The sequence below is a fragment of the Pygocentrus nattereri genome, chromosome 13, assembly GCF_015220715.1.
Source record: "Pygocentrus nattereri isolate fPygNat1 chromosome 13, fPygNat1.pri, whole genome shotgun sequence".
Taxonomy (NCBI): Eukaryota; Metazoa; Chordata; class Actinopteri; order Characiformes; family Serrasalmidae; genus Pygocentrus; species Pygocentrus nattereri.
Genome location: NC_051223.1, coordinates 23,552,636 through 23,786,971, shown reverse-complemented (window position 1 = coordinate 23,786,971; position 234,336 = coordinate 23,552,636). Strand labels below are relative to the sequence as shown.

The 234,336-nt window shown below is 38.6% G+C and overlaps 8 protein-coding genes and 1 long non-coding RNA gene across 27 annotated transcripts; 5 read left to right on the top strand and 4 right to left on the bottom strand.

Annotated features, from left to right (window-relative positions):
- Positions 1–11,111: 11,111 nt before the first annotated feature.
- Positions 11,112–50,369, bottom strand: stxbp4 (syntaxin binding protein 4). 11 transcript variants are annotated; one of them, XM_037544188.1, is made up of 24 exons: positions 50,236–50,369; positions 49,226–49,512; positions 48,718–48,828; positions 47,581–47,654; positions 45,810–45,905; positions 45,653–45,722; positions 45,313–45,387; positions 42,471–42,562; positions 41,644–41,752; positions 41,141–41,273; positions 40,866–40,972; positions 40,466–40,688; positions 39,809–39,887; positions 37,639–37,742; positions 36,923–37,019; positions 36,158–36,270; positions 34,469–34,558; positions 34,233–34,298; positions 29,076–29,243; positions 28,366–28,479; positions 26,843–26,892; positions 24,874–25,016; positions 13,345–13,402; positions 11,112–11,959 (listed from the first exon to the last, which is right to left on the bottom strand). In XM_037544188.1, the coding sequence occupies exons 2-24, from the start codon at positions 49,285–49,287 to the stop codon at positions 11,851–11,853; spliced, it is 2,343 nt and encodes a 780-aa protein (XP_037400085.1). In that variant the 5' UTR covers positions 49,288–49,512; positions 50,236–50,369; the 3' UTR covers positions 11,112–11,850. The 11 variants fall into 11 exon arrangements, with proteins under 11 accessions (XP_037400085.1, XP_037400084.1, XP_037400087.1 ...); XM_037544187.1 differs by having other exon boundaries at positions 50,215–50,346; XM_037544190.1 differs by adding an exon at positions 49,061–49,130 and having other exon boundaries at positions 49,226–50,265.
- On the bottom strand, positions 16,431–18,117 carry LOC119264997. 2 transcript variants are annotated; one of them, XM_037544195.1, is made up of 2 exons: positions 17,869–18,117; positions 16,431–17,604 (listed from the first exon to the last, which is right to left on the bottom strand). In XM_037544195.1, exons 1-2 carry the CDS (start codon positions 18,074–18,076, stop codon positions 16,532–16,534), a joined length of 1,281 nt encoding a protein of 426 aa, XP_037400092.1. In that variant the 5' UTR covers positions 18,077–18,117; the 3' UTR covers positions 16,431–16,531. The 2 variants fall into 2 exon arrangements, with proteins under 2 accessions (XP_037400092.1, XP_037400093.1); XM_037544196.1 differs by having other exon boundaries at positions 17,896–18,117.
- A 26-nt stretch (positions 50,370–50,395) lies between the features above and the next one.
- On the top strand, positions 50,396–56,148 carry LOC108443564 (cytochrome c oxidase assembly protein COX11, mitochondrial). 2 transcript variants are annotated; one of them, XM_037544197.1, is made up of 6 exons: positions 50,396–50,527; positions 51,057–51,278; positions 54,047–54,413; positions 54,547–54,702; positions 54,888–55,013; positions 55,710–56,148. In XM_037544197.1, exons 3-6 carry the CDS (start codon positions 54,096–54,098, stop codon positions 55,890–55,892), a joined length of 783 nt encoding a protein of 260 aa, XP_037400094.1. In that variant the 5' UTR covers positions 50,396–50,527; positions 51,057–51,278; positions 54,047–54,095; the 3' UTR covers positions 55,893–56,148. The 2 variants fall into 2 exon arrangements, with proteins under 2 accessions (XP_037400094.1, XP_017579831.1); XM_017724342.2 differs by having other exon boundaries at positions 50,402–50,527; positions 51,147–51,278.
- A 906-nt stretch (positions 56,149–57,054) lies between these two features.
- On the top strand, positions 57,055–68,417 carry rab40b (RAB40B, member RAS oncogene family). Its single transcript, XM_017724332.2, has 6 exons — positions 57,055–57,721; positions 62,250–62,310; positions 63,099–63,159; positions 64,575–64,652; positions 65,096–65,318; positions 67,357–68,417. The coding sequence occupies exons 1-6, from the start codon at positions 57,550–57,552 to the stop codon at positions 67,626–67,628; spliced, it is 867 nt and encodes a 288-aa protein (XP_017579821.2). The 5' UTR covers positions 57,055–57,549; the 3' UTR covers positions 67,629–68,417.
- A 12,255-nt stretch (positions 68,418–80,672) lies between these two features.
- grin2cb (glutamate receptor, ionotropic, N-methyl D-aspartate 2Cb) lies at positions 80,673–130,811 on the top strand. The gene is made up of 13 exons (XM_017724331.2): positions 80,673–81,854; positions 96,080–96,518; positions 102,673–103,268; positions 104,785–104,899; positions 112,159–112,370; positions 119,994–120,162; positions 121,381–121,534; positions 121,863–121,988; positions 124,096–124,325; positions 125,274–125,434; positions 126,047–126,234; positions 126,919–127,151; positions 128,633–130,811. Exons 2-13 carry the CDS (start codon positions 96,096–96,098, stop codon positions 130,034–130,036), a joined length of 4,011 nt encoding a protein of 1,336 aa, XP_017579820.1. The 5' UTR covers positions 80,673–81,854; positions 96,080–96,095; the 3' UTR covers positions 130,037–130,811.
- A 61,080-nt stretch (positions 130,812–191,891) lies between these two features.
- LOC108443560 lies at positions 191,892–194,788 on the bottom strand. The gene is made up of 2 exons (XR_001859145.2): positions 194,651–194,788; positions 191,892–193,944 (listed from the first exon to the last, which is right to left on the bottom strand). It is a non-coding gene; the product is annotated as an uncharacterized LOC108443560 (long non-coding RNA).
- Positions 194,172–199,199, top strand: armc7 (armadillo repeat containing 7). 6 transcript variants are annotated; one of them, XM_017724330.2, is made up of 4 exons: positions 194,172–194,194; positions 196,939–197,019; positions 197,168–197,311; positions 197,476–199,199. In XM_017724330.2, the coding sequence occupies exons 2-4, from the start codon at positions 196,941–196,943 to the stop codon at positions 197,820–197,822; spliced, it is 570 nt and encodes a 189-aa protein (XP_017579819.1). In that variant the 5' UTR covers positions 194,172–194,194; positions 196,939–196,940; the 3' UTR covers positions 197,823–199,199. The 6 variants fall into 6 exon arrangements, with proteins under 6 accessions (XP_017579819.1, XP_017579818.1, XP_017579814.1 ...); XM_017724329.2 differs by lacking the exon at positions 194,172–194,194 and adding an exon at positions 194,239–194,317; XM_017724325.2 differs by lacking the exon at positions 194,172–194,194 and adding an exon at positions 194,676–194,789.
- Positions 199,200–203,954: 4,755 nt separating this feature from the next.
- acsf2 (acyl-CoA synthetase family member 2) lies at positions 203,955–233,812 on the bottom strand. 2 transcript variants are annotated; one of them, XM_017724323.2, is made up of 16 exons: positions 233,413–233,812; positions 230,930–231,125; positions 224,300–224,428; positions 224,158–224,211; positions 223,867–223,985; positions 223,114–223,276; positions 222,938–223,033; positions 222,433–222,584; positions 218,442–218,533; positions 218,142–218,218; positions 207,866–207,973; positions 207,620–207,771; positions 205,394–205,535; positions 205,085–205,195; positions 204,899–204,967; positions 203,955–204,470 (listed from the first exon to the last, which is right to left on the bottom strand). In XM_017724323.2, exons 1-16 carry the CDS (start codon positions 233,520–233,522, stop codon positions 204,420–204,422), a joined length of 1,821 nt encoding a protein of 606 aa, XP_017579812.1. In that variant the 5' UTR covers positions 233,523–233,812; the 3' UTR covers positions 203,955–204,419. The 2 variants fall into 2 exon arrangements, with proteins under 2 accessions (XP_017579812.1, XP_037399788.1); XM_037543891.1 differs by lacking the exon at positions 233,413–233,812 and adding an exon at positions 232,847–233,123.
- On the top strand, positions 210,442–216,643 carry chad (chondroadherin). The gene is made up of 4 exons (XM_017724324.2): positions 210,442–211,467; positions 213,373–213,536; positions 213,930–214,075; positions 215,214–216,643. Exons 1-3 carry the CDS (start codon positions 210,685–210,687, stop codon positions 214,069–214,071), a joined length of 1,089 nt encoding a protein of 362 aa, XP_017579813.1. The 5' UTR covers positions 210,442–210,684; the 3' UTR covers positions 214,072–214,075; positions 215,214–216,643.
- Positions 233,813–234,336: the final 524 nt, after the last annotated feature.

Here is a 234,336-nt window from a genome sequence, read left to right as displayed (position 1 = left end):
GAAAGGAGGTAGAGGGATGTAAAGTGAAGTTAAAGAGTGAGTGATAAACTGAAAGGAGGTAGAGGGATGTAAAGTGAAGTTAAAGAGAGTGAGCGATGAATTAAAAGGAGGTAGAGGGATGTAAAGTGAAGTTAAGAGAGTGATAAACTGAAAGGAGGTAGAGGGATGTAAAGTGAAGTTAAAGAGTGAGTGATAAACTGAAAGAAGGTAGAGGGATGTAAAGTAAAGTTAAAGAGAGAGAGTGATATACTGAAAGGAGGTAGAGGGATGTAAAGTGAAGTTAAAGAGAGTGAGTGATAAACTGAAAGACGGTAGAGGGATGTAAAGTGAAGTTAAACAGTGAGTGATAAACTGAAAGGAGGTAGAGGGATGTAAAGTGCAGTTAAAGAGTGAGTGATAAACTGAAAGGAGGTAGAGGGATATAAAGTGAAGTTAAAGAGTGAGTGATAAACTGAAAGAAGGTAGAGAGATGTAAAGTGAAGTTAAAGAGTGAGTGATAAACTGAAAGGAGGTAGAGGGATGTAAAGTGAAGTTAAAGAGTGAGTGATAAACTGAAAGGAGGTAGAGAGATGTAAAGTGAAGTTAAGAGAGTGATAAACTGAAAGGAGGTAGAGGGATGCGAAGTGAAGTTAAAGACACTGAGCGATAAACTAAAAGAAGGTAGAGGGGTGTAAAATGAAGTTAAAGAGAGGGAGCGATGAACTAAAAGGAGGTACAGGGATGTAAAGTTAAAGAGAGAGAGCTATGAACTTAAAAGAGGTAGAGGGATGTAAAGTGAAATTAAAGAGAGTGAGCGACAAACTAAAAGGAGGCAGAAGGATGTGAAGTGAAGTTAAAGAGAGGGAATGGTGAACTAAAAGGAGGTAGAGGGATGTAAAGAGAAGTTAAAGAGTGAGTGATAAACTGAAAGGAGGTAGAGGGATGTAAAGTAAAGTTAAAGAGTGAGTGATAAACTGAAAGGAGGTAGAGGGATGTAAAGTGAAGTTAAAGAGAGTCAGTGATAAACTGAAAGGAGGTAGAGGGATGTAAAGTGAAGTTAAAGAGAGTGAGCAATAAACTAAAAGGAGGTAGAGGGATGTAAAGTGAAGTTAAAGAGAGTGAGCGATAAACTAAAAGGAGGTAGAGGGATATGAAGTGAAGTTAAAGAGAGTGGGCGATAAACTACAAGGAGGTAGAGGGATGTAAAGTGAAGTTAAAAAGAGGGAGCTATGAACTAAAAAGAGGTAGAGGGATGTAAAGTGAAGTTAAAGAGAGTGAGTGATGAACTGAGAGGAGGTAGAGGGATGTAAAGTGAAGTTAAAGAGAAGGAGCTATGAACGAAAAACAGGTAGAGGGATGTAAAGTGAAATTAAAGAGAGTGAGCGATGAATTAAAAGGAGGTAGAGGGATGTAAAGTGAACTTAAACAGAGTGAGCGATGAACTAAAAGGGGGTAGAAGGATGTAAAGTGAAGTTAAAGAGAATGAGTGATGAACTGAAAGGAGGTAGAAGGATGTGAAGTGAAGTCAAAGAGAGTGAACAATTAACTAAAAGCAGGTAGAGGGGTGTAAAGTGAAGTTAAAGAGGGAGCAATCAATTAAAAAGAGGCAGAGGAATGTGAAGTTAAAGAGAGTGAGAGATACACTAAAAGGAGGTAGATGATGGAAAGTGAAGTTAAAAACAGTGAGCGATGAACTAAAAGGAAGTAGATGGATGTACAGTGAAGTTAAAAAGAGGGAGCAATAAACTAAAAGGAGGTAGAGGGATGCGAAGTGAAGTTAAAGACACTGAGCGATAAACTAAAAGAAGGTAGAGGGGTGTAAAATGAAGTTAAAGAGAGGGAGCGATGAACTAAAAGGAGGTACAGGGATGTAAAGTTAAAGAGAGAGAGCTATGAACTTAAAAGAGGTAGAGGGATGTAAAGTGAAATTAAAGAGAGTGAGCGACAAACTAAAAGGAGGCAGAAGGATGTGAAGTGAAGTTAAAGAGAGGGAATGGTGAACTAAAAGGAGGTAGAGGGATGTAAAGAGAAGTTAAAGAGTGAGTGATAAACTGAAAGGAGGTAGAGGGATGTAAAGTAAAGTTAAAGAGTGAGTGATAAACTGAAAGGAGGTAGAGGGATGTAAAGTGAAGTTAAAGAGAGTCAGTGATAAACTGAAAGGAGGTAGAGGGATGTAAAGTGAAGTTAAAGAGAGTGAGTGATAAACTGAAAGGAGGTAGAGGGATGTAAAGAGAAGTTAAAGAGAGTGAGTGATAAAGTAAAAGGAGGTAGAGGGATGTAAAGTGAAGTTAAAGAGTGAGTGATAAACTGAAAGAAGGTAGAGGGATGTAAAGTAAAGTTAAAGAGAGTGAGTGATAAACTGAAAGGAGGTAGAGGGATGTAAAGTGAAGTTAAAGAGAGAGAGTGATAAACTGAAAGGAGGTAGAGGGATGTAAAGTGAAGTTAAAGAGAGTGAGTGATAAACTGAAAGGAGGTAGAGGGATGTAAAGTGAAGTTAAAGAGAGTGAGTGATAAACTGAAAGAAGGTAGAGGGATGTAAAGTGAAGTTAAAGAGTGAGTGATAAACTGAAAGGAGGTAGAGGGATGTAAAGTGAAGTTAAAGAGTGAGTGATAAACTGAAAGGAGGTAGAGGGATGTAAAGTGAAGTTAAAGAGTGAGTGATAAACTGAAAGGAGGTAGAGGGATGTAAAGTGAAGTTAAAGAGTGAGTGATAAACTGAAAGGAGGTAGAGGGATGTAAAGTGAAGTTAAAGAGAGTGAGCGATGAATTAAAAGGAGGTAGAGGGATGTAAAGTGAAGTTAAGAGAGTGATAAACTGAAAGGAGGTAGAGGGATGTAAAGTGAAGTTAAAGAGTGAGTGATAAACTGAAAGAAGGTAGAGGGATGTAAAGTAAAGTTAAAGAGAGAGAGTGATATACTGAAAGGAGGTAGAGGGATGTAAAGTGAAGTTAAAGAGAGTGAGTGATAAACTGAAAGACGGTAGAGGGATGTAAAGTGAAGTTAAACAGTGAGTGATAAACTGAAAGGAGGTAGAGGGATGTAAAGTGCAGTTAAAGAGTGAGTGATAAACTGAAAGGAGGTAGAGGGATATAAAGTGAAGTTAAAGAGTGAGTGATAAACTGAAAGAAGGTAGAGAGATGTAAAGTGAAGTTAAAGAGTGAGTGATAAACTGAAAGGAGGTAGAGGGATGTAAAGTGAAGTTAAAGAGTGAGTGATAAACTGAAAGGAGGTAGAGAGATGTAAAGTGAAGTTAAGAGAGTGATAAACTGAAAGGAGGTAGAGGGATGCGAAGTGAAGTTAAAGACACTGAGCGATAAACTAAAAGAAGGTAGAGGGGTGTAAAATGAAGTTAAAGAGAGGGAGCGATGAACTAAAAGGAGGTACAGGGATGTAAAGTTAAAGAGAGAGAGCTATGAACTTAAAAGAGGTAGAGGGATGTAAAGTGAAATTAAAGAGAGTGAGCGACAAACTAAAAGGAGGCAGAAGGATGTGAAGTGAAGTTAAAGAGAGGGAATGGTGAACTAAAAGGAGGTAGAGGGATGTAAAGAGAAGTTAAAGAGTGAGTGATAAACTGAAAGGAGGTAGAGGGATGTAAAGTAAAGTTAAAGAGTGAGTGATAAACTGAAAGGAGGTAGAGGGATGTAAAGTGAAGTTAAAGAGAGTCAGTGATAAACTGAAAGGAGGTAGAGGGATGTAAAGTGAAGTTAAAGAGAGTGAGTGATAAACTGAAAGGAGGTAGAGGGATGTAAAGAGAAGTTAAAGAGAGTGAGTGATAAAGTAAAAGGAGGTAGAGGGATGTAAAGTGAAGTTAAAGAGTGAGTGATAAACTGAAAGAAGGTAGAGGGATGTAAAGTAAAGTTAAAGAGAGTGAGTGATAAACTGAAAGGAGGTAGAGGGATGTAAAGTGAAGTTAAAGAGAGAGAGTGATAAACTGAAAGGAGGTAGAGGGATGTAAAGTGAAGTTAAAGAGAGTGAGTGATAAACTGAAAGGAGGTAGAGGGATGTAAAGTGAAGTTAAAGAGAGTGAGTGATAAACTGAAAGGAGGTAGAGGGATGTAAAGTGAAGTTAAAGAGTGAGTGATAAACTGAAAGGAGGTAGAGGGATGTAAAGTGAAGTTAAAGAGTGAGTGATAAACTGAAAGGAGGTAGAGGGATGTAAAGTGAAGTTAAAGAGTGAGTGATAAACTGAAAGGAGGTAGAGGGATGTAAAGTGAAGTTAAAGAGTGAGTGATAAACTGAAAGGAGGTAGAGGGATGTAAAGTGAAGTTAAAGAGAGTGAGCGATGAATTAAAAGGAGGTAGAGGGATGTAAAGTGAAGTTAAGAGAGTGATAAACTGAAAGGAGGTAGAGGGATGTAAAGTGAAGTTAAAGAGTGAGTGATAAACTGAAAGAAGGTAGAGGGATGTAAAGTAAAGTTAAAGAGAGAGAGTGATATACTGAAAGGAGGTAGAGGGATGTAAAGTGAAGTTAAAGAGAGTGAGTGATAAACTGAAAGGAGGTAGAGGGATGTAAAGTGAAGTTAAACAGTGAGTGATAAACTGAAAGGAGGTAGAGGGATGTAAAGTGCAGTTAAAGAGTGAGTGATAAACTGAAAGGAGGTAGAGGGATATAAAGTGAAGTTAAAGAGTGAGTGATAAACTGAAAGAAGGTAGAGAGATGTAAAGTGAAGTTAAAGAGTGAGTGATAAACTGAAAGGAGGTAGAGGGATGTAAAGTGAAGTTAAAGAGTGAGTGATAAACTGAAAGGAGGTAGAGAGATGTAAAGTGAAGTTAAGAGAGTGATAAACTGAAAGGAGGTAGAGGGATGCGAAGTGAAGTTAAAGACACTGAGCGATAAACTAAAAGAAGGTAGAGGGGTGTAAAATGAAGTTAAAGAGAGGGAGCGATGAACTAAAAGGAGGTACAGGGATGTAAAGTTAAAGAGAGAGAGCTATGAACTTAAAAGAGGTAGAGGGATGTAAAGTGAAATTAAAGAGAGTGAGCGACAAACTAAAAGGAGGCAGAAGGATGTGAAGTGAAGTTAAAGAGAGGGAATGGTGAACTAAAAGGAGGTAGAGGGATGTAAAGAGAAGTTAAAGAGTGAGTGATAAACTGAAAGGAGGTAGAGGGATGTAAAGTAAAGTTAAAGAGTGAGTGATAAACTGAAAGGAGGTAGAGGGATGTAAAGTGAAGTTAAAGAGAGTCAGTGATAAACTGAAAGGAGGTAGAGGGATGTAAAGTGAAGTTAAAGAGAGTGAGTGATAAACTGAAAGGAGGTAGAGGGATGTAAAGAGAAGTTAAAGAGAGTGAGTGATAAAGTAAAAGGAGGTAGAGGGATGTAAAGTGAAGTTAAAGAGTGAGTGATAAACTGAAAGAAGGTAGAGGGATGTAAAGTAAAGTTAAAGAGAGTGAGTGATAAACTGAAAGGAGGTAGAGGGATGTGAAGTGAAGTTAAAGAGAGAGAGTGATAAACTGAAAGGAGGTAGAGGGATGTAAAGTGAAGTTAAAGAGAGTGAGTGATAAACTGAAAGGAGGTAGAGGGATGTAAAGTGAAGTTAAAGAGAGTGAGTGATAAACTGAAAGAAGGTAGAGGGATGTAAAGTGAAGTTAAAGAGTGAGTGATAAACTGAAAGGAGGTAGAGGGATGTAAAGTGAAGTTAAAGAGTGAGTGATAAGCTGAAAGGAGGTAGAGGGATGTAAAGTGAAGTTAAAGAGTGAGTGATAAACTGAAAGGAGGTAGAGGGATGTAAAGTGAAGTTAAAGAGAGTGAGCGATGAATTAAAAGGAGGTAGAGGGATGTAAAGTGAAGTTAAGAGAGTGATAAACTGAAAGGAGGTAGAGGGATGTAAAGTGAAGTTAAAGAGTGAGTGATAAACTGAAAGAAGGTAGAGGGATGTAAAGTAAAGTTAAAGAGAGAGAGTGATATACTGAAAGGAGGTAGAGGGATGTAAAGTGAAGTTAAAGAGAGTGAGTGATAAACTGAAAGACGGTAGAGGGATGTAAAGTGAAGTTAAACAGTGAGTGATAAACTGAAAGGAGGTAGAGGGATGTAAAGTGAAGTTAAGAGAGAGTGATAAACTGAAAGGAGGTAGAGGGATGTAAAGTGCAGTTAAAGAGTGAGTGATAAACTGAAAGGAGGTAGAGGGATATAAAGTGAAGTTAAAGTGTGAGTGATAAACTGAAAGAAGGTAGAGAGATGTAAAGTGAAGTTAAAGAGTGAGTGATAAACTGAAAGGAGGTAGAGAGATGTAAAGTGAAGTTAAGAGAGTGATAAACTGAAAGGAGGTAGAGGGATGTAAAGTGAAGTTAAAGAGTGAGTGATAAACTGAAAGAAGGTAGAGGGATGTAAAGTGAAGTTAAACAGTGAGTGATAAACTGAAAGGAGGTAAAGGGATGTAAAGTGAAGTTAAGAGAGAGTGAGTGATAAACTGAAAGACGGTAGAGGGATGTAAAGTGAAGTTAAACAGTGAGTGATAAACTGAAAGGAGGTAGAGGGATGTAAAGTGAAGTTAAGAGAGAGTGATAAACTGAAAGGAGGTAGAGGGATGTAAAGTGAAGTTAAAGAGTGAGTGATAAACTGAATGAAGGTAGAGAGATGTAAAGTGAAGTTAAAGAGTGAGTGATAAACTGAAAGGAGGTAGAGGGATGTAAAGTGAAGTTAAAGAGTGAGTGATAAACTGAAAGGAGGTAGAGGGATGTAAAGTGAAGTTAAAGAGAGTGAGTGATAAACTGAAAGGAGGTAGAGGGATATGAAGTGAAGTTAAAGAGAGTGAGTGATAAACTGAAAGGAGGTAGAGGGATATGAAGTGAAGTTAAAGAGAGTGAGTGATAAACTGAAAGGAGGTAGAGGGATGTGAAGTGAAGTTAAAGAGTGAGTGATAAACTGAAAGGAGGTAGAGGGATGTGAAGTGAAGTTAAAGAGAGTGAGTGATAAACTGAAAGGAGGTAGAGGGATATGAACTGAAGTTAAAGAGAGTGAGTGATAAACTGAAAGGAGGTAGAGGGATGTGAAGTGAAGTTAAAGAGTGAGTGATAAACTGAAAGGAGGTAGAGGGATGTAAAGTGAAGTTAAAGAGAGTGAGTGATAAACTGAAAGGAGGTAGAGGGATGTAAAGTGAAGTTAAGAGAGAGAGAGTGATAAACTGAAAGAAGGTAGAGGGATGTAAAGTGAAGTTAAGAGAGAGTGATAAACTGAAAGGAGGTAGAGGGATGTAAAGTGAAGTTAAGAGAGAGAGAGTGATAAACTGAAAGAAGGTAGAGGGATGTAAAGTGAAGTTAAAGAGAGTGAGTGATAAACTGAAAGGAGGTAGAGGGATGTAAAGTGAAGTTAAGAGAGAGTGATAAACTGAAAGGAGGTAGAGGGATGTAAAGTGAAGCTAAAGAGAGTGAGTGATAAACTGAAAGGAGGTAGAGGGATGTAAAGTGAAGTTAAGAGAGAGTGATAAACTGAAAGGAGGTAGAGGGATGTAAAGTGAAGCTAAAGAGAGTGAGTGATAAACTGAAAGGAGGTAGAGGGATGTAAAGTGAAGCTAAAGAGAGTGAGTGATAAACTGAAAGGAGGTAGAGGGATGTAAAGTGAAGTTAAGAGAGAGTGATAAACTGAAAGGAGGTAGAGGGATGTAAAGTGAAGCTAAAGAGAGAGAGTGATAAACTGAAAGGAGGTAGAGGGATGTAAAGTGAAGTTAAGAGAGAGTGATAAACTGAAAGGAGGTAGAGGGATGTAAAGTGAAGTTAAGAGAGAGTGATAAACTGAAAGGAGGTAGAGGGATGTAAAGTGTGCTGCCACTCTGTTGGAAATGTTTTCCACATCATTTCTATAACATCTTAGTGAAAGACAACAGCCAGTATTGTACGTTCATGTGGAAACAGCCTCCCACAGAGGCTTTTAGTCTCCTCTGAGTGTAGCTGTAGCCATCAGTGTTTTATCATCCTGCCTTTACACGTTCAGCAAAGTGAGCGCCAGGATCGCCGGGTCACATGACCAGAGCGCTTGACCCAGTTTTGTCCAATTAACATCGAGCAGAGCGGAGCGGCCGCCCTCTCAGCGGTCACGTTGAAACTCACGCAGCAGCTCCAGTTTTCTAAAGAGAAGAGGCGAGGCTTACAAATCAGCCCCGGCGTTTTATTTTTTTAATCAAGAAAGCTGCGATGGTTTTCTCCTAGCCTTCAGTAGTGGACCCTTTTTTTCTTATGACGCTGTTGTGGGCACATTTTTGCTACCCTACCTCTGTCAGTATTGTGAAACGTATTTATTTTTCCTCTTTTTTAAGTTTCCTTGGCAACCAGTTGAACAATAGCTGTAACGTTCCCTGTAAAAAGTAGGCCACGACTGACCACTCCTCTTCTAATGTGGAGCACGACGAACCACATGTTGCTACATGTGTCTGACAAACTGGAAACAGATTGCAGACTGGGCTTGTTTACTAATGTAGCTCCTGACATTTCGCCTTCTTTAGAAAATCATTCCTGAAATAGTTGCCATTTCCATTTTTTTCCGCGCGATATTGTTTTTTAAATCTATTTAAGTTTGAAGTCTATAACGCTGCCTTGTACCGCTTAAGGTACAGGTAACCCGTCTGGCTAACAGCTGAACTCATCTTCCAACGACAACCTGTTCTTAAAGGGGAAGTCCACCAATTTTTCAAATTTTATTTATTTGTTTACTTTGCATAATTCCGTCGCTGCAATGCAAACAAAGTAATTCCGAGCGGTTTGATGTAAAATGTTGTAGAGAAAGGTACATATTCTGTCTTTTTCACAGTGGTGGTGATAGGAACCAGGGGTCACGAAATCTATAACACAAACTATCGCCATTTTATTTACTACCGAAGACCACCAGTGAACCTCGACGTCTTTTGAGTTTTTGAATGAAATGTTGATGATGGTAGTCATAAATATGAAAAAAATAAGTTTCCTTTGTGAACTATTTTGCCATTCATTTATCTCTCCCCCAAGAATGAATTAAAATAAATGGATTAACAAGTCATTTTTGGGCAAAACGGCATCACAGAATTACTGTAAAACAACGTCTCAGACACCAGGCAGCATTTTCATAACAATATCATGTAGTAACTTCATCCTATCCTCTTATCACCAATTCTAAAAAGAACAATTCTAAGTTTCCCTAGAACAGAGCATTTAACAACAAACCACTCTGCATGATTTTGTTTACATGTTAACCATTTAATTATGTAGAAATTTGTAGAAACAAACTCGAACATAAGACAACATAATACATGTTATACCTGCGCTGATTTATGTCCAAATCCAACAATTAACAGGGAAAGATTTTGTATAATAATCACAAGAGGACCTGCAGTACCACTGAGGATAACCATGGACATTGTGTCTTAATAAACTTTAAGACCAGATATCCTAAACACTTTCTTTCATAATGGTGATTTATGTAACCTCAGATATCTCTCGATATTTATAGTAGTTGTATTAGTCAAGTTTGCTTGTCACGAATCTCTATTACACTGCAGCCTTCAAATCAAATGTTTCATCAAAGAGGATCTTGAGAAATAATGACTTATCCTATTTTGCAGGATGACAATGTTTCATGCTTAATTTAAAAATGTAATCATATTTGGTAGTCTGTTTGTTACAATGCCACCTGCATTTCTGTGTGGTTTGTGTATGTGTGGTTTGTGTGATTTTAAATTCCTGGAAGCAGATATATTTAACAGCACATGCTTGGGAGGGGAAAAAAAAAATCAATACTCCTTGCCTTGAGCACTAAGTGTGTTAAGTCGTGCACAACAACTCAGCAATGTTTTCCTTGAAACTGACACAAAACAAAAGACATTATACTTTGACAAAAAAAAGTAAACCTGAAATCAAAATAGGTTCATCAACTGAACTTTATTACTACCACAACAAAATCGGAACATATTCCCAGATAAAATAGGGAAAACACTGAAATGTATCTTTCTACTATAAATCTATGTTGTTAGGCAGAGTTTCAAATAATAAAAGCATGAAGCGAACCTGCAAATCGCACAGCAAGCCTGCTAAGACAAGTCATTTTCAGAAAATATGCACATAAGGCTTAGGGTACAACAGAGACAATTCACATGTCTACTGGAAATGCAGACAACTAAAACCACACATGCAACAGCAGATGTGTTTACATGTGTGCTACGCTTACAGTTATAAACTCCACAAAGGTTTACAACAGTAATATTGCTTTTGTTGTGTTGACAATATCAGAGTGCATGAAAATGACACATGAATGCACAATTATGTCTCACTAACACACCATGGTGGACTGTGGGATGTTTTCCATTCAAATGTAGCAGATAAGAGGACATCTAAAACAGTTTAACAATAATAAACGTCCACTGCTTGAGATTTGTTACGGACACACTGTTAACTACACTAAAAAATCTACTGTCTGTAAGTCAGTCAAAAGATACAGTTTATTTAAACCATGATTATGACCATCACAGCAGACCTTAGTGATCAGAACTCTGATAAGCTCACTTTTTCCTCTCACTGACTTTCCCATTCATATAAAAAGGGGACACGCACGCTGACTTCAAAGAGTCTTGACATTGTTTGACTGGAGAATGGGAAGGGTGTTTTTGGAGAATGGGAAGGGTGAATAGGCCTTGGCCTTTGTTTTGATCTGGATACTAAGAAAAGAGCAAAGAATAGAGTGGAATAAGGAGGGAAATTCCTGAAATGGGAGAAAAAGTAGGCAGATGGAGGAGAACAGTGCCAGATCATTTACAGTTCAACATCTGGTCCCTTCTTCAGCCTAGTGACCTGCCTTATATGTTAGGTGATGATTTTGTGAATACTTAACATTTTACACCAATCAACCATACCATTAAAACCACCCCCGTCATCCGACACTCTGTCCATTTTATCAGCTCTGCTGACCATGTAGGTACACTTTGTTGTTCTCCAGTTACAGTCCATCTGTTTCTCTGCATACTTTGTTAGACAACTTTCACTCTGTTTTTCAATGGTCTGCCAGAGTACCACCAAAGAGGAGGCATTATTTGGTTGGTGGATTATTCTTAGCACTGCAGTGACATACTGACATGGTGGTGGTTGTGTTAGTGTATGAGTGGATCAGACACAGTAGTGCTGATGGAGTTTTCAAACACCTGAGTGTCCCTGCTGGACTGAGAATAGTCCACCAACCAAACATATCCAGCCAACAGTGTCCTGTGGGAAGAGTTCTGTGACCACTGATGAAGGACTAGAAGCTAACTAACACAAACTGTGCAGCAACAGAAGAGCTACTGTTTTTGGCTTTACATTTACAAGGTGAACCAACAAGATAGGAGAATTTAATGGAGTGGACAATGAATGGACACAGCTAAGAACAAAATTGGCAATGAGTGTAGAAACAAGGAGGTGGTTTTAATGTTATGGCTGAAGGTTGTATATGTTCAGCAGATATAAAATCAGCAATTTAGCAAAAAAGTATCTAATAGGAACTGCTACATGTCGTACGTCAGTTTTTTAAACTGCGAAAACAGAGATTTTGAACAACACCTGTTGTCTGCCTAAGGCGACAAGACCTGACACACCTACTGATCATTTTCATATATTCACCACGGTTTGGTCTGGATGGATCAGAGGAAGCCCTAGGATGACCATGCTGCTGTTTTGGCAATTTATGAATGAGGCTGCTAATAATGCTAGTCACTTTTAGATATCAAGTAATAGTGATTATACCTCAAGGTTATCCACACTGAAAAACAAGCCCTGTCAAATACCTGTCAGAGAGGCCTGCTGAGCATGAAGTATTAACCAGCGCTGAAATTATACTACCTGTGAAGTTGATTTCAGTTGTATTCAGTGCACTTGTTTAGTATCTAAAACACACGATCTTCACGGAAAAGTGAGCAGGCAAAGTCAATTCTGTAATGTGTGATTTAGCCCTTTGCCTCTGGAGTGTTCTGGGTCTGATCGTTTGCTTCTGGTTCCGAAAGACCCAAAGAGTTCATCACAGGGTGAGTCCACGATGTCGTCTGAGTGACATGACTGGACAGAAAAAAAGACACACAGCACATGAAACCATATCAGTGAACAAGTAAACAGGCCTCAGTTTCCCAAGAGTTGTTCCCATAGTGTTGTTAAGGGGGTAGTTTTTTCTATTATAATTGGTGGAGCCTTACTCTTAATAGTTAGGATCACTTTAAGATGCTTTCAGAGCTGTTCAGTTGTATGTTGTTCTTCATACTATGATGCTTTTGGAAGCCAAGTCTCAATCATACCCATGACAAAAGTAAAACATTATATATTACATTTAAATATGTTTAATATTTTAACAGCACACACACACACACACACACACACACACACACACACACACATCTTCTAAGCCGCTTATCATTCTGGGCCGTGGGGAGAGCTGGAGCCTACCCCAGTAGTCATTGGGTTGAAGGCAGTATACACCATAATAATAATATCAATAATAATGTAAATGTTTAATATTCCATTTAAATATGACAAAATTGCCCACTAAAGTTTGCAAGAGAAAGGGTTTCGAGCCTAAATAGTGATGTCATACCAATATGAGTAATGTGATGTCTGCTGCTATGTTATTGCTGTGCTGAAGGGGCAGAGATACACTCTGTAACAAAGATTAAATGTGCTCAAGCACAGAGATGGAAAAGCATAGATCATTTTGTTAGATACTGAAGATGAAATGATAACCATCTGTTGCAGTTAACTATATGTGCAGTTTTAACACCAAGCAAATTCTTTCTTTGTATGATTTGTAGAAAGAAGAGTTTTTGAAGGGCATATGTCATAGAAAACTTACTCACTTTTTATTAAATAAAAGATATAAAAAGCATAATGTATGAGTATATAGGTTTGACAGGATAAGAAATCTCTGTATAAATGACGTTATGATATAAATTTACGCACTGCCATTACTCCAGAAAAAAGCAGAAAACAGCTCAAACCATTTAATTTAGCAAGTACTCCATTTACCCTCGCTGTTTGACACGCAGGCACAGTCACTAGTATTATCATTAGCTGAGGAATTCACAGCATGAACAACATTTGTAACATCAGTTGTGCTTGGACTCCTTCCCTAAGCAGATGAATCTGATGACTAAGCGTGTTAAAGGATATTTTAAAGAGACCTCAGTCAAAGGTTGGTGAACGACTGTCTTCCGGAGATATAAAATAATAATCTACTATTGTCATCATAACACCAGTATAATGTTGTCTTTGCATTTGAGACTTAATCATCTTTTTGAGCCTGTGTGTGTGATGGGTGCCACCAGTAATGCTACTTGTTTCAATTCTAACAAAATGTCTTACATGGTGCAGCTTTGAATAATCACACTTTAATATAAATACAGTATAAAGATGAAATAGCAAAGACAGTCATTTCATCACTTGTCTAAACTTACTTGATGTAGTATTTGACACCATCTGCAGTATAAGCTTCATCCCAGCCATAGGGTAAACCTGAGAGGAGAAAGATAAAATGATACCAGTTACTAACATCATTCCATTTGTTTTAAAGTTGGAAAAAAACATGTTTAGTGTGACACATTTTTATTGAGCTTCTAAACTGCCAAGTGAGATATTCCTGGCTGTAGCGTATGGTACTGGATCAAATGGGGTCAAATATGCGTATGCTGAGTGTCTCATCAAGCAAGAACACACTCTGTGGAGCCAAAACACTTATGCATCCAAGTGCTTTGTTGGGTTTTGATTTAGTGTACTGTATTGTAAGTTGAAATACTGAATTTAACGTGCCTATGTAATCTACAGTAGACAATCCTTCTACTGCCCTTTGGTTATTTTTTATCATTCAAATTCTCCATCTCATCAGCCAAAAACAGATGTCAAAAACTGTAATGCTATAATATTTTAAATCATAGCTAGTGATCACATTTACAAGAACACTTGAAACCAATGAGAAGAGTTATTCAAGCCCTGTAATGAATCCTGATGGATTTACATGGGACAGTCCTACTAAATTTAAATCCCTGCCAGAACATGATCCTGAAATGCCCTCTGTCAGGAAGCCCAGCACCTATCAGTTTATATCTGTCAGTGCACACAATGGACTGACACAGTTCTGTAATAGATTTCTCACCTACAGTAGGAAGAAACTTGATATTATACAAAGCAAGTACTTAATAATCAAAAGTGTCCAGTGGGTTAAAGGGGAACTCCAGCAATTTCTCGAAAGTTCTGCATAATTCAGTTGCTAAGTTCTATAAAACATCACTCGAAGTGTTTGATGTGAAATGGTTCAAAGTACAAAAACATACTGGATCATATTTTCTTTACAGTGGTGGTGACAGGAACCAGGGTTCACTATGCCTACACTGTATAGCACTGTAGTACTGTAGCACTGTATATAGCATGCATTTATTCTTAACCAAGTCAGAGTTTTTATATGTAATGTTTATTGATTACTATATAGTTTCTTGATTACTATTTTTCTGTACAATGCCTTGCATGTTAAAAATACAAACTTCTCAAAATTATTTTAAAAGAGTCTCTGAGGCATCAAGCAGCACATTTGTAACCATATCTTATGTCATATGTTTAGTGAGGTAGCTTTTAGAGGCACAAAATGCTTCAGACGTCTGGTTCCTATCGCCTTCACTGAGAACAATTCCAACTCTGTAAGTATTTCTACAACAGAGCATTTGACACCAAATCACTCTGAATGCTTTGTTTATATTTTAACATTCTGTTTATGCAGAAATTTTGAAGAAAATGGTGGAATTCTCCATTATGACACTGCATACACACATACAATATATTTTTTAAATGTAATTTATCAACTATCTACAAACGTATCTAATGAAAACCTAAACATAACATACTCTCAGAAATGCTCTAGTATTTTATGAAATAAATGCTTAAGGTACTGACAGATTTTTTTGTACTGGATTTTTAGGATAAACAACACAAAATTAAACATGATCCTTAATTCTTAAAGCTAATGATGCCACTGTTTAACCTTCACAGTAGGCTTATGGCATTGTTTTGGATAGTCTAGCATTAGTGAGCAACAGGAGGTTGTTCAAAGCTGGAGCCCTGTGGGGCTTGGCTGCGGATGCATGAAGCCATCACGTCAGAGCAGCTCATCACAAGGCCAGAAAACTCAACCAACCCTTTGTTTACTAGGGACTTTACTCCAATAGCTATGATGGGACTCTTGATTTCTTGGAAAAGAAGAAATAAACTGCTTCAAATATGAGTGTGTTAGGTTAGGGGGAATCCTACGAGCTACTCAACAATTTTCAGTTGTTCTGTTCTCCTTTGGCAGGGTGAATAAAATGAATTGGCTTCAAATGAATTCTGGCTTACAATTGTACTAAAACCTTAAGAATTTAATGAATAAACAAATACATTAAAAAGTTATTCCTCTGATATGCAGATCTGTTAGAATTTGATCAGGGCTCTCTTTGTGCCACTATATTGATGAGTCATTGAATAATCTACAACCACTCACATGGCTGGCACAATACTCATCACGTGGAAACCCATTCACTGCCCCTCTCAAGCTAAGGTTACCCTCTTTTGCCTTAGAGGGTGAAAAGAGGGTGGCAGGCCATGTGCAACTCCAAAAACAGAGACTCACCCCCCCTCCTTCCGTCCAGTGAAGAGCACTCAGCTGAAACGTGAGCATCATTAGCTGAGAGGTCACATGGAGAGTAGCATGTGAGACATGTCTCTCCGTCCTTCTATCTCTCCTGATCCTCTAGCTCCTCTCTGATCATCTTTTTCCCCTCCCCACACTCCTTCACTGGATCTCTGTCATCATCCTCTCTCGTCCACCTACATCCCTCTCTTCCCTCAGTCTATTAAGGTGAGGACATTCATTGCATGAATGAAGGGCTACAAATTATTCTATTGTCAAAATTAATTTTGAAATGTTTACTTATTTGTTGTTTAAAATAAGTTGCAATGTTGAGATATGTCATTATTATGATTGGAATGTACTTAAATGCAGTTACAGACTGTGTTTTTATGGAGTAAAAGGCCCAAAACACACCCCAAGTACAAAAAACGTACAGGACTTCCTTTATAAAGTGAACAACATACCAAGATGTGTTAAACAACAAGATAGTGAAATAAATGTAATAAGTCAAATAAATATAATAATTTTATAACATCAAAATTACAAGTTACTTAATGGAAACAATGAAATGTTAAGTCAAAACAATAAGATTGTATCTTAAAATGACACATAACTAATTTAAAATAATGAGCTATTAAGTTGCAATAATGAGATAATTTGAAATAATAAGTTAGTAATTTGAGTATTAAGTTGAGATAACAAGATATAAATTCAAAATTGTGACATCAATATCTTGCTCACAATCCAGGCCTTTGTATAAATTACACTATGTAACACAAATTTTGTTCCCAGCTTTTTAATGTTATATTCCAATTGCTTATGTCTAAAACAAATTAAAAATTGCTTACATTCATCATAAACTTTGCTTTTCTGACCACGGCAACGGAAATTATGAATTTTTATTATAGAAACAGACGATCTTCTCATTTATACAGTCAGACTAAGAACACTATAGGCATTGCAAATTTACACAGAGTACCAAAAACTGTTCAGAAGTGTGTGGTTTTCCGAGATTTACGACTATACTGCAAATCAGATTCACGAATCAATCCCCAAATATAGTCGCCCATCATGTTCTCGTTATATTGTCTTTGGTAACGGCATTCAAAGTTCATAATGTCCCGGTGGAAGCGCTCGCGTTGCTCCTCTGAATAAGCTCCCATGTTCTCTTTGAACTTATCAAGATGAGCATCAAGGATATGGATTTTGAGTGACATCCTGCAGCCCATTGCAGCATAGTTCTTTATCAAAGTCTGGACCAGTTGTACATAGTTTTCATCTTTATGATTGCCTAGGAAGCCGCGAACCACTGCGACAAAACTGTTCCAAGCCGCTCTGTCCTTCCTATTCAGCTTCTTGGGAAATTCACTGCACTCTATGATCTTCTTGATTTGTGGTCCGACGAAGACACCAGCTTTGATCTTTGCTTCAGACAGCTTAGGGAAAAGATCTTGGAGGTAATTGAAAGCTCTCAACTCCTTATCTAGAGCCCTGACAAATTGTTTTATGAGCCCCAACTTGATGTGTAGTGGTGGCATCAGCACCTTGCGTGGGTCCACCAGTGGCTCCCACTTTACATTGTTCTTCCCCACAGAAAAAACTTGGTGACACTTCCTCTGTCCTGTGACTTGGATGCTTTCATCTAATAAGTTCCATTGCTTGAGCCTTGATGTCAGAAGCTCAGCGTTGGACTTGGTGAGACCAAGGTCTCTGATCAGATCGTTGAGGTCTTTTTGGTTAGGGTAGTATGGCTTCCGCTCCTCATCTGCACATGAAGAGAAATCGTGATCTTCAACATCTTCCTGGGTGTCTGACCTGCTGCTTTCTTCTGAAGGTGGTGTTGCTCTGTCTGGAAGTGTTGGTACAGGAAGTTCAGGGCAGTGTGGTACTGGGGCAATAGATGAAGGAATGTCAGGATACGTTACAGGCGTTGCATTTTTGCCAGTGTGACGTTTGGAAGGGTCCACAATGCAGAAGTAGCAATTTGTTGACTGATCAGTCGGTTCACGCCAAATTCTTGGGACAGCAAAATGCATGGCTCTCTTCTCTCCCCTGTACCAACCTATAAGCAAACAAAATAAAATTTGGATTGAGAATTTGATTTAGGCCTATTTCACACTAATGACTAGTGGTATGTGCGATATTAACACAGTTTGAAATCTGTTATATATCAAACAATAAAATATATCTGTATATATTTGATATATTTAACTACAACATGTGAAAAGGTGTTAATTAAAGCTCTTTTAAACTTTAACTGATTTAAAAATTTTGCAAAATAAAAATTTAAATCTGCTATTTAAGAGAGTATCATTTATCCGCTTACCTTCAAGAGTTTTCTTGCAGTGCTCACATGTGAAATGAGGAGCCCATGGTTTGTCTTGGTCACCAACAGGCATGCCGAAGTATGCTTTGTAGGCCTCACACATCTTAGCAGATGCTTCCACAGAGTACTTTTTCACTCTTGTCTTTGTAAAATGGCCACATACATAGCAAAATGCATCTGCTGGATGTATGCAACCTCTTGATGCCATCTAAATTGACTAAGTTGCTGTGTACTGTAAGGAAAAAGGAAGTCTCTCCAAACTCGATAAAAATGGTCAATCTTTATTCCATGCAGTATCAAAGTACAAGAGTGTACTGAGGATTCAGCAGAGCAAGACTGATCACCCGGTAGCAGAGTAACACACAATATATACATTTGAAAGTAGTGGTCCTTCCTAAGCTCCTCCTGTAATGGGTGTGGGGTGAAGTGTGAATTATCAGAATCTGAATAGGTAAATTCCCCTTTGTCTGTGATGGCTGTTGCCCACTTACTATGCAATCCCAATCAATTAGATCATGTCTCTCCGTCTCTCAGGAAGGGCTATAGTGGCCCTATATAACTGTAGTTATACAGCTACCTACAATTCTGTACAATTTCTGTACAGGTAGCAATTTAGAGCAAAGCTCTTTAAAATTATGTCGACCTTTATTAACATGAGATATTCTGAAGTAATGACAAGCACTTTTGTAAGTCGCTCTGGATAAGAGCGTCTGCTAAATGTAAATGTAAATGTAAATGTACAGTCCCAGAAAGTTCTAGATAATTCTGGACAGTTCTAGAAACTTCTTGATAGTTCTCACAATTCCAGAAGCTTCTTAAGTATCTTGAAATATGGCGAATATCCTTAAAAATAGATCAATTTCAAAATATCATTGTGCTGACCACAAAAGCAAAGTTTACAGGGAATAATAACTTTTTTCTATTCATTTAGGGTACAAACAATCAGGAAAACACACTTAACAACTGGGAAAAAATTTTTTTTTGAAAATTTTTACATGGTGTTATCTTAGACATATAATTGTTCATTTTAAAGACATGTTCTATTGGCAGAGGTAGTTGTCTGTGGATCGACAAAAGAAAAAGAAAATACATACTGGCCATGTTCATGACTCAAGGCTAAGACCATTCAAGCTGAAGTAGTCTTTTCTTTAGGCAGACTTGGATGTAAGCTTTGTTTGCTTGCTCATCGATCAACCTGTAGAACATGACAAACCAAGCAAGTCTGCACAGAGGCATGTTAACCAGCCTATTCAAAATAGAATCGTTCATCAAAAGACATTACATTGCATTTCATAAAGGAGCCAGAAAGGGTTCTTTGCCTGATGCCACTGAAGGAAATTTTTAGGCTTCTTAAAGAATTTCTCACTAGATGGTTCATGTAGCAGAAACTTTTTACAGTTTAAAGAACTTCCATATAAGGTCAAGGTTCTTGGAAGAACCCCTTAATTAATAATAAACTTTTACATTTATAGGGAACTTCATACATACAAAAGGTTCTTCATATTTACAGCTAATTTCCAAACATGGTTCTTTAGGGAACTAAAATGAAAGAACTCCTTTTTAAAAGAGTGTATTTTTCTTCATACAAACACACACACACACACACACATTTCTAAGCCGCTTATCCTTCTGGTTCGGGGGAGCAGGAGCCTATCCCAGCAGTCATTGGGTGGTAGGCAAGAGATGCCCTGGACAGGTCACCAGTTCATCGCAGGGCGCACATATGTGTGTTTGTGTGTGTGTGTGTGTGTGTGTGTGTATATATATATATATATACATAAACAAAATTAACTGTATGTGTATCTAATCTATGCATACACTATAAAATATAATATAATAAACCTAACAGGTTCTGAAAACATCATTTGATCATTTTCTATTTACATTAAAAGTCCCTAAGTGATTCATGTCAATAAGCTAATTATGTATCCCCTTGTGGAAAAAGAGCTATAATTCACTGAAAAAGCAGGGGTATGATGTGATATCTGTTACTTGCTTTTTTCATGATCCTGTTCTAAGTTACTCTAAACCTCAGTTCAGCCAGTCAGCAAGTCATCTTACAGGAGGTTACATGTAATTAGGTCACGATAACGGCAACAGCTACAACAAAACCAAGCAGTGGTACAGAAACACTCATCTCTAAACCTCATGCTGATTTAAGTAAGAGGGTTCTGTTCACTAAAAGGGCCTGTATCACCAAAACACTGAAATATATATACACTGCTCAAAAAAATAGAGGGAACACTCAAATAACACATCCTAGATCTGAATGAATGAAATATTCTCATTGAATACTTTGTTCTGTACAAAGTTGAATGTGCTGACAACAGAATCAGACAAAAATCATCAATGGAAATCAAATTTATTAACCAATGGAGGCCTGGATTTGTCACACACAAAATTAAAGTGGAAAAACACACGACAGGCTGATCCAACTTTGATGGAATGTCCTTAAAACAAGTCAAAATGAGGTTCAGTATTGTGTGTGGCCTCCACGTGCCTGTATGACCTCCCTACAATGCCTGGGCATGCTCCTGATGAGGTGGCAGATGATCTCCTGAGGGATCTCCTCCCAGACCTGGACTAAAGCATCCGCCAACTCCTGGACAGTCTGTGGTTCAACGTGGCGTTGGTGGATGGAGCGAGACGTGATGTCCCAGATGTGCTCAATCAGATTCAGGTCTGGGGAACGGGCGGGCCAGTCCATAGCTTCAATGCCTTCATCTTGCAGGCACTGCTGACACACTCCAGCCACATGAGGTCTAGCATTGTCCTGCATTAGGAGGAACCCAGGGCAAACCGCACCAGCATATGGTCTCACAAGGGGTCTGAGGATCTCATCTCGGTACCTAATGGCAGTCAGGCTACCTCTGGCGAGCACATGGAGGGCTGTGCGGCCCTCCAAAGAAATGCCACCCCACACCATTACTGACCCACTGCCAAACCAGTCATGCTGAAGGATGTTGCAGGCAGCAGATCGCTCTCCACGGCGTCTCCAGACTCTGTCACGTCTGTCACATGTGCTCAGTGTGAACCTGCTTTCATCTGTGAAGAGCACAGGGCACCAGCGGTGAATTTGACAATCCTGGTGTTCTCTGGCAAATGCCAAGCATCCTGCACGGTGTTGGGCTGTGAGCACAACCCCCATCTGTGGACGTCGGGCCCTCATACCATCCTCATGGAGTTGGTTTCTAACCGTTTGTGCAGACACATGCACATTTGTGGCCTGCTGGAGGTCATTTTGCAGGGCTCTGGCAGTGCTGCTCCTGTTCCTCCTTGCACAAAGGTGGAGGTAGCGGTCCTGCTGCTGGGTTGTTGCCCTCCTATGGCCTCCTCCACGTCTCCTGGTGTACTGGCTCATCTCCTGGTAGTGCCTCCAGCCTCTGGACACTACACTGGTCTGTGGTCCCCACCTGCAGAACCACTCCTTTATTGAGTGTGTCTTGCTAATTGCCAATACTTTCCACCTGTTGTCTATTCCATTTGCACAACAGCTGTGAAATTGATTGTCAATCAGTGTTGCTTCCTAAGTGGACAGTTTGATTTCACAGAAGTTTGATTTACTTGGAGTTATATTGTGTTGTTTAAGTGTTCCCTTTATTTTTTTGAGCAGTGTATATTATTTTAGATCAAAGCGTTTGATGTAGTATGTAAACACTCCCAAGCCCATTCAGTTCATATATAGAAACTAAGCTGCAAACAAAGCCTGTTGTAAATACACTATTTTTTGTGATGTCATGCAAACCATTAAAATACATAAATAATATATAGCACAGGCCCTTTAATAATCGTTGCCTTTCCGCTAAGCCTCATTTGACTGTGTATATGAGTGTGATGTGGGAAAGAAACAATTTGGAGTAGTTAATCAAAAAAGTAATCTCAAAATACAAATTACTTCTCTCAAACTACTTTACTTCCTAGAAAACGTAATCTAATTTTTCTCACTACTTTACTTCTATGTTACTCTCTAAAATCCATACACATCTGTACCAATTAGCAATACAGGAGTAACCAGTAGTCCTTTTTAGTAATTTATTTATTAATTATTATTTATTATAAAGAAATAATAAATCCATGTAAATATTATGTAAAAGACTCACAATCTCTGCCTTTGGACAAGACACAGCCAGTAATGTTTTATGAAAATTATGCACAACTACTTCACAATAGCTAGACTCTAGCCAGTAGAAATGGTCCAAAAACAGCTGATTATACTCTACACGAATATATAGATCCTTTGACAGAGTGCTTGAAAAATGTATGGTGTTTCCTGAACTCTCACTACGCTGATCACATTCACAATCAGGGTCACTGAGTCAGCAGTCTCGGGTAGCACATGCATGTTATGTATCAGACATCAATAATCTATTTAGAGGACATGTATGTTTGAAATGAATTACGTGTTATTAAAACATTTCTCTTAGAGAAACGAGTAACAAAATTCTTATTAACTTATCAAGTGTAATGTGATTAGAAGAATTAAAAATGGCATGTGGTATACTCAGGAGTTTTACTGTCATATGCACAGCAGAGTACGCTACTCTTTTATAGGAAAAAGTAATCACTTTACTGTAATGAGTTACTCTGGTCTACGTTACAAAGTGTTGAACATACTTTGCAAATAATGTGGCAATTAATTTAGTAGCATCTTCAACTTGTATTGCCATTCATGCTCCCTAACTGATGTGGCCAATACAGCAGTAGTTATGTGTAGAATGCTATCAATGTTTAAACTAGTATAAAATGCAGAATTTGATAAAAACAGTTGCCTTCAGTCATTCAATTGGCTCCAACTTCACACAAACAGCCCCAGGCAATCAGTCTCCTAAAACACTTGAGTGAGTGGCAGCCTACATCACGCTTTCCATACCGTGGAGTTAATCCAATAATGAACTATCTAGACCATTTCTCTTTTTCGTGTAATAAACCTCCCTCTTTCTTTAACTTGACACTGCTGTCTGTGTGTAACATGGCTCTACCCTACAGCACGCTACATGATATAACAATGCTTTTGAAGAACCTGACAGACAATTGCTTTTTCAGAGCTTTGTATCCAGGCAACGATTGCAGCAGTGAGGTGAATCAGGCCCAGTGGGCTCTTTTACCAGCAAATGCACCTTAGATTGCATTTCCTTATTGGGCTGACCTAATTCTTTTCACTCTATACACCAAAACAAGATTATTTTTCCTGATTAGGTTATACTATACCCTGCAATATGTTCCATGGACGTGCTACATTAGAATGATTATTCGGATAGTTTGACTGAAATATTATTTACACACAAGAACCACCTGTACTCCTTCTATATGACTATAGATGAAAACACATGTATGGACTAATACATAATATGGACAAAATATCTGTGAAGATTGTATGACCATAGTAACTTGGGATACTGTTATTTTCATGATGATTTAGATGATTTAAGCCTATGAAACGCCCCTAGAATCCAACCCTAGTCATTGTGCTTGAGAAAAATGATGTCAAAAGGCCTAAACAGATGTCTCTGCAAATAGCAAGGACATTTTTGGGACTGCAACAACAGAGGCTTTCACACAACAGTGCCACAAGACCAGAACCTCTGTATGTAGTAGAATAGACATGTACCCTGTGGAAGAGACATCTTCCTATTTTAGCATTTCATTTTCATTTAATTTAATTTCAGTTTTAATCAGCATTAATTTAATATAGTACAAATTGTAATCTTTGATTATGTTGTATAACATTTAAAGAGAAAACAATTATTCATGATTTGGCTGAGGTAGACTAGGTTACAGGTTGGTAGGTTCAAGTACATTTGCTTAGTGTCAGAATTTTCTTCAAGGAAGACTGCTTATGTTCCTGCTCACTATACTACTGAAAGTGGCTATGGAGTTTACCAGTGTTTACATCAGCAGGCCAAATATTGCTTCCTTTCTAATCAGAAAACAACTAGCAAGCCAACTAGTAAACTAATTTCTATGGTTTTGCTACATTCCTGGCTGCACACATTATTAGAAATACAGTTGTGAGAAAATCTGTGAAACTGTTTGGATTTCTGCATGAACGACTCCTATATTTTTATTATATTATATATAATAATTTAATTGGAAAATCTTTATCTAATTGAAAGTCACCTTGTCTGTCTGTGATCTAAAACTATTCTGTTTATTGGTCTCTCAGGCTGACCAGGTCCTGAGATAGTAAAGCAGCACCACACCATTGAACTCCCTCCATCATGCTTTGTATAGATGGCAATTAGGTTTTTGTAATTGTATGCAGTGTTTTTATTTCCTCCAAACATCAATCTGCGTACATTTGCCAATAATTTCAGCTTTTGTCTCACCTGACCGCAGGAAATTGTTCCTGTTGTGATGTGAAACATTTAGGTAATTCTTAGAATATCTTTAGCAAACTTGAATGAACCAGCAGTGTTTGTTTGTTTTAGAGTGGTTTCCTCTGTGGTAATCTCTCATGAACTCTCATGAACTTGTCCAGTGTCTGTCTTATGACTCATTAACAGATATTATGTTTGAAGATTACAGGGAAAATGTTTTCACAGATCTTTTGTAGATTAGGGTGAATAGCCACAAAGCAGAAATTCTTCCATTTGTAAATTGTCTGCCATGCTTGGACATTTGATTGTGCTTTTGATGGTGGGTTGCTCTACCTATTCATAAACTCTTGAACTAAATCAAGAAGCTGTGTTAATGCTATGAAAACTACTGGTGAACTACAGAACACATATTATGAAGTGGCAAAAAAAGTTCAATTTACAAAGAAAGTTTTCCTTTCAACAAAAAGTGGACATATCTTTGTAGCCACGTAGAAACGTTTTCCAAAATATTTGAACATTAATGGCTGGTTAGGCTTAAGAAGTCTAATAGGGCCTCTAAGAAGGCTACAAATGAGGCCTCACATTAGAGCAATGGCATGCTTCATTAGAGGAATTTTATAAAGGGAAAGGTGATTTTCTGCTGGATTTGACTGCAGTGGGCAAAAACATAAACTGTCAAATCACTTACAGTCCACTTCCAAAATGGCTCTAACAGTGCGAGTGAGCTCTTTGGCTTCCAAGGCAAGTGTTGAGGCCGTCCTGGACATTTTCTTCCCACCTCGTGAAGCCAGAGCTTGAGACAGAGCAGCAAGCTTTGGCTCACTCTGAGAACTGAAAGAGAAGAAATACATACAATACACCTGTGACCAAAGACCATGTAGAGACTTGGTCAGATAAATATGGCAAAAAGAAGTTCAATTTTGCAATAGATTGATCTTAATTCAGGTATGCTATTTGGTACAGAGACTTACTTAATCTTAAATAATATACCTTGTCTTGCCTTATGATGCTCACAAATAAAACTTCAGCAGCCTATAAGCTAGTCATGTTCTGAGTGCAACTGTTGTTATTCACCCTTTGACTTTCCTACATGACTTATTCACCTTTTTGACAGTTTATACTGATCCTGCCCTAGCAGTTCAATAATAATTTGTCTTACATGCTTCGATAAACTTCAACACACATTTTTTATAGCATCCTGATATGATACTTTGTCTTTAGTTTAGAAATGTTCAGCAAATTAGCAGTGAGAGGCACTACAGACAACCATGTATTTGGACAACACAACACAAAACATGGAATTGAAGCTAACAGAATAAAATCTTAGCTGCTATAATTTACATGATGTAAACATGTTAGAAGAGCATTCATATTGGGACCATCTCTCTTACTTCACATTAGCCTACATCAAATCTGTAGTTTTTTTAGAAATTGTCAGTTTGGAAAAGTCACTTTTTGCAGCCTTTTAACAATACAGATTTTATAATGTTTTGACTTGTTACAAAAGCTGTCCTGATGTACTTTCCCTTTGACCCAAAATGAACAAAGCATGCTGAGCAGGGGGCAGGAGAGCCCAGCATGACACTTAACACAGAAAAGGTTTTGGGGAAGGGGATTCGTGTGCTCAGACCCACTGACATGGATAAAGTGTTACGAAAAAAAAAAAAAAAACAAGGATTGCACAATCTCCAGACTTCCAGGTCATTGAGAGAAACTGTTTGAAACAGTTCTCACCAGAAGAAATTAGGTAGCCTGTATGCATTCAAGGCATATGTAACTTTATAATAAGCTGCTGATACCATAATTTTTTTTGTATTTTATTTGTAACCTGTATTATGTTAAAATAGCTAATTTTCTTTTACTGCTTTGTTGTTTATTTTGTTACGGCACATTTTACATCATCAGTGTAATGTTGGACTCGCGCAAGTTTGACTAATTATGACAGTGTGAGAACTGGAGAACTGGAGCTCTGCACCTTTTTTTCCATGAAGAACAGTCAACAGATTAGTGACTTGCTTTTGCAAATGTAAAAGTTTTAACCTGTAGGATCTCCCATTCACTCATTAAGTATCAGAATAGATAAACTCAGTCATAAATAATAAGCATTCTGGAGTAGAAACAGTTACATGTGATTTTTTATTGAACTAAAACACACATTAATGAACAGACATAGTGGCCATTAGAGCCAGCAGGGGCGATCATTAGAGAAAGCAAGGTCTCTCCATTCTGTTCAGCCAACAGAGTGTGAAGAGCAAGACAGCAGGTGTCCGTGCTGATTGGACCTTAACAAAACCACCTCCAGGCTAAGCTGATGCACTGACTTCTGATCATTATCCACACCTGCTTTCTGTCCTGAATTTACATTCTACCACAGAACTTTTGCATTATTAAATGTCCAAAGAAAACAAAAAGACAGTTTATATCAATTTCTACAGTCAAAATATGCTCTAACAGAAACATGGCCAAACTGCTGTCATTCACTCTACACTATCTGACCCTATTCCCACTGGCTTTTTGGATAATAAGCTATACTCTACAGATCCTTAGGCTGCATCTGACCAGATGGTAAGTGAATTTCACAGCTACTACATCTTTACTTGCAGGGTTTATTAGCTGTAGACATAAGACATAACATAAGAGTGGAAACCCTCTCTTACCTATGAGTCCGTAAAGATCCTTGGTGCTCAATTAGGAAGTCTTGGATGACCTAGGAGTGTTAAAAAACAAACTAAATTACTAGATTAATAAATTAATAGATTAATAAGGTTCATAATAATAAGGATACTGTACATTTTGTGTTGTGGGGACTGGTTAAATTACATGTTTTGTTGATGTTCTCAGTGAAAATAAGTTAATACAACCTCTACAGTAGCGTGTTCTCTACAGTAGTGTGTTCTGTACAGTAGTATGTCCTCTACAGTAATGTGTTCTCTATAGAAGTGTGTTCCCTACAGTAGTGTGTTCTGTACAGTAGTATGTCCTCTACAGTAGTGTGTTCTCTACAGTAGTGTGTCCTCTACAGGGAACACACTATTGCACATTTGAACAATTACTGTGTATTTGAAGAAATTAACATACTAGAAAAAAATAAAACATGAAATGTGGCCTGTGCAAAAGTTATGACACTTTAAATTTTTATATTTATAAAATGTATTCTATATTTCCATGTGATAAAATCAGAAAGTAGTTTGCTCCATAATTTATTATTTATTTATTTTTGCATAATTTGAAAACTCTAGTTGCTCTGTACAGGAAAAGGCTTAGGCACATGAGCAAATTGCTTAAACCATTTATCTCAGCAGTAAGTGGGATTTTGCCAGTAAAAACACTAAAAAACATAATAAAAAATACAAGTAAAGCAAAGAGTTGCCACAAGGAGAGCTCTGTAAATATTTATTAATTAAATATTTATTAATTATTGTATTACACTATTATGCATATTTATTCTTATCTGAGCAAATAAAAGCTTACAGGACAAATAAAGAACTCTTTCAATATGATTTTCTTGGGTGCCTAAGACTTTTGCATAATCCTGTCTATACTTTATAGACCTATAATCAACATTTAAGCTTCAACTTAACTCAAAACGAATATTTTAAGAACTTTCGTCGAATATTAAAAATACCCTCCCAAACAGTATGATATTAATTCTTATATCCTATTAAGAACCTTTAACTGCCAGACTGAATGCTGAATTAAAAATAGCCAGTTTAGCTCTGATTCAGTTCTGACTCAGAACAAGTTAAGTAACTGAACAAAGGGCGATGGAGGCTTTCTAAAACATGATCTACATGAGTGATGCCGAGGCAGTGGTAAAGTGCTTCCCACTGACAACTACAACGTGGCTGGCTCTAATGGTCTGTCAAAAAATTATTAGGTGCACGTATCTGCCTTTTCACATTATTCAGAAAAAATTCTCAAGTAGTGGTGAAAAGATAACACTTAGACAATATAGGCCCCTACCTTTGGTCTAGGGTTAACATTGAGGAAATCCTTTACAAATCGCATGGTTGGTACTTTGTAAGAGAACTTTTAATAATAAATAGAGCTCTTTTACAGGGATCAGCTATAGTACCATATGATCTGATATCTCACTGTTTTTTACCCCAGCACACAAAGTCAGCAATGCAAGCCCTTTTGAAGATGTGTTTCTGATTGCACGTCTCACTGAAATACATACCTCAACAAAGCGCATAAGTTTGCCAGTAGAAACCTCAAAGCCTTTCCTTGCAGCTTCACTCTTTCGTAACTGACACTCAAGCAACGCAATCCTCTTCTTCATTTCTTGCTCCTCCTGTATGAATATTGCAGTTAATACAAGGTCTCACTTGTTAACATCATTTAATGATCTAATACGCCTAGGTAAAATGAAAGTTAAGTTTTTATTTGGCCCATTAAAAATATACTGAGCTAAATCAAAATCAAACTACTCATGCTGAGTATGTAAGTTATGAATTGTGCTACTATTTCACTATTTATTTTGACTTCAATGGAATCTGGACATGGCAATTTATTTGATGACCTGAGCTTGTTCTCTTCAGCAACATGAAATCCTCCTTTCAATGATTTAACAAAAATATTTGACATGCCGAATGACAGTTCCATAATTACAGAAAAGGAAATAAGGTTCTTCTATGACCTGTGAGGTTGCTAGCCAGAATTTTCAAAAATAACTTCATCAGCCCACGTCACCCTGCAAGATCACGTTAAAGCCTTCGCTGCACATCAGCCCAGTTACTGAATAATACAAAGCAAACAGTGACCTACTTTTAGCAGTACAGGAGGGAGTGAAAACCTGAGCTGGATTTGAGCAGGGAAGGGGGAGTGGGACTGAGAACGGGCTAATGCCTTTGCTTTACGGGATGGGAAACTACCTTTCTTAATGAATACCTTGGGCTTTTCATTTCTCTGAGATTTCATCTCTGCTATTTCTTCCTCCAAAAGGTGGATGACTTCTTCGTAGTCCATCTCCATTCCCCGCGCCTGCTTCTGAGCAGCCTCAGCCAGGTGGATCTGCGCCTGCAGAGCTCTGCTCTCATCCACCGCAGCTTTTGCTTCCTGCAGCAGCATAGTCAGAGTTAGAGAAGCACTAATGAGAATGCACATACAGTAGAGTTGTACAGTGCTGAGGGGCTCTCCCAGCACAGCAAAGTCAGCGTACTGCCAGAGAAATGTCTGACTAGCTCTCCCTTTTGCTCTCATTCTTCACATGCTCACAGCATGACCAAGCACTGCTCTAGATCAGCTTAAAGTCATGCAGTCACCTTTGCTACTGTGTGTATGGGCTTTGAATTTTTGGGCCTGTGCAAACATGTTTCCTTAAAGTCCATTTAACCTATAGAGAATAAACAGAGTGGGTGTAGACAGGCGTGGGAAGGAACCACACCTGAAAAACAAGCCGTTACATAATGTGGTGAGTGATATATACCTGGGCCTTGATGAAAACCAGGGCTGCATCGAATACTTTTCACCACAGCATCAGTCAACAGAAACCAGACAAAGGGAAGGCAACCAGGTCAGGGTAATTACGAAGCAGTGAAGTATCACAGCACTGAATAATGGACAGGTGACACCATATTCTCGAATCATTTTACTTCCCAAAGCAAGATTTAAATAAACTATAAACCTCTGCCCATCTGACCCACACCTATCACACTTTGTGGGATATGTAGCTACACATGTAGTTGAATGTGCACTTTTTTTGGGGGTGTCTTTGTTAAAATTTAGTAAGAAAATAAAATACAGATATTTTAGCACAGGAGCCATGCAAGCAAAAAAAAAAAAAAAAAAGCAAGCAAAATTTATTTATATAGCGCTTTTTACAACAGATGTTGTCACAAAGCAGCTTTACAGAACAATCAGTATTACAGAAAGAAAAGAAAAGAAAAGAAAAGAAAAGAAAAGAAAAGCAGCAGCCATGCGTCACCTAAACATTCTGAATTTCTGGAGTACAATAAATACGTCACCAAACATAGGTTTGAAATATTGGTTGAATCTAAACAAGTGTCCCATGGCATTTTTTAACAAATATCTGCTGACACCTATATGATTCTGATATCACTGTGCATCCCTACTGTGTAGTCAGGAGTTGAGAGGTTAGGTTTCTGAATGTGCTGAAGCACTTACCAGTGCTGTGCCACCAGTAGTTTGAGAAGGTCATCAAAAGCTATTCATAAAATAATATGAAATTTTTGTATGGTTGTCCACAAGTGAAGAAGTAAATGGCACTAAAAATCTCTGCAAAACTTGAAAAAAAAAACAGTTGCCTATGAATCGCAAAACAAAAGAAAGCTTTACTATGCCATCCATTTAGCAACGCCATGGTATGCCTTGGATACCAAGCAAAAAAGACTGACAAAAAATTACACTGTTATCCTTATATTTTCATAAACTTTTACTTCTGAGACCATAATTCCCAATTCCCAATTTTCAAATCTATCCAGGAATAAAGCTCATTATTCATTTCTTTTTAAGTGGACTGAAAACAGATGGTTTAACAATGCCCCTTTGTAACAGCTTATTATTTAAATCACAGTTTCACACCATTTCAGACAATCATCTCTTCAAGTGTGTGAAACATAGTATGTTCATTTCATTAAGAGGTTATGGCTTTGATTATGGATAATGTAATAAGAACTAAGAAATGAATCTTTTAGACCTATTTTATTATTGGTTCAGGCCCTGTACCAATTCTTACCTCAGAGTTGCCTATGCTAAAACACAAATGTACCCTGAAAAACTGCTTAGTATTATCAAACGTCTAGGCTACACAAGGACTATAACCAGACTATTTACAAAAGCCTGATTATATTAGTCAACAGCTAGTAGGCTAAGGCAAATATAACTGATATCCAGAGTGTTATGCTATGAAAGAAAAAATGAAAGATGGAATTCATATTTAATTGTCTTTTACTCTAGGACTCTTTTTATATAGCTGTAAATGATAATTTAGCAATGTAGCAGTGCATTGCATCTCAAATACTCTTCACACAAGCTCACATCACACTAAAAGACTCAAATGGAGACACCTCATCCATAATCCTCATGGCCAGTCTCATCTCACGCAGTTCATGGCTCCTCCTCACACCTTTCAGTGCGCCATGCTTGTGGTGCGATGCGTGGATGGCCCCATCGCCTGCACACTCATCTCCAAAGGAAAGGCTTAAAAGCCTGCTGTTCCTCGGCTGTGCAGCCAGTCTGCCTACCTGTTACTCTAATGGCATATATAGCACAGCAAGAGTGGGCGGGGGGTGAAGAGAGCAGAACGGATTCAGAGAGGCAGATCCAGGCTTGAAAGAAGCATGAGCTTAAAAAAAAGCCTTGATTCCACAAGGCTGGGCTTTCAGCGCTCCCGTTTGGTTGCTGTTGCTCTGAACTTGGTAAGTAATGGAGCTCAGTGTGGTGCTGACACCACAAATCAAAGCTACTGTGTGCAGCATGGAGAGAGAGCAGAGAGGGGTAGCCTAGACCCTATCACCAGACAAGATGTCAAATGGATCCAAGAGTTAAAATTCAGACCTTTGTCAAAAATGGCTGAATTAAAAAATTTGCAAAGCTCTTAGCAGATCAAATGCATTTTTCATAAACATGCATAAATGTTTTTTTCGGCTGAGGTCAATCACAAGCTGAATGGAAACACTAGCACAAGGATAAGAGAGATGAAAAATCTCTTCCTAAGGATACCAAACAGCGCTCAAAAAGTGCCACAGGACGGACTGGACAATGCACTACTACAGCACACAGACCGTCTTTCTGTGACATTCAGAGTAAATATATGTTTATATAGTACTATAAGTACTATAAACCTGCAAAATGGCTTTACTAGAAACTGGCATCAAGCAAATCCATAACCAATACAAGAGCGGACTAAAGATGTGAAAGATGTTTAATCATGTAAAAATGAACCATAACCATAATAAAACTCAGAAATCATACATTTAATGCATTCTGGCAGGAGCGATCTTTGCATAGGTAAAAATAGGCAGCCACCTACCGGCCCCACGAGCCAAGAACCCCATGAAAACGTAAATGAGATATATTGCATGTGTTGATGGTTAATAACTTGCTCTGAAATATATATACATTTCTGAATGTAGCAATTTGTAAAAATAACTTCAATGCAGCCCCACACACCATCCATTCATGGTTATAATGGACTATTCCATGTTGACACAATAGACCGCACATAGTGCTAGCATTAATGTGGGTATAGATAGCTCTAGTGTTGAGTACTTATTAAAAAAAGGAATCTATTATGTATGACTTATTACTTCTCTCAAGCTGTAATGTGAGTATATTACTTATTACTTCCTCGAAAAAAAGCATTCTTTCTACCCATTATTTTCCTGCTACATTACTCTGTATTGAAGTATTTCACTACAGGTTTATCAAAATTATCTGACAATACAGAGAGATAATTTCACTTAATAAAATGACTTGTGTACAAAATGGCTAGAAATAAGATCTTAATGTTTCTTCAAAAATCTCAAAGTGAGAAATATTAGATATATCAACTAGACTTAAGACAAATTCACCTGCCAAGATACAGGTGCATCACTCAGGAGCCCTAATTTACAAATGTGCAACCAGGGTGCCGCATATTTGTCTTTTGCCTAGAGCCCCAGAATACACTAAATCCGCCCCAGCATACTAAGCAAAATGGATTAAATATGTCACTCCTATTCATGTTCTACATTCAGAAGAAAATGCATGTCAGGATTAGAATCTGTATGCTATACATTTTAAACCCTGATAATTACAACAACAGACCAATTTTGGTGACATTAAGATAAATACATGTATGCTTTTACTTGACACTTAAATGAAAAAACAGCCAATGGACATTAAAATTTTAAGCTCCATAAGTGCAGAATGGTGTTCAGTTACAATCTACTTTACTCATATAGATTCAATGAGCAAACATTCTTCAAAGAATTTTCAGATGTGGTATCAGCTAAATAGCTCTTTACAAACTCACTATTTTCTAGCTGAAGAACACAATGTGAAATAAAAATTACAATATGCAACTAGACTTGTAATGTCAGCTGAGATAAATGTACAGATATGCACTTGTTTTTTAATGATTGCATTACTCAAATTTCATGCCATCTCTTATCAGTAACTGTGGTCTCGTTCAAGGTTTAATTTAATGCCACATTAATGAGTGGAGCTCAGAGACACTGAGTAGCAATGGAAGTCTGACCATCTTCTTTAGAAACAATAGTAAATTGGCTGTTCTATATGCAGTTGTCATTAGACCTGGTGCAGATGGAAAGTAAAATATTTCAACATATTCACACATATTCCAGACTTATGTATAACAGTTTTCTTGACAAAGTGGACTCCTATCAAGATTCTGTGCAAGTAAGCCTATTATTTAATCACATTCAACACTGATGGTAAATAATTTAGTTTGCAAGTAGCTAATATTGTGTAAACGTCCTTTAACATTCATTAGGTTGTAATGATATTTAATGACACTTCAGATGCTCTTGAATGTGCTTTGTGTAACAGGCACTTCTCAGGGTTTGAGATGAAACTCATAGAGCTACTGTGAGTTGAGCCCATTTTTTATGACTCACAGAACTATTTCCACTCTCAGGTTTACATCTCTACTGTGCCCTAAATACTCCAACTCCCACATGCAGTGGGTGGATCACATCTCCTGAACCCAAAGACACTTTACGTTATTTTATATATATATATATATATATATATATATATATATATATATATATATATATATATATATATATACACTACTGAAAATTTGATACCCTATACAGTACAGTATAAGGGCTGAGTAGGCAGTTAAAGAAATACACAAACAAAACAAAACAAATAGACATCTATGGCATGCTTGGTGCTCTGTACTGGCCAGTTAAAATGAAACAGAACAGGGATTCGCTGCAGAAAGCACCTGTAGAATGTGATGGTGGCCATATACAAGAATATGAATATGTCTAGAGCTCCCCCTAAGGGCACTACTAAAACTGTACACCATAAATGCACTCATGAAATAATCCAAAGCTCTATGAACTTACTCACCTGTTTGACTTTAGTCAGCTCTTGCTGCATTTGATGACAAAGGCTTTCAGACTCAGCCAGCTTATCCTGTTGGACAAGAGATTTTCATGAGAGCATGATGTGTTGAACATTTTTCCTATTCGATTAAGTCAGAATAATGAGTCCTGAGTCAATAGTAATCCCATAAACACAGTAAAAACACTTAAGGTTGCACAAACTGTCTGGGTCCTGACATGAACTGATACGATACGTTTTACCTGCAGTCTCTTTATCTCTCTTAAGGCTTCAATGTGATCTTTTCTTAATCTCTCCATCTCATCAAGGTCTTCAGAATCAGATGTTGATGCCTACGAGATGACAATCACAAAATTACAAGTGAAACATACTTTCATAATGGCTAGATGATTATATCTCATTGCACACATTTCTGTAATGCTGGAAGTTTGTTTTTTTTTACATATTTATGTTAGGGCTGCACAACATTGACCTAAAGTGTAATGTGCAAATGTTTATTCAGATGCCAAAGTGAGAGGCGATTAACTAAGACTAAAATATATAATTAAAGTGGTTCTCTTTTTATGTGTAGCAATCCAGAAAAGTAAGAGTTTATTGTTGCTATGCAATTAAACCAAATAAATACTTTTTTGTTAATTCAACAGAATATACAGCAGTCACAATTCTGCATTAAGATATTGTGTGAAGTAAAAATAAAAATGACTAAATACATGCAGTTACTGCACAACTACAAACATATTTTTGTGCATTGTAAGGCTGTTAGAAAAACTCAATAAAACAAATAAATATAATCATATGCAAAAGTTACACTTTTTCTACAGAACACACCTCTACATGTTTTTTGGTATGGTTCAGAAAATACAAATTATATTTCAAAATTACATAGGAAAGTAGCAATAACTTAGTGTTCTTGTGCAAAACTGTGATATTACAAAGCAGCTGAGCTACAAACAATAGAAAATAGAATACACCCAGATGTCTAATTTTGATCACTAACAGTTGTTTACATGGATGTCTACTGAGAGATCCTCACAAGAGAATAAGGTGACACAGTTTTAAAATTGCTATAATGATATTGATATATTTTTGATAATGTATTGAAAATACTACACCCTTCATTTTTACAGGCTAGTATTTAACGACTTGGTACTTGTTTGCATGTGTGTCCTTTGTAAGTGGATGGAAAGAATGATGGATAACACCAATGCAACACAGAGTAGATCAATGAAGAACTCCACTGCCCCTAGGAAAGACGCCTAACTCTACATTCCCTGTTACATAACCGGCTCCATGCATATGTAAATATAACTTGATATGTTCTGCTATTCCAGCCCTTTCCAATGTGTTTATTGCAGAAATCCATATCATGATGACAATAAAAATATGATCAATCTTCCAGCCCTAATTTATGTAAATATTTGTAATACATAATTAACCAGTGTGCAGTGTTTATGTTTTTGTTACTCAGTGGGTCTGGTGGCCCCACCGCATTATTGTTTCTTTAAATAATAACTATAACATTTTATGTAAAAATAGTGGCCAACGTATGGTTCTTCTTTTGCAACTGTAGCCAGTCAGCAGCCTGTCCATGTTGTCCACCCTAACACACACACACACACACAAACACACACATACACTCACACTGACAGCAGGCCATGTAAGAGGAGAACAGAACGAAGCACCTCTGCACTTTTGGTGTACAGTGTGACATCATTAAAAATGTTTTATATGTTCTTCACAGAAAATGATTAAAGGCCAAGGAATTTGAGGTTGAAATAATAAAAAAAAATTCTTAATTTTTTCTTTTGGTCAACACTGAAAATGGGTCCCACAGATCTGAACACCAAACATGGTTTAAATATGTATATGTACATAAATGTATGAATGTAAACAATATTAAATGATAAAATAAAATAAATGAAAATTCTTACCAGAGGGTTTGATGAAGAGTCAGTGAGGTCATCAGACGTGAATCTGGCTACTTCCTGGCCAAGCTTTGACTCATCAGTCAACTTGAAGAGCTCTTTTGTCAAGGTCTCAAAATCTGGATTTAAAAAAATTTTAAAATAATTGCAGATGACATATACACTGTACTGTACTGGACATTTACCTCAGTATAACACTAAGGACAACATTAGCAAATGTAATTACAAAAAAGGCAGTGTTGTCTCCTGTATCATGGTAAGGCACAGGGTTTGAGGAAGGGGAGCTTTTAGCTGCGGTCAACAAGATAGGTCACTATCACTGTTCAGATCAATGTCATTTTCCTTTATTGTAATTGACAAACATGGTACAGACAGTCAAAATTATGTAGTTTGCAGCATTTATTACAAATGATCCAGGTTATACACATGCAACAGCCATATGAATTCTGGATCATACGACAGTGCAGGCCATAAAGTTACACATTTTTAATAGTATTTTGCGCTGTCCCCTTTCCCCAGTCCACAAGTCTTCCAAACTAAAATCAACTGCAAGGGCCTGTATGCGGGCCCACATTACATCTCATTCTCATAAATATATCATTTACATATTAGATTCATAGCAGTTACTTAATGGTAAGACTGCAGTTTACAAGAGAATATAAGCAATTCAAATGAATACTTTTGCAGTAATTTACATAATGGTTTATGCCAGACTCATCACTTGCCAAATTCTGAAAGGAAGTCACACTAATGAATGTAAGGCTTGCTCACCTCCATAGGCCACCGTCCCACCAGGGTCCACGCGGAGCCTCTCTCTCAAGGTCTGGAGCTGGGACTCAGTTGGTTTCAGCCCCAGCACCTCCAAAGCCTGTGAACCACACCACTGTCCATTTAGAAAATTTCAGTCCATAAGGGTTGTGCCCTCTCACCCACACACTGTGTTCTGTCCCTCTCTCACTCACTCACTCACTCACATGCTCTCTAACTTGCAAATGACACACACACACACACACATACACGTGCGCACACACACACACACACACACACACACAGTTTTCAACATGCATCATTTTTTTTGTCTGCAATAGCTTTTACAAGCACAAAGCAATAGCCATTTTTATGCCATTATGTGAAATAGCTACTGTTATATGAAACACTTCTGAATGAATCACAGTAAATCACGTTGTTTCTCATAGCAACAGAGTATCAGAAAATGTCAGAGCCTGGCGTGACAGCACAGGCTGAGGCAACAGCACAATCACTATTGATTTTCCCATTATAGTGCTGGAGAAGCCAACAGTGTCATTAAATCCTCGCCACATGATAACACAACACTAACGGCTCAATGGAACGAAGGGGACAATGGGAATGGATTGTTAAAGTCTACCCGGGTGGGCAAATCAGGGTTGACACTGCAAACAGCTTATTGCAGGCTGATAGGCATGGGAATAAGCAAAGAGGGCAGGAGACAGGGGGCAGGGACAAACCTGCTCTAGCCTCTCCAGTTTGACTCGACAGCTAGAGCTAAGTGACGGTGGCCTCGACTGTGCAGCTGTGGGAGTGGTGCTGGGCTTACAGGCAGCAGCGGCGTCTGGAGACAAAGACAGGAGAACATTTACATCTAAGGGAAATGGCTGATTCACTGATACATACTACAAGGTACTATAAGCACTTGAAAATGTTATCATACATTTCTATTGACCTAAACAATTTTGAAAATCAAATGAAATAGTTTTTGTTACCTCTATAAGATCTCAGCTCAGGGGGGTAAAATAATACACTACTACACAAGAACACACACAAACTATAATATGACATATTAATGTCTACTTCGTTCAAATAGACTGACTGAAAACAACATATGGATATTATTCTTTGACCTATGCATGACATGCTGTAGTCACTAGACCTTTTCTTAGTTTTCCTGGCTGGCTCCACTCAGTGCTCTCTTTTCCTTGCATAGGCGACTGCCAGGTGCAAATGTTGTGTTTGGATAACTATTCTAAATTCATATGTTATACACAAAATGTATTTTCTTTTTCTTTAGGCATTATCTTAGAATTTAATACCTCTAATAGGAAAATCAAAGATATTTTCAGACATGACCTGAATTTTGATACATTTTTACCATTTAAAAAAAAGGAACTGTAATTTCTACAGTGATCAAAACAGTGTAAGCTTTGGCATTATTATTAAATAAACCAACACATGACTCACTGGTAATTGTAGTGAGAAGCAGGGGAGGGGGTGATAAAAAAGCTAATCTGTTAACTGTTTAAAAAAATGCCATGACTAATTCTTAAAATGTAACGCCAAGATTTGAAGTATCAAAACTTCAATGTTGATCCATCTGCCTCTACCGTCAAGTATACAACGAATATGAAATAAACTGGAAGTCGGTTCCATAAAAGGTTGGAAATTTTTACCATTCAGGTAACTAGCCTACTAAAAATGTAGATTACTTATTTTCTCTCATAAAGTAGCAAAATTATTATAAACAAGCAGGGTTAGGAGATATGGCATAATGATCGTATCAAGAGCTACACATTTGAGAGAGAATTAACAAGAGAGCTGAAAGGTCTACTCATTTAGGAAATCTGATGATTTATCTTCTGACAACACTCATTCCTATAATGCAGCAAACAAAATTACACAGGCAAACCTCTTATGGTCATAGCCTTTTATATCAGGCACATAACCTTCAGTTTCACTTTGTTTTGCTGCCACTACAGAACAAAAAGCAGTGGGTTTAGAGGAGCAAGAAGATTAGATGGTGGAGCATTGCCACATTAAACAACCCCCATATGTCAGGCCTGAATATGCCCACCTCTCATCTGAAGCAAGGACACTTTTAATGTAGCTATCATCTAAAGAAAGAAGTACAATGTTATAATGAAAGAAATGATCATAACCAGTTAGACCAAATGTTAAACAACCAAATAAATGGAGACACTGAACCTCTAATCTGGATTCTTAGATTAGAGGCTTTGTGTTTATTCTCACAACATGACATAAGAGTTCTGTTGTGGTATTTCCTAAATCTGTACAGTGTAATTGACTGAAGAGCAATGACAAATATGTTCTGAACAATTTCTAAAATTCTGATGTCCAGTTTTCCAGAACACATAAAGTATAGCTCTGATTATACATTGTTAAAGGGCATTTTCCATTCACAACCCGTGTCTTGTGTAGGACTTGAGATACTCTGTCCAAGCTTTAAAACTCACCCTGTAAGGTCTTCAGTCAATAGCAAACAAAAGCTATATGTCATATAGCGTCCGATGCCACAACTAAGAATTGACCTCAACAGACATCAGCTTTCTTTCTGCCTTATCCAAGAGGTATTCATGTGATTTTCATCTGCTCATATTGAAAATGCGGTATCTGGCAGGATTATCTTGAATACTAAATACTCTTGACATCTCATCAGCACATTTTGAATGTTTGCTGTAGTGGACAGGTAATCCAGGTTATAATGGAATGATGGTTCTCATCTCATAATATCAGATTTACTAAATTATTTCCTAATGCTGTGCAACTCCAAAACATCAGAAAACAAAAAAGAAGGTGCGAGTAGGCAAATACATACATACACATATACAAACATGCACACGCACACCCACACATGTTTAGCAGATACATAAGTAACTGCAGTACCAGAATTGTCCACTGTGGTGCAGGCACTCTCAGGGGTAGTCAGAGAAGGGAGTTCTGGCTTCACTGGTACTGTTCTTACCTACACCACACAGAGAAAACAGCAAAGGCAGTACAGTATTAGACTCAAACTCTTAAATGTGCAATTAGGGTGTTCTGATTTAGATACATGAGAAGAAATCTAAATCTTTAGAATGGGCTACAACAACAGAAACAGATGACCAGTTGAATTTAAGGGGCCTATATTTAAATCCAAATTAAAAGAAAACACATCAAAGGAGGTTGGTGTAATATAGAACCAGTGTTGAAAACACTGAAAACAAACTGAAAACAGTTTGTTAACAAATTTGAAAGGTTCCCTCATTTTAAATAAAGTTAAATGATATTTTGGTTACTAGAATACAGATTTGCTTTCTGACTTTTCAGTGCACTTGTATTATTGCATGTTTTTGATAAATTCCACCAACAACATACCTAATTTAATTTAATGGATGATTTGTGGACTACAGGTTGTGGATGGTAAAATACTGGGCTTCCTAGAGGAGAGGTTTACAATGTATTGTTTACTTACATTTACTCTAACATTAATGTTTTTTGAACCAATATTTGCTTGCTACCAAGATAAATGGCTATACATTTTTTTTTTTAATCCAGTCTTACTTGAGTCAGTTTGACAGAAGGTAGTGTCTCACAACCAGAACTGGGGATAGGAGATATCTTGGGAACAATCCCCACAGGCAAAGGTACTCCCCCCAGGCCAAGGGGTCTGAGCTGGGGGGCTGTGCTACATTGGGGCTGCAGAGAGATAGGGCTGTGGGGGCCACTGCTGGAGCCAGAGGAGGACCGCCGTCTGATAAATGCTATCTCCACTGTGGGGTCAGGTCTGTGTAGAAAGTCACATTGAACAACTTTGAAAGGTGATTCTAACTGCAGTAGCACATTAGATCAGATAATTAGTGTGAGATTGACAGCATGAGCACTTAAATCTTTATTTGAATTAGAGAGACAGTGTAATTCTGTGCTGTTTAGAGCGAATATGAGGCGAGAAGGTATATCTAACCTGAGCTTTGTTCGGGTTATTATGCTTTTGGCCTCCTCATGTGTTACTCCAATAAAAGACTCTTTATTGATAGATATGAGTTGATCTCCTACCTTTAGTCTTCCATCCTAAATAAAATAGACAATAAAAAAGCAAGAAGCATTGTTTAAAGGTCATTGCTTAAATTCTGAACAGGTAAATATAAACGTGTACAAATTGGGTTTACACGTTTTAGTCACATTCAAAGTTTAGCAGTTTCACACTTTCATATTAGCTACTATTAATACAGCACTCACCCTTTGGCAGTCTCCTCCAGGCACTATTTCCTGAATAAACACCATTGGCCCCTCTGCACGGTTTGCTCCACCCTTGATGACCAGACCTAAACCTGTTCCCTTGGCAACGCATATCAACTGAATCATGCAGTCACTGGGTGAGGAGAGGTCAAAATAAAGATTGACAACTGTGAGAGGTATAATAATTTACAAGGTGATTAATACATTCTTTTCTGAATGACCTGAACTAATCTTTCATAGGATTTTCCACTCAGGCTAAGCATCTGTCATTGCAGCAGCACAGCCTTTCAAACAGAGACCTTAGAGGGCCATTCAACAAAACCTGGACATGTTTTTATTATTAATCATTTTACTCTCACTTTTAAACAGTGGGATTAGCAAAGCCATTTGCAATGTACAATACAAGTGAATTTAAAATTAATAATAAAACGCTAATTTTACACAATAATTTCTGCATTTCCACAAAGTTCTACTGTTCTACTACTCTGCAAAGTTTGACTTACCTGCAAACCTGTGGAGCTATTGAGGCTGTGCTGCAGTCTTTAGGGCTTAAGACTTGAGGGCTTGTCGATCTCGAGGATGAGGATGATGAAGCAGTGTCAGTCAGCTTACCTGAAAATGAGACAGATTTGACTAACAAACCTTTGCTGTCATAACAAATACAAAACTCAAATCTTCAAATTGCAAACGTTACAAAAAAATCTTAATTTTAATGTATGTTCTTGACTTTATTCCAAGTGATTTTGGACCATTTTTTCATATGTATAATCATGGACATTCTACAAGAAACGTTCATTTAAGATAAGAGGAACCTGGCATTTTCAAATAAATCAAATAAATTTAAAAACTGAAAAAAGGTTTTGCCAATACAAAGACAAATAGTGACTTTTTGGCATGTCCCAGCATGTCCTGAACTGTCCTTTCCTTAACAGTGTTTGGTTTGCAGAGTAGGTTAGATGAGGTTGCCCCCAAGGGATTATAAGCATTGCTCAAGGGCAAAATGTCAGTGGTCAGAAGAAATATACTTGGACCTGTTGGCCTCTGGGGCAGTCAATAATCATGCTCTCTCTGGGTCACCCAGCTTTCTCTGGGACTGAGTCAGGGACCCTATTGCTCTTCAATGTTCTGGTTACTGGTATGGGGCCATAACCTCCAGAGTATTTGAAGGTGAACTGTTTTTCCAGGATAAGAATTTGAAGAATGCAAATATGAATCTGACAACATTTCTCCTCTGTTGTTCTAACACATACAACAGTAAGTGTAATATTTCAAGGATGACACTTATTTTTTTTAACTACTGTAAAATATTCTGATAGTGAGTGGAAAATACCTGTGGAGACAGGAGTAGGAGATGTCCTGCCAGTGCCTGAGGTTGTATTGCTGTTGGATCCATATTTCTCCATGAGTTCAGCAAACTCTCTCCTGATAGCACAGACAGTCATCATTGAGGCCTTCATAATGAATGTATTTTCATGAAAGTCATCCTTAGATTGCATTTCAGTATAAAGAGGTTCAAAAAAGTATTCCTTTAGGTTAATTTGAGAGAAAAAAACACTTTTACACTATCTTTGTGGGGAGAAAATCTGGACAAGAATTCCAACCAGACTGCACTAAGAGTACTGTAAATCACAGAGGTATAAACATCAAAGTCTGGGGCTATTTTTCATACAATGCTGTCTGTGAGTTTGTGTTCATTGTTAGGATCATGAATTCAGACGATCAATGGCATTTTGGATGCAAATCTGCAGAAATCTGCAAAGAAACTGTTCAATTGTTCGCATAGAATTCTTAGCCAAAAAGAAAATGACATCCTGAAAATAGTCTGTTTCAAATAAATGGTACTTGGTTCTTTTTAATAGAACAATGAACTTTTTAATAGAACAGTACATTTTTAAATATGGCACAAATATTCAAATTTTTGGGGGGGCACTGTATGTTGTAATGCTTTCTAGGGATAATGATAGCACTGATTTTCTTTTCTTTTGATTTCAATTAGCTAACATTTCTATATCATTACTGATACTTTCAAAAGTTTTCTTGTGCATGTAATAAGGAGAAGTCTTGTTAATTTCTGCAGTAAAACCATATGAAGAAAAACATATGTGCATATATTTGCTCATATTAAAAATACATGTACCTTGTAATATTTAAAATATATGTGCTAAATATATTTCACTGTACCATTTTTTAATATTTAAATATATGCCAACATATGCACATATATTGAAATATATGCACATATGTAGATTTAATATATGCAAGAGTTTCATATGTATATATATATATATATATATATATATATATATATATATATAATATAATATAGATATTAACATATGTCAAACATGTGGAAATATATCTAAAACTGAGACATTTTGAATTTGCATATGAGAAAACAAGCAAATATCATCAAAAGCAAAGGTCATCGCAATAGCAGATTATTACATTAACTGCCAGATAAACTTGCTGGAGAGAGATAACTCCAAATGATCTGTCATCACGTGTGTGTGTGTGTGTCATCGTATGAGAAACAGCGGGAGAAGACAAAAATAGTTCCTATCGCACACAAATCATTTTTCACCTACAGTACATTGAACAGAAATGCAGTTTCATAAAAAGATGTGTGGGTCATTCTACCATTGTTGTGGCAAATGGAATCCCACAGCTCTGAAGCCATGAAGATGAGCTCAAAAATAAACCAGAGCAATTTGATAAGTATATGTATTCTTTGCCCAATTTCTAAATTAACCAGAAAAAACACAATTTTTATTGTTAATTTTAGTATGTTTTGCATGGAAAACAGCATGTCACAGTTGGGACTTCACAGATGCTTAACTATTATTTTGTGTATGACACATAGATTTTTTTTTTGCCTGTTTTTCTATTTAAATTGTAAAAATGCATTCAATTATTGTCTGTCCTATCTTAAAATGATTGTAAACACATAAATATATTTATATTTTCCAATAACATAAAGCTAAACTATAATGAAAGTGTAATTTAAATGAAATGCACTGTAAAAAATAATTTCATGCTTTAAAATGCATTAAATGGTTAAAAACATGAGACTTGAACTAAACATTCACAGTAGAATCTCTGTGATTTGCTAATTGTTAGCCAGTGACTGATACTGCAGTGCCAATTAAAAGCAACTCCTTCAGACAACTCATTGAGACAAGTGGCACTTAATTAGATTACTCTCTTAATCATAGATAAATAAGAATCTTAAAGTAAAGAGTCAAATGGAACAGCTTAATAACAGAAATTTATAACAGAAAAACAGATTTATAAACTAACCTGAGTGATGATAAACATGCAAAATACAAAGACTATAATGCAGATCATTGTAAATCAGCTACAAGCAAGTGTTCACTGCTACACACATACTAATGTGTTTTTGATGAACAGTTGTCCTTTAGGCATCATGGTAATCCTCAGAGGGTAGCCCACTGTTCTGGCTCCACAGGTTCAAGCCAGGTTGCATGTGATCGACTGGTGGCCCTAATACGTCAACATGTATCCAGCTCTAGGTGAAAGCGTGCCTTACAAAGTCCCAGAGACCAGCAGAATGCCAACTCAGTTTATACTAAGACATCCGGCAGATTCTGACAGCTGCTCCACATAGTGCCCTCCCACTAGCATATAGTGCTAAAAGAAAAGAGCAGCTGGCTTTAGAGTTTCTGGCTTGAGAGTTCCCAACAATACGTCTTTACAAATATGTAGCAGTAGTTCAAATTTATCAGCACTGAATATGGTTTGTTATTTATTACAGAGTAGACCTAAATGGTACAAGAAAACAAAGTAAATGAGAAGAATACGCCACAACTCTGCAGTTCTACAACTTGGACCAAGAGTCCCAATTAAGTGCTAAAGACTTTAATGTACTTAATGTATTATGACTATTTTTAGACTTATAAAAAACAATCAAGAAGCTCATCTGTGCTCATCCACTAACAGGATTAATGTGGAAGATGACAGCAATAGTGTGTCTCACAAATCAACATTTCATGATTTAGAATATTGCCAATTCCTTTTTTATGTTGCTAGCAGCACCTGTCTTGAACTTCTAACAACAACATAGATGTAAAGTAGTCTGATCAAAATAATGATTAGAACATTAAGATCCTTCATAGCCGACCACTTTAAGAAAAGCGTTAATGGTTTTCTGATACCTGGACTCCTCATCCCGAGCAATCAGAAGAGACATGTGGTTTGTGGCCGATGCCATGCGCAGAATCTCCACCGCCCTGACAAAACACAGCAGATGGATTTTATTTCCTACAGGCACATTATCCTCATTTATCTGAGAACATGATGACAGATTATAATGTAATTAATTAACAGTGACAAGATCAAGTCATAATGTGATTTGTATTTGATGGGAGGGATTGGAAAAAGAAGCAGAAGTACTGCTAGAGCTATGTGCAGTCTTGGTGGCAGAATTCCATGAAATTCTTTTTGTGACAATGTTTTACGTTGTTTGTGTAGGTGCTACTGTATTTGCATGTATACCTTTCATTTGTGACACCCCCTAAATTCATGTTGTTGACATCTAAAATGAGGTCACCAGCTCGAAGTCGTCCTGGCAGAAACAAATTAGCATTATACCAATTATCAACTGACAGAAAGACAGTTAGCAGTTTTATGATGTAGAAAAGTGCCAGCATACCATCCTGTGCAGCCACGCCACCAGGTAAGACCCGTTTAATGAATATTCCAAACTCTTCACCACTCAGCTCTCTGTACCCTCCAATGATCTTCACCCCTGGCAAATGGAAGCAAAGTGCTTAAAGTTGGTGATAAAAAAAAAAAAACTATCAATAATTGTGCCAAATAAGGTTCTTTGACAAGATGCATTGAAAGGACCACTTTTGGTTCTCTGAAGAACCGTTCAATAGATGGTTCTTTAATTCATTCATTTCCAGCAGCTAAATTTAATGTGATGAGTAAAAATGCCACAGATTTGTTTCACTTGTTCTAAAATGAAGAAAGGTTTTTGGGAAAAGTTTACACTAAATGCATCACTAACAGTGCTGTGAGGATCTGATTGCACTCAGTTACAAGTGCATTATGAGGTCTGATGTTGGATGATTAGTTTTGGATCATAAACTCCACTCCATATCATCCCAATGACGTGGAATAGTGCTCCATCATACCAGAGAATCTTGGGGAACTTTCTACCCCTCACGCCAATGCTTGGCAGTGGACATAACTGGCTAACTTGTGGCTTCTCCAGTGCATCACATTCTATTAATAATACTATTTTATGGAGATTAGAATTCACACACCCTCAAAAGACATTCTGGCCTAAAACTAGTGCAGTATTTTATTCCTCAGCCTTATCGGTCCTGCAGAGTTCATGATTTTTTGTAAATATTTGTTTTCATGCTTTTGTTCATCAATGTTCTCTCACTACAACAACCAGCATTCATTTTGCAAATACACCATACAACCACTAGGAATCACTAAGGTGTCAACCAATCGTGACTGCTAACTGTTACCTCGATCGTCAGACAAAACTGTAAAGAAAACAGTGACTCTATCCATATTCAGCAAAGAATGGACACCAGAGGCGAGTTTCTTATCTTTTCAGGCAGAGAAAAGAAGCCAAACTGAGGTAAGGTATTTAGACAGCTGTCTGCATTGATAACTTTAGCTTCTAGCTTGTCTTCCTCATCTGACGAGTCATTTCTGTCGTTTGTGTAACAACTGTAACAATAATGGAAAGGCAGTTACCACAGTTATATGGTTGCAATAAGATTTTTATGACATTAGATATTTGCCTTCTTTTAGCAATTGCCAGCTAGCAGAAAAAAATCAAGTAACCTCCCAAAAAACCGACCCCACAGCAGCTGTAGTTCCCCCCACCTTCAAGGGGGTCCTAGTTTTTAAACTTTAAACTGGAAAATTTTACTAGAAACTGCTGTTTCTGTAAAATGCAAGGCATATTTACAACAGACACTGTGGCTGGAATGTGCCCTGAAATTGCTAAATTCACTCATTAGAAGGGATAAACGGGTACTTTTAGTCTGGATATACTCTAGTTATAACATGAACCAACATCTAACATTAACCTTTTGAATTCATCCTTTTAATTGAAATCAAAGCTGGATTTACAATTGTTTTGTTATGATTCTGTAGTCCCATGGCACCAAAATGCTAGATTTAATATCACAAGACAAACTCTTTTAGTCATATGATTTAATTGATTTTCTTCAGATTTGTGCTGAGGCAAGCTCAGAGAACATATGGACCAAAAGAAATGTATAATTTCAGACTTGGGCCTCAAAGAACAATTTTTGCAAATCAGATATGCAAATGTGAAGAACCATTTTAAAGTTGAAAGAACCTTAATGTAACATTAAAGTTCTGTACTGATAAAAGGCTTCATAGAACTTTTTTCAGTGCTTCTTGAACACAGACCCAGCTCTGGAACTTACCAAGTCCTTTTCTGCAGTCGGAAAACTCCAGTCTCTGCACAGCACGGTTGATGCCATGGGGTCCCATGATGGTCCTGAAAAACAGCCATTAACTGTCTGTATGTAATTACTACAGAAAAATGTGCACAACAGGATCAAAAATAGATACAAATACCTCATTTTATATTTTAAGAGGAAGAGATTGTTTTTTAATGAAGCTGAATGAAGGGAGACATAATAGTAATAGTAATCCAAAATCACTCTAAAAATAAATACACTATTCAAAGTGATTAACAAAAAGGAAGTAGGTTACTGCGCTTGGCTTTATTTCATAAACAATGCCATGCATAGGTAAACATCGCTCCTATTGGAAAAGCGTGCCTCCAATCTGTTAAACTAGAGCCTGATCTCTGTTGAATTTAATCCCCATAACAGACAGAAAGAAACAGTATGCAAAAGCTCCACTCTTATCTAGGCCATCGACCGTGGTTCTGAAATAGCTTTGAAAGACTAATGTATCATACAGAAAGCAATTGTTGCTATTTTTTTATTTAAATTTTACAGTGCATTTATGTTTTCCTTACTGATCTGAGAAAAAAAGGCTAATAATAAGTAATAATGTCTAGCAAGTAATGATGCGAAGACTATCTGTTAAAGCAAAAGAACACGAGCATTAACCAAGGAACAACTGTCACTGATTCGGCTGATCTATGAACATGAATGGCGCTGATGGACACCAGTCACTGTGAGTTCACGTACAGGTCAGGTGAAAATAAATGCAAAGCTAAGAAAAATACAATGGAAGCTCTGCCCTTTAAAAAGTCTGACCAAGTTGTATTGCAAGCTTCTTCAAGGGCACCAACCCCCTCCCCAAATGAACTGTAAACATTTCACTTTAATCTGAGCATGACGTTGTAGAGATGAGGAAAGGTGAAAAGAGCAACAGGCAGGACGGCATGGTGGTAAGCACCTTACATCTGCCCTACAAATGAAGCTGTGGGCTATACTGTATAAAGCATCTTGTGAGGCTGGTGACCACTGGATGTAAAAGAACCATGCCTATAGAAGAGGACAACACAACGAGCTTACTACATAGGATTGTGGTACAGAAGCTGAGGCATTTAAACTGATCACTTAATTCAGTCTAATCTGTCTTACATTCCACAAGCCACATTAGGGTACACGGTGAGGAGCACACTGGAGCCATGCTGTGTGTCCATCTCGAATCCATCCAACCAATTAAACCCTCGATATGAACTTCTTGCAGACCTATTATGATTTAAGCACAAGTTTTCAGTGGTAACCTGTTATGAAGAAATCCCTTTGCCATGTCTGCTGATCTTTACATTCTAGCGCAAATCAAGTGAAACAGTAGATTTTCAATACATGCTACTTTGCATGAGGGCACAAAATTTCTGTCTAATGCATGCATAAATCCATGATTAAAGTACATCAACACAGCAAATCCTCATCACCTACATAAATACATCTACAGACTCACAGTCATTCTCTTATTCCAAAAATATTTCACTTCCAGATGACTCAACACAGCCAAGCAAGATCACAAGCACCTTATAAGCATAAAGCAGAAGCAAAATTAGATTCAAAAACATTCACAGCTTTTCTAAATCTGCAGATTTGTGCATTAAAAAGGAGAACAGCCTACCAGTAAAGCAGGGATAGTCCGTCAAAGCGCTCTGCCTCCACTGACTGTGGCAGCAGTGGCATTGCAGGTCCAAAAACAGCTGATTAAATATTATAAAGGCAACCTCATCACTGGGTCGGGGAGATGATGGTTCAAATCAGGACGGTCCGAGATGACCGAGAGACAGCAGTCTACCCAGACAGTTACAGACATGCGCCTACCTATCCACTAATCTCCCCTGATACCCAGGAGTCACATGGTGTGCTTCACCTCTCCCTTCACTGCCACCCCTGATGATGTGTCTCCCTCTGAAAGCATAACAGGGCACCAGGCACTAAATGTTAGGACATCAGGATGACATGTGTAAAGGAGTAGGTTATAATACAAAATTCAGACCTAAGCATAGGTTAAATACAGTAGACAGAATGGGACAATTAATCATCTGCAGTTAACAAATCCATAAATCACCCACCTGAACAAAAACCACAAAAACTAAAAAAATCTGTACACAATGCATGTTAAACCAAGAAAAAAACAATGATACTGTCAGTCCGATACCGTCCACAGGGTGGCACTGTTTCAAAAACACAATAAGTAATAACGTCAAATCAAACCATCTGTGGAGGAGCTTAACCATTAAAATTGAACTCTATTTTTTTTTTTTTTTATCATTTTTCAAGTGAATCCAGGAAGACTTGAATTTAACCATTCGAAAATGTGTTAACCCGTCTCAGGAACTATATATCATTATTTTAGAAGGTTTTTTTGCGGCCACTGATTTTAATGAGTAAATGGATTTTTAGCATTTAAGAGTTTTAGCATAGAATTCGCAAATACGCAAAATGTGGTTAATAGCGTCTATATGCTGATGACATTAGGACATTAAGGATGTTGTAATTATTCACTTTTTAAATGATTCATTTACTTGTATTCCATAATTTCGGTAACATGGTTGAACTTTGGAAATTACTTCGTCAGTCAATATTAAAATAAAGAACAAATAATGATACTTGTATTATTTGGGGGTCCACCATTTTATAGTGGTATCCAACAGTGCAGAAGATCCGGTTCACTCAAAAAGTACAGCGACGCCAGAGAACTCGTGCTCTCTACAAGTTCTCTGGTACAACCCAGTTAAGTGCCCTGGGGTAGAGGGGATATCCACAATGCACTGCGTTGTTTGTAAATAATGATGAGTCCTGTAACGATGTTAGTCGTTTGCTGTGCCCTGTAATGGCGCTGCATATGATCCAATGAAGCTTTGATGAGCGGACCATTCGGAACACGGCGTTGTTTTTCTTCCTCCCATGATCGCCACGAAATGTGAGTTCCTGTTGAATATGTGACTTATTCCAGAAAAATCTGAAATATTCAGACATGCAGTATGAGTGACAGTGTCCTGGTAGGCTAACAGTGAGCGTGGAACACAACTAAAATAATAATTTTATTACCCTCTAGTGGATGACTATAATGGACAACTATGTTAAATGGATTCACACATTGCTGCAAAAATAATGACTCTAAAAATAATAATTTGAGTCTGAAAAGAACTAAATATACAGTAGAAAATAAATTAATGGAAAAAATATTAGTGTAAAAATATACAGGCTAAAATATGGAAATATGTATAGAATTATACATGTTTGTTGACAAGCATTAAAATTTATATTTTTCACTATTTTTGTTTGTATTAATATCGTTTTTACTTGTTAGAATTATGTACAGGATTTATTGAACTTGTATCTATATTTAACCCCCCTTGATTGATGAATAGAGATTAGGAAAAATTGTGCTTATTATTATATTCAGCCTATGCATAAATCTGCTTCTGCTTGGACTGTTTTGAAAACAGGAGGACGGATCAGGAAAGGCAAGAAAAGGCAGAATATCTGTTTGTACACATTTTAATTTCTTATTTTATTTTTACACTTGCTCGCGGAAGGCGACTGAATTGTGCTTAGGAACTATTGCAGCGCTACAGTGTTTTCGGGGGAGTAATGAGTGTGTTGGATCAGTGTGGACGGTTTCGCTGTGGCAGGTCTGTGTTGAGGAACATTGCGGTCATTTTGTCGAGGTAAGAGACTTCAAACGTCATATATTCATTTCTGTCAGTTAATCAAATTATCATTTTTTCTTCTCTATATTAAACTATCCGAAATGGCGATGCGGACTGCATAGAACTGGCTACTATCTGTATAACGCTAGTTGCATTAGCTAGATGTACTCCTGAAAGTAACCTAGCCGTATTGTTAATACGTTTACAGGCTGTTATTGACGTCTTTATTCAGTCAGATATCATTTATTTTACTATTTGACATAGTCCATTGTCTGTCCAAAGGGTAAATGACCTTTTAAAAAATTGTGACTTTACAGAAATAGTAAGGCAAGTTACAGCACAATGAGTTTACATCAGTATAAAGGCGTTGATAGACTAGTCATATTTCTACAGTAACGTCACAGTGAAGGTATTTAAAGAGTCCACATCATGGAAAATGAATTTGGCTCGCTCTTTTGGAATAAGTTGGATATAAGTTGGTATGTAAACACTGTTGACGTTTCAAAACCTAGCTAGGTTAACTAACTAGCATTCACTCCCGAGTTTATTCACTCCTTTAATGGAAAGTGTCCCCCATAAGCAGTCCCCTTTAATATCCGTTGTTTTTGTGATGTTCCAAAAACCAATGCATTCATGTGTACTTACCTATTCAGCCAACAGCAGTTTGGTCCTGCACACTCATGTTGACGTTAAAAGCAGAGTTCATTTTCATATATCGGTCCTAAAGGCACAGTAACAAAAAGCCTATTTATTTTTAAGAAAGGTTGTAAAATTATGATATAAAAGTGAATTATGACTGATTTTGGTACATAAACCCACATAAACATTAACAGAGGATCTCATGGAAAACAAAACAAAAAAGTATCTTGGAGATGTGGAATATATTTTTTTACTAAATAATATAACTAAGCTACTTGAGCACTTTCTTCCTGTTTGCAATCTGGAAAAATAGAAATACAGTATATCTGCAAAAGTTTTCATGTACTTCATCTCGTTAGTGAATTTGGCTCTTTAAATCAGAAACCACTGCTGAGACAGGTATTTTCACTCACTCACTCACTCACACACACACACACACACACACACACACACACACACACACACACACACACACACAGAGCATGTATAATATGCATAGAAAAGCATTGCCAATAAAATGGGAGCACCACACTTAAGGTTTTGCAATAACAATAACAGGCTGTTATTGGACCAAAAGAGGGACAAACGTTATAGATACCCTTGATTTCAAAAGAAACACTGGATGAGCAGGTATTTGGTTACTTTTGGACACACACTGATCAGGCATACCATTATGACCACCTCCAGTTAATCAGCTCTACATACAATATAGTTGCACTTTGTAGTTCTGCAATTACAGACTGTAGTCCATCTGTTTCTCTGCATACTTTGTTAATCCCCCTTTACCCTGTTCTTCAGTGGTCAGAACCCAAATGGACCCTCACAGAGCAGGTACTATTTGGATGGTGGATCATTCTCAGCACTGCAGTAATACTGACGTGGTGGTGGTGGTGTGTTAGTGTGTGTTGTACTGGTCTGAGTGGATCAGACACAGCAGTGCTGCTGGAGTTTTAAACACCTCTGTGTCACTGCTGGACTGAGAATAGTCCAACAAGCAAAAAATATCTAGCCAACAGCGTCCTGTGGGCGGCATCCTTTGACCACTGATGAAGGACTAGAGGATGACAAACACAAACTGTGCAGCAGCAGATAAGCTATCGTCGCTGACCTTACATCTCTAAGGTGGACTGACAAGGTAGGAGTGTCTAATAGAGTGGACAGTGAGTCCACTCTATTAGAGTGAGTGAGTGAGTAAAAACTTCAGCAGCACTGTTGTGTCTGATCCACTCGTACCAGCACAACAGACACTAAATCACCACCACCACCACATCAGTGTTACTGCAGTGCTGAGAATGATCCACCACCCAGACTGCTCTGTGAGGGTTCATGAACAGGGTTTAAAGGGGGCAAACAAAGCGCAGAGAAACAGATGGACTACAGTCTGTAATTGTAGAACTACAAAGAGCACCTATGTAGTAAGTGGAGCTGATAAAATGTACAATGAGTGTAGAAACAAGGTCATAATGTTCTGCCTGATCGGTGTATATTGGGAAGATTTAATAATGTTTTGTGTAACGGGCATTACTGTAATGAAGGAAATGGGGGGGGGGGTGTTATAAACTATTTCCTAATACTCCTTTGGGTATATTTTACAATACTATCAAAGAGTATGTTTTCAGATGATTGTTGAAAGCTGAAAGTGGAAAATCTTTGCCACTGCAAAACCTTATTTACTAAAGCTACTCCTTACTTTGTTATTCCTGCATTGTGGTTTATGTGTGTGCTGTGGCAGAAGTGTCACAGCTATTCTTTGATTTACTGCATGTAGCTAAGAGATTATGTTAAAAATCATACAATTCACAAAGGACCTGGGTGTGAAATTAAACAATATAATACAATATAATGCAATAAAGTTTCCAAATGCACTTGGGACAAAGTTCTGAAGTTCAGCTAATCCCAACAGCTGAAAATGAACAGAACCAAAAATAAAAATAATTGCTATTTTTTCTTCTTTCTTAATGTATTATGTTGACATAATTTCTTATTTTCTCAATGCAATTGTTTATTATAATGAAATAATCACATTCTTATTGCAAGTCATTATTTTTGACCAAAAGAGTCACAGTTTGATCCTGAAACACATGGATAAAAAGTTTATTTTTTCTCCTCTAAGATATTATTTGACATTTTTCTTTTTTAAATTACAGGCTGGGAGAAGAACTGTTTTGAAGAGGCTTTTACTAGAACTTGGGGATTATGCTTCTGTCTTTTGCCTTCCGTGAGTGCTGTGCAAAGCGCTATGTACAGCTAGCCTTTTGTAGTGCTCAGATATGTATTAAAAACCTGAATGCCAGAGGACTAGCCACTTCTACCAGCCAACTCTTTGTCAGGAGAACATCTCAGCGGTTTGTTAACCAGACAAGAGGAGCTAAAACGCACAAGAAAAAGACAAATAATTACCAAGATGAATGGAAGCAGCGGAATAAGACCATCCTCACATATATTGCAGCAGCTGGGGTGGGCATGATAGGTATGTCGTATGCTGCTGTGCCACTGTACAGAATCTACTGCCAGGTCAGTGCCAGATGTCTTGAGGCTTTGATATTGTTGACTGCTAATATCAAAGTAGTTTTAATACAAACCCACTGTGTCTTTAAATTGATTGTACTTTGAAATTGACTGTCAGGTGATCTACCTTCTACTGCAGGTTTCGGGACTGGGTGGCACAGCAATCGCTGGGCATGATGCAGGTTTAGTTGAAACAATGAAGCCAGTCAAAGATCGCATTATTAAAGTCACTTTCAATGCTGACACACACGCAAGCCTCCAGTGGAATTTCCGCCCTCAGCAGTCTGAGATCTATGTGAGTATTTCTTATCTTATTTCTTATTTGTGCTGCTGAACTGAATATTGGCTTTATTAGTGAATGTGAAGTTGGCCTAAGTAACAAATTGTGATTTACAGAAACATAAATGTGAATAAATGATTTCATTTCAGTGCACTGTAGATTTTGCTAGTGAATTTCATCTTCCTTTTTATGTCATTCAGGTTGTGCCAGGAGAAACCGCTCTAGCATTTTACAAAGCAAGAAATCCCTCAGACAAACCTGTGATAGGAATCTCTACCTATAACGTAGTGCCATTTGAAGCTGGACAGTACTTTAACAAAATTCAGGTACTGGAGAATATATTACATACTTTTAACTATAAGATATTCTTTGTATTACTTGGACTCTGTTCATTTTTACCTCTTTAAGGCTGTTTCTACCTTGCATCGACATGCATTTCAGATCATGTTTGAACTTCAGTTGACAGCATTGAAAAGCCTACCTCCTGGGTGTAAGCACATCCAGGACACTTCACTCAAACCACATTTGGAGGTGGTCAGAGATGGATCTTGACTACATTTTACACAAGTTTTCTATACCCACATACAATTACATAAGCAACTGCCAAGTACTGACTACAAAGTGAAAGGTTAAAGAAGCACAAGATGAATGATATATGTGGCTGTAGTTATCCCAAAACCAAGGCCTGTTGATTTGTATAGTAACCGAGAAAGCGTAAACAGAAGTAAAACCGAAATAATGTATATATTCAAGTGCTTTTTGTGCAAGAATGTCTCTTCTGGTCATACTAGGGACACATTTTAGTGAAAAGTGTAAATAGAACCTGGCCATAGCATGTCCAGGTATGATCCATATATGAAATTATGTTATTGCAATTTGTAAACAGCCTCTTCGTGTCTTTCAGCCACTGTCAAAAGCCTAAAGTTCATCTTGCATGCATTTGTGGGGTCAATTTGTGAGGAGTTTGTCTACTGCCATTTCTTACACTCAACTGAACTGAGCTTTTCCATCTTGATCCACAGTGCTTCTGCTTTGAAGAACAGAGGTTAAACCCTCAGGAAGAGGTTGACATGCCCGTTTTCTTTTACATTGACCCAGAGTTTGATGAGGACCCCAGAATGGCTCGAGTTGACACCATTACACTCTCTTATACCTTTTTTGAAGCCAAAGAAGGACAGAAATTACCCCTTCCTGGATACAGTTAAATAAGCAGTACATGGTGCACTTCTCAGAGACTTTACTTTTCTGGTGGAACTTGGATATCTAATGGAGCATCATTTATTCAAATGTCATGCAGTTCGTGAAAGCCTTTTTAACTATGTTATCTGTGCAATGAAACATGTTAATGTTGGTGTATCCTGTCACTTTATGAAATTCCACTTGAATGACCATTTAAAATGATTAGTGGCTTCAAAAGTCAAGCTGTACACTGCAATAAATTTACACAGGTATTGAATTGCATGTAGGTGCATTAACTCTTTCAGGACAGTAGGGGGCAGAACGGTTGCAATTTTCCCCCCTTGTAAGCAGCTCGAAAAAGAAATGTGAGCAAAAACAAGGTTCATTGCATTCGGTCTATTATCTTATTCTGTATCATAGTTCAATGGCTCATGAGGGTTATTCTGCGATCTGATTTTGTCGCGATTGCACATGGGGACAGTAAGGTACATTTGGACGTTACGCAACTGTAGCGGAGGTAGAGACATCTGCACTTACATAACGTGTGATCAAGCAATCTCGATGGTACTCAAACAAACAGCGTTGCGCAATGCCAGAAAAAAAAATCAGCCGTGATGAAAATACACTTTAGAGTTCAAATAAAAAAAAATCATAATGTATTTACCACGCATTATGTGATGGTCATAAGAGTAAATAAAATTGACAGTTGTTCTGAATTGGGATTTACAGAGAAGGTGACATCATATTAACCACCCTTAAGCCTAAGTTAAAGTATTATATGCTTATAAACGCTGTATGTGGTGGTTGAGCACTGTTGATGGGAAGGGTGTCATTTGTCGTGCAGGATACACTCCGTACCAAATCTGCCTCAATAACGTCTTGCACTGTGCTCCGCACGTCTACATCATTACTGGTGCCCCGGAAAACAACAAACCCAACCACGTTGCTCCTGAAGTTGAGCATAGCTGACTCGGGATCGAGCAAAATGACCCCACGCTGTCCAAACTAAAGGACCTCCCGCGTCGCTACTGATCCAGAATCAGCTCTATCCGACCACAACAGAGCTTGGCAACGCAGTTTAGCCACACCCTCTCCTGTGCCAAGTAGGCGGGTCTGGAATTTCATGGACACGCTTGGTGACGAATGAAAGGAGAGAACTGGCCCTAGCAACTCCGGCGGAGAGCCAATCAGGACTCAGCTTGGGAAGAACTTTCTGTTTTTTTCCCCTGTTGAGGGAAGCTGAAGCTACAGTGGAATCCAAGCAGATGATCTCAATGGACGAGTGTGACGAGGAGGAGAAAAGGAAACAGAGAAAGGAATATAGTCTTGAGAGCACATAGTGTCAAGAGCCTACGAGGTATTTCGAGTTCGTCTGTCGTTGTGGAAGAACCGGTTCGTTTACGGGATAACTATAAGAACTGGCTAAACGACAGTTTGTGCTACGTTAGTGCGTTTATTCCCCTTCAGAATAACGTCGTTCCTCGACAGCATCTTAAGATCTGACTAGACCTGAATCCGTCTTACAACTGAGCTGGAGTGGGAAGAATTGTCTTTGCCATGTGTGGGAAAGAAAGACAAGTGAACGTATAGGTTTGGTGTCATGCAGGAAACAATAGAGCGACAGGTCTGAAATTGTGTACAGAGAAAAGACAGACAGAGCACAAATGAAAAAGATGATCCATAATGGGACATCGGAGTGACACATCTATGAAGATGAGCCACAGGAGCAGCCCCGCAAAAGCGTATGATTTTCTGCTGAAATTTCTGCTAGTGGGAGACAGTGATGTGGGAAAGGGGGAGATACTGGCCAGTTTGCAGGATGGATCCAGTGAATCTCCCTATGGATATAACATGGGTGAGTAATCAAGAAGATATAGCAGTAGTTGACTAATTTAAGCTACTACCTACATCTGACCAGATGCTGCTTTACATGTTTTCCCACCCCTCATTATGAATTTGTCTGTATAGTAAAAGGTCCTGCATCTAAAATGCTACCAGGGAAGTGCACTGTGTGAAATTGAAAAGTTTCTATAAAAAGTAAGACTAATAAGGTGGGGGAAATGAATAAATACAAAATAAATAAATGTAGAGTTTCTTCAGTGTCTCATAAAAGTCTTTAATATAATTGTATTTGTATTGTCACAAATTATTATATGGATTACATTTACTACATAATGCAAAATAGCTTAACAACAGCATTCAAAGTGTTGCTCAGATAGCAGTGCTTGTCCTATGTTTAGGGAAGCATGTTTTTTTTTAGTTTTACTATGTGTGTGTTTTATAACTTTCCTCAGCATTTAGTTCGAAATTTTAGGTCAGGAAGTGACGCGTATGTTTTTATCATGATTAGTAGTTGAACTCTGGTAACCCACAGCCTGTTTGGAAAAAAATAGCTGCTCCCCTGAGACAAATCAGCTTCAGTGAAATGCCATGGGGATAACACATAACTGGGAGCACTATTTCATTGGTTGTGTGTTTTAAAGAGCAAAAAGTGTGTCTCCTAAACTAGTATTGTTGCCAGCCCCGAAGGTTGATATGGAAGCTTAGGGATTGTTTGCAGTAAAAGTGCTGGCAGTGTTAAGTAACTTTTTGGCTCAGTTCATCCCAACACTGCTCCACTTGAGCACATTTTGTGGTTGTTTCAACCCCGCCACTACATATCTTCTGCTTAACTGCCCTCGTTGGGAGTATTCAGATATGTGGTGGTCTTTTATTGTGTTGTGAGCGCAACATATTGTGTCTTGAAAGTGTGGAAAGATTTTGTCCACTGCCATTTTCAATGTGTGCTTGGTCAAAGTCCAGGTTCTGTCAGAGTATTCTGAGCCTCATTTGCGCAGGTTAGATTACACTGGTGCTGTTTGGGACGAGGAGATTGCCCCCACCAACAGATCTAGTTACTGTGAACGTTGGACCAGCATTTAATGTGATTGACAGCTTGTTCACCAAAGGTCAGAGGGTAATGGAGCCCAGAATACGTTTCATAGCTGCTCTGTGTTCACCTGTGCTGTGCAGTGGTACTTTTAGCAATGAGTGCTCCTCATATGAAGCACAGAAGGTTGTAGTTTAAAAAAAAAAAAAAGCAATCTGTCATGTGCTGCAGAGAAGAAAAAACGAAGCATTAATAATAATTACATAAGAGAGTAATTGCTGGTTGTGTTTACTGTGTGTGTGTATTTTTTTCCAAATTCTTCAATAATTACCAAATAATTTCAGTAATCACAGACACCACCTCCTTCCAGACAGACCCAGTTCGGTTGTTATCTGTTGATATTGCCTAATGTTAAATCCAAACCAGTCCTTGCTCATATTCCTTGTGGGAGTGCGAAGCATTACGCCACCATCTACGCCTTCAAATTTCGCAGTTGGTTCATCTACATCATCGTTGGCAGAATTTTCCTTCTTAGGCCTGTAAGTGCAGCTGCCAAGATACAAATATTCTACAAACTGACTCTCGACTAAATCCAAGGTCCAGAGCAGATTGCAGACTTGTGATTCATTTTAAAAGATTGGAATTAGTATGGTATAGATTTTGGGGGGGTCATCTCTTTCATAATTGATAACCACGCAGTGCTGTGAGCTCGCAGAAGGCTCAGTTGTGATTTCAGTCTGGAGCAATTATTAATATTGTCATAACCTCTTATGTAACTCTGCTTTCCTCTGCTCCCAGGCTCTGAACAAGATGTAGCTACAGGGACTATGGACACAGCCAAGGTTTTCTGGCAATAAAAGAGCAGAATATTCAGATGTTTGTCTAAGCACTTTTTTGTGACTCTCTTTAGTGAGTTGTGTTTTGGGGTGAGTGTTTATAGAAAGTGCTCTCTATCTCATAGTCTGGTCCTCAGTGTGGCTGTGACAAATGAAGCTTCTCAGCTGCTCTTCTGCGTGTTGATGCTGTAAAAGAAGCTGCATAGCTGAAGAATGAGCCAAATGTTCCTCTTGCTACCAAGGCCTCTGGTGTATTCCTCAACCTCTTTTGACTGAACTTAACTCTGAGGTCAGATGGTCAGAAACTCTGGTATGAAATCCTGGCTTGCCCATGCACTTGGTGCGCGCTTAGGTCGATGGCAAGCCAAGTCAAGCTAACAAAATAGCCAGTCTCCTCAAAGGTCCAGGGAACACAGAGGGTGTTTGTATTGCGCTTTGGTGTGTTCAGATGCTCGTGTGCTGTTGTACCAGGGAGCGTGTGCCAGTGATGGTTCTGCACGACTGAGCTTAAGCTTGAGAACGTCATCACCTACTAAAGCTTTCAACTTCCTACTGCTCACTCCTGTTGGTTCTATATGTGTCATCCTGTCAGAAAACATCCGTGCCTCGTTGCTGTGTGGTGTAAAGGGAAGAGAAAAGAGGTGCACGGAACTGGATAATTGCACAGGGAGACAGCAAGTGGTGGTGAGAAAAAAAAAATCTGTCGAGATGAATCAGAGGTTGCCCACACAAACAGGAAGACTGCATTTCTTACTTTTCAATTAAAAAATCTATCACACTGGTAGTTTGTTGGAGCTGCACTCCAGGATTCAGTATATATATTATCTTTGTCCAAAAAACAAAAATCTGAGTGAGGGTACCCTTATGAAAAAGAACAGTAGTAATACTACATGAATTACTACAGGATTTCTATAAGAATATAAAAATAGACAGGATATTACACACTACACTATAGACTACTACAAGACAGAACTACAGAAATATTATAGGAGGTGAAAATATTATGTATTATTACAGAAATATATAACGCAACAGAAATCCTATAGTTTCTTATAGTGCTCCTACTACAGATCTTTTCTGCAAGGCAGAGTTTCACATCGTGGTCTGCGGGAACCTATAATTTAATTAAAAGTCATGGTAATCTGTTTATTAGAATATTTGTATTATTATTTGTATATGTTAGCCTATAACCTTCAAATACATTGTTATTTCCAGGTCACTGGCCATGATCTCATTCTCAAATTAATTTTGGCTGAGTTTATAATGGGGTAATTTGGCTCCAGTCTGGCAAAGGTGGATATTTCAAAGCCCTGTGCTGTCACTAAGATATGCCTCAGAGAGGGAGCATGTATATTTCCACAGTATTGGCTTTCAGCCTGGCTGTCACAGAGGAATGTATGATGGGTCATGGAGCTCCTCAGAAGTGATCTGAGTGATCACTATGTGTGTGTTTGTGTTTGGAGTCAAAGACCACTCAGATATGACACTAAGCACTCCTAACAATCAAAGAGATGTCTTTTAAGCTTTGCCTTTGTTAATACTGTACCCCTATTGTGTTATTCATGGTTGCCCGGAGACTGTTCTACGTGAACAGAGGAATGACGAGCGAGATGCAGATGAAAGCGGACATATTTCTGTTACCTTTTATCCTGGCATCTGCATAAAACATGGACAAAACCCATTTAGTAATTTTAAATGGAGCCCTGCTGGCCCCCTGACGTACTAAAGGATAATTTTACCATCTTTTAAACAGGTTATGCTTTAAAAATACTACTTATAAATAAACTGAGGGGCCAACAAGAATCTAAAACTAGTAGGGGTGGGCAGTAGATAGATAGACACACAGACAGACAGATAGACAGACAGGCAGATAGATAGATAGACAGACAGGCAGACAGGCAGATAGATAGACAGACAGGCAGGCAGATAGATAGACAGATAGACAGGCAGATAGATAGATAGATAGACAGACAGACAGGCAGATAGATAGACAGACAGACAGACAGGCAGATAGATAGACAGACAGACAGACAGGCAGATAGATAGACAGACAGACAGACAGACAGGCAGATAGATAGACAGACAGACAGACAGGCAGATAGATAGACAGGCAGACAGGCAGATAGATAGACAGGCAGATAGATAGACAGACAGACAGACAGGCAGATAGATAGACAGACAGACAGGCAGATAGATAGATAGACAGACAGACAGACAGACAGACAGATACTTTATTGATACCGAACAAAAGTTAGCAATAGTATGTATGGCAAAAACATGACAAAATGACACAAATATTTTCAGGATACACAATACGGATCGTGATATTTAATTTTTCTGAAGTTTGCTATGTTGAAACAGGCAAAAAGTGATGAATAATGGCACATTTAGAGAATACTACTGAAAACAATGAACAGTGATTTTTTTTTGTGTGTACATACTGTGCTGCACTAAATCTAATTAAACAAGACTTATTATGCTCTCTTTGTAATGAAACGTGCAGTTGTTTAGTGTTCTTTAGTGACTTTAGTAGCAACGATATCCATGATATGCTCTGGAAAGCATATTGTGACATAACATGACGAATTCTCATGACAATGTGGCAGTTTATCATGATATTATTGATATTATGAGATTGCCCACCCCTAGTAATTCATTTGCTTTGTTGTCTTCTGCAGGGATCGACTATAAAACAACCACTATACTGCTTGATGGGCGCAGAGTTAAGCTGCAGCTTTGGTGAGTATATCTGCATCAGAATGAGCACAGCTACAGCTACAGCTGCCAGATTTCCAAATCAATTGGAAGGAAGTGACAGTCGCAGCTTTCAGTCTTTTCCAAACACATGTAGAACAGTTTTGTTCATGGCTAACCCATTTTTTTGTGTTCATGCATGAATTTGAATTTGCATTTGATCCTGTGCATGTTTAAGGCATGTTTAACAGCAGTGCATAACAGTTAGTAAGTATAACAGTTGAACAGTGATGAGAAACTGGAGATTGTCCCTGCAATTGTACTTTGTGCAGGATATGCAGCAAAGATCTTTTGGTCAGTGAAATATGAAGAGAACATGCCAAAAGTCTGAGTATGTAAATTATACCATTGCTCAACACAATTTTCCAGTGAAGCGTACAGCCAAGTCAATCCTGCCAAGCATGCCCACAAGCCTTATTTAAATTCTAGAATATTTTTAGAGGCCTGCACTCTCACTTGAGTCAGCCTTAAATTATTAATTATATCTCAGCAGATGAGGCATCTTAGTGAAGAGTGTTTATAATAACTCATCCTGTACCCCTGGTGCCATACTAGTGCATCTCGGCCACTTGTAGAGCTAAGCCATGTACTGTAAATGATTCAGAAAGCTCTGCTCCTACTCATGGTTTGCTGCTCTGGCACCAAGCACCAGGAGCCAATCACTTAACAAAATACAGGCCCGAGAGCAACCACAGAAAAAGCTCCTGGAAAGCTGGAGGAGAACAAGAACATTGTAAAGTGAATGCTGTTGTTTTGTTGTTGTTCTTTCGTAGGGACACATCTGGACAGGGTCGCTTCTGCACCATTTTCCGCTCTTATTCCAGAGGAGCACAGGTATGCTCACAGACAGCAGATTTAACAGATAAGAACTAGGGATGCACCTTCTCTCTCTCTCAGAACCAATTCTGATATCTAATATCTCAGAATATTAGCTGATACCACATGTGAGTCTGAAACCACTGCACTGTTAAAGGAATAATTGAAATGATTTTCCACTTACCCCACATGCAGTTGATCAGTAGAGACATGATTAGTTTTTATTTTTATTTTGCTTCTTTAGTTTTGAACTGGATCTATGAGGCTAATGTTGCTAAAACTGTAAGTTAATAGACCAAACCATTTCCATACATACATGCAGATGATGATGTCGCTCCAGTTTAGTTTATGTGTAAATAAGGTCTGTCCATGCCCTTTACTAAATTATGTTGTTCTAAATGACTATATGTAGCTTATCGATGTGATTTGGTGCAAATATATGAAGATGCTGGTGTGTATTTGTGGAAACTGTTTTGGTGACTATTCTAATGTTAGCACCGTTAGCCTGGCAGCTCCAGTTCTACATTAAAGAGGTAAAACATGGACACAACATGTCTTGACGTATCGACTATTTGTCGGGGAAGTAGAAAATCATGGAAATTAGAATTTTTGGCACTCAATTCCTCTGAGGCACATGCTTTGGTGTAGCAAACAAAGTAAATATTAAAATATGAGTGGAGATGAGCATACATCGAAATCATTTCAGGATGGTAAAAATTGCTCAGTAATCTTGTTCTAAAAAGTTTAGAAAATTGCACTTTTACAGTTTTATAATATCCATGACTAAGAAACAGTATTTAATGTGGATCAGGACAGATGAGGTCAGTACTGGTGCCAATACTAATGCAGAAAATCAGATCAGTACATCTAATAAAGTACTAATAAAAAACAAAGATTTTGAATCTCCTCCAGACTACTGTTATTGAATCCTATTGAAAATTCCTAAAACAAGCAGAGAAAGGATCTGGGCATTAAACATTTGGAGCTGTTGATAAAATTCAGTGTTTTTATTCAGTGTTGTTAAATGCTCCACCCAGGGGTCAGCAGTTCCTGTTCAAAGTCTGGTATGTGGTAAAACAGGGTGGGCTATTACTGTTGAAGTGACATTTTCCTGTTCTGGCTCATGCGCCCATCATAATAATACCCACAGTGAGAGGAAATGACACTGCAGTTGCCCCGCTATTCCATGCACATAGATTGATTAAACTGTTCATGTCTTCTCTGTTGGATCTAATAAAGTATTTACTGGATCTAAAGCTAAAAGGTTCAGAAAGTAAAGGGGTTTACAGCATATTTAGAGCAGATCCAAAAATTCATGTTCATCCAGAAGATTACTGTCTAATTTTAGTGCAAGATTTCTTAGATCTATATTACTTAACTCTAAGTAACTCTTTCATGTAATGTAATATACTGTCTGATATAATGCATTTCAGGGTGTTATCCTTGTGTATGACATCACAAGTCGCTGGTCCTTTGATGGAATTGACAGATGGATTAAAGAGATTGATGAGGTGAAGTGCATTTACATCCTGAGCTTCACATTATTTCACAAACACATTTTTGGACTTGATCACACCTGTAATTTAGCGAATGTGATTACTATACAAGACATCATAGGTAACAACTGCACTTGTCGTTAATTGAGTGTGTTTAAGATTTGTGTAACTCTAAATTATGATCATCCAAGTTATTATTCTCATATAACAGAATCCTTTAACTGATCTGCACAGCCTTCAAAAGAACTGAACAAGAGCATGCATTGTTTATAGCTGACTGTCAGTTACTTTTCTTTCTGACATTCTAAGGACACCAGAAATTACATGGATATTTGTGAAGTAGCAATGATATGGCAATACTTATAATACCTAAAATACCAATGATACTGAACTGTTTATTTTGGTTTGGTGAGAACTGATTGAAATATAACTCTGACTTATTATTACTTATTCCCCAGCATGCACCAGGAGTGCCCAAGATCCTGGTGGGGAACCGTCTACACCTGGCCTACAAGCGTCAGGTGACCACAGAAAATGCCCAGGCCTTTGCAGAACGTCTGGGGGTCACTTTCTTCGAGGTCAGCCCTCTGTGCAACTTCAACATCACAGAGTCCTTTACTGAATTGGCTCGCATTGTTCTAATGCGTCACGGCATGGAGAGACTCTGGAGACCCAACAAAGGTACCCAAAGTGTCCCATGATGTCAATTACTGACTAAAACTATTTAAATCATTTACAGTTTATCGGTTATTTATGTATTACTCACATTGCCTTTGAAAAGATTAATGTTTGTAAGACACAGAACACAGTACTTGCAAAAGGGGGTTATTGTAATTTATTTTTTATTTGCCAGCGCATGGGGATTACTAAAATGTATGTCACCATATGGGCATGAAAATATGTCAAGCACAGTGTGCCTGAATTTATTTTGAATGCATTTAGATAAGCAATCCCAGCTCCCATTTAAACCTAAGATAGTCATAACTGAGTGACCACATAAACTTGCACAGCAATTACGTACGCGGCCAAAGAATGCTCAGTAAGCCAAAAGAATTCAAGGTTTTTAGAAAAAAAAACTGCTAAACTCACTTTGGAGACACCCAGTGGTCAGATACCAAAGCAATGTCCATATGACTCAATCTAGCCTAAGCTTTGATGTCTTGAATGCCTTGCCTTTAAACAAAGCAAGGCACGACAGGTAGATCCAGAATAAAGAAAATGAAAATTTTTCATAACCTGTTTTACATTATGACTTGTGAGTGGAAGCCTTAAAGGTTTATTTTGACTGTTCTTTTTAAGGCCACTAACAAGGACAATTCAGCACTTTCAGTCTTTCAGTTCAGTCTTCATCTGATCCTTGTATAGTCCTTGAAAGGCATTTTTTGTGTCTTGGGTCATGTTTGTCCTTCATTACTGCAAATGCCACAGTAACACTCTGTACATATTAACATTGTTTAAAGGGAAGTTTTAAAAATTCTGCATAAGTCAATCTTTGAGATGCAAACCAAGCCATTCAGAGTGGTTTGATGTGAAATGCTCTGTTCTAAAGAATCTTACTGAGCCACATTTTCTTTACAGTGGTGGTGATACTAACCAGGAATCACAATGTCTACCACACAAATATAGATAATATATTTATTATCCAAAATGTCCAGTGAATCTACATGTATATTTAATGCAGAAATATAGTGATGGATCTGAAAAATGTTTTCTACGGGTACCATTTTGCCTTTCAGTGCCTTGTAAGCACCTCTCCTTCATGGAGAGTTTTTAAATAATACATTTTAGACCAAAACCTTCTTTCAAAATGAGCAGAACACAATGTCTCAGGCATAAGGCAAAGTATTCCCAACAATTTAATGTAATACATATCTGTGAGGGAACTTTTAGGGGGACTAAACTCTTCAGACATCTGGTTCATGTCACCACCACTGTGAGCAGTTCTGTCACAGTAAGCTTGTCTAGAACGGCCCATTTTACATCTAACCATTCTGGATGACTTTGTTTACATCCTTATGATTGAATTATGTACAGAAACTTAAGATCATCAAACACTCTGGCTGGCTCTTTGCAAGACTGAATGAACACAATGTTTTACTTTTTTTTTGGGGGGGGGTGTAAAAATACATAAAATATATAAAAGTTCCATAACATTTGCACATGCCACATTTTATGTTTTATTTTTCTTTTCTCCCCAGTACATTAAAGTCAGCAAAGTAACAATTATTGTTGATTAACATGCAGAATTGTGAGAGTGACTCATAGGTGTCAAATTCAGGTCCAGAAAGTAAAAGTCCTTCCCAGGATTTTGTTCCAACAGGCTGGCTTCTCTAGTTAGATCACACCACCAGCAGAGCTGTCCAGCCTGTTGGAACAAAATCCTGGGAAGGATTTTTACTTTCTGAACCTGGATTTGACACAACAAAACATGTCATTTGAATAGTTGCATGTAAAACTTTTGCAGACTATACTATATCTGCATCTGTATGTATAAAACTTGTACTATAGATATTGTCTTTTTGTTATTTCACAAAGCAGGATTTCTCAGTGAGGACTGTCCATTAAGAATATCACTCTCTTGATCTTTGTCTTAAATTTTCTGGCAAAGTATAAAATCCTGCTTTGTTAAACACTTCCCAGGTGGCATCTTTCAGACAACACTGATGGATACTTTGAACATATCATGCATCTCTCTGTCTTTCTCTGTGTTTCTGTGCAGTGTTAAGTCTGCAAGACCTGTGCTGCCGTTCTATCGTCTCCTGCACTCCGGTGCACCTAGTGGACAAACTCCCTCTTCCTGTTGCCTTAAAGAGCCACCTCAAGTCCTTCTCCATGGCCAACGGCCTGAATGCCCGCATGATGCACGGACGCTCCTACTCTGTTATAGCCAGCAGTGCGAAGAAGAGGAATGGAACAAAAAAATCCAAACTCATCTACCCACCCCTGAGCCCATCCCAGAGCTGCGCAAGGACCAGCTGCAAGATATCATAGTCTAATGACACAGCCTGCACTCGCAACATAAACACACAACCACAGTTTACAGTATGAGGCAATGCTCAAAGTCAACAGGGTTTTACTTCAGTGAAGATGTGTCCCAGTGACTCATGGCAAATAGTGCCCGTGATCATTTCAATCCACCCAGATACTTGGGGGTGCATTCCCTGTACTGGATCTGAATGTGATTTCTCAAAGAGATTAAACAGACCCACAAGAAGGGATTTGTTTCAGAGTGTGAAGCCACTATTTCACCATATTTTGCATATATGTACAGAATATTTCATCCTGTTTGTAAATGATGAGTTAGAAATGTGAATGGTACTGCATTTTGGCATTGAGGACAAAAATATTTTCTGAGCTTGGACCAAGCAAGCATGAGGGCAGAGAAAACGGTCCTGTTTTTTGAATATTTCAATTTTCACAGTGGACCTAGTTGATGATACCAGCTTGTTTTCTAACTTTTATTCTAATGCTCTTCAGGGTACATGTATTGAACAAACATCAGTGTTGAGAAATGCAGCTCTTTGTATTGTGTATTTAAGTCATGTTGTTTGATACTATATTGTTATTATTCTTAATTATTGTAATGCACTTGAACAGTGAACGATATTGTAATATTTTATATGGAGTGACACCAAAGACATGGCAGAACGAATATGGAGCTTACCAACGCTTACTAATAGTTTGTTATGGATTCGCTACAGACACTAATATTTCAATTACACTGCAAATCAACAGGAATTCCTAACTAGATATCTTTTTTTTTTTTTTTTTTTTTTTTTAATAAAAGTGTGTTACCAACAAGATAACTGACTTGATTTTGTTTTCCAGATCCCAGCCAAGCCACCACTAGAGGGTAGTATTGTATTTTGTTTTTAAAACCTAAAGGGATCTTTGCCACTGTTTTAGATTAAAAAGAAAGACTGGATCCAGTTGGTTTTATGCTTAGGCTGGAAGAAATCTGAGGGGGGGTGGATCTATCGTAAACAGCAGTTAGTGCTAAATTACTGCATGCACATGAGGCATAAAAGCCACAGAAAATTCTTTATTGTAGGAAGAACTATAACACTGTAGGGTACTGATGAGAGGATTGGTTGTGTATAGTGTGCTCTCTGCAAGCTTTGTGGTGCAGTCATCTGTAGACATGAAATCTTACCTCTGTGAGAGCTGCTGTCAGCAGAATACCAAAAACTGTCCCCATATCTTTTGCACATCAGTCCCACGGCACATCAACATAATGCACTGTTTATACAGAAATACAGCAAGCACCATCAAGTTCACCAGCACAGACAAGTGAAATCTGAAATCCTAGCAGTATTCATTGACACATGAAATAAACATTACTCTTTGTAGAACGAGCCAGTTATCTTTATCTCAGACTGAAAAAACAGCACATCCCTCAAGGCAGAAATTATACAACATGCCAAAATAAAATGACACGACATTCAATTTCCCACCATGCCCTCTCACCCTTTCTGTGTTCACTTCATGTCCAGACCCCATAAATTGCTGTGTTGACATTCACTGAAAATACACCAAGCTTTGATGGTATAGTGTTTGAATTAGTGCACAAAACTTCTAGATTAGGTTAAAATGATACTCTTCTGGTCAGCATTTATTTGATCAGATAATCACATTAAAATAAATATAAATAATACTAATACAATAAGTACTGATTTTACATACTCGAGTGTGTTTGTTTAACCACATTTTCTAAACATCTCTTTGTAGCAGCCTGGTATTATTTGTAGTTATCATCTAATGCCTGGTTTGGCTAAGCAATACTTCATTAGCTTAATTTAACAAAATCATGCAGTGACTGGGGACCTCCAGAACAAATCTGGTACCAAACCTGGTCAAACCTTGTACTTCTAACTAGGTCACAAGATATCCATTACGTTTTTGGCCAAAAAAGTTCTTGTTACTTTTCACTGTATTTATTTATGTTTATTCACATTTATTCTAAATGCTTTCTCAAGCATATGTGCTTTCACACATATCGACAAGATAAATGGCAATGGCATTTAAATGATGTGCTCAGGTCCTTAAAATGTTTTGCACAGTACTGTATATCATGTTAAAAATCATGTTACTCAGTTACATATACTCAAGCAAAATTTTGATGGACTTGTATGGACCCTGAGAATGTTCATATAATAATACTATTACTTCTACTCAAGTATATTTGTGAGGTGAGGAGTTTAGACTGGGTACAGTCCACTTTGAGCTTTAGCATTTTCATTTTGTCCAAGAGCGCATCAAAAAGAAAAGAGAAGAACCCAACAAACTTCATTTCAGACACTGATAGATACTGGATGAAGTTCTGTTGCAGTTTTATGTTATTCGGTACTTCCGTATGTTTTTGACCTGCTCCTTTTGTGCTTCTACTCAAATTTTTAAAAAATACTTTTACTCCAACATCACAGTTTTAAATGAAACAGCATCATGTAACTGAAAAAATGGTTCAGTGAAACCTTTTAGAGTTTCACTGATTAAACCCATTTTACAAAAACCAAAAAGTAACATGAAAATGAAAATGTGAATGAAAACATGTTTAAAAAATAGAGATAAGTTTGTAGTATTATATCTTTAAAGAGGTCTCTGATTTTATCTGTTCTTCTGCATGAGCAGAGGTTCCTGCAGATGGCGTGCTTATCACGCTGGAAGACTGATTTGAGTCCTGCAGCCTACAGAGATCCAAATTTATTAGAAAAGACTGCCAGGTGTCTCCAAAGAGATCCAACTAATGTAATACTGACAAACACTGGGGAAAAAAATAATGAATGAGGATTAAGGATAGCTTAATGATTGGAGCAAGGCTCTTGGTGCCTTAGTGATAGATGACGCTTCTAACTATTTGCCTATACAACTTGTATTATGTATTGTACATGTTTGCCTTAAGATATTATTAACTGTGTGAAATAAAAAAGCTTTTTCCACATGTTCCAAAGCTGAACGTCAAAACTAAGTTTACTGAATCCAATGAATTGAAAACTGAATTTGAAGAGACATTGTCTTTGGATATGTGGGTTCATGGTTTTGAATAGGAAACTCTCAAGAGCACACTGATAAATGAGTCTTAAGGACAGGCCCATTCTGAAACTTATGTTGCATGACCTTGACACCATAAAACAAAAGGCTCACCCAAACATGGGTGGGTAAAAGCAGACAGGTAACACAAGCTTATTCCCATATATAGTAGTGCTTCAGATAAGTGGAAATGTCAAGTGGGAGTTATGGGATCATTTTTAGTGGCCTGAAGAATGGAAACCCCCTCATGTACTGGTCAATTGGCCTTCAAATGGACTTGCTTCAAAGTGATGAGTTAAGGCAGGGTCAACAACTGGAAAGGCCATCTGAGAATACAACTGAGAATGTAAGAACTCAACAAAGGTCTACACACCTACACACAATAAGATGTAAGACTTCCTTAGATCTTTAAATCATAGTCACACAAAGCTCTTGGGCCCCCCACACGTCTTACAATAAAAAAGGATCACAGTTACAAAAAAAAAAAAAAGATTATTTCTCATAAGGAGCCATTAATGATACGATGAGTGCTGAGAGGCATTTATTTAACTTATTTAGTCGTTACATATTTAAGTCATTACACACTTCATCCATCTCCACTCTTTGAGCTGTAAGGACCCCCAAGGCCCCTAATAGTAAAAGGTCTTTTGGCACTGGCCCCACTGGCCCAGTCATTAATTCTTTTATGAATATTCATATAGAGTACCGGTGGATAATTATAGATCTAGGCCTTCAGTTTGTGCCATAAATATCAAAACATGTTAAAAATATGAGGGAAAAACCCACCTCAACCATAATGTTAACTTCTGAAAGCGTTCCAGTAGGATTCTTGTAGTTTGTTAGCTCTAAGCTAATGGCAATTCACATCAATATTTCCTAAAAAGGCTAAAGTTAGAATTTTCTATTTCATCTTGAACAACGCAGCAGTCACATGCTAGTACATTTCGGCACCATAAATTAACTGCTGCAGGGTTTAATGTGGCGGTTCTAGATTAAACACAGGCAATAGAAAGCATCTGACATTCCATGTTTTACTTGAAGCTTGTGATAGACATATTAGCAAATATTTAAATATTTGCTGTAACCAATTGGAGAGCTACCTAATCTTCCTAGATACCACTAAGAAAAACGGTTCTTGAATCTAGATTCTTACCAATTTTCTGCCTGCTGATTCAAGAATTTAACACTTTTGTTTCTATAGTACTTGCAGAGTTTAGAACCTCATTTCCAAAAACAGTTGGGACGCTGTGCAAAATGTAAATGAAAACAAAATGCAATGATGTGCAAATCATTTGTATTATGATAAATATAAACCTTATATTTAATTGAAAATAGTCCAAAGACAACATATCAAATGTTAAAACTGAAAAATTATACTATTTTTTGAAAATCATTTGCCCATTTTGAATTTGATGCCAACATCACGTTCCAAAAAAGTTGAGACGGGGGCAACAAAAGGTCGGTAAAGTTGTGTAATGCTAAAAAAACACCTGACAGTTAACTGGCCACAGGTCAGTAACATGACTGAGTATAAAAAAGGATCCCAGAGAGGCTGAATCTTTCAGAAGTAAAGATGAGCAGGGATTCACTACTCTTTGGGCAAATAGTGCAACAATTAAAGAATAACATTTCTCAATGTAAAATAGCTAAGAAGTTTTGCTTTTATCATCTATAGTACATAATATCATTACAACATTCAGAGAATCTTGAGAAATCTCTGTATGCAAAAGAAAAACAAAAAAAAAACAGTATTGGCTGGTTGTGATCTTTGGGCCCTCGGGCGGAACTGCATTTAAAACACGTGATTCTGCAGCGGAAATCACTGCATGGGCTCAGAAACACTTTTGAAAATGACTGTCTGTAAAAGCAATTTGTTGCTGCATCCACAAATGCAAGCTAAAACTCTAAAATGCAAAGAAGAAGCCATCCAACCTTCTCTGGGCCCAAGCTCATTAAAAACGGAGGTGAAGTGGAAAAGTGTCCTGTGGTCGACGAATTAACATTTGAAATTCTTTTTAGAAATCATGGATACTGTATCCTCTGGGCTGAAGACCACTCAGCTTGTTATCAGTGCACAGTTTGAAAGCCAGCATTCATGAAGGTGTAGGGGTGCATGGTATGGGTGATGTGCACATCAGTAAAGGCACTATTAATTCTGAATGATATATACATGTTTTGGCAACATATGCTGCCATCTAGATGACATCTTTTTCACAGAAGGCCTTGATTATTTCAGCAAGACAATGCCAAACCACATTCTGCATGTACTACAACAGCATGGCTCAGTAGTATAAGAGATCAGGTGCTAAGTTGGGCTGCCTGCAGTCCAGACCTGTCACCACTGGAAATATTTGCTGCATTGTGAAATGAAAAATTTGAGAAAGGAGACTGCGAACTGTTGAGCAGCTGAAATCCTATATCAGACAAGAATGGAAAAACATTTAACTTTCAAAACTACAGCAATTGGTCTCCTCAGTTCCCAAATGCTTACAGACTGTTGTTAAAAGAAGAGGTGATGAAACACAGCAGTAAACATGACCCTGTCCCAACTTTCTTGAAACGTGTTGTTGACATAAAATTCAGAATGGGCATATATTTTTCAACAGTAACATTTCTCAGTTTCAACATTTGATTCAACATCAGTTTCAACATTCAACAGTCTTTCCACTTTTTCCAATGAAATATAGGGTTTAAATAATTTGCACATCATTGCATTTTGGTTTTATTTACATTTTGCACAATGTCCCAACTTTTTTGGAAGTAGGGTTGTAAACTCTGCAAGTACAAAACAAGTGTTAAATTCTTGAATCAGAAGTGGAAGTGTGGTTGTTAATACAAGCATGATTCTGCTGAATAAAAATGAACCAAAATCAACAGACATGGATTTGAAGGCACAGAAGGCCATGAGGGTTTCCGTCAGCAGAATATTATGTATTCTGCTTTACATTACTGTTGCGGACACATGAAATTTTGTAATTCCCACTTTTGTACACCACTTAAAAGTACCAGCTGACCTTTACACTGTGTGCACACTTCATGATGGATGAGCCAATTGAAATGGTGCAAATTGACATTAAATAAAATCTCATTTAATTTTTGTATTTTTCCTTTTTTGAGAAACAAGGTTTTGACAGAAAACAGAAAAAAAATTGTAAAAATTAATTTAGATACTGTATACCACCTCTTAAATACACGCAAGACACCAATATTAAGCCATAGCTTATCATTTTGCAAATTTAAAAAAAACTTTTTTTTAACCTAACTTGATATTTTGCTAGCATTTTGGAACTGATATCTTGATTTACATCCTGGTCTCACAGAAATTAGCAAGAACAGGTGTTAATAGGCTTTCACCCCAGGCTATGTTGTTAAAAGAGTTTGTAGAGAGTTGTACTATTGAGTGACTATGTTTTGGCCACTTTGTCTTGTCCTGCACACCAGCCCAGTGTGCAGGGAGCAGACAGTCCGCAGGTGTGTCTGTGCATATGGAGCCAAACTCATCAGCCTAGCAGGCTGCCATCTGGTCAGTAAAAAAAGAGCTACCTCAGGCTTTATGATCATTACACCTATCCAGTTGTCAATTTCTTGGTTGCTGTGATCCCAATAAACCTCTCTGTCCTCATAAAAGTGAGATAATCAAGTCTGTATTATCTAGCTCTAAATAATTAATTTGCAATTAATTTAATCTGTTTAAGAGACTTGTCAAGCTATTTTTGGAAAGAAGATCCACCGTCCAATACTCCTTGCTTTCATCCAAAATGTGTGTAAGCTCTTTCAAGGACAATATGTGATTGTTTCCCCGATGTGCTTGTACAGGATGTTCATTGTCTCAGAGAATGTTTCTTCCTCTGGTTTGTCTCGGAGGGCTATTGTTTGGGGTTGACCTCCCTCGAGCCCTACGCTTCTCCTTCACCCTCCATGGACTGATTTACTGGACTTCCTCTGCTTTAAGAATTGCGTGCTAACACACACACACACACACACACACACACACACACACACACACACACACACACACACACACACACACACACACACACACACACAGTCAACTTCATAATTACTGGCACCCTGGGTAAAAATCAGTTAAACTCAACAGGCCATGAGATTAACTCATGTGGTGAATTAACTCTACGCCACTCTGAAAATATGAGAGAAATGAAGTTTTAATCGAAATAAGCTTAGGAAAAAAAAACTTAATAAAATGCAAAACCATAATTATTGACAATTATTAGCACTCCTGCATGTAGTGCTCTGTGGAACCTCCCTTTGCCAACAGCAATGAGTTTGGGTGGCCATGTAAAAAGCTCGATTCTGTTGTCACTGAAACAAATTTGCTCATATTGTCCTACTGGAAGATCCATCTGCAGCTCATTTTTAGCTTTTTGGCAGAGACAGACAGACTTTCTATAAAATCTCCTGGTATTTCATAGAGTCCTAACAATGTTCCCAGGGCCTCTGGAGGAAAACAACCCCAAAACATCACAGATCCTTCACCAATAAAAGTGAGGATGGGATTCTCTTCTGTATAACCATACTTCTTTACACAAAGCCCACCTTGAGTGTTTGTTGCCAACACTGAATGCCACCACACTCTACAAAACTCTAGGGGCTTAAGTATGGTTATATGAAAGAAAAAGCTTTCTTCTGACATGCATTCCAAATAGTTTTTTGGCTTGAAGTTGGTGTCTAATTGTAGCTTTAGTTTGTTTGATGACCCCCAGATGCTACCATTTCAACCGTGATTCTTGGATGAAAAGTTTCACTGTCTAACCATCCTCCTCACTGTGCATGGGGCAAATTACACTTCTGTCCTCATTCCAGGCATATTCATTAATTCTCCAGTGTTTTAAACTTTTTAATTATTGCCCAAACAACAGTGGATATGAGCATTTTCTGGCATGTAGCTATGTTGTATAGCAATTGCCTGATTTCTGAAGGCCAACACATTTTAGTCTCATTTCATTGTATATTCATCCTCACGTAGATGAATGAGATGAAGGGAATTTGGCCTTTGTGTCACCTCATATTTATACCCCAGTAAAACAGGAAGTGGAGTATGGAAAACCCCTCAAAAGTTTCTGAATGTATCTGATGAATATGCTTCGGTTAATTTTTTCATAAGAATTTCTACGTATTTTATGAGTGTATATGCGTCCTTTGACTAAATTGATTTTGATTAAAAGGTTTTACATTTTTCCTTGACCTTTTTCTTTACCACAGTGGCCAATGACAATGAAGATGACTGTAAATCCAACTGACCTTTTAGAATGTTTAAAAATGAAACATGCAGTCAAAACATTTATAGTGTTTACATTAATAATGCTCTGACAATGGAATAATATAGAGTGAGTGAAGAACTACAGGATGACATGACACTTCTAGCAAGAATTTTTTGCCTGTTCCAGTATCACCAGTCAGCAGACACAGATAATAGAGAAACACATTTAGTACAGAAGTATCACAATGTAAAAGCAGGAGAGGTGCAGGGTTACTTTGGGGAACCTAATTCTGTCATAGAAATATGGCAGAAGCCTGCACACTGTGAGCTGTGAGCAACCCCTCGCTCAGTCAGAAGAGGATTCGCACCTTCACAGATAAACCTCCAATTCAGTGACATGCTCTCAAACCAATTCTCTGAAATACTGAGAGTGCTCTAAGAAGTCTCTAGTACTTGAACAAAGGACACTGATGCACAATAACTTTTGCAACATTTTGTTGTATTTTCGGAACAATTCATAGCATTTAGACAAATAAATAAAGGGTGTATGTGAAAGACACAATTTAATTTAGGTTGGTTTTAATGTAGCTTTTCCTTTGGATTAGATGCACTACTCTATTGTGTTAGAGTCTGAACCTGTGACTTTCTGTGACTTCTTCAGAATTACTGCCCAAAAGCTAGTTCTATTACTTTATATGACCTCCCACTGGACAAAACCTTAGTCATTCACCTAGGGTTGCCAACTCCATCTGCAACCAATCCTTGAACATTTTTATGGAGTACTTTACTGCTCCTATGAACTCAGCTGTTAATCTGGAACTTTACATTAAATGAATAAAAATATACATTTCTGGGGGGTCCATTTTTGTCCTCCAGCAAGACCTAATTTGTAGCATCAAATTAGACAGATAATTTGCTATGGCTCACATAGAATAGAGAATTCTGAGCTGTCATGAGAGGGCCGTAGTGGCAACAACCAAACATAAGCCATTATGGACCTTCTTCTGTCAAAGAACATTAAACCCACACATATAAATAATAAAAGTATTTAATTTTTATTCCAGAAAACCTTGATCAGTTCTTTGAATTTCACAATCAATCATTGAGAGCTGGCAACCTGAAATTCATCAAATTCAGATCAACTGGATAAAGAAGTGTTTTTGTTCCTTTTGTGTTTCTGTCCACACATAGTATCAAGATGAAACAGAGATTGTATTTTCCCTCTGATGAGTGTGATGCTCATTTTCTATGGTTAATTAACTTGCATGCACATGATTCACAGCTCACTGAACCAATATTCCCAAAGCATCATTTTCAAATTTTCATGATATCAAATGTGACGTCTTTATATTAGCTGTCTTAATTTGTAAATCAATCAGAAAAGGAAAGAAGGCGTCCATCTCAAGTCACTGATCATAAAAATTCAGCAGGATGCAATAACTTTTCCTCCAAATGCAAGGCATAGAGAAAAAAGAAATGAATTGACTAGTGAACAGAAATGTCAACTGTACGTAAACACTCATTAGAGGCAACTGGCAGATAGTCTAGTATTGAGCTTATAAAGGATTTTCAATGGAAAATCATCATTAACTGTGCAATTTATTCAAAGATCCTGGTGAGCCATATTTTCTGTTCATTAAATTCCCAGCGGAATAATTGCAAACACTGATGGCATGCAGTTGACTTTCATCGGTCAAAACCAAGGCTTATCAGCATTCTTCTGGATGCTCCTCCTGGGAATCAGACAGCAAAGTTAACCCTAATGCACTTTATTTCTTTATTTCCTGCCATGTCTTACCAAAGGCTTGCTAATAATAGCTAACCGCACAGCAGCAAATATTCAGAAATGTCACATTTCATAGATGAAAGATAAAAGAGTGGATTTATTTATATGCATGGCAATATTTATATATTCCCACACTGTTACTATTTTTCGCTTTTGCGGTCCAACTGATGCAGTGAAAGGCAGCCAGTCGTCGCCTTGGGCATGCTGGTCGTTGCCGCTCAGATACCTGATGGGCTGGCAGACTCCACCTGAGCCCTGTGGGAACACCTGACCCCACACAGCCTCTCCCACAGGTCTGACATGATACATGCAACAACTAGCTCCACTCGAGGGGCCCAGAACTCACATCAATAACAACATGACAGTCCAGCCGCAGCACATGGCCTTGCAAGTGAATGCATCTTGTTTTAACATTATGACTCGTGACTGTGTTAACAATTTCAATGAAGGTGAGTGACAAAAGCCTTTAAAATATTCTACATCAGAAGCCACCAATTCCAATCAGGAAGGGCCCGAATCCTGCACAAGTTTGTTATTGTCCTGCTCAAGCACACATACTAAACCTAAATAACTGAGTTGAATGAAATGTGTCCAATCAGGGAAACACTAGTCTGAGAGCTGCAGATCATATGTAAGTGTGTCTATAAAACATTCACTTGGCATATATACCATCTGGGATATAAACGTGAAACAAAACTGCTCGCCATCAGATGAAAGACGTCAAATCATCAAGACCGTTCAAACCACAGCCATGCAACAACCTTGAAAAAAGCAAAAGTTTAATACAAGATAAATATGACTTGTAAATAATACCAAGTAAAAAAGTCAAATAATGTCATATAAGTTAAATACAACAATTCTTGCCTTAAACCCATAAGAAGTACAAATATACTTGTTTATATGCAGCGTGTCTGTGATTGTGTCAGCTTCACGCAAGGTTTAAGTCATGTTGTACTACAGCATGTTTAAAGCAATGAGACATTAGCTGCTGCACCTGTCAGCATGTCATCACCTGGCCTATTCGAAAATAGCTCCAGTGTATTTTTAGCTTTGCTTGAAAGCTACCATGTGCACAAAGCACTTTAGACAATTTACAGACTTTCTTTTGAGCTGACGTAGAATGAAAGGAGACGGGAGCTCTTTAAAGTCTGCCCGAATGCACAGTAGAAAAATGGAGGGAACAGAATGAGGATAAACAAAAAGAGAAACACGTTTGTGAAGCATGAACGATGTGAAGAGTGGTGACAGCGTCTCACTGGCTTTCTTCCCCCAACGGGATGTACAGGAGTAAAAGACGTCATAGCATTAAGCACATTTATTTTAAAACATGTCAGCAATGAGACAGGCTAGACAAGCATTATAACACTTACCAGTGTTGTACTTAAAGACCCACTAGTGCTGTGTGATTTCATGACATATGAATTTTTAAACCTAACTCTACACTACCCTGATTACAGCTTACGTATCCAAACTTCCACCAAATATGAATGCCTACATTGTAGACAAATACAAGGATGGAACTTAATTGGCAGGATCAAATTTAATTAATGGGTATATCATATTTTATTTTCTTTCCCCCATATAGTCTACTTTGTGGTTTGTGTGTAGCTTCTAGCACCAAAATGTGATTTCTATGGTGGCCAACATAACCTTTACAGAGTACAATTAAAAATGCAACACTCAAAACAGCTACAAATGAACTACATTTAAAAAATGCGCTGAAAATACAGAAAACCCATTCAACTCCGGAAACACTGCAAAGCAGTGAGCCACAACACAATGGAAATGTTTCTGGAAGACTCTCAAAGGGGATGGAATATCTGTGATGGAAAATCACTGACAGAAGTCCACAGAGATTCAAATTCCAGTATGTTCATGGTTAACTTGGCTGGCTTGTTAGCTGTCTAACATGTCGCAGCTCTGCTTTAGTAGTTATAAAAGTTTATTATTTAAAAGTGCTGGTGTAGTCATTTTGATGATTTTTGATGGGGTTTTTTGGCAGCTTGTTTGTGGTTGGCATTTCATTTAGTCTTCTCTGCCACCTTAGTCTGCGTATTTTTACATGACCATTTCCCCTCTATTTCTTTCCAACCTCTCTTTATCTCTTAGAGTGCTGTTGTTACTGTACCTTTACAACTGATATATATATGTAAGTTACCACTATTTCAATTGGCTGCCCTGTATTGTTCCTCATCCAAAAAGTAGTCCAGCCTGAAACACTCTTTATAACTTCAACATGAACATGTGGTGCTAAGCTGCTGTAGGCTAAATAAACATATGTAAATGCATTGGTTTAAATGAGCTGTCTTTGAAGCTTAAATTTGATATGAGGGCAGTATGGACTGGGGAATGAAGGATACTGAAACTAACTTCATTTTCATAATACTGTATATCCAACTTTTTTTAAAGGGCTATGTTTTCCATATTATAGACCCATTAAGCAAACTCCAGAGGATGCCTGGAAATGGAGTTTTCAGTGAAATTTCTAAGGAAAACTGAACTGAATGACACCAGCATAAGAAACCCAGGACCTGAAGAAAAAACAGTCAGTAAAATAGGATGAAGGATAGTTGGGAGAGAAAGGGAAGTACAGGAAGGGATTAATGAGAGAAAATGACTCAAACAAAAGATTCGAAGAGCCAGAGCAAGACCTGTCCTTCATACCAGCTCTTCACAAAAAAGGACAGAGGCTTAAAATAGGAATAGGAAAAATAATAATAAAAAACGGGAGAGGAAAATTGATTGCAAGAGGTTGTGAGAAACAGAGCTATAAGAAAAAATACAAGAATGAAAATAAAAAGCTGTAAAGGTCTGAATACAGAAAGCTATAGTAATGAGAGCACTAAAGAATGGTTACTGGGGAGGAGCTCAGACATACAGCATAGTAAGAGAGAGAGAGAGAGGGAGAGGGGGAGAGTGATGGTGAGGAGGGAGGGAGATATGTGAGGGAGGATAAATCCGTACAGCATCATGATTAGGGCTCAGAAGGCTTTGTGGTGCCGTGGCATGGAGAGCAGCATGCATGAGTGCAACTCTACATGCCTGACAGGCCACTGAAGCACAACCACTACAGAAGCTGGACACACAGAAAAGTCCACAACCTGCTGCTTCATGTATGGATCGCCATCACTGCTTCCACAATTGCATCTGAAAGTGGAACACTGGAAAGCTTTGGGGAAGTAGCATCAAAAATTTTTTGTGACAAGATACAGGACTTCTGTAACAAACTTACTGGATTTTTTTGGACCAAATCACAAAGAACAGCAACAGGTAAACTTTTGCCAAGGTTTTGCCAAAAGTAATTGCATCTCTATGGACTTTTTTTTGCACAAGCATCAGAAAAGACAGCAGAAGCCGGAGCAGAAGAGGTCAGATTCTGGATCTTCTCTGATTCTCACCATCTGTTTTAATCAGTTTAATAAATTTTTTCCGGACCTCCTTGTAATTTTATCATTATTTTTCCTCAAGGCTGGATAAGTAGGTTGCTTGCAGTGAAGCAGTTAGTGGCTATGGATTAGGAAGCTGATTGAGGATGAAGGTGTAGCATGTGAGCTTTGGGATTTAGATTTGGGACTTTCTGGCACACCATTCATGTTCTTGCAATATACACATAGATTCAGACACTAAATTGTGGCAGTAAGGCTCAAGTAAGCCGCAAAAATAGAGTCTGACACACATTCACAAATCCACCCTCTCACTTCTCTCTCTATCACGCATATACACTTCTGGCAGGGAATTTCCATACTCGGCTCCACTCGGTTCCCCACCTGCACTCGCACCTTTTCCCAGTCAGAACTTGCAACTGCAATCCTCCAGATGCCTCACACTGCCATCACGAGGCAGTAAAGCTGCCAACAGCGTCGCTCCTTGTTTTGGGACCTTTCTCTCACCTCCTCCCATCCTTTTCCTCATCTGCCTATCATCACCAGGCGCAACTTGACCCTCCATGCCAAGGATATAGGCATGCCACTGGGATCGTCACTGCTTTCCCACTATCACTAGACTCACACAAGTGCACAGAAAAGAAGACTGTGAAAGTGAGTAAGGGAGAGGGAGTAAGAGAGGGGCCAAAAGGAGGAGAGAGAGAACACGAAGGAGGGGAGACGGAGAAGGGGACAGAAGAGACGTGCAGTGGAAGAATGAATTGCTCGAGGTCAGGCTCGGATGCATCCAACCAGTGCAGGTAAGAAAACTCTCTGAATATCTGTCTGGCTCATAGAGACATGACACTGAGACCTTTAGGCATGCATTGGTTGGATCTGGGTGATCATAGCTCTTTTTTTGGGATAGATTGTTTGGACCGGTGTGATCTAATCCATTTTGTTTGTCTCTTTTGTACCTGCTGTGAGCACAGAGAGGGATTACAATTTTGGGTTTCAAAGGAGATGCCTGCAGGGCTGAACCTAGTGTGGTTAACAGGTGTGCTGCTGTCAGTTGTAGTTCAGTCACTAATACAATTCCTTGAAAGAGAGGAAAAGCAAATCAGACAGCAGTCACTACAGAGTGACACTTACCTGTGAAGAGTAATCAGCAACAATATTCATTTATAAACTCGAGAAGTGCTATTTGGAAGTGATCAGTGCGTGAATGTCAATGTCAGCTTTATTGCCTTTACAGGCTATATAGATAGCAAAGTTGCTCTGAGCCACAGACGTCTGTCAATATTTTAGCAGGGACCGTCTTATGTATCTGGAGCGTATCTTCTCTAAGGATTAGTTACAGTCAGAGAAAGTCTTGTGTTAGGAAATGCAATTATACAGGGGGGTGGAGCAGAGTGAGTTTATTATAGCAAAAGCAGAGACATCAAAACTACAGTACACTGGGCTCATTTAAAAGAGTAGGGAAGAAAGGAATTATTAGCATAAATAAATCAATTGCGGACAGATATAGTGCAAACACACACAAGGAACATGATATGAAAAAATCTACTTCTTGTTATTACGAGAACACAGCCTAGCCTATTACATTAACCAAGGTCATAGAAGAGTGAAGTCTGTTCTGAGCGATTCCTCAAGATGTACTGACTTAAGGAAGGAAGGAAAACCTGAGGCCATAACAAACGTACATGTACATACATATGTTTACAAGTGAATATGTGATGTACATGCAAAGTACAGCTGTAAGCAAGTGGACAGGATCTTTATGTTTGAGCGTTTTTGTGCACGTGTCCTCTAGTATTCATGTAGTGAATATAAGGAGACCTTTATTTTGCCCCCACCCCCAGCAAAATATTATCATTGGTTAATGTCCACTCACAACTGTTTGGAGTGTGTCTAATGCATCATAGTTAGCTTCCACTTATGTCCACACTGCCATACAGCTAATAAATGATGATGACAACTTTAATATCTAAAGGTGAAGCCAGTCTTGTTTATTTCAATTAGGAATAGGAATAAGAATGTAATTATCTCCTTGTCTGATTGTGGCTTGTTGAAGCAGACTTGTCAAACTGCCTCCATGCACTCATTTTGCAGTTGTGCAGGTGAACTGGCCCTTATTGTGATCAGTAATATACAGGTCAAATGTAGCATGGTTATTTCTAAGGAAACTGTGCACATGAAAAGAATCAAAGTTTCTCCACACAGCTTGTTTAATTGGAAAAACAATCATTAGGTTGCAATATGAGGTTGACACTGAGAGTGAGCGAACTCACCTTGGATCACTGTTAAAAATGTATACAGCTAGAGGAGGAGAGGCTTTTGCGTGGAATATTAAAGGGGGGACAGGCAGTGTGATCTGTTTTGGAATGAGGCAAGTAGTCAGAAAATGACACTGGCAATGATTTTTTACTACTATTTGCATGCAGTATAAGAACATGTGAAAATCAATAAATGCACAGTATGCTTTCTTTCTGCAGTACTGTACAGAAATCAGAGGCCACCCTCTTAAACATATTTGACAGGAAATTACACCACCTCAACAACTAAATATATCCATTTTTGTAAGTATTTAGTGTGTCCACCTTGTGTTTTTCAAACAAATCTGCAGGTACATTCTTCATTTAAAGTTATGTCTTAGAAGTCGGTTGCATTTTCTACTGCTCACATTTCTCAAAATTCCCAAACATGTTCAATGATGTTGAGGTCGGGACTCAACGTCATTGATGTTGAGAACACCAGCAGCTTCTGTGTTTGGTTTTTACTTTTCTCGGTAATTGCTTATACATATATATATATATATATATATATATATATATATATATATATATATATATATATATATATATATAAGTTTGTACTTATGTATATGTATGTATATGTATGTATAGATGTCATAGGCTATAATACATAGTTATAACATACTCTTCATACAAACAATGGAGAGTGTGTGGGAGAGCATGCATGTCCAGCTTGTTGGGCATAATGTCAGCAAGCGTATAGCTGCTCACTCTATGGCTAAAGCAACCAGTGACATCTGCACAGTGGTATTCTGTCATGACCTCTGTGACCGTGGCTTAAAAGGGGTCTTATCTCGATCCCTCTCTCTTTCAATATGATTGCAGTCAAATAGCATCCAAGACAGCTTATATACCATGCCAAGCACACCAATCAATCATGCAAAACTGCATTCCATTTCACTGGGGACAAGCTTAGCTTATGTCACAATCAGCCTGGTAAATACAGTATTTTGTAGTTTTTTGCCTATGAGACATGCACTCAGGGGAAATCATTAAAGAACAGCACTAAAACCCCAACTGTAATTCACTTCCACTAAGCATTGTCCATATTGGAAACAGATGCATCAAACAGAACTGTGATGCTAAATGCAAAGAGAGGCTAAATCTATCATTGCCCAACACTCTTGAAACACGTGTGCTGACAGACCCAGTGAGATGTTAATTTGGTGTTAATGTAACACATCATCTCCCTCAGCTCCACTTGTCTCACTCCATCTGGCCAGCTTGAGAGAGACCATCATTTACTTTTTACTGCTCTGGTCAAGTTTTAAAAGTTACAGACTGTCCACTCCAGACTCCATTACAAAATCGCTATATAACCTACTACTCCTAAAGGAATCTTGGTTCAGAGGTGCAACAGCTTGTAATTTATGCTTTCCAAAGCTGCAGACTTGTTACAGTCAACAGAAAAGCTATTAATTACTCAAAAGTGACAAAAAGTTGGTGAGGCTTTGATGTGAGGAAATTTCTAAAAATGTCACCAGTGTAAAGGGTACACAGAAAAGAAACAACAACTTCAGAAAAGTTCCCTTAGGAAAAAGGACGATAGTAATACTCCACGAATTTCTACAGGATTCATTATACAACATAACCACTGCACTTACTTAATTTTGTTGGTTTACTTTACTCATATGTTAAATTTACCAATTCAAATCGAGTTAAAATCTATTACTTTGGTTAACTCCTATAGACTTAAAAGTCTTTTGCCTAAAAAGCATCCCAGCATTATTTGCAGATTTGGTGGTTTCTATTCATTAACTCTTAATTTTTAATTAGTAATGTTATTCTTGTTATAGCACATCACATTTTCATGCAACAATGTTAAATTCGGATGCATTGTGCATGGTTTTGTTATTCTCACCATGATGGTGTTTTGCAGTCAGGTTTACCAGTTCAGCCTTTAGCCAGAAAAACATTCATTTGATAAATACCAGCCACAAGTAGTGTCTGAATAGAAAAGTAAAATGCATGTAGCCAGTAGAGTTTTCAGAAACAGACGACCCATGTCCTATCCACTTATTCATTATTGCATGAAGAGGATATGCAAACATTTGATATGCAACCATTTGTTACTTACTGTAGTAACACAAATCGAAAAAATAGAGCGCTGCCAGCGCAATTGTAATTATTTAAAATTATTGAGCTTTTTGAGTTAACCTTGATTGTTGTGTAAGTGTGGAAAATAAGTACCTATGACTAAAATATAAAGCAATTCAAGCTTGAACCTGTTAAGCAACTTCATTTTTTGATGCAATAAGTCTGTATGATTTCTTTAAGTCAACTAATTTAAGTTTACAGTGTTCCTAGGAGACTCTTATTATATATTTGAACATTAACTGTAGTATACTGTAGAAAACTACACAATATTATAAGTTACTACAAAGGCAAACATATTATAGATTAACATAGAAGTTTTATACAGTACTATAGAAACACAGCTTTACAATATTACTATAGATCTTTTTGTAAGGAGTTTTGCAGAATCTTTTTGCAGTAGGAGACAACTCCCTTGGGACATAGCAAACAGAACTATCCTGCTGTAGCTTCTGATATCACTCCCACCTAAATATCAGGTTACCTGAAGTTATGTCTTTTTCTTAGCTTGAGAAAGGTCTGATTATTTATGCATGTCTTTACTTTGAGAATGCAGTCCTGATACAAAATAAAACAAAAGCAAAGGTGCTTGAAGGAACTTCCTCCACTTTATTGAATCAGATGCCTTGTAGGCAGCTGGCACCCACAGCTGGCGCAGTACCATGAGCATGTCATTACCACTGATTATTTATATAGGGATTATGGTGTGTGTGTGATGGGTCATGTTGCTGAGTTACACTGTACATCTACAAAAGGACTCTCTGGTTGTGTCCATCTTTTCCAAATGCTTCCTGTTCACTTGCATTTGTGGAGGCAGTCTGCTAACTGGTAGCCACAATGATCTTTCAGAGGGCAATCAGAGTAAAAAAGTGAAAATATATTCATGCTCAGTATAGCACAACAGTGTTGAGGCGCTGAAAGACTGAATGTATGTGCAGTAGGCTTTCAGTAACTGCATGTTTAGTGACACACTCCGTGTGAAGACTCTGCCTCAGGCAGCCATAGTGCTGTTAAGCCTGCACGTACTGTAAGCTTTCACACATGTTCTACAGCCTGTTAGTGGCTATGCTATATTTTGGTCATGTTCCAGGGCCCTTTTACATTCCATAATAACAAAAATAGAAGTTGTTCATCATTATAAGCATGAAACATTTTGTCGCCATCACACCAAACAAAGCAACCTTGATTTGAACCTTCTTTCACATCATCTGAAAATGCTCGCTGCTTTTTACTTGTAGGAAAATTTCACGACAAATGGACCAACAGAAAATAATTTAAATGAACTCTTTTACATTAGCCACATTATTGGTAAGCCCATTTCCCCCCTTCTCCTATAAAATGACAATTTCAGAGATACAAGATATTTTTACAGCTATGATATTTTAACAAATCTGAACAAATATTTAGTAAAAAATTAGCATTTGAAGATTAGTATGCAAACCTTCAGTCCCCAGTCCATATAGCCCACATATGGAAACCTAACTATAAAAACAACTCATTGTGAATCATTTATCTCTGTGATGTTATAAAACCACTTTTTGTGCATTTACATATATCTACCAATTCAGCAAACAACAGTTTAGCACTGTGACATGTCTGAAGAAGTCATGAGTTTAACTCCAAGATCATAATGGAATAGATTGGAATGATCATGTAAAAATTCCGAATGGCTGGTTTTGGTACACAAATTCATAGAAACGTCATTAGTGGACCTCAGTAAAGTACAGGATAAATAAATGGTATGGGCCCTTTAACATGGAAGTACATGAGCGCTTGATTGAGGGGCTGCACTTTGTGGATTAAAGCTATAAACTGATTACTTTGGATTCATGTCTTACAAGTGTCCTGTCTCATTGACAGAACAAATGCACTAGGTGTGTGATGTCCATTGTCCAGAGCACCTATGATCAAACACACATGAAAGTGTTCAGCCAAAAAGCGATCAGAGGAGATTAGATGACAGACATGAGAAGATCTCCACATCAACAACACATCCAATGTGCTGAAAACGACTGTGTGAATATATTAGCCTCATCACGGCTTAGCTAGCATATATTCATGCGTGTGTGTTTGTGTGTGTTGGTGTGTGTGTAATTGGCTCTGCCATCAAAGCAGGGCTGCAGGTGTCTGACTGCCTAATGTGGAGTGTTTTACTGTAGGCAGACACACACACACACACACACACACACACACATATGAAGAAATGCACACATGGTCCACTGCAAACTGAGTGGATGGTCACGCTCCACCACGTCTACACCTCATCTCCCACTAGAGGGAGTTTTTCTGTTTCTCACCCTGCATCTCTCAGAAGATCCAGCCTTTTACAATAAATGAAATGTGCACTCGGGAATCTGTAGGTTTTTTTTGTTTGTTTTTTTTTGAAGATGAAGGTTTGTGTTATACACACAAATGTTCAGACAATCAGAGCCACAAAATCTTTTTTGCAGGATTTGTAAAGGACAGTAAGAGATTTAGCAACAGTATATGATGTGATTTGACCTATTTACTCCTCTTTGGAAGCAGAGAGAAAGAGAGAGGGAGAGAGAGGGAAAGAGAAAAAGAGAGAGAGAGAACACGCATTCCCATAGTGTGTCGTTTATATAGGAGACAGTAAAGTTGTTTTTCATTTCTACTGTAAGTTAATGTGAAGAGATCTCATGCCAAGTAATTCATTAGCATTGTTTGTACATTCATCATAAAATTTTCACAGAGAAAAAGACTGGCTGTGCTCAAATGATGTGCAAGAAAATTCATATTTTCCTCAAAAATTTAGTTTTTTTTGTTTGTTTGTTTGTTTTCTGTGACCATATGCAGAGGAATACAGTCAAAAAGAGGGTTTTCATGACATCTTTAGTAAAAGCACTGGTTCTATAAAGAACTACAAAAACATAAAAAGAACTATTTCAGTACTTAAATTTTACAGTACTTAAACTTTTTTTTCAGTCTTTTTATATCGGCATTGTGACATTCTTATTAAGTTACAGTTGCAATAATGAAATATTTAGAAATAATAATTTGGTGAAAATGGCAGTCTTTTGAAATACAGCTGAAATGCTATTGAAATTCTAAATTTAGAAAAGTTAATAAAAATATTATATCCAAGAGCTAAAGGCTGACACATCACTGCACCATATACAGCTGTTTTTAGTGATGTATATAATGTGACTGAAGTATTATTGAAATTTAAAATACATAAAATTAATAAAATGTAGTAACATAATTATATCCTAAATCCAAAGGCTGTGCCTCATTGCTGAAAAACTGCTGCTCCACACACAGCTGTTTTTAATGATTATATAATTTTTTGTATATATAAGTATTTAATGAGCATATAATGCGACTGAAATATTATTGAAATTCAAAATACATAAAAATCAATAAAAGTAGCTTTGCTGGCACCTTGCTGCACCATATACAGCTGTTTGTAGTATTATATATAATACAGCTCAAATACTACTGAAATTCAAAATACATATAAATTAATAAAAAGTAGTTAAAGTAATATATCCAACATCTAAAGGCTGCACATCATTGCTAACACCTCACTGCACCATACACAGCTGTTTTTAGTGATGTATGTGGTGTGACTGAAATATCACTGAAATTCAAAATACATAAAAATTACTAAAAAGTAGTTACAGCAAATTATCCAAAACCCAAAGGCTGTGCACCATTGCTGACAACTTCCTGCACCATAGGCATCTGTTTTAAGTGATATATATATAATGCAGCTTAAATATTATTGAATTTCAAAATACATAAAACTAATAAAAAGTAGTTACAGCAATATATCCAAAATCCAAAGACTGTGCATCATTGCCGACACCTTGCTGCACCATACACAGCTTTAGTTCTTGGATATGATTGTGTAACTACTTTTTATTAACGTTTATAAATTTTGAATTTCAATAGCATTTGAGCTGTATTACACGCAACACTACAAACAATTGTGTATGGTGTAGTTAAGTTTCAGCAATCATACACAACTTTTGAATTTTGAATGTACTGCAATAATTACATTATATTAATATTTCTGTAAACATTTTCTTCAAAAATATCTTTCTTCATTAATTGCAGTGAATGTTGAATTTTGTATCTAAGTAGTATTATAGCTATAATACATCCTCAAGTAAAATCCAAAGTTTGTGTGTCATTAGTGAAACTTCTCTGCACCAAACACTGCAGATTTAAATGTTGAATGTCTAAAATGTTATCAAAATTAAAAATAGCAGAAATCACATCAATCTGACTCACTGAGTGTTGGATTTAAAAGACTTTTGAGTTGCATTTTGATCCACTTACATTTTCACATCACATTTTCTATACTCTCATTTTTCAAACTAACATTTTAGATGGTTAAGGATGTATTGAACCTCAATGACTGCCATCAAGCTAACTAGATATATCAGTATACAGGTAATATCACTTTTTACAAGTGAGGCTCAATACTGTTAGGACAAGTTTTGGCAAGTGCATTTTAGCTACAGGTTAATTCAAAGTTATTTCAAAATTAAAGTAGTGTGCATTTCTAACCATAATTTCCAGCAAATAACGCACATTAGTCAGATGCATGTAGACAGTGTTTTATGGAGCTACTGACGTTTCGTTGTCTGTCGGTGTCTATTTGTGAGCATGAACAGTAAAATATGTATTTAAATGCAGTGAAACGATTTGGAAGAAAACAAATGCGTGTGCATGGATGTGGGCGTGGTCTAGAAGGACATGCTTTTTTTCCGATTGAAAAACTTGTCTCGGTTATTAATATAAAAGAGTGCGTTAAATGTCACCCAAACTGCAAAAGAAAGGGTGTGCGCCACTCTCTGTGGTCGTACTGTCATGAATATGTAAGTCTTTACTGACTACCATAGTCCGATCAAATGTTATTACCGCTGAAAAGACGAATATCGAAAATAAACTTCACCGCGGTTCGACGTTTTATCTCATCCAAAATGACCACTAAACGTACATATCTCAAATGTTATTATGTGTCTTAAACTGCTAAATTAGAAAAAAAACATGTTAGGTTAGAATTGTGAACTGCGCTGTTTGTTTTTGGTTACCCTTTCAAATACCAGAAGTTGTGGCTAATTGTTTTGAAGCTAAACCCAAATACCGAAGTCGAACAACTCTGAGGTTTGTACAAACCACGTTACCAACGAAGACTATTCAAGACCAGTGAAACGAATGCAGAGATTTTGTTTAAATGCCGGCTGCTAAAGAAAACCGCTCTTCCCTTTGTTGTATTTTCCACTAACTGGAGTCAAGGTAGGAAACATTTGTGGAATAAATAGTCGTAACCCACCATATATCACTGCTAGCAACTGTTAGCCAGCTACCTCGCTATCCTACCTCAGAAACGGGTAAGCAGAGAAGCTCTGGGTTGTTCTGCTTCGGTGCGGTTTCTGTCTCTCGCTCCCTTTTGACTCCCTCTTCTTCAGCTCGTTTGTATGTTCTGGTTCAAATCGATTTGGCTCTACGACATTTTGGAAACACACCTCCTCAAAGCCCTCCTAATACTCTGCCATCTTCCAAAATAGGCAAGAAAACTGTACAAATAAATTGTAAACAAAAGCTGTATTTTGTGTAATAGCTAAACCAGTTTGAAAGGTTTTGTTTACAGCTAAACCATTGAATGGTTGCGCATTTTTGCAAAATTGGTGGAGTTCCCCCATAATATGTTTTTAAGTATGCCACAAATGTCCACATACTTTTGGGTGCCGTTGTATATATTCATTTATTATTGTTATTATTATTATTATTATTATTATTAGAATAGTCATTAACGACGTAGTTTACATGTCTACATTAAACCTTTGATTACAACATTATAATTATGATATACATACAACATAAGAAGGGAAATATAATTTGTAGCAAATTATGTATATACATATATATATATAATAGTACTTTAGAAATGTATTCTAGAATAGAAGTTTATTCATAAGCATAAACAAAAAAAAAAAAACTAAAATTAATAGGGTTCCATACATATTACGTATTATGCAAACATGTGTATGCATATATATATATATATATATATATATATACATACCACACATAAATGTCGCTTGAAAAGGATGGCCTGAAAGCAGCAGAGACAACAAAACCCCTCTGCTAAAAAAAAGCAAGTAGACAAATCAGAACTGTTTTGGAACAGTGTACTCTGGTCAGACAAAACAAAAGCTCTCTGAAAATAATTCAGCTTGTAACATTTGGAGAAAAAGGGCTGCGCATATAGTTCCAAGAACACTTTACTCACAGTGAAGTACGGAGGTGGGAGCATCATCATATGGGGCTGCTTCTCTGCAAACACATCATAGAATAGACCAGTGTACAGGGACATGTTAGAGGAGAATTTAATCTCATTGGCCAAGAAATCTGAGAAGATGGACGTTTCAACAAGATAACGAGCCCAGACCCAACCAAAACAACACAAGATAGGTTTCTAAAAAATGAAAATGATTTCATGGTCTTGCCAATCTACTGACATGAAATCCATTTAAAATGTACAGTGAATTTTGTTATTGTGAGTCCAGAAGAGGGATCCTCATAACCTTGAGGAACAGAAGACAATTTACCAAGGAGAAAAGGCCAAAATTGAACTACCTGCTGCAGAAAGCGCTTTACTTCTTACTGTAGGTGTCCTGAAGCTACAATTGCCAACAAATGCTTTGCAACAAAGTACTAATGTTATTAATTTGTGGTGTCTGTAGTTCTTTTCCCTATCACTTTTAGTGTTTGATAATGACAACATATTTATATATAAATACAACATCAGAATACATTGTGACTTTTGCAAGTATTACACTAGAAGTATATTAAATAACAAAAGCAAAAATGTTTGAATACTTGCTTTATCTCATTGTGCATATGTTTTTTTTTAAGTGATTCTATTGTTACAAGTCATTGAATCTTTTTAGGCCCTGAAACATTTTACTAAGGATGCAGATCATAAAAAGTGCAAGGACATTGATAAAAATTACAATGTAAATGATATCTTCATCCCATAAACTGTAAATGAAATAGTAGATAGATAGTGCATATTTGTTCAGCATTGCTTAAAACTCAGTTTACGTATAGAAATTACAGAGACCTTTTGATCCTTAGATGAATTGGAGATGGGTTTCTGAAGCTTTATGTGCCTGAGGTTCGTCCTGACAAGCATGGTTTTGTTTTGTTGCTCATTTGAGTACAGCATACATCATTCTGCCCGCTCAACCATCTGCTTCATCAAACCTGGAAACATCTTGCGATTTCACACTAAATGATGATGTGTTCATACTGAAGACGTCCCAATCACAATGGTTCTTGTAGTCATTTCTTCCATTATTGAGTGAAATATCACAAAACTGTTAACAGGCATTGCTATATATCATCTAGAATAATTTAAATGCATGTTGTAGCTGCTCTGATAGCTTAATAGGTTGTGTGGTTGCACTTGTAAAACGCTGGCATGGATGGATGGGAGTAACCTTTAAGATTCTAAATCAGGCGCATCTCATTAGGCTGCGAGGCTGTTTGCCCTCACCCTCGAAAACAAGGGACTACTGTGATGCACACTGCTCAAAACTTTGAGAGGGTGGCAGTTCTTCTTTAACTTGACCATTCCTCAGTTGATAAAATGAACGCTTACCCACTGATTCTTTCTACTAATGGCATTCCAAATCTCCATAGCATAATCTCACAAATCATCGGAAATAATTAGGAATTTGTAAGAATTGCACAGTGGAATGAGTGGCACACGCTTAAAAAGCCCATGAAAGGAGACTTGATGGATTTGACATTCAATGGCCATTTAAACATGAAAAACCTTTTTGCCACCTGGTTTCTTAAGATTCCTCCAGAGCTCTGAAAGACTCACTCTGAAAGGTCGGGCCAACATGGTTCTGGAGCAGCACATCTATAAACAAAAGGTCATAGGTTTGCAGCTTTAATATCACTGCTGCTACACTGAAAAAGGCCTTGATCTCCAGATTGGGTTCTTTACAGAGCATCTATGAAAAGAATGAAAATGACAAGTAAAGGCAACATTACCAAAGCCTTGTCAAAATCTTTTTTTTAAGTATATCAAAATTGTACTGTACTGTGTACAGAGAAAATATGGCTAGTAGGGCAGACATTTCACAAAATACCACAGTTGAAGTCACTAAGCCCTTTGGTACAACTCATTCGATTGCATGGCTATGTGCTTGATTTCCTACACCTGTTAGCAATGGGTGTGGCTGAAACACTCAATAAATAGGAGGGGTGTCCACATAACGAACATACATCAATGTACGTCGGATTATCCCTGAGCTATTGGCAATGCAAGTGACAATGCATGCAACTGCACCACAAGCTAATGTGCTTTCTTTCCTCCTGCACACACATATGGTTATCAGATAATGTATAGAATGCAGAGAAAATGTAGGTAAACTGTGATAATCTAAAAATGTCAAATGACTTATGCTGACAACCTTGCAGCATTGCCAACAACAACACAGCTGTCTGTGTACTTGAATCCCTCCAATTCCTGGACACCATCGTCATTAGCATTTTCAGGGACAGAACAAACCTCATTTCTCAAACAAAGAAGGCAATGTGACACATTTACCTTTTGTTCCAAATAAAAAACCCAAACATCACCCTAAATCACAAGATTAGTGAAAGTCATCACATCTTTCATTTTTGCCTGGTTCTGTTCAGCAACTGCCCACCCACACAGTGTCATCAGCTACACTTCCCCATCCACTGAATACTTACATGAATTGAAGGTAAACTGACCCCTCCCAGCCAGGACACCACCTGCTTCATAACCGTCCCCACAGAAAACATTTCAAATCCATCCAAATTAAAACCAGCATGCAGCTGAACAGCTTTTTTCTAGTATTGCACCGGTGGTAAAGAACATACTGATCAGCACCAAGCCCTCTGCACGCTACCAATGTCTTTGCTATTATTTTTGCTATCATTTCTTTATTGCTATATTTTTTTATACCACTGGAGAAATCAATATGAATGAAGAAGGATGCTTTACACTAAATATGCTATTGTTTAATTCCCAGTCAAGATAATCATTAAGTACAAGTAAGTAAATTTTCAGGTGGTATTTCTGAGGAGATTAGATATTAAACAATCCACTTGTATGATGAAAGAGAAAGGCAGGAGTTTCAAAAACTGGAGTTCAGAGGCTAAAAATAAGTTTTTAACATTGTGCAAGACCTGGTAGACCACCAAAACTTTCACCGTCAGATAAACAATACTGAAAGCTTTCATCTTTGAGTGAGAGGAGAAAATCTTTGCTCTTACTTCAGATATAAAAAAAAATTATCAACAACATTAAGATTATGATTAGGTTTAGGAGTGGGTGTTTTGCCTTGAGGTCAGGGTTAGGATTAGATTTAGAGTTAGGGACAGATTTAATAGAATATTTAACTTTTGACTTCAAGGTCAATTACATTCAGTAGATATTTAGTTGAAAAAAAGTGTTAAAATACACAGGTGTTTCTGTCCATCCCTCCACTGCAAGCAATTAAGTCAGTGATATGTATCTAAGAGGAAATTGATACATTTAGTGATGTTGAGGTCTGGGTTCTTGGGTGGACAGTCCATCCATTTGGGATTGCAGAAGATGCAAAGAAGACCAAAATCTAAGACTGAACTTTGGAAAATTTATCCCTGCAGATTTTTATGAAAAAAAAGCAAATATCCCAAAGAATGTAAGCTGTAGTAAAGGCAAAGTTTGGAAATGTTTATATTATTTCTACCCCGCGGCCCTGAGGGAGTAGAAAATGTGTGTGGTGTGTGTATATTATTTCTAGCTGTTGATGCTTATAATGAAAAAATGAATAACTCGTTCTCAATGGCCACTTTAACTGGAAACTAAATAAATGAAGAGGTTTTCTGACTTTTGCACAGTTTTGTATATTTCTATCTGTAGCAGAGGGAAAAGTCAGAGCACCGAGGTTATACTACTTCTGCTGGCTGTTTGACGTTAAACTATCCAGATTACATATCTACATGTCACTCCATTTAAATAAATACCCTAACAACTGTGCTCTGAAACAAGCATTGCTAAACATACCAATACAAATAGTGTCAAATAAAAGTAATATTGACTGTGACTGTGACCCACAAACGTCTATTACTAGTAAGAATTGTGTAGCATTTGGTAGTGGCTCTTTGGATAATAACTGAAGGCTGAAATAGAGCACAGAATGAGAGACAAGGGTTATAGACTGTTTTTCTCTTTAGGTGCCTGTGCCACAGACTGACACCATCTGTGGGTTAGTGGAGTCAAAGAGTGGTCACTGGGTAGTGTTGAGAGAGTGCAGTTTAGCTGTGAAGCCCTCACTGGGCTCTCAGTGTGTTTCTTCCTCAGACTGCTAATGGCCTGTTGTGTCTCACACACACTCACACACTGAGAACAAAGCACATGCAATCAGGGATTACAAGTTGCAGAAATAGCCTTTCATAACACATAGCTCTTGTTTTCTTAACACAGGGTATTATGGCACATTGGGTAATGTTAAGTAATGAGGTATTTGTTGTGGAATCAAACAAACTTACTGTTGTTTGCTGAACATATTTATTCCTCTTTCTCTCTCTCTCTCTCTCTCTCTCTCTCTCTCTCTCTCTCTCTCCCACTACAGGCTGTAGGTGGCTGAAATGGCCATGGCCCGGGGGCGTTTGAGTCCCTCTCTCCAGCTCCTCCTGTTCCTCCTCCTGTTGCTCAGTGCCATGCCGCATTGCCATGGCCGTCCATTCTTTGGCCCACCTACAGTTAATGTGGCAGTTGTATTCAGTGGCTCTACTCACCAGGGTGAGATAAAGGGTCGTTTGAGCCGGGAGAACTTCCTGGACCTGCCTCTGGATGTCAATCCCATCACCGTGCTGGTGAACGATACCAACCCTAGTGCATTGCTGACACGCCTCTGTCTGACTATGGCCACTGAGAGCCTCCATGGTGTAGTTTTTGAGGACGATGTCGATTCAGAGGCTGTGGCTCAGATCCTAGACTTCATCTCTTCACAGACTTCCATTCCTATAGTAGGCATCAACGGAGGCTCTGCCCTGGTCATTCCTCACAAGGTAATTTTTCAGGCTTGGCATGCTTTCATTCTTAAAAATAAAGGGTTTTAAATTGTTCTTGGCTTGGATATTTAGAGCTAAAATATTTACTTGGTATAGAGCCTTTACGTTATGTGGAGGCTCTTTAAACTTTGTAAAGGTTCTTCACATTCATACTTCTTATTTACAAATACGTTTCTCTAAAGAACCATTCATTTTTTGGCACCTTGGTTTTAACGGTGTGTTCTTAAAGTAAGACTAAGGGGTCTCATTTTCAAGGGTATATTGCTAATCAGAGCTGGCTTGTTTATGCAAAAATTAGTTTGACATTGGCTGTTCTTAACTTGACTAAACTTTAAAAAGTATACCCTCCATGCATTATTCAATGTCACACTAAAGAGGTTGCCACATTGTTTCTGATTGGCTGATGTCATGTCATAGGTCAACACAAGTAAATTGGCTGAACATAATTGGCATTCACTTATGAGTGCAACCTTTGGTTCACAGCTGATATATATTCCATGAAGGCATGGTAATTAATAATAATAATAAAATAATAATATTTTATGAAAATGATAACATATTCAATGTAATCCATGAAAAATGCCTCATATACTTCATATGGTAAAATTATAATTTTCATATGCAAATATGCGTTAGTTCTTCATAATCCTAAGTAATAGGAGTCCATTGCCATTCCTAATCAAAATCCTGAATGTTTAATCCTAACAAAACTGTTTCAACTGGAACATTACATCCTGTAGTGATTGTTAACTTATGTAAATAAGGCTTCAGTGTTGAATGAGAACTGTAGAGTAAACCTACTATCAACTATAAGATCTATACGTCTCGATTGTAGATTTGTAACTCATTAAAAAGAAACCAAGTATGCAGGGGAGTGAGTAACTCAGCTATGGTGGAAGGTGAGGTTATACTGAGATGTGCCATCCACAGCCAGCCATATCTAGAATGTGTAATGCAGCTGTCCAGATGTTATGATTTACACATTGTGCACAAAATTAGAACTGATTAGGCTGCTTGAGAGAAACCTTCAGTCCTCAGGCACTTGGCAATCATACCATGAGGCTGGAAACAGTGCATGCGATAGGCCAAAGCAATGTATGTTTTAGACAGAAACACTCCCAAAGTTAAAGCCAAAAGTCCTTGAGTTTATTCACACTGTTCACTGTTTTGTCAGTGAACATTCATTATACTTATTTATCACTACCACTGGCACCAATGATACCAATGGTACCAATGTCATATCATCATCATTTCCTATAAGTGATACATAATCTAACCCCCCCCCCCCCCGTTCTCAACAAAAACAATGATGCATCACCTACGCTGTATAAGAAAACACTTTGTTTCTCTGTTGAATATATAGACTCTAAGTCAGTGTTCCTATCAAGATTTGGGTATTTTTGTCAGGTAGCTGAAACATTATATCTGCCGTGTTTCCTTAACAGCTGTCACTTCCTTGTTTGGCAACATGCTGTAAAAGCCAGCAAGAGTAGTTATAGGGACACATTCTGAATTTGTTCCCCAAAACAGAAAAACTATATACATAGTCAGAAAACATTTTGAAGCTGATCTGAATCTTAAACAGACAAGTTTGCAGGAACTTGGAATAATTAGAATGCAACTCCACACGTTGAGATCTGAAACATTGAGTCTAGACCTAATCAATGTTATCTACGTTTTTGCAGTGCCATTTTCCTAGCGTGTCTGTGAAATAGTCAAAGTCCAAATATAACAGTTGAGATTTGTGAGGTCTTTGAATCAATAGGTATTATGATGAATATCATAAACACCCAAGAGGTCTGTGTCCCACTTTCTGCTGGTGATTGATTGAGATGAAGAAATGTACCAAAAGGGGGCTGAAACAACATAATATTGCAGTGTTCAATGGATGCAACTGCCACACAAAAGAAACATGATGAGTGTCCCCACTAATGTGTGATGACATTGAAAATCCTGAAGAGTGACTACTAGAACCCACTGTTAAAAAAGGAAAATGAAAGAGCATATGTTTCTTACAATACATATAAATAAATGCATAGATGCTGCATTATCTGTTATTCTCAGTATGAGGCAAAACATCTGCACATCTGGCATTTTGGAGTGGCCAAGGTCTACTTTTAAACAAATACATGGGTATTGTGCTATGAGGAGTTCTCGTGATTAATCGACAGACATTTCTGCATGTTGCTGACTTAAATATTTAAATTACATGACAATGTATTTGTCAAATAAAAAAGTTACCAACAGTTGGATCTAAACAAACTGTCAACATTTAAATAAAGAGGTTGATTACAGTCATAAGGAGTGTCTGAATGCAGTAATATTTACATTTATGTATTTAACCAATGCTTACAAGTGATGGGATTGCTCTGAGCGAAAAGACATCAGATCAAGTACGATCAACATGTTTATGATCTAGAATTACTCAACATGACAACTAAACTTCACTTTTCAAATAATTATCGTATAAATCTGTTATTAACACATTGTTGCTTTTTTTTTTTCTATTTCATAGATGAGGGTGTTTTGTCCAGTAGAAAATTGACCAATTTGATAAAATGATTCATATATATTTTGACTTTGAACCATATACATATATATGATCCACATACATATATATGAATCATTCTACCAAATTGGTTCAAAGTCAAAGTCAGAGCTGACATTTCAGACGTTAAAATGACTAAGATTTTTTTTGAATGACCTCATACTTTAATTATGTTTGTTTTATTAAAATAATGTTTGGAAATTCATCATTTTCACAAGTTGAAACTTATGAGATTAGAGTTATATATAGTTTTTAGTTGTCTTCTCACAGTGGAAGAAGTGATGGTGAAAGTTATGGTGGTCTATCAGGTCTTGAGTAGTTATTAGGAATTCCATTTTCTCTCTATCTTCTAAAAACATTTTGAACTCCAGTTTTGGAAACTCCTATATTTACAAATTTTCCTTTGACATTCCCTTCCTTATGCAACGGGATTATTTTATATCTAATCTTCTATGAAATATCTCCTGAACTTGTAAATGTCTATTAGACTGGAAAGTAAATAAATGAAGCATGGTCTCTAACTTTTGAATTAACACTGGAATATGCCTGAAATAGTCTCTGAATATGTAAAACTGTGCAAAATATTTAAAATTCTTTGTTTTACTTTGTAAATTTAATCTGAACGTATATGCTTGGACTGTTCATCATACATTTTTGAGGTGTGCATCTCTGTGTGTGCACTCTCCTTGCACACTTTATAGAAACTGTACAGGGAGACTGTAAAAGGAATCAGGTGCGGGGGAAATCATGGCATGTTATGCAAATAGAATGAAGAGAGATGTATATCTCTAAATGAGAAACACAATGGCAATAGATTCAGTGGGACAGATGAGTATCTTTAGTACTGGATGGAGAAGAGAGCAGTTTCCTGCCCAGCCATCATTTTTTAAACCTTCTTCAAGCTCCCTCTGTACAAGTGAATGATGGGAGATAAGACTGAATGAAGCATAAAAAGTTGGAGCAGAAAGCCACAGAATATGCTTACATCTTCAGTATCAGGATATTTGTGGAAAGATACGCTGACAGATAGTAGGGGCTCTTAATTGTGTTCTAAAATGCGAAAAGTTACAGAATTTCACTTTCTGTTCCTATTTCAATCAATACTGATGTCTCAGAAAAAGTGGAGCTTTTAAATGTTCTATACATCTATGCACTTATTAAATAGTTGAGTTGTGGATTTTTCACTGCAGTAAGGGACAGGAGGTGCAGCATTTGATATGCAATTATTTGCTCTTATGTAAAATGTGATTGCCCTTGGAAAATATTCCTTTATTGCAAACAGGCTAGAGATGGTCTTTCATTGGTCACAGTGAAAAGAAAAAAGCATGAAATATAGGCTTTGCAAAGCTAAATGATCTTTTATGGCTACTTATTATTTAAATCCAAATTTTAACCTGAAAGTTGTGATATTTTAAATATAAGATACAGATTTGGAAATTCATTTAGCTAACTAAACTGACTGATTGTTTAGAAAATGACTCTTTTATCAAATTAAGGCTGTATACATTGAGAACTCATGTTGTCATACAATACACATAAATGCAGCTTTCACAGGGCTCTATTAAACCTCCCTGCCAGATTGAGGATTAGACAATGAAGTCCTGTAATCTCCTACGAGAAATGCATAGCATGTAGATTACCACTAATATTCAATTCATTTATTAAAGCCAGCCAGTGGATGGGGTCAGAAACTAACTGCAGCACAGTCTGTTCCTTTATGTCAAAATCTGCTCTTTATTCAGCACTGAATAAAGCAAAACAGTAGTCACTAATGTATCCTACACATGGCAGTCCCATGCCAGCATATAAGCTGTTTCAGATTATGGTCATTCTGAAAAGCCTCCTGTTGGCCTCAACAGGACTGCTCCAGGATTCAAAAATCTGGCATGGGATTTTCTTTTTTAATTGAAGCCTGACAACAAGGGGCATTGTTAGAATTTAAAATAGTGCTTCTAATTCTCAAATGGTAAGTGAGAATGACTGCTGAAGAAGTATCTCGGTCTTGGCAGTCACATGAGTTTTATACATCCATTTCAACTAATTGGTGTCCTCTGAGTGCCAGTCTGAGCCTGGGTGATCTTTTTCTTTGTTTCCTGCAAGGAAGAAAAGTTGCACTGAAAAAAAAAACAGTGGGTCCCAGAGCTCCCGACATTCAGAGCCCTTCTGTCTCTTACGGCTTGCCTACTTTAGTTAAACCGCAGAAGTTATCTGAAGGACACTAAATCAGCCTATCTGGGTGCAAGCAGGCTTCAGTCAGGAAGTAGTCTTGGGAAAGTGTCTCCAAGCCCCTGACACTCTCCACCTCTCCACCTATTTTCCTCATGTTGGAGCTTAATTAGGCGCCTCAATCTCCCTTCTGCATTTTCACCCACCTTGCACTGCACTGTGAAGACAAGTGCTGCTGTTGGCAGGATAGGGCAGGGGACACCGTCTTATGAATCATAATTTAGCATTAGTAGCACACACTTAAAAGTTCTTGGTTTAGTCATTTAGTTCAAGAAAAACCTTTCATTTGAACAGAAAATTTGCATCATATGGAGGTTCTTACAAACCATGTTTTTTAAGGAACCATCCATTAAAAGGCTCACTCTCTTAACTACACAACTTATACATTTCAAAGTAGTTGCTGTATAATTCATAGCTGAATAATGTGTCATAAGATTAGTATCTAAATAATAAGGGTCAGATATTCATGTATTGGTATGATGTGTGTACATATTTCACTGAGCACACATCTAACTGTATGATATTCGATAGTTGTACTGTCCAACAGGTATTGAGAGCAAACTGTAAATCTATTCAGAAGGATTACGGGGGGGGGGGAGAAATGGTTGAAAGCTGGGCAATAAATCACAACACCTACTTGTGGCGATGGTACAGATAAGATCAATACTCCAGCAATTTATCTTCGTATTGTGAATCTAGTCCTCATGTTGCACACTTGGAGAAGTGTTCAAGGTTAATTGTTCATAGTGATACGAGAATACACTATGACTGGGTTATAATAGACCCCTACTTCATATGCATAAAACCCCAGAAAATGAATATAGTAAAATAAAGTCATTATATTATTGCTGAAAATGTAGTTCCTTTCAAAGGAACTAATTTCATTGCTGTTTTGAAATATACCTGCTGAAGTGAACAAGTGCTTAAATGAAACTTCACATAATTCAAATATTTAAATAATTCTCTCCAGCAGAGTGTAAATTTGTATTTTATATCTGCTCATGTGAGGATGGTGATGATGATGCAGCTCACGTCTTAGAGATGGCTTTATCTGGGCCTCTCTTAGGTAGAGAGAACACATCTTAGACAGCCCAGTGATTTTGAGAATAGTCATTTTCTGTCATGAGAGGTGCTTAGTAAAGTGAGGTAGTACATAGTACTAACAATGCTCTATGACAATAGTGGGACTTATTTTTTAAAAGATAATTTTAAAAAAGGAACAAATAAAAGAGGTTCTCCACAAACCATTTAATCAGGCAAAGATCCATTTAGGCACTCGTGGGTTTTTGAGTCCTGGTCCTGAATATAACCATTCTTTTTCATGTACAGATTTTAACAAAGTCTGTTTGTATTTCGTATGTACCATTTTTCCATTAGGCTGATGGTTCTGCCTTCCTCCAGATGGGTGTGTCCATCGAGCAGCAGATCAACGTTATGTTCAAAGTGCTTGAGGAATACAACTGGAGCAGCTTTGTTGTGATCACCAGCCTGTGTCCAGGCTATGAAGACTTTGTGGACTACATTCACTCTTTCACAGACACCAGTTACTTCCTGTGGGAGCTACAGGAGGTGCTAAGCTTTGAGATGTCAGTGGGTGCCAATGACATCCGTTCACGCAGACTGCTTCAGCAGGTGGATGCTCAGGTGTATCTAGTGTACTGTTCACACGAGGAGGCTCAGTATCTGTTCAGTATGGCGTCTGATGTTGGGCTCTTGGGGCCTGGCTATGTTTGGGTCATCCCCAGCCTGGCAGTTGGAAACCTGGAGGCCACACCACCTGACAGCTTCCCTATTGGAGTCATCAGCATCATTTCAGACCGTTGGAGGAAAACACTGCGTCAGAGGGTGCGGGAAGGTGTGGCCGTGGTGGTGAAAGGGGTGTACAGTTACCACAAGCACAGAGGATATGTTCCTGAGGGGCATAATACCTGCAACAGTTCATCAAAATCCAATGGCAGTAACTCAGTTTTTAGGTAAGATTTCAAGCTTTCCTGTAGATTTAATCCATTGAAGTATTTGACCTAACCAAACTCCTCCCACAAATGCAAATTAATCTATCTTAACAGTGGGACACGCATACAAAAGAAAAATATAATTTGAAATTAATAGCACACTCTAAATTGAGGTATTTTGACAAATGACTTTAATTTTGTGTTAGAGATATGAACTTGAACGGGTTTTTTTGACAATATTCTGTCAAACCTGTCCAATTTAGCAACAAGAACTATGAATGAACACTTTTGTTAAGCATGTAGGTCAATTGCCATCCATCCTTTATATTTTCCTCAAACGCAGCTAATTTACTTGTTATGGATATGCCCTCTTAATAGCTCTGCTTTTTCGCCTGCTTTGAAGAATGAGAGGCTTATAAAATTGGTGGTTCTAAAGAGTGAAGCACTGTGGTACTACACTGCTTCCATACTACTGCAGGAATTGCTTAACTGGAGCAATCAGATTCCTAGAAATGTTTTATGAAGTCATAAACTTAGCCCTCCTTTGGCCTACATCTCCATCACCCCTCCATGACTTTGTACATGCCATTAAATCATATGAGAGGCCCACAGAAAAAAAGAGAGATGTTTAACTGAAGGTAGAAGATTTATAAAATTATATTCATACATTTCTTTTTGGTATATGATGTGAGTGCATCTGGAAAGGATTTTTCATTTTATTGTCCTCAAGGCAAAACACTCCAGTGCTTGCAAAGCTCTTGTGCTTTTTTGGTCAGTCTTTCCCCTTTATAATGAGATTCAGAGATTCTCCAGATTTCCTGGTTAAATCTGCTTTTCACCTGGGAGCAGTCGGCCTCATTAAAGACTGTTCCAGTTGCTTCCCCAGACTTTCGGTGATCAAGCATTTCAGAGACACATGAGTGACGTGCTTTCCATCCATAATGTTCCCAGACTTCTGGGCTATATGTTCTACTGGGCATTTCCCCAAACCAAACATTTGACAGTTTATATTTATTAAGTCATTTCAGCTGAAGTAACTTAAAATTAGAAATTTGCAGGGATGGTCTCACTGCTCAGTAACCAAAATAGTATCAGCTGGGATACACAGTTCATGGACAAGTTCTCTGACTGAGGATCTCCTACCACTCATGGTTTTTTCATATAATGTGTACCACACAGTGCCCTTTAATCCATGCCTCAGGTAAAGGAGCATGGTTATGAGTATAATATATTCTAATGTACCTTAGTAAAACTTTACATTCCCTCTGTCCCTTAGGTTTCATTCATATTCAGTGTGGTTATATGTTCACTCCTAATGAGTGCTATAAAACATAGGCCATTGTATAACTCTTTATGGGCCCTGCTGTTTGCACAGGAGCTATTCATCTGCAAGTTGAAGTATAAGAAATAAACCAAAAATTAATTCCCAAAATTACCAAAAATTAAATCCCAAAATTAATTCTTTGAAGAGCCTTGTTTGCCTGGAATGACCTGAGGCTTTAACAGAGCTTTTGCTACCTGTCTGGTTATTTTATAGACATATGCTGAATGTGACTTGGGACCACAGAGACCTCTCCTTCAGTGAAGACGGCTATCTCATGAACCCCTCCATGGTGATCATTGCTTTGGATCGGGAGAGACACTGGGACAGGGTAAAAACATTTCTTCAACCCAGTAGTGGGTCACTGACATAGATGACATAGGCAGTAACTTTATGTGAGAATTGGGAATAGTGGTAATCAACTTGGGCATTAAATGTCATTCTTTGCCTCCCAGACTCACACCAAAGTAGGCAGAATTTAAATTCAGCAATGATTTAACCAAAAGCATGCATTGCAATTTTCCTTGCATGTTATCAGGGTTGGGATAGCTACTGAAAAATTAGTAGTTAGCTACTTTGTAGCTGCTTTCCCAAAATGTGTAGCTAGCTATAATTTAGCTACTTTTCCAGAAAGAGTAGTGGCTACTTTTTAGCTATTTTTGAAAGGTAATGCACTATAGTGTGAACAAGACACTGCTTGTAATGATGTGCCAAATATACAAAGCTTCAAATAGACAAAAAGATCTCCAGAAAGTATAAACAACAATCAAATTTACACACCCAAAGGTGTGATATCCAACAAAAATTAAGACTAAATGCAAAGTCAATCATTCCAGTTTTTTTCTAACAAAAATCAACAAAAAATAACCAAATACAAACCAAGAATTTTGGGCAAAGTGTTGTCAACTTTTGAAATAAAACTGATCAAATTTAAACATTTCACCAAGATACATTAATCAGGCATAACATTATGACTACCACCTTGTTTCTATGCTCATTTTGACAGCTCTACTTACTATATAGGTGCACTTTATAGTTCTACAATTACAGACTGTAGTCCATCTGTTTCTCTGCATACTTTGTTAGCCCCCTTTACCCTGTTCTTCAGTGGTCAGGACCCTCATGGACCCTTACAGAGCAGGTACTATTTGGATGGTGGATCATTCTCAGCACTGCAGTAACACTGACGTGGTGGTGATGTGTTAGTGTGTGTTGTGCTGGTATGAGTGGATCAGACACAGCAGTGCTGCTGGAGTTTTTAAACACTGTGTCCTCTTGAAGCAATACTTAATGTCAGTTTCAAACTGTAGTATTTAGCTCTATTTAGCTCTACTCTGTGGATCATTCTATCAAACTGGTCCAAAGATAGAACTGAAAACACATTTTGGACTTTTAAATGACTTGGACATTAGACTACAACCAGTCTGCTTTGAATGACCTTATTAAAGGTACCTTTGAATGGCCTTAATTAAATAAAACAATGCAATTACTCTCCCAACTTGAAGTTTAGTGGTTTTGGTGTGGGACAGTTACCTTTCCAAAGAATGTGCCTTATAAATTATGTTTTTGTGTATATTTAAATCATTTTTAAATTGTTTTTTACTGTGGGGCTGGTTTGAACTAATTCAGTAGAATGGTCCATATAACCAATAGCTGTATATACAGCATGTAGTTAGATCCAAAGGGATGGGTGGGAGATGGGCAGCAAATACAGTTTCATCCAGGATGCCAAGAAGGTCAGAGCTTTCACTGTTTTAAGAGAGGCACATTTACTGTACATTCAACTCAGAGTAATGAACATTCAGGAAATAATAGATGTTGTGCTGTTGTAACATCAGAGCAAAGGATAATTAGAGGAAAATATAGTTTCTGCTCAGAAATGCTCTTTTATTAGAAGAGGGAGAAACACCACTGGAAAGCATGGTCAGAACTGATGGAAGGTAACCTTTAGCCATAGGATTCCTCCCCATAGTAGACACCCAAGCTCATTAAGTAACTCCACACTCTGGCACAGTAACACACTACTAAACACATGAACACACTTTAAACTCATAAACATAACACATAACACACTTTAAACAACATAAACAAACGTCTCTTTGGAGGGGGGCGCTGAGCTACCAGCACAGCTTTGCATACCATGTTTCAAAGCCCCTTTCTCAGTACCAGAGTAAGTGGCAGCTGACGCATAATTTTATTTAAATTGATAATGCGCAATAAAATTATTTATTAAAACAGTGCATTGTGCAACACTGCTAAACAGTTCAGATTACTGCATCACTACATTCCATCTCAGTTCTAGTGTAGAACAACATCCTGCATTAATGTTGACTGAGGTTCTGACACTATGATACTGAATAACATTGAAATAGGACAGATTACAGTGCATTCTACATGGACTGAGGATTTCTTATATGTGATAAATAATCATTTTTGGGTCATAAATTTTAGAACCTCTTGAATAAGTCCTCTAACCTCTACATGTCCTTCCAGTTTTATCTGCACAACTCCAATTGCAGTCATAGAATTATTGAAACTCACACTCTTGTCAATGTTTTATGGATTATTAATTTAATAGCTAGGATAGCTTTTGTCATTAAATACTTATATATTACATGTTGGATGCTTTTCAGTGGAGATTATTTCAAGGGCACAAAATACAGCTAACACAGAGGCACATGAACAAACAGCAGAAATGGCCAATGTGGGAATTCTTATACTTCTCAAATAGATAATTTGTCTATGTCAACAACAGTAGATGATGCAATTAGTTTGCTCCCTAAAACAATCCCTTTGTTCTCACTTAGGCAAGCCCTCAGGGCCATGGTTTCCTCAGATGGAGACATGTGGTGAAAGGTTGGCAATGTGCTAATACTACCTGACGGTGGGACCAGATGTGGGTATAAATAGAGAAAAAGCCGAAGTATGTGGTCAATCACATCCTCCTTGAGATGGATGAGGAGATAAAATAATGAGAATGAGCATGCTGTCATCCAGAGACCACAAAGACATGCTGTAAATGCTTCATAGATCATCAATGTAGGATTATCACAGAAAAAAATCATATCTCTTGCCTCTGGCCGCCTTCTCCTTAGTCCCCTGTGTGACATAACAGCTTATCTTTATCAGTTTGCCCCCCCACTGTCTCCTTTAGTTCCCCATTGACACTCTCAGTGCCACCTCTCTGTTTCATCCTGCTGGAGCCCTGCACATCTGAGTGGAATGAATCACTGCAGCACTATTTTAAAGCACAGGCATGCCCATATCTTAGAGTCTGCTCTTCTTTGTAGTGCCAAGGGAGTGCCCAGAGAGTCTCTAAGCACTATGGAGGGCAACCTGCCAGACAAAAGAAAACACTGACCACTCCAGAGTGTAGGACATTCAAAAAACAGAGAGAATTACAAAAGCACTCTTACCCTCTTAACAAAAAATGTTCTGAACTAATGTGAAAATGTCAGTCCTTATTTATTTAGATCCCAATAAAAACTATGCAAATAAGAAAGGGAAAGCAGAAAAAACAGGCTTTCCAGTTAAAAAATGATTAAAGCATGCAAAGAAAAAGACACATGGAAGACATGGTAGACCACCAACCTTTCACCACACTGCCACCATCAGATAAACAGTACTTAAAGCTAACCTGAAAAAATCCACAGGGATTTCTGTCCATCCTTCTACTGTGAGAAGACTTCTCAGTGCTATGGATATGACAGGATGTGTAGCAGCCAAGAAGCCGTTAATGAGAAAAGGAAATAAACAAAAAAGAAGCTGCTGATGTTCACAGAACAATGGACTGACCATTCATGCTCCTGACCTCCAGACATCAACATGTATGAAAGTGTTAGGGATTACCTGAGTCATGAGAAGGCTGAACTTTTTCTCTGCAGATTTCTTTGATAAATTTAAAGCGTGTCTTCTGTAAAAGAACATAAGCTGTAATAAAGGTAAATGGTGGACACACTAAATACTGAAAGATGTGAAATTTTATTTAGTTGTTGATACTTCTTAGTTATATTATTTTAAATATATATTTTCTTTTTTCTTGATGCTCAAAAACTTAATGGCTATTTTGACTGGAAAATAAATAAATGAAGAGTGGTCTCTGACTTGTGTACAGAACTCTATATAGTATCAATCATTAATAATGATTGTAACAAGAGTTACAATTTTTGTGTTATTTAAGGTTCTTTAAAGAACTATGTAACAGGTTCTCAAATAGAACCTTTATGTTTTACAAAATATATGTATTCTTTATTTTGCATGGCCCCAGTTTATTTTATCTTTTTTTATTTTGATACCAATTTTCATGACATTGGCATATGCTTTATGTATGGCACTCCATAAAACGTCTGTAGTAACTGTAATTTTATAAATACCTCAGTATCCACCTTAGTGAATTGGGTGATTTTGAGGGGGACTTATTGCTGACACAAGTTTGCACATGCACATCTTGTATAATTTCCACAGAAAAGCATTGCCAACTGAATGGAATTGCTTTGGAGCAGCTGCACGTAGATCCAATTTGCATCATGCTCAGTGCCAAGCATCAGCTAGAGGGGTGTAAAGCTCCTCAGCATTGAGTGGGGAACAGTGGAACTGCATACTCTGAAGTGATGGAGTACTATTGAACACATTTAGGATGAGTTGGAGTGATGTTTGTGATCCAGACCTAATCATTCAACATCAGTAACTGACCTCAGTAATGCTCATGTAGTTAAATCAAATCCTCACAACAACCTATTCCAACATCCAGCATAAAGCCTCCTCAGAAGAGTAGAGAGTGTAACTCTTTATTTCCAAACTCAGAATTTTTTCATTAATTTATTTACTAAATAAATGCCCTTTATACTATGTTAACATTTAAAGATGATTGGACTAACAGAAATGGTACAAAATTACTAAAATCTGCAAAGAACTATTTAAACATATTTCTTGAAGTTGCTGTCTAAATATAACCATTGCCTGTAGAAAAGCCCAGAAAAGCCCCTTTTAAAAAGAGTGTGCACTGTATTAAGTTCTAAGTTAATGAGTGATATGTTACTTGAGATAACATTGAAAGTCTGAACAATGAGCTTGTTCTTCTTAGACGTTTGCAGCAGTGTCCACTGAAAATGTTTCACTGAAAATGTTCTACTGAAAAAAACAAGCACTGCACTAAGTCTCTCTGAAGAAACTGCAGACAAAAAAAGGCAAATGTAAATTGCATCTATTTCTTATGAAGGGAGTAGATTTATCATTCAGAGCATTATTGGACTATTCTATTAGATAGATGACTTTCACTCTATCATTTGCTGCAAAAAATACCTGTTTCAGTCTCCATCAAAAACTGCTCTCCCAAAAGGCATGAATAAAATATTACATTACTTCATTGCTACAGCGCACCTCTGGAGTCATCTCGCGAATAACAACTTTAATATAGACCAATTTAAATCACATCTGTCTGCTTTAACCGAATATTTGTATGTAACAAGAATCCTCTGGTGTCTAATTCCTACGATGTCCATTCACCTGGTGATAATTATGAACGGTTCAAATGACAGCCAATGTTGTTGTACTGCAGGCCTGTCTCATTACCCACACCTGAAAGCCAAAAGATTGGATCTGTTTGCTCTGCTGATGTTTATGAATGATACCTGAATAAATCCCTGTTCCTGAGGCTTATCATGCTCACTAGTCCTCACTGCTAATACCATAAACAAATATGGATTACAATGACAGAGACTGATCTCCAATCTGAATAACCTTTCCTCCTCCACATTGAGCTCAGCTGTACAATGTAAGATGCATAATTGGTTGAAACATAGAAAGGCGCTAACACAGTACATATACCGGCTGCTTAAAATGCTTGTTACTGTGGGTAGATTATCTAGCACAAGTAGATTACAGAAGTAGAGAACATGATCTAAGTTTATACGTAAAATTTAAGTTGAATCCTAGTGACAGCAATTGGATATTGCATGTGCACCAAACATATATTGGTTATTGAGCAAGAATCCAGATGTTCAGCCATTTGTTCATTTACAAGGCTTGTAATACATCACATTCAAGAACCAGCCAGCTGTTAATACTTGGCAAATGGACCGGACAGCACATGCAGCAATTCATTATCCAAGCACAGTAAATTATATTGTATTCAGACTAAAATGAGCATATAAAAGAAGCTCGTTCATGGAGTGCTGGCTCTGAATGTCCCTGTGGACCTGAAGCTGTGGCTGTGATGGGATGGATGCCTGGAAAATGTATGTGATGGCTGTGTTGTAACAGGCTCTCAACTGGCTCTAAAACTGGCCTGGACTGGCTGTTTACTCTCTAGATAATAGGGTATTTCTCTTTGTCTACGTCTCTCTCTGTCTGTCTCTCTCTATCTCTATCTCTCTCTCTCATACTTCAATCTCAGTAAACATGCTCCAGGAGGGCAAGAGGTGGAATTTCAAATTCCACATCTGTAACACTTTGTCAGTTAGGTCTACCACAGACCAGTGGTGGACAGTAACAAAGTACTTAATTAGTGTATTTTAGCACTTATTTTAAGTATCTGTACTTTATTAAGGTATTTAACTTTCACTTTGCCACATTTCACATTGAAAAATACTGTTCTTCACTCATCATTCCAAAGAGAGAGAAAGCAGGACTTGCTAAAATATCCAAAACAATGTGACGAAGAAGAAAGAAACCAATCTTAGTGATAAACCCCTCCCCTAAATAACAATACAATTATAGCTTATCAGTCATAACTATGCCCAGGCACCTCTGACAAGCTTCCAGATTTTGATAATAGGCTGTAACACTGTGTGGGGTATTTGTAGATGACATACCTAATATGCAAGCATTTCAATGTGGGAGTGATATTGCAGTCACAGATACAAGAGAGGATGTGGATTAAACAGCACTGAAGACTATAATAACTATAACAGCTAGAACACCACACAGTACTTTTGTACTGTAACTCAAGTACAAATGTACATAGAGGACTTCTACTTTTAATGAATTTGATTAATATTTTACAAAATGCTTCACTAGAGTTCACAGTTGGTGCACTTTGTCCATCTTTGGCAATGACCACAATTTCAGTGTGATTCTGTGTTCCTAGCAAAAGAACCCATTGACTCTAAATACATTTATAATAGAAGTTTCAGCACCTGCTCATTGGCTTCTACAATGGGGCTAAAAACGGGTATTCCTTTACCTGTTCAACATCCTGACTAGATAGGGTCACCTCACAACCTCTTACAGGGAAAGCCCAGATTTAAATTTTCCTCTGTCAGAGATTAGTGAGATTTAGTTCAGTCAAAGAACGCTTTCACAGCTTCAGGGTCAGCGACAACAAGAGCACACTATATCTGACAGAATGCCACTACTGGATTGTATCATATTGAATAACAAATGATTTATTCAGCCTGGAACTGACATTCGCTACCTGTGGGGAATAAACGTTCGATTGAATTGCTGGATGTCTTTTCTTTATTACCACTGCCACTCACCTGCAGGATTTCAGCATTGTGTTTGTTGTCCCCTCTCTCTGTTTCAAAGTGGCATCCCTGGGGGTATAAAGCCTCCATTGTAGCCTCTTATTCTCGCTGTGTTGTTCTCCAGGTGGGGACCTATGAAAGGGGGATTCTGCACATGCGCTATCCGGTGTGGCCACGCTACAGTAATTATAATGAGCTTGTGTCTGATAATCGTCACCTGACCGTGGCCACGTTGGAGGAGCGGCCCTTTGTCATCGTGGAGAGCGTGGACCCTGCCACTGGCACTTGTGTGAGAAACACTGTGCCATGCCGCCGTCAAACCAACAGGACAGAAGTGTAAGTCTGCAGTAAAGGAAATGTACTTTCGACATGTAATTAGACTGTGAGTGTTTAACCTTTTGCATGTGACTGTATGTGAGTATATTTGTGTAGGTTATTAAGAAAGATTCAAAATAAAATTCACAGGGACATCATAATTAATCCAGATAAATATGTCCTTAATTTTTATAAATAAACTGTATCCAGACTTAGATGAAAAATAATCAAACAGGTCTTCCTAAACTTCTTTTAAGTTGGAGTGTTAAGGTTTGAAAACATATTGTCTGGTTTTTATGCACAATGATTAATTCTGTTCACTGCTCTTCTTGTAAGAATATATCTTAGCATGACTCAGACAGTGCTGTGAACACTGTGAGAAAGTGGTTCCTCAAGCAGAAAGCACGACAATTTAAAGCATAAAAATACACCATTAATAAGGAAACTCAGTATCATTACTGTGAAGCACCACTGGTACATAGCTCTCCTGGTGCTTTTTTTTTCTGTGGACATTTCCACAGCCTGATTTTGTTGCTACTGTGTATACAAGTGTTACTCTGGGCAAATGTTTCCCATATCAGCAAACAGTTGTTGTCCTGCAACAGTAGCATTAATGAATGTACGTTGCATTTGCATACTTGCATATACACTTAAAATGTATGGTTCTTCATGAGTTCTTTAGCAAAGAAAATTATGCTATATAAAACCGTAAACATTTTAAAAAATCAAAAAATGATTAAAGGGGCCTTTACATTGTGAAAGAGTTCAGATGGCGTATGAGCTGTAGATATAACCTGTTTGAAAAGGGTTCTGTGTAGCACCAAAAAGAGTTATGCCATTGTTATGATGTTAAGCTTGTATCAATAGAAGAACCCCTTTTTCCTTTTCTTTCATACACATGCAATCTGTGACTGCAAACATATATTGCAGGCATTTGTGAGAGGCTGCTTGTGCAGATTTGTGCTGTTCCTGTTTCCTGCCTTTCAGTGAGGCATGCAAAAGTGACTTGAGTACTAATACCTCTTATTTGTGTAATATCTTCAGTCTGTTAAAGGTGAGTGAGTGAATGAGTGAGTGAGTTACTTTTTTTACTTTAACTACAATGTAGATTATGTAGCATAACTATTTTATCTTATGACACAATATGAGTTTTCATGTCGATGTCAATGATCAGAGTAATAAATGGTGCCTTATGTACCTTATGCAGAAAAGCATTGAAAGTGTCTCATGAATGGATTACAGACAGAATGGGCCTAAAGGCTATGCACAATAAACAGTAACCTTTTCAGACACACACACACACACACATATATATATATACATATATATATGGCAAATACACATACACACAAAAAATAACTTTCTAATAAGCAAGACTTTCTAACTTTAGTAATTGGATTGAATGCCAAATATCTTATCCCAGCTGTATAATACAACATTGTAATGTTGCATGTCATTAATACAGGAAATATACAATGCAGTCCATGGGTGTATGGCAGTACTCCATTAAATTAGATTTTAAATAAAATAAAGAACAATTTAAATGTAAGTGTATGTTCATCCTCATTGGATGAACCATGTAGAAATAACATCCCTTTTATTTATAGTTCCCCCAAAAGTAATTGCTAGAAATATTTATGCTAGATGTGGCATTTGCATCTGGAGTTTCTTGACTCTGAAACTGACAACTGGCCGCATTACAGATCTGGCACAACATCATCAGGGAACATAAGCACCATCTGGTCATGTCTATAGGTCACAGACTTCAGTTTTTCAAATAAGTACTAAATATGACAATTTTAAGGCTATAATTGGGATGTAATTACCATATAGGTCAACATAAATATACCCAGTCAAATTCTTCATTTCAAAATCAGTATGCTGGACTATGGAGTCAAAACAACAAAAATTGCAGAAAATGTCCAGCTAGTTCAGGAAATAAAGATATGGTAGAATCCAACGGCTTATTGACAGTGAATATATAACATAATTTTAGGCATTCTACCACTAGCTGATTAAAATAATTTTGCTTAACTTCCAAGAGACTATCCTTTTACTAAATTCTGTGATGCAAGATGTGAAAGTTGTGTTAGAATTATTAAAAAGCCCATATCGTACCATTTTCCTTATGCTTTTTCTCTAAGTATTTTATTTTTCCATCCACTTACAGCATTTCTGTGGCTTTATGTGCAACAAACAGCCATAATTCATTGTTACATGACCATTTTCCAGCCTCTCTCTATCACTAAGAATTAAACAGGCTGATTTTGTTGCTTTCCCTTTAAGACTGATATATATACTGATATACTTCCAGGCCAAATGTTTGTTGGCTTTAAAGTAACAATAAGTAACCACAACCTCTGCAACAATCTATTCTAAAAGTAAAATAAATCGGCAGATGTTACTACAGATGTTACTTTATATTTCATTAGGCTAAAAATAAATAAATAGTAAATGTAGTTTGTACAAACATCTGGACTACAAAGTCAATACTTAGTTAATACTAATAGATTTTCAGTGATGTTTAAAATAGGGCACTGTGAGGGCCATTCCAAAAACAACATCCTAGATGTTGTTTTAATTTTGTGATTTGGTCACAGGTAAGGTTTCCATCTGATGACTCTTCCATGCAGATCAAATTTGTGCAAGCAGTTCTGCAAAGTGAACTGGTGCACCACCACTCCTAACATGAGCAGTTCTTTCTGATCGTTTTCTTGATCTTCCAGATCTCCACTTGACTTGCTTTTTTCCTGTTACACACATTTTGGACAGTGGACATTTGTTTTTTATAGCCTTCCTATGCTTTGTAGGTGTCATTTAGCTTCATTCTCAGATCCTCAGCCAGCTGCTTAGAGAAGCCCATGGTTGCTGAGTGTTAGCACAACTTGAGGAGAGAATTTATTACGCTCTGGAATTGTCATCAGATGACAGCTTAACTCCTAATGACAGTTCTTGTCCTGCCTAACCAGTGCAAATGAGAGAATTAAGGCCTTACGAGTTAATTGAATTCTGAGACTTTACAACTGGAAGGGTTTTTTTTTAGGTCATCAAATATAAAGTAACTATGCATTGCAGAGATATGTGCTGAAGAGGTTGTGTTTCACTTCAAAGATCAACAAAATATATAAATTTTGCATACACCTGCATGTAAATATGTTGGTTTACAACAAATATAGTTTCCATATATGGACAACATGAACTGGAGAGTGAACAATTTTGAAACTTGAACGATGTTTACATACATACATCTTTCTCTTTAAAAAAAAGTGATGAAAAGTAATTTTAATTGTCATGTGTGCTTTTATATTAGGGTGCTGATATGGACTGAAATTGTACGTCCTAGTATATTTGAATGAATATTATTCCAGAAATATACTTGGTAAGAACTTCCCTAAGAATGACTTGGTAGGGAAGCTAGAAAGCTTCCCTTAACATGGAAATGAGCTGAAGTACTATTTAAGCCACTCCAGCTTCTAAACCTGACTCCTCCAGCTGAGCCCTCAAATAAATTCCAACAAATAAATCTCATTTGCATTCACCAGTGTGATTTACAGCCAAGCAAAAACTCATTGGCTTGAAGACCTACTCACCCAAAGCTAATAATTAAGGTTTATCTTACTATAATGCAAGCTTTATTTCAGCCTGCCCTGAGCATAAAACTACAATTAAAGACAGGCAGAGTCATTAGTTTCAATCAGCTCTCATAAAGAAGTCCCCTGCCACTGGCGTATTCCCAGGCATGAACTCAAACATGAAAATAGTTGGTAAAGTTAGCGCTACTCGTTCCCTGTGGGAAACGAGTGTGGGCTCAATGGTTTGTGCAGCAGCACTAGATGGAAGCACACGTTGGGTGAGGAGCACCTCAGGCCCTGAGGGAAGAGATGACAGGCTCATTATGATAGCACACCGAGGGGAGAGCATGTAAATAAATTAGAGAGCGGAGTAATCACCCCTCAGGGAAGATGGGACGGCTGAGATGGGGATGGTGATCAATAACAGTAATGATGACGTTAGTGCCATGGGCTGTCACACACCTTCATGCTAATTGACATTGCAGTTCGGGAAGTTTTGGAATCTCTGGACACAGTTTTTAATTGAATCATAGGCACTGATGGCCTGTGGCAGAGGTGGGTATCTCACTGTTTCCTTCAATAGTCCTCTACCTGTGGAAATCATGCTCAACCTGACAGAAGTATTTGATAACTGGACTTTTCTTTTTTTTACCACCATTCATTATGTGATTATTGTGAGGCTGCACAGTTTATTGTTTGTTGTTATTGCAGTATTGGCCTTTGCAATAATGATACTGCATCTTTTATTATATACTGTAAACATTTTAACCAACCTCAAAACTTACAGAGGAGTTTTCTTCTTAACCACATCAGACTATTTGTAATGCTTGACAAGGTAGAGTGTATTTTAGTTGCAATATCTGGCGATATAACTGCAATATTGTATTTTGTACAATTACACTGTGCAGCCCTGAGCAATGCTTGCCCTTTGTATAGGGAATGTTTGTGTGTATTGACAGTGCAATGAAACCATCTTTGAGGGCAAACTACTTTTTTCAGTATGCAGAACAAGCCATGGCACACTGCCAGTATTTTAACTATGATTGTTTGTTCAACAGTTATTCACTAATGATAACAGGGATCTACAAATCTCAATGCAGTGCGATTGACTTTATATAGGAGCGAAAGCATTGATCATCAGTAAATTCTCCAAGGGCAAAAGGGAGTATGCACATGTCTATATCACTAACAACATCCTGTCAACCCCTAATGGTTCTCTATAATAACCCCACTTTCTCACAGACATATCACAGATACATGCATACATACAAGCCAGGGGCAGGACAGAAAACCTCAAAACAGTTATGACCAGTAGCATCCCTAAAAGAACCATTTATATTTGAATAAATAGCTTGTAGTGAGTCCACAGTGGTTCTGATGTCTTTAGTCTTCCAGAAGCTGTCAGCATTCTCTGTAACTGTCTTATAATAAAAAGACACAAAGAACTTATTGTGTCCTGTTACACCCTTGAAAATTGTTCTTCAATAGTTCTTTAGTTAAGGCAATGGCTATATATGGGCCAAAATACAAAATAAAAATAAAAAAATTAATTATGTATTCACACTTTTGATATTTACAATGATTATCTTATGATCTGTTTAAACTCAAGATATTAATTGAGATCAATAAGGCAAATATGTATAAAATCATCATTTATAGAGTACTTTCTATATACCCTAAATTTCAACTTGTGAAAATAATAATAAATATTGTTTTTTCATAGATTTATCATGAGTTTAATGTTTAAATTAAAAATTATTATTCAATACTGTGCCGCATTCTCATGTAAGTACTGTAACATAAGCCAGAGCCTTATTTTAGTCACAGCAGGAAATGAGACTACATCCCTGTCCCACATGGCCACATGGTGAGCAGTTATATCCCATAGTCATGTACTGCCTAGTGTTTTGGAGTTATGCTCAAAATGAGCTAAAACTGCCGATACAGTCACTACCAAAACATTTGTTACAGTTTAATAGTTTTATGATTTTTTTCATAATTCTTTGACATCCCTTCTTGCTATGAATCTAAGTGTACCTTGTCTTAGTAGTGGGCAATATGTTATTACAGTATTTTATCATTATTATGATTAATTTATGCCACTATGCAGTAGGCACATTGTGAGTATTATCAGTATTTCTAGAATTCTGAACAACTGCATAGATCATAAATAAACATATAGAGATTGATTATAGAATCTGTAAATAATGAAAAACAGTGTATAATAACTGCTTAAACTGTATATTAACAGTCAAGTGACTAATTGAATATCAGCTCATTATGGGGTTATGTTAATAAATTAATTGTTTTAATTAATTAATGTTTAATATGTTTAAACAGCTCTTTTTGGAAATGTAGAATTTGCAATCATAGTCTTGTTTGAATGTGTTTGCTAGTTAATTTTTCAGAAACCTCAGATCATGTTATGTATTATGTATTGTGAAAATTTCCTCAGGTATCATGATGTTATATTTTTCACCATATTGCTCACCCTAATCTTTTCTTTGGGCACGAACTTTGTGACTGGCATCTTCTGAAGGGGTGATCCTGTCATAAAAGGGGAATACCACACTCTGCCCACATTTTGGTAACTGTCCAGAACATGGGTGCTGAAGTTTACTGGAGGGTGTGATTTCAGAACCCTGGAGAGCAGCCAGTGGTTCCTGAGGATGGCGGGCTGACCTGTCATCAGACAATATGAGGACATTGTGTGTGTGTGGCTGCACATATGCCCTTGACTGATTAAACAACTCTGCCGCAATTCACAGCTCACTTAACCTAAAAGCTCTAGCACTGCATGCAGGTGGTGAGATAGGGGAGCAGGGGACAAGCTTGTTTATGTTCTGTCTGAGCTGATTGCACAGAGGGACTCTCATCTTTCCAAACATTTCATTTGTTTTTCTTTGTGGTGGCTGCTGCCTGAACTGCACACCCTGCACTGACTTCCTCTCTCCCCCCACAGCTCATTAGGCAGAGGTCTGAGGGAGGTTAGAGGTGATGCATCATCATCTCTCCCTGAGTTTCTCTGCTGAGTGCTCCCTCCACATAATGGCTAAATGGGGCCCATCACTGGGTATGGATGTTTGTTTCAGGAACTTTTGTTCTGAAGGCCTACAGACAAAAGAAAGCAAGTTCAATTATAGCTGGGGACTAGTCTCTAAGTCAGTTTAGAAAAGGGAGCCAGGTACTGTAGACTGTTTTTTTTCCTCCAGATAAGGTGCTAGAGTCTCTATGTGGGAGTGTAACTTACAGAAATACAGCAGGTGAACTACATGTATTAATCGTAGTAAAATAGTAAGAGTTATATAAACTATTTGTCCATGTGTCCCCTTCTAATTAGTGCATTCAACTAATTTAAGGGTGTTGACAAAGGTGTTCAGTTGAGCACACACAGCTTTTATAATCTCCTTAGAAAAACTTTGCCAATAGAATAGGACACTCTGCACATGTGCCTAAAGTAGACCAATGGAACTGCATTCTGTGGAGGGATGAAGCACCTTCCAGTACCTTTGAGATGAGCTGGAGTGGCATTTGTTATCCTCAATGATGCTCTTGTGTCTGAGTGAAAGCAAATCCTCACAGCAGTGTTCAAACCTCTAGTGTAAAGCCTTCTATACCACTGATTTCAGAACAAATGTTGAATGAGCAGGCATCTACAAACTTTTGGACATTGGTATTAGGGCAGGTTATCTTTAATAGATATAAGAGGACATTAGATTACCAATCGAACAGAATTGGCATCCAGATGACTTCAAATGTAGTAGCTGGTAATGTGGTAGTCTTTTATGTTTTCACCAAGACTTACTCTCTTTGCACAGTGGCAGTTGCTAATCCTCTTAAACCAGCACAAACGGTAATAATAAATAAAATGTCTGGCTGTCAGCTATCCTCAGTCCCCTGCTTAGAATTGTCTTTTCCATACACTCATTTTAATGATTGTCATCACTAAATCTTTCAGAGTGGCTTTCTGAGAGTATGTGGTGATTCTTGAGGATTTTGGGCCAGGCTGTAATACGGTATCTTCCAGAGTGGTAAAACGTATGGTCTCTGTGTTTCTTGTCTCTATTTGCAGCATGTTTGGGCACCCAGAACCTTACACCAAGCTGTGCTGCAAAGGCTTCTGCATTGATATCCTGAAGAAACTCTCACGCACCATCAAGTTCTCCTACGACCTCTACCTGGTCACAAATGGTAAACATGGAAAGCTGGTCCGAGGCATCTGGAATGGGATGATTGGAGAGGTATGAGAGATTCAAGGCTAGACATGTCAACCAGCATGCATACCACAGGCAAACCCTTCATCAGAATTCAACTGAATTAGCATTGAATATGTTATGCTAAAATTAAAATTGCTGTGACAATGACCTCTAGTGGGACTTACTCACACCCTTCTCTCTTTCTTTAACACAAATCTGATGGAAACATCTAACTATTGTGAGATTTGATGTGTTCACAGAGTGAACTGAATTTAAAATGTGATCTCGACAACATTCATCTGGTCAACTCCTGTCGTGTGTAGTGTCACTTGATCCGGCAGTTAAGTGTCTTCCGCATCTGCTGGCGTCTTCATTCCTGTCACCTGCATCTTCGCCCATGTTGATGCTTTTTAAAGAATGCAGACATTCATGACTCATAGCGTTATATGTTTATATACCCGGGGAATTAAATATTTAATGAAGTTGGTTAAATCAGTATTGCATAATTGTTATACAGCATGTCAAATGCTTCCTTCTTACAGTCTGAGGATTCTCCTAAAGCAAAGCAAATTGCACATCATGTTGTTTTCTTATGACACATGCTTAATGCAATTAATACATGCTAAGGAAATAGTTGCCAGTATCTACTAGCTGTTATGTAATATACTTAGGTCACATACCAGACATACAGTATTGTTCAAAAGTCAGAGACAACACTTGATTCATTTAATAATTTTAAGTCAAAATGGCTAGCTTCCCAAACTACAGTTAAAATATGAAAAGGTATAGAGAAAATGGGACTTCTAACATTGGTGCAAACCTGGTAGACCATCAAAACTGTCACCATCAAATGAACAGGAATGAAATGAACAGGAATCAGGTCTGAAAGGAAGCAGAGTGTATTGAAGATTACTTGAATGGTGCAGAAAATTCACTCAGCTTCTAAGACTGAACTTTGTAGGTGTGGAAGAATATGCTGAGAAATTTCAAATGTAGTCATTGAGGATTCTGGGTAATTTCCTGTTAAATATGCCCTTTAGATGTTTCTTTTGTTTCTTTACATTGGAAATCAATAGCTTATACTCAATGGCCTTTTTGACTGGAAATTAAAGAAATAAAAGGCAATCTTTGACTTTTTCACAGGACTGTAAATAACAGTAGGTCATTTTGAAAACCTCAGTCATGAGCAAATCAACCAGCACAGTAATGAACAATGCTGTCATAAAACTCATCATTTTGCTAATTCCCTCCCATTATCCCTAGGTCGTCTACAAGCGTGCAGATATGGCCATTGGCTCACTCACTATTAATGAAGAGCGTTCTGAGATCATTGACTTTTCAGTGCCATTCGTGGAGACTGGGATTAGTGTCATGGTGGCCAGGAGCAATGGCACTGTCTCCCCATCTGCCTTTCTAGGTGAGAAAGTTTAATTTACAATCTTTATTCCTTCTGGCAATCACTCGTTTTTTGCTGCTGAAGTTTACTGCTAATAGAAGTTTTGATCGGCCTGAAGATGGATTAAAATTTCATACTAGCATTGGGTTCTGAATATGTCCAACAGAAAATTGCTCATTTTCCAGGCCCATTTCTTCTTCAGATAAAAAGCTTAACATTAATCAGGCCATTATTCTACCTCTAATGGGGCAGCAAAACATCATGTCTGAGATCTCCTCATCAGTGATTATTAATTGTATTCTTATGAAGGCTGTGAAATGTGCTTTCATATATTGTTTTCTGCTTGCAGAGCCTTACAGTCCAGCAGTGTGGGTCATGATGTTTGTGATGTGTCTGACTGTCGTGGCTGTCACAGTGTTTGTCTTTGAGTACTTCAGCCCTGTCGGGTACAACCGCAGCCTCGTCAGTGCCAAAGGTCAGTCCAGGCCTTTCTCTTTTAAAAGAGATTGTGTTACAAACAGAAATAAGAGAGAAAAAAGCTTAATAAGTCTGTGTAACCTGAGTCATATTCTTTTCCCCTGTTTTTCTGAGTTTAGTTATTATTTATCATTGTAATTTCACTTACATGAATCACTTGGCATGGTTGTTCCAACATATTACACTCAAAGAAACAAATACAGTTTGTGGAAACAGAATTGATCTATCCATGCCAGTAAATGTCCTTCTGTAGCAACTACCAGGTTTGACAAGCTTTACAGAAGGTTGACAAAAATCCCATTTGACATAAAGAAAAATTACAGTGTGCAGCTTTTGTCAAAATACCTACATTTTGAGTAAGTTATGAATTGTATAAAAGGCCACACTATGAGGATGGGGCAGATTTGTTTTTGGTGTGTAATCAAGCTAACATGAGCATGATGTCGAATTAATCATTCAACCTACGTTTTCAATCTACATTTTCAAAAGTTTCAATTAACTCCAAAAACAATATTTCAGCTCAGTAGCTTAACATTAGATTAACTGGAAACTCAATGTTATGTAGCAACTCTAAACAAAGTGCCCTTAAGATTTCTCATTACCTTGTTGGGGATTCTTACCAACATTATGTAAATATATCCAAACTTTTAGGGTGCAAACACTGTCACTGGGGTGATACCACCAAGGGTTGTGACATCTGTCACTATCATTTGCACGCAGACATTACAGTTAGGGAGCAATATTGCAATGTACGATATTTTGTACAAATTTTTTTAGCTGCATTAACAGTCTTGTATACTATGTATATGACTTTATTTTTCTACTGAAAGAAGTTATTAAAATGTACATATATGCACATTCCTCATTTATGGTACACAATTGGACATTAAGGACTATGTTGTACTTTTGAGGTTACTTTTATGCTGTTTGTACCCATTTTCTTACAGTGTAGCAATACATGCTAAAATGCATTTGTGTGTGGAGCAGGGATAGGTCAGTTGACAAATAACAATTGAAAAGTTTGGTTACTACACTGGATAAATCATTAAAACAAATGGTTCATTTGGTTACCATTTAAAATGTGATAAAATTTATGTTGAGTCAATTATCTATAATCAAGGTCTACATTCTAACATCTACACTCCATAGAAGTTATAAAAGAAGTACATTCAACTAGTATTACTGTACTGTCATTTCTTCCACTGAATTATTGGACAATTATTAGACTCACTGAGCACTTTATTGGAACACTTATACACCTGCACAGCTGGGCTGGTTCGAGTATTTCTATAACTGTTAATTTCCTGGGATTTTCACTCACAACAGTCTCTAGATTTTACTCAGAATTGTGCAGTAAAGGAAAAAAAAACATAGAAAGAGCAGCAGTTCTATGGATGGAAACACCTTGTTGGTGTGAGAGGTTGAGAGAGAATGGCCAGACTGATTCGAGCTAACCGAACGTATACAGTGACAGATCTTTACAATTGTGGTGAGCAGAAAAGCATCTCAGAATGCACAAGATGTCCAACCTTGAGGTGGATGGGCTACAACAGCAGAAGACTACATCAGGTTCCACTTCTGGATACTTCTGGGTAATGGTGTGGGGAATTCTTGGCACACTTTTTCCAGGCATACTTTTGTCCTGTTAATATCAATCAACCATGACTTGAATGCCACAGCCTCTTTAAGTATCATTCCTGATCATGTGCTTCTTCTTCTGACCATGTGCTTCATCTTCTAAAGACTACTTACAGCATGATAAACTACTATGTCAAACTGGTTTCATGAACATAACAACAAGTTCAGTGTTCTTCAGTAGCCTTCCCAGTTGTCGATCTAAATCCAGTAGAACACCTTTGGGATGTGGTAGACTGGGAGATTTGCAACATAAAAGTGCACTCAAAAAATCTGCAGCAATTGCTTCAGTCAAGGCAACATTGACCAGAATCTCAATATCTTGTGGAATCCATGTCATGAATAATAATCACCAAGACCATTTTGAGAATAAAAGGAGGCCCTACCCAGCATTAGTATACTGTTACTAATAAAGTGCTTGGTGAGTGTTTAAGAAAAATTAACCAAACCTTTCCTCATCTGTCTTACAGCCCCTGGGGGACCTACCTTCACTATAGGGAAGTCAGTGTGGCTCCTGTGGGGGATTGTCTTCAATAACTCTGTCCCTATAGAAAATCCTAAAGGCACCACAAGCAAGATTATGGTCTTGGTGTGGGCCTTCTTTGCTGTCATCTTCCTAGCCAGCTATACTGCTAATTTAGCTGCCTTCATGATCCAAGAGCAGTATATTGACACAGTCTCTGGACTCAGTGACAAAAAGGTAAGCAAAGCATTAATTTACTGAAGAGTCAAGATTCCATAGCTTAGGATGCTCTCTAAAGTTTATTGTGCCTTTTTGAATTCTGGTTAGGGTGATTACTTTGATACATCATGCATGGTTTCCACAATCTATTCAAATCACAACCACCCACATCACCACATTTGGATAATGCCTCTCAAGATGTGCTTTAGCACCAGTGGTGTTTTAAAAAAATCTTTAAGAAAATCCAAACAGGGAAAAGCTTTGTAAGTAACGAAACACCATAAAATTATGCAAGAAGAAAAGAGAGGGGCCTCCAAGTAATGAAGACAACAGATTCATCGCTCAAAGATACAAAACAGAATAAGCTCTGGGAGGAGGATTAATAGATTTGGCAGCAGTGATACATAGATGTATTAGTGTATGCATATTTTACATGAACCAAGATTGAATGTCAAAATCTATTCTTAAACCCAATACACTGAAAACCCACTGATCCCACACTCCTCACCAGGATTAGAGAGGCTTTGGAGGGAAATGACCAAACTGTCCACTTTAGACACTCACGGAATAGAAATATATCCCTTTACCTTTACGGCTATGAGATATATTGTACTGTGGAAAATATGAAGGATTATCTGCTAGCTATCCAACACCATTTCTCAATGAGGTGTAAAAGAAAATACAAAGCTGACTACAAGTTGTTTGAATGGTACATTAAGGCTCATTTCCTTCACTGGCATCACAAGGTTAGACCAGAGCTGGGGGAATTTGTTTTCTGGCCGGACTGTAAGAGATATGTCCCTGCCATTAAGTCATTGTTTTTACAGTTTGTCAATTTGCACTCTATTGGTAAGGTTAGCTCTACTCTTATGTGGATCAAACATATGAAAAACATAAATGGTGATGCCTGCGGTTATACATCTAACTACATGCTGATCAAAGTTCTTTTTTTGTCTTTTCCAACAGTTCCAAAAGCCACAGGAGCATTACCCGCCTTTTCGCTTCGGCACAGTCCCAAACGGCAGCACTGAGAGAAACATTCGCAGCAATTACCCTGACATGCACACCCACATGATGAAATACAACCAGAAAGGAGTGGAGGAGGCACTCAACAGCCTCAAAACAGGGTGTGTATTGTAGGACATGACCCATATGAAAATTTTGTGACTGGAACTAAAATACCTTTAACCAGTAAAATAGGGCATAATGTCTGACCATAATGTAACATCACATTGTTAAAAATCAAACAGAGTCCAAAAGTTTTACTAAAAGTGCATTGCTCAGTGGTAAGATTGTCATTTGTCAATTCTGGCAAACAGCAGAATACAAATATTGTCTATTAGGGGACATTTTTCAATTATTTTAACCATGGTGGTTCGTTGTGTTAAAATTGAACAGTTTTGTATGGCTGTGCAGTGGGTTTAGCAGTGGGTTTAGATCCTATACATACTGGCATATAAGCATAGATTCACTTATTAGTGGGCTTTTTTTGGATTTTCACCAACCCCGATATTATTTGGGTGTGGGGGGCTGGGATGGCATCAATATCAGACTCTGAGGTTGTTTCCAAACTTCACTGTAGGAAAATCAAAGGCAGCTGGTAATTAATAATGGCATCAACAATCTTGAGCTAGATAAATTAAAAGGACTGCAGTTATTTGTTTGACAAAATGATTTGTAATTATTAAACCATTAGCTTGGGCTTATCAGCAACTGCCATGTCACTGTCCTTGCTGCAGGAAACTGGATGCCTTCATATATGATGCTGCAGTGCTTAATTACATGGCTGGCAAGGACGAGGGCTGCAAGCTGGTGACCATTGGCAGTGGGAAGGTGTTTGCAACTACAGGCTATGGCATAGCTCTACAGAAGGACTCCCGCTGGAAGCGCCCCATAGACCTGGCCCTTCTCCAGTTCCTGGGAGACGGTGAATCGCCATCAGGGGATCAGACCTGGTCCACAATTAATATCCTCCATCACAGCATGTAGACCATAACTATCCTCTCTCTCAGTGTCTCCAAAACTAGGCCACCACACGCATCCAAAGACCTGAGAATTCATAGAGCTCATGAAGTGTGAAATTGAATGCAATGTCCTGTCAAAAGTGTCGTTTTAGCAGAGCATGAAAGCCACAAACCTCATACTATATTACACAGTATGGGTTCTTTGACTTTGAGTTAAATTTTTTTAATACAAACAATAAAAATAAAGGTGCTAAACAGGGTTCTTTGGAGCTACAGAAGAATTACCTTTGGTTTCCTAAAGAACCTTTCAGTAAATTATTATTTAAAGTGCAGTCAACTGAGATGTGTGAGTGTGAAAAGCCTTTTTTAATAAATATGAAAAATCCAAATAATGTTAACGTACATGGGCTAATTACAGTTCTTCCTATAATTATGTATCTGTAAGTCAAAGATCATTTAGGACCCTTTATTTTTAAGGATGTACATTGTAAATATGAAGAAAAGTACAAATAAAAAGTACTTGAAAGAAATAGGTTTTGGATATTATAGATGTCAAACAAGAACAAAATTCAGGAGAAAGAAAATCTGGACAGCTGGACATAATGGCACTGCTTACTGACTCTCTGCTTTTGTTTCTGCTCTTGAAGGGGACACACAGAGACTGGAGACTGTGTGGCTGTCTGGTATATGCCAGAATGAGAAGAATGAGGTGATGAGTTCCAAGTTGGACATAGACAACATGGCGGGCGTCTTCTACATGTTGCTGGTGGCGATGGGCCTAAGTCTGCTTGTCTTTGCCTGGGAACATCTGTTATACTGGAAATTCAGACATTATGTACACAAATCTGAGCGCTTGGACTTCCTCTTGGCCATAAGCAGGGTATGTTAGCACCATACCACACTGCAGCACATTACTTATTTTACTTGTGGCCATGTTAACAAAATAAAAAATAAGTCTAATGTTGAAATAATTAGTGCTTTCATGCCCAGATTTAAATAATGGACTATGTAGTAATTGAATATGAAATAATTCATGGAGTAAATTATTTTCTTATCAAAGTACACATAATTAATGGCCAGAGGACCTCAGGCTGTCCAGGCTGATAGCTAAAACATATTTTACTAATTACTCATTATAGAGGTGTACTGCATCATTCAATCTTTCAGATAATTATGTTTTACCTCAGTATTAGCCTTTGCTTTTGATATACAGTTCCCTCCACAAATAGTGAGACCGTGAAGTCAAAACTGTGACTGATGCATGCTTAAGCTCACTGGGTTACAGACAACAAGATGAATTGGAAGAAATATGTCACCATGAAAGCAAAAATAATGTCACCTTTTCTGTACGGATATTTCTTTCGCACTTTTTTGGGACAGGGTCGTTGTACGGTCATATTATTTAACATGGGTGTATATCTTGTGACAGTCTGAACTGGGGTTTTAATTGGGTAGATGATTTTAGTGGCCCACATAAAGCTGGGAAATATTGGATTCCACCATTGCTCATATCTTGGTCTAAACCTGGATGTCCAATAATTCTCAGTGAAAAAGCATTTAATCTTTAACTCATTGTAACGATGGAGAGCGATGTTGAGGCAGACGCATGTGCGGAGACAAGCGAGATTATACATAAAAAAGCCAATACATAAAACAGGAGGGAGGGACAGACATAGTGCCAAAATGAAACGGGATCTAACAAACAATGGAGGCCGGAAGAAACACCAAACAAAATAATTCAAACAGTACATATCAAACAACACATCCAATACATGCATCCAACATCAAACAAACATCTCAAACAAAGACCTGCAAACACATGGGGCAAACACAGGGTTTAAATACAAACCAGGATAATGAGGGACAGGTGGAGACACAGGTGGAGACAATTGGGGTGGAGCCATGAAACAAGAAGGCAGGACTGAAAACCCAAACAGAAGCACATGGACAGGACTAGGAAGTAAACAACACGAGCACATGGACAGGATGGGGAGGGGCCAATCGTGACACTCATAGAGCTTGAACATACAATTTTGACATCACAGCCACAAAACTTGTACAGTGACACTATTTCTTTCAGTTACATTAAGTATAATATGTAATTATTAAATATAAGATCATTATAAAGCATATGGTCACTGTTCTATCAAAAAATGGAAGACAGGAGAGGGCGAAAAACATTCTCAATGTTAATATTACATGATTATATTTCAAACAGGTAGGGGCCATTTATATTTGTCCATTTGCCAAAAAATGTTCTTACGTTATAAAGGGCAGCTATTATTTTCAGATCATTTAAAAGAAAGCCTGATGATGATATGATATGATGTTGGTATGATACCAAGTCTCTTTCTTTCTCAGGGCATATACAGTTGCTTTAATGGTGTTGAGGATGTAGGAAGATCTGGCAACATGCAGAACCCTGATATCACTACCAACTATGCCCAGGCCAACATGCTGAAAATGCTTCAGACTGCCAAAGACATTGTCTCCTCAGCAAAGGTAGAAAGTTCTCTAGACAATGCCACAAAAACCATTGAGAACTGGAGTCGGCAAGGGGGGACTCTGCCAGCACGCATACCGCAAGTGGCCACCACTGAGACGGTGGTGCCTGCTCACCTCTCCTACATTACTAACATCACAGAAAACCACTCATCCCATGTGCCACGCTCCTTAACACCCCCTTTCACACAGCATTACACCAACGCTGCAAGCCCACCCCATGTACCCAATAACAGACTGTTAACACGGCCCACTCCACTACGCTACACCCTCCCTTCCCGGTCTGGTGGCCTGTATAATGGGATGCTCCCAGTATCTAGTATCAGCACTCCTCATTTAGCCATGCATGACCCCCATTCCCAAAAGTCAGCATCCCTATTTGTACCCTATAGAGATCTACAGATGCCAGATATCTATGCTGAGCATCAAGAACCTTGCCGCACCTCTGATGGCCTTCAGAAAAGGAAAAAGAGATCCCGTAGTGCGCTAGTAGAATCCATGGATCTTAGAGGGTTACATGATTACAAAGACCAGACAGTTTGTCTTGCAGAACTCAGAGCAGGCCACTTTGCACATGACAATATTCCCGCTGCATCTGTGGAAAGCCCTTATAGACCAGAAGATCCTACCTGCAATTCTTGCATTAAAACATATGTGGATCCAGTGCTGGATGATGTGCCTCTAATAGGGAAGAGGAAGCTCCATCGCAGGCCATCGTTCCTCAAAGCTACCTGGGGCCCTGACAGGGTTCAGTTTCCAGGTGACAGGCCCCTTCCTCCAGCATCGTCCCGACCTGACATACCAGACCTGTTCCCTTGCATGGAAGTATGTGGAAGAGTAAGGAATAACCTGTGTTACCCCTTGCCTGTGGACCACAGTTACCTTCACCCATTCCGCCGTCATCCGAGAAAGGGTCAGAAGCTGAGGCACACCCAGTCCACCAGGCTGCCCTCTTACAGAGAGGCAGTTCTTCACAATGCCGCAGCTGTGAGGAGGGCCACCAGCCTAGTGCACAGACAATACTCCTACCCTGACCTGCCAGTTTACCAGAGTACACTGCCATATGGACCAGCCGAGCTCTGTAACATCTTCCCCTGCATGGCACCCCCCAGTGACAGTGTATATGGGGCGTACAGAGCTCCTGGACATCTACAGGATGACCATCTGCTGCCTGTTCCAGCCAGCAGGGTGGTTCACAGGGTCAGCAGCCCAGGTGTACCTCTGACATGGGGCAGGATCTCCAGCCTGGAGTCAGAGGTTTGAGACCTCACTTTCGTGTGCCATTTCCACACAGCTGTCTGCAGTGCCAAGCTCTGTCGTTGAACTCCTAGCAACCAGTTAAAAGACTCTGCCTTTCATTCTTGCAAAAAGAAAACACAAAAACCTAGAAACTCACTTTGCGCTTTCTTTTATTCATGTAAGTGCAATAATGCCAAGATTGCAGGTGGTTGAGGAGGATATGTCAGCAAATTCATGGCACATGAGTAGATAATATTTTCTCTTGGGTTGAGTCATAATATTTATTCTTCTGTCAATGAATCAAAAGAATGATGGAGTGGTTCAGAATGGATTGATTCAAGAGGTGGTGGGGTTCAGGTAGATAAAAATATATAAAATGTTGTTCCTGTTATTTTAGGTAAATTTGGTATTGCTTCATGTAATCCTCTATAATAATGAATTTTGTAAACACTTAAGACACTTTGTCATTTTTTTAAGTGCAAGGCTTGATGGCTTTGGGCTTTTCAGGTGTTCTCTCTCTCTCTCCCTCTCTATCTCTTTCTCTTTCTCTCTGTAAGTGGGATTTTGAATAAGAGCAAATTGAATGGTATTCTATTATTAGTATTGCCAAGTACCTCCAACACTTTAATAAATCACAAAGGCCTCTCAATAGGTCCCATGGAATTGGTGTCTTTTTTAAAGGGGGTAACTAAGAAAGTAATCTGAAAACTGCCTTCTATATTCAGTACCACAGTATATTTTAGATATTGTGTTTAAAACTAATTTTATGTGAGACTGCCTATTATTCTAAATGATTAAATGTGATAAAAATAAGCATCCTTTATTTCAATGTGTGGGTTGTGCATAAAAAGGTTCTAAGCAAGAGGTGAACAGTATTGTTTTATGAAAAACAATATTTCATTACAAGCATTGGTCAATACCAATGTACCCATGGTCAAGTATGTGTGTTTCCATTGTTTTTTTGTTTTACACTTTCTGGGGTCATTTAGTACATTTAGATTTCTAACTACAGTTAAATTAATTTTTTATACGTATTACTCTGATACGTATTACTTGGAAAAATACTAACATGTAGTATGCATCTGCAAAAAAAACTTGACAATGGCCAGCACTCTATCTGAGGATCTGGATCGCTGGCCACATAAGTATGTTGAACTGTGCATTGACCTCCACATCCCCACGAGCCTACCAGCCAGTGCCTTGAAATAAAATAGCTTTTGCAGAGCAGAGGAAACCGATAAGAAGGTTAAGAAAAAGGAAAGAGGAGAAAGATAATAAGGGGTAGAAAAAGGAAAGTAGAACAAAAAGAGAGGAAGGCCATCCACACAGAACCTACACTTCACAAGACAGTTCAGTTTGGTTCAGAAAAAGAGCTTTCAGTGTGAGTGTCTGTGCTCGAGAGGATGTCCTGAATCTCTCTTTAAGTCCAATCTGTATAGTGATTATGCAAAGTGTGGGGAATGTTACCAAAAAGTGTCCATTACTGGATCACATTATGTTGAATGTGTCCACCACAGCATGTTCCTCCAAAGCTCAAGGTGACCCAAACTGAGGTAATTATGCTGTGAGGCTTTTGTTATCTCCAGATAAGGACCAAGTGAAGAGCATTTCAGGCGGCGAGTGAAGAGCATTTGAGAAGCCAAACATCGAGAAACTTTGATTTTCCCATTATGGACCTTGCTTCATTATTGCTGCCTTACAGATGATGGCACAATAACAATGATTTAATCATCCCCAGCACAACCATTCAATGATAATTTTATTTACTGCAGAATAATTGCACTTTTCTCATTTAATTTCACCAGGGCTGCATCTTCAAAACAGATGCCTGCTGCAGTAAGAAATACATTTCATCTTCCATCTTTAGTCCTATAAGCCCAATATCATACCCTCTGTGTTTCTGATGTTGTTGAGACGTTTTGTGAGTTGATAAATTATTCAGTACATGCATATAAAAGCATCTAGGGAGGCTGGCAATTGGTCACAGAATGAAATAAGCAGCAATATATCAAACGCCACAGGTAGCAATGAGAGACAAATGATCTGCATTTAAAAGTCAAGGGAGTTTGTGTCCACTGGTTTTGTATGCAGTGAAGAAGATACCATGCAACAATGGGAATTTCAAAACATTAATAATTTGTAGGTTCATTTCAAGATTCATAACCAGTTGAACAATTTGTTCACAGCTGTTCCCTCTAGAATAGCCTAAGGCTACGGATCCTTTCCTGATGATAGCAAAAACATCCTAATGAGACACTGCTGTCAGACCACAGTTACTGTTCATTATATTCTACATCATCTCCTCTCTTGATCCAGCTTGTAAGTGACAATGAAAAGTGATTTACCACCTAAGCCATATGGGTTCACTGCTGGTACGCACCATAAAATCAACACCTACATCATCACATATACAAGCATGCACATGCACGTTTTTCTCTCACACACATGCAAATGCTAAAAGTACTGCCGAAGTAGAATTTTTACATTTTGAGTAAACTTTGGATTTTAAAGTATACTGAACCAACATAACCCAAAGGCTAGAAAAGTAGTGTAAACCCATACTCAACTAAACATTTTGCTATTTCTGTAAACTGATAACTCAAGTAGAAGATTAACCTGAAGTACAAAAGCACCAGGTAAATGAATTACAAATTTGACCCTCTACACTGTTAGGTACTGTCCAGGTACATTTTTCTTTCATCAAGGTACAAACAATTTAAATGTACAATCAAAGGTATAACAGTGGTTTTAAGGTCCAATTGTGCACCTCAAATAAGTTTTTTTCCCCCAGGTGAATAGTAGGTATTTGTACCTTTTCAACATCTTGTAAACAGAATAATAATATAAAAAGGCTGGAGATGTGTCAAGTGTGTGAAGTCAATATATCTTAGAATATAATTTTGATGAATTATTGTGCAATTGTGTTCCCTGACTAAACGTACTGAGATGTACCCCTGAGAGTACCACCCCAGTGATAGTTTCATTCCTTTTTTTTCTGAGAGTGGATGGTGCATAAGAAGGAATCTGGAGGAAGTTCAGTGCGTTAAGATATCCCTTATTCATCTCTAAGTGATAACCACATGGGCTCAGGATGATTTTGGTAACATTTTGTCAAGCATTATAATATGTAGTTACATCACAAATTCCAGTTAAAACTTTGCCAAAAGGAAGTCAGGATGTCAGCTGGCAATGTCTCTGGACTCAGAGGCATTTGGGATAGTTGTGCTCTGACAATTTAGTATTTCAAGTATTATTGGGAAGAAATGGACACCGTGTGCTCTGGACCAAAGATGATAAGGACCATGCAGACTGTTACCAGCAACTAAACCAAATGGCAGGGTCTTTCATGGTATGGTGTTGTGTCAGTGTTTTGGCTTACACTTCTGTGATTGCAATGGCAAAAAGTACATAGATTTTGTAGGAGCATATACCGATTTTAAGATGATATCCTTGGACACAATACATATTTCAACAAGACAATGCAACAGCACATACCACACACATTAAACAGACACGGCTGAGGAAGAAGAAGCTGTGGGTGCTTGCTGGACTGCCCCCAATAAAGAATGTGTGACACTTTTTAAAACACAATTTGTGCCACACTAAAACTTTTTGCAGGAAGAATGCAACAAATTTACACCTGAAGTAATTCATCTCTTGCTGTCTTCAGTCCCTAAACATCTTTTAAGCTTTGTGAAAAGTAATGACAACATTACTGTGTTTATTTTGAAGAAAAAAAAAGTGGGGTTTAAAGAAAAAAAAAATGAATCACTGTAGATTCAATGGAGCAGTACATTTAGCACATACACACACAAACCAAACACAAATGATGAAAGTATTTTCTCTTACAAGGTATCCTCCACTCTCTTCCCATCGTCTCCTGAAATCCATTAGCTCAGATGTTGTAAATTGTCCCATATGCTCCTGCTCACCTTCAGCCAAGGGCTTTAGAGTGTCAGGTAAAGTGGAGAAAGTAAGAGGCAGAAAAGAGCACAGTGACAGTACAAAGATTTAGCAATGACTAATTACTAATCTAACAAATGACACAGACTATTATTTCATTATTGAAGTAGGCCTACCTATTAATGAAGATGTATGACATTAGAAGTGTTATGTAGTTCACACCTTTGAAGACTCTATATTGAAATTCTGCAGTGTTTGCAGGGTTCTTCAGTTGTGAACTACATTACAAGGCATTTTTGCATAACATTAATTAGACAATACACATTACAAAAGACCTAAAAAATCAAAATTTCCTAATTATAATGTGCTAATACAGAGAAATTATCTGTTGATATATTTTGCCAAAGGATATATAAAGAGGTCCTTGTGGCCAGAACTAAGGTTTGTAATCAACACTGACAAAACTAACAGCCTTTATAGCATCTTGCAGGCTTGTTACAGGCTTTGTACCCATAAAGTAAATATAAGATACGATACTCACAGCTTCAGGGAGAATGCTGGCATACTGTTCAAAGAATTCTTACAGGCAGTACATTAATATCTTACTTCCATTGGACATATTCGGTCATTTGCTGATAATGCACATCTTGTCTTATGTTTAATTACAGATATATCTGTTGTAGCTAATTGGATCTAGTCTAACAAATTGTTTCCCAGCTCATTCACATTATATTCCTTCCATGATCATCGGTTTAATTAAAATCAACATATCCTGCACGAATAAAAAAACTATAGCCCTGTGGACACTAGAGGATTATTCAATATTAATGAATATATAAATACCACAATATAATTCACCTACACTAACACTTTTGGTCTAATTTGAACAGAGAGACATTCTACCAAAACTAAAGCAGAACACAACCTCCTTGTTAACATTTAATCTATTAAAACACTTTTATCCCACTTTGGATTGAGTCTGATATTAACCGAATAATAACACAATAGGGAGAAGAGTAAAAAAACCTTCAGAGTTGCTGTTTTTCTTTTATCCAGCTATACTTTCCACTCCTGCTGCAACTGATGATAGAGCATTAATGGCACTCCGGAGGGCTTCAGACGATGTTTCTTCTTTGGTTTCCATTCTCTGTATTTCCAGTGTTCTCACCTACTAACTCTACCTCATCAGCACACACTCATAGATCTTGCTGGAAAGAAGTCACAGAAACTGAATGTATTTATGCATAGATCCATTTGAATCTCAGTTAATCTGTTTTTGTTTTTACAGTATTTGAAAACCCGAGCTAAATAGCTTTTTAAAAATCATTTTCTCAGGTGCCTAAGACTTTTGCACAGAACATACACGGATCATGCGACTGAATTGAGTCAGAGTTAAAAAAACACATTTAGGACTTTAGCCTAAATTCCATTTGCTTTGTGCGACTCTATACTTTTTTATACATTATGGACTAATATATTATAAACTTTACCTATACTTTTGGTAGTGACTAATTTGGTAGTGATTTTTAGTTAATTTTAAGCATAACTTAAAACCACTAGCCTGTACATGACTAGCAAACACAAACATATTTTGAATCTCCTTTTTTTACTTAATTATTTAATAGTGACAATTCCTAAAGTTATCCACTGACTTTCAAACTTTGGGACACATTTCCTTCAAAATATTAGGATCTAACTGCTTATCACATGGCCATGAGGGACTGGGATGCAGTCACAATTCCTGCACTAAAATGCTGAAGTGTGGTTAAAATATGGCCCCTTATTTGGACTAAAACTCTTTTACTGCATCCAAAACTGCATACTATTATATTGTAAAGTCTCTTAATTAATGCACATGTGAATGGTGATGTGCTTTTTGGACACACTATTTAGTACAGTAATGTGTGGTAACCATTGTGTTTCCATGTTTAAATGTTTAAAATGTTTAAAAACATATACACATATGTAAAAAATCATTATTACCTTCAAGTTGTAACATAGGGGTAATGGTTTGAGACAGCCACTGCCCAATAGAGAGTTCCCTATAAATGATGGTTTTGTATGTATTTAGCATATTCATTTTTATTATTTAATGCCTTGGCTTTAATTACATCATAACATAGTCTTTGACAATATCTAAGGTCTGAATACGTACCTGTATGTATTTAATTGTATACATATTTAACAGAAAGAGTTATATTTATATAACTGTTTTATGTTTTACTGTGAGATAACACTTTTAACTAATTTCGTACAATAGTCTATATATATGCTATGTAAATACTTTAAGGCCATCCATTGTATTGTGTTTTCTGTTACGACAGCCACATCATTGTGCTTTAGCCAACAGAACAACAGCCCTATATAACTCTGATATCTGTTGAAGACCAGAAGTCCAAGATCTAATACTTTCTACAGAAGTCTAGAGCATTCAAAACAACAATACACAATAACACATTACAGTACTATTTTGTAGTTAATAAATAACTAATTAGGAACTAAGCAGGAACAAAAAAGAAGTTCTGCATTAATGCTTTAGTACCTACTCTTAACTACCAAGGACTATTAGTTAACTACTCAGTAAGTAATAATGAACTGATTAGGGTAGTTCACTATTAACTAAACAATAACTACTGAGTCTCATAGAGAATAACTTAGTAAGTATGGTTTCTTAGAATAACTACTCATAAATTACAGATCAATTCAACATTAATTGCTCAGTAGCTGAGTCTGACAAGGTTCCTGCTGAACTATTAACTGATGTAATGTATTCCAGCACTTCTAACAGTAGTGAAATACACTACACAGTGTGCAGTTTCTACAATATATTGGATTATACCCTCCATTTCTATTCACAGAAACAGGTACGCTCAGAGAAGGCTGGGACATCACACCACATTGTACTGACTGGTGCCCCTCATGTGTTTGTTCTGATCAGAAACCTTAAAATGCTAATCTTCATATTTGGCAGTGTGAACCAATTTGCACATCTGCCTACAACTGGGGCAATTGTTAAAATATTTCAGTATTCAGTAGACCAGTCTGCTTTCCTCGCATCTTTGGAAAAGAAAACACTGTTCTTTTCTGCAGGAGCATGTGTGCCAGTGTTCCTTCTGAACAGTAGTTCTCCTTTAACGTCCTCTTGAGGGCAGGGTCAGTTGAAGAGAGGGCTCACAGAAATATCTGAATATGTATGTGGTCTGCCTTCAAATTGACTTCTAAGTTAACTAGCTAGCTAGCATGCATTCATAACAGAACATCTGCAGCAGCTTTAGATTTAATAAAGCACTAACATGTGCTTATAATTCTGAAACAACATGATATAATGTGTTTATTAATCTTGCTTGCTGTTCTGATATGAGTATATGCAAGCTAGCTAGTTAATTTAGCTAATATGACCTAAGCTAATAGGCAGTAAAACTTTGTGCCTCAGATATGAAGCAGAAATATGTGTAACTAATGTACTAGCAGAATATACTGTGATTGGTCTCAGCTCTCAGATTTCTCCTTCAGTAGTAATGACAGATTTTGATTTAATTTTGTTTGGGTGTATTATTTTCAGTGATATAGCTAACTATGCCAGGCATATCAGATTTGGACTGTTCACAAATAAAAAAGGACTCAATAAACAACTTATTTACTCTTTTAAAAAAATATATTTTTCTTTATTAATAATTTTTGTACTACAGTACATCATTTCTCTAGGGGTTTTTATTCCTAATGTAATTCAGTTGATAATACAATTCCTGATCATGCGTAACTCCTAGTTCATTATTAGTGAGTTACCATGTGTTTCACTTTATAATACTGTTCTTGATCATCATTAACTCCTAGTTAATTAGTAATGAGTTACCATGTGTTTCGCTTTATAATACTGATCCAGATCATCATTAACTCCTATTTCATTAGTAATGAGTTGCCATGTGTTTCACTTTATAATACGGTTCCAGTTCATCAGTAACTCCTAGCTCATTAATAATGAGTTACCATGTGTTTCACTTTATAATACTGATCCAGATCATCATTAACTCTTAGTTCATTAATAAAGAGTTACCATTGTTTCATTTTATATTGTTCCTGATCATCATTAGCTCCTAACGAAGAACAGCAACATCTCAATTGTTATCTAACAGACAGTAATTACATAATCACTTGGTAATATGTAGAACCATGTCAATTTGAAGGCAGGACACATTCAGATATTTCTGTAAGCCCTCTCTTCAACTGACCCTGCCCTCAAGAGAACATTAAAGAAAAAACACTGGTACACATGCTCCTGCAGAAAACAATGATGTTTTCTTTTCCAAAGATGAGAGGTAAGCCGACAGGCTTACTGAATACTGAAGTGTTTTAGCAGTTGTCCCATTTGTAGGCTGATGTATAAATTGGTTCACATTGCCATATATGAAGATGTGCATTAGTATTTTAAGGTTTCTAGTAAACACAAACACATGAGGGACACCAGTCTGTACAGTGTGGAGTGATTTCCCAGCCTTATTTGAGCATACCTGTTTCTGTGAATAGAAATGGAGGGTATAATCCATTATGTTGTGGAGACTGCACACTGTGTAGTGTATTTCACTACTGTTGGAATACACTACATCAGTTAATAGTTCAGCAGGAACCTTGTCAGACTCAGCTACTGAGCAATTAATGTTGAATTGATCTGTAATTTATGAGTATTCTAAGAAACTATAATTACTAAGTTATTGTCTATGAGACTCAGTAGATATTGTTTAGTTAATAGTGAACTACCCTAATTATTAGTTCATTATTACCTACTGAGTAGTTAACTTATAGTCCTTAGTAATTAAAAGTAGTTATTTATTAACTATGAAACAGTATTGTAAAGAGTTACCCAACACAGTACCTTTCATAACACAGTGACAGTAGAAAGACTTTCCTTGCTAAAAATAGAAGTGTATATACACATATTTGTGAACCGAATTAAAGTGTCTGTTGCACAATCAAGACACATGACACAAATCACAGAATAAAATAACGGTCTAAATCAATCGGTTGGTCTTGGTGATAGATGTGTAATGTGAATCTATTCAAAATGTGTTTGCTGTATCAAATCTTACCATGTACTATATCAACAGTGCTCAGATAGGGTCTCATGCCATATAGAGGCAATACATCATCTGTTTTGTCTGCCAGACACAGGAGACCAGTATAGTAGATGAACAGATACATGGACTTTCTTGCAGACAACCACAGCTTTAATCCATTCTTTTTTAAGCAATACTTCATCTGTGCCAACAGGAACAGTTATATTAATTAGACAGATCAGTAGAAATCATTCGAAATAATGTGTCTAAAGCAACAAACCAAGACACAGACCCAAATGGCATTTGTATAATAATAAAAGAAACGGCAAGTTTTTCCAATTATCAAGTATAAAAGTCTTCACAGTTGAGAGGTTAAGGCTACGGCTGTCTGAATAAACCCCACCACTGTTTATCGCCTCTCTTTTTGTCCTTCCAAGGTGACAGCCCCAGCAGTTGGCCTTGGCTCATAACATGGCAGCAAATTAACAACCCCCAGGTTGCCATGCCATAGGCCCCTAGTAAGAGTGAGGCCACACTTTAGTGGGTTGCCAATGAGCACTTGGAAACAAATGCCTTTCTAATTAAGAAGAGCCTAAGCCACCCACCAAGTTTGAAATAAAGGCTACTTTTAAAATTAGCTTGTACCTCAAAAGACCTGAACAAAATATGCACAATGCCCTCAGACTTCAAGTCCTATAGTTAAAAATATAATACTAACAGCTCTCTGAATGCACAGAATATATCTGAATGCATAGTAATTTCAGCATAGAGAGAGCATAAATATTTGGGAACTACACTATTATATAAATAGGATAAACATGCACCACTGAAGAGAAGAAGAAGGAGAAACCATAGAATCTGTCTGTGCAGGCAACCATTGATTTTAGGGCCATGAAGAAGCAGCTCCCAAAAGAAGGCTTTTTAGAGTTATTGTGTCTTGCAGTAGTCAGTCCATCCTATTGTAGAAACAGTTAAGGACAAAGGAATGCAAATGTGTCTATTTCTCTTATACATTATATTTCATAAACAGTATGCTATCACTGTTGGACAAGAATGTTGCATCTCCAAAATAGGGCACTTTTCAGGAGAAGAAAAATTTTTTTTAAAGGGTTTAAAAAAAAAAAGTCCAAAAATGAAAACCAACAAAATGGAGATGGGTTTGTTCTCATAGTGACAATATACTACATTGGATTAATCAAAGAGAGTCAAATCAAATTAGACTTTACACTGTGCACTCCAAAGCCATTTCACAAAGAACACAAAATGAGGTACTGGTACCAACCAATTTTATTTATTGTGTATGTAATATTTTGTAGATTAATGTCAATGTTAGTAAGAATTTAATACATTTTTTCTGAGCAAAACAGGCAGTATCTTCGTCTTGAAGGGCCAGATGTGATCTTGTATTCATGTGTATTCTTTTTATGAGGCCATTTATAGCCTTGCAAGACTTGGAGGGTCTTGACTTTAAGTGGAAAATGTCTGTAGTCAATGATTGCTCTGAACGGGTCTAATTTTCTCACTGATTATGTTTTCAATTGCAAAATTGTTCCAAATATATGATTCATTTTAAAAAAATCAGAAGCAGGATTTGAAGAGCAACCTAGCATTGTGAACAACAAGATCCAATAGTGGCTTATCTGCCTGTGCATCATTAACTACACCAGGCACCATGATGGAGTTATCTGTCTGTAGTGTGATGGAGTAGCTAACTGGCCACTGGAAGACAAGTCCAATTCTTTTCAGGAGAATTTAACGGAGATAAGACAAGCAGCTCTGACAACTCAGTAATTTCTCATCAGTAAGAGTTTAAACGTTAAAATACCATGAAGGGGGCTTAACTGCAGTTTGTAAATCAAAAATAAAGTCTGATAGGTGTTACATAGTCTATTACTGCTCTGTTTCAGTAGTTTTAAGAACCGGATAGATTTTGATGTGTTGTCCAGCAGATTAACAACTTGTTAACATTCATGACACTGAAATACTCTCATTAACTGGTTATAGTCACGGTAATCCTTCAACACAGAGCAAATTGAATCAATGTATTAGATTCTCTTATTGGAAATCCTTTATTCTTAATGAAAGAGTATCTTGTGTGAAGTCTTTCTCTTTGCAAATAACATTTGGTAGAATGAGATAAATCACTTAAACAGGTGGAAAGGAATATGATTCACTTTAAGCTAGATTTTAAGTTTAAATGATCTGCTACTTTAACCCATGAGTAGTAGGATGGGGAATGTACATTTTTATGGCATGCCAAAGATAAGTTTGGCCTTGGGTTGCTGGTTTAATGTTTATGTTGCCTTACATCAGGGTTAATGTGATATTTCTGTGGGGTTAATGGAAATGTGTGAGGCATGCAGTCTGCCAGCTCTATTACTGCTGCTCCATTTGTTTTGTGCTGGTTAGATCTCTATTTCTATTTTAATTACCATACACTTTTCACTTGCTCTTTGTATTTGAAGGGACTGTGCACCGCTCCATTCATCTTGGCTGGCTATTGATAGCCTGCCTTTGATTACAGCTCAGTAGAGAGGGGAAAAGGGGAGTGGGAGGTGCTGTAAAAGTGGTATAGCACACTACTGAAACATGTACTAACCCTAAAACAGCGAACATTAAATAGCTTGTTTGTCTATTAATAAAGCAAATAAATAACCATTACCTTGCTCAGAATATTTTTTAAAACGTGACTAAACATTAAATATCCCTCACTACTGAGGAGCAATGTTACCCATGTTATGTTTCTGTTGCCTCTGTATACAAAATCCATTTGTGTCTGTTCAAGTACATTTACTTCAATTGTGCTTCTGTATGAGCAATTGTTTGATTTATTTCTCCATTAAAAATTAAATAGGGCAATTACACAGCAACATCGAATGCTCTGTAATTCTCTCTAATCAAATCCCATTCCCAATTTACTCCGCTAGCAGTACACAGCTGTCTGTAGGAAGCAAATCCTTTCTAGAGGATGCTGTCTTCTCAGTTCACTTACAGTACCATGAACTTGTGAACGTAAAGGATCTACAGGAACATGGAAAACGGTCAACCTCAAAAAGCCTTTGGTAGCGTGTATTTATATCTACCCTCTACAGAAATAAAGCAGCTTCTATTGCTCAACCAACAGCTGTATAACATCAGTTTCTTTTAATTTCCCCTTAATGCTCTGTTTAACCCCGCCCTGGTTATAAATGATATGGACTCCGAACAATTTGGATCAGGTCATGCTCCACAAATCTGACCCATTTCCCAATCGCTGTAAAACCCTTAGGACAGAAAGGGCAATGGAAGGACCCATGAAATCTGTACAGTCATTCCCAGTTGATCAATGGGAAACACAGAGTACAAAGATCATTAGTTTGAAACATCTATTAAGCATTTAAGGTCATTCTATTTTCATTACATTTTAGGCTAATGTGTCCTCATTTATGGAGGTCTTGATATCTTCCCTATGTTCACAGTGAACAGCATAGTCTTGAATATGAGCAGGGGTCCACACCAGGAGCCAGAAGGAGGCCCATTTAAAAATGTTCATATTCCTCTCATCTGTCCAGAAACACACAAAAGACCATTACCGCTGTTTCCTAAGGGTGCCACGATAGCATTGTGTTAACGGTGTTCCTGCACTGCTGAAGCAAGGACTAATAAAAAACACCTAAGGAAAACAAGGTGTAGTGCTGTACACAATAATAATACACAGTCTACAGCACATTAGTATTATGTCCTCTTAGGTCTTTCCTCACTATACAAAAACTTTTGGAGCGCAATCTAATGGACAGTTTGTCGAACAGAGATTAAGCTGACTCTTGGATTAAATTTCACCCTTGTGGATTTGCCATTGAAAATCCTTGTTAACCTAGAATAAGGCTTAATCTCTGTCAGAAGTTCTTCCTTTATATATATATATATATATATATATATATATATATATATATATATATATATATATATATATATATATATATATATATATATATATATATCAACTCACGCAAACATTCTTTTCCTTGACAGGATGGTTGGCTGGATGTAATTTAAATATCCTTGTCATGTAGATAGGTCTTTTCTGGTGTGTGCATCAGATACTGGAATAAATCGAACTGGATGCTGCAGAGGTCAACACTAGTTTAGATGCCCCAAGAGAATGCCAAAAGCAGGGTGCATTCCAAAGTCTCCTAGTAGATTTTTCATTATTGTGATAAAGTGCTTCTCCCTAGTGGCCTGAGCCCTTGCCAAGCCTAATACATGGGATAATAGACTGCCCAGGTTAAGACCTATTCACTCCTGTCATGCGGATGTTTATCAAATGGGAAAATTGCAACACCCCAACACATTGTTAGATTGCTTTCGTGGCAAATGGGCATTCCCGAAGTGGGCCAGGATAATGCATATCTAGAGATGCAATCAGTGGCACAGGCCCTGGTTAGAACACCGAGGTCAGTGCAAAGAGTATAAACAAGAGAACGTAATACTCCTTCTTCCCACTTACACTGAGAACCAATGATGTGCAAGAAGATAAACTGTAAATTTGTTTTGTGTACCCAGTTTGTGCCAGCAAATCCTCCATATTACAAATGCACTTTTTCAGATTTATCAAAGAGCTTTGTGCTATAAAACATGACAATGAGCATGATATATGTATAATATGATATGGGTAGTTTACTAAGTAGCTTTCTGAAAACAGAAGAGGACAACATGAGTGTACTCTCCCAAATAGCAATATTTCCTTCAATTGTTAGGAAGGTATAAATGAAATTTATTTATTCAGTCACTTAGTGAAACAACTAGCTATTCTGGGTGGAACAACTTGATTCCCAAACAATGACCTGGACAAAAAGATTAGCATTATCAGTTCAGTCTAAGTTAAAAGTACATCATTAATAGATATTAGTAAATAAATTTAGCAAAGCGAGTAAAAACAGTAGAACTGATGCAGCGATTTCATATTACTTCTTTTTGAGGTTTTTGAGTGCAACAGGATCAAAAGGTCCTTTATGATATTACCTCATCTTTATATGTTATAAAGAAAAAAAAAAGACTGCTGAACTTTGAGCTTTCAAGCTCAGTTTTATATTCTCTCAGATGCTTAGAGCAAGGATAACTACGCTGAACTTCTCACAGCTCACCTCTCACACACACAAGGCCTGTTTGGGTCCTGACCCATGATTTAGGAAGGTCTGTCCTGGAGTACTGAGTGAAGAGAGCCCAAAGGGATGAACACTGAATTCTTAATTATGTTCAGTCCTCATTTGTTCATACAAAGGGGCAAGAAACTAAACTTTAATCACAAGACTGGAGAGGTAAGGGAAAAAAGAGCAAGGCCCAAATCCATTTAATTTTTTCCTGAATATTTCCCGGATTTATTACCAAAAACAGTCATTATTCTTTTTCCCCTTTTTTAACTGTAATCTGCCAACAATCCAGCCAATTAGGCTCTGCAGGAAGGTGGCTCTCCAGGGTCCTGGAGAGGACCAGGGTTGCAAAACACTTATAACTTCAGCATGAGTGGGTGGGGCTAAAGTTCTATAGGTTGGATAGGAATGTAAATACATTGCATTTCATGACATCACAAGGCACTGAATTTTAATGGACAGTTTTTGCAACTTTTAGGCTTTGAAAGGTGATTCACAATTACACTTAAAACTGGTTTATCACATAAAAACTTTAATTATAGCAAGGCCATCTCTCCAACTGTTCAATGTTCACATCAAACTCTTATGTGAAGGACTGAAGAAATTCAGCCTCTAGTGTTATGGGCACCGAAACATTTCATTCCTCTGTGGTAAGGATCTTGAACCTAGTCTTGTGCAGCCAAACATGATCTTGTAAAGAGTATGTCTGGGAAATGAGAGATTTTGGGCTACATGTGGGTGGGAACATAGACTTATTAGTGTGAACAAACTGAGCATTACATTTCTAAACCATTCTAAAGCTTTGCGAAGGCAGAGCTCAAAGTAGGGAGTGATGGTACACTCATCAACACTATTTACTTCTTTCAAAGGACAAATAGTTCCATTAGCTAATATTTTGCTAGCCACTGTGATTTACTTGTGTTATCACTTGTACTCTGACTGTTAAAGAGCATATAATAGATTAATTTGTGGGCATATTTTAGAGGGGATGTCTTGTGATGAGATCACATGGCTCAACAAGACTATGAGCATCTCTGCCCTGCACTTTAAGGTGTTTCCTAGTATTTCAACTATAGAAGCTCTTGTTAATTCGCCAATTAGTTGAATCCGATGTGTTAGAGCAGAGAAAATACAAAAATAAGCAGGGCAAAGGCACAGTTGAGAGTTTGGTCTGTTTAGTGTGATGAGTAGTTAAAGCCCTGCCACTGCACACAAAACACACACAACGTCTTATCTCAGAAGTGTTTTGTCACTCAATCTTGTATTCACCCCTGAATTCTTTCAGCCACTCACCGACCCCTGAGAGCATTCTGACAGATACTGATGCAAGGGTAACGTGGCGTCTGTTTTTATGAATTAGGGATGTTTGATGCGTCTGTCTCGTGCTAGTATTAATGCTGGGCGGAGGGCAATGGGTGTGCGGATGTGAGTGGGCTGCAGAGGGACTAATTAAAGGTGACAACATCAGGCTGCAATCAATTTTTAAACTTGACATGATAGGACAGGAGACAAGACAACAGAGACATAGTGAATGACAGAGACGGACAAGCGCTGAGAACGCCCTGCAGGGACAACCTCCAGGTCCACCTAAGGAAGATTTCAAAGAAGGCAATCACAGTGACTGAATGACTGATGCAGCATCTGTGTACATGTAATACAGTACATGGAAACACCTCTGAGGCACATCAATTTCATAGTGAAGCCACTGCTATGATGCAACCTGACACAAAAATCCTTCTTATGTTAAAGAGGTTCCAGGCTCCACTATTCAAATTTCTTGAATGTGTTTATGCTCCAGAGTGCCAACATACATTGAGTAACCCCATTGAGTAAGGACTGAGGATGATTAAAGACTGACATAAACAGAGAAGCACAGTTCAGAGAAACATGTAAGCCAAAGCCTGGTTTCAAATGCAGGGAGAAGACTAATCTCTTCAATGAGCAAATAATACCTGCTTTATGGTGGTCCCATGGAGGTCCAGATCCTTATAGGAAAGAGGTAAAAGGGGCTTAAAGTATGCAGAGAAACAGCTGGACTATAGTCTGTAATTATAGAACTACAAAGTGTACTTATATGGTAAGTGGAGCTGATAAAATGAGCAATGAGTATAGAATCAAGGAACTGTCTGGTTGGTGTATACATGTATATACATAAAAACAGCCAAGAGACTTTGGATAGGAGTGGTTTTTAGTACATAAAACCACACAGATATGTGGCGTAAAATACAAGAAGAGTAAGGGCTATGGATCTAGAAGATGTGAGGAAAAACTCTTGTAATCTCTGAGTGTTGTGAACCTGTATATTTAATAATATTAACACTGACTCCTGTTCTTGGTAGTGTCTAAACTCAAGAGCTAGACTGTAGCTTCTTTGCTTTTAAGCATATGCCTTTCAAGTACAAACTGAGCACTTCTGGATTTTACCCTGGATAACAGACACACACACACACACACACACATACACACACACACACACACACACACACACTCACACTCACACTCACACACATACACACACATTGTCTAAGCCGCTTCCCCTTCTGGGTCACGGGGACTCTGGATAACAGATTCCGCTAAATGATGCAAATTTGGTGCACTAAGAAGAGTTTTATTTTTACTTGCATTAAGTGAGCAGCCAGTGTAATTGATACAGACCTATTTCCCAGAGGAATAACTAGCCTTATAGAAACCTTTCACATTAGCCATCACAACTATGTCCTATTGTGTGTGTCAGATGCCATCTCTCTGACATCTGACATGATGCCATCACTCAGCAACAGGCCATTGTGTATTCTGAAGGGGCTGTGCTAGCTGTCTAAACCCTCCATTGCCTCACACACCAGTCCGGCGTCTCTCACTTAATTCATCCTTACTGCATCTCTACACTGGGGCTCTACCAGATGGAGGCCCAAAGGGAGACTTTCCAAAAGCGCATTTCCTAATTTGCTCAACTTTGTTCCATGGACATTTTATGACATGTCATTAAAACAGATGAGCTGTCCAGGGGGAGTCTGATAGCAAACTAGATTAAAGGGTTTGGAAAGAGGTGCTAACAGCGCTAAGTAGAGCACAACATCACCCAGGATGTGCACAACATGACAAGCACACAATTTCACAACAGAGTAACTGGAGTCAGTCTGAAGAGAGCAAGCCTGTGAGAACATTATGATCAGCAGAGGCATTGCTAAGTTTGTTTTTTTAAATATTAGTTAGACCCCCCAAATGAATATGTAACGCCGGGGAGCGAGGAGGCGGACGCATATCGGAGATAAGCAACTTTTATTTATGGCAAATTCAGGGTCATAGTCTAGACAGTCCAGGTTTGTTAAGCCAACATGGACTGATCGGGGAGCAGACATAACAGACAAACCAGAATCAAACAATCAACACGATCAAATATCAAAAAGTTTAAACAAAGACCAGTAACCAGACAGGGGAAAACACAGGGCTTAAATACATAAGGGTAAACAAGGGACAGGTGGAAACAGGTGGAGACAATCAGGGGCTAAGTAACCAAAACAAGGGGCCTGTGGTACCGTGGACCGGGCAGTCTGGAGGTACCTTGTAAAATAGCAGTTTTTTACCCGAAAAAGCACATCCACCAACAGGTAAGACCTCAAACCCTTTTTTTATTAGTACGTACGGTGTAACTTGAAAGCAAAAACATATATAGAGAGATAATCTCACTTAGGCTGAATTTTAAAGTATAAAGTAGCTACCACCCTTTAGGCTTGAAGGTTCTCTCAACCTCAGTCCCCAACAGTCATCTAGTGTGTTGCCATTCAGTCAACGCAACATTGATGTCTACCTCTATTCAGCCTCCCCTGAAAAATAAAAAACTGCCCCTTTTATATCCACTCACTAACGTGGACTGCTCCACCTGGGCATCCCCATAATAGGGTGAATTCGAAACAAACATAGACACAACAGTACATACATAACCGGTTTGTTTAAAAGATATTCTGCAGCTTAACTTCAAGTAAATATTATTTGTTATTTTTATACTGAAGAGACATGTTGTTTTCTTTCTCCACAGATAAAACTGGATCCCCCTGCACCAGCAATTTCCCCCAGTCCACTGAAGGATATAAAAGCTGGGTGACCCGCGTGCTGCCACTCTATCTCTGAATGCCTCTGTTAAAATTGTCCTTGCATTAAGCCTTTAGAAGGCTGGTGATAGGTAAGAGTGACTTATCACAGGGCCAGACTAGGAAACCAAAACAAATGCACATGAGCTAAACCAAAACACACCATGAACACATGGGCAGGACTGGGAGGGGCCAATCATGACAGAATACATATTATTAGTTCATATCATCAACAGTATTTTGCATTTATTCCTCATTATCCAGCTGTGCCACGTCAATATACTGTGCTAGTGCTCACTGCTCATGACAAGATTTTAGCTACAAGAGTACCAGAATAAAGGTAAGGTTTTATTCTAAATATATAATATACAATCTGAATCAGTAAATAGTTACAGGGTGAAGATGCCCAGCTACAATATGAATTTGTGGAAATTGTGGTCACTGTAGAAGGCTATTGAGTTTTAGTCAGTTGCTTGTTAGCTAGCTAGTTAATTTTGTGCGGTAAGTGGATAGGCTATAAAGCACAAACAGTAGGTAGCTTAAGAGTCAAGCATTTTGGGAATTTTAAGAAACTTCAGATCGTTTTTATTTGTTTGTTGTGTTTATATGAAATATTTTGAAACAGTCACATCAGTATTACGTATTTAGTGTTTTTACATATAGCTATATATTGTCTTTGTATCTGTGAAATCTTAAATCTGTAAATAAGAAGTGGAAGCTTTGTAGAAGACCAGTCAAGCGAGAAGATTTTTGCGAGTTCAACTCATTGATCCTTGACTTCCTGTAAATTTGAGTTCAATAAAAATAACATGTTACTACATACAGGTAAGGATAGGGAAAGAAAGAAGCTGAAGGAAACTAGCAGACCTGAAGAAGCAGGTCTGATAAAGATTAGTGATCAAGAAGAAAGCGAAGAATGGGAAAAGGCACAGGAAAATGAACTTTAAAGCTAGGTGACATTAAAAGCAAGAGTCTATTCCAAAAGGACAGCTGTAGCTTCTTGCAAATTTTACTAAAGCACTTTCATGATGCAAATCTCCTGTTCTATGAGGTATTCTGCTGAATTCAGATCCTGAAAAGGCCACTGAAGAACAAAAAACTCATTGTCATGAGTTTCATGAAACCAGTTTGAGATGGCTGAGACATGGTGGATTGTGATCCTGGAAGTAAGCTTTAGTAGATGTGTAAATGGTGGCCATGGGGAGATAGACCTGGTCAGCAACAAGACTCGAATAGGCTTTGGCATTCAAGCAATGTTTAACCATATTACCACCTCCACCTGCCTGCACTGTTGACACAAGGCAGGTTGGATCTATGGATTCATGCTGTTGGTTCCAAATTCTGAGCCTACCATCTGTGTGCCTCAGCAGAAATCGAGATTTCTTACCACAAGTATAAAGACTGGATATCTGAGTTACCATAGCCTTTCTGTCAGCTCAAACCAGTCTGGCCATTCTCAATTGACTTCTCTCATCAACAAGGCATATCCATCCGCAAAACTTCTGCTCTTTGGATGTTTTTTCTTTATTGCACCATTCTGAGTAAACTCTACATACTCTTGTGCGCTAACATTCCAGGAGATTAGCGGTTATAGAAATAGTCAAACCAGCCCATCAGACACAAACATTACTGAGATCACATTTCTCCCCATTCTGATGGTTGATGTGAAGTTTAACTGAATAGTTTAGCTGACCTGTATGTTCATGATTTTATTCACTACCAGTAATGTGCAAGAAAACAGTGACATGGTTAACATTTTTATTGTGCCTATAGGATGAAAAAATTTCTTTGATTTTTTTTAATAAAAATAAAATAAAAGATATAAAAAACTCAATAACAACTCATTTTAAATTGTGTTTTTGTAGTGTTACCACACTCAAAGCAATTACCTATGTCTGCCTATTCAGCCTACAGCTGAATATTCAGCAATTTATTCAGCAACTTAGCCCTGCCTATTAAATTTGAAGAGTATTTCAGCCTGGAAAAATGTAGGACATAAGAAAAATGTAAGAAATGGACCCTTTAAAGGTGCCACACTGTTTAGTTGAGCTGTTACCCAATTAAATAATTCAAATAATGTTATAGAGAAATGTTTAAAACCCAAGGAAAGATTTATATTGTGGATTTGGATTTACAGTGTATTAGATTTGTAGGATGTCTCCAGTGCACTCATCTGGACATTCAAAAGCGAGGCAGTGCACTCAGGAGTGTCATCATTTTATTTCCTGTGTTGCTATATGTATCATATGTGAGGGGCACAAGAGACAAGCGTTTAAGGGTCATATTTCATGGTTTCTAGCTAATATTCTTCAAATCAGAGCAATTTCTTCCATGATGGGCTGACTCAACCATTCACCTTGGTTTCCCCTCCAGGATCAAGGTTGTCTGTGTCTAAGAGAAGGCAAGGATAGAGTCATCTGTTTTAATCTTCAGCATGCTCCATTATCATTGACTTCCAAGGATTCTTACAGCTGCAGAATAGATAAAAGATGGAATCATGAAAAAAAAGCCACAACATTTATATGACCATGTGATATTTTTACAGCCCCTTCAGTGAGCAGACACATTAATGTTTACTGAAAATCAATACTGTCCCATGTTGCAATCCTGTCTCCACATGTTTTGTTTCCAAATCAATAAAATGCATGACATCCTAAATGGGTGAAGCATGAAATGTAGTCATCATTATGGTTGGTATATCGAGTTTACATATGTTAAGTCCTTAGTGCCCCATCCTCTGTTCACAAGCACACATGATTGTTTCTCCTTGGATTGTGCCACAAAACAAAGCCTAGCTTAAAAAAAAAACAAACAGAACTGTGATTAACCTCTTTTCATTGGAATGGACATGAAAGAGGGCACACCCTTCACTATAGTTCTCTCTAACAGTAAATTAAAGCAGTATGGATCAGACAGAAATCCTATATCAGAGGGCATCCATTTTGTCTCCACAAAGTTGCTCATAGGAACAGAAAAGAATGTCAGATCTTTTAGTATTACTCTATGTATGTTTTCAGTGTCAATATTAGCCCATGCAAATAAGCAAATTAAAAACTATATTTGAATGTATAAAGGAATACTATGAATACATATAGTACTGAGCAAAGGTTAGAGACCACTTTTCATTTATTTAATGTTTATTCTCAACATTTTCTGTTCCAGGTAATCCCAAACACAATTATTGATGTTGAGGTCTGGACTCCAGAGTGATCAGTCCATTGTTCTGAGAACACCAGCAGCTTCTTTGATCTGCAAAATGTCCTTGTTTTTTGTCTGTTTTCTTTTCTCTTTACAGCTTGATATCTACCCAATCATTCACAGAGAGCTTTGAGTTGTCTTCATACAATGGAACGATAGACAGAAACATCTCTGGTGTTCTTTTTTCAGCTCTGAAGCAACAGTGTAGTTTGATGAAAGATGAAAGCTCAAAGTACTGTATATCTGATGATTACCGTTTTGGTAGTCTACCAGGTCTTGCATGATTGTTTCTGTGCTTTAAATGCTTTTCAGAACTCTAGTTTTGAAAACTCCTGTTTTTTTCACTTTCACCTTTCGAATTTCCCCATTCCTTATGCAAATGAATGATCTTATATCTAAACTCCTTTGAAAGCTCATACTTAATGTTTTTGAAAAGAAATTAAATACATTAAGCTCTTTTGCACATTACTGTATTTGTGTGGGTGAAAGGGTTCAGTGAGAGAGGGAAACATTTTTTTTAAATTCCCCAGATTATATAGCCACGTGTCAAACAGTCTGGCATGTTAGGCTATATATGAACACATTCACATGTTAGATATCAGAGAAGTGATAGAGGTGTGGATTGTTGAAAATAATCTGAGCTCCAAGCACAGGGGCCTGCTGATTGTGAGTGAGTGAGTGAGTCAACGAAGCAGTGGTGGGCAGGCAGGTCGCTCGCACCTCTAATAAGGACAGCTGACAAGCTGATAATCACTGCCCCAAATTAAGCTGCTTCCAGCCTTTGGCCTGCAGGGGTTCTGCACCAGCCATGTTCAGCAATCTGACAAGCAAATTACAAATGACGTCCCTTTTCACCCTCATGGGTGGATTAAACATTAAGTTTATTTTACTGATTGCTTTGCAGGTCTGCTTATCACGTATGTCCACCCCCCACCATGTTTATTCCCATCCCCCAACCACCAGTATCCCATTCTCTGAAGGGCAGGTCTGAATCAGTGAACCACACCCTATAAAACTCACACAGTGTTTAAAAAGAGGTCAGTACCAACCTCTTTATTTCTTTCCAATTGAGAAAATAAAACCACAAGGGTTCAGCAGAGCTGAAAATAGATGAAATCCTGAAGTTCTCTCCACTAGGCTGGCATATGACCTCATCAGCCCAAAGGAACGTCTGAAAAGAGGGTGAAATGATTTCTCAAAGAAAAAAAATGCAACAGCACAGAGGGGAGAGAGGGGGAGGGAGAGCAGTGTCTCAGTCAAGCCTTTGCCAAGCACTGGTCCCGGCCTGGTCGCCTGTCTGGCAGATGGGACACAGCGTTTGGGTGCCATGTGAAAGATGGCTTGCCAAATGCCGCGCCTCTCCTCTTACGTGTGACCCTGCTGCTGACAGATTGAAAGCAAATAGGTGGGCGCAATAAACATAGCCACCTGAGAAAGTAGGAGTGAGCTGAACTGGCCCCGAGTTGGCCGTGTCTGCTGGCCGTGTCACAGACCCAAATTAAAAGACCAATTAAAGTCACATTAGAGCATAATGAGACAACGTCTGCAGATTACAGTCACATATAGGACACAAGATGATAAACTTTACACAATTGTTTATCACATGTATTCGAGTGAAATGAATAACACTGTGGCTTGAGTAAGAAATCATGATCGCCAAGGACTAGTGCTGTATTTCTCAAGTCCTCTCTCTAATTAATGGTCTCAGACTTGTCTTTTAACTTGCACTTGACTTAGGGCATTTTCACAGTAGAATTTTTTTTTAACATAGGACTGCCTGTTCTGCAAATTTAGTATGTTTGTTTCAAGTGTGAAAGCTCTTTTCAAGCCTAGGAGTGGTCCAGAGAACTGATCTGTGGTCCTCCTGAAATTAGTTGTCTGGGGTTCACTTCCACTGAACTCTGGTGTAGTCCACTGCACGTGTGGAAGCTATCCACTTCTGGCAAAGCATATGGGGTTGCGTGATTGGTTCATTTTTTAAAGTGACTGCTTTGACTTATTGATTTTTGCAATGCATGTCATGTAGGCTGCTCATATGACAGTCCCATGTTATCACCATTATGCATCAATATATGCCTAATAAAACCACACTTTCATAGGACTGGAGCAAGATTACTGTTATGTATGAAAGCAAACTAGTGATAATGATCCATTCCCCAAAACAACCCCAGAGTGCAGACTCAGGTATTCAGGACAAGTGTGAAAATGCTCTCAATCTCCAGGTAAAGAAGACTCAAACTGTTCTCAACACTAGCCAAGTGCTATCACTTCGATGACTAACTTTAGTTTGCAGTCAATGGTCACTGAAATTATTTTTTCACCATTACTATTGAATGTAGGATCTGTGTGGAAAATAGAGGTAAACCTTTAAATGTGGTTTGGGGGAAGGGGGTATTTTTCCCCATGCTTTAGTGTCTCGTTCTGTAACAAGGGAGTAATAGCAAAAACATTAAGAACATAAAAAGTGTTCCTCAGTGAAAGCTGTGGTTGTCCTATAGTGTCACCTTTAATTTGGCTATGAAACTGTAATTAATCTAGTAAAAAGTAATAAACCACAAATGTCACACAAAACTGTGCAGTCTGAGATTTTCAGGCTGCTTAGCTTAGCCCTTTGCTTTATTCTCCAATTTTGACATTCATTCATTATGATTTTAAACAATCAATTTTGTCTGATGTACAAGAGCTGAGACATGTTTTACTCATGCTCTTATCGAGATTCTTCAGTCTGACACTTGACACTGTGGTGTGAGGATGTTCTAAAATGTGTACTGTACCATAGTGGTAGTTTTGACTACAGTACTGTCTACTTTCCAAATACCATCTAAACATTTGTAGAATAAGTATTTAAAGTACTGTGTCTTATAAAAACTATCCTAAATAGAGAAATGTATGACATCTTGCAGTGGTTGTACAAGCCAGATACTCTTTGTTTGTTATTTCATGTAAATTCAATGAAATGCCAGTAACATATGAAGTGAGTGTAGCCAAGGAGGTACTGCTATAATGAGAAAAATACATACAAGAAAAGGGGCCGCCTGGATAGCGTCTGTCTGTCAAAGGAGGAAAAAGTACATTCTGTTTCCTCTCTCTCCTACTGCTAGATAAAAGAAGTCATCCAAAAGCAGATGGTGTGGAGGTTCATCAGATCAGAGCAGCACTGCTTTATTCAATGTCATGTCTGTAGTGCTAAGCCACCTGTGGTCAGTGGGGTGCTTTTAATTTGGACCTGAAAGCCCCATAGATCTTAAATAAGCTCAGAGTGCCATTTAGCTCAAATTGCTGCATGTGTTCTAATACAGAGTGTGTCAGGAGCTTGGATTTCATGCTGGACCATTTGGGATGAAATAAACAGATGAAATACATATGTGTACTACAGTATTTGTGGATTTGAAGCATCGGACAGTGGAGCAATTTCCAAACTTGTGAAAATGCAGAGATCAAACTAGAAAGCCTACCTCTCTACATACATACATGTATTTTATTCCTACTGGTTTGCCACAGTCCAGTTGTTTCCTAAAACATTTAGGAATAGGTCATTTAGGTCTAATCTAACATTTAGGTCTAATCTAAATCACTGGAGCTCTCCAGACTTGCAGACATGCAGAATTAGCATATGAGGTACTGAGAAAGTCCACAGGGCAGTAGAACTCACAAATACTGCAATTCAACAAGGCCATTAAATTTAAGTGACCCTTATTAGTCCCACAACGGGGAAATTTCAGCTCCGCATTTAACCCATCCGTGAAGTGAAACACCACATACACACTAGTGAGCACACACACACACACACACACTAGGGGGCAGTGAGCACCTGGGGAGCAGTTGGGGGTTAGGTGTCTTGCTCAAGGACACCTCAAGTCATGTGCTGTTGGCTCTGGGGATCGAACAGGTGACCTTCTGGTCACGAGGCTGGTTCACTAACATCCAGCCCATGACTGCCCCCGAATTATGGGGATATTGCAGACTTTTTGCAAACTTCTAGAGTGGTGGGTTCTGCAGAAATGTGCTTGTAGAATTACCCAATTCATAGCAAAACAGCAGTGATGACAAACAAAACCAGAGTATCAAATCAAGAAAAATTTAAATAAATAAATAAAATTTGACAAACAGCGAACTTCACAAAATGAAGGTCCGAAGTCTGCCAGACTTGAGTTCACAAGTCAGATAGAAATGTTTCATACATGTGAAAATTCATAAAATGTGAAAAAATTGTTATACTATTACAATATTATATCAGAATTAAGAAAAATACGGCAACACTTCAGATGCCTCTTATAATACGCACATTAACTGCATAATAAATACAAACATATTTCGAGAGACGGAAGTATTTTAATCCATGTAAAAATCATCAACACTACATTAAACATTTTCAAAGTCAGAGGAAATGGGAAATAATTGTGGGAACACAAACTCTCTGAAATATCTTTTTATTGTTCAAGGAAAACAGGTCAATGGGGCCTGACAAGCTGTCTAAATATAAACTTAGAAGAACGTGAAGCTTCTATTGCCATCAAACTATTAGCAGCTCCTTGACAAGGGCACAACCATGGAGGGGGCGATCACCTGCTGAGCCTGTTCAAGAGATGGAAAAACAGCTAACAGCACCAATCCCAGTCCTTCTCATGAAGAACACACTGCTTGGGAAACTGTAACTACTCAGCAGGCCAAGCAAGGGGAAAAACATATTGTTTTCACAGTTTATTTGTCATTTGGTTCTCGATTTATTGGGAGCACTGTTGAGGATCTGTGTATCTGTGGTCTTGAGTATTGAGTTAATTAAAGCGAGACCTCAATGAATGGTCCCTTATGAGCTAGGGAGTGTCTGTCAGCCTCCACAGGCACACCAAGGACTTTAATCAACCAGCAGCTGGACACACTCATCCCTGAAAAAAAAAAAATGAAGAGGGGACTTTAAAGACAGCAGAGCAGAGCTTGACCTCACTCTAGCCACACAGTATAACTCATAGAAGCAAACTTCAAACTTCATCTTCCACTTACCAGAAGCTTAACCATGGGCATGTTCTGAATTAATACCTCATCACAGCTTTACATTTCCTGCTAAAGAGCCATTTAAATGAACAATTTGAAGAATTTTTGCCTTTGGCATCAAAGTTTTTGAAGTGTTTGGTGAGTGTTATTGCTCAAGTCTTTGCTATCCTCGTTTGCCTCTGGTGAGGATGAAGACAAATGTGGTGGAGGAGGCATACCCTCAGGAAACATGATTTCTGTTTTCCAGCTGAAAATCAATATGCCAACAGATAAGTGTAATAAATTGCCTCTCAAACATTATACACCTTTACCCGATCCCAACGGCTAACGTTGCATGATTGATGTTCTTACACACATACTCTAATGTTTCACTGAATTTCAAACCCTGTCAAACCCAAACATAAGCCTTCAGTTCTGTTTCCAGATATGACAGACTGTAGACAGCAAAAGAAGGTTTTGTTCCTCTTCTGTCTCCATGGACCTTTATTATGACTAATGCAGAGTTGGTAACAGCATTAGGAGAATTTTCAACCAATTTCGAACCAAGGATGCATTTAATTAATACATCATATTGTTATAATCATTTAAAAATGATTTTTTAGGAAGCTTGCTATTCCAGTATGGACTTCCAGGCTGGTGGTTGATAGCTGTGAAGTGAAGTATATTGGAATATAAATTCTAGTATGCTTTAATTAGCCAGTCAGGGCAATGCAGCTGAATTAGCAGATCTTATGATAGCCCAGAGTGTGAACGGAGCACAGCAGAGCACAAAAATCCATTTCACACATCGTTCCTTCACTCCTGTAGAGAAAGTTATCACCCTGCCTCTCCAGCTTCACAGTCTAGGATCATAAATGATGTGCCCAAAGCCTGACCCGAAACCATGAGACTCTTATTAGGCAATTTGGTTACATTAGCATGTAAGACCGTTCGATATTTAGAGAAATCACTGCACAATTTTTGGAGGAAACAACAACAAACAGTCCTAATATTCCTACTGCAAAAATGATGTATCCTACACAATACCTTTCACATCACACATCATTTTGTGGTGGTCTCAAATGACATTGAGTGCAGCATTTCTAAAGCTGGGTTCGTCTGTTTTGGTGGAAGCTTGCATAAGCAGTTGGTTTTGAAAGTTAACAGCCAAACAACTACAGCGCTTCACTTCATTTCCCTCCAAAACCTCGCCCCCAAAGCACATGTATGCATGCTGTGTAGGTTAAACCACCTGAATGCTGGCACTAATGTAGTTGCAATCAATTGTCACAAACAAAATGATGACATGAGCAAACTTTGACACAGCTTATTAGTTAGCCAGCAGCAGCTAACACAGAAGGTAGTTAACACCATTCTTGTCCTATAGCTAACATAATTCATGAGTAAACATTTGTTAACTTAACTGCTTTGTCAGTTGCAAAGTTCAGAACAAAGTGTACTATGCAGAATAAAAACCTCTCCAGTCTCTAGTAGATATAGACCAAATGCCTTAGAGTTACATCACACTATGTGCCCTTCAAAGTCAATTTACTATCATCAGTGCTGGAAAGCCACACCGACATCCACTGTTGTCTTTGCTCTAGGCTGATCATATTCTTTTCTTGGTTTGTTTGCCAGTGGCATAGGTACTGGGAGTGCACTCTGGTGTTGTTTTCTTTACCATTATTTCTTTGAACAGCTAACTAGCTGTCACAGGGGATCTTAACAGTAGTGATGGAAGAAATGAATAAGACACCTTTGAAAGTTTTTACTCTTCTCCAAGTCATCACATATGAGGTTCAGTTTGCAACAGTCAGAATTATTTACGCCCACACTGCTTCTGCATTCTATAATACTGATTGTGTCTTATTCTTGTGTATGAATAGATGAAGCACTGAAATGAACAGTCAAAAACGAAAGCTTAAAAACGTTTTTCCATGTTTTAATTGATTTTATGAACTGAATGTCTTATGCTCGCAATCAAGCTGTCAGATCATACCGACTATTTAAACATTGCTGATATCGTTAGCCTTTGTGACATTGACACATGCACAATCTGTGTTAAAACTTCTAATCAGATCAGAGCAATTGATTCAATTGGCTTGAACATTTCAAATGATTCAGATTAAGTGTCACTACTTAACAGAACCCAGATTTGCAGCCCATAGGCTAGGCTATAGCTCCCTCATTGTATCAAACTGCTTTAAAAAAATAGTTTAAAGAGACCTGTTGTATTTTTTTGGCTCCAACTGAGTGTTAGACATATCCCAGCAAGAAAGCAATTCTGATTCTTCTTCTGGAGGGCACTGAAGAAGCATTAGCAGTCTTCAAGTCAAACACTCAAGGGTAAGGACTTTCTTTTGGGGAAAGAAAGTGACACAGCGCATTTGTCACACAGTGTTTCCTTTTGTCCCTGGTGATTAGGAGATGCTGAGGGCATGCTTTAGTCTGCCTCGCATAGAGCTCAGGGTGACAGGCCAGCACTCAGCCACATGTCACCTGCCCAAGACTGAGACTCTCTCTCACACAAACACACTTAAATAAATTCCTTTGAAGAACAGATAAATAGGAAATTTTCTGGATTTCAATTTGCGTTTATTTAAAGATATTCTGAAGCACTTTGAGCTTCATTTTCGTGTATGCAATAGTTTGCAGACTACATGGTGCTGTGAAGAAGTATGTGCCCCTCGTGATTTCTTTATTCTTTCAGATCATACAACTAATTTTAATATAAGATAAAGATAACATGAGAACACAAAATGCAGATTTTAAATAATCATTCCATTTATCAAAGATTTATTTAAAACTTACATCACCCATGTGAAAAAGTAACTGCCTCCCAACATAATAACTCATTATGCTACCCTTAGTAGTAACAGCTTTAATCAAATGTTTGTGATGATTCTTTTATACTGGAGGAATTCTAGCCCACTTTACTTTGCAGAATTGTTTTAATTCAGCTATATTGGGTTTTCAGGCATGAACAGCCTATTTAAAGTCTTGCCACAGCATCTCAATGGGATTCAAATAAGGACTTTGACTCAGCCACTCTAAAACCTTAATATTGTTTCCTTTGATCCATTCAGAGGTGGAGTAGTGCTGCATAAATGCTGTGAACATTCTCCTTCAGGATTTTCTGATAGAGAGCAGAAGTCATGGTTCCATCAATTAGGAAAAGTCATCCAAGTCCCAGACTATCACATTTCCTCCACCATGTTTGACTGTTTCTATGGTAGAATATAGTGTTAGTTTTAGGCCAGATATAATTCTGTCTTTTAAAAAGTTCCACCTTTGACTCTCAAGGGTCATTTAGATATTTTTTGTCAAATGCAAGACAAGCTTTTGTGTTCTGGTCAGTTGTTTGCACCTTGCAACTGTCCGATGGATGCCATTTTTGCCCTGTATCTTTCTTATTGTGGAATCATATACATTGGCTTTAAGTCAGGCAAGTGAGACCTGTTTTTTTTAGATGTTCATCTGGGTTCTTTTGCGCCCTGCTGGATGAGTCATTGATACACTCTTGGTGAAATTTTGGTAGGCCGGCCACTGCTGGGAAGGTTCACTACTGTTCCAAGTTCTCTCCATTTGTGGATATTGGCTCTAATTGTGATTTGCTGGTATCCCAAAGTCTTAGCAATAGCTTTGTAAACTTTTCCAGGCCGGTAGATTTTAGTGACTTTGTTTCATATCTGTATTTGAATCTCTTCAGAACGTGGCATGATGCCAGACAGGATTTTAGTGATGTTTATTTTAGTGATGGGTGTGGCTAGTGAAATTGGACACAATAGTCAGATGAATTTAGTTGATTTCGCAGCAAAGGGGACACTTACTTTTTCATGTAAGGCCAGGTAGGGCTGAACAGCATTTTTACCTGAAATCATCATTTAAAAACAACATTTTTGTTGGGTTATCTTTGTCTAATATTAAAAGTAGTCTAATGATCTAAAGCATTCAAATGTGAAAAATATGTAAAAGTAGAAAAAATTGGGAAAGGGCAAACACTTTTTCACAGCACTGTAACTTTTTTAACATTTTTAACATTATTTTTAACATCATTTTTAACATTATTCAAACATTCTGATTTAGATCTTCATCTGTTTAAAGATCTTGTCTTCAAGCCATTAAGGGGAATGTAATAAAACAAAAAACAAACCTTAAGGGTCACATGTGAAACATATTTTCAACATTGTTCCACAGAGTGTTGGACAGGAACTGAGCATCTGACTTGGAAGGCTATTCTTGGCTCAGCCCAGCAACCCACTGACCTGGCAAGCAACAAGTATCAGGTGGACCCAATGATTTAATCAGGATTATTCAGAGGCTAATCTGTCCTCACATTTGTACCAGGCCAGAGATGCCCACACAAGGAGATGAATGGCTCTACTTGTGATTTTAGCACACATATGTGAATTTGACTATTTTCTATTACTGTAGCACATCTTAAAACAAAAGGAACAATATACAGGAGATACATTCAGCTCAAGAGAGCCCATTTTGGTCTAGTAAGAAATTGAATCCTGACAGAATGTCAGTTGAGTGGCTCAGAAAAGATAACCCGGTGAAAAAAATTGTAGGTAATGTGTATTTATCAAATACATTTGAATATTTAAATGGCCAAGACGAATGTTTGGAATAAATTTTGGGATGAGACAATGTATGGAGAGTACTTAATAGCTACTATTACATTTACTTAATACTGAAAGGAGTAGTAGTATTCAGGAGAAAAAACCTATGCTAAAATGCTAAAATATGATGTCGAGTTTTTCAGACCACAAAATGCGTCTTTACATATTAATGTCACATGCACAGGATTAAAAGAAGCTCTTTCTTGATGTTTAGGCCTCAGTTGTAAAAACAACGTTATACTGATAATGACATAGTGACAACTAATAATTCACTTACATCTTCTGAAGATGTTCTCCAAATTTTGAATGAATTCTCTTGGCTACTTTCAGAAACATTCTGTCAGATGTCAAATTCATCCGTTCAGGGGGATCCGAAGCACAGCCGATGCTGCAAAATGTTTTTCAGCATCTTGTTCAAAATGACACATTTCCACCACAGAGGTCTCCAAATCCCCAAAACTGTCAATGTGCAGCTTTAAATAATCTCACAATAGCACCACCAAAAGGCATAAGAAATATACAAATTGGCTAAGATAGGGCTGATTTACATGCATAAGGTCTATCTGTGATTTTGTGTCATGTTTATTTTTTCAAGCCCACAACATTCAGCTCCACTTTCCTGCAGACAGCACTAGTTGTATGCCAGATATGGTCAAACCTATGAGCATGTGTCTGACATGAATTTACATTGTGAGATTCAACAAAGAATTCTTTTAACTAAGTTCATGAACCTTTTCACCAGCTTATGTAGGTTTTGTCTATCTGATACCAGCACTTCAAAATGTTGAATTTGGTATTGAGTAGGTTTGTGTGAATATTCTTTTGTCTCTCTGTGCCCTAAATTTAAAGCATTTTCACTTATTTATAAATTCAAAGAATTATAATACTAAATACTAAACCCTGTCTGGTTTAATGTGGTTCTCCAGTGGTATTCTCAACCGGACAAATGTTCACTCACTTGAAAGAAGCATTTTGACAGAGCTGAAATCTGGCAACCCAATGTGTGACATTGCCATGTAGTAACATGTATGGCTCGTGCAAGTTCATGATTTATGAAAATTACAGAAAATATGACAAAATGTGTCTCAATGCACTAATACAATGCAATGTCATAAAGAGACATTGAACATCATTTAAGCATAACCAATAGCTAGCTAATCAGGCAAAAGCATGACTTCAGAAATCGGGGGGAGGTCATGTCTCCCCCTCCTGATGTTGTGTCTATAAGATAGAGGAGTTTTAGATCACCTGCTATAAGGCTCTTCTCCTAGTTTTATCATTGTAACTGAGAAGAGGCCTGTAAAGTGATGCAATGTGTGAGTTATTGATAGACATCATTATTATTTTTAGTCCTCGCATCCAATATTATGATCAGCCATTACTGCTGCTGTCTGTAAAAACTAAATGTGCATTTGCATGTTGATAACCTTCGAAGAGGTTGAATGTTCTTGCAAGGTGCTCTAATAAGCAACATCATATAACAGGAAATTTTAACATGCTCTAGAAAGTTGATTTGAACAGCTTTTGAACAGCTTGCCGTTAGTCACGCATGTTCTATGTGTAGCATCAGTGGTTGTGCTGCAGGTAGTAAATGTTGTTGTGGTCTTTCACTTCCCTTAGCTGCTGGTTTTAATTAGTGTCTCCATCGTCAGGGGAATCACACACTAAATCTTTCCACTCTTTGGAGTCCACACATAACTCACAGTAGGATCATAATTACCGCTGTTGACTTTCTGCTGTGCCCTTGATGATCATTTCCTTTGTGACGAGCATCACTAACAAGCTGTGTTAATGAAGTGTCAGTGGGCCTCTTGCAAACCTTGATTTGATAATTGATATACAATTTCTCCCTTGGAATCATTTGCAGAAGAAAAGATGATATTTATGATTTTATATACATATGCTATATTTTTTTAGTATTCACTCACCCATCCAAATCATTGAATGCAAGTGTTCCAATCACTTCCATGGCATGCAGACTACTTCTACAAACATTTATGAAAGAATGGGTCACTCTCAGGAGCTCAGTGAATTCCAGCATGGTACCATGATAGAATGCCACCTGTGCAACAAGTCCAGTTGTGAAATTTCCTCACTACTAAATATTCCACAGTCAACTGTCAGTAGTATTATAACAAAGTGGAAGCGATTACGAACGACAGCAACTCAGCCATAAAGTGGTAGGCCACATAAAATGATAGAGCGGGGTCATGTGGCCTTCAGATTAGCTCAAGAACAGTGCATTGACAGCTTCATGCAATGGGTTTCCATGGCTGAGCAGCTGCATCCAAGCCTTACATCACCAAGCGCAATGCAAAGTGTCGAATGCAGTGATGTAAAGTGCCAACACTGGACTCGAGAGCAGGGGAGACATGTTCTCTGCAGTGATGAATCACGTTTCTCCATCTGGCAATCCAATGGATGAGTCTGGGTTTGGCGGTTGCCATGAGAACGGTACTTGTCTGACTGCATTGTGCCAAGTGTAAAGTTTGGGTTAGGGGGGATTATGGTGTGGGGTTGTTTTTCAGGATTGGGCTTGGCCCCTTAGTTCCACTGAAAGGAACTCTTAAGAGATTTTGGACAATTTCATGCTCCCAACTTTGTGGGAACAGTTTGGGGATGGCCCTTTCCTGTTCCAACATGACTGTGGACCAGAGCACAAAGCAAAGTCCATAAAGACTTGGATGAGTGAGTTTGGTGTAGAAGAACACACTCCTAAACCTTGTGGAAAGCCTTTCCATAAGAGTTGCAGCTGTTATATTTTGATCTAAAATACACTACATATACAATAGTATCCAGACACCCCTCCTTCTTTAACCCCTCCTTCTTCCTTTGCAGCCTCAGGCATTCAATTGTGCGCACAGAGCTTGTATAATCTCCACAGATTATAACCATGCCCAATGCTAAAATTCAGCTGTAACGATATAAAGCTCATCAGCACTGAGCTGTGGAACAGTGGTCACCAACCCTGGTCCTGGAGATCTGCTTTCTTGTGAAATCTAGTTCCAACCACAGTTTGGCACGCCCACTCCAGCTCATTAACTTCTTCAGAGGTTCTTGGTTGGCTGGTGCATTAGCATTTGGTACGGAGAGAGGCAGCATATTAGTTGCAGGATGTGAACTAATTATACATCAGCATTTGATCTCACTAATGCTCTTGTGGCTGAATGCAATCAAATCCTGCAATGTTCCTAATCTTCCCAGAAGAGTAGCAGTTGTTATTGCTCTCTAATAATTTCTGTCTCCAAATGTTGACACATACAGTGCTGTGCAAAAGTCAGAGACCACTCTTTATTTATTTATTATTATTTTTAGTCAAAATGATTATTAAATCATTAAAGCAAAATATTATTTTTTCAGGAGATATTTCTGATGAGACTACATAAGGTAGCCCATAAGGAAGAGGAAAATCAAGGGAAAATAAGTGAAAAAATAAGAACTTCGAAAACTAGAGTTAAAAAAAAAAAGTCTGATAAAAAGTATTCAAAGCTGTTAGGATGGGTAGCTGTCATTACTCAGAAGTCATTACTCAGAATAGAATATAAACAACAAAAAAGGACATTTGCAAAATCAAACAAAGACAGTTGATGTTGTATGAACAATAAACTGACCACCCCAGTGACCAGATCTCAACATCACTGAATGTGTTTGGAGTATCTCTGCAGATACTGGAAGTATATATATATATATATATATATATATATATATATATATATATATATATATATATATATATATATATATATATATATATATATATATATATATATATATATATATATATATATATATATATATATATATATACACACACACACACACACACATACATACATTGCTCAAAAAAATAAAGGGAACACTCAAATAACACATCCTAGATCTGAATGAATGAAATATTCTCATTGAATACTTTGTTCTGTACAAAGTTGAATGTGCTGACAACAAAATCACACAAAAATCATCAATGGAGGCCTGGATTTGGAGTCACACACAAAATTAAAGTGGAAAAACACACTACAGGCTGATCCAACTTTGATGGAATGTCCTTAAAACAAGTCAAAATGAGGTTCAGTATTGTGTGTGGCCTCCATGTGCCTGTATGACCTCCCTACAACGCCTGGGCATGCTCCTGATGAGGTGGCGGATGGTCTCCTGAGGGATCTCCTCCCAGACCTGGACTAAAGCATCCGCCAACTCCTTTACAGTCTGTGGTGCAACGTGGCGTTGGTGGATGAAGCGAGACATGATGTCCCAGATGTGCTCAATCAGATTCAAGTCTGGGGAACGGGCGGGCCAGTCCATAGCTTCAATGCCTTCATCTTGCAGGATCTGCTGACACTCCAGCCACATGAGGTCTAGCATTGTCCTGCATTAGGAGGAACCCAGGGCCAACTGCACCAGCATATGGTCTCACAAGGGGTCTGAGGATCTCACCTCGGTACCTAATGGCAGTCAGGCTACCTCTGGCGAGCACATGGAGGGCTGTGCGGCCCTCCAAAGAAATGCCACCCCACACCATTACTGACCCACTGCCAAACCGGTCATGCTGAAGGATGTTGCAGGCAGCAGATTGCTCTCCACCGCGTCTCCAGACTCTGTCACGTCTGTCACATGTGCACAGTGTGAACCTGCTTTCATCTGTGAAGCTCACAGGGCGCCAGTGGCAAATTTGCCAATCCTGGTGTTCTCTGGCAATTGCCAAGCATCCTGCACGGTGTTGCGCTGTGAGCACAACCCCCGTCTGTGGACGTCGGGCCCTCATACCATCCTCATGGAGTCAGTTTCTAACCATTTGTGCGATACATGCACATTTGAGCCTGCTGGAGGTCATTTTGCAGGGCTCTGGCAGTGCTGCTCCTGTTCCTCCTTGCACAAAGGTGGAGGTAGCGGTCCTGCTGCTGGGTTGTTGCCCTCCTCCGGCCTCCTCCACATCTCCTGGTGTACTGGCCTGTCTCCTGGTAGCACCTCCAGCCTCTGGACACTACGCTGACAGACACAGCAAACCTTCTTGCCACAGCTCGTGTTGATGTGCCATCCTGGATGAGCTGCACTACCTGAGCCTCTTGTGTGGGTTGTACAGTCTGTCTCATGCTACCACGAGTGTGAAAGCACCACCAACATTCAAAAGTGACCAAAACATCAGCCAGAAAGCAGAAAGGTACTGAGAAGTGGTCTGTGGTCCCCACCTGCAGAACCACTCCTTTATTGAGTGTGTCTTGCTAATTGCCAATAATTTCCACCTGTTGTCTATTCCATTTGCACAACAGCTGTGAAATTGATTGTTAATCAGTGTTGCTTCCTAAGTGGACAGTTTGATTTCACAGAAGTTTGATTTACTTGGAGTTATATTGTGTTGTTTAAGTGTTCCCTTTATTTTTTTGAGCAGTATATATATATGGTGAGGCTTTTGTGTAATTTTCTATGAACTTTTTTTTTTCTTTTCTTACTACTTACCACTTACTAGCAAGGTGCAAAATACATTTGGTCCTGCAAGGTTAGACCCTGTTAATGTCTTAAAATCAATATATATGATATTATGCTATCTGTTATGGAAAAAAGACACTTATATACAAATTCAGGGAACAGTCACTGGTTTGCCTGCTTCATCCAAAGTCAGTGAACTTCTGTCTTTGGTGTTCTTAACTAAGCGCAGTTGCAGCACTGGTCTGCCTCAGGATGGCACTGCAGCAAATTAGTTTCACTCTGTTGGTCCTTCATAGCCTAGTAACTGTAACTATCCTTGGAATACATCTGAAAAACTTTATAATGTGCCGCAGCATATTTGTAAATCTGAAAACTTGCCCAAATGGAAAGAGTGAATTGTTACTCATTTCTCAAACCAAAGAAAAAAGAAAGAGATGTGTAAGGTGAATGTGTGGAAGACTGCATTACCAAACTAGAAAAAAAAAAATTTGCAGAGGAAGAATTGTTAAGTCAGACATTTTGTTGCCATTGCAGATCATTACCATCAGTGTTGCTATGGTGAATGAGTAGCCAGCCAACACTTGAGTTGCCAGCCAATATGGGACGCCCTGAATATCAGGGTGTATTTCGTACACTGCTTACTTGCCATTTTGGCTTCATATTAAATAAATGAATGGTGGTCTCTGTTGCACAGTACTGTAGTAAATCTGTCCATGTGAGAAACTGATACATGAGAAAATCTCTCATCTTGCAGACCATTTAAATTCAGTGCAACTCCCCCACTGAGGTTAAATTACCAGTTTGACTCTGAAGTGGGTAAGCAAATACACAGTTTGCACTGAGCCCTCTCAGTTAGAGGACAGGGGCAGTGGGAAGGTGACATGTGGTATCTTTGTGTCCAGCTATGTTGACTAGCTTGGATGGAGCCCAGTTTGTCTGATACAAAAATAAATATATAAATAAATAAATAAATAAATGGACATTATATGCAATTATCATAACCCTACCCTTTCAACCAAAACGTCCAAGAGCTTCCTGACCTTCAAAATGATGGATAGAATTTCATCTAATGTGGCTCACTAAGCAATTAAATCTGTGAGACAATGACAGTGCAGCAATGTCATACATGCACGCTCTATCACGTACACACACACACACACACACACACACATGTCATGGTTATTCATGTTTTAATTCATAGGTTTGATTAAATACAGTGAAACTAATCAAAGCATTCAACGACTATAATGGATACACAGCTGTCATTAGCACTAGTACAAACTTCGGCCTGTCTAAACTAAATGAATAAATGAAAGCTATGTTTATGAGGATGAAACAGTAATGATGTATTTAAGAAGGGTTGTTCTAGTGAGTAAATCATGGAGCTATCTGAAGGAGGAAATGCCCTCTGTCTTCTGTGGAATTGCAGGAGCAGATGGCAAAGACAGTAAATCTGTACTTGAATGATTTTCATTTCCAAAATGCCTTGCGAGTATGCAGACAGGTATGTTTGCACATGTCCTCTGATCTGTATAACGTTTGTTCATTGTCAGATGTTGGAGGTGGGATGGTACCCGAAGATTTACAAGTAGCATGGCGCAATGCCTAAGAGCCTGCTGGTAGCCATTCGTCCATTCCCCCTTTGAGCAGAGGACCAATCAAGATTGGGATTGGCTGTCAGGATGTCAGGCTGAGGGATGAGAGGAGATGGGGATCAGTCTCAGTCTGGCCTTTGACTGATGGACTGAGGGAACGTGTGGAGCCAGGTACTTTGAGCCAGTCTTAATATGGCTGTCTGGGTGCTAGGAGCTGCATATACTTTAGGGAGTAGCCTGCTCAAAGCCTTTGATATTTTGGTATGTCACCACCCTTTGGTTCCTCAGGATCAGTGGCTAATACCGTCCAACTGCTTATTAGATGAAGAACTTTGATTGTAGTTTGTTATCACAGGTCTTCTTTTTTTGAGGGCTGAAAGTAGGTTCACACTGTTTGCTGGAAGCAGCTTTTCTTCGTTATTCCTCGGCCTGACCTGAAGCAAATCCTCTGAAGAGAGCAGATGGCTGCTTTTCTGACGTGTGTGTGTGTGTGTGTGAGTAAGAAACTGCCTGGGGACCATAGTCTGAGGTATCAAACAACCACACACACGCACACACACACTCCTCATCTCATCCAGACCCTCCCTCCTCCGCTTGAGTGCCTGAGTGATGGATGTGTGATTTGAAAAGACAGGCAAGCCTCCCTTGGCTCCTCCCTGTGGAGGGAGGGAGTGACACAGAGAGAGAAAGCGAGAGAGAGAGAGTGCGAGAGAGAGAGAGAGAGAATGAGAATATATCCCAATGTGAACTGAATTAGGTATAGTCCAAATCGTTGACATACCCTGAGAGGGGAGTTAATTTAGGAGAGCAAAGATGGGCTTAAAGCCCAGGAGATAACATGTCAAGTTCACACAGAGAGAATTCCGCTACACTTTACTTGAGGGGTCAGACGCTGCATTGCTGAATGCAGACTTCTCGATTAAACAAAGCACTTAAATTCTTTTAAGCTTTAATTCACCAAAGGCATTCTTTCACTCCTGTTTTGAGTATAAGTTGACAGGTGTGTTCAACATGTGCTACAACAATCCCCAACCACCCCATGAACTACACTCACTCAGTCAAATCAACATCTAGAGAAGCTCAGATCACACTAATCTGTCTGATGCTTAGAAAATCTTATTTATACTGATATTGATCCTTCTGCAGTTAATCTGTCACTTTTTACACTATGTGTTAACAGCAAAAACAAATCAAAACTGGAAATAGGAATTTCTGCATTGTAAATTGCTCATCAAATATATGCAAAATGAAGTATGAGAAAAATAAATGTATTTACATTAAAAAATGTATTTTATGTAAAGAAATTAAGAAAAAAACAACTTTCTGAATAAACACCACTGTCCAAAGGAAAAGAATTATCTCCAAAATGTTAATTTTATAGGAGAATGCCAAAGAGATTTTATTCTAAGTAGTTTTGGAGCACTTCTATTGTCCATTCATTATGAAATCTTCCCACACAAGTCCCACACAAGAATGCTTTCCTTACCATTTTACACAGTTTAGAATACAACTCCATTTCCAAAAAGGTTGAGATGCTGTCCAAAATGTAAATAAAAACAAATATAATGATGTGCAAATCATTTAACCCCCATTTTTTAATTGAAAATAGTACAACGACAACATATCAAATGTTGAAACTGAGAAATTTTATTGTTTCTTGAAAAATATTTGCCCATTTTGAATTTGATGCCAACGATACATTCTAAAAAGGTTGGGACGTGGGCAACAAAAGACTGGTAAAGTTGTGTAATGCTACATAAAAGACCTGGTGATTGATTGACAACAGGTCAGTAACATGATTGGGTATGAAAAAGCATTCCCTGCTCAGTCTTTCAGAAGTTAAGATGGGGAGGCTGCGTCTTTTCAGAGGTTAAGAAGGCGAATAGTGCAACAATTCAAGAATAACGTTTTTCAACATAAAATAGCAAAGAGCTTTTGCTTTTCATCATCTACAGTACATAATAACATTAAAAGTTCCAGATCCAGAGAAATCTCTGTATGTAAGGGACAAGGCCAAAAACCAGTATTTGCTGGCTGTGATCTTTGGGCCCTTAGGCAGCACCACATTAAAGACAGATTCTGCAGTGGAAATCACCGAATGTGCTCAGAAACACTTCTGATAACCATTATCTGTGAAAACAGATCATTGCTCACTGCATCCACAGATGCAACTTAAAACTCTAAAATGCAAAGGACAAATCACATATACAGGATCCAGAAATGGTCAAAAAGGGCCATAGCTCATTTAAAATTAACTGAGAGGAAGTGGAAAAGTGTCCTGTGGTCTGACAAATCAACATTTGAAATTCTTTTTGGAAATCACGGACACTGTGTCCTCCGGGATAAAGACCCCCCAGCTTCTCTTCAGCGTACAATTCCAAATCCAGTATTCATGATGGTATAGAGGTGCATTAGTGGACATGGCATGGGGACATTTGTGAAGACACCATTAATGCTGAACAATATATACATGTTTTGGCGACATCTTTTTCAGGGATGGCATTACTTATTTCAGAAAGACAATAACAAACCACATTCTGCATGTATTTCAACAGCATTGCTCCTTATTAAAAGACTAAAGAATAAACTGACCTGCATACAGTCCAGACCTCTCACCCACTGATAACATTTGCTACATTATGAAATGGTAAAAATGAGAAAGGTGACCCTGAACTGTTCAACATTGGAATGTGTTATTAATTTCAAATTTGACATGTTGTCTTTATAGTACTTTTCTTAAAAAATATCATTTACATGAGTTACACATCATTGCATTATATATATAGGAGTTAGGTTTGTTCAAAACTACTGACTGGTAATGTACATTTGGTGTTGTGCTTTCTTGTACTGAAGACAATTTTCATTCTCCTGATGATGTCAATCAATTTCTAATCATTTATTTGTGCTCTAATAAGAATTCAAAGCAGCATTTCAGATGCAAAGAAAACATTTCAGCATTCATTTCTACATTTTCCAGTGTAGCTGTTTGTTTTCTGTGTTTAGTTAAAAGGGAATGAAATTGCACATAGCCTACCTGACACACTCTATGATGTTGGAAATAATGCTGAACTCTCCTCCCTTTCAGCCCATTTTCATAAAAGCACACACTGCCATCTCACGCCAAACCACCAACCTCTTCCTATGGCTCAACCATCAATCTTCTCTGACATCTTATTAACTCCCAACAGACACCAATACCCACAGATTTTGGTGGCTATAACTAGTTCACTTATTTATTTATTTTCCCATCGATCCGTCACAATGTGTAGGAAGAAACGTTTAGCCCAGGCCCTAAAATAGCCACAGACATGGCAAAGAGAAAATAAAAACATCCTCTAACACGCTATTTCCTTTCCTCTCTCCTTCCAAGGTCACACTGCATGTCTGCTCAAAAGCAAATGTTTTTTGTTCGGATGTTCATATTGTCTGTGTTTAATGTGTCTGTACTCTGTCTTGTAAATCTGAATGGACCAAAGAGGTCTAAATGGACCAAATACAGAGTGAACAATTGTCTCTCCTCTATATAAGTTCTTCGATATATGCAACAGATTCATTTTTGACACTATTTTGACAAGTGGGTGTGTTTATGATCTCTTTAAGAGCTCTGAATCATAATTATAGAATGAATAGTGTTTCATTTACAGTGATTTCACCCCACTTTGCATTGTGGGAAACCCACCACAATGTACGGATGGTACTCTATAACAGGGGTTCCCAACCTTTTGCAACTCAGGGCCAACACGACTGACCACAAAACCTTCCACGTCCAAAACCTTACCAAAATGGTTGTTTAAATGCAAACAACTGAATTGACGTAGCCTACAGAATTTCTCTTGACTGTACAATCAAGCAACCAAAAGAAATTATTTTTCTAGCCATTTATCCATGATAGACTTCTATACAATCGCAAAGAGAAATATTTTTGACTTGCACTTATGGATCCCTATTTTCCAAAGTGTGCCTTACTTTGGTATTATGAAATATAAATTTACAATTTAGATTATTACTGCATACTCTAAGAGTAACATGATTACATAAATCACATCATACAAGTATATGCTACTCAATCAGCAAACCACAATTATTACTATACTATTATGTTGGCCTGTGGGGGGTGGAGCATGTGCTTCTTTGCCACTTAATGGTTAATATTTTAATGCAAGGATGGCAGTAAAATGACTTGGATAGAATTTTAACACATTTTATCATTCATGATATTCAAAATCATTCATGATTCCTACATGTTTACACGCCCATGTCTTTGCCTCAGTGTCTCGGCCCTCAAATCACTGCTTAGCATTTACTCAATCAAGTCTTTAGTCAGCATGGCAGATTTTGAATGTAAAACTCCAGATATGGTGATGAAACAAGGCTATAGCAGATAGCCTGACAGACTGAAGGATGCTTTCCAAAGACAGAAATAAAAAAAATAGGTCTCTGTGGTTAATATCAGCAGAACTGCTCATCAACAACAGTGTCTGCTCAAAAGGTGAATCGTTTCATTTGCTGGTTAGTTGACAGAGCTAGTTTAACTGAATAATAACCTGTGTCTCCAAAAAGTCTTGTCGCAGGTTTTGAACCCTGGTGTAATTTAGCTGGTATGCTAAAATTGTTAGTCTTTGATAAACCATCCAAATCAAGCTTACACCTATAAGACCAAAAGTGTTGATGTCCTTTTTAACTTTCATTTTTACATCGAGAGGAAGTGTATTTAATGGGATTTTTCTCATCGTCCGCATTGGACATACTGGAAAGAAATATGCACAGACAGCAAAGCCAATATTCTATACAAAGGTAATATTAAAAAGTTTAACCTCAGTGTGCTGATGTTAGGTTCTTCTAGCTTTCCGTCGTCTGAAGGTCAAAATAACTGCATCCGTGAAGCACAACAGCTAATCATGATGTGTCTGTGGTGGTTTGCATCATTAATTTTAGCCGTGTACCACAAACAGCTTGGTTTTCACTGCCACAGATGTCTCTGATGGAATAATCTCAGCAAGTAATGTAAATATAAACATGATTCATGTATCTACATAAATAAGAGAAATCATTAGTACAAACATGTTTTCCACAAAATAATCCATCTGTAGGGTTGCATGCTTGGATTTCAGGTAATGGTAGTTTCCAAATAATATCTTTAAGATCACATTTTCTTAGAAGAAATGAATGCCCAATTTCTCAATGCCTCAAACTGTCCTCAGCAGAAATGATGAGCCTAACTTGAACATTTCATTGTAAGACACTCTGGAAATAAATAAGAAATGAAAAGATCTCTGAAGCCAAAAGAGCTGATGTAAAAGAGAGCTTAAAAAAACATGACGAGCAGTTTGTCTATTATTTATCTTAGCTGACAGATTGGTTGACTTAAACAGTCAGTAGCAAAACAGACAGAGGGAACATTTTTACTGCAGAAAAAAATTAGCTACAACAAACAGCTGTGTAGCGTTCTAGTCAATTATGAGCTTGTAACAAACTCCTTAGAAGATCAACCATTATAATATTTAATTGACAACTCTCATGCGTGATAAACTTTTAATCATTTCATTTAAACTTAGTGTGTAATAATCTTAATTACAGGTAGTATTTTTTTTTGTTTTTAGAGACCTGCCAAAAATTTTAATTGGTGGCATTCAGGGGGTCCAAACTATTAATTAAATTAAACTTTTGTACTGTACTTTGTATCTTGCTTGCTCTGAAAATATAAACATATCCAGCTGGTAATGTCAGACCAATCAAAAAGTTCAACATTAATATAATTTCCAATTTTGCAAGTAGTGATGTTTGTCCTATTAATAGTTATTTGGTTTAACACTTGGAAAAAAAATACTGCCAACAGCCCCCTGTCAGCACCACATAGCCAACAGTTTGAAAACCACTGCTCTAAAGTCACAACACACAGAAAAAACAATGCATACACAAAATCCACAAGCACAGATTATACAGAGTATGTTGTGTATTACATTGGTCATACAAGGGAAATTAGTCTTTTTATTGCCTAACTATGACCAGTCTGGGAGCAGCACAGCATCACCAGTACAGCAGCACTGCCTGGGGCAGTGGGGGGTTAAGTGCCTTTCCCAAGGACAGAAACAGGTATACCTGGTCAGTTGTGGGATTTGAACCGGCAACCTTCCGGTTAATGGCACATCTCTCTTACTGTCAGGTAAGAGTTTGTTGGATATTATCCCAGTTCCTGTAATCTAAATGTCAAAAACATCATAACCTTTTTGTCCATACAACTTTTATTTTTATCTTTTGGTTGGATATAGAAAAAACATATAAGGGAAAAAATGGATTTGGGCCACTTTTACCCTTCTATTCGTCTGTCTACCTAACTAACTGACAAAATGCACTGCGGCAGTTTATAGTTCAAAACTGCAGACACAACACATTAGCCAGAATTGAAGAAAGAATTTTTTTTGGTGTGACTCTCTCAGGAGAAGTCATTACTTGTTCACTACCTCCACTAGATGCCGTTATGTTCAGAAGACCCTTTTACCCCGGGGGCACACCAATACAAAAGATCACATGAGACTAACATAAATAACATCAAAATAATAAATGGTGGTTCTAGAAGTGCTGACCAAAGTGTTCCTTCAACATGACTGTTGAATCAATTAAAGCCATCCAAGCTCATCCAGACAGGGTTTAAGTTGAGGAGCTGTAGCTGTCAGCATTCAGTGATGTCTGGTTCGTGGGGAGTCAGAATGCAGGAACAGGCATCAGGCCTGGATGTGGTGTTATCAGTTCAGCAGGCGCTTCTTCCTCAGATTGATCACCCTTAATGAGCTCATCATGCCCCCACAGAGAGATGTCCCGATTACATCTGCAAGCCACATGGGGTGCGAGAGTACTTGCTGAATTATGTGCTGTCTGTCATACACATGCAAGCATACACTGTCACAGGTAACACACTCACCAACACTAGTGTCATTTCCCATTTATGGTACACAGTCAAATTGATGTTACACTAACAGGACTGTTTATTGCAGACTGTGAAAGTTTATGCATGGTGCAGAAACGCGTGCTACTTCTGCTGAAGCTCTGCATGGACAGCAACGATGGCCAACAATACCTGATTAAATTGGTTCTGATGGAGCCCAAAATGAGGCAGATGCACTCTGACCATAATCTAATAATATGGCCAAGAACCACCTACTCTGACAGCAAAGGTTTATTTGACTGATATAACCAGGCACATAACCAGGCACAGACCGTTGTTTTAGCACGATGTTTAATGTTGTAACTGTAACAACAGGGCTATCATCAATACATACCTGTGAGAGTGTGCATATAAACACCTCAGTTATAGTGTCTAATCACAATGCATTTAACCAAATTGGCAAAAAATCTTTGCATATAAACACAGCCACTGATCATAAAACCAAGAATGGACACTCGGGTTACCAGTGTGTCCCAACACACTTCCAGTTTGTGGTTTTGCTTAAGTAACATGGTAGCGTGATATTTTTCTTAAATTTCTCAAAAGTGTGCAAGCAGTCATTAGGTTTGCAAGACTATAGATATATCATATCTTTGTGGGACAGGCAGTTGCTGATGTTTTTGTAGCGTAAACATTATTCTCTGATATTTCTGTGTTAAAGTGTCACCAACACAATGAACTGTGGGATACAAAGTGTAGTCCAATACTGCTTCAATTAGATGTTTTGGAAAAGGGTAGGTTTAGTGTGATTTTAGAACATTCAAGAAATAGTAAACACTTGGAAACGTAATAGATAGCACATGAATGCATACACAAAACTGCAAATATGAACACTGAGAAAGTGTAGCTGAATTTTATCAGGTGTCTTATCAGGACATCTACCTAACTGCAGGGTTTAGTTCTGGCACTACTTTAACATTTCTGATAGTTTATCAAGGCCTTCAGGAATTTTTTGTGAATATGTGTTAGAACTAAACTCCCAATGTTGGCAGATATTTAGAACTGGAGATGGTCTGTACAAATTTATTCAAACTATCTGTAAGAGGGCCCCATAATTTACACTACTCCTCTCAAGCTTTGCTTACAGCCCAAACAGCTCAACACTCCTTAGCCAGCTCCCTCTCAGCCTATGTGGCAGGAGACCCTTCAGTACTTCCATCCTCAAACTGTAAGAAGGCATACTGAAAGAGTACAGGAAATAGGGAGATGACCTTATCCAATCACAACTTTCAGAAATGTGTTCAATAGGTTTGGTGAAGAAGACTGATACATTTAATAAAAGAACAAAAATTTCTTGACAAAAAAGTCAAGGCCACTATGTTTGCAACTTTAATTCTCTATTCCTAGATTTACTTGCCTGACATTGACTTCAAATCAGCCTTTTGTTAAAAGTGTGTTTGTTTTTCTTAATACGACCTTGAATCTATTTTGGAAAATATTGGATTGCAGTGATATTTTCTTAGATATTATATGAAGCATGGTGCAAAGTGCTGATCAACATAAAAGTCAAGTGTTCTTTTCATATTGCCCTCTTCAACTGAACCTTCCACACAAACACACAATCTATTAATAGAAATGGAAACAAGAGCTCCTATTATATGTCTAAAAAGGGAAAAATTAAACTGACCTTTTATATGTCAAACTAGCCATGAAAAATAAATAAGGACTTGACCCCTATGTGTTTCACTCCATGAAGAAAGATTAAATAATCATAGTTACAGTGAATATCAGTTCAGTACAGAAAAATAACGTGTTCAGATATAGATTAAAAAACATATTAGATTAAAAAATATCACATCTATCAGCTGGACAGGTCAAGGACTGAGTCATTAATGTGTTGAAGACAAAATAGAGTCAAAACATTAACTCATTAGTATAATCTCATAAACTCCACAGAAAGTCATCACAGAGTGTGACCTCAGGATTAGACAGGTGCTCTGCTGCAGTAATAATTGCTCCCCAGATTACACAGAACTTTCCTTTGCCATCATTAATCAACAGAATACATTACAATCAAACCAGCGTAATTAAGAAACTAAATTAATTACAGGATAAATGGATGCATAAGTACACAATATTGGCTTTCCACTTCTCTCTCTGTCCCTGACTTTAAGCCTGTAGCACCATTAGTGATGAAATTAAATTTGCCTCTCAGATATTAACAGAAATTGTACTGGGAGCCTATAGAACTGGAAAAGTCCTATGAGGTACATGCTATATGTCTAGAAGTCTGACACCTGTTCATCAAATGTTTCTTGAAATGAAATGAAACGTATGAACATGGAGGTCCCCGTTTTCTGCAGTAGCAAGATTAATTCTTCTAAAAAGGCTTTACACAAAATGCTGCAATATTACTGCAAGGATTTGGTTGCATGCTTTTAATGCAAGAGCATCAGTGAGATCAGGTACTGATGTTGGATGATTAGTTCTGGACCACAAATGCCACTCCAGCTCATCCCAAAGGCATCTGATGGTGCTCTATCACTCCAGAGAACAGTTCCACTGCTCAATGCTGGGGGACTATCTAACCCTCTAGTCGATGTCTGGACCTGTTGACCTGCTCTTGACTATCTCATTCTATTACCAGTGCTTTAGGAGCTTATACAAGCTATGTGTGCACAACTGAGCATCTGTGTCAGCTGAATTCAACAATGAGATGTCTGGATCCTTTAACATACACTGTATATAAATGTACTTTCTGAAGAATCAGATTTATTTATTTATGGCACAAGTTTTTCATATTTTGCATCCAAAAATTCAACATACCATTCTGGTAAATATGTAGATACATTTTCTTGCTATATGAACTGCAATGTCAAAGTTGAGCCATTAACCTGACAGTCCATTGGGAAAGGCAGAAGGGAATGAAGACTGATGTCAGAATGTGCAAGCCTTACCCTAAGCCTTTAAAAAGGTCCCATTTTCTTCCATCTACAGTTCATATCGCTTTCATTGATATCCACTGGATGGTGCTCAGGAGAAAAAGGTTGCACCTATCATTGAGGAACTGGTACTTGTCAGATCAATTCAATGTAATTTCTGGCAAAGGAGACAAAGACATGCCAGTGCTGTCATTATGCCTTGTCTTCAAGGTGCAGACAGACCTTCAGCCAAGGGCCACTCAACATTTCAGCCTGTGCAGGCGTCACATTTCCACCTTTCATATTTCTTTTGGTACTTTATCGCTTGTGGGGAAAACAAAGTTCCAGTGAGTAGTTGTGAACACTAATGGTGTACACTGAGTAAAAAGAGTCTACAGCAAAATAACTTCATTCACATTTCCCAGCCCCAATTTTGCACTCTAAACACACCCATCTGGGAATGTTTTCTTATTTTCCTCGTTTCTTTTTCTTCTTTTGCTTTTTACATGTAAGTTTTGTTTTGTTTTTCTGCCCCATTTAGTTGCATTTCACGCAAACCTTTTGTACTAGGAGGACCCCAAAACCGAGGCAGCACTCTCTTCTTTGGTTTGGCACCTGGCCAAAATGCAACCTTATGAAGACTGGGCAATTCATCTCTGGTGAAATCAATTTATTGATTCACCACCTTCCAACCAATTAGGTGCTCCACCGTCCAGGCCACAGACAACACCACTCATGACTTGTTCTACAAAAACTGTTCTACAACAAACCAATAGAAGAAACCAACCTCCTCCAATACACTCCACCAAAACTTCCAAGAGCTTTCTTACAGTGTTCTTTCCACTGTCGAAACTGGAACAGGTCCGATGTTTTGCATCTATGGCACACATTTGTTTCTATCAGTGTATTTCTTTGGGTTCAATAAAACCAATTAAACCACATGAAATATATATTTTTAGGTTGACCAAATATTTTTACAGTCCATTCAATTCACACTGCATTCATGGACAGTTTCTTGCAAATTATTAATTTATAAACCTTCGTTTTTGGAGTATTTTGTCTGTTGTGAACTCTGTCAATTAGCTGAGATATATGAATTTTATCAAACTGTCCAAAATGTATTAATTTTCTGTGAGTTGTATGTAAACAAAATGTGATTTACACATTCTTGAAATAAATGTGTGGAACAGAACCTTCTTGATTGCTTAAGCAACAGCAGTTTTTACAGAACATTTAATTATTACATAAATGACATTTTACATGAACAAACAAATGGCATCATTTCTACAAGTCAAGCTGTGGGATGCCAATGTGCATTTCAATGTGCTTTCATTCTATGTGCTTTGCTTATCTCAACTTGGTGTCAGAGGACATGTACAGAAACATTGAGTGTTTCTGCTCATTGGTGGAGATGTTGAGACCGTAGGGAATTGCACGTGTATGTGAATTTTAAAAAGGTATCAAATCCGAAGTGTCTGCCTTCATGTAAACAGTATTTTAGAAGTACATTGAGGCATTTTTTATATTTTTCAGTTGTAGAATCAAACACAACATTACCTTCTAAAGTTGAATGCTGAATTGTGTTCAAAGAGAGGGCGTTTCTGTCATGTGTTAACATACAGGTCTTTCAGCAAACGTCCAAAGCCAGTGTCCAGTTCCAAATGCCCAAATCCTCTGCCTCAGAGAAACACTTGATTTTATTATTTTTTTCTTCTTGCATAAATATTTTAACAGCAATAACGGTAACAAAACTTGAACTTGGAGTCATTAGAACTGCCGTTCGGAAATGAGGAAATCACAGTTCTGTATTTGTTCATTTAATAAGCTTCGTCTCTGAGTGTTCTTTTGTTCTTTTGCCTGTGGGCTCCTTCGTTTCCTGCTGCAATTTTATCTTTAATTACTTTGAGAAACTGGCATCTCAGGGGTCATAATCATAATTATCATTGATGTATCTCATTAAAGAGGTCTCATTTCCATAGAGTTTGGCTTTGGATAGGGATTAGACCTGGGAAGAGGTGAACTATATGTAACCTTCTAAGAAAAGGTTCAAAGAAATAAATAGGTTTAGTGATTTCTGGTTCATTGTTTCAATGTCATCAAGAGTTATGTTTGGTCTGAGCCGAATGCATAAACAGAACATAATAAAACGGCTGTAGTAGCTTCAAAAACTTGTGAATGTAAACTCACTGACAGTACCAGCCTCAAGTGACAGAGACAAGGTCTTCAGATGCAATGCAATATTGTACTCAGCATGAAGCCATTTCTATCAGTGGCTTTCTCCTCAACGTGTGAATCTACATTACTGATAATTAGCTATGCATCTAGCATGTCCTCCAAAAGACAATTTAGACATCCTAAAGACAAACTCACTCTGTCAATATTGGTATAAAGGTCATGTATGCAGCAGTGTGATCTCAACAACCCCTCTGCTAAATGTCCATCTGTCCTCTCCCTCCATGGTCACCCAAACACAGTCACCCAGTAAGCATGAGCTGTAAAATCAATGACTCGTCCTTGTGCTGTCAGCATAAGGTGAAGTCTTTGTATAACAGACAAAGTATAGACTTTAAGGCTTTAAGCATTTAGAGTAACATCAAGTTGAAATGTGTGCATGTTTTTATAGAAAATCTGTTTGCTTGCGTCATGAAACTACTGTAATGTACTGTACTGTCAGAACATGCACTAAGGCTTGTCTTAAAGGAAACAAATGTTGAAAAACCTCATTTCCACAATTTTCCACTTACCCCAGATGTAGTTGATCAGCCTAGATATACTTGGTGTCCAAATTTTGCTGCTTAAATTTAACACTGGAGCTATTATGCTAATGATGCTAATAAACAATAGAAGTCAATAGTCACCCAAATCTTTTCCATTAATACATCCTCAACACTTCTCTCAACCCACATACAGATTATGCAGACTTGTCACTGTCATTTAGGACACAGTATGACTTACTGTGAACTATAAAAATGAATTAAACTTTACAGTGTACAAGAAAGCAGTCATTTTAGACAGGTGTTGTGCCATTTGACTTCCCTTCAAGTTCATGTTAGGGGTTGCACAACTTCAGTTTTTTTTTTATTATATGATGAAAAATTATATGATGAAAGTCAAGTTGACTTTGACTAATCACTGATGACAACATGAATAAAACCACAGGAGAAGGGAATGCTTTGCAACAAGTGACTTTGAAAATTCAACTTCCATGATGAAGCCAAACTTCACAGGACAGTAGAGCATGATGTGCCCTTTCCAACAAGGAAATTACATTGCTAGCCCTCAGAGAACTAGAGATACAAATCCCGCACCCTTGCAAATTCATATTGGACTTGGGGACAGCCTTGACAAATTGCTCATCCAAGGTGGAGGTCCAGGGGCCTGGGAAAATTAGGGTGCTGTAACTGAAAAGAAGTATACTTCAAACTTTATAGAATTATTAATTTATTATTACTAATTATTCATTTTTATTTTAGTCTTCAGGAAACTGGATATAACAACATTCAATATCTGATCTTTGCGGCACTGTAGATCAGCTAGGAGATGATAGAAAAAAGCCACAGGTCATCAAGGCATGACTTGTTCTTTCCAGTGATCCCAGGAAACTGATGATATGGACCCTGAATTCACCAGAATTCACCAATTCTCCTCACTTCTTCCGTTGTTTGAGGTGTTCATTATGTTAGTGTCGTAATCACATGGTCAGCAGCTATCAACATCAAGCTTAATGCATCAACATGGAGCAGTAAAGTGGGCAAGTTGACTAGTCTGTGCAACCCCTAGTTTACATGTGTCGTGTACATATGGTTGCTAGATTATGTTTGCAATATCTATTGTTTCTAATTAGAAATATCTTCATTTAAAAAAAACAAGATTAATAGTTATTTATTAATAGCAACAACAGAAATTGCTAATAGCACCAAGTACATTTTAATACAGAGAGGAGAAACAAGTATTCAGACATTTTTTTGACTATTAACACTTGCAGTGCATGGATGCTTTTCAAATTTAAACAACTTTTGACTTTGTACCTATAAATATGAACAAAACATTCTGTATCCATAAGCATAAACAGAGATGTATATAAATTGCAAAATGAACATGAAAGCACTACAAATTAGTAATATTATACTAATGTAAGTCATTCTTGATTACAGCTTCAAGATGTCTACTATAAGAAATAATTACATTTTTGCAATTTTGGCCAAGTCCTTTTGGCAAACCATCTTCAGCTCCACAAAATTATGAGGGTACATCTGTTAGACGATTCGCGATTTCAAACTTTCAATGGGATTCAAGTCAGGAAATTGGCTAGGCCATGCAAGCAACTTCGCCTTCTTTATTTTGGCTGTGTGTTTGGGGTCATTGTGTTGTTGAAATATACATCTTTTCAGTTCTTGGCTGATGATATTACATCTTCCTGTAGCATATCCCAGTACAGTGCTACATTCATGTTTCTTTCTATGACATGTAACGCCCCAGTACCATTTGCAGAGAAGCAGCCGCATATCATGAGGATCCCACCTCTGTACTTCACTGTGGGCATGTTTTCTTGAGATCTTATGTTCACAACCCTTCTGTATCCAAAAATTCTATTTCTATATAAAATTCTATATAAAAATAACTATTGTTATTGTTATTATATTGCAAAAGAGTTCTATTTCGGTTTCATCTGACCAGTGTACATTGTTCCAAATGTGTTATGATTTGTCTAAATGCTTGTGTGCAAATTTTAGATGTACATCTTTGTGGCATGTAGAAACAGAGATGACTGCAGTGCAGTGTATTGTTCTCTGTGTAACTATGGTTCCTGCTGCTTTCAGGTTTTAATGCAACTCTTTTTGGGTGGCTTTCTTCCTTATGATTAATCTGAAAGCATGTTGTGAACACTTGCATGGTCCACCTGTTCCAGGACAATTAGGTGTGGCTCCGTGAACTTGCCTATTCATTCACTTGCATATTATCAAACCAATATTACTGACATATTTAAGGTCTTTTCTATGGCTCTAGCTACCATTAGAGTGCTGTTTTTTATAATTATGTCCCTGAGAACTTTAGGAAGTTCCTTGACCTTCACACCTTCACCATGATTGCGACTGCAAATCTTCACAACCAATGGCACTGTCTTTTAGTGACTCAAATGCATTTGCATAGTAACATATTTTTCTTTGCAGTATTTATATCTAGAACATGATTTATTTATGTAACCTTTATTAATTTAAATTACATAAGTGTCTGAAAATTGATTTCCCCACAGTTCACAGTACGTCATACTGTGAACTAACTGACACAGTTGACCATACTGACAAGTCTAAACAGTATTGCTATACTGATTTAGATGCAGTTTGGTGCTGTATTTAGGGAAAAGATTTGGGTGAATATTAACTTGTAGTTAAGGGTCCAAGCACTGAAGATGCTGGAACCCTAATGTAATTGTTAGGAACTTTCTTTTTCCTCCTCCACTTCTTCGTCATCTGTTTCTTTATTGAAATGAATCGCGCAGATCAAACCATAAATCATACAAACAAAAACTTGGTCAGTTGGTTGTAGCCCCTGTCCCTACTCAGTGTCCAGGCACCTTCAAAAAATAGGGGTGGAGCTCTAACTTTAAAATGCTCCATTAACTAATGCAGCTGACCAACACTTGTAGTGAAACATCAGCAACAGGTTTTAGGCACCTGTACCTGTACCTGTTCAACTAGGAGTCAGCTAATGGCTAATATGTTTCAGGCTGAGTTGTGAAAAGATGAGATGTTGGCAGGTTTTGGGAAGCATATTAGGCAGGTGATAATAACACAGTTTCTTTAATTATTTTTAAAAAGAACAAATAAAGATGTGATGGTGTGCTGTTAACATCTTCCCTGCTCTTTCACCTTTAAACCTGAGTCTTTAAACTCAACATGGCAGAAGTATTTCTGGAAGGTGCTCTGTTTTGATTGGCTTTCAGGACTTAATCTTTTAAATTTTTACCACTTCCTTCTAACAGGTTTATGAGCTGAAATTAAATTATTAGTTAATTATTTTACTTTATTAGAAATTATTAGTACTAAACATGTACCATTACAGGGAAAAGGATGCTCAAGTACTGCAATGAGAGTAAATGTATTTCATTACCAACTGACAAACACAACCACAGTAAGGAAACGAAACTGTCCAAAAACAGACAATGTTGACCTTACTTATGGTTATTGGTCAACACAAAACAAGGTGAAATAGAAAATAAACCCATCCCCATAACATCCAAATTATAACTTGGTTTCAGATGTAAGACCACACCTCACCCCCTGTGATATTTTGCTTATAAATCTATAAAAATGTTTGCCTTTTTCATAGCAGAATGTGAAAGTGATATCAGTCAATGGCGACCACAGACACTGTGCTTGTGAATGACAAGGCACTTGGACACAATCCTATGTGATTTGTGTGTGTATGTGTGTGTGTGTTGCACCTGGCTGTGAGAGTGTCACTGTCCCTCTCTAATTCAATCCCTCCAGCTGAGATTAACTCTAATAAACCATCTGCCTTGTCATCTTTCAGCCTGCCTGCCACACCACCACAATGGCTTAATACCTCAAAAACAATTTTAGCCAGGCTGATTCAAGTGCCACATCAAAGGTAGCTTAAATAAAAGGAGAAATAAAGTGAAAGGAGCTTAAAGAATGCATCTAATGGCCAGTCTTGTGCTCAGACAGACTCAAAAAGAGATCAGAGGAGTATGTATCAGAAGAGCAGACCTATACTACCATATTGTTTCAGCCTAGTACTGCTTTTCTCTGCTGCATTACGTCAATGTCAAATCTCTTAGCTGCTTTGGTCTGGTTGCTGAAATCAGCTACATCACAGATGGCCCATTTGTAATATGAAGGTGTGTTAGTTTCTTGTATTTGTGTGGGGGAGGGTAACATTTTAATGAAGAATTTGATGCTTAGTAAATTGCTTACATTACAGCTTCAAGCAGCTTCTCTTTAATTACCTCGACCAGATTTACTCTGTGATGATTCGCCTTAGCCAGTGTTGGAAGGCCACAGGAACTTGGTGTACCTTGTTCAAATCAGTGAGCTGTTTAATGACAATCATGCTTGACCCATAAGCTCTGAAGAAAGACACATATTAGAGCAATACACTTCTGTATCCATTGTGTTTTTTATGCCTCCATAATTATGTTAATAACTGCATCAGACATGCAATAAAACAGAAGTTTAATTATGTTCTGTTGTTCTCTGAATGCTGAGAACATTAAACTTTAATGGATTCATTTACATTTTGTTAACTGAACCAAAAACCATAAGTGTTTCATTTGGCTTTTAAATGAATGTTTATGCCTTTTCCGACCCAACGTAATAAGGACACACTCTCTGTGTACTTTACAACAGAAGGGCAAGGTCACTTACTGAGGATCATACTGTGACAAGAGAAATGTAGCTCTGATATTGAATAATTACACACACCTGAACACAAGCATTCATTTCAGTTTCAGGAAAGAGACAACTCAGAACAACATTTGCTGTTGTGATTCTATGGAGTCCCACTGGTGACATCTCATATTAATAAAATATAACCCGTGGCAACAACTTACTAAGGTGTTAGAACAGGATCCTAATATGTGGCCATGACTTAGTAAGGCACAGGAACATTCTAATTACGTTGTGGCCACTAAGCTATGGGAATGAGATAATTAATTCATAATAAACGTGTTGTCTCATTCCCTCAATTGTCTCATTGCTTGCCCTATTAAGTTGTGGCCATAACCTAAGTACCTTGTTTTCTCACCTTACAAAGCTGTGGCCAAACCTTAATGATTTCATTCCCTCATCTCAGTGTAACGGGAAGTGAGGAGGCAGACACACGTGCTGAGATAAGCGAGATTTATTAAGGGCAAATCCAAAATCAGGGTAGAGAGAGTCCAGGGTCATAGAGCCAACACGGATAGATCAAGGGGCAGACATGACATAAACCAGAATACGAATGAACAGAACGAACAGAGCATATAACAAACAACAAAGATCAGCACACACAAGGGGCAAACACAGGGCTTAAATACAGCAGGGCTGATGAGGGACAGGTGGAAACACAGGTGGAGACAATCGGGGTGGAGTCAGGAAACAAGGGGGCTGGACTAAAAACCAAAAACAAATACACATGGGCCAAACCAAAACAAACGCACATGGACCAGACCAAAACAAAAAGCACATGGAGTGGGAGGAGCCAATCGTTACATTCAGTAAATCATCTCATTAAATCATGGTCACAATTTAGTTTTTATGACTTAATTGTCTCATTCCTATGCCTCACTAAGTCATAGTCATGACTATTATCATTACTTAATTGTCATTTGCATGAATTATTAAGTTGTGGCCATGACTTAATTATCTCCTACAAATGCCTTTCTAAGTTGTGGTCTCAATTTAATTATCATTACTTAATTACTAATTACCATGTCTCACTATGTCTTGGCCATGACTTTCTTGGTGCTTCATTGTGTCTTGGCCTCCTTCCCCTGTCTCACTAAGTAATATCCTTAACTTAATTATCTTTCCTAATTATCTTGTTCTTTTGCTTTGTTATGTCTTGGCCATGATTTAATTACCATTAATTAATTATCTTGGTCCCTCAACGTGCAATGTTGTGACCACAACTTATCAATATTTAAGTATCTTGTTCTATTGCCTAACTAAGATGTGGCCACAACTTAATTATATTTACATAACTATCCTATTCCTTTGCCTCACTAAGTTGTGGCCACAACTTAATTATCTCATTACTAATCATGGCAACAGCCTAATTATCTAGTTTCCTTGCCTTACTAAGTCATGGCTATTACTTCCAATTATTTTATTATCATCACACACCTATCTTGTTTCTATGGTCATGGGGATGTCACCAGGTCCACAAGGGTTTATATGGACCACAACACACAAAAGATTTTGAGGGCAACAGTTCAAGGACATCTTGGTCAGTCTGTACTAAACTGACATTGTCCATAGTACAAATGAAATTGGGGTTGGTTGGTTTCCACAATTGAATGATTAAACCTTTTTCTTTTGTTGGTTAATGTATTGTGTTCCTCTTCAAAAGGATTCTATATACACTGCTCAAAAAAAATAAAGGGAACACTTAAACAACACAATATAACTCCAAGTAAATCAAACTTCTGTGAAATCAAACTGTCCACTTAGGAAGCAACACTCATTAACAATCAATTTCACATGCTGTTGTGTAAATGGAATTTACGGAAATTATGGAAATTATTGGCAATTAGCAAGACACACTCAATAAAGGAGTGGTTCTGCAGGTGGGGACCACAGACCACTTCTCAGTACCTTTCTGCTTTCTGGCTGATGTTTTGGTCACTTTTGAATGTTGGTGGAGCTTTCACACTCATGGTAGCATGAGACAGACTGTACAACCCACACAAGTGGCTCAGGTAGTGCAGCTCATCCAGGATGGCACATCAATGCGAGCTGTGGCAAGAAGGTTTGCTGTGTCTGTCAGCATAGTGTCCAGAGACTGGAGGCACTACCAGGAGACAGGCCGGTACACCAGGAGACGCGGAGGAGGCCGTGGGAGGGCAACAACCCAGCAGCAGTACCGCTACCTCCGCCTTTGTGCAAGGAGGAACAGGAGGAGCTACTAGGAACTAGTACTAGGAACAGGAGGAGTCCTGCAAAATTACCTCCAGCAGGCCACAAATGTGCAGGTGTCTGCACAAACGGTTAGAAACCGACTCCATGAGGATGGTATGAGGGCGTGACGTCCACAGATGGGGGTTGTGCTCACAGCGCAACACCGTGCAGGACGCATGGCATTTGCCAAAGAACACCAGGATTGGCAAATTCGCCACTGGCACCCTGTGCTCTTCACAGATGAAAGCAGGTTCACACTGAGCACATATGACAGAAGTGACAGAGTCTGGAGACACCATGGAGAGCGATCTGCTGCCTGCAACATCCTTCAGCATGACCGGTTTGGCAGTGGGTCAGTAATGGTGTGGGGTGGCATTTCTTTGGAGGGCCGCACAGCCCTCCATGTGCTTGCCAGAGGTAGCCTGACTGCCATTAGGTACCGAGATGAGATCCTCAGACCGCTTGTGAGACCATATGCTGCTGTGGTTGGCCCTGGGTTCCTCCTAATGCAGGACAATGCTAGACCTCATGTGGCTGGAGTGTGTCAGCAGTTCCTACAAGATGAAGGTATTGAAGCTATGGACTGTCCCGCCCGTTCCCCAGACCTGAATCCGATTGAGCACATCTGGGACATCATGTCTCGCTCCATCCACCAACGCCACATTGCACCACAGACTGTCCAGGAGCTGGCGGATGCTTTAGTCCAGGTCTGGGAGGAGATCCCTCAGGAGACCACCTCCCCACCTCATCAGGAGCATGCCCAGGCGTTGTAGGGAGGTCATACAGGCACGTGAAGGCCACACACAATACTGAGCCTCATTTTGACTTGTTTTAAGGACATTCCATCAAAGTTGGATCAGCCTGTAGTGTGTTTTTCCACTTTAATTATGTGTGTCACTCCAAATCCAGGCCTCCATTGGTTAATAAAGTTGATTTCCACTGATTATTTTTGTGTGATTTTGTTGTCAGCACATTCAACTTTGTACAGAACAAAGTATTCAATGAGAATATTTCATTCATTCAGATCTGTTATTTGAGTGTTCCTTTTATTTTTTTGAGCAATGTATATTCCTCTTTAAAAACACAACTACTGAGAATGGGCTGGTGCCCTCTGCAGGATGGAAAGTGGTAATGAATCTTACACACTATCCAGAAACTTCTACCCACATAACACACTCTCATTTGGCAATTTGCAGAACAGTGTTGTGTGTGCTTTGAATTTGTGCACTGAAGTGTAAAAATAACTGAAGATCTGCTATTTATGTCTTGTATTCTTGCTCCTCTTGTGTTTGGACAGGGCTTATAAGGTCATATTTTATGAAGCAATAAAGAGCATTGGTAAATGAAGGGTTTACTGTCGCATAGCATTAAAACTTGCTATACTCCATGGAAGAAATTATTTCTGCTTTGGTGAAACATATTTACACAGATATTATTAATTATTTGCAGTTCTGAGGTAAGCTGTAAATTACTTGTTTTTCTAGTTGCTGCCAAACCCAGTAAACAAGAAATGACGACTCGTCCATCTGATAGAATGAATGGAGAGGATAATTTCATAAAAGCATAATGTGATGGTCTCGAAATGCTATCAACGTGGAGTGCAGAGGATTATTAATGAAAGTGACAAAAAGACAACAGATAATTTCATTTTTGTTTCTGTATACAAAGAGATAGGAAAGATGACCCATTTGAACCCACAGAATCCAAAGGTAAAATCACAAAGGTGGCATGACCTCAATAAACCTAGCCATCACGTATTTTTCAGTGATTTTACAATTGGTTTCACATCACAAATGAAAAGAGAATGTAGCAATCCCATACTATCCTTATTGCTCTGTAATTTTTTACAGGAAGCAAATGACTGACTGTATTTTAAACATAAACCCACCTTTGAATACTATGCATGAAATGTCTTTGTTCAGAAAACAGTTGTGACAACACATTCCTAAACATTGTTAATCACAGAAAATGTCATACCATGGAGTCTAACTCTTGGGTAATTTACTGCAGCATAACTAGGAAAACACTTAAGAGATGCATGGAAAACATCCATTCATAATTACTACGATGCAACATACCCCAAAAAGAAAAAAGAAAAGACCACTTGTTGAATTCCGAATGTAAAAATGTAATAAGAAAAATACTTTTAGGATTACAGGAATGTGAAAATAGGAAATATAATTAAAAGCATGGTTAAGTATGGAGAAAAATCATCTCAACTGGTCAACAGACTCATACAAAAACACACAACTTCACACACAAAGGCTTAACTAAAGCAAGAGCCTAAAGAAAGAAATCAGCAGACTAGAACTCTAAGAGGAGAGAGTGTGAGAGCGGCATGGTAGTGGTGCTGAAAGCACCCACAGGTGTCTTCCTCATCAGCTTTCCTAACACAGGTTTGGTCAAACCAGTAATAGCATTATGCTAATTATATGTAAAATATACAATCTACATTTATAATTGCTAAATCATCATCCGAAAAACACCTATTACAATGCAGACTTGAACTAGTTCAAAACCCAATCTAAACACAAAAATAGTGTACATCATGCACAAGAGTCGCTCTCTGTCAGGCCCAAGTTACATTATACAAAGATGGTAATACCCAGTTACAGGTCTTGTAACATCAACCATTGCCAGGTCTGGTAGACTGGAGACAGCCATAAACAAGACCTCATGTCACAGACCTTACAGGGACACAAAAACAAAAGAACTATGCGTAAAAATGCTATATATATATATATATATATATATATATATATATATATATATATATATATATATATATATATATTTATAAAAACATTTAAAATTGATTGAGAGATAATCTATAATTGTCTCTCAATCAAATCAATTATTATAATATATATCTATAATATAATATTCTAGGTAATATACAGCCTGTAACATGAAACATGTACTTTAATTTTTTTAAAAATGACCAATTAAATTACTACATAAGTTCTTCTAGTGTTTTTAATGTCCTGAGCATTTCCTATAATAAATCCAAAATTAAATATCGCAAAGCCTATCAAAGAGGATCTTTCTATTACGCTGAAGAATAACAGCTCTAATTAAAAAAATTAGATTTGTGATTGTGAGCCTATGAAATTTATCTTTTTCTCATCTTCCCCAGCCTAACTCCCCTGACTGCTGACTTATTTTGCTCTGTGTGTGCTCTTTGCTCTTATTTTGCTCTGTCTATTGGCTCATCAAACGGATGGAAAGCTGTGAGGAGAAGACAGATCGTGCTGTCCACTCGAGTGTCTGTCATACAGGGGGTTCTCAGAGGATCCTCCATACTTAAAAAGTCTCCTCTCTGTCACTCAATCCATTACCACAGAGTGAGACAGGCCTGGGGGACTCCATTAGACTTGCATAAAAAGGAAGAATGTTAGGCTTTTGCTGAGTAACTGGACTGATAGAGTTTCTGTCTTTACCGAATAAATGGTGGCTGGTCAGTCTGACTGCTGGGCTTGGTCAGTAACAAACTGCACTGGCTCACAGAAAAGGTAGTAAATCAGAACACTGAACAGGTCTGAGCAGTCTCCATGTGAGATTTCTTTTGTCAGAAGTATGCAATGCACAATAAAGTAAGGTATTTGAAGTGTGTGTGTGTGTGTTTTTATTATACTATAGAAACTTGATGGTTAAAATCGAGTGATTTTTCAAAATTTCTGCATAATAATGTTGTTGAGATGTAAAAGTCATCCAGAGAGGTTTCATGTATAATGTTTCATTGTAGAGAAACTTGGACAACCAGGGGTCATGATGTCTACAGCCATTTTACTTGCTCTCCAATTGAGCCAATAATCCTACACATGCCCTCCGAGTTGTTATACGTAATGTTACTGAAAAATCTGTAAAAAACTGTATAAGTCTTCAGTATAAAATGTAAAAGTCTTTCCAGAGGTGTGAAACAGTCTATATTTATGATACTTGTAATATCAATCCAAGCTGCTGTGGCTCAGATATGTAAATTACAGGAATTAACTGTAAGCCTGAAAGTTTTAAGGACATTTTTCTTGCAATATCCCAGTAAAGCCATGCAAACCCAATTAATGTGTGGATTTATTACCATGATCGAGAAACTGTGATGTTCTCTCTGTGTTCCCAACATTGATTATGGTGGCCTCAGCCTACAGCCCAAACATTTATTTAATTTCACTTGAAGAGTATGTGTTTTCTTTGTCTTGTCTTTCGTAGAGCTCTGCTATTAATACTGCACTTGTATCTGACAAAATAGTTTCTCACTAGCTTTCAGTAGAGGGCACTGTAGACACTGCAGACAAGAAGTGGCACATCTACAGTTTTGTTCATAAGTAAATCCTTCAACTTTTTCCAGTAACACTTAAGACAACTTTATAATAACAGTAAAACACCTAGAAGTCTGCCTGCATTGCCCATGTTACACATAACCAAACCCTAAGTGTAATCTTCCTTTACAGCAAAGTCTACACACTTTACACACTTTCTTTTAAAAACAATTTATTCTTTTTACAGACAGAAAAACTCTGTCATTTCAGTGAAAACCTTCTTGTCGAGACGCTGGTATGACTTCTGCTGCTCATTGTGTATTCACATATTTTATGTATTTGCAGATACTTCCTCTGCTTGGAAGTTTTAAGCTCAAGACTTCATTCACATAATTTGGTCAGAGGAATCAAGATTTACTTCATATTTCTTTCTGCCACACACCTAAACTCTCATCACTGAAACAATGCATTGCCACAAAATACTAGAATATTTAGACCTAGAATTACAGTCAGCTTTTCATACAGCAGACTGAAGCAAACACCTCTTACTGCTGTGCTGTTTGGGCTGAACTCCACCTCCCACATTTGTGTTGCCACAATGGAAACTCCATCATGTTGGCTGATAACTCCACAGTCAAGTGCCTAATCACCGACAACAATGTAACACAGCAGGAGTTCAAATGCCTTACAAGAGAAGATTGGATGACACTGTGTGCCTCAGTAGCGATGTTCACATCAGCTGTGCCAACCCCAAAATTAGTAAATGCATTAAAAAATGTAAAAGATAAGAAGAAAATGCCAGAAAAAGTTTGTAACTTTTGCTGTTGTTTCCACCAAACTGACTTTTGGCAATAGAAAATGCTTTAGGTAATTATGTCACTTTCTGCAAAAACTGTTGTAGCATCAGTTTTGGATTATCAAATTTTTTTTAAAAGTTGTTTATGTTTTCCAGCTCTAAAAACTTGTGTAACTTAGGCTCTGTCCCTGACACCTAAAACAAATGGTTTCCATTACGTTTTCGTAATGTTTAAAACAACTTATCACTTATTTATAAGTTAAACAGACAAAGAAATGTGTCAATATTCATAAGATATTATAAAAAAAGTCATTTTTATAGCCTACATTGACGAACATTTTGAAGAGTCAAAATGCTTATAGAAATCCTTTCCAAAGCCTGAGAGGACTGAACTGAAAAGGGCACTGGGTAAAACAGAGATAGGTGGGATACATTGTAGGCTTGTTTACAGGTCAAGAAATGATGCGCTGACTACCCATTAGGCTCATCAGCAGCTGCATGTTTGCTTATTTTTAAATACTTTAACTTTTAATACTTACATTTGTGCTTTTTATTACAGCAGGCAAAAGTCCAAAACTTTACCTGTACTAAATGTAATACTACTAACCTTTATAATGAAATGCATTTCAAAAGGAAGGCATACGTTTATTTTAGGAACATAATATTTACCTGCTTACAAATGTAAACATTTCCCAGGCATTGATATGACTTATGTTCCTTCTAGAGTACCCATATATTCTAGATTCTTGCAGATTTTGCAAAGGAAATATGCAGGAATTTGAATTTACACAGCATAATCACATCACTTGGCAGATACCAGGCTGGGGCATTGCACCTGAAAGGAAGTCAAACCCACTTACTAGAATACACTCCAAAACACCTTTACTGTGACTCAATGCTTCACTTCGACAGAAGAAACGGGGGGCTTATGTGGGCTTACCCTCTTAAAAACCTGACATTCAAAAAACAGCATTTATGAGGAACAAGCACAGTCAGCACTACAGCGCAGTCTTTGTTAGCTTCCCTTTGGCATCTTTAGATCTTCAGTCCGCAGGTGGCAGTCAAGTAATGAGAGGTACCCACAGACTAAGATCACGTTACTGGAATTTTTCTCGTCCACAAAAATGCAAAGGTCCTTTTTTGACTTCTTCAGTTGCAAGTGCACTTCTCTGGTGAATTTTCTTTCTCCGTGTGTAGATCAGATTTAGCATATTAAATCAACCTAAAATACGTTACGAAACATGTCAGGTGCTCAATCCGTCATTTGGGACAGCAGCTCCGTCTTCAGCAGAGGTGAGCTGATATGTACTTGGATTGAAGATGTACTGCAGTCTCACCTCTCCCCTGCACCTTTCTTCTCTGCCAGCTCTTCCATTTGTTTCTGCCTCCGCTCTAACACCTCTAACAGTTTTACTTCATTGCGAGCTCGTTCCTGAGCCCGAATCTCTGCCACGTCTTCAAAGAATAAGTGCCTTCAGGAGAAATGTCAAAAACATGTTCAGTCAAAGGCTGCAGATGTCACAGGGCACGACGCCAGTGTGATATAAACTGGCAAGTCGTTAAACAGGTCTAGGCCTATTTAATAACTCATTAAAACAGCCAAGCTTAACAGGAGAATTGTTTTCTCACTACAATACCCAGCATGCACTACGCAAATAGGTCATAGCCGCTGGGCTTGGCCCCACAAGCTGCTGCCAGACTTACTTAATTACAGACTTACAGGTGTGGTATTTTGCTTTTTAGCAGTACTGGCTTCTTTCTGTATTAGCCAGCAGGCAGGTATCAACACCGACATACTTGTAGTTTTTCAAAAGCTCCTCCCACCTTCAAGAAACATCGTCACAGGTTTTTTTTGTTTTTGTTTTTGTTTTTAAACTGTAAAATCTCGCTTGAGATACTACTGCAGAATTTTTGTACGAGGCGAGTGGACATGTTTTCAAGGATGTAGCGAGGGTTATTTTTTTCTTTTGGCCGGAGTTTCTCTTTAAGAGTGGGAAATTTGAAACTCCAAAATTGCCATGGATGATTAGAAGATTTAAATAATTTCAATCTTGAATCTTTAAATTCAAAATAATATCTAAGCATTTAATGAATAAGATGCATTAAAATAACAGTGCTGATACCGACAGCTTGAGAGTCTATACGGAAACAGAGGAGTGTAACGTCAAACTAACCTACCTGTTTAAGAACGCTGTGGCGAGTCCTGCGAGCAGAGCACCGAACAGAATCGGCTTTGTGAGACGCTTTTTCGCAGATAATTTGTGTTGCTTCATGCTGGAAGGTTACGCTCACAGGTCCCTGAGGAGAAAACCGGAGGGTAAACGGTTATTAATAAATTGGCTTTTCTGCACAGACTCTGCGCTTTGACCTCCAGTCATGCACCAAAACACGTACGCACTACTTCCTCCAGATAGTATTTTACCAAACGTGTCTCTGATATATATATATGTGCGTAAATTCTTTCACAGGTTTGCAGGATGCGCTGAAAAATACCAGGAAGAGTTCGCTGAAATTTCACATCGAGCGTGACATTACGGTTTAATTTCTTTTAGAAAACATTACTGTATAGGAACTGTTTGTGTCTGGATAATCCGAGGTTGGAAACCGGATCTGCACTTCCACACATGTGCACATGAACTCGATCTCAAATGGCTCTATGCTCCCTACGTAGTGCACAATATAGGCCAGAGGAGCGAGGGGTTTCTCATTCTCCCGCTTTCTTAAGTAGTGCGCTGCACTACCAAGACAGGCATTTGGGATTCGGTCACTGAAACATGGCGCCTCTGGTGAATTACTTGCGATTGCTTGTTACACAGTTAGCAAACGAGGGCATATTTTAGGTTACTGTGCTGTAGAAAAATAACTTAGCAGCAGAAATTTAAACAGGAAGTCGTTTGTTCGGTAGCTTTAGTAGCCGCACAGGAGTTTTCTTGGGTGTTAATTTTCTGCGAGGTTATTTGTGTGAACTATGCCATCTTTTCCAGGTTAGTTAGTCACCGATAAATGTTGTGCTTTTGACATTTGCCCGGCTTGCTACTGACGACGTGCTTACTGCGGCCTGATTAGATATTTAAAAACCAGCACGCTATTGTCATTAGTTATGTGTCCAGAAGTAGTATAACGTTTTAAAAACGGATATATAAGCTTAAAGGGAACGTTCACGTTTTCTTTTTATATAATAAAGTCGTTAAGGTATAAGCAAAGTCATTAGAGGCCATAAACATTGTCAAAACAGTGCTGGTGAAAAGAACCACACGGTTTAATACACTACAAAAGGTTATTGTTATTACACAAGATTGTTACAGATACGTTGCTTGGTGCCTGAGGTTCCCCCCCCCCCCCCCCCCCAATAATGGCAGAGAGGCACATACATATATGGACAAAAGTATTGGGACACCTACAGGAGCTTTTATGACATCCCATTCTAAATCCATGGGCATTAATATGGAGTTGGTACCTCTTTGCAGCTGTAACAGCTTCCACTCTTCTGGGAAGCTTTCTGTCTGGGAATTTTTGCTCATTCATCCAGAAGAGCATTTGTAAGGTGGACAAGAGGGCCTGGTTCACATTCTCTGTTCTAGTTCATACCAAAGGTGTTCAGGTCAGGGCTCTGGGTGGGATTGTGTGTAGCTGCTTGGCCATGGAAACCCATTTTGTGAAGTTTCTGATGCAGTTGTTTTGCTGATGTTACTTCCAGAGGCAATTTGAAATTTGGTAGTGAGTGACTCAATAGAAGATAGACACTGTGCTTCAGCACTCATTGACCCCACTCTGTGAGTTTGCTTGGTCTACCACTTTGTGGCTAAGCTGTTGTTGGTGCTTCCATTTCACAATAACAGCACTTACAGTTGACAGAGGCAGATCTAGCAGGACAGATTTTCACAATCTAACGTGTAGTAGCAGTGGCATCCAATGACATGTTTAAAGTCCTTGAGCTGATCAGTACGACCCATTGTCTTGCCAGTGTTTGTCTATTGAGACTGCAAGGCTATGTGCTTAATTTTATCCATTTGTTAGCAATAAGTGTGACTAAAAGACCTGAATTGAATAATTAGGAGGTGTGTCCCAGTACTTTTTGTCTGTGTAGTGTAGTCCACAAAGAAAGGCAACAGTCCCCAAAGAAAACCTTTTTCCTGCCGATGTATCGTTTTATCTTTATCAATATTACATATAAAAACTCAGAGGACACATGTAGGTTTGCTGATTGTTTTGGACAGTAAATAATATGAGTATATTTGCATAGTAAACAGTAAGGTTGCCAATCACCACGACTGTAAATCATTTGAGTTAGTATCCATCTGTACATCACAATGATTTACATCAAACCATTTTCAATGGCACATGTCAATGATACATTCTGCAAATAACACAATGTCAGAATGAAAATTGCAGACACCAATTTCAATGACAGATGTTGACTTGACTGACTTCATCAGTACAGTGATTTGTTTTCCATATTGTGGCAGGAATGGATCGATTCTGTGCATCCGAAAGGTTTGAATACCTGCAGGGGTTGGTCACAGAGTTTCAGGACACCGATAGTGAAGGTATCTCCAACCGACGTCATGAAAAGCCTTCTTTGGAAATGCAGTGAATGTGTAAACATTTTTTAGGTTCCATGGTGTTAAAATAAGCTCAAAGAGAATATGCTTCTAAAACATGAATTAATCATGGTCTTTAATTCAATCTGTTTAGAAGCAAAAGAGCAAATTCTGGCCAACCTGGCCAACTTTGCATATGATCCTCGAAACATGGAAGCCTTGCGGATGCTACAGGTGACTGATCTCTTCCTGGACATGCTGACAGAGGAAAATGAGAACTTTGTGGAGTTTGGAATTGGTTAGTGTCACTAAGGGAACTGCAAATGTTTTATTAAGATATGGCCAGTATGGTAAAATGGTTACAGGCACAAGTATCAGCTTTATGTGATTTCACTTGTGACATCATTGAATGCCATTACATTCTCTGTTTGACTTGACTTTAAGATGTTTCTCTCACTTCAGGTGGCCTGTGTAACCTCAGCATGGACAGGGAATGTCGTGATCAGATTTTGGAGAGTGGAGGGATTCCATTAGTTACAGGATGCCTGTCAAGCCACAGAGACGAGACTGTTCTCTCTGCCATCACAACCTTAATGAATCTCACCACAGGGGCATCACGCTCCGAAACCACAGAGAGTGCAGTGGTGCAGTGCATGCTGCGCTTCTCACTTACACAGAATCCCCGCCTCAGCAACCTGGCTACAGTCTTCCTGCAGGACTACTGCTTAGAGGAACAGGTGGACAGAGCCAGAGACATAATGCAAGGACACAGTCAATCAGTACTCGGAATTCCACTGCCAAAAGACTAGGACACCTCCAGTTTGTGCATGTCAGATCAGAACTGTCCTGCTTTGTGCTGAATGCTGGGTGGATTTGTAAAAAATGAAAGCACGAATGGCTCTGGTGACAATTTATTCAGCATTACTGTGTCAAGTGAGTTTGCCCATATAAATGACCATACCATTCATTCGACTGGTTTAACATAAAAACTAAAGTAGAATAAAGGCTTTTCGGTAAGTTAACCAAAACAATAAAATTGTGAGAAGTCATGTTATTGACCGAAATAACAGTAACTTCCCTTATAGTATTAATAGGGAAAAATCAAGCAAGTTGTGTGCTTTGAAACATATGGAGAATTATGTGTAATGCAGCCATCTAAGCGTAGGCTCTATCATCAGGAAATTGCAAAGTTCAGTCCCTGGTGATACTACAGCCATCTGTAACTGGGAGTCCAAGAGAGCACAGTTGGCCTCATTCTCTTTGTGTGTGTAGGATGGCCTACTGTTCCCATCATTTAGCTAAAGTAACAGAATTGGGAGTTAGCATTCTCCTCAAGGTGCATTCAGCTGTTCAATAATGTTGCATTAGCGGCATGATTTCCACATAAAGAGAGCCAAGAGTATACTAAGATTATATTAATAAATGAAAGGCATTTAAATGTGGACCTCAAATCCAAACTAGGTCTTGGATTTTATATTAAATGATAACTAACTGAACATTAGACCCTGTTGAGCTTAATCTTATACAAAAAACCTTTTCAATGGAAAATCAATATTGATGTAAAACATAAATCCAGATTAGGCTTAATCTGTGTCCAGGAAGCTGATTTATAACATAACTGGTTGGTCATAGTCATGACATTTGATGCCTAGATAAGAGGGAAAGTGGAACATCTATTTAGATCTGAAGGGCCATTGTTACCTCTGATTAAACCATATGCGTTAGTGAAAACTGAAGCTAAATGACTGAATTTTTGTGTATGTTCTAAACCAGTGCTGCCCAAAATGTAACCAAATTTGGCTTGCTGTTAACCTAGTCCCAGAGCAAATATATTTTTATTTATTACATTTTTTCTTTTTAAATTGTATTTGCGAAGTATTTCATTAATAAAACATAGTGTAATTATTGTTATTAAATATTGTTCATGTTAATGTGCATTTTAAAAAACTCAATTTAAAGCATACTTGCCTTCTTTATGTGTGTCTTGTTTTCTATTTTTGGCCCCGTGTCCCCCACACTTTGGCCCACCAAGACAAAAAAACTGAGCACACTGTTCTAAACCTTTAAAAGTCACCTGAAATTAAATCATGGTGTTTTAATTTTAGATCTATGGGACAGACAAGTGATCATGGGCATGTTCAATGTTTAGAAAAAAGATCAAAATGAAATAAAAACATCTGAATCTCTGGGATTCCTAATACTCTGTCTTAAACCATCCATCCATCCATCCATCCATCCATCCATTATCTTCCGCTTCTCTGCGGTTCGGGTCGCGGGAGCAGCATCCTAAGCAATGAGGCCCAGACCTCCCTTTCCCCAGCCACTTCCACTAGCTCTCCAAGGGGGATTCTGAGGCGCGATATAGTCACGCCAGCGTGTCCTGGGTCTTCCCCGGGGTCTCCTCCCAGGTGGACTTGCCTGTGACACCTCCCAAGGGAGGCGTCCAGGAGGCATCCTAACCAGATGCCTGAACCACCTCAGCTGGCTCCTCTCGACGTGAAGAAGCAGCGGCTCTACTCAGAGTCCCTCCCGGATGACCGAACTTCTCACCCTATCTCTAGTCCAGACACCCTGCGGAGGAAACTCATTTTGGCCGCTTGTATTCGCGATCTTATTCTTTCGGGCATTACCCAAAGCTCATGACCATAGGTGAGGGTGGGAACGTAGAAAGACCGGTAAATCGAGAGCCTTGCCTTATGGCTCAGCTCTTTCTTTACCACAACAGACTGGTAAAGAGCCCGCATCACTGCTGACCCAGCACCAATCCGCCTGTCAATCTCCCGCTCCCTTGTACCATCACTCGTGAACAAGACCCCGAGATACTTGAACTCCTCCACTTGAGGCAAGAGCCTATCCCCGACCCAGAGAGGGCTCTCCACCCTTTTCCGCCTGAGAACAATGGTCTCGGATTTAGAAGTACTGATTCTCATCCCGGCCGCTTCACACTCGACTGCAAACCGATCCAGCGAAAGCTGAAGTTGATGTCCCTAATAGAACTACATCATCTGCAAACAGCAGTGATGTGACCCTGAGGTCACCAAACCGGACACCCTCCATCCTCTGACTGCGCCTAGAAATTCTATCCATAAAAATTATGAATAGAATCGGTGACAAAGGGCAGCCCTGACGGAGTCCAACTCTCACTGGGAACGAGTCTGACTTACTGCCGGCTATGTGAACCAAACTGCAGCTTTGTTTGTACAGGGCCTGAATGGCTCGTAGCAAAGAGCCATGTACCCCGTACACCTGAAGCACCTCCCACAGAATACCCCGGGGAACACAGTCGAATGCCTTCTCCAGATCCACAAAGCACATGTGGACTGGTTGGGCAAACTCCCATGAACCCTCCAGAATCCTGGAGAGGGTGAAGAGTTGGTCCAGTGTTCCACGACCAGGGCGGAACCCGCATTGCTCCTCCTGGATCCGAGGTTCGACTATAAGCCGGACTCTCTTCTCCAGTACCCCTGCATAGACCTTACCAGGGAGGCTGAGGAGTGTGATTCCCCTGTAGTTGGAACACACCCTCCGGTCCCCTTTTTTAAAAAGAGGCACCACCACCCCAGTCTGCCAATCCAGTGGCACCGCCCTCGATGTCCACGCAATGTTGAAAAGGCGTGTCAGCCAAGACAGCCCCACAACATCCAAAGCCTTGAGGAACTCAGGGAGGATCTCATCCACCCCTGGAGCCTTGCCACCAAGGAGCTTCTTAACTACCTTAGCGACTTCAGCCTCAGTAATGGACAAGCCTATTCCCATGTCCCCAGACTCAGCCTCCTCATTGGAGAATGTGTCGGTGGGATTGAGAAGGTCCTCAAAGTATTCCTTCCACCGCCCAATGACGTCTTCAGTCGAAGTCAGCAGCACACCATCTCCACTATATACAGTGCTAGTGGCACACTGCTTTCCCCTTCTGAGTCGCCTGACGGTTTGCCAGAATCTTTTCGGAGCCGACTTAGTCACTTTCCAAGGCCTCACCAAACTCCTCCCATACACGGGTTTTTGCCTTGGCGACGACTGAAGCCGCAGATCGCTTGGCCTGTTGATACCTGCCAGCTGCCTCTGGTGTCCCACAGGCCAACCATGCCCGGTAGGACTCCTTCTTCAGCTTGACGGCATCTCTCACCTGGGGTGTCCACCACCGGGTTCGAGGATTACCGCCCCGACAGGCACCAACTACCTTACGGCCACAGCTACAGTCAGCCGCTTCAACAATGGAGGAACGGAACATGGCCCATTCTGAGTCAATGTCCCCCACCTCCCCCGATATCTGGTCAAAGTTCTGACGGAGGTGTGAGTTGAAGATCAATCTGACAGGTTATTCTGCCAGACGTTCCCAGCAAACCCTCACTATACGTTTGGGCTTGCCTGGTCTGACCGGCATCTTCCCCCACCACCTGATCCAACTCACCACCAGGTGGTGATCAGTTGACAGCTCAGCTCCTCTCTTTACCCGAGTGTCCAAAACACATGGCCGCAAGTCCGACGACACGACTACAAAGTCAATCATTGAACTGCGGCCTAGGGTGTCCTTGTGCCATGTGCACTTATGGACATCCTTGTGTTCAAACATGGTGTTTGTGATGGACAAACTGTGGTTTGCACAAAAGTCCAAAAACTGAACACCACTCGGATTCAGATCAGAGAGGCCATTCCTCCCAATCACACCCCTCCAGGTCTCACTGTCATTGCCCACGTGAGCGTTGAAGTCCCCCAGTAGGACAATAGAGTCTCCAGGAGGAGCACTTTCAAGCACCCTTCCCAAGGACTCTAAGAAGGCTGGGTAATCTGAACTGCTGTTCGGTGCATAAGCACAGACAGCAGTCAGGACCCGTTCCCCAGCCCGAAGGCGTAGGGAAGCTACCCTCTCATCCACCGGAGAAAACCCCAACATACAGGCACCGAGTGGAGGGGCTATGAGAAAGCCCACACCTGCCCGCCGCCTCTCACCATGGGCAACTCTAGAAAAGAATAAAGTCCAGCCCCTCTCAAGGAGATTGGACCCAGAGCCCAAGCTGTGTGTTGAGGTGAGCCCGACTATACAGTGGGTTGCAAAAGTATTCATACCCCTTGAACTTTTCCATATTTTGTCACATTACAACCACAAACATAAATATATTTCACTGGAATTTAATGTGAAAGACCAACACAAAGTGGTATACAATTGTGAAGTGGAAAGAAAATTATACATGAATCAAAACATTTTTTACAAATAAAAAACTAATAAGTGCGACGTGCAAAAGTATTCAGCCCCCCTGAGTCAATACTTTGTGGAGCCACCTTTTGCTGCAATTACAGCTGCAAGTCTTTTAGGGTATGTCTCCACCAGCTTTGCACATCTAGTGACTGAAATTCTTGCCCATTCCTCCTTGCAAAACAGCTCAAGCTCAGTCAGATTGGATGGAGAGCGTTTGTGAACAGCAGTTTTGAGATCTTGCCACAAATTCTCAATTGGGTTTAGGTCTGGACTCTGACTGGGCCATTCTAACACATGAATATTCTTTTTTTTAAACCACTCCATTGTAGCTCTGGCTTTATGTTTAGGGTCGTTGTCCTGCTGGAAGGTGAACCTCCGCCCCAGTCTCAAATCTTTTGCTGACTCCAACAGGTTTTCTTCCAAGATTGCCCTGTATTTGGCTCCATCCATCTTCCCATCAACTTTGACCAACTTCCCGGTCCCTGCTGAAGAGAAGCACCCCCAGAGCATGATGCTGCCACCACCATATTTGACAGTGGGGATGGTGTTTTCAGAGTGATGTGCAGTGTTATTTCTCCGCCACGCATAGCGTTTTGCATTGTGGCCAAAAAGTTCTATTTTGGTCTCGTCTGACCAAAGCACCTTCTTCCACATGTTTGCTGTGTCCTCAACATGGCTTCTGGCAAACTGCAAACGGGACTTCTTATGGTTTTCTTTTAACAATGGCTTTCTCCTTGCCACTCTTCCATAAAGACCACATTTGTGTAGTGCACGACTAATTGTTGTCCTGTGGACAGTTTCCCCCACCTGAGCTGTGGCTCTCTGCATTTCATCCAGAGTCACCATGGGCCTCTTGGCTGCCTCTCTGATCAGTGATCTCCTTGTTCGGCCTGTAAGTTTAGGTGGACGGCCTTGTCCTGGCAGGTTTCCTGTGGTGCCATACTCTTTCCATTTCCGGATGATGGATTGAACAGTGCTCCGTGAGATGTTCAAAGCTTGGGAAATCTTTTTATAACCTAAGCCTGCTTTAAACTTCTCCAAAACCATATTCCTAACCTGTCTGGTGTGTTCTTTGAACTTCATGATGCTGTTTGCTCCCCAATATTCTCTTAACCAACATCTGAGGCCGTCACGGAGCAGCTGTATTTGTACTGAGATTAGATTACACACAGGTGGACCCTTTTGAGTCATTAGCAGTCATCAGGCAACTTCTGAATGCAATTGGTTGCACTCAGGGAAAAGGGGGCTGAATACTTTTGCACGTCGCACTTATTAGTTTTTTATTTGTAAAAAATGTTTTGATTCATGTATAATTTTCTTTCCACTTCACAATTGTATACCACTTTGTGTTGGTCTTTCACATTAAATTCCAGTGAAATATATTTATGTTTGTGGTTGTAATGTGACAAAATATGGAAAAGTTCAAGGGGTATGAATACTTTTGCAACCCACTGTATCTAGCCGGTCTCTCAACCTCGCACACCAACTCAGGCTCCTTCCCCGCCAGGGGGGTAACGTTCCAACTTCCAATTTCAGCAACCGAGGATCAGAACGCCAAGCCCCACGCCTTCGGACACTGCCCGATCCACAAAGCACCGAACCCCTACTACTGCCCCTCCCATTAATGGTAGGTCGATGGGAGGCACTGTCTTAAACGTTCTGACAAAACTAGCTAATAGCTAAACCATACCAAATGTCACTATAAAAAAGCATGGCTTGCAAATATAAAATGAACATAAAGCAGTTATGGAAAACAATATAAAGGTTTACTCCTTGCCACTGAGAAATATAATATTGAATATATGCAAAAAGTCGTTAAAACCATACAGTGATTTTAAATGTTTTTTACATTAACATGGTATACATCATTCATATTTAGTTTCTTAAACGTTGCATTTTAGAAGGTTCAAGAGATCACCTAATCAGGACATAGGAGGGGATTTCATTGCCCACTAAAATCCCTCAAACATAATTCTACTGATTTATTACCTTCTGTATCTAGAACAGTATCTCTCCTAGTTCATCTGTGTAAAATCAAATCAGGGTTACCACTTGGGTGTCTAAATCACTGAATATACTTTGAATGTGAATAAAGATGTAACATATAGAGATATTAAGAGAGAAATTAAGGTTATTAAGTGGCATATCAATATCTCAGGCTCACTTTCTGGCATTTCCTCTGTTTAAAAACATGGCACGCCTTTCCTTCCATTCACAGTCCCAGCTGTTTCTCAATCTGCTCCCGCAGGTTGTTCTTCTTGATCTGAGGTGGGTGAAGGAAAGAAACAGCTTCAGTGCTATTTGAGGATTCAATCCTTCAACAGTAAACCACAAAGCTGAAGTGCTGTAGAGACTGGTGCCCCTTGACTACTGAAACCACTTCAACGGATTTTGTGCAGACAGGGAAATTGTTTAAATTTCTCCTGTCTAGAGATCTATGTGATTAGGTTCAAATAAACGCCACTCTTACATTTTTAACATTTTTTTCCAAAGTGTGTCCACAGACAAAAATAAAAAAGGTGGTGACCACAAGGAATTTCTGATGGTCGTTAAACAGACTGCAGGTCTAAGCAAACGATACGTATAAACCAACATGAATCTTCTGAACTAGCTGTAGAATTTGAAATAAACCTTAATAACATGGCAGCATAAGCGCATATGTGAACCTGAAAGCCAAGATTTCACACTTACCTTGCCTGAGACAGTAAGAGGATAGCTCTCAACAAAAGTCACATAGCGTGGGATCTTGAAATGGGCAATCTATAAATAAACAGATGCATATACTGACAGATTAGCATGAAATTGTCTTTATGTATAATTTCTTCTCTGAGGTGAAATGCTTTATTTATGTGCTAGAGTCTTTCAAATGGATCTAACCTGGCCTCTGCAGTAGGCCTGAATCTCCTCCACAGTGCATTCTTGCCCAGCCTTCAATTTGATGCAGGCACATATCTCTTCACCCATTCTCTCATCTTTCACCCCAACCACCTGCAAACATATGGACTCTATGTCTACCAGAACATTCCTTTATTCCCTTACTGTTGAATAAATAAATAAAACAGCAAAGGTTCAGCTTCAGGCTAATCATTTCTGCTACTTTCTTTATGAAATCTTGTTCAGTGCTAAAGAAGGCATGGAGCTGTCAACTGATGAAAACTGCAGCCTCCTTTATGTCGGTTTGGTCACCTGTACTTCCTGGACTTTTGGATGTGTGTGCAGAAACTGTTCAATTTCAGCAGGGTAGATATTTTCTCCTCCACGGATGATCATGTCTTTGAGTCGTCCCTCTATTTTGCAGTAACCATACTTGTCCAAACTGGCAATATCACTGCAAAACAAATAAATGATTGATTGTAATTATATTTTTATTCTAATTTATTCAATGCAAATAATCTGCACATATGGATACCTTACTGGAGACATCCCTTTCAGGCACACATACAGAATTTCTTGTTGATAAGAACAACTTACAAACCATTAAACTAAAACAGATTTTGGGTGAGATTTTTTAGGTCATTTCTGAAGTGCTTCTTTGAGTAACCACTGCACTAAGTGGCGCTGTCATTTACATTTTCCGTTTAATACTCAACTTGCTCTCGGATTTCATTGTTTTGTTTCAATTTTTGTGACAAAGATATAATCAGTTTGTTGTCTGGCTGATGCACAGCCCAACATTGCACTCTGTGCACATTTATTTTGTGCAATGCAAACCCATCTTGATGTGCTTTACACTGGGAGATGTTTCAGATATGTGCTTCTCCTTTGATATGTATGGTTTGTAGTGTGGGAACTGTGCTCTTCTGCCAGCTGACAGTCTTCAGTCTTTATTAGAATTAGTCTTGACCTTCTCTAAAACTGTTACCACAGAGCAATGGACGTCCCTCAAGGTCATCTTGTCATTCGGAAACTGCTTGCGTTACAGAATGTGTGCATTTAAAACTGGGTCACTGCCCTCGTCATTTTCACTACCTCTATCGTTTTTATTTACCTGGACTCCATAACTGCCCTGATCTCCCCGATAATCCTTTTGACTGCTCTCACTCTCACTACATGAAGAATCTGATGGAATGGCCTCTAGCTACAGCCTTACCAACTCCTCAGCACTCATATTTGTTTTTCCATGATGCACTATGATATACAATATAAATATACAATATAAAATATAGCTCTCTGAAATATCTCTAGTTTTGAATAAACAAACAAATAAACATGTTCTACTATAGGCACAGTGTCTTTCATCACTTCTCCGTGTTTGCCCTAAATGCATTGTGGTTACATGTGACCATCTACTTCACTTATATTCACAGTGGTTACTAGCCAAAACCACCACATTTTAGCCGTATAAAATGAATATAACGGTTAATTTTATTTTTATTTAGTAAATTCTCATTCTATAGCATGTTATCTACAATTAAAAACTGCAACCATACATGCAAAACCAACCTGGATCACCTGGTAAGCAGTTTTGGACAGGCTCCTCCAACAACCATGCAAACCCAGATTTGCAAAAAACTACAGCTACAGTTCTTACATCACTCCCTGTGTGCTACTTAACAACATTAAACATTTTCAGAAAATGTAGAGGTTCCCTTTTTGAACGCAAATGCAAATTGAGAAATGATAAAAAAACGAAGTGGTTTCTTACAGTGACCACTGTGCCTCAAAGGGTTATTACACTTCTGCACACCTTATCGCACATCTTGCACATCTGGACACTCTACACCTGTTAAAAACCCCTTTCTTAACATTATTTAATCTTGAGTTGTGTATGTTCTTGTTTTTAAATTTTTTAGGGAACTAACAAGACTACATTCATTACAAGTCAAAGAAAGGTATTACACTGATAATCACAAATTTCTAGTTCTACTGCATCTTCTCATCCCCCTAAGAAAAGGGCAAATATTGATATTCTGAGTCACTGCAAAATAAAGCATTTTAGTCTGCAACAATTATAAAAAATGGACACAAGATCCTCGTCATACATAACATAAACAAACATTAATATATATATATATATATATATATATATATATATATATATAAATAAATAAAAAAACACATGTCAGGATCCAGTCCAAGGGCAAAACATTGCAGACTTCAGCACCTCTTTAAACACACCTTGATTCAGGACACAAGGTAATTAGCAAGGCCTTCATGAACTGAATTTAGAGTGTTAAATGAGGGTAAATGCTCATCTAATGCTAAAGGTCCCCAGGTTGACATGCCTGATATAAAGACATAAAAAGATAGCTTTTACTACTTAAACCAGTAAGAAAATAAGGCAATAAAAGTAGTCCCACATGGACGGATCACAGCTAAAAAGTCCACGTAGGGAGTCCATGTAGGAAGTCCTAATAGTTTATCCTAAATAATACTCATGCTGATAATTAACAATATGTCAAGCACACATACCCAGTCTTGTACCAGCCCTCTTTAGTGATGGATTCTTGGGTTTTGGCCTCCTCTTGCCAGTATCCTAGCATGACACAGTATCCTCTGATCATTAGCTCTCCTTGAACTCCTAGAGGAACAATGGTTCCTGTTGTAGGGTCAACCACCTTCGCCTAACAAAGAAATAACCAGTCATTACATTGAACTGTTCCACTCGTTAGCTGACCTAGAGGATGTAAAGCAAGAATACATTAGAGATGTGCCTACCTCAGTGTGAGGATAGATACATCCCACAGTTTCTGCCTTTCTCTCCATGCTGTCAACAGGGAAGCCGCTGAAAGTCAAAGGACTGTTCTCAGTGGTGCCATATGCAATCTGTGCCAATTGAAAAGAAAATATCAGAGCATAACTTTTTCTGTTTGACAAGAAAACTCCAACTACATTTGTTTGAAGATTACAGCTGCCTTTCTCATTGTGTTGGTGAGATCAGAGAAAAGCGCTTTCATGCCACTCAACTGTGTTGCTAAAAAATTCAGACAAATCTATCTTGGATCTGAATGCTTACACCTTTTTATACCATTGGGCTTGGTAAAGGTGTTATGGCAACCCATAGTCTGCTATCTTTCTCAAACTGGCTGAAAGGCAGAAAACCTGCAGTCTCAGCATGGAAAGGACTCAAGGTTGGAAGGCAAGTGAGGTATGTGGTGCACATCTGAGAACTGGCTCACCTGCTGTGCTGTACTCCACCTCCATCCCACCCTGTCCTCTCCATTAGAAAAACATGGTGCTAGTTTAGTTGGCCATTAAGAAGCAATGCACCTCAGACCCATTAAGAATAGGAATGCCACTACTAGTCATATTAGTAAAAATTAATAAAATAAACAATAAGAAACCTAGCCTTTCTTAGCCTGCATAGCCTTTCTACGATTCCACATTAAAAAGAATGTATTTAAAAGACTTCACTGTTTTTGTAAAAGAATTCACTGTTTTAGTAATGTCATGTCCACTAACTGATTTACATATATGTAAATTTAGCCAACAACATTTCAGCTTCGGCCATCCATTGCTGAAGTTATAAGGAGTGTTTCAGCACACATGACTTCTTGAAAGGAAGTGCAATACAGGGCAGCCAATCAGAATACAGGTTATTTGCATGCAGTTGTTTAGGCACCTGCAATCAAATTATGTTTAGTTGATTTTCTAAGAGGGAAAAAACACATCCCTTACAGAGAACATACCTCTGCACAATTGAGTAATTTAGTTCTTTTAGAATTGAGTAATTGACACAGCCCTAATTAAAAGCAGTGACCTCATAATGGCCAAGGATATTTATCAGTGGCATTAACTACACGTTGATTGAGCACACTTGTCCTTCCTAAAGCAAAGTCAGCTGTGCAGGCTGGCCACTGCAGGGGCGGGTTGAGATTGTGCCTGGTGTGAATGCGTACCTGAAATGCCAGGAGATACACTTTCCCAATAAAACGTTACATTTGTTGAGCAAACACTAGATTCCACCTATCCTGAGAGCTGCAGTATTCAAAAACAGACACATTGAGGCCAAGTCCTAAAGATGTGTGCACTTGAACTCATGGCCAATGATTCCCTTAGTTCTGTTTTTTTTGTGACCCAAGCAGTTCACACTGATCTGAGACCAATCAACAGCCAAAAGATTTTTTTAAATTATTCACCTGAGCAGATACAGCATTGATGTATTGTTTCCAGGCACAAAAGTAGTGTAAAATGGAAGGGCAAGATTGCCAGTATCTTGTTTAAATCTATCAGTGACTCATTCAAGCTAGCAACATCATACTTATTAGTGAGCAGCCAATAATCTCTAATCAAGTAAAGAACAATTAAGAAATGGGATAACACACCGGCATCTTCTTCTTAATTTCTGCATTTCTTCTTAAGTCTATGAAATACTGTACATATTTGAAATAGGAGACTTTGGTGCAGAGGAATGCACTGCTGATTTTTCTCTTACAGAAGAAAAGAAAACTCATTTCCATTGTTGTGAATTGATTCAAGCCAAACATCTGGCAATGATTATGTGTTATAAAACAGTCAGCCACATAGTATGGGCTTCCTTTTCTCTTACCACTAACTGAAAAACAATGGAAGGTCTGGCAAGACAACCACTGTAGTTCTATTTTAACCTCTTAGAAGCTGGCAAAGCATATATACAAGTCCACATTTGAAGAGCCCTCAAAGTAGTTTTAAAACACTAATTTGTGACACAAAGCAGCTTATATATATATATATATATATATATATATATATATATATATATATATATATATATATATATAAATTATATAAAAACCATGAATTCACTGTTTTGTGATGTCATGAAAACCAAGTAATTTACATACATCTTCCTGTTCAGCCCCACCCACTCAAACTGAAGTTATAAGGGGCATTTCAGCCATAACTGTTTTCTAAATGAGGCACAACACAGGCCAACCAAGTCACAGAGGTTACTTACATATATTATTCTTAAAGGCACAGCTACAAAAACATTCTTTCTAATTGTAATAGACAAAGAGAGGTTGGCAAATGTTTATATAAAAATAAAGAAGACAAGAATTAATCAAAGGAACTAACAGTACCTAACAGTACTAATAGTGATATAACAGTGATGAATCTTAATAATGAGGTTAGAAGACTTCAGTAAAACTTTCATCTTGTAGAGAGTTCCTCACTTCCTCCAGCAGGCTATACCGCATAAAAAAAATCTCTGGTCAGACCTGAGCTCAGGGAAAAACACTTTTTTTTCCTAGCATGAGTAAATATTATAAATACTGCTCCACTCAGATGACTGCCATTTCTCTCTACAGGTCTAAAGTGAATCTTTTTGCACTGCCCTCCTTTTCTCAGTCACACACCCTCTCCTTCTCCTCAGTATACCTCTTGCTCTCTCTTTCAGCACTCTGGCATTTTCTACCTCTCTCTCTCTCTCTCTCTCTACTCTTCGAGCATTGAGTGGATCCCTGTTGCTGTCTGATTGAAAGTTTCTGCTGCAAGAGGCTCCAAGAAGACAAGAGAAGAAAACACAGAAGTACCAGACTGTCAGAAACAGAATCATCATGAAGACTGTAAAGTTCCAGCTAGTGTTCTGTATACTGGTTTTTGCCTCATGTGTAGTAGGTTCACAAAGCCAGTGCCCCAGCCTGTGTCACTGTCACGGTGACCTTCAGCATGTTATTTGTGACAATGTCGGCTTAAAGAAGATTCCTCGCACCTCTGAGGCAACTCGTCTCCTCAACCTTCAGCGCAACAACCTGGGCATGCTACCCACTGGGGGCTTCAGTGACATGAAGGAGCTCATCTCCCTGCATCTGCAACACTGCCAAATCCGGGAGGTTGCCAGTCAGGCCTTCAAAGGCCTCAAGAAGCTCATTTATCTGTACCTGTCTGACAATGAGATCAGCACCATCAAACCTGGAGCTTTTGAGGACTTATCCGAGCTCACCTATCTTTACCTGGATGGTAATCACATCTCAGGTCTTTCCAAAGGTATCTTTTCCCCCATGATCAACCTATTTATTCTGCAGCTCGATAACAACAAAATCCGTGACCTGCAACCGGGCACCTTCACAGGTGCAAAGGACCTCCGCTGGCTGCACATGAGTCGAAATGAGCTAAGTGGTATGCAGCCTGGCTCTCTTGATGAAGTGGAGAACCTGGCCATTCTTACCTTGGACCAAAACAAGCTCTCTACTTATCCCATTCTGGCCATAAGCAAGCTACGTGTTGTTGAGGAACTTAATTTATCAAAGAACCCACTCAACTTCATACCTGATCATGCATTCCGGAGCTTTGGTCGCTATATGGAGAAACTACATCTCAATGACATGGTCCTGGAGAAGGTGAGTTTCTCTAGCATCATCACAAGCTAGCTGTACTGGAAGTAATGACAGTAATGGGAGCACAAAACCATTGGCTATGCATGGCATCCAAAAATCACATGAATTTTGTGTGCTGGAACATTTGCGGAGAAATAAATTATGTAGGGTTTTTCATTCCATCACTGAGGAGCCTCTATAAAATTCTGGCTGTATGACGGTTTGTTTATGTTTGGTTTCCTTGTGGTCTGGCATTTGGAAACACAACGTGTACATACCATATTTTTCATTTAATAAGGTTATTAGTATGAAGATGAATCAATATGTAAACTGCTAATATGCTTCTCAAAATAAGAGAAAAACATATTTAAACCACAAGTTTAAAAAATGGCAATAATATTAATGACCAAATATTCTTGCACACAAAGTGGTAGGTCTGCTAGGTTCACTGTTGTGCATTCTAGATATCAATGGATAGTTTATTTATTCAATTTGGATTTTAAAATACTGGATGAGTATGTCCAATAAAGCACTGAAGCACATGTCCAATAACTGCATAGTTTAAACAGATAGACCTGTTTCTGGGAGGTAGTACAATCTGTGCTCCATCTTCCTCACATAATAAAATCCTCCTTGTCTTGCCCAGAGGACTTTGAAGAGGTCACATGTGCTTTGTGTGTAGATACACATGTGCTGACACCAGCAGGATTCTCTATTCCTACCTCAGTAAAGGCCCTTTGGAAGTACATGTTAGATGAACTCTTTGAACTATTATCTGGTAGCCAAAACTTAACTACCAGACTCTAACTGGTGCCAGTGGAGGTAAGATGAAAATGTGGTCATCAGAAAGGCTAAAATACTTAAATTATTCAAACTCTGAGGTGTAGGATTCCACTAGGCATGGGATCTACCATACTCTGGGACAAAGTGCATGAAGCTGCAACAGAGGTCGTCTTGTTCTCTATTTAAGTTCCATGCATGCATCAGTGTCATGGCATGAAGAGTTAATGAATGAAAGTAATGGGTCTCGCAAGGGTATTTTTAGCGTCTGTTTGTTTGTGGCCCTCATCCAAATCTGTCTCAGTCTAATAATTACAGAAATGTTATTTTGAGATCTGTGTTTTTTCCCCCTCACACGAGGCACCCTGTAAACAGGTCAGTAAAGGTTAGGAGACAGGTAAATAGTGACATGGTGTTCCGAGGCCCATGAAGAGAGGTATTTTTAGGCTGTAGTTGCCCCAACTGAATGCACAATTGGCCTCTTTGCAGACATTTTTTGGCAAAAGAGTCAGCTGATGCAGGAGAGAAAGACGATGCAAAAACATCTTCCATAGCCTCAACTTACCAACCTCTCTAGCTGTCCACTTTCTTTCATCCTGAGTGGAAATTTCCAAAGAATCCCCTAAATAAGCGCATCTCTTTTGGACTTATATAACACACCCAAACACACTCCCACTTACACGCCCTGTCTGCAATGTCTCAGGCCAAGAACCACCCTCTTCCTTTATGGAGAACCACCTTCACACCATGCAGGCAGAATGGTTCGCCTAGCACCTCAGTGACGTTTTTAACAGCCTAGCAGTTGCTTATGAAGTAAAGGTTGCAGAAAGGTTTACATAAGCCCTGGCACAGGTGAAAGCATGTGAAGGCTCTTTCATGTGGAAGATCCTTTCCATCCGAAAAACAAAGTGAGGGCTGACTGTGAGTAGTAAAGACATTTCAATAATAATAAAAAAAAAAGAGTTGACAGAAGAAATACGGTCTACCTGCACGCAGTAGAGAAACATTTCCAATTGCACTAGAGATTGAAACCAGAGTTCAACACTATTTAAAGTAAACACTGCCAAAGCCACATTGTGTTTTCAGCGTCAGACTAACATGTTTCATTCAAGAGAAATAAAGTACAGTCCATTATTTTTATCCCTCTAGTTCTCCACTGCTGCTTTTGAAGGGGTGACTGCTCTAAAGTCTCTGCATCTTGAGAACAACAAGCTGAAGACCCTACCAAGCAGTCTGGTTTTTAACACCATCCAGAATCTTACTCTGTTCAACAACCCCTGGAGCTGCACCTGCCAATTAGCAAACCTTAGGAAGTAAGAACAACAACAACAACAACAACAGCAACAATACCACCTACACCTCTTCCACAAGGGAATAGCTGTTTATCACACTACAGCTATTCCCATGTTTCTGATCTAACCTTGTTTAATGGTCATGTACTTAGTGCATAACTCACTATGGTTGGTATAGTGTAGTGGATAACCCCTCTTCTATTTTGCGCTGGAGAATGGTGTTCAATCCCTCACCTGGGAAAGCACCCTACACTATACCAAAAAGAGTACTCAGGTAGGACTTGTAGCACTACTTTCACCTAACTGTGTAAAAAATGATCAAACTGCAAGTTGCTTTGGAGTATCTGCAAAATGCCACAAATGTAACTCAAATCTCATATTTAAACTAAAAATTTGATATTTTTGCATCTCTAGGTGGATGGACTCCAGTCGTCATTACCTTGATGCAGTTTGTGCATCTCCTCCAAATCAGAAGGGTAAACAGATAAGAGACAGTACTGCTTTTAGTCGCTGCAAAGTGAAGCAAAAGAGAGCCAAGAAGGGAGCACGCCTTTGAAAAGGTAACAAAGTACCTTAAAACCATCTAGAGTTAGGCATGATTGGTTACATATTAAATCAGGGGCTTCAAAAAATCAGTTATGAGGGCTTGCCTCTCTCCACGTGCATTCTGAAGTGGTGATTCATGATGTCCTGTCTCAGGGGTTCTCTGTCAGGAGGGCAGTTGTGGTTTCTAGCACATGACCACTGCTCTCCCAAAGGCTATACAAGAGATTCTTTCATAGGATGCATTTATGAAGGACATACTCATAAATACATGCTAAAGTGCTACTTGCCATTCCACAACAATATTTTGAAGAAACTTTGTAAATACTGAAATAATAATGAAAGCACACTATATATTGGTTTCCACATTTCAATGCAATCATTCAATCATTCATCCAAAACTGTAAAGATTAAGTTTTAAAGTTTAAGTTTCAACACTTACATTTAAACTTAAGCAGATTTAGGAGGCCACAACTCAAAGATACATTCAGTCAAATTTTTAGACAATGTTCAGTATCAGTTGAGTCAAAGACCTGGGCTTTTATTTTAATAATGTTTAATCACAGTTCAGTGAAGCATTAGGAATGTATGCAGTAGTTAATCAAGTGAAGTAGCAGTCTTTTCCAAGAGCTAAACAACTGCAAAGTGCCTTCACCACTATCAGTAGATTATAGCTGCCAACAGGTTGCAGCCAACAAGTGTTGTAATCCCCATTATTTGTGAATGAAAGATTGTTTTTAGCTGACCTATTACAGCGTTCAGTTGCATTAAAACTTCAGCTGACCTACTACAGCGTTAGTTTCACATTGCCATTCTATGCTAAAGGAATCTGCTGTATTATAAGCTTTCAGTATGAGATCTCGTAAATGGTCAAGAAAACAAAGGTCAGAATATTTGTCTGCCTGCCACATGTCTTCTCCAATCATTTTGAAAAGATGAATGCTGCTGCTGCAATTGTGGTCAGGATATGGTTCTGGGCTACTGTCTTGTTTTGCAGTAAACTACTGTCCTCTACTCCTTACTTATCTCTGGATTACACTTTATGTTCTGGGTCTGTCTGTGCTTTTCCACTTTTCGACAGTGTAGCACAGATACAGATGTCCAGTACAGGGCCTAGCTGTTTGACTTGGCTTTGTCCTTTGTGTTTTTCCACAGGTGACTCACACAGACGCCTGTCCAGGTGATGGCTATGTGTGCAGAGAAGCAATGGGAAGCAACGCTACTTCAGGACTGTCCATATTTTGTATTTCTTCTAAATTCTATGAAGTGACACATTAAATCTATATTCAATAAAAAAGAAGCAAAGAGATACATTTGTAGAGACCATCACCACCAAACATCTATGTAATTCACAAATTTAAAGCTTACAATATAAAGATCACTCACAAAGAGCCTGATGCTCTCTCTGTGCCACATCTTGTGGATTTTGTTAAGCTTCCTGTAGCTTCCAGATAAGCAGATAGTCTACTATATTCCCTCACCTAATCAATTTGTCAGTCAGGTTGCCATTCCGGGTTTAGAATCTCTTTTCATATTAACAAATATTATCGTTCCTAACTTTGACCACAGTTCAAGGTAAGAGACATTATCCAAGGTAGTACAATGTAAAGGTTCAGATTAACACAAAGTTCTCCTCCATCTCATTAGAAACAGATACCAACACATCTTAACTATGGTAACAACTGCTTTGGTTGCCATCAACATCTAATTACAGTGTCAATAAAATACTCCATGAGAAACTTCAGGCCCTTTTTCTCTTCAGGCAGTTTTCTCAGAAATTTTCAACTTGAAGTTTAAATGTAATTTGGAAGTATTGGAGAAACATAAAACAGCAGGACTGTGTGAATGCCCTTAAACACTTTGGCAAGCTGGGAAGTACAAAAAGAAACAAACAAAGACATTTGCTGCTCCAGTAATTTCAAAGCAAAAACTGTTTTTTCAGTTTTTCTTCTTTGCTTTTAGCTGCCAAACAACTTATGAAACAAAGATATGAATGACACACATGTCTTTCCATCTTAGACACAAAACCAAGAACCAGGACCATCGAAGCAGCTGCAAACCAAAATGGAACACCAACACTTTTCCAAAAATGGAAAAAATAGAAATGGGTATTGGTTTATAATCATAAATAAGTTGAAGAAGCATACCTAAATGACAGTTAAAGCACAGACAAATGAGGCTATCAATAATGCAGTCTTATGATGTATACATGTTAAATAAAATATCTATTAAAGCAAACTAACAGTATGCTTTACTACAGCACATGCACAAAATGAAAGCATTTTCGACAAGAAAAGCATGCTGTATGGGTAAGAGTGCAAATAAAACTGCAATGATTTCCTTTTCACTCAATAGAAGACATGCTTTAACATTAACTTTTCCATATCATCTCGCTTTGCAGTGCTATTCCAATCAAATATACAAAGACAATATCTTAATCTATCAATAAGCAGTTGTAATAGTTTCTGTAGAATGAATATCAGGGAGATTTTTGATATGGGTTTTGCCAAACAACTGCATGGCACACGGTTTTGTAATTGTTTTAAACTTTGTGTAACAGGTGGTTATATCACCTTTTCAATAAATGTCCAATACCTAAAGAAAATGTATTCTTGTCTTTTGTAGACGTTGCCATTAAGTACTTAGAGCATCACTGCACCAGACCACACCTTAAATCTCCATTTTTAAACTTTTTTTTAGAGAACTGGAAAGTGCTAGGTAACCGTGTATTAAATGTCACGATGAATATAAATTATCTTAAATTATCCAACCATCCATCCATCCATCCATCCATCCATCCATCCATCCGGGGCAGCATCTTAAGCAATGAGGCCCAGACCTCCCTTTCCCCAGCCACTTCCACTAGCTCTCCGGGGGGGATCCCAAGGCGCTCCCAGGCCAGCAGAACCCGCACTGCTCCTCCTGAATCCGAGGTTCGACTATAAGCCGGCCTCTCTTCTCCAGTACCCCTGCATAGACCTTACCAGGGAGGCTGAGGAGTGTGATTCCCCTGTAGTTGGAACACACCCTCCGGTCCCTTTTTTAAAAAGAGGCACCACCACCCCAGTCTGCCAATCCAGTGGCACCGCCCCGATGTCCACGCAATGTTGAAAAGGTGTGTCAGCCAAGACAGCCCCACAACATCCAGAGCCTTGAGGAACTCGGGATGGATCTCATCCACCCCTGGAGCCTTGCCACCAAGGAGCTTTTTAACTACCTTAATGACTTCGGCCTCAGTAATGGACAAGCCTATTCCCGTGTCTCCAGACTCTGTCTCCTCACTGGAGAACATGTCGGTGGGATTGAGAAGGTTCTCAAAGTATTCCTTCCACTGCCCAATGACGTCTTCAGTCAGCAGCAGCACACCATCTCCACTATATACAGTGCTTGTGGCACACTGCTTTCCCCTTCTGAGTCGCCTGACGGTTTGCCAGAATCTTTTCGGAGCCGACTTAGTCACTTTCCAAGACCTCACCAAACTCCTCCCACACCCAAGTTTTTGCGTCTCGAGCACATACTTACACATCTATGATACAGATTGGTGAGATGTGCTAACGCATACATTGAGGCTTGATGGAATCTACTGTTATCTTGGGAGGAGCTGTCATGCGACTATAAAAAAGGGAGTCAGATGAGAAGGGGTCAGAGCTTACTTGGGAGATACATGATGCATGTTCTCTGTTTGTAACCTCTCCAGAATTTTGTAATAAAACTTTGTTTGTTTCACTTCAGTCTGATCTACTTGTCTCTTTTTTTTTCCATCAACGAAAACGCAGGACTGGTTTCGTCCACACTAGTAATCAGTAAAAGTTAAAGTAAAAAAAACTAAATGTTTTCACATTTAGTTTAAGGTGAATTTCAGCTTAAATGCACTTATATCAAAAAAGTATTCTCTAATAAAATAATCAAAGGTCAATTTTATTTCCTTTTTTTCATCATCTATAAATACCTATTTGTCTCCCTCTAGTGATCTGCTGTAGAGTCCTCTTAAAACTTCTCTCTCATAAAATTTTAAGTTGGATTAGCCGATGAAAAAATTCTCATTCATAATCCTCTATTTCTAGAGCTGGAGTCTGTACTCACCACCATATCCTTTATGCCCATGACTTTGATCACATTCTTTACTATTTCAGCAGGGCAGGGAGAGCCAGCCATAATTCCTGTCATACAAAAAGTACAGTTAAGAACTGACATGGAACCTGCTGCAACACACAGCATGATATCCTATGTCCCTGTGTACTACAGACATGCATGCACAGTTGCTGTAAATATAACAGTCAGTCAAACTACAATGATACAGATATGGCAACTAAGCCTTACTGGAAGAAAACCATGCAAACTGGTCAACCAGTCAATGCCAGATCCTAGGCATTAAAAACTCACCAGATTTAATAGATGACAGGTCAAACTCGGCCAAGTCAGGCTGACCTAGCATATCTACGTACATAGTAGGAGTACCATAGACAAATGTGCACCTGCATAGGTAGAAGCATTATGATAAGCAAAATTCTAATAACTTAGTACAATAACAGAAGGCATTACAGATTATGTAAGTACACAAAATAGCTGCAGTTGTCATGGGAAACATTTCAACATTTACAAAGTGAGAGATTTTTATCCCTGCCAAATCATTTTAATGCTTCTTTTTGAATAACACGAACTAGATATTACATTTTCAAAATGTAATAAAAGTTTAAATGCAAATCAAACACTATACAATATCATCCATCCATTCATCATCTTCCGCTTCTCCGGGGCTCGGGTCGTGGGGGCAGTAAGCAATGAGGCCCAGACCTCCCTTTCCCCAGCCACTTCCACTAGCTCTCCGGGGGGATTCCGAGGTGCTCCCAGGCCAGCTCGGGCAATATGGTCACGCCATCGTGTCCTGGGTCTTCCCAAGGGGTCTCCTCCCTGGTGGACTTGCCTGTGACACCTCACGAGGGAGGCGTCCAGGAGGCATCCTAACCAGATGCCAGAACCACCTCAACTGGCTCCTCTCGACGTAAAGAAGCCGGGGCTCTACTCCGAGTCCATCCCGGATGACCGAACTTCTCACCCTATCTCTAAGGGAGAGTCCAGACACCCTGCGGAGGAAACTCATTTTGGCTTCTCCACCCTTTTCCGCCTGAGAACCATGGTCTCGGATTTAGAGGTACTGATTCTCATCCCGGCCACTTCACACTCGGCTGCAAACCGATCCAGCGAAAGCTGAAGTTCAGGTCTGATGTCCCCAATAGGACGACATCATCTGCAAACAGCAGTGATGTGACCCTGAGGTCACCAAACCAGACACCCTCCGTCCCCTGACTGCGCCTAGAAATTCTATTCATAAAAATTATGAATAGAATCTGTGACAAAGGGCAGCCCTGACGTCTTCAGTCGAAGTCAGCAGCACACCATCTCCACTATATACAGTGCTAATGGCACACTGGTTTCCCCTTCGGAGTTGCCTGACGGTTTGCCAGAATCTTTTCGGAGCCGACTTAAAGTCACTTTCCAAGGCCTCACCAAACTCCTTTTTTTTTTTTTTGCCTGTCTTGTCTGGCAGATTTGCAATCAGAATTATGGTCAGACTGCGTTACTGTGCCAAACAAATTTACTTTTCCAAAATGAGCACTATAGATTATAGGCTCATCTTGTTAGTGTTTCTATATTTATTTATTTATTTTTTAGTTATTTAATTTCATTTTGTTTATACATTTGATATTTTAATGAAATGTGTCAACATCATGCCAGACTTGACAGGCCAGGGGAATCTGTAAAGAAGGGAGAAGAGATAAAGAGGGGGGGGGGGGGGTAAAAAAGGGAAATAACAAAAGGGCAGAAAAAAAAACACAGCGCAAATGCCACGGCGATGGTTCACCAACTGCTGCTCCTGAGAAAAGAGAAGAAAGTGTACCTGAGACGTACAGCACTTGGAAATACTGCACAAATGACTGTGATGTATGTGGGTGAGGGTGTGGGTGTGTGTGTTTGTGCAGTACAGTATAAATCTGTCACAAGATGCACTCAATAGCGAGGACAGAAAGCTGTGACAACATCTCCCCAGAGGCCAGAGGAAGGCAGAGAAAGACCAGGGAATCCCGCCCGCCGCGGCCCCCCCAGGAGCAGTGGAGACCCTGGGCCGCATCTCCCAGTGATCCCTGCATGCCCACCCCAGCGGAAGGGAGAAGGGGACTCCGGACAGCACCCCCCCAGCCACGGTGCGCAGGTCCAGGGGAACCAGAGGAACCAGAGCTGCCCCCAGGATGCCCCCCCCCATCACGAGGCAGCAGCGGGGACCCAGCGCCTCATACGCCCGAGAACTACCCACCACCCAGCAGGGCCCCATCCCCGCCGAGTGGCCCCGAGCCGCCCAGGAGCCCAACCACCCAGGGGAGCGGGCCAACCGTCACGCCGGAGTACCAGGCCAGGCCCTGAAGCCCCAAGGCGTCCCCCATCCGGGGGTGAAGTGGCAACCACAGGGGAGCAGCCGGGAGAGGACCGGGGACAGCAATGGGGGATTCGGGGTCGGGGGGACCCAGAACCAGCTGTCCTCACATACACTCAGTCTCATATATACATCCTCGACCATATATACACCTACATACTTTCACTCCCATATATTCATCCACCCCTATACATACACCTACGCACACATACCTCCACACCTATACACACTCCTACATACATATACATACACATATCACCCCAATATGTACAAACACACACCCATATATACACCCCCCCGGTCCCCCTAGATGAGGTGGGGGCGAATGGAAAGCACACCTAGTACCGGTTTGTATATGGATGCATACATGGGACGAACGTGCACATGTGCGGGAGGGCGCACACATGGGAAGAACATGCACGGCTGCACACAAGTCCGAGGGCGCACACCAGGGAAGAATGCGCGCGGGCACACAGACGCCCACACCCACCCAACCATACAATGCCACATGACCGGCACCGCCGTATAGGCCACCCTCCGCGGTGGGGGCGGCGGGGGCCCGGGCAGCAACCCCAGGACGCCAGGAATGCCCCTGGCCCAGCCCCCGCACCGGCGTCCAACCCCCCGTCCCAGCAGTGAGCAGGAAACGGGTGAGGGATGACCTTCCCACCCTTCCACCCCCAGTGAAGTGTTGAGTGCAGGAGTTGGTGTATATGAATGTGGGGTAGTGTGTGACACTATGGTGTAGTTAAAATTGGGGGGACAGGTGTGTGGGCAAACATGGGCTAAGCACCGGGCCACTGGTCTGTGGTGTCCATCTACACTGTCCCCTGAAAAGCCCTGAATGTCTAAAGTGCAGTAAAAACTGAGGGACAGACAGTCGTCAGGAGACGAGTGAGGCCATGACAGCCTCACCAAACTCCTGCCACAACTGGGTTTTTGCCTTGGCGACGACTGAAGTTGCAGATCGCTTGGCCTGTCGATACCTGTCAGCTGCCTCTGGCGTCCCACAGGCCAACCATGCCTGGTAGGACTCCTTCTTCAGCTTGACGGTGTCTCTCACCTGGGGTGTCCACCACCGGGTTCGAGGATTACCACCCCGACAGGCACCAACTACCTTAAGGCCACAGCTACAGTCAGCCGCTTCAACAATGGAGGAACGGAACATGTCCATTCTGAGTCGATGTCCCCCACCTCCCCCGATATCTGGTCAAAGTTCTGACGGAGGTGTGAGTTGAAGATCAATCTGACAGGTTATTCTGCCAGACGTTCCCAGCAAATCCTCACTATACGTTTGGGTTTGCCCGGTCTGACCGGCATCTCCCACCACCACGTGATCCATCTCACCACCAGTGATCAGTTGACAGCTCAGCTCCTCTCTTTACCCGAGTGTCCAAAACACATGGCCGCAAGTCCGATGACACGACTACAAAGGCAATCATTGAACTGCAGCCTAGAGTGTCCTGGTGCCATGTGCACTTATGGACATCCTTGTGTCCAAACATGGTGTTCGTGTTGGACAAACTGTGGTTTGCACAAAAGTCCAAAAACTGAACACCACTCGGGTTCAGATCAGAGAGGCCATTCCTCCCAATCACACCGCTCCAGGTCACACTGTCATTGCCCACGTGAGCGTTGAAGTCCCCAATAGGACAATAGAGTCTCCAGGAGGAGCACTTTCAAGCGTCCTTCCCAAGGACTCTAAGAAGGCTGGATACTCTGAACTGCTGTTCGGTGCATAAGCACAGACAGCAGTCAGGACCCGTTCTCCAACCCGAAGGCGTAGGGAAGCTACCCTCTCGTCCACCGGAGAAAACCCCAACATACAATATCAGTCATGCTCATATCTGAAAGGATTAGTTCTAAGAAAACTGGCTGGCATAAATACAAGCAATACACATGCTATAAATAAAAACACTAAGAAAGACAAGCATGTAGGCCTACTTCTCTGTCTGTATGGCTGCCAGGTTAGCACGTCCATCATATCCAGTGGAGGGAAAGACCAGCGTGATTCCATGCACTGCCATCACCATCCCCCCACCCACTGAACCAAAACAATGATACAGTGGCACTGGCAAACACACCCGAACATCTTTCTGAGGGGAACAGGGTCAAATAATAAAGCTAAATAAATTATGCAGATACAGTAGAACTGCATTCTGTGTTAAAATACAGTAAAATGTTTTACAGACCGAATAATAGAATTTTAGGACTAAAAATGTAGTTTCAACAGTTTTTAAGGTATAAATAAGAGACCATTCTACACAATACAATATACATACCAATTAATTGTGTACCTCCTGTTTAATGCATTCATGTTTTATGTTTGTAAAGAATACTTGAGCAAAGGAAAGGTGCTATTTAGATAAAGTGATGAGGATGGTAATTTGTTACACTATAACATAATTACACATCTAGAGTTCAACACAGGCCAAAAGCACATACTCACCCTCCACTCAAATCCCACACGCAGGCCCATGAAGTAGGCATTGTTGACGATATTGTGGTGAGACAGGGCAGCTCCTTTTGGACTTCCAGTAGTTCCCTGGAATCGGACAAGATCAACACTTTTGATATTGCATTTTTCTAAGTTATACATACTGGTTAGCCAATACTTTTCAGTACCGATGTGAACTGGATGTTAACAGGATCGTCAAAGGACAGCTGCTTCTGGATGTCCTGCAGCTGCTGGTAGTGTTCGCTGCTCCCAGCCTGCATTAGATCATTCCAGTGAAATGTCCCAGGCTGCTGACTGTCCAGCACAATAACCGTACTCAGTTCTGAGAATCTAAGCACATCAAAGGTGATACAAAAGCATGACAATATAACTCATAAATCACACTTATGTGCTTCAATCATGCACCTCAAATACAATGCAATAAGAGATTTGATGTGTCTTATTAAATCCTAAATCTAATCCTAAAATGATGTATATCTAACCCTGAACCTAAAAAGAGTTTCAACAGATAGTTTAACAATTTAAACATCATTAGATAATCAAAACAGCACTTTTCAGATGTGTGTTCAGCTAAGCTCAGAGAAAACTGACAGAAAATAAAGGAAATGTAACATTTCAAATATCAATATTAATGTACTAATGTAACATTTTTATTGGTCCATTCCTCATTAAATGTAAAGAACAGAGAAAATGGTTGGGATTTTTATGACAATAACAATATGTTAATGCTCCAGTGAACTTTAGTTTAGAAGTTTTTATCTCCATTGGTGCAGTAATGCAATCTTGCTGGACTTTAAACTAAAAGTAAACTATACAGTGATTGTCCATATGTTTATCTTGCACTGATGCCAAAATATGTTGTGTACTGTGAATGTGTCATGAGTGAATGGTCTGTACTTCTATGCCGGTGTTTTTTGCACCTGGAACTCTTTATCCCTCCAGGAGGGGCAGTATTCATCTCAGGGCAGAGCTGCCTCAACATGTCACAGTATCTCTGTGTCTTAAACTGTGTGGGACATACAATTGCTTTGCACTGGACCTAACCAAAGGGAGAAGATATGTGTCTTAGAGGAGCCTGATCACAAAAACAAACGAAATGGATTAATAAGTAAGTTTTATACACATACACAAACACATTCAAATGCTAAAGAGCAGAGGTTTAACTAAGAGTTTCAATGCTGTTAACAAGGCCAAATGATCAAAAGCGGTACCTTTTTCAATGCCAATTCCAGCTCTTGCGGTTGATAGGCTGGATTCACTGACACCTATTAGAGAACAAAAAAAAGCAATAGAGATACTTTGCTGCACACAAACAGTGAACAAAGGTTTTACAGGGTAACACAGTAAACATACCATAATGATACCAGCCTTGGCTGTGGCAAACTGCATTAGAAGCCATTCATACGTGTTGGGTCCCCACATCCCTAATCGGTCTCCTTTCTTCAGGCCCAGAGCCAAAAGACCTGCTGCTGCCTGATCCACCTGCATTAAAACATTTAAACCCTTAATATGAGCATGAATCTTTACATACTGCTTCTTACTAAGACTTTTACTTTCAAGGATCTAGAAAAAAAAGATTATGAGGTTCTTAGAAGAGCTGTTATATGTTAATGGCCCAGTGACCTTCAGCACTAGTCAATATTACATTAGTCATTGTGTAATCTGACTTTTATTCTGACAGCCAGTCAAGAGGTCTTAACAGGGCAAAACAATAAAAAAAAAACAGTCTTGTACACAGCCTTTCAAAGAATCTAAAACACCTTACTAAAAAAAGAAAGCTCTTAAAAGCAATTCATTTATGCATATAAATGCATATAAATGTGTATCCATAATTGAGATCAGACGTATTCTTGATTAAATGGTCCTCAGTAACCACACACTTGTTTTCAATACATGTCATTTAAATGAAACAATTCCCTCTGTATGTATGTATACACAAGTAAATGTATTCATTATTTATTTTTTCCTCATGTAAAGAAAAGCACTGTGTGATTTACTCTGAAACATATCTATTTGATTCTTTTATGTTTAAGGAATAATTTGGTTATTGATCCCTGAGGAACTGTTTATGGACAATGAGAGGATGCCAAGATACATGGACTGCCTCCAGGACACACACCTGTTCTGTGTTTTTGAAGATATAACTGCACTAGACAAAAAGGAAAAAAATAAAATAAAATAAAATAAATATGTATCCATAACTCTTTTTATAGTTGTGCAATGTTAAAAAAATTGTGTGGAAAAAAATGTAAAAGAGGGAAGATGTACAACCGAATTAATTAAAAATGTGCTTATCAAAAAAACAAGACACAATTAATGCATAGCAGAGAAGCCTTTAAAAAAAGGGTAATCACTCCAAATAGAATACAAACCAGCCATTAGGGGTGTACTTTGTGTACTTCTGGCGCCGGTCCCAAGCCCGGATAAATGGTGAGGGTTGCGTCAGGAAGGGCATCCGGCGTAAAACTTGCCACAACTATCATGCGGATCACAAATATGATTGCCATACTGGATCGGTCGAGGCCCGGGTTAACATGATGCATACGGTGCTGTTGACCAGCAGGGTGCCGGTGGAAATTGGACTACTGTAGGTCGAAGACCAACAAGGTTGGAGAGGAGGAAGGCGGGTTAGAAGGCAGCGAGAGAGAAGGAAAGGCAGGAGTGTGGAGGTTAGAGTAGGGACTCTGAACATAGGGACAATGACTGGTAAAGGCAGAGAGCTTGCAGACATGATGGAGAGAAGGAAGGTAGATATTCTGTGTGTCCAGGAGACCAGATGGAAAGGAAGCAAGGCCAGGAACATTGGAGGTTGATTCATTCTATCATGGTGTAGAGAGGAAGAGAAATGGAGTAGGGATAATCCTAAAGGAACAGCTTGTGAAAAGTGTTCTGGATGTAAAGTGTCAGACAGGATCACTTCATCCTGAAGTTGGAGGTTGATAGTGTAATTTTGAATGTGGTCAGTTCATATGCACCACAGGTTGGTTGTCAGTTAGAGGAGAAAGAGGAATTTTGGAGTAAGCTGGATGAAGTGGTAGATGGTGTCCCTAGAGAGGAGAGATTAGTGATTGGTGCAGACTTCAATGGACATGTTAGTGGAGGGAACAGAGGGGATGAACAGGTGTTGGGTATGTATGGTGTGAAAGACAGAATTGCCGAAGGTCAGATGGTTGTAGATTTTGCAAAGAGAATGGAAATGGCTGTGGTGAACACGTATTTTCAGAAGATGGAAGAACACAGGGTGACATACAAGAGTGGAGGGAGGTGCACACAGGTGGATTATATCCTTAGCAGGAGATGCCACCTAAAGGAGATTGGAGATTGTAAAGTGGTACCAGGGGAAAGTGTAGCAAGGCAGCAAAGGGTGGTTGTCTGTAGAATGAGATTAGAAACAAAGCAGAGGAAGAGGGTGAAGACAGAGCCAAAGATTAGATGGTGGAAGCTGAAAGAGGAGGATGGTTGCAGGTAGGCCTGTCGCGATAATTACATTATCGACTTATCGTACGCTAATTTTTTTAACCGCGATCATTTTTGCCGATGTCGATAATTGGCCATTGGGTTTCCGCGCAAATTTGTTTACATGAGAATAAACCGCAACTACATTAGATTTCAGAAAGTCACGCAGTGCTGCTCTCTCGCACCCGCAAAATGGTGCACACTCACAGATATAGCCAAAGAGATGCTGCCGTTAAATACGGTCGAAAAGCAAACATTTATAAACTTTTTGTGAATTTGTGATTCGTATCACTGTGATTTATAGAATATACATATATGGTCAGATAAGAGAGACTCCAAGTACCTTTGTGTTATGTTCAGAGTTTAAAAAAGTTGAATTAATGTAAATGTTACTTTAATATTTATGTTGTTACTTAATGTTGCAATGCCATTCTTTTGCACTTTTTGTTAAAGAGTTTATTTTGTTATAAAGGTCTGTTTAATATTTTGTGCAATTTTCTCAGAATCCACAGAGCCCAAGTGTGGTTGTATTTTATTTGTTTTATTTATTTGGGATATTAAAATATTTTCATATTGGAAGCCAAATGTCTGTTCTTAATAATAAAAAAGTTCATTTCACGTTAAAGTGGTGTAATTGTATTATTATGCTACTATATTATTATTGTGGCACATTGTCTTAAAGCTCCTTTGGGGAGCCCAGAAGCAAGAAAAAATTCTATAATGGCACTTTAAAATGACAATATTATCGTTTATCGCAATAATTTCTGGGACAATATATCGTTCTGAAAATTTTGTTATCGTGAGAGGCCTAGTTGCAGGCAGTTCAGGGAAAAATTGCAACAGGCCCCTGGGGCAGTGAGGAGCTACCTGAGGACTAGGAAACTACAGCTAAGGTGGTGAGAGAAACTGGCAAAAATGTGTTGGGTGTTTTGTCTGGTCAGAGGAAAGAAGACTAGGAAAGTTGGTGGTGGAATGAGGAAGTCCAGGAGAGTATTCAGAAGAAGAAGGCAGCTAAGAAAAAGTGGTATAACCAGTGAGATGAAGGAAGTAGGCAGGAGTACTGTGAGGCTAGTCGCATAGCGAAAAGAATGGTGGCAAAGGCAAAGGCTCAGGCCTATGATGAGCTGTATGAGAGGCTGGACAGTGAAGAAGGAGTAAAGGACTTGTATCATTTGGCTAAACAGAGAGATAGAGCTGTTAAGGAAGTACAGCAGGTTAGGCTGATAAAGGATAGAGAGGGAAATGTACTAGTGAGTGAACAGAGAGTGTTGAGTAGATGGAAGGAGTACTTTGAAGAACTAATGAATGAGGAAAATGAGAGAGAGAGGAGGACAATGGGGGGAGAGATAGTGGATCAGAAAGTGCAGAGAATTGGTAAGGTGGAAGTGAGGGCAGCTTTAAAAAGGATGAAGAATGGAAAGGCAGTTGGTCCAGAGGACATTCCTGTGGAGGTATGGAGATGTTTAGGAGAGAAGGCAGTGGACATTTTAACCAGGTTGTTTAACAAAATCCTGGAGAGTGAGAGGATGCCTGATGAGTGGAGAAGTAGTGTACTGGTCCCCATTTTTAAGAACAAGGGTGATGTGCAGAGCTGCAGTAACTACAGAGGTATAAAGTTGATGAGCCACACCATGAAGGTATGGGAAAGAGTTGTTGAAGCAAGGCTAAGGCGAGAGGTTCAGATCAGTGAGCAGCAGTTTGGTTTCATGCCCAGAAAGAGTACCACAGATGCAATTTTTGCGTTGAGAGTGTTGGTAGAGAAGTACAGAGAAGGTCAGAAGGAGCTACATTGTGTCTTTGTGGATCTAGAGAAGGCATATGATAGGGTGCCAAGAGAGGAACTGTGTTACTGTATGATGAAGTCAGGTGTAGCTGAAAAGTATGTTAGGGTGGTGCAGGACATGTATGAGGATAGTGAGACAGTGGTGAGGTGTGCAGTTGGAGTGACAAATGGTTTCAAGGTGAAGGTAGGGTTACATCAGTGATTAGCTTTGAGCCCCTTCTTGTTTACAATGGTGATGGAAAGGTTGACAGATGAGGTCAGGCAGGAGGCTCCATGGACCATGATGTTTGCAGATGACATAGTAATCTGTGGTGAGAGTAGAGAGCAGGTGGAAGAGAATCTGGAGAGGTGGAGGTTTGTACTGGAGAGGAGAGGAATGAAGGTCAGTAGAGACAAGACGGAATACATGTGTGTGAATGAGAGGGAGGCAGGTGGAAAGGTGAAGATGCAAGGAGTAGAGGTCGTAAAGGTGGATGACTTCAAATATCTTGGGTCAACCATCCAGAGCAATGGACAGTGTAGAAAAGAGGTGAAGAAGAGGGTGCAGGCAGGATGGAGTGGGTGGAGACGGGTGTCAGGGCTGATGTGTGACAGAAGGATAGCAGCAAGAGTGAAAGGGTAGGTTTACAAGACAGTAGTGCGTCCTGCTATGATGTATGGTTTGGAGACTGTGGCTCTGTCTAAAAGACAGGAGGCTGAGCTGGAGGTGGTGGAGATGAAGATGCTGAGATTTTCGTTGGGAGTGACAAGGATGGACAAGATTAGACATGAGCAGATCAGAGGGACAGTGAAGGTGGAGCAGTTTGGAGATAAAGCCAGAGAGGCCAGGTTGAGATGGTTTGGACATGTGTTGAGGAGGAATAGTGGATATATTGGGCAAAGAATGTTGGAGATGGAGCTACCGGGTAGAAGGAGAAGAGGTAGACCTCAGAGAAGGTTTATGGATGTAGTGAAGGTGGACATGGAGATGGTTGGTGTAAAAGTAGAGGAGGCAGTGGATAGGGCAAGATGGAGGATGATCCGCTGTGGCGACCCCTAAAGGGAGCAGCCGAAAGAAGAAGAAGATCCTCTGTTCCTACTCTGACGGGCTTTAATACACACAGAAAATGTTCGTGCTTCTGCCTTAATCACAGGGCCCTCGTTCTCAACTCGCACAGCTACTATATCAGCACTCTGATTTCCCTCTGCTCCCTGATGTGTTGTAACCCAGATGAACTTTAACCCAAAGCTCCCATATCTGTGTAAACTTTGTTTACATTTACAGCATTTGGTGGACGCTCTTATCCAGAGCGACTTACAGTTTGATCATTTTTACACAAGTAGGCGAAGGTAGTGTTAGGAGTCTTGCCCAAGGACTCTTATTGGTATAGTGTAGGGTGCTTATGATGTATGGTTTGGAAACTGTGGCTCTGTCTAAAAGACAGGAGGCTGAGCTGGAGGTGGCGGAGATGAAGATGCTGAGATTTTCGGAGCAGTTTGGAGATAAAGCCAGAGAGGCCAGGTTGAGATGGTTTGGACATGTGTTGAGGAGGAAAAGTGGATATATTGGTCAAAGAATGTTGGAGATGGTGCTTCCGGGTAGAAGGAGAAGAGGTAGACCTCAGAGAAGGTTTAAGGATGTAGTGAAGGTGGACATGGAGATGGTTGGTGTAAAAGTAGAGGAGGCAGTGGATAGGGCAAGATGGAGGATGATCCGCTGTGGCGACCCCTAAAGGGAGCAGCCGAAAGAAGAAGAAGAAGAAGAAGACTCCAAATAGAATACAAATCTTTGTCTTTCGAGTCCTTGTGTAACCAGGACCAAACGTTCAAACAAAGCACCATTATGTGGCTCCAAGAATCAGCTGGCATTCTAGATACCAGAATAAACTGGGTTTATTAAGTAATCGTATGAAGCAGACATTATTTAGAAATGTGTGTAGGGGTAGTTGCATTTTAGAACACTGAATTTTTACAGCACTACTTTAAAACCGCCTCTAGTTAAAAGACAATCTGCATCTTTTCAAATATCTATTAATAAGTGAATAATAAGCAGGAGCATTATGAGCACAACTGTATTGGACAAGATTGCTTAATGAATGAAAGCTGAACCGGAAGAGTGAAATATCCATCTGTGCCAAATTGTCTTGATGTCCAGTGCACTCGGCGTTTAACAAGGTTAAACTATAAGATAAATTAAAAGAATATCCATATTACTGTGGTAACAGCGATGAAACAAAAAGCTAAGCAAAGGTCATGCTGTAAAACACTGTGTCTCAACACAGAAATCACAACAGAATCTTATTAGGAGCTGTGGCATCACAGGTAGCATGAATCCAAGGTCATGATCTGACAGGAAGTTAAGAGTACATGCTGAATGATCCTCAGGTTACAGGGCTGTATTTTTAACATTTCTGTTGTAGTGAAGTTCCACTCACTTGTCCCCAGGGGTGGGGGGGCAGGGTAATAAATAAAATGAAATCATTCCTGTTTCACATGCTCACAATTATAGGTACTTGGCCCTATTTTTATGCTCACTATTGAAGGTTTACTTTTGAATTTAAGCACAGGAGCCTGGTATTGTTCGACTGGAAGCCTGTCCAGGCAGAGGGAGTGCCAAAATGGCTGCAGAGTGGACAATATTGCATATAACTAATTTGATTGTGTTCAGAGAACTGTAAAGAGTAACTAGTCCTAATGAGCTTGTTTTCTCATTAAAAAAAAGTGCTCTGGCCAGAATCCTAATCAAACAGAAGCAACACACTCACATCATGTTGGAACTGAGCAAAGGTCTTCCTAATTCCACTCTGCACGAACACCACAGCCTCACGGTCAGGCCACCGCTCCGCTGTGACCTGCAGGGCCTTTCCCACAGTTAAAGACTGCAGGGAGAAAGAGGAGACACCATGGGCATAGCTGGTAGTTAGGGTTGGTACATTGGGTGGACTGTCTGCATGGATGGCACTAGATGAAGGAGAAAATGAGAAAGATGAATATTACCTCATATATCAGGACTTGACATTATTAAAATGTGCAGCATGAACTGTTTAAAGACAAGAACATAAGACAGAAATGGGACAAAAGGAATTTCTTGTGAGAGCAGCTATGTTAGTGATAGGTTTAAGTCTCAGTTTATGAGCCTTTAAAAACCTAGCATCTTCAGGAAAACAGGATCTACAGAAAATTTGAATTCTAGAGATTCAAAATTTCACTTAGGATCAATTGAAACCCATTTATGGTGATATACAGCACCTCTGCAAAAGACTTAGGCACATAATCACGTTATTTAAACACTTTTTGTGCATATATCATTAGAATAAATGCAAATGAACAAACACAATTTTCTTTCTAATTTTTTTTATTTTAAGTCACTGCTATCTCATGATCTGGTTTTAACAACTCAGATTTGGTCCCAGATGTCTCCTCGACACCCCCAGCCATCATCTGAATTTGTTAAATTTCATCGACAGCATTCCTGATTTTATTTGAGTTAGGTTTCATTAGTCTGACCAGGTTTGGGATGATGACTACAAGTAATGCTGGCCTGCCATGAGGAGAGACTTGGAAATGCTTAAACATAACCTTTGACATATGTAAAATCACTACTTCTTAGTGTTAACATTGTTTGCATTTATCACAGAGTTTTGAGCAAGCAAATGTTTACTGTCCAAATAAATAGCTTTTTTAATCAAATGTTTTTAAGGTGCCTAAAACTAAATAGATTGGAAAGGAATTTGACAGAAATGTAAAGAAATTCACAGGACTAAACATGCGTAGTGTTGAAGCTATTCAACTTGATATAATTGATACTCAATACATAATATGATGTAATATTTTATCAAAGCTTCTGATCAAATATTTGTTTGAAATCAACTTTATCTTAAATGTTTATCTTTTTTAAAAAATCCAATTTCTGTGTAATTCAACAGGTGAAACATAAATAGAAACTTGCCAACTAGATTTCTTTGTGATGGTGGTGATAGGAACTAGAGGTTGCAATGTTTACAATACAGTCATTTTATTTTCTATCCCAAAACCAGTGAACATACATGTGGTCTTAGTTTTCATATGTGAGTCTGATAATAGGGGTTGGCGATATGGCGAAAAATACTATAAGATTCAAGACATTTTCATGATACACCACAAACATCACAACTACAACCATAATGATTTTTATTCAGTGTTCAGTGCTGCCTCCACTAAAACAGGCATAATTATTCTCACTTTGTAATGAAACATGTAGTGAGTCAGCATCCCTTCAGGACTTATCCACAATATGCTCAGAAAAGTGTTAATGTGACGCAATTTGTCATGGTAAAGGTGAAATATGTTGCCCACCATTAGTTGATATGGATAAAACAAGTGGTAAATCTGTAAATCAGTTTTCTTTGGGGCTATTTTGCCTATATGTGTCTGCCATGGCCAGATTTTATTCCAGAGCCTCGTCGTAGCTAGGCACATTTCTAACTATTTCTTGCAGGCCTAATACTTTCTGTAAGGTCGCTTTCTGTGGCATGAAATGCTCCTCGCACCTGAATTTGTTAATATCTAACTAATTTAGCCCTGCAGTCAAAAATGGTTGTAATTTCCATTTAAACGTCTTTTTTTACATAACGTGCGATTCTATGAACGCTAAAATGCGTGAGAACATGAAGCCTAAATAACATATAAAAAACAGGACTGACAGGCTTTGAACCGTTTTAATCCCAGTTTCTCCTCCTATCCAAGATCAATAGTGTTGTTTAGCGGCGCTACCACAGCATTCAGACATGAAATCTTATCACCGCTGTACTACCCATTCCCTGAACTACTGCCTTCTTCCATTACATTACATTACATTACATTACATGACCTCCCCACAATGTCCTGGTCCTCCCACTACAGCTCCTCAAAGAAATGTACATCCCCTCGGTTTCCCGCCAACAGATATGGACTCTTGAACTAAACTGTCTCAACGCAAAAGTCCAATTCCTGCAACTCTTTCATCTCCTTAGGCATGTGGAAACATTTGTCAAAAAACAGGAAGTCCTGCCGAGAATGGAGGAGGGGGTCTGGGGGTTGAAAGTTCGCCAAAGTCCCTCAGTTGACAATCAAATAAGGCAATGTTTATATGTAATACCATGGCACCTCATTTTCGTTTTGAGAAGTAGTACATCATATTTTACAAGCGTTGTCACCAATACAGCGCTTTCTGTCAGAGCAATACTAGGGGTCATTATTTTTGTCTACAGCCAGCTGTTTCAGTGCTTACCGGTTGGGCTGAGCTGCTAAAAACGGTGTCCAAGCTCTCTGCACTCCTAGTCTCCCAGTCTTGGTCAGCAGAGCAGCGGCGCGGAAAACTGCCAACATATTCGGCGGCATCTTCTGTCTGTGAAGCTGCAAAGCCTGTAACTGCAGGAAATGCCAGGAAAGCAGACCCCTGAAAGTGGGAGCAGAATCTGAGCTGTGGAGCTCTCGGGTGCTGCAACAAACTCGTTACAAGGCGTGAATCTCTCCAGTGCAGAATTAATCCTAAGGAAAATAGAAAAGTGGCGGCCGACAAAATGCACTGATCTGACACAAAAAGCAAGATCTTCTGTTCAGGTTCTTTTCAAGACACTCTTATCCAACTGTCCTGATGTGTGCAATTAAACTTTGAACCAGGGTTGGAGTCAAATATCTTGAGACTGTAGTGGTGTCTGAACAGCAGAGGGCGCACGAGGCGCAATTTCCTTTTTTTTTGTTGTTTTGCAATGGGCTGAAAACCTACAAACAATGGAAAGTCGACTAATACATCGGAAATGCATAGGTTATGCGCACTTTTTGAGCTCTAAAGAAAGCTGTTCCTGACGCTGCACACTCAAACTGCTGCCAATAGTCAAATCAGTGACTTATTATGAAAGTACATTATGAAGGCGAGAGCTAGCAGACTGCAGAGCAGTGATTCCCAAGATCAGTCCTGACCTTATATTTTGTGTTTCCTCTAGTTTAACTTACATGATCCAGCACACTAGTTAATGAGTTGAATGTGTGCCTGACGAAGGAAAGCCCACAAATGTGCGTAGACTGAGTACAGCGCAGTAGCTCATCTGCAGACTCAGAGGTGGGAAAGTGTAGGGGGCATCTGGCTACTGTCAGTCAGTAAGTTAGAGTCTGTGCTTGATGGCTCAGGTCTGTAGATGATGTGGCAGTCGGA

Bases quoted from the DNA above. Each gene is read 5' to 3' on its own strand.
- LOC119264997 (XM_037544195.1), bottom strand. From the start codon at position 18,076: ATGGCATCAAGAGGTTGCATACATCCAGCAGATGCATTTTGCTATGTA. The intron at 17,605-17,868 runs GTAAGCGGATAA...GTTTGCTTATAG, and splicing joins CTGCAAGAAAACTCTTGAAG to GTTGGTACAGGGGAGAGAAG.
- stxbp4 (XM_037544188.1), bottom strand. From the start codon at position 49,287: ATGCCACTGCTGCCACAGTCAGTGGAGGCAGAGCGCTTTGACGGACTA. The intron at 45,906-47,580 runs GTAAGTTCCAGA...TCCATTTGCCAG, and splicing joins CGACTGCAGAAAAGGACTTG to GGGTGAAGATCATTGGAGGG. The intron at 39,888-40,465 runs GTAAGACTGGAT...TGTGTGGTGTAG, and splicing joins CTTCTGTCAAACTGACTCAA to GTAAGAACAGTACCAGTGAA.
- LOC108443564 (XM_037544197.1), top strand. From the start codon at position 54,096: ATGCTTCTGTCTTTTGCCTTCCGTGAGTGCTGTGCAAAGCGCTATGTA. The intron at 54,414-54,546 runs GTCAGTGCCAGA...CTTCTACTGCAG, and splicing joins TGTACAGAATCTACTGCCAG to GTTTCGGGACTGGGTGGCAC. The intron at 54,703-54,887 runs GTGAGTATTTCT...TATGTCATTCAG, and splicing joins CTCAGCAGTCTGAGATCTAT to GTTGTGCCAGGAGAAACCGC.
- rab40b (XM_017724332.2), top strand. From the start codon at position 57,550: ATGGGACATCGGAGTGACACATCTATGAAGATGAGCCACAGGAGCAGC. The intron at 63,160-64,574 runs GTATGCTCACAG...AATGCATTTCAG, and splicing joins CTTATTCCAGAGGAGCACAG to GGTGTTATCCTTGTGTATGA. The intron at 65,319-67,356 runs GTACCCAAAGTG...GTTTCTGTGCAG, and splicing joins ACTCTGGAGACCCAACAAAG to TGTTAAGTCTGCAAGACCTG.
- grin2cb (XM_017724331.2), top strand. From the start codon at position 96,096: ATGGCCATGGCCCGGGGGCGTTTGAGTCCCTCTCTCCAGCTCCTCCTG. The intron at 112,371-119,993 runs GTAAGTCTGCAG...CTCTATTTGCAG, and splicing joins CAAACCAACAGGACAGAAGT to CATGTTTGGGCACCCAGAAC. The intron at 121,989-124,095 runs GTCAGTCCAGGC...TCTGTCTTACAG, and splicing joins CAGCCTCGTCAGTGCCAAAG to CCCCTGGGGGACCTACCTTC.
- armc7 (XM_017724325.2), top strand. From the start codon at position 194,744: ATGCTGGAAGGTTACGCTCACAGGTCCCTGAGGAGAAAACCGGAGG. The intron at 197,020-197,167 runs GTATCTCCAACC...CAATCTGTTTAG, and splicing joins TCAGGACACCGATAGTGAAG to AAGCAAAAGAGCAAATTCTG. The intron at 197,312-197,475 runs GTTAGTGTCACT...CTCTCACTTCAG, and splicing joins CTTTGTGGAGTTTGGAATTG to GTGGCCTGTGTAACCTCAGC.
- chad (XM_017724324.2), top strand. From the start codon at position 210,685: ATGAAGACTGTAAAGTTCCAGCTAGTGTTCTGTATACTGGTTTTTGCC. The intron at 211,468-213,372 runs GTGAGTTTCTCT...TTATCCCTCTAG, and splicing joins ATGACATGGTCCTGGAGAAG to TTCTCCACTGCTGCTTTTGA. The intron at 213,537-213,929 runs GTAAGAACAACA...TTGCATCTCTAG, and splicing joins CAATTAGCAAACCTTAGGAA to GTGGATGGACTCCAGTCGTC.
- acsf2 (XM_017724323.2), bottom strand. From the start codon at position 233,522: ATGCCGCCGAATATGTTGGCAGTTTTCCGCGCCGCTGCTCTGCTGACC. The intron at 218,219-218,441 runs GTGAGTTTTTAA...TTTGTATGACAG, and splicing joins CCTGTCATCTATTAAATCTG to GAATTATGGCTGGCTCTCCC. The intron at 204,471-204,898 runs GTAAGTGTGAAA...CACCCACCTCAG, and splicing joins CTCTTACTGTCTCAGGCAAG to ATCAAGAAGAACAACCTGCG.